The following is a 288,358-nucleotide window of genomic DNA, read 5'->3' on the forward strand; positions in this document are numbered from 1 at the left end:
CATGAAAGAATGTTGAAGTTCTACAAAGACGTGACAATGGAATGTTGGTGTTAGCCCCATCTAATGAACGGAGCACTCATAGTGAGTGATAGGTGTGAGGAGTGTAGTCATGGGCTCTGAATGGACTCAGAGGCAGAAACAAGTAACTTTGATGTTTGATGACTTGAATTAGTGGAGTTATAATCAGACCAGCAGTCTGCAAGGGAAATTATTTCTATTAGCACCTTTCTGGGTAGGGCTGCATTGTAACTGTTGAAGTCGTGGGGTGTGAATAGTTTGGGTTACCTGGAGAGGTAGGTAGTAACCAAAAGTACTATCTGGGAAGAATCTACAAGACTGAGACACAGTCTGTTTTGTGACCAGGGTCATAGATGAGATCCAGACAGGAGGTAGATGTGGTAGCCATCTAGCAGTAGGTAGCAGACAGTAGGTGTGGTTTGTTGAAAGAAGGTAGAAGTAGGACTGTTTGGAAAGTGCTTTGATGTTAAAAAATCACATCCAGTTCCTAAGCCATCTACAAAATTGACTGTCCACAAGCTCCACTCTTTCTTGACACACAAGGTGCTAGGTTGTTCTCCCGTTTCCCCATTCATTCCAAAGATTTTAGGCCTTACAGTAACAGCTTTCTGTCACCTTACCCATTTCTGCTTTACATCATGATTAAAACAACCTCTTGAATATTTGCCCACAGTACTCAATCACTGTGCAGTGTCCTTACATTTAGTACCTTCAGTCCAGGAGAGCCTCTGGGACAAAATTCATGTAGAGGTGTGGTCAGACTGTTCAAGATCAATTACTTAGTCTTGAAAAAGTCCAGACACTTTTCCACTGTGGTAAGCATCGTCACGCTGCAGTAATGATATTTTTATTACATGTTATAGCTATGTGAAGGAATTGTGTTTCCTTGTAAAAGCTAATGACTTCACCATTGTTGAGATACTGTCAGAGAAAGAAAAGGAAAATCTGATGTAGGATACAGTGGACTTGAAGGTCAGGCATCATCTGTGATACTGAACACAAAAGACCTTCTCACTCATGAAGCTGACATTAAAAAGTGACTTTCTAATTGCAGAAAGAAGTCTGCAGTGCTTGAACAAGAAAATGTAGTTGCTTTAGTAGTCCTTCATGCTTGGATAGCCAAAGACCCATCAGTCAATGGGATATTGCCAGTCATTACAATAGGAGGTAACAGAGGGAGGAGTTGGGCACACTTCCCCAGTGAAGGCCTTGAGATTTATGAAACAACTGTTGAATTTTCTTTTTCTTCATTCTTGCATTTAAGATGTCAGCTTCTCCATTTCTTTCCATTTTTTCTCTCCCGTAAATGTCATCCACCACTATTAAAATTTCCTTTTTTTTTTTTTTCACTTTTTTGAAATGGAAAGTTGTATTTGGCTACAGTCCAGTGGCAGCTTCTTGGGCTGTAGGGAAAAGACAAAATATCACAAGAGTCAGTTGTGCTGGTAATTATAAATTTGTGTATCAAGTCAGTTTTTAATAATGCTCTCTATGTTGTCTGCAGTGTATTAGCTGATTCTTGTTATGTGTTCACAGATTAAAATCTGTCCAAGATTTGGTTTAAACTGGAGGATAGCACCACCTTTTAGATTTTACTTCGGATCCTCAAATGAAGGGACCCTCAACATAGTAACTCATACTGTTCTCTGCCTCTTTTTTAGGCTAGAAAATGTTTTCAACAACTCTACTATCCCATGGCCTTAAATAACTTTGGTAATTTCACATGGTAATTTGTTTGATGCCTTCTGAGAACAAAATTCCATGCTACTTAATGCTGTTAAAGGAGAACATGTACTATATTGGTAATAGCAATGATGTGAGCACTAAGTGTGAGTATCACAGTTTTTCAGGAAGTTAAAAAGGCTTGAGATGCAAAAATGCAAATTCATTGAAGATTTCCATGTTTTAATGATAAAACATACACGATAATTTTATCAGGAAACTCTGGATGGGGAAAGGGGAGGGTTGGGGAAAGAGCATGTTGATAGCATCTAGCTTCCTGCCAGGAGGCAACAGATATTTTTGACCTACCATTTAATGAGAGAATGAGATACCACTTGAAGATAATTTTGTTACTGACATCTATTCCTTAGTATCCTTCTGCTTTCATCTGCTAGTTTGCATTCTGGTTAAAAAATTCTTGGATATATTGTAAGAACTTTGAGAGCAAGTGGGGGACACTAGCATGGGGAACATACTCTCAGCCACTAGAAGTTGTTTCAAGCCACTGATGACCAAAAAGCTTAAATTTGGTCTGTCATAGTGTCTGATTAGTTCCCCAGATGAGGTCCCTGATTAATATTCCTCCCCTACCCTGTGGAGCATCACAGCAATCTCAGCACCTGTGTCCATCCACAGCCTCTCCATCCTCTACGAAAAAAGCTCTCCTTCCCACTGCCAAGATTAGTGGTTTTCCATCACTTGCAATGATGTTCCTTGTGCCTTCTCAGCTAGTTTCCAATTTGTGCTGCTTTATTCTTCAGAGCAGTAGCCTTCTAAATTAAAACGTAGTCAACATGTGTTGGATACACCACACTAAATTTGGCATCATTGCACAGGAATCCTTATTTTCAGTAGTAAGTACAAATGACTCAGCTCCAAAAGCAGCTTTTTATTTGTCAGTTGGTTATTCTTCTCATGGAAAAATCAAACTTCCCTGTACTTCTAAGTATGTGAACTATTCTGATTGTTCGTAGATTTATTTCAGTGCATTAGACTACTCTTGGCTAGGCTTCGCAAATGAAGATTTGGGATTACACTACTATGAAACGACTAATTCCTCTCATGGGGAACATCTGTCTAGCAAATGTACCATAAGTTGCAGAGCCAGTCCCTGGAGTCTTTCTTCTCTGAAATTTATATGAGCTCCTGCTGTCCTGTTTAGGGGTTGACAGTGCTTTCAGTTTAAAATCAGCATTCTTAAAGAATGCAGTAAACATGATCACGGCAGAAAATTGTGATATGTGCAGATGACTTAGGCAGAGGATTTTCTTGGCTTCTGGGTTGGCAGGTTTTTTTTGTTTGGTTGGTTGGTTTGGTTTGGTTTGGGTTTTTTGTTGTTGTTTTATTTTGTTGGGGGTTTGTTTTGGTTTTGTTTGTTTGTTTGTTTTTTTCTTTTTTTTTTTTTTTAAAGCACATATCTGATCCTTTACCCATTTTTTAAATCTAAGAAAACATGATAGAGAGTGCTGGTTGTGGATGACACTTTCTTGTAGTCTAGAAGAAAAGTTTGCAGTTTGTGTAGCCACTGTTTTAAACAATCTGCATTTTTTAGGAAGTTGATAGGGAAGGCTGGATGATCCAGTGTCAAGGAACTAAGACTATTTCTTCAAAATTTGGAAATTTTACTACTAGGGCTACAACCTAAGTTTGTATTCACCAATCCACTGAATCTTTTATTTAGTTCAGTAAGTGTACATGTGGGCTTAATTTTCAGTAAAATCAATTACATTAATTGAAGCTCATTTTTTATGCCTTGCTAAATAAAGATACTAGATCTAGAATGAGAGTCTGGTTTCCAGAATGAGTATGCAGTGAAAGTGAACTGGAGCTGAAAAGAGGAGGACCTGCCCTATTCACAGTATGGTACATGCTAATTAGACCGCTATAATCAGTCAGAAGGAACTGAAGCACCTGATTGCCTGATCTTGCCCTAAAGACTTCCAAGAAGCACTTCTTGGAAGAATAGCCCATGACAGAATCACTTGTGACCACAAGAGAGGGGATCTGATAACCTAGGTGCACTCCCAGAATCCCCTATATTGGGTCATGATCCAACCTCAACTGAAAACAAATCATGTTGTTTGAGCAGATTAGTACAGCCTCCTGTGCTGCCCTGGCCAGACTGAAAGCAGATAAGCTTGTTTACAAGAGCTGATCACATGCACCTGTGTTTATGATCTGTGCATGGTTTGTGCGGATACCATCCATACATGTCATTTTGGTGCTAGTTTATGGCAACCAGTTCCACTGACATGGGTGGGACCAGCCATTCAGCCTCCTGCTTGCCTGTCTCTAATTTGTCACAGGAACACATCAGAAATAGGATGTTTAAAAAGTGCTCTTTGTTCTCCAGTCTTTGTTGCTAGTCTGGCTGTCATACCTTCATTCTGCTCTTCTCTTCTTATTTGCAGCCTCTGACACTGTCTATTTCTAGATGCATCACTGAAGTGGAAAATTTATACTTTTGCTGTGGGAGTGATTTTCTAGTTCAGTTTGAGAAAAAGAGAAGGGTTTTGCTCTGAAAACCTATCACTAGTCCAGTATCAGTGATGTAATCTGTATCCTTGAAAATATATATGTCTTGATGAGTTGATTTCTAGAAGAAAAGCACTGTCTTAAGTGCTTTTAAATCAAGACCTGGCTTTGGTATTTCTTTTTTCAGTTGAGAACGAAGTTTGGATTGAAATTATTTGGGTTTACCAAGATCTAATGACAATGTTAGAGTTCTGCAGAAGTGTGTCATTCTAGGAGCATAAACCAGCATTTTGCTCTACAAAAACACTGTGTTTCTTGACCAAATTGCTGAGGATTCACCAATCTGACAATATTACAACAGGAAGATAAGATTCTTTAAGAGAAACTGATACCAAACACAACATGCATTTTAAAATTTTATCTTAAAGTTGCTTATTGACATGGTCCAGTTATGTGTAGACTAAAGACATCTTCGGTCTTCCTCAGTGATCTGTTTTTCTTCAGACCTAGTTTCATTGTTTTGTTTTAAATATTTTGCATACATCACAGTGCTTTACTGTGGTGGTGGGAAACAGTTTTCCCCCTGAAGTTATAAAATGCTAAAACCCCAGGGAGTGGTGACCCTTGAAGTTTTGAGGTTTTACCCAATGAACGCTTTTGCAAAATATAAACATATCACAAGCAGAACGGAAGAGAAGGTAGTTGTAGTTGTTGTAGAAGAAGTAGCCATGTTGTAGGGCCACAAGCAGAGAGGGGCAGGAGCCCCTTGGGGGCTCTGGCCCCCCCCCAGCCCCCGGCAGGGGGATTACAGGGACTTGGAACAGTGTTAAACTGGGCCAAGTTCTGTAGCTGAGAGCTGAAGGAGTTTCTCTACGGTAAGAAGCAGCAGGAGCAGTGGCAGGAGCAGCGTACGGAGGGCAGAGAGCCAAGAGATAAGAGAGAAGCAGCAGAGGCATTGCAGCCGAGCAAGAGAGATGAGAACCAGCAGCAGAGAGAGCAAACGTAAGCTGTACAGAGACAGAGACAGAGGTGGAAAGCTGGACCAGGACGGCCAAAGGAATGCAGAGGGGGTGACCTTGGACCCCCCTCGCCGCTGCTGCCAAGCTAAGCTAGCAGCCTGAGATTGGAGCACAGGAGCTCTGGCAGAACTCTTGAGGCAAAGGCCTTCAACTGAATGCTGCCCAAGATGTTCTGACTCAGGGGTGAATCCCCTGAGGAAGGGACCTTCATGGGGGTCTTACACCCCATGATATGACCATGGTGAAGCAAGTTTTGTCCCTGCTACGCAGCCCACGGAAGAGAAGACCCTCGCTTGAAGACAAGTGGCTGAGAGGGCTTGGATACCCCCTCGTGTGCACTGGCAGAGGTCCAGCTACAACTGCTGCGTGGAAGAGAGAGAGACTGCTACTCTGAAGAGAATGCTGCTCTGAAAGTGGAAAGGATCTTTCCTTCTTCCCTCCTGGACTTTTATTTGGAGGGGAGAAGAGATTTGATGCATTGTAAATACTTTTATGTCATGGTAGAGATAGCTAAGATTGTATATAATGTATTGTAGTATTTATTTTGTACAGTCATTTTGTACAGTAATATATAATCCCTTTCCCCCATTTTGAGTCTTGTGTGGTGTCTGGAAACCCATCTCACACCAGGTTGAGATGTGGGAGGGGGTTTGGACTAGGGAATTGGATTTTAGGGTTCTCAAACCATGACACTTACATATGAGAATTCTGATTTTGGTAGCTTAGAACAGAAGTTTGTATGTTTGAGGAAAGCATCCCATACAGAAGTGAATTGCTGTAAAGTCAAAAATACACTGAATTTCAGTATTTTATTTGCCTAGCTTTCTCCTCTAACAGCAGGATGACTGATGTGCCCTCTGAGATAATTTAATTTTATTAGTTTTCTAGAATCTCTATTCCTGTCATGCAGTAAGTCAAAATACGGGTTGGATACTGAAGAAACTATTTTTTATGAAAAATCTGCATGCAATGCATAAGGATACAGGAAGAAGCTATCAGGAATAGTTATACTGGTACTTATGCTCTCTTCATTACTGTGCCTGAAAATGCTAAGTACGACTTGGCCAAATTTTGAATTTATGTCTTGCTTTTATTTGCAATTAGCACCTTTTTTAACCACAAAAATGTTTTTTCCTCTGGTGGAGCATAGGGTCTGCTGAAGATTAGTACAAGGAGAAATATACAATTTAAATGTTGACTTCTGAGAGCAAACTCTCTCATTGGTGTCAGTGGATCTCAGATCTTCCTATCAGAACTTCAAGGTTTGGCTCAGAAATGTTGTACAGTTTTAGGGGAAGAGTAACAGAGCGAGATACAGATGATCCATGTAGTTTCCAAAGTATTATATCAATCTCCTACTTAATAAAGTCTTTTGAGAAAAAGAATCTTCGGGGATGTAGTATTTATGGTGATGCTACAGCCATGACTATTCTGTGATTCTATTACAAGGTGCTAAACTAGCTGTGTTGCCCTTAAACTCTAAATGTCTTGGCTCCTGGAAAACCTTCACACCGTCACAGCACTTATACTCCTGCTTTCTTTTATTTCCATTCGTTTCTATGTTGCAGAGGCTGATGTGGGCTTTCTTACTCTGTCTTGTCATGAGCTGCTAAATGCTTTTTCTGTTGATATTCTGACAGGGAAAAATTACCCAAAAAAATGGCTGTGAGTGCTACCCAAATCCATGATGTGTTTTGCCATCTTAAGCTTCATGACTCAAAAAAATGTAAAAAGCCATAGCCATACCAAACAACTGTTTCTTCACTCTCCTGTCTTTTAGGCTCTAAGTTGCTAGGAACTAAGGAGTTTGGGGTTTTGTTTTGGTTCGTTGTTTTGGGCTTTTTTCTGTTTGTTTAGGTGGGTGGGGGTTTTGTTTGGTTGGTTGGTTTGTTGTTGTTTTTGTTGTCTGTGCTGCTGCTGTCTATCATAGGACTGGGGACTTTTTTAACCAACACCTTCTTCAAAGGAAAACAAAATAGGCTTGACAGGAACCCAGTGTACTCAGAGGTCAACTCAGAAAATAATTTTGTATGAAAAATAAAACAAACCCTCTGGAAGCAATGAAGTGTTTTGTGTAGGTACTTCGGAAGTTAAATATTTTGCTTCAAAACTGACTTTTGCTGCTATAAAAGTTCTATTGAAAAAGATAACCCTAAGGGTGTCAAATGAAGTAGTTTGATTACTTGAAATAAGTCATTTGCATTTTAATGCAAGACCCAAAAATACTGATTATAAGTCATCTTAAATAATTTTTTGTGGGATTTGGCCAACCAACCAGGGAGCCTCCTGCAGAGCCAGTCTCAGACAAAGACAAAACACACACACAAGTCTCCACTCTAGTGAGGAGCAGAGAGACTTTTTGTCATTTTCTCTCATTTCAGATTAAAAGCATTTCTTTTAAAAAGCAGTCAGCAAAATGTAATGAGCTCTGCTATTCCTCAGTTCACTTTGATAGCTCACATTTCCTTCCCCATATAAGTTAAGGTGCTTATCTATGTAACCGCTGACATTTTGTGTCTGCTACAACTCCTGCAGAAATGTGAAAGTGGCAACTAAAATGGAAGCAGTGCTGTGTGATTATCTTCTAAAAATCTTGTGTAGAAAAAGGCAAGATTAGCTGGCTAACATATAGATATAGCAGTATCTGCGCTCTTTTCATCTGGTGTTGCAAAACCCCCATCCTTTCCAAATCAGGTGTACAACTGTTGGCCCTGAAAGGGGACTGGTGACAGTCTGGTGACAATCTTAAACTTCCTATAAGATGGCTGACCAAATACTTCTTTCACTTACATCTATAAATATGCTTAGATTTCATTGGCATTGCATATATAAAGTATAAAGTTTATAAGTTTAAATTAATCCAACATTAGTTTCTGATATATTATTAATATAATACAAATAATTGTTTAACCTTTAACAAGGCCAAAAAAAAAAGGGATCAAAAGCCTCTATCTAAAAAACAAAAGACAAAAAGCACTGGGGAACATACCACAAAAACAGCTTGGAGAATGCTTAATATCTTGGTTGGTTTGTTTCCACATACTTCTTAGTGATTTTAATATTGCCTTCCTGCTCAGTAGTTCTATGGAAGCAGGAAGAATCGTTTTTGAGTACAAAAGCTTTCTGCAAACCTACAGTAATTATGTGCAGATCAGGATTCAAATTATACATGAATTTTTACCTACACATACCTTGTCATTTACTTGAGGAAATCAGAATGCCCCAAAATATGTTTCTAGAATTTTACTGGCAACAAAAGGAATTTATCAGTCTTTGCAAAGAAATTTGTACAAGTCAGATGTTGCCAAAGCTTTTAGATATGCTACATAAATCAAGGGTCTGAACTATGGTAAGGGTATTTACAGTATGAAACTGCTGAGTGAGAAATAAACAAGAACTGTTTACATAAGCAATGCAACTGTTCTATGTTTTGCTTTGCTTCTAACTTCTTGAATTAGGTTTGTGTGGCAGGGTTTTGGTAGTGGGGAGGCTGACAGAATAAATGCCAGGTAGTTCCAAGACAGACCCATTGCTGGCTAAGGCAGGGTGAGAGGCAATACCTCTAGGATAATATAGTTAAGAAGGGGGGGGGGAAACCCTGCACAACCTCAACAGCAGTCCAAGAAGAGGAGTGAGACTATGTGAGAGAAACAGCCCTGCAGATCCCAAGGTCAGTGGAGAAGGAGAGGGAGCAGATGCTCTGGTAACTGAAGTAGATTTCCCTGTAGATTGTGGTGAAGACCATGATGAGGCAGCTGTGCCTCTACAAACCATGGAGGTTCATGGTGGAGCAGAAATCCACCTGCAGTCCATTGAGGTCCACAGGGGAGCAGCTGGATGTGCCCAAAAGAGGTTATGACTCCACACAAAGCTTCTGCTGGAGCAGGCTCCTGGCAGGATTTGTGACCATGTGGGGAGAGAAGCCCATGCTGGAGCAAGCTCCTGGCAGAATGCTGTAACCCCCTGGGGGACCGACACTGGAGGCAGTCTTTTCTTGAAGAACTGTGTCCCATGGAAGGGACTCAGACAGGAGCAGCATGTGAAGAACTGCAGACCGTGGGAAGGATTCACATTGGAGAAGTTTGTGGAGGGCTGTCTCATGTGGGAAGGTACCCCATGCTGGAGCGGGGGAAGAGTGTGAGGAGTCCTCCCTGTCAGGAGGCAGGAGTGGCAGAGATATATCATGAACCAACTGCATATCCCATTTCCCATCCTCCTCTACCACTACTGGGGAGGAGATAGAGAAAATTGGAAGTAAAGTCAAGCCCTGGAAGAAGGGAGGGGTGAGGTTGGGGAAAGGTGTTTTAAGTTGAATCTATTTTGTCCATGATGGCAACTACTGAGTGATCTGTCCCGCCCTTATGTCATCCAAAGAGCCTTTTGTTATGTTTTTTCTCCCCTGCCCAGATGAGGACTGCAGTGATAGAGCATCTTGGTTGGGCACATGGCATCCAGCCATGGTCAACCCCCACACACACAGAGGTCACAGTAGGACACACTGGAGGACATTCTGAAATACCATCTCTACACATGGTATCCAACTAGCTTTTCTGGAAATTCTACCAGGTTGCTTTATATTCTCTATTTATCTTTTTCAATTTTAATTGGAAAAATGGTAGTTGAAGGAGCAAGTATAATAATAGAATAATACATTTTTTCAGTCCACAAATCATAGCTGTAATCATCATTAAGTCCCACTACTGTGATTAGTGAGTGGTACAGATTTAAAAAACTTAGCTAAATGAGAATTTAAACAAAATCACTTTCACAAAGTGCAAATAAAACTCATATCTTGTGAGTGGAAATGCACAATTTTATTAATGTAACTTGTTTAAATATATATGTGTATCACATAGAGAAGAAATTGCAGTGATGTGACTTGGAAATACTAAATTCTGTTTTGTCTTGGAGGGATTCAGTTTTTTTTATTTTACAAGAGGTGGTGTATCTTCTATAAAAGTATAATCTCACATGATCTTTAGTCATGACTGAATTTGTTAGGTGTTTCCAAAGTTTCCAAGTTTTTTATGAAAATTGCAGAAGTTACCTACACTATAGGAATGTACCCCAGCACCTCTGTTAGTGGGTTTAATGATAGCAAGCTGCTGAATAACACTAAGACCTTGCAGTCCACCAGCAACTTAGTGTAAGGTGTACCTGTGTATGCTCTTTCATTACAATAATTACTCTTGAATTGTAATAAATACAGGGTAAAAATCTTGACGTGAATGCTTCTCAGATGAGATGCTGAAAGGCCTCCTTTTACCTAACAGTAAGCTGTTCTTGTCCCTGAGGGTTAAACTCATTGAAGTATAATTTCAAGAATCAAAACCGGAAAAATCCAGGGATGATATGCAGAAAGACGATCACAGTGAGGAAAGTTTTATCCTGGAACTCCAGGGCTTTTATACAAGAGCTGTTGAACAGTGAAGCATTTAAGCAAGAGTTATATGCCTGAGAAGACAAAGTGGAGGCAACACCAACCAGGCCTGAAATAGGCACCACATCTATGTGAGACAACATGAGTTTAAATTTGTGTTTTCCTAATCCTTTCCTCTACATTTGTCCATCGATAAGCTTATAAACATTACTTCCTGGGACACAGATGCTCTTCTACTCTGTGTCTCAGGTCAACCTGTATTACAGAAATATCAGTAGTGATAGAAGGGCCATATGGATCCAAAGAGTTAAGGAACCTGTAAAAGAAAGGAAAAAAACCAGAGACATTCAGTGTAGAGGGGAGTAAATGGAGGAATTACTCTCTGGAATACTCAAGTGCAGGAGTTTTGACTCCTTTGGAGTTTCTGCATAAGCATTTCCCCATGACTGCTGTGTCATTGTGAGATTCATCAACAGAGACATCAGGTCTGTCACTTGAAATGATTGTCCTCATGAAGACCAAAAGTGCACTATAGTACTGGACCAAAAGAAATAGCTAAATAGTTAACTCTGACTTTTAAATTAGATGATTTAATATCTGGGTTTTTTTCCACAGAATATGATCTTTTCTAGAAGCCCTTTAGCTAACATACAGAAAGTCTGTTATCATCAATATTGGGCAGGACACTCAAACAGATTAGATTGCAGTTGAACAAGATGGTATCTGGATGCTTAATCAGAAAGATGTACAAAACAATATCAACAAACTACAGCCGTTTCTTTGCTCACAAAAGCTGCAGTTTTCCTGAATTTACAGAACTGGAAGCAACTCAATCAGGAATCACTGAAGTAAATAATGACAGCTATTTTTAACTCTTCTATACATGTCCTGGGTACACACTGTGTTTCTCACTGTTGTCGCTGGCACTCAATTCACGAGAAACCCAGCCACAACTGCACTACAATTAAGAGCCCTCTTAACTTGTAGCCACTTGTAGCCATGGGGTAAACGAGTTACACAGAGTAGATCTGTTCCATACTGGATAGCAGCAGTCAGAATTGATGGCCATAATTGTTTTTCACAACACAGTGGGATAAGGGAAGGTTGCAGAATAATACAACTGGAAAGGCAAGATTTACCAGCTAACTTAGCTAGTAAGTTGGCTGCCTTGCAGAACAGCAGTAGGGATGGACCTTGAATCCTCTATCTCTATGACTACAGACGTGGTTATTAACTTCTTGATAATGTTCACCTACTGAACTTGCTTTACTGCTAGATAAGGTGCTGAGGTGCTGGCAGTGGAGCAAATCTGCATATACATAGAGAAAAATCAAGCAAACAGCTCAGACAGCTCTCTGCTGGGCAATTTAACACAGAAGGATCTGCGGAATTTTTAACTGGGTTTTGCTCACAAATCAGCAAAAGGAGACACATGACCTCTTTTAAAATGAGGTTTGTGGCAGCAGTTCCCCTTCAAATGATCCTTTAATGTTTTCTTTGATACTGGACGAAACATAAATTTCAGGAAATAGAAAAGAACTATTTTAAAGCATAGTTTCTTGTTTTTTCAATTCATTGCATATCCACACAAGCTGCTAAAGCTCTCATGCCTAAACTTCCTTCTAACCTTACTCTGAAATGACTGATTTACTACTAAATTGAGATTGGACTCCAGCCTATCTTGGGAAAGTGAGTTTGCTTCATACAAATGACCATTTCTAAGAAACTGCTAACTTTGACTTACTCTTACAGTTTTTATATAATTTCCTGCATGCAGATGTCTTTTTCCAAGTATCAAAAAAAGGATAAAATTGTCTTTTTGTTCTTCAAAGTGAAAGAAACTATATTAAAATTGTCAGCTTTCATTTTAAGAGTGCTTGGCTGTGACTAGGACTCTTTGTATCTGTTTTCTCAGTGTTTTTTTTCAACTTTCTATTGGAAGTGTTGAAAGGCTGGCATCACCTTAAACCTGTCAAAAAACTTTGTATACTTACTTGTACATTTTAGAATTCACTTCATGGTTTACTTTTTTTGTGAGGTGTGTGGTGAGGAGAGTGTTCCTTTTCCCTATGATGGAGGAAGTTTAAACTGCATATTTAAAACTGCATAATAGCATTCAGGGAGGGGGGCAAGGAGCAGGGGGAGAAAAAGTTCCACGTTGGAATCAAGGAAACACTTTATTGTGGAGAAATTTCTTGAGGTGCTAATAGTGGCAGAGAACCTCCAGCTGGGTTTTGTTTGAGCAGGGATTAGAGCTCAGGAAGAGTGATGTGTAACTTCCGTGGGTCCTACTAGGCAGCTTCAGGATTATGAAGCTTGTCCTCAAGGGGTTGGTTTATTTGAGTTTAATGACTCATAAACATGTGGATCGGCTTTAGTGTTTTTTTTTTTTTTTTTTGTGAACCAATGTTGTTTGATCCTGAAAAATGAAAGGGAATGCTTCAAGTATCCTCCCACATTCTAGAAATCAAAAAATTTATTGAATCACTTAAAGAGGGACTGGAAAGATAAGTGCTGTGACTATATTGCAAATATAACTGTTCTGTGTGTCTTCCTGCACTGACTGTAAAATGACCCTATTGATAACTGCAGCCCACATAATGTGGTTCAGGGATGGATGAATCACATTGTTTTCTGACAGTTTATCTTCAGGTGATCATTTTTTTTATCCATATTTTATCCCTTTTCCCAGACATTGACAAAAAAAGTGGTCTTGACTTCAAAACACATGAGTAGGGTTGGAGGCAAAAGGACATGCTATTGTCCTTCACCTCAGTTGTCACTCTACAAAGGATGTTTCTGTTCCTCTTGTTTTTTTTCTTGCAATAAACACACCTCCTCACCAGCACCACTATTCTCCTGACCTCTCCTGGCACTGTGTTCATTCTTACCGAATTAAAACTCTTCACATATCCAAGTGGTGAAAGAGTCCATCTTTACCCAGCAGCTCAATAAATCATCAAGTAGACTTCAATTTACATATAAAATAGCATGAAAGATGATAAGAGACTGAAGTGAACTTGTTCAATACAAGTCGTAAGGCTTCTTCTGTATAAATAAAAACAAAGAAATTAGCAAAAGGTTTTGGTATTCCTAACAGACAGGCATTCAATGGAAGCTTGCATAGTCATCCAGAGGTTCTGGAAGTTGAATGCAAGATGAAAGATGTTTCAGAAAATAAAATGCAGTGCAGGGCTTTGTATTCAGCAGGGAAAATCAATGACAGGCGAGGGAAGTGAAAGCTTTGGGGATTTGCCCTGACCTGAACTTCTTTGACTTGTATATGACATGGTTTGAGTAACTTCTGTTTCAGAAGACCTAATTTGCACTACACATATAGCAGATAAGCATCAGGTCTAGCGTGGGTGCAAATGTGGAATCCATACCAGATCATCCATGTAAGGACGAAAGCTTGGTACATGAAAGCTATGTTGAAAGAAATGTTCCTTAAGGAGGACAGTATCTGACAGGGTACTTCTTATAGATAATACCACCTTTTCTACTACATGTGTGGACACACTGTACCTTCAGTAAGCAGCTGCTGCGTTTTGTTCAGGTAGAAATATTAGCCTAAGCTTGCAAGGGACTAACATGGTGCTATGTCAAATGATTTCTATAAACTCGAAACTACTTATTCAGAATTCTGGACAGAATTTTCATGTTCTCAAGTTTCTACCCAAGTTCTAGCTGCTAAAATTGTATAAAAACTTCAAAAGTCAAGTTTAAAAAGTACTGTACTTACCATACTGTCCTTACTTTTTAATGTAACCTTATAAAGTATGGACTGCTTTTACCTGATGCAATGAGGTCTATACAAAAGGACAAGAGCATTCACAAAACAGGACTGTAGCAAATAGCAGGGCAGAAAGATTACTGATCCCACATCTCCACCACGACACCAGATTAAATTCCTGCTTTGAGCTTTAAAATTTTGAGTGACAGAAGAGAGGCAGGAGGCTGGACATCTCTTGCATGTTTTGTTCATATAAACTGCTTCCTCCTTGACCTGCCATTTTTTTTTTTTTTGAGTTTTTAATCTGGGTTTTTTGGCAGGAAAATTATGATATTTGTAGCCCCATAATAAAATTTCGCACATAGTGTGCCACAAAAACATAAACTAGTTTTATTAGTGTTTTAGTTTCATGTCCAATAATGATGATGTAAATCTTCACATAGATCTGAGTGGACCACCATGGATTTGAAATGCTGCCTTTAGTTTCCTGGAGACTGAGAGGCATTTATTTCTATGCTGGTTAGATGCATTGTTCAGCCTGAAGATTTTCTTTAATTCCATATTAAACGTATTTGGATATTGTTATTTTAATTTTTGAAGAAAGTGGGTCTTCTGAAGAATAAGGTCCAGTCAGTTTTCAAGTACTAGGTTGGTAAGATGGTGCAATGCATCTTACTTTGAATCAGAGTTTTAAGGAAAGTGAAATACCTTTCATACAGGTAGTCCAGTTAAAAAAAAAATCCCTTGGTGCTACGTCTTTTAGCAAGGAGTACCTAAAGGTTCATGGTAACCATACATAGATCAGCTGAGATGCAAATCTGAATGCATGTACCTGGTTAAACATAATCTTACTAACATAATTTTTACAAAACACCACCACAAGAGAAATATACATGCCATTTGGGTTACAGAATATGTTAGGTATTTGACTAAACAAAAATATCATGTGGAATATATGGTCTTCTAAGTGTGCTGATTTGCCATTGTCTGTGTGTGTGATTTTCTCCATCCATCTCCCAGGAGATCCTGCTCTGGTTCTAATCTCAGCCCTGTAACCATAGGTGCTCTGAGCACAAAGTTCATCCCAAAAGAAGTTTGGAATTTCTGTCAAACTGGATTGGATGGAACTTCGTTTGCAAATTAGGACTTTGGGTTACTCTTTCCTGCCTTTCAAATATGAATTTGAAAATGATAAAATCTCAAATCATGATGGGGATATACATTTTAATTTTATAATGGCAATAAGTAAACTTCAAAGGAAAGGGCTTCATCTGTCTTTTATCTATCTCATGTACCTCTTTTATCCTTTCCTACCATTAACAAAGACCAGTTTAGCAGATACTTCTTCTATCATCTGATTAACCAGAGAGAAGCATTTCTTTTTCTAGGTCTTTGAGAAGTTAAGAAGTTCAGAATTAAGATTAATTGGCCCATCCGGCTACAGTAAAGAAGTTAAGAAACAGTAAGAGATGGACTTGTTTATGGAGGGAAACAAAACATCTTGGAAAACATTAGTACACCTGAATTAGCACAAACACTAAACAGGATTCTGTGCTTTATTTGAGCAAGAAACACCATGTTTAAAAACAGGATAGTGAATTGTGGTTGAAAATTAAGGACAATACTTCCATCCCTTCTGCTGCACAGGCTTGCACATGGTCCATCTTTCCTCCTGCCTGTGCTGGCATGGCAGTATGAGTGGGTGTAACAGCACAGAGAAGATGCGAGTGGGATTGATCTGGCACACTATGCATGCGAGGCACACACAGCTGCTGCTGTTTTATTTCGCCACTACACCAACAGAAACGGCCCTTCTATAGGCGCTTCTGGCGAATGATTTTGCATTCAGCAGTGCAGCATGCATTAGTACAAACCGAATGCATGCCATCTTAACAGATACCTGTTAAGAGCTGCATTGTACCACAGCAATCTTATTTCTCTACGGCTTCTTTTAGTTCGCCGGTGGGAAGGGAAGCTATGTGTTGGGGGTTTTATTATTATTTTTGCAGTCATGTTCGAGCACTTGTCAGCCTCTTTCCCACCGTTGGTTTTTCTTGTTCATTCTCTGCCCCAAACACCCTCCTCCCCAAATTCACGGTGAGAGAGAGAATTCCTGAACTCCGGCGGTTTGGGAGCTGCCCGGAATGTTGCGGCATGGCGGGCCGCCTCGCTGCGGGCTGAGCATCCCTCCCCTCCGGATCGGGATGCGGTTTCTCCATCCGTGTAGTTGTCCCCCGCGGAGCCGGGTCCTCCTGCTCCAGAGGCTCGGGGAACAACCGGTGCCTCTGCCGGGAACTCGCGAGAATCCCACCGTCTTTGGCGGGCCTCAGGGGTCGCTCCCTGCGGGAAGGGATCGCCCGGGGCTCGGAGGGGACGGGCAGGAACCGAGGGCGGTGCGACCCCCACACCCGGGGCGGTCCCAGTCCCGCCCTGGTCCCGCCCCGCCGCCCCACCGGGCTGGGGAACCGCAGGGAGGGGGAAGAGGAGGAGGGGAGAGGGAGGGAGAGAGGGAGGGAAGGAAGGAAATAAGTGAGGAAGGAGAGAAAGAGGGAGGGAGGTGAGGTGTTGTCGCCGTTGGCTCCGCGCTCCGCAGCCGGTGCGGAGGAGGGGACAGCCCCCGTCAGGCGTCCCGGCATGCTGAAAGTCACCATGCCCTCCTCATCCTCGTCCTCCTCGTCCTCCTCGTCCTCGTCCTCCGGCTCCTCGGCCGGCGGCCGCCCCGGCTCCGCCGCGCCCGACTACTGGATCGATGGCTCCAACAAGGACACCCTGGCTCACTATTTCGAGCTGGAGTCCGAGCTGGGACGGTGAGGCGTCGCCGGGGGGAGCGGGGATGACGGGGGTGGGTCTCGCTCCCCGTCGCTATGGCGAGAGCGGCAAAACTTTGGTTTGCGTGAGCTGCAGCGCAGGAGCAAGCGGGATTTCGCGGCGTGTGGGCTTTCGAAGAAAAACTGCAGCCCTCCTCCCACTCCCGGGAGCCAAGCTGTGCAAATTCCCTGAAGCAGGGAGTGATTTATAGGTCAAGGCATGGGTCCGTCTGGGTGGACGCTGACCGGAGTGGGGAGCTTTTCGTTAGTCAGGCTATCTGTGTGGGCTGGCAGCATCCAGTCACCGCACAGTGTGGGATGGAAAGTGGGCATCACTTGGAGAGCACCGAAACGCCACCTTATTCACAGCATCCCTTAATCCCAAACCTGCTGTCGTTCTATCGCCATTATCAGCACTGGTAGACCCTATGCTGACAAAACTCCCACCCAAAACAGGAGTCCCTGGATAGGCCTCTGCCAGCAGAGCCCTCTCTTTGGAGCACAGTGCAGGTGAATGAGCTGGTACATCTTCATTCATTAATTTTACACTACTGCCCTGGCGATGGTCCTGCCCAGCAACTTAAAGGTCCCAGATTTTCATATTTTTTTTTAAAACCGAAGTCTGGTGTAAAATGCTGTAGTTAGTGTGCAATTTTTGCCCTCTGAATGCATTGTTGGTTCATGTTGAATTTGTGGATAGAAAATAATGTGTGAAAAGTGAAAATTAGAGCTATTTTTTAAGGGTTCATAGTACTTGACTTAAATCTCCAGGTCAGTAGGTAGCAAATAGCAATTGTTAATTTTGCTGATTGTTAATTTTGCCAATTCAATATTAAGATCCTGAATTAATGTGGGAAACTTGCAGATAATAACACGGTTGCCTTGGTATAATATTTTTTCAGAAAAGCATGCAATGACAGTTATTCCTGTAAAGCATATCTGTGCTTGCTGTACTGCATCTAATAGGGGCAGGAAAGGTGGTAGAAATACAATGTAGTATCATTCTTGGCTTGCTGGCCAGGTCTTAAGCACCTGCTGCTACTTTTTTTTGATACTGTTGCTACTATTCCCATTTAAATAGGTATAATTTTATGTACACTTACCACATTTATACTTGACTTCACTGTACACCTATGCAGAAGCATTAAAATGTAAAACAGGAAATCTAAAGCCAGCACTCAGTTTTGTGTCCAGAATTGATCAAAAAAAAAAAAAAGGAATAAAAGGAAAAAAGTATATTGCTGACTTACAGCAGTTGATACCACTGTGTCACCTAGTTTAGTACTGTTCTGTGCAGTCTGTCTAGAATTCTCTCACCATATGTGATAGCGACGGTGGGCTTTGCCTAAGAGTAATCTGTATTGGTGATACATCCTGGGTTTATTGTGTAGCTTAGGAAGGGGTTTTAAAATGTGAACTCTTCAGTCTGAGGAAGGAAGAATGAATGCTTATAAAAGTATTACAGTAAGGCTGAGGTGCAGTGGATTTTTCTACTTTGCAAGGTAAGACAGATGCTGAAACACTTAACAAAAGGCTTGTATGTAGAAGATAACCACACCCAACTGGTGTAGGGATGTGAGCCACTAGCCACTGCTGCTGGATAGAACTAGGTATTAAGATTTAGAACAAAAGCAGAGAGAATACAGGAGATAACCACCACCTTAATCAAAGATTAAGAAGTAGGGAAGGGAGAGAGAAGAACTTGGAGGAGTATATGATCTGAGGGAAGATTGCTCTAACAAGTTTGGCAGTGAGCTCTCAGTCCTTAGGTCCCAAGGCTGGCTTTGAGATCTTTTCAGAGCCAGCATCCAGAGTGATTATCTCAGACCCCCTCTGACAGGTGTACCTTGGCAAATCTGTAAGGGAGAGTCCACAATCCCTCTTGGTTCCTAAGTGTAATATAAAAGTGTATTGTTTTCTCTTGGTAACCCTGTCTCTAACCTTCTAGTTCTGGAGATAATTTCGCTTGTATACACAAAAAAAAATTCCTTGCTTAGGCTAGTGGTGGTGAAAGTATATCAAGTGAGGCTGAAATTACGGGTATGTGATCCCTTTAGATGCAGTAAATAAAAATAATATACTAAAACAACCAGCAGAAAACGATGTCCTACAATATCTTTAACAAATACAGGATTGAAAGATGTCTTTTGTCTCACTGCCAAGACTTGCATTTGGACACCTGTGGCCAAGCATGGGAATTCCCCTTTGGAAGGAGTGCCCTTTGTGCAAAGTGTACCTGGCAGATCCCTAAACCATAGTATTCAGTAATTCTTGCTTGCATGACCAACTAAGGAATAGTGGAAGGAGAGGTGGAAGATCCTGCTAGGAAAAATAATAAATGCCTGAAAGCTTCCGTAGGAGTAAACAGTTGTCTTTAAGCAGTGGAGTTTCACAGGAATCAGTTCAGGTATCTGTGCTGCTCAATATACTCCATAAATGAAGGGGTTGAACAGTGATATTTGCTGGTCTTTGCAAATTATCAAGGGTTTAAAAGACAGCATTGCCTACGAAGAATTGCAGAAAGACCTTATTGAACTGTTACGGCATTTAAATGGTGGTTGAAATTCAGTTAAGATAAAAAAAGAGGTTGTGGAGAAGAAACCATTTCGTTGTTTTCTCTCACTAGTAAATCGTATTGTGAGGTTAAGACAGACATATCTGGAGATGTGTGGCATGGATGGAACACCTTGTTAAAAGAGCTTGATCACTTGTTTTATTTTTTTAATGCAAGCTCTGTGGGGTGTCTGATAAAAAATGGATTATCAAGTCAAAAATGAGTGACAGGAGGTAAGGCTATGTCAGCACAGTGTGTCGCTAAGGGGTGGAAGTCCTAGCCACTGGACACTATGGATGCTAAAAGTTTATGTGGACTTAATGGGCAACTAGGTAAATTTACATGCAGGAAATCCACTAAGATTGATCTAACGTGAAGATACTACTGAACTGTAAGCTGTTGAGTGTTATGAGGGTATTCTTTGACAGTGATGACAGGGGTTTGCGCTATTTCTGCATTCTTCTTGAGGTATCTGTGTTTGGCCACTGTTAGAGACAGTACTCTGGGCTAGAACAACTTTTATTCTCATTCTTTTATTCTGTTTTTAGGTTCTACTAATGCCTGGCTAGTTCATCTTCATTTTAATCCATTTCTTACAAGGGTTTTTGTGTATAACTGGAGTTCAAAATGCTGTAAAGTTGAAATTCTGTGTTTTGTTTTACAAGAAGTCTTTGTTTGACAAGTTGCAACACTGGTCTATCGTAGAGTTTGGAATTTTGTTCTATGTGTATTTCATCTAAAAGCTTATTTTCCACACTTCTTTGGAAAATAATTCTGAAAATTTTGTATTCTAAACTTGTATTTTCTTTAAAAGCTAAACCCTTTTGCTAGTCTTGCGTTACCCATGATGTATCTTCTTGTTCAGAGTTTCTAATTCAGAGTCAGTCTAAATACAGTATTTGAGTGAAGAGGAAGTTCAGTTTTGATCTTTTTGATACTCAGCAATATGGCAAAAAAAAAAAAGGAATTTCTCCTTGTTGGGATTTTAGGTGTGGAATTTTACTTAGCATGCACCCTCTTCGCCTAACGAACTACATAAGTATTTGAGTACTGCAGATCTGGTACATGGCCAAAGGCAAATGAAAGTATTTCCAATCAAATCCTTAGGGCTTCCTTTAAATATCAAAGGTTAAACTAATAACAATTAAAAAGAAACTGAAACAAAAACCTAACAGGGAAATCGCAGGCACTTTTTTTCTTGTAAGAATGGTAAATCTTCCAAGGTTACCTTTTCCTGTATGGGCAGTGTTTCAGCTGTGTGATCCTTCTTGAAGACCTGAAAGGTGCTCAGTACTTAGCAACTTAACCTTGAACTCACAGTGTGAGCTGAATCATAGGTGGTTTATGTCCTTGAGTTTCTAGCATAGAGAGAGTTTCAATTCAATGTGTGGCTTGAATTCAAGATTTCAGTGTGCAGAGTGACGTCTTACTCTGCCAATCCTGTTTATCAGAGCTGTCATCCTGGCACCTACTTTTGTAATGGCAGTAGTAGATGAAATCAGCTAATTCTTTGTTAGCTGATTTAAACTAGCAAAGCTAAAACTTGGTTGTTAAGCTGATAAAAGCATTATAGAAATGGATTGGATTTGCACTTGATGCTTTGAAGTTCAAACAGTTTTTGCTTTGAAAGCATGCCAACTCTTTTCCCCTCCATTCCTTCATTTAAAAAAATAAAGGTTTCTTTTTCTGTTCGTCTCAAGAGTCATTTGTTTTATAGACTGTTTGCCATGTTTATTTTGAAAATCACTTGCTCATATTGCTTTGGGGTGCATTTAAAGCAGGTCTGTCATGCCTTCAATTGCACTTGTGCTTATTACTTGGTTGTGACTTTTTGCACTGGACTTTCCAAAGTGATGCAAGCATGCAACTGACAGTACATGGTGCTGGTTCTTAGCTGGATCAGGATGAGAATTATCTTTGAGCAGAAACTGCCTGTATGGATTTGCCTGTCCTCCAAGTGACATTCTGCCAGGAACGGCAACTTGCTTGCTGCCTTCACACCTTCAGGCAAGCAGCAAGCATTTTCATTCAGGCAGTTCCTGCCCATAGGGAAGGTTGTTGGAGAGGTATGTCTGAGGCCTTATTTGGGGATGTTGTGGTGGGTATGTTGGACTTTGCTTTGAGGTAGGAAAATAGGAGATATAGAGGGCCTTTTGGTGCTGGTAAAGGTGTCAGATGGATGGGAAGAATGGTGACCTTCATGCATGGCACTAACTGGCATAGCCTAGTTGAAGATTTTCACTTCCTTTTCATCTGGAAGGGATTCTGTCCACCTCATCTTTCCCCTTGAAAAATGTCCTAAGCATTTGACTGCAGACTCTTCTATGGTGAACCTGTGCTTTGCTCCTTTTACTGAAGCAGTGCTGTTGTGGAAAAGACAATTCAATGTTAAATTGTCCAGAAAGAGGATGTCAGATTTTTGTTAACCAAGGCACTCCTCAAAGAAGGGGGAAGTCAGTCCCTATCAAAATGCATGTTGATCTATCGAGAGCCATAAATGAGAATTAGTATCAATCAGTCAGTACTTTCTGTGGAAGCTCTATAGCTTCTTAACCCAGTGTTCTGGATGCAATTCCTCACCTCGGTACCAGAAATGAGAACTTGCAGTGAATAGGCCAGGTTTTGACAATTAAAGTTCTTTGCTCAATACAGGGAGCAGGTTTTTTCAGTTTTTCTGGTTCATTTCAACAACTGATTCACTTAGAATTAAAAAACTGTGTTGAAAAAATCAAGAAAATAAAATTTACTCTACCATTCTGTAAATAAAAACCATTTGAGAGTAGACATACCATTTCAAATGAGGGTCTCTAATCATGGAGAGGAAAAGGGCTATTAGATTTTTTGAACCTTGCCATGGGAGATTTTTATTGACTCTGTTGTCCAAATGCCTGTCTTAAGCACTAAGTTACTTGTCTAAACATTATCTCTCTGTGCATGCTTAGATAGAAAAGTGGAAGGCTTTTTTTGAGTATTGGATGGCACAGCTGACATTCTGTTCTTTTTGGTAAATAAGTTTTAAGTTTTACAGTTTTACAGTTGGGATTTGTGGCAAAACCATTGTTCTGCTGCAGCCAGGAGTTTTGCATCAAACTGCAAACTCAACACCTTCTTCACTATGTCTCAGAAAACAGATGGTAAAATGTGCAATGGCTTATAAGTGTATTTGATTCCTGTTAATACTGTAACTGAGGCATTTTCTCCATCACGACGGAAAATGGATTTGTTGATTAGGTCAGCTGTGGACAAAGTGATTGGATTACAATTCTTGTGGACACATGTCAGAGAAGCCAACACTGTTGTAGTGCTTTCTTTCAGATACAATTAATATTGTTTCTGTGGAGCAAACTGCCCTGCTACCTCTATAAATACACGGATCGCTTGTTTTTTAGTACAATCAGTAATAACAGTGTGGCCCTACCTCATGTACTGTGTGCAGCTTTGTGTGTCTCAATACAAGTATAACATGAAACGGTGGGAGTGTGTCCAGAGAAGGGAGACCAAGATGGTGAAATATCTCAAGGGCAAGACTTACAAGGTCATTGGGTTTCTTTACCTTGGAGAAGAGAAGGCTGAGGGTGACCCCATCACTGTCTACAGCTTCTTCAATGGGGGTAGTGTCTGGGGAGGTGCTTATCTCATCTCTCTGGTGACCAGTGACAGGACATGAGGAAAGGGAATGAAGCTATGCCAGGGGAAGTTCAGGCTGGACATTAGGAAAAGGTTCTCCACTGAGAGGGTGGTCAGTCACTTGAACAGGCTCCCCACAGCACCAAGCCTGTCAGAGTTCAAGGAGCATCTGTACTTACTCATATGATTTAGTGTTAGACATCCCTGTACGGAGGAGGGACGTGGACTCGATGATCCTTTTGGGTCCCTTACAACTCAAGATATTCTATGATTTAAATAATATTTTTTTATATAAAAAATAGTTTGAAACAAACTTTTCTTCTATATATGAACTTCAATAAACTACTGATAATGGCATGTATTTGCATGTTTCCAATTCCAGAAGCACTGAGATTTTATTTGTATTGCACCAATCCTATTTTTAAAAGGCAGGTTTTGGGTGCACAAGTTTTAATTTGCATTGGGAGTGACGCCTGTGAGACAAATGCCCCAATTATCCACTCTTGCTGTGCTTTGCGTTGCATCGGGGTTGTTCTTGGATCACACAGAGCAGACTGAATGTAGCTGAACCAGAAGATGCTGTTCAGGAGCATTTGATCCAATGTAATGTTTTGTGAACTGTCAGTTTATGAGAACAGGTCAGTACTCATCTGATACAAAACGCCCAGAAGTTTTAAGTGTTGATACCAGCATACTGCCACTCTCTGTAATGCTCCTGTGCTCTTACTGCACTGAATTACTTGCTAGTGCATGCCTTGATTATGTGTCCTATTGCTACTGTATTTAGATGTAACTCTGGTTATTTTGTAAGTTGATTAATAGGATGCTTGTGATGTGCAATCAGTATAATGCAGAGGTCAATGTCAATCTGCTGAAGTTTTAATTAACTCAGGAGCCAAAGGGAGTATCTATCATATAAATCAAAATTCAGTACTCAGGGTGGGCAGTGTACTCTTTCTAGTTTGTACACTTAATGCATTGTTATGTCAATTAAGCGAACCATTACCTTTTCTTCTATAAAAGGAGTCCTGGAGCAGTTTTGGATATCTGGAATGAATAGGTGATCATCCTTTGTAATCCTAACAGGTTTCTCATACTTAAAAAAGAGTTATTAGTAATTAAAATTATATTAGAGAATGGTTATTTCTGTATTTTTTCCTTTATTTCTTTATTTTTATCTGTCAGCCAATATGTATTTATGCCATTGGTTTTGATAATATTTTTTAATTTTAAAATTTGTATTTCTAATGGAGAAAATGGATAGCTCTTGAATTAAGTACTCTTAGGAGTGCTGAAAAGTTTTTTACACAGATTGGTTTTAGAAGTGGGAAGAAATAGTATAATTTGTGTTAATAAGAAAATTGCCACACTTGAAGAACATTGTAGTATTCTACAAGAGGTTAGATGTAACAAAGTCATTATTTTAGAGTGTCACAGAGAGAATCTTATAACATCTTGAGTTGGAGGGGACCCACAAGGATCATCAAAGTCCAGAAAGTACATCTAAAATTGAATAAGTATTTTCAAGTGCAGTTTAAAGCGTTTCCATAGGCATGATTGTGTAACGACATGATTCTGGGTGGAGGGCAGATAAATTTACTGAAGCCCTGTGGTATGAGAAACATTATGTGTTCATTCATTCCGCTGTGTCTTTTGGTGTGTGTCCAAGTGTGGGTAGTATTGTGTAAGGGATTGTGATGGACACAGTTTCATAGGCAGAATTCTACTGGTAACAGATGTTTAAATGCTGTCTCAGATAGTAAATAGCCACATTTAAACAGACCACCAATTATGCATGGTCGTCAGTGAAAAAAATACTCAGGAGTTTTCAGTAGCATGTGCCCCATGTATGGAAATTCAAGTACTTGCTAGGAAGGAATAACTATCCTCTTCAGTCACTCAGACCAAAGAAGTTTTATCTTTCTGAATATTGTCTGAAAAGTTCAATCAGGAAATTAAAAAAAAAAAAAAGTCATTCCCAGTGCTAATTTTGTTTATAGTACAACCAATTGAGCCAGCTTTATTGCAGTAAACTTGAACAATTCTTCAGTGGTCTTCTGCTAGCCAGAAGGTTGGCTGAGTTGTTGGAAAGCAATCTTCTGACACTGCACATTGTGTGGAAAAAATCTGCAAAGGTTTGAATATTATTTTCATCTATATATGTACAGTATGAATGAACCATTAGTAGGAGTTAAGATTGTATAAAAAGAAAGAACATGTACTTCCTTGTGCTTTCACAATGAAGCAGAATTTAAACACAGAAACTTGCATATTTATTTGCTCTTTACTTCTTCATTCAGACATTCTTACCATGCCTCCTCTATTCACAATGAGCAGACCTTTATTATCTGAACAGTCAGTAATTTCATAAGGAATGTTCTTCTTACAATACAAAACAGAGAAAGGATAACCAGATTCCATTTATTTCAAGATGGTGATACTGTTTTTTGTTCTTGGTTTATCTGATGTCTTCTCTGATATTTATAATTTCTGTACCTCTGCCATTAAAAAAAAAATCTTAAAAACTATACTTCTCTCTAACTTGTGAGAACTTTTTTCCTCCTTGGTGGTTTCTTAAGATCTGTTATGACGATGCAATCGGAAAGATCGTTGAGAATGAGCTGTGCAAACCATTTTCAAGTGTGGGGTTTTTGTTCAACATATACATTGTATATGCTCAATATCATAGACTATATAATGTCTAAAACAGAAAGAGGATTAGTGATGGGTATAAGCCATTGCAAATGTTTCTTTTGGTTATAGAATGAATGGAAAAATGGTGTCATTGGTGTCATAGGTTGCTGTCAGTTAAAAGACACGGACAATTGGAGACCATCAATATTTGCATCTGTTGCTCTGAGAATAGGTTGATGAGGTGTTGTTGCACTCCTTGTAAAGTAATTCTGAGCTAGGAGACCATGCAAATATATGACTGTGCAAGCGACCATTCAATCTGTAGCAACTAAAGCTTTTGTTTCTTTGAGTTTCATCTTCAGGGAACAAGAGGTAAGAAATTACTTGGATGCGAACCACCAAATTTCATAGTTGGAACTGAGTCCTAATTCTGACACAGGTAATTACCTGAGAACAACATAATGCTGAAATTGATTTCCTGTTATTTATGTGATTATCTGTGCTAGAGCTCAAGATTCATAAATTATAAAAGAAAAGAAGGAAACGGGAACCCCACTGAGGAAAAAAAATAAATTATAAAACATGCTGCCCTTTGACAGTTTGCTATGTATTTATCATGGCATTTTGTGGGGGGCTAAGGGGTAAAAGCAAGTCCAAGATTAATAACACACAGCCTTAGAAACAAAACATTAAATTTTATGCCCTTCAGCAAATGTATAATCTGTGTTCTGATGCATACTGTGAGCATCCATATGCCACAGATAAGATGCCAGAACTGCAATTTTACCTCAGAACTGATGTCATCTCTGCAGTCCTTTTCCCCAAACCCTCCTCACTAGAAATATGTGATGCATCTCTCCTCTGTCCTCAGACACTGTGAGACAAAAAGCACGTGTTTGGATTTAAGGAATAGATACTATCCTAAAATAGGGTCATGTCATCATATTTGTTCCCCTCCCCACCTTCCCCTGCAATAAGTTTTCCTTCTTGCAAATCATATTTTCTTCCCAATTCAGATGTTTGTGAACACATCAGTATATTTACTTATTTTCAGTTTTGATCTTTAAAGCATATCCATGTCTACCAGGTTCACAGCCTTTGGATACTGATGCTACATCTTAAAATATTGACTTGAGTGTGGTTTTATTAATGAAGATGATCTTGATTGCTCCACAGACTTTATCAGAACTGAATACTGCATAAACAAAAAGGTTCTACACATTTCTTGGTTTTATCTCTTTGTATTGAGGCAGCACAGCATCATGTGACTGAAAGGGTCAGTCAGTCAGATCAGTTGCCATGAGTAGAATTGCTCATTGACATTTTCTCATTTAATAAAAAATTCAAACGTTGACATCAGTAGATAACAAATTTACATAAATAATTTGGGAGTGACTCAGAAATGAAATGCAGGAATTCCAATTTAATCTAAATTAATTACTTTCAATCAACAATTTTGCAGTCATGAATGAATGGATATAAAAAAAGGTGTGAGATGTTAATGAATATCCTTGGAACAAGAAGTCTGGTATTATCTTGAAGTATTTCCGAAATAATGCTCATATTGATTTTCTTTAAATAGTTCTTATTAACAGAGGCACACTGACAGTGCCAAAGAATGTGGTATGTGATTTTATTTTGTATTTAACTGAAAAAAAATTAAAACTGTTGAAAGGATTAGAATTTTTTTACAATTCTGTGGAAGGCTGACCATAAATTGTGCAGCTTTCAGCTGATAATTAGACCTTCTAGCTATGATGTTTAATGGTCAGTTTTTTGAATTTTATTCAGACTTGAGGATGTACCTCTTTCAGATTCTCTCTATATACAAGAGAGTGTGTGCAGTTCTCTGATTTATTAGATGTCCTACACCAGCCTAATGTTGTGTACCAATGAAAGTATTTTAAGAACATGCTTTGAACCAGGAAAAATTTCAATTCTTTTGGCACACATTGATATATCTATATCTGTATCAATACATATATACATAGAGAGAGAGAGAGAGAGATCCATAGATTTGTGTGTGTGTGTATATATATATATATATAAATCTGGTGGTATTATGTACTTTTATACTTTTGCAGAGAAAATGGGTGTTTTGGCAAGGCTAATAAAGCCTTGAGATAATCTGCCATTAATGGCTAATGATTTTTTTAATATATTTTTTTTTAGGCTATTGACAAATTTTCTGGATTAATGGACCACAGTTCTGATCTGGTGTACAGGGTTTTACAGATGTTTGTTTTTGTGATGGAGAACATGTGTTTGTCAGCTTCCCTTGTTGTGCATTAATGATTTGATAAAACTGAACACAAAAGACGCTGAGAACTCTGACATGATTATTATCATGATTTAAGTTCAGAGAGCTGGACATGAATGTTTTTACCTGACTGCTTCATTGGATGCCCCCCACCCTGCCTTATGCTGTAGGTGTAGTGAGTGACCCACGTCTCTACATTCTCTTCAAACCCTTGTGATTTTCCTCTGACTAGATCAGTAGAATTGAAAACAGAAAGGCTGAAAAGCTGGCTCTGTAATGGGAAGCAACACTTCAAGATGTAGTTACTGATGATCCTTTAGGAAGTGACTAATGATTTTGTTTAATGACTTTAGACTCCACGTGATCAGATGAAGAAACATAATAAAGGTGGTTTTTTAATTCTCCCCTGCACCCTTCCTTTTTTTACCCTAGGATTCCTTGCAATTTTTTCAAGGTAGGCTGCAAGTACTTGTGGAGCACACTGTTCACTGGTCTGTTAATTAGCTGGCAGAGGATTAGCTTGAATTGAAAGAGGAAGGCAAATTCTAGTCTTAACAAAAATACTTATAGGGCAGCAATTAACTGGTAATAGTTAAAATTAATAGTTGGTGAATGCTAAGTAAGATCAGTAATCAGTTCCAGATGGGGTCACTGTGTAATGGAAAATCTGCAATGAAAGAGACCCTAAAATTCACTAGCAAGTTTTTTGCTCTTGTAGAAGTGAAAGCTATCTCTCTATGACCTCCATAATAAACACTCACATAAGTTATGTTTTGAGTTTAAATTCAAATCCCATCGCTATGCATAATTCATACATAGGTATTCAAAAGTAGGTGAAGCAGGAATAAAACTAAGTGAAAAAGGCAGTTTTATTCATTATTATAAAAAGTTGTTCACACCTTTAGTTTAATTAGCAGTAGCATAAAAAGAATAATCTTTTGTTTTCAGAGGATCATTAATTTCAGATGAGAAAAACCCCCAAACCATCTTCTCCTCAGAGCAACAGTATCTATTTGACCATTTGAATATTCACCCTGTCTAGCTAAAGTACATTAGCTCATGTTACTGCATAATGATTTCAGGTGGTGTAATCTATACTAGGCTATTTTTATTGGTCTTGCCAAATTCATGTCTTGGAGAAAAAAAAACAAAAGCAAAATATTTTAACCTCTTCACATGGTTTCCCTGCATGACTTCACAAATGTCATTTGTGATGGAAAATTCATTTTAGATGTATTTCCCTTGGAAATGACTGTCTAAATTAGAACTATTGAAATTTATTCTTTATATAAATAGCCCTACAAATCTTACTTTCTTTTTCCTGTCAGTTCCTATTCTGTGAACTGGTTATGTTTGCTATTTCTGAGGTCATGCAATAAATATATATCAGATAACCTGTTTAAATAGTTTACCATGGTGCTTCTTATGAACCATGTGTTTTAACTGTATTGAATATCTAGGAAGACCATTTTATTTTGTTTTTTTCTCTAGTCACAGTTGAAATAAAATAATGTGTTAGTTACCCAAATGACATGTGGCTATTAGAAGACTATATTTAATTCTTTAGAGTCATACTTGTTAAAAGTTTGTTTTATCCATATATTTTTATCTGAGTTAGTTGCCAGATTTGAGAAATTCCACAATTTTCATCCATGATAAATATTTTGTCATCTGTCTTTGTTTTGAGTTAGAATGCATAACTGAAGTACTGACGCAATGTGGACAAGGGACAATTTCACAGCATAGAGTTTTTCTACAGTTCTGAAATGAAATTTACAACCCCTTTCACATTTTATATTTTGTATTAATTAAAGGCATTCTGGACTCAAAGTAACCAGATTGCAAGAATGAGGTACAGTAATCTCTTGTATCATGATGCCTTATGAGAGTTTTGAGTCAGATCCCGCTTTTAACTGTTTTCACCTTCTGTCTTTTGTTCCTGCTTGGACTGTGTTTGACATGTTGCACTAAAAGTGGTGCAACTTTCATATGATTTATTTCCCTACTGAAACATAGGGAGATTGCAAAAATTGTGTTTGCCTACTCTCTCCAGTTATAAAATTCTCAGACTTTTCTAATAAGAACAGTAAACATTATTGAGTGGGCCACGATCACATTTGCCTTTTTCACAGCTGCTGTCTTGGTAGTTTGTGGCTGTTTCATTGTTTGTTGCCCTAACTGTATGTTTTCCATTTTCCTTCTGTTTACAATTGATGACGTTTTATAGTAGAGTTCTTGTTATTTGTCTGTAATGCATGACCGTGTAGTTAATGCAGCTAAATTTTATCCCTTTTCTCTTGCTCCTGCTCCCCAGGTAGTAAGTACAGGCTTTTTCTTTTTGATATTATGGCTCTCTGCTGTACTGCCAATGCCACCACAGCTTTATCATCAGCAAACTGAATCAGCATACTCCAAAGCTTATGCCAAAGTCAATAATTAAAGTATTAAGTAAGATGCATAACAAACCAAAGGAGTGTTGCTCAAACATTCGTGTCAGAAAAAAAACTAAAAAAGCTGAAGTAATGTGCAGTGTGTTTCTGGCAAGCTTTTGATGAATTTTCTTGAGAGGGAGAAAAAAATCTCTAAAACCAAATGGCTAATAAAAGTGTTCCATTTTATGCCATTATCCCACTCAAATTGAAACTGAAAAAATCAGAATTCTTGCAGTATTGCCTATACCAAGGATGAATCTCTTCCTCTATATTCTTTTGATGAGTCCTAGCTCCTTTAGCAAAGGGTGTCTGGGGCTATTCTTACCTTCATTCCCCTGAGCTCCAAGTGCTTTCTGTGGAATGCACTCTTAATCACCTTTATGGAAAGAGGAAGAGATAATCTGCACTGTATTTAATGGGTACAATTTCAGAAGCTGCAAAACTGGTCATTTAACACTGTATCCTCGCAATGAGTGGCAAATAATATAGGTGGTGTGCTAGTCAGAAAGCTGACAGAAATTTTGATGTTTCAGTAGAAGTGAGGGATTAGGTTTCAGTATGCAGATAGGTATCTTCCTTCTCCCACTTTTGTAATATGGATCAAGTGTGTGTAATTGTAATGATTCCTGAATGTAGAAGGATTCAGCTCCAGTAATTCTGTCAAACAAAAAAGAAAACTAACATTTTTTTTTACACTGCACTTGAAAATTTCATGGGTCTGTGAGTTATAGGACTTGATTTGTTCTCATTTTTTATTCATCCAGTATAATAGTTGCAGCTGTGAAAAATGACTGCAATGGCAACATAAAAGGCTTGTCTTCATATGTGTTATGAAAAATCCCTTTTAAACTTACTCATCTGATAATATACTGTAGAGGAACGAACTGGGTTTCTTTAATCCCAGCAGATGGTGCTGGAAAAAGGTTATGGTAGTTCCCCAACAGAGATCCACACCTGTGAGCTAGAATAATTCGCTTAAATTTAAGGACTCTTCATGCATGCAAAGGAGAAGTACCTTGACCATGATCACAGTAAAAGTTGTAATTTAGATGAAAGTATCTTACCATCTGTAGTTCTGTAACAGCCTTTTAAATATGAGCAAGACAGATGAGAAATGTGCCTAAAATTGGTATGTGATAATTTTGCGTAAGACTCTGCACGACATGGTTGCCCATGTTACCAGGAGCCTCCTTGATGACATAGGAGAGCTCTTCCCAGTTATCTTTAGAATAACTGCATTGATTTTTGGTGTCCTCTCACTGGTAGCATTGAATTCAGTATTGATCTGTTGACATCACCAAAGGATCAACATAATTCTCCTAGTCACATTCCTATCTCAAATTGAAATCAAATTCTCTCTGGGGGTTGATGTGCTCTCCTACATCCTTAATGCCTGGCTAGTGGAAAATGTACCTAAGTGCAGCTGTTGCTCTTGGAGATGAGTGTGTAATGCACTGGATATGTGTGTTATTGTGTTTAAAGGAATCTTAAATTCACCTTTCAATGAGAGTCAACTCTAATTACAACATGGATACCTTTTTCATTCTGCTTGTGGAGATACTCTTGTTTGGAAACACTGTTTTCAGAACTTTCAGCCATTTCAGAATCTACAAACTAATACATACGTACGTTTGCAGTACAGTTTAAAATGAACTGGCCACCCTAAATTATTTGAGTCTTTTTAGTGTAAGAATGGTGGTGGTTCGTCAGATCAAAGGTCTATTTAGGCCAGTGTCCTGTCTCCATCTGTAGAAAGAAGCACATACCTAGAAAGGAGTGTAAAAATATCTGTTCTTAGATATGTGCCTAGAGTAGTCCCTCAGCCTTCAGAAATCTGAAGCTAAATCTGAACCTTCAGCTCTGTTCCTCATATCGGAACAGTGAATTTGCATGCAGGGCTCAAGATGTAACACAGAATCACAGAATGGATGCAGTTGACGGAGACTTCTTAAGAGCATCTAGTCCAACCTCCCTCCTTGAGCATGGTCAGTTAGAGGAGGTTTCCCGGAAGGGTGTCCGACGGAGTTCTGAATAGATGGAGATAAACTAGATGGAGATGTTCACACAATGCATTTATACGTAGGACAATGCTTAATACTTCTTAACAGTTGTTGGTGTTTGAGTTGCTTTTTGTTTTTTTTTTTCTTTTTTACTGGTCGCAGACGTGATGATTTGTATAACTTCTGTCTAGATCTCAAGATTTCCTTGCTTGTGATAATAGGCGATTTAGTCTGTTTAATACATGAAATTAGGATTGTGTTAGTAATTAGTAATTTTATACTTATTTATTTGGGATTTTATCTGCCATTTAATACCCCATCACTGAATCTCAGTAGAATCTTCTTACAGTTGGGCAGAAACTTACTATTATGAACAACTTTAATTATAAAAAATCCCAACCAACTAGTGTCACCTCATTTCTTATCTCAACTGACTCATTGGAACTCACCAACTCTGGACCATTAGACTTACTGATGACCTCTCTACACTGTGGAAACTAAACTTTTATTCCTTCCTTGTTTTGTATCTCTTAACCAGCTACTAATTAATTGCTGCCTACTGTGGCTTCCCCAAGAAACTAATTTGAGGGACCTTGTCAAGTAACTTTTGGAAATCCAAGTGGACTGATCAACCAAATTTACTTTATTCAAATCCTTGCCAGAACTTTCAAAGAAGTTCTGTAGGTTTTGAGACATGGCTTCCCTCTACAGAGGCCACACTAATTCTTCCCCAGGATATTATATATGTCCATATATCCACAGGTCATATGCTCAGAGCTTTAAATTACTTCAGCAATATAGAGCAAAAGTATAGTCTTCCAGTTCTCTCTGATAACCATTGTAAAAAATTTTTGTCACATTTGTTTTGTTCTAGTCTGAAAAGGCTAAGTAAGTGGTGTACAAGAGCCTTACTTACTGCCTTAACTTGAGCTGTTTCATTCTTGAGTTCAAGTTAATCCTTGAACTTGGTCTAAGCCAGCACCCATAATGTGCTATTGGTCACTTTATCTGTTCTTCATGTAATGTCTTCTGTCTCTTCTCTCTCTCTTTGGGAGGTTTGAAGGCTTCTTTTCCCCATTTGTCTTCTGAGTAAAGAAAGATTCTATCATTGGAAAACCCTCACTTTTTCAAAATCAGATTTATCACAGGTTGTTCAGTAGACACAGAATCTTTACAGAATTAATATTTTACAATCATGCCACTGTTCACTGTATTTTGGCCATTCTGTGCTGCAGAACGCTGAAGAGATTGCCTTCAGCACAGAATTTTTTCATTCAATGAGAAACAGGTAAGAGGGTACTCTCCTATGCTTTGAGGCAGATGCCTGTTAATAGTAGATCTGAGGGAAGAAGCAGAAGGTGCTGTTCATTGCAGGATTTCATCCTACACTCATTTTACTTTAGCCCAGTTTGGGTAAGGTGAAGGTCTTCACGTATTTTTAATGTGTTTTATGTCTGTCCACATGCTCCTTTAATTTCTGCAAAGGAGAAATGGGCATGACTAGAGATAAGCTAAAATTTTGTGAAATTACTCTACATTTTATCCCCATACAGTGACTAATCAGTTCATTTGTCTTTCTGATGAACTGTGCAAGGGAGCGACCATTTTGGGAAGTTGAGGGATAGAAGTTGGGTTCCTGCCTAATAGACAGATTGAGAAAATTTATTTGCTGTTATAGTTTTTGATATAGAAATGAGGAATGAATATTATGAGTCTTTCATCAAATTACTGTTTTTCAGTTCTTCTGGAAATTATTTATGTAACAAGTTATTTGTACAGCCTGTAAGAGAAGTACGTGTGGCTGAATGGCTGGAAAAAATATTATCATTCTTGGACAGTGAAATTCATGCCTAAATTACTGCCATTTAGCCTGACAAAGCTATATAAAGGTCTTTCAGTATCTACTAATCAGTAATCTGAAAGAGAGCTCCTGAAACAAGAGTCCTTTCTGTCAGTTTCCATAGTCTCAGCTTTCAACTGTGACCTGACACTACAGTATCTGTTTTGTTGTAGAAAATACCCTCTGTTTTGTTTAACTGCTTGGAGGTAAAACAAGTAACAATGTTAACTGAAACTAAACCTGCTTAACATTGTCCCTGAAACAATAAGAGTTGAAGTTGTGAACACTCTATAATTCACGTAACTTCCTTAATTCATGCGTGCATACATATGCAGGAGCAGGCAGGCACACCACAGATAGATGAGAATGCAACTGGCAAGCTTTTAATCCATAATGACTTTTGTGATTCCTTTTGCTGTCAACTGAATAGAAACCACTGATGAAGATGAAATGAGTAATAGGTACTTAGAAGCCTAATATAAGACTTACTTTTCTTTGGAAGTGTTTATCCCAGCTTTGTATTAGTGTTGGATAACATTGTATTCTGAATTAATGTAAAAAGTCTCTCCAAAGAGCACTGAAAGCTGTCAGTCATAATGGTACTTGAGGCCCAACAGAGATGGTATATAGAGCATTTTAAGTTTTACCTGGATAGAATCATAAAGTTATTTAGAGTAGAAAAGAACCTTAAGATCACGTACTCCAACCATAAACCTAATCCTGCCACAGTCACCACCAAACCATGTCCTGAAGCACCACATCTCAAACTTCTGCCAGCAGCTGCTGTCCATTATCACTAATAAATGTCTAGTAGTAGGTACAGGTCGTTTGACAATTTCTCCTCTTTCTCCAGCTAAACTCTCTTTTTGTGCATCTTCTTGGGGTCACCCTTCTAATAACAGGACACAGGATAAAAATCACCCTTTTTTTCCCGGTTGCCACACTGGTTCTGTAAGCACTGCAAAGAAGAAAGCCTCTGTGAGAATATTCTTCCTTACTTTTAAGTTTTTCAAAGAAAATGCAGAGAAGACTGTTATCCTTGATATTGCCTTTTTTTACAGCCTTGGTTTGTGTTAGAGCTTTCTGCTGCTGGGAAGTAATAAATTTTAATCTGATCTCTCAGTCATTCAGAAATGAACATTTTCATGGACTCCAAAACATTTATTCATCTAAAATGAACTGACCTCAAAAATTTGAAGAGGAGACTGGAAAATGAAATGAGCATATTATGTTGCTCAGAAACTGTTTGTTTATTGTGGAGTGTCTGATTTCATGGAGGGCTCTACCTTGAACTGGGAGTCATATCAAAATTTGCCCTGCCATGCTGAGAGAGTGGCATGCTATCCTGGCAACGATTTAAATTCAAAATCCAATGCAAAATACATGTTTTAAGTGCACCCTTCTTTCTTCCATAAAATTCTGATGAGCCAGATTCTCTACTGAATCTGTTTAAAGTACCTTGACAGACTAACAGGAAGTATGAAGATTATTAGTTGGTCATGCAGACTTTTGCCTCTGGATTTCATAGGACTGAACTCTGACAGGATTGGGGTGAATAATGTGATGGTTGTTCACTGATTTTACACCACCCACTCAAGTAGGACCTGAATCTACCACCGGAATGGCTATTTTCTCATTTTAAAGTTTGAAAAGTTGTAGATAGGTCAGTGGTTTTCATCTCCATACAGAGTGCTGTTCAAGTTAGATTACTTACAATCATTATGAAACAAAGCTGATTTGTTTTACTTAAAGTACATTTAACATGAAACCTGATATATATAATTTTTTCATGACAAAAGGGAATCTTTTACAGATCTGTTACACTTAATTTTTTTCTTAGTGTTTAAGAAATTTTGGCCATAATAGTATGTGCAAAACTTGGTATACAGTAAAAATAATGTAAAATATGCTTTCACGTAACAAACTTTCCTAAAATTTCCCAAAGTTCACTTTCAAAACTGTTTCAAAAACTGTTTTCAACCTGTTCGGGTTTTTTTTGTTTTGGTTTGGTTTGGTTTTTTTTATAACTTTACTGAATGATAGTGATAAAGGAATTGTTAGCTTGAAAGCTGTCTTCATTCAAATAATTGCTTGGGTAGGCACAGTTGTTCTTGTTAAATACAGATGATTAAGTAGAAGTCACAGTACTTGGAAAACAGACTTTGCACATCTGCCTGCTACTCTACAGTAAATTCTTTGCTCACCACATCTTCAGGGAAGAACTTTGTTCTACCGTCTGTGTGTTTATATGGTGATGATTCTTCCTGTGCACTGGTTCCATTGTTCCCTTCCTCCTACACAGCAGATTTCTTGTAGGGAAATTATGTTTGTTTCTGCCACACACAGCAGATTTCTTGTAGGGAAATTATGTTTTTTTCTGCCACACACCACATGAGTTGTTTGGGAAGCCCAAATAATGATTCTGAAAGCTATTTGGGGCCCTGGCAAGCACCCTCAGCATTTAGATGTGCAAGTGAAGATGCACAACAAACCTGCTGGTGATATTTTTAGGGAAGACAAAATGCACATGAAGTGCCATGAAGCTCCCTTCGGCAAAGAAAGAGATACGACCCTCCTGGAGCCTCTGAACAGAACTGAGGTTCTTCCTGTTAATTTGCCACCACACTAATTCCCTTCTCAAGTAAAATTAAAGCTGTCATCAATGTGCCCATTCATACTGCATTCATACCTCAGAGATACAAAGTTGCATGTATGGGGCCACCCAATAATTTATTCTTTGGTTGTTTGGGGGTTTTTTCCCTAAAATATCTTTTTTTACAGACTTGAATTTAAGAATGTATGTGGGATATGTCATGGCTTTGTTTATTCCAAATAGCTTGATTTGATAAGGATCGAGTAGTTTCTCTGTCTGCATGCTCATTTCTACAAACAAAAGTGTATTATATTGAAAGTATCTTTCTGCACATCTCTACTGGCAGTTTCATTTTACTATTTCAAATATCTTAGGGAAGGAAATTTTAGAAAACAGTAGAACATCAGAACAGAAATATAGGCACATAGAGAATGAATGCACACACACAAACACACATATGCACACTTGCCACTTTTTCTGGTTTTTAGTTCATTTTTGAAAAGATGAGCAAATTTTCAAAGCCTTGTCAAAGAAAATTTTTAATCCCTTTTGCAAAATGTATTCATTTCAGTTGTGATTGGGTATTAAAATATACAGGTTATTTTATTTATTTGTTTATTTTGTTATTTATTCATACAGATACTCTTAACTGCTCTGTACAATCTCTGAAGTTGTGAAAGTACACAACAACCTGCAACAAGGAGTAGGAGAAATCACTGGCTTAATCTGCAGTAAGGATGATTTAGAAGATCTGTCGGTCCACTCCCTAGCACTTGGATTTTTCCCCATGCATCCTGCTTGCCTTTATTGCTGGTCTCCCCTCTGTCTTCCCTTCAACAAGGGGTTCAGGAGCCCTGGATGACTGAGGAATCAAGGGCCCAAGCAGAAGCTTTTTCTGACCCTTTTCAGATAGCTTTCTGTGTTCCTACAGCAGTGCTGGCCCCAACATGCAGCCAGCACTCACAACCCAAAGAAAGCTCATAGGTTTCTCTTCTGCTCTGAACCTCATCCAGCATGATGAGGTGCCTCACCTCTTGGAAATTATTAGGCTTGAAATGAGAATATACTATCAGAAGTGGTATATATACCATTGCAAACCCAGAGACCTTTTATTATTATCCGGGAAAGCACTTGTTAGTTTCAATAATTTTAGTTTTCACTGAGACTACAGTAGCTGCAGAGCTGAAATTTTAGTCATGTCAAGGATGAAAGGTTCCTCTTCTCTTCTTAATAAGCTTGACAAGGTGACTTTTAATGAGTTAGTGAGGAGAGAGTTTCTGTGTTGTAGCAATGTTTTCCATAGGCTGTCACAGAGAGATTCCGTCACTGCCTCTGTCAGCATCATTCTCTGAGTCTAATGAATGCAGAGCCTGAGTGCTTCATAGGCACACATGCACTAGGAGACATACATCAACTTCTTCTGTATGCAACATTTACTTAGTTTTCACAACAAATAATTCTATTCATCAGCCAAGGCTGGGACTTTTTCAAGGCCCTTGAGTAAACAAGGGAACTTAAAAGCAATAAAAGTCCTAGTGTAGTTATTCATATAGTGAGAGAAAAGCAGCGGCTTCAGATAGAATGATGGAAGCCAAATCTGTTATCCTGAAGGATAAGATTTATTTTATTTTTGTGGTAATTACATTAGCTTGAATAACTTCTGTTGAGTGAAACTACAGTTTGCATGTTCTCTAGTAAAATACTGAAGGTCTGATACATCAGAGGTGGTTCATGTTCTTGTACTCCTTTGGTTGAAAGAGGTAACTAATTTTGTACTTAGGTGTGTTAATTCTGCCTGAAGTACTTCAGGGAGATTGTATTTTCCTTCTTAGGGTAGCTTGCAGTGTGACATTTGAGATAGTGTTCATACAGGTTTTGTACCAAAAACTGCAAGATCTTTATAGGTAGTTCTGAAATACATAGTCCATTTCTCTTTGATGTTTTTTATGTTGTTATTTAGATTTCCTCCCAGTAGTTGTGATCCATTGCTGCAAGTAATTCCTGATGTTTCCATGTGGTGCTTGCTTTTTATGATTGCTGTCTCTAAGGTGGTGTTTGCTTGTATTCAGATCTTTACGACATCGTCCTTTGGCTCTTGAGCAGTCTTTTTCTAGAAGTCACTAGTGTCTGTTTATAGATAGTTATGAACAAAAGCCAAAGTAATAAACTGTGTCGTAAACATGCATAGAGGTCTGCTTGAAGGCAGGGTTTTTGCAGAAGAAAAAGCCTTTGGATTTCATCAAATGGAAGTCATGACTGACTGTTTGAAGCTATGCTATCTTGCCTTAATTGAGGACCACGGTTTTTGCTCATGGCTTAAATTTGTCTGTGTTGTGACTCACGTGGCTCACCAGTTTCCTTTTACAAAAGCTTATGGTGTGACCACAGCTAAGCCCTCTTCTTTAAAAACACAAATATCTGCCTTTGGTTCTCCAGCTGAGTGTTACCCTAGGGAGGAAAGACCTTTTTTTACTTTATATTTAAGTCTTCAATTTCCTTTTCTGAATGAATTTCTGACACTAGTAATAAACTATGTGCAGCAGTCTTCTTTGGTACCTCTATCAAATGCTTGTGTGGAAAGCAGTGAAAGCACATTGCTCTGTGTCTGAAAGACCAGTTTCTAAATACTGGACAAATGATGGAGGGCAGTCCAGAGTGCCAGGACCAGCTGAAAGTGCACTAGCATACAGCGTTAAGTGTCTCCTTGTACTAACAGTAGTTTGCCAGAAACTGTTGAAACAAAGATAAATTTATATATATGTTTATATGAAATAACAGAGAAAGTGTTGAGTTGTCACCAGATTTGCCAAGATTCACCTCTGTGTTGAAGGGAGCATGGGGATGTAGAAAGGCTTGACCTTATGAATTAACTCCATCCGGAGAACAAAATTTCACCTTCACATAGGAAGGTACTTGAGTATTTTAAGTTAGTCAGGGAGAGGTCTTCCTGCCTAGTTATTTATTTTGTCCAGGTCAGTTTTAATTCTTATGTGCTCTCAAGTCTACATTCCCAGATTTAGAGTGTCTGTTTAAAAAAAACCCTTACATATTTTTATCCTGCTAAAGCAATTAGTGTCCATTAGTGACCTCTTATGGTAATTCATGAAAACACCGAGCAGCATCAAACTCAGGAGCAGACACAGGACTGATGATGCATCTGTCCATTTTTCATAAAATATAACAATTTTAGCTCACAAATAGTTTATAACTATTTTTTCAATGTGTTTACCCAGTGTTTCACTAACTGTTTTCTCCTAGACTGTCTCCTTGTATTATTTCTGAGAATGTTGTGCAAGACAACTTCATAAGCTGCATGGATGTGAAAGGGTATGGCATCTGCTGCCTCCACTAATAATGAGGCCTGTTACAGTGTAGAAAAAAACTGTTTGATAATAAATTGCTCTTGAAAAATGAAGGTTGGTTGCCAGTCAGGTCCTCATTCTCTGGTGATTCTCCGGTGATGACCAATAGTTTTCCTAATGATTTTTTACCCCCTGATATTTCTGCAGGGTGTGAAGTTCTCTGGACTCTGTTTTCCTCTCATACTACTTTTCCTTCTACAAACAGTGACAGTTTGACTTTCTTCTAATCTCTTCACTCTTTCTCTAATACTTCTTCACTATTTTCCTCTGAGTTATCAAATATTACCACTTGTGGCTTTGGAATTTCTTCAGATCACTCTTTTAATGTTCTGAGAAAAGTCATGAAGCCAGAAAGTTTGATAACATATAATTTCTCTCTCCCCAGTCTTAAGCTATTACAATTCTTCTGCTCACCTGAACAAAGCTGACCCTTTAGTGGAAGAAAGGGATTAAACTTCTGTCTCTTAGAGACTTTGTGACTGTTTCTTCTCCCCCCAGACCAAATATCTGGAAAACACTACTTTTGGTTTTTCCTCATAGTTCTCTCTTACCTCTGACTCTGTTTGCCCTGTTTTTTCAGAGGTGACATGTACAAGCCTTTGTTTTCTTTTGCAATCATCTTCAGTAATACGGCCTATTTTATTTTGGCTGTATTTGTGTCTTTGTTGTTTTGATTGGTTCCTTCTGTTCTGCTTTTTCCTCATCGTGGTTGAAGAAAAATCTAATTTGCTATATTGGTCTTTTATTGTACTTGCCCGTCCCTGAGTTGCACTGGAATAATTTGCACTGCTGCTCATAGCTGTGTTTTCTGTCTACTTTCCTAAATGCTCTTGCCTTAAACTTACCTGTCTGTGATCCAGGTTACTGGTTCTGAGTTTGATTTCAAAACAGCAAATCCAATGTTCAGATAGTTATCTATTACAGCCCGTACCCTATGACTACATAATTGTTTTCTCGTGATTTTTCAAAACCATGTCATATTCAGCACTGAACAAGTGTAAGCTGTAGACAAACTGCTCTGGTTTTTTTTTCTACATTTTCCTTTTTTATTTTATTTCTTCTTTTATTGTATTTATTTACATTTCTCTTCCTTAAAGCCATATATTTAACCTCTTTATATAGCATTCATATCTGAAATGTTGCATATAGTAGTATTTAATTCACACAGCATGTATACATAGCAGTCACCATGTTTATACTGAATGACATAAGACATCATTCATACTTACTATTCTCAAGGGACAATGAGGAACAGAAATAAAGCCATTCCCATGTAACATTGAAAAGGCTTTTATTGAGTGATTTGCTAATCAGTGTCTTCTCTTTGAAGCTGGAAAGACAGTGTTTGTTTATAAATTGGCCCTCTATACAGTACAACTGTCTACTGCAAATAGAGAAAATATTGTCTAATTAGTTTAATTTGTTCATTGGTAGTTATATTGGATTATAATGTCTAGTGAAGAGTTACTATGATTTTTTTCAGACAGAACAAATAGATGCTTTGTGGACATATTTGTTCATAAATGGCAGAATATACAATATACCATAGAGATTTTCCCAGTTTCTGAGCAGTCTGTTAGTAATCATGATAAGTATCCTGTATACCTACACTCATTCATGCAAGCTTTCCAAAAAATTCAGAGAACTAGTTTCCATAGAAAGAAACTTAGATTATATAGCAACTATATTAAAACATAAGAAAGTCAGACACATTGTCAGTATCTTTTGTGTAGAGCATTCTGTCCGTTTTTTTTCAATCTTAACAGCCTTTTGTTTCTTTTCCACAAGCTATTGGGTGCATTTGTACTCCTTGAATGATGAGGTGCACAGAGGTAATATCTTCTCTGTGTTTTTTTAAGAAAGAAATTCCTTGAATAGTACAGATTTAATATTTTTCACTTCTCAGGGAAGAATTCCAGATCCTGTGAGATGTCACAAATCCTTAATAACTCATATAACCAGTTGTGCATATTTCATCTGTGACAGGCAAAAACCCAAGAGTGAAATGGTGTGAGTATTTACATCTGAGAGTAATGAAATACTTTGGAAGAAAAACCAAAAACCTGTGACGTCTGAGTAGTCATAGCACTAGTTACATAAAATTTTTCATTTTACCATATGCTTCTGAATACTATGTTTTTTGATCCTTATAAAACTGAGAGTGCTTTTGTGTGTAATTCTGATCTTTCTAAAATATTATTTAACTTCTTATTTATCTTGCTCAAAATCTTTCTATTTTAAGATTTGGCAGTCTTTTTTAAGTAGGCACCTCTGTTCAACTCTGTAGGAGATGTCATGTTACAAAAGCCAAGCTCGTAATTTTTGTAGGAAACACAACTATACCACTGGTGTTTTAAAATAGGCATTGTTATTATGACTTCACATGCAAATTTACCATATCTTTCAGAATATTATTCAGTAATTTTGATTAAAATCTTGTTTATAGAATCAAAGAATTATAGACTGGGAAAGACCTTTAAGGTTTTTAAAGCCTTAATTCATTAATTGTGGTTTGGTGGGTTTTGTTTTCAGTTTTAGGGGAGGGGTGGGTTTGTTTGTTTTGTGGGGTTTTTTTTGTTTTGGTTTGGTTTTCTGTTTATTTGTTTTTTGTTTGGTTTTTTGTTGTTGGTTTGTTTGTTTGTTTGTTTTGGGGGGGATTGTGTGGGGGTTTTTATTTTCTTTTTTTTTTCTTTTCTTTTTCTTCTGGTTTTTTTTCCCTTTTTTTTTTTTTCCTTTTCTTTTCCCCTGGAGATTTGGGAAAGGAAACAGTTAAGAAAAGGTTTAAAAGAAAAATCAGAATTTTTTTTAAAAAGTACTTTTCTCTTTGACAATAGTTTGATACCTTACTTGCATTTCTAGAAGTGGGGAAAATTCTGGATGACGAAAAGGATTGCTTTCCTGAAAGGCAATATTCTCTAAAATATGATTTAATCCTTTTATGTGGGTTATATTAGAAGCTTTTAATTTGGTTTCAGGTGGTGTTTCTGCCTACACTGTGAATATAAGTTTTAAGTTTCTTAAACTTTTAATATAACTTTTTCTGAGGCATTCTGTTTCCCTGTATACGGAAATCAGAGATTTAGAGAAAGGTTGCCTTTATTGAGCTTTTTCTGCTCTAAGTATTAAGAAAGAAAAAAAATAGTGGTTTTGTAAGAAATCTAGATGAGAGAAAAAATTCTTAACAAAAAACCTGAAAAGGAGGGCTGTGTTACCTTCAGTTTTTAAAGGAAGACACACTTCTGGAGGAAGTGAAATATGTGTTCATCTGATCCTATAGTGGTGCCACAGCAGTGTAAGTATTATGACATCTGCAGAAATTACTTTCATATTCTGATGTTGCTAGTAGTGATTTACCATTGTGTCGTTAGCAGATGAACTTTAATGATGAGGTTTTCCAATTTACATCACTGCTTTACAATAGCTATGAGTTTGTTTGTTATATCTTTTTTCCCCACAGAAAATGTACACAAAAGGAGTATAAAGAGCCTGTTGGCTTGTTCAGTGTGGATTTACTGGTTGACATGTGCTGCGTGGGGTCTTTATGTAATAGTCAACTCCCTGATGCGATGATAATCAAAGAGACTTTATTCAAACCTGGCGCTCTTTTTATCTCTTAAAACCATGTGACCTTGTGACCAATGAGGTTATCTATTTTGGCACATGTCCCCTCGGCTTCCCTGCCCCTGGTGCTTCCCCTGCACCTCTGGACATGCCTCCTACAGACATGTTCCAGGCATTCAGGTTCCACCTAAAATTCATCCAACATAAGCTTCTGCCTCTACTGACCCTGAAGAGGTGATTTCCTGTCCTGTAGGCAGCATATAAATGAAATATCCATGCCTATCCCAAACGTTCTTTCTCCAAGGCACCGAGGAACCCTTCCATTATATCAACTTTTACCTTCAGAAATAGCTGACTAGAGATGATAAAAAATGAACCCTAAGTGGTTCATAAAATAGACTTAATTTTTAGTCGTACTGTGGAGATCTAAAGGACTGTCTAAATTTGTTTTCAAACAGTGACCTCAAATAGAGCAATGTTATTGTTTATTTTTGGTTAAAGTTTCAGAAGCTGGTATGGTGTATTGTGAGGTAACTTCCCTCAACCTGTATCTATTTGTGTCCTTTTATTCCAGAAATTAACTTCTTTAGTTAGGAATGCAAGATAAGGGCAGCTATGACAAGCTGTGAAAGTTGCTTTCTCCTCTTCTCTATTACCTAGTCTATAGTAGCTGTTGTTGTGATGGAGGTGTCACATGCGTGGAGTAGAGAGGAAAGGTATAACATGCAGTGAAAAACACACAGGAATGTTTATAACAACAGATTAGGTTTTTCATATGGTTTTATAAAAATGTAGCATCAAGATGATGTGATGCACATTTTTAACATTTCTAGAGAATAGATAGTGAAGTGAAAGACCAAGTGCCAGGTCCTGCACTTTGGCCACAACAACCCCATGCAGCGCTACAGGCTGGGCACAGAGTGGCTGGAGAGCAGCCAGACAGAGAGGGAGCTGGGAGTTTGGATTGACAGGAAGCTGAACATGAGCCAGCAGTGTGCCCAGGTGGCCAAGAAGGCCAGTGGCATCCTGGCTTGTATTAGGAATAGTTTGGCCAGCAGGACCAGGGAAGTGATTCTTCACCTGTATTCAGCACTGGTGAGGCCACACCTGGAGTGCTGTGTCCAGTTCAGGAAGGACATTGAGGTGCTGGAGCAGGTCCAGAGAAGAGCAATGAGGCTGGTGAAGGGACTGGAGCACAAGTCCTATGAGGAGAGGCTGAGGGAGCTGGGGCTGTTCAGCCTGGAAAAGAGGAGGCTCAGGGGAGACCTCATCAGTCTCTACAACTCCCTGAAAGGAGGTTGTAGCCAGGTGGGGGTTGGTCTCTTCTCCCAGGCAACCAGCAGTAGCACAAGAGGGCATGGCCTTAAGCTGTGCCAGGGGAGGTTTAGGTTGGATATTAGGAAGAAATTTTTTATGGAGAGAGTAATCAGACATTGGAATGGGCTGCCCAGGGAAGTGGTGGATTCACTGTCCCTGGAGTTTTTGAGACTGGATGTGGCACTTAGTGCCATGGTCTAGTAACTACGGCAGTGTTGGATCAAGGGTTAGACTTGATGATCTCAGAGGTCTTTTCCAACCCAGCTGATTCTATGATTCTATGATTCTATGAAAGAGCTCATTCATTCAGGTCATAAATAAAACCTGAGAGTAGTCACCTGGTGGCTGTCCAGTCTGATCACATGAAGAGCAGACAGTTCCACAATCAAGATTACCTTAAAAGATTTATCAGGAAGACATATTCTTAAACATATAAATACTTATATGGAACAGTGTTTGGAATAGATCTGTCACTTGAAGTTATAAAATTCTCTGTAATTACAACAGCCCACTCAATGAGGGTCTGATTTTGACTGTGAGAAAGAGATACATAGTCCATTATTAATAAAGTGCAGAAGGACAAATAGAAAAACTTGATAAAGTATAGACAGCAAATAGGTAAGTGAATTAGTGGATGTCAAATGCTTGCTTTCAGAATAAATTTCTTTCTTTGGCCTGTTACACTGAACACATTTTTAGTAAGATTATGAGTGTCCTCAGCTTGTTCTTTCTTCATAATTTCTTGAAATGCTGACTGAGGTCCTAAAAATGCATGGAGCAGAATAACTCCCAGATGGCAAAAGATTAATTAGGAATATGCTTAGAGCCCAAGGCCATTCACATTCATGCTGTTGAAGTTGTCCAAATTTACTTTCAAAGAAATTTTGAGCTTAAGCTTTAAAGGGGTAGATCACAGAAAAGATACTGGACTTTTTGAGGCTCTGGATATTCCAGTACCAAGATACTTAGAAAACATTGTAGAAAACTCTTCCTTTTTTTTTCTGATTTCCATGCCATTTCCATGGCATTAATGGAACTTTTTCTAAATTAAGCTTTGGAGCAGATTCAAAAATATTTTTCTTCAAATTGGATTTTTTTTCTGCCTTTCATTTAAAACACATATTATTTATTAGAAGTTTATGTAACGTACCTATCTGCACTAAATTAGCAACAAAGGGAAAAGCTTTCAGAATGATCACATTTGTGAAAATTACTGATTTGTTGTGAACCAATATTATTTACTTGAGGAAATTACACCTGAATTACACATGAAGGCTGTGCTGCCACTCAGTGGGATCTTGACAGGCTGGAGAGTTGGGCAGAGAGAAACTTAATGAAGTTCAACAAAGGCATGTGTAGGGTCCTGCACATGGGGAGGAATATGCCCATGTACCAGTACAAGTTGGGGGTGACCTACTAGAGAGAAATTCTGCTGAGAATGACCTGTGCATCTTGAGAGATGACAAATTGACCATAAGCTGGCACTGTGTCCTTGCTGCCAGGGGGGGCAATGGTATTCTGGAGTGCATTGGGAAGAGTGTGGCCAAAAGGTCAAGGGAGGGGATCCTCCCTCTCTACTCAGCCCTTAGTGAGGCCACATCTGGAGTATATTCAATTCTGGTCTCCACAGTTCAATACAAGGACTACTGGAGAGTGTCCAGCAGAGGCCACAAAGATGGTGAGGGGTCTGGAGGAACTCTGTTATGAGGAGAGATGTGGGAGCTGAGGCTGTTTAGTCTGGAGAAAAGAAGACTGAGAGCACATGTCATTAATGCATGTAAATATCTCAAAGGCAGGTGCCAAGAGGATGGTGCCATACTTGTTCGGTGGTGCCCAGAGACAGGAGGAGGAGCAATTGGCCATAAACTAAAACACAAGTTCTATTTAAACGTGAGGGAGAACCTCTTTATGCTGTGGGTGGCAGAGCACTGGAACAGCTACGCAGGGAGGGTGTGGAGTCTCCCTCTCTGGAGACATTCCAAACCTACCTGGATGTATTCCTGTGTCACCTGCTCCAGGGGACCCTGCCTTGGCAACAAAATAAGCTTATTTTTAAGAGTGAAAAATCTTTGTGGATAGGAGGATAGTATAAAAATAGAAACCTGCAAGAAAAGAGAACCAAAAGATGTCTTTCTGCTCTGAAAAGCAGTACTGTGAATAGCATTGTAGAGTTTGTATAGACAGATAAAAAAATCTTTTTGTATTTTATTGAGTCCTGGATTAAATTTCATCTGATTTTTATGAAGGAGATTTTTTTTCTGCTCCCTCTAATAGTGCTTGACCAATAGTAAAGATTCTTCAGTTTGAACTGAAGCCTTAACTCTTGAAAGTACTTGAGAACTGAAGTCAATGGTATTACTCTTATGATTAAAACTAAGCATGGGTTTAAAAGCTATAATCAATCAAGGTCACAGTGCAATAGAATACCTTCAGATAAAACAGTATGAGCTCACTCTCCCTTCTGTTCACTGTTGCACTGCAGAGTAAATGTGTAGAAATCTGCCACAGTTTCTCTGAGTCCATAGAGGAACCATAATTTCCAACATCAGCACCTGGATATGTTGAGTAAAATGATTCTTTGTAGGATAAGTGGCCACAGTTGTCTGCTGCTGCATTTAATTTTAGTTGTAAGGTGCTGTAATGATCAGTAAAATGAATAAATAAAGTGAATTGTCTGTCTTCCATAACAGTGTAATGCAGCATAGGTACTTGCATTTTCCTGAGGGCAGATGCAGCTCACATGACTTGCACACGACTCCCACAGATCATGGTGCCACTGAATCAGTAGCTGGTGTAGTCATATGATCAGGCAGTGAAGTGTGCAAATTCCAGGCCTCTGCTGTGGCAAAAGGTACTTACATGTAGTATAAAGACCAATTTATTTCAGAAGTCAGTTATTTTTAATTTTTAAACAGCTTTGCATGGATGTCTTTGATGGATCATCATGGATGTCATCTGGATCCTTTCAGCACAACTTGTGATTCTGCTGACTTGAAATTTAACTGTTTGCTTCTATGCATTATATTTTTTTTTCCTCAAGAAGAAAGATAATTTCAATGATTTATGAACTCAAATCCAAGATCTTTAAATAGGCAGGAAAATTAAAAAGTCAGAATAACTGCAGATGGGTCTTCTGTCAGTAACTGGCAGAACAGTAGTTATTTTAAAAAGCTGCATGGAGGAGGGGTGGAGGCTGGGTAGCAGTAGATGTCCGGAAAATATGATATGAAATATAGCAACATTTACATGCCTGTCATTCAGGAACCTTATAATTCCACTAAAATTGGATATGGGATCAAATCTAACTGCTCAGTTTGCCTACAATTTTCTTTTATTAAGAGGCAAGTGAGATGTATTGATAAAGCTTTCCTAACTCAAGTTAGGCAAAATCAGTTTTATTATTTTTAGAAGTAAAGCTCCCCTCTGTAAAAAGCTATGTCAACAAATTCTATTTGAATCAAAGGGTGAGATTAGTCATAGTTATTTGTACAGCACTGTGTGTTAATGTAACAGTGTATATACATTTATGTAGCAGATCTGGAATGGATGTGTTCTGGACTCCCCAGATACTTTTCCCAAGGGCATTGTTTGGAGCATAATGAAATTTGAGCATAAACTGAAGAAACAGATAATGAATAATTACAGCTCTGTAAAACTCATGTCAGTAACTGCTTGTCTGCAGCACCACCTTAATAAACCAGAATTATCTTCGAAGTTCGCATTCCTCACCTCCCTCCGTCATCAGCCGTGGCGCTGACCAGGGTGCTGAGGTCGTGGGACTCTGATGCTGGAGCACAAGAAAAGTCACAGCTGTTGCTAAAGGAGAAAGAGGAAAGGGTCAGGTGTTTCTAGTGGAGAAACTGAGAAAATAAAGATTGCCACGTGGTTCCATTAGTTTATTGTTGTTGTAAGGAAGGATGGCACTGCTGCCAGATGAATTAAAAAAGCTGTGAAAACTTTTGTTAAACTTTTTAGGTAAATGGCTTTAATTGAGTTTAAACATTCTTTTAATCAGGATTATTGCAGAATAGCTGCTATAATAATTTCAGCTATGAGCTGCATGGCTGTTTGTGGTAGAAAAAGTTGGTGGGAGTTGGACATTATAAGTAGTAGGAGGAAACGAGAAGGAGCAAATAATTGCAGCTTGTCTGCTTCTGAAACATCTCTAGTCTTGTGCTTACTGTTAAGTGAGAGAACAATTTTTCTACATTTTGTTGAAGTTAAATGCTAAAATGGCATACCTAAGCCATTTTTTCCCTGTCACCTTAGAAACATTTGAAGTCCTATATGCTGACCTGCTCTATTTGTAAATCACATGCCATCTTCTTTATCCCTCTGGAACGCTGGTGAGTGACAGTTATGCCAATGACAAAAAATTCCTTTTCCCCTGCAACAGAATAAAATTGCTTTGCCCTTCCTGGCTGGGAAAACTGGTTTTAAAACTTAAGTTTCTGTTTGCTGTGCTGCAGGCAAAGAAGTCCCATCTCATTGCATCTGACTGTGCTAGATGGAAAAGGTAGGTTTGAACACTTTGGAAAAACCTCCTCTACACATCTGTCTGCATTTACCCTGCACCAAATTTCTTATGCATTAACAAATTGGTAGTCAGCATTATTTTTTGATAGCCACCTTTGCAGTCAGCCATTTGTGGTGGAAATCCTAACTCTTTTAAGCTACTCCAAGCTGCTTTTTTTGTTTATGCTAGAAGATGTGCATAATCAAGGCAACCTGCTTATCTTAGTGTTGGTAATGTAGCTATTAACAAACATCTCCTTTATGAAATTAGAATACAATTAGTTTCAATAAGCTACAATTAATTACTCCTTTTCTTTGGTTAAAGTTCTGACAAGCAGAAAAATCTTCATGATACTGTCAGAAGGAAAATCAGTTGCAGGACGCCAATTCTTCTGTTAACCTTTCTATACTAGTGGGTTTTAGGTTTTAATCGTTTAGCGGAGTGTGAAGCCAAAAAAGAATCCTTAGGTCCTCTAATGTTACCTCCTGCCTAATCCCCCTGACTACATTCCATGGAGGCCTGCAGATTTTGAGTCCTGTGCTGAAGGCAGACCTTGTTTTATGGCAGGTAAATTCTCATATTCCCTTAAGTGAACTAGCAAAACCCAGTTGATAGTGTGTTCCTATAAGATGCTGAGTTGTCAGAGTTCTAGTTGTCAATGTCAACTTCACCAACGTTTGAAATGTGGAAATCACAGAGACCAGATCCTATCCTTCTGGCTTTTAGTAATTGATGTTGCTGAGTCCTTACAGAGACTAAAGAAATGCAGACCAGGTCATTACTGAATAAGAGGAAAAGCAGCATGAGAAATTATTTAATTAAAAGGTAGGTTACTGTTTTACAATTATACTTATCACCTCAGTGTAGTGTTTTGATGATGAAAACTCATTTTATATTCTATTGGAAAGATTTCCAAAACACCATATACTTTTTCCCAGAGAAATGATTTACCATTTGAACTTGCAACAGACCATACAAATGTGTAAATTGAGTACTTTTGCTTTTCATGGAAATAATAGACAAGGAGTTCACTACTACATAGAAAAGATGCAGGTGCTTGCATTATAAATAATCCCAGGTTTTTTCTGGCACTCCTTGTGTGGGTGCTAAATGTAACTAATAATTTTAATAACATTTCCTGGTTTCACCAGTTACTCCTTTCCTGATCACATTAGGTCTATGTTACACATAACTTTTTAACTCTTCTGATGGTGGATTTTTCATTTTCATTTGGGTTTGGCTTTTTGGTTGGTTTGTTGAAGCTTTTTTTGGACAGGATTTTTTGCCCAGTACTCACTTTTATCTTAGTTCTTTTAGCATTTTTCTCTTAACTTGAAAATGCAGTTTTGCCTTTCTTATTTCTGCACAGAATGTTATTTTATTGGTTAAAGCAAAAGACCAAAAAGTTGGTCATGTTACTCTTCTGTTTTGTCTGCTTTTGCTGGCTTGATTTTGCTTCTAAGAACCATTGTTGCTCAATCTTAGCTAGCAGTCTGTCAGCTTCTGCTTCTGATTGTCTTGTGATGCCAAACCTCTTGTTTGGCATCTAATTAGTTGCCCTGATGGTTTTCTATCTGAAATGAAATGCTAGAAAAGAAATTTCTGGTATCTCTCTCAATTCCTTTCTTTTGTGGCCAAATTGCTGTTACTTTGGGCTTCTTCGGACTAGAATGAAAACTATCACACCAAGATAGGTTTTAAACAAATTAGCTTCAAGCTTGGATGGGAAAATCTTGTTGTGCCTTTGTGGGTGTAATTGTTTATGTGGCTTTTACTTTACACTGGTGTACAGCAGAAAGCCAAGAATGTTAATGCTACGCAAAACATTGTGTAACAAGATAGGCAGTCTCCCTAGCCACCAGAAAAGCACAACCCACAGGCACTTAGATGAGGTGTTGTTCAAGGCACGAACCCCACTCAGACACGAACAAGTGCCAGAGCAGAATTACCGTTTATTCAAACTTCCTAGGTTTAAATACCACGCTTGAACATGTCACAAGACCTTCTAACCAATGACAATCAAGTATTGTCTGAGAACCCGGGAGACCACAACTCCCATGGTTCCTTATTACAGTCTACCTGCAACATTTAGATCATACGGGCAGAGTATGGGTGGGTTTAGGGTCAGCTGGGATATCCATAATGAGTTTCAGGAAAAAAAAGAAACAAAAAACAAGACCGCCAAAACCACCCCAAACAACCAAAACCAGTTGTGGCTTGCGTATTCAATTTCAGAAATTCTGTGTTTCTCCTAGCCAGCAATAGTGCCACTCATTTGTTTTCCTGCTGTGTTGCTGCTCTTTTTGGTTTTGGTGTTTCATAACTGGACAACCCTAGACCAGGGAATTTGAAAATACTGTGTTTTGCTGCTTCTGAGAGACGGAAGGCAGCAGGCAAAACACACACAACAAAGGCCATAGGGACTAAGGCAGAAGGCCACGGGGAATTATTTTGTGAAACAATGTTAGAAGATAGGAAGAATAGAAGCAACTGAATAAAATGCCTTTTATTAGGAAGCTGTGGCCTGTGTTCAGTTTTCACTTTCTGAGTTTTGTTTTTCCTTAGTGGTAGCAGTGTATTATGAGCTCTTGACTTCAGTGAGCCCTTCTGGCCTTCGGACTGCTGGGTGAGAAGATGGAGAAAGGACCAAAGGTGACAGACTCCAAGCCACATTTATCATCTAATCTGGTGGTTTGTTTGGCCAATGCCAATGTTAAAGCTCAGTGCAGAGAACCTCTGACCTGTTGCCCAGCAGCTTCAGTTCAAAGTTGTATGTAGAAATATATGTAGAAAGTCTCTTCTTACACTCCATCTTTAAAAGCGTTCATGTCAGCAGGGACTCTTATTTCTAGAGCCATGAAGGTTAAAAAGTCTGAGCTGGCAGTTCACATTTCCGATTGGCTCTCCCACATGCCCTCCTCAAATCTGCTTCTATACTTGGAAATTTAGGGCAGTTGCATCTTCTCCAGATCTTCCTGAAACATTGAGACAGAAGTTTTGACTTCCACAACTAAATAAAGCTCCCAGTCCTTTCCAATTTCAAATACATGACCAATTTCCAAAACCAAAGCTCAGCCTTTTCTGCATCAGCTGTCATTTGTAGAAATAAACTGTATCATAAACAAAGTACTAAGACATTTGTTCTAGGAAAGACTTCCTGTGTCTCAGTCCAATACTCCACTGGTTTTTTTGCAGTTTCATTTTATAACCGTCTTCATATTTCGGTCATGTTCCATCTTAAAATGGGTTCAGCTTTTAGTGCTGTTTTTTTCCATCAGAAGCTTGATCAAAACCTGATTCCTCTGGTGGTTAAATCTGCCTAATTTCTGGTAGCTGAAGTCACTTGATCCACCTTGGATTTTGAGCTAAACCCCCGATTTATCTCGGGTGATTCTTTTTTATCCATAGTGTAGAAACTGAAAACCAGTCTTTGAGGATGGGGTGAGTTGAGCTCAGCTGGGCACCACGTGCTCACCAAGCTTCTCTTTCACTCTCCCTGCTCAACAGGATGTGAGGAAAGAAAATGGGATGAAAAGGTTGGGTCAAGATAAGGACAGGGAGATCACTCACCATTTACCATCACAGGCAAGAGAAGCTGATCTTGAGGAAATTGGTTTTAATGTTGGCAATTAGTAACAGAGTAGGATGGTGAGAAATGAGAACAAATTTAATTTATTTAACAAAGTGTTTGTACCTGAATAATTTGAGTCAGACTTTGAGGTTTTGAGAGGGAATAGTCATTATAAAAATATTGCAAAAATTGGTGCAAAAAAGAGCTATTACTGAAATGACTGAGTGTACCTTGATTATAGCTGTGCTGTATTTTGAGCAAATGAGAGTTACTACAAGGCACAGACTTTAGGCAACAATAGAGGTCTATTTCTTCTTTGTTAGATAACACTATTTAAAGGAAGATAGCCTGAAAATAAATGATACCTTTCTACTAATGCCAAGAAATTTAATTTTCTTTGTTATTGACCTAGAAAGGAGCTTCAAGAATTCCAGAGTATATATAAAAAAAGGAAGTATTTGACCTTTGCCTGAAAACACAGCAGAACTTGGGCATCACTCAGTGAGTTGCTGCACGGTTAGAATCTTCTCCCAGTCATAAGAAATGCAAGCAATCTAAATAACTATTCAGTCTCTACTATTTTACGAATTTATAATGTTCAAAACAAAGTTAGTGACTCATATGAGTCACTGAATTAAAGGATTAACTCACATTTTATTTCTTGACTGCTTGATGACAAAAAGAAATTGTCATAATAAATCAAATACAGTTCAGTGAAAGATGAGAGAACTTCAGATATGTTTAATAAAAAGGAAAAAAGTTAGGTTCTGTGCTGTATTGTAAGTGATGCATAGGAAGGGTGTTGTTACCCCCTTAGCATGATTAAAAAAAGGTATTTATTTTGGAGTCTCTTGAGCTTTGTGACTGAAGAATGATCAGAAACACATGCTTGGATTTAATTAAGAAATGCAGAGCCAAATGCTAGATTCTCTTTTTTCTCCTCTTTCAAAGAAAGGTGGAAAACACGTCACATCTCCTAAGTTCATTAATTTATTGCCTACGATTTCAGACGCATTTTCCAATTGTTTTGCAAATTCTTGTCTGAAGTCAAAATGTGGTGTGAGGTTGGGGAGTTCATCCATCCAAATTTTTGTGGTATTCTGCCAACGCACAGAAGTTACATCCCAGCTGGAATTTTCATCCAAGCCCCATACCTGTCTGACTGAGACATGCACAGAATTTAGAATGTGGGAGATAAAAGGTTGCAGAGTCTAATCAGTCACCTAATTAGTGGTGAGGAGCATTAATTTAAAATGTGCTATCTGATGATCTGCTCTCAAGTATAAGAATGCTTATAAGAGAAACTCTCTGAAATGGTAACTAGTGTAATTCTGATAATTAAAATGATAAATGTAATTCTGTCTGACAGCTAACCTCCCAGTGATGATTTACTGTGGACAGAAACATGCATTGCCATGGTTATTGTGAAGAATTTGGTAAGCAGCAAAAGTATGCACTGAACAAAAATCTTTTCCGTAGCCTTTTTCACACACCAGTTTAATAACAAAAACTTGTTAAAAAATACTTTTACCTCAGAGAAAGTGGTTTGGAAAAGGGAAGGTTGCAAAACATACGATGGTTTTTTTCCTTTGTACGGTACGTGGAGAACTGAGGAGCTGACTTAAGTCTGTGAGTTCAGTTACAGAAAAGAATTAAGTGGCTGGCAAAAGAGGAGTATAAAACCCAAATCACTAGTGGTACCATTTATTAGTTGATTCATACACAGCTGATGAAATGATGTGTGAACTTGAAAGCATTTTAAAGAATTCTGATATTTTTGTCCATGTCTAGCCTGCAGAAAAGGGTATGTTCCTGAAGAAGAATGAGCTTTGTCTTGAAGCATTTATGGGATAACTAAATTAAAACAAGGGAAGTAGATTGTTTGGCAGAGGAAAGTTGGGTCACACCCTTCTCCCAGAAAGGTAGTGGTAGGGGTGTTGGTTTTTTGTTGTTGTTTGTTTGTTTGTTTGTTTGTTTGGGGTTTTTTTAGGTTTTGAGAGAGTTTTTTTGGAAACAAGAGGGTAGGGGAAAACAATACAAATAGACATAATTTTTGTATAAACACCGTACTTGTCGTCATGCTGCATTATTAAAGCAAATGGAAAGAGAAAATACTAGTCACTTTATGATTCTCTATTCAGGCGGCACTGGTGATGACTTTTTTTAAAGTATTTTTTGCATTGCTGTGCAAGTTTCGAGCTGGTTTCCTGCCAAGTCTCCAAAATTTGACAACAAGGCCTGCTTCCCAGAGAGGGAAGAAAAAAAACGAACCACGGGGAAAAAAACTGAAAGAAGTTTGAACGAAACCAGATTCTATCAAAAATATATATTTACAATTATATAGATACAATTTGAATATATTATCCACAACAGGGAGCTCCTGAGAGGGGAAAAAGGGAAAAGGGAGGGGGAAACAGGGATAAAAAGAAACCTAAAAACAAATATCTCCTAAATACACCCGTTAACAGAGAGCTGATGAATAAATATAAAAATGAATTAAATACTTCCCTGATTGGGACAGCAGGGCTGTGCAAGGCAGCAGCCAACTCCCCCACGCCTCCCGGAGAGACTGGAGATAACGGCAGGTCTGAGCAGGCAGGCTTTGGCCTATACAAGCAAAAACTGTCTGTGAAGAGACCTGTTGCCTTCAGCCACCAGAAGAGAGAAGAGAGCAAACTCTCTTATCTGTGTCTTTTTATATGTTGTGTTACGGAAAGGAATAATTCCTAAGTCATTACCCTAGTTTCTTTCCTGGTTACAAGCTGGTCTCCAGGAAGGCCTAGGGTGAAAACTATCACAATTGCTTTTCTAAAATGTATTTTTTCCCTTTTTTTAAAAAAGTACATTTATTTCATGTCAGTGTTAGACACAGATGCTGGCTATTTAGAAATCAGCTATGCCACTCTTGCTGTAGCCATTAGTCCCTTACATAGTCAGCTTCTTGAACTGAGAATCTTCAAAAAAAAAAGTGCATTTACTAGAATGTTACAATTTTTTATAACCCGCAGAGTGAAAGGTGTGAAAAAGCTGGCAAAGATAGCTCTTTTGAAATCCAGTGGTAGAAGAAGGTACAGTGGCCTTTACCTGTCACTGAACTCTGGATAAGCCATTCTTAGCACCGTTCAATAATCCCTGTTAATGTCTGCAGTGTGAGAAATGGCAGAGTCCTCATTATGGTTACTGCTCACTGTGTCTCAGAAATGGCATTCACAGCTGGCCTGCTAGGAAAGTACTTCCAAAAGTACCTACCCAATGCAGTGATGAATGCACAGATTGTTAATAAACCAATGGAGTTTAATTAGTGTAAAACTACACAGTGCTTTGTGTAGCCACTCCATAAACACTGAGAGCTATCATGCTTTATCCAGTTAGTGCCATTTTTCAAAATTCATGGCAATCACCAGTAAGTCTTCTACAGTGAAATTAACTTCACCTGTTTTGCTTTTTGTTTTTGGGTTTTTTCCCCTTTAAAGTAACAAGACTTGAAGAGTACATAACTTCATTCTAGATGATTCCTGTGAAATCCCTTTTTTGCACACCCAGGATTTACTCAGGACCATTAGATACTTCTGTCTTTTTATCATACCCTGAGTGAATGACAGCTACTGTAAGATTTATTCTCTTATTATCATGGCAGAAAAGGTGTAGCTGATCAACAAAAACAATAGCAATACTGAAAGCAGTTACATTTTTATTTAAATGTCAGGGATATGCTGCAAATGTGCTTAAAACTACATGATGTGGCTGGCATAAAAAACATGACATTTAGAAAATGGCAGAAGGCAGGTAAAGACATTGTAAGAAGGCAAAGTGCACCTACTAAATCTACTGTAATCATAAAAGATCAAGTAAAAATGGTTTCTTTTTACTTACATTTACGCATGAGAATGGAAGGGAATTTCTTAACTTGTACAAAAGAGGATGGGTTTTAAGGGGGAAGATTATAGACAGTCTATTGAAGGTAGATTGATATGGTTACTTTCTGCATTATGCTTTAAAAGCTGGATTTATTTTCAGCTGAGTTTACTTTTATATTGAGATCAGGCAGGCAGACATTCTTTAAGGATAGTGATTTTTCATGTTTGCTCAGACATATCTGATTGAATGATATTTGTACTCTCTGAGTTAGTCCCAGTAGCATCTGTCAGACCACAAACTGCCTGGTTGTACAGGAGCTGTGTACAAATGACACTGTCCCATTTAGACCATATTTTAGGCAAAATGAGCTATGCTCACATGTAAGCATGGAGTTTGCTGCAGGTGCCACAGGTGACATATTTTGTGTGGATTTTTGCCCCTCAAATACTGATGTATAACATTTGAAATGGCATTGGGTGTAACAAGTCTGGAGCACTGCTTTTTATACCATTTTTGATGCTGCATTGAGCCTTAAAAAATTGACATCAAATTTAATTTTATTTCACAAGTTTCACATCTCCTCTAAGATTCATTATTTAATTAAGATGTAAAAAAAAGAAAGAAAAAATAAAGATCTCAGTTATTACCTATTCTTCACTTAATTTTATTCTTTCCTGTGCTATTATATTGTCTAAGCTTGTAAAGCAATAGAGTTGTTTCCCTCAAACTTTACTTGCAGTTTTCTCTCTGGCTCTTGTTCTCTGCTGTACTTTTTTTTTTGCTCTGTTTTCCCAAGCCCTCAAACCATAAGCCTGTACACATATTTTCTATTTGCTACTGCTTCTATTCTGAATTCCCTTTACTCACTTCCTTTCTTACTGTGTTGCTCTTCACTTGGTGTGTCTCTTGGCCCACTCCACACACTCCCACCATGCCCTCCTCTCACCACTTTATCTTGATTTGCCTGTCTTCTCGCTTCATCATCTGTCCCTCCTCAGCTTCCCTCAGTGTCTCGCCATCTCTGCCTCTGCCATCTCCATATATATAGAGATAAATATAGATACATATATAAATGTCCTTCTCCATTTCTCCCTCTAAGATGTCCTCTCTATTTTTTTTTCTTTTCCCCCAAGATCTTTCTCCTGCTTTAAGTTGTGGTGTGCTGTGCGGAACACAAGGTAGCTGCTTTCTCAGTATGGTTTCAGCACACATGCTGGTCTGCACAGGTTTGGAAGGGACATGGGGAGGCAGAGGACAGAGAGATCCATGACTTTTTTGGTATTGACTGTATCAAGAGAGTATCAAATGCTGTTCACTGACCAAAAATGGAAAGGCCCTCGATCATGAGAGAAGGGCATCATGGTGATGTTTCTGCTGCTCTTGAGAGTCTTGAGATTACCATGACATTCATTTAATAAGTCATCACTCTATGGGCTGCAATATTTAGAAAGCGTGGGAGTAATTTCTCCTAATCAAAGACAGTTACTGTTATAGGTGCCTACATGAAGCTTCCTTGGTGATCAGAGTTAAAATTCTTCCAGGGCATGTTTTACCTGACCTATTCAAAATGTCCTCAGGATGGAATGAATCATGTTCCAGAATTGCCCACTGCTCTCTGTTATCTGAAAAGGGAATTCAGATGATTACCAGGGAAGTAAACACTAATATCTGATCAGATGAATTTTGCTCACTGTTTTTGTACAGACTCGTAAAGAAAAATTGTTTTTGAGTCAGACAAGTAATTTGATGGTTTAGAAAAGGTATTCAGCACTTCTATAGCATCATAGACCGTTTTACAAATGGAGAGATAAAGCCAAAGTAGAGCAAGGCTGTACTAATGAGGCATCTGATGAGTCTGCTAATAAAGAAGAATTACTGGAAGTCCTGTGTTTTAACAAGAGCTGATATAAATATTATGCAGAGTTAAAATTATTCAGAGGAGATTAATACTTAATGTCTCAGGTCCTGGTCTTAACTTTGCAATATCACATCTTTCTAAATTCCCTTGAACTGACATGGTTTGCTTTTCACTTTTTTTCCTCTCTGAAGAGAAATAATTCCTTGGGAACACTTGAGAATCCTCAAGGGGAGAAAATGTATCTGAAAAGAGCCAAGCTACCTATGAGGCTGTTCCATTAATGCTCATGAAGGTTTTAACTCTTTTATCAAAATACATTGTGCTGGTGGCTTACATCTTATGTGCTTTGGCCAAATTCTTCCTGATTTTATAACCTCTTCAATCACTTTAACTCAATGATAAGCTGAAGAATTGGTTCGTACTAAGAGTAAGATATGCTAGTGAAGTAAAGGCTGACTATGAAACTGTTGCCATATACTAAATATTTTCTAGTGCTCAGTGAAATGGTCTTTACAGGGAAATCTTAGGCACTTTCGTCATAAGATCAGCTCATGTCTACTGATGTAGTAAGAAAAAGAAAGAACTAAAAGAAGTCTGCTTTTCCAACCATGTTGGTATATTTAATAACATACTATGTCTTCATGCCAAGTTTGTCCTTTTTAAGTGTCATGGCTAAAATATTATTCCTCTTACAATTACTTTGTGGAGTATGGTGTTCAGTTTATTATAAGAGAATTACTTGAAATAACTATTTTTTTTAAACTCATGCATAAATTTATGAAATGGAACCAGAGCAGAAATTTTCATCATAGTGTTGTATAGCACTGCTGCAGTATTTGAGTAAATGGAAGCAATTTCGTATTACTGCTGTGTACTGCCTATTTCTAGCACTGTAGAGTACAAAAATAACCTTGCCTATTCATTTGTAATAGCTCTTACAAAATAAAATGCCCCAGCCAAAAGACTGTGAGCCTGCTATAGGCAACCATGTTGTAAATAACTGCATTTTCTGCATTTCCTGTGACTTAGGTGATTCTGTTTACAAGTGGTCCATGTAATAGTGAACTTTAAGTAAGACCATGTCTCACATGAGCTCTCCCTCCTCTTTGTGTGATGTCTCTTAGAGCAGCACTCCTGTCTCAGATTAATGGATGCATTTTCTGATCAGGGAGTAATGGAATTACTTCTTTTTTTAAATAATCTCCTCATTCCTTTTACTTTAGTAGAGGCAAGAGTCTTTCATTTATCACAGTCAGTGTTTTTTATTATTGGTCAAACTACAGTGCAATAACCTAGGAAGCAAACTAATTACTAATTACTGGGCAGTTACTGTTAACTCGGTGCAAATTAAAACCACTCTGAGGGGCAAATTATGAAGCTCTGACTTTCTACCATGCAATTGATAGGACTAGATTTGAAACTCTGGGAAATAATTTCACGTCTTTAAATTCTAGTCAGATTATTAGGGGTAACTGGGAGAAAAGAAGCTAACTCTTGATTTTGTTAAAATACTGGCACTATACCTTCCTGATAACTATAAAATGTGCTGAATGAAGTGTTCCTCCATTAGGAGCTACATTTGGTGCACTTACAAAATTTTGTAGGCCCTTGGTGAGAGAAGGGGAATAAAGACGGAACCAGGGTGGTTAGTTGTATGACACACTAAATGGGAAGTTTGCTGATTTTATTTTTTCTAAATACTTGCAAAACTAGGTTGACTAGTAGGTTAGCAATAGTGGTTAGTTTCAGCAGGAAGCTAAGGCCATTTGTTGAGATATTGGAAATGAGAGTCTTTTCCAACCACATTTTGCTTAAAAAACATAAATTAGGAAAAAAAAATAGAATTATGAAGTCTTCTCTGTCATTTCTCACAAAATCTATGCAATTTCACAGAAATCAACAAGTGAGCCTGGAAGTTCCCGATAACTGGGAAGTACTTTTGCTGCCTACATTATTGTGCTATGACTGCAGTGAATGAGTACATTCAAGTAACACATATGATATAATATCCAGGATAACTTCTGTAATTAATTTCACCAGTAACTGTGTATAAAATACATCATATGTGTGGTGAATTCATAGCCTGAAGTACAAGCTGGGACCTCATTAAGGTCTTGAATTACTCTGACCATTTATCTTCATGGTGGTACAGCAAATCTACCTTTCTTCAGATTTGAATGGTTTGGATTTTCTCTGCATAGATTTTAATTTTTCCTAAAGCCTTGGAGGTACTGTTCATCAGAAAACACTTCAGCATGGCTGTGCCCTCTGGTAACATGATTTGCTTTCTGGTCCTGAGGTTAGCCTTGGTTTGGCAATTTATTTCTCCTTTGAATTTCAAATACTGGGCAAATACAAGTGAAAGTTGGTGATATGACATGGCTGATAATTCTCTTTTACCTTCAAGAGAAATAATGCAACTGATTATAAACTTCATTCAGAGCAAAGCTTTTTATGCATAACAGGTAGGGGTTTTTTTACAATACCTTATTACTGTGGCATAAGAAAATTACCAGAGATTAAGGAATAATCCATGAAGTGTTACAAGACTGTAAGAGGCTATCTTCAGTGAAAAGAGACAGATGATGTCTGACTTGGTGCAAATAATACAGTTGATCTTCATGTGTCTGACAAAAGATATATTGGTAGATGCAAATCAGTTTTCCTGCTGATGAACGTAATAGAAATCTCCTAACTCCATCTGTCTTGTTTATTTCCTTTAATTTGAAAGGAGAGGGAGGATTTGCAGTAAATAATAATGTTGTTTGGAATCATGACACATGGAAGTATTTGCCAAGTGTAACTTCATAATATTTGCCCTGTGCACTTGTACCTCTTGAGGGCAGTCCTGTGACCAAACCTAGGAACTCTTTCATGGCCCAGATGAATCAACCAGAGCAACATGGGTCTTCTGAATCAGGGTGACCTTTTCAAGATTTCTTTCTCTCTTTCTCTCTGTGGAACTCACCATATGGCCAGGCTGTATCAGCATCTCTGCAGCAGCAGCAGCTTTTGATTTCTCTGCCTATTGCCAGGCCTGCCATGCCAAAAGATTAGCAGATGGACCATGTCAGAAGTTAGCAGTTCTCACTGGACATGCAACACATGTCTATTTAAATACCTAGCGTTGAACTTTCAGAAAGGGCTATGTGACATTTCTTAAGAACTCTGTCTGACTGGACTTCCCCAAAGAACAAAATCTAAACAATCGTGCCACACTTGGAAGTCAGTTTGTCACATAATCATGTCCCTGACACAAAACAGCACAAACCCTGTATTTTAACATGAAGGAGAGTTTTTGCCTGGGGGCAATAATTCAGGAAATTAATTTCATTTTCTGGTATTGTAGCTCCACAGTGTAAAACAACCCCCACAGTAAACTTAGGTCTTAATGAAGGTATTTGTGAGGTCTGTGACAAGGAAGCTTCTTTGCCCTTTGATAAAAGCTAAGAGGTATCTGAAGTACATATCTAATTTCTTTTTAATTTCCCTTTTCTGTTTTTTTTGCTGGTTTCTTTTGTTTTGTGGGTTTTGTTGTTGATGATGATGGTGTTGCTTTGGATTTGGTTTTTTGGGTGTTTTTTTTTTCTTAAGGCTTTAGTAGTCCTGTGTTAGAAGAGTGTTTCTGCCAAAGAAAGATGTATTTTGCTTTTTATTTTTCAAGCAATGAAAGCAGAAATTTAAGACTCTTAATTACTCATCATCACAGATATTACACTTTACCACCATGCAATTAGGACTCAATCCTATTCTTTTGCTGATGGCAAATCTACCCTGTAGATAAATTTTGCATTTGTGCTGCAACCAAAGAGAAGGGACTTAAAAAGTGCTCTAATTCACTAAATGCACTCATAAGGGGAAATCCAGAGATGTTGCAGTAAGCATGTGACAGCAGCGTGTTGTTCAGGTAGCAGACTTTTTTCCTAAGGGGACTGACAAAATGGCTTTGAAGAATACTCTCCAGAAGTAAGAACATGGAGAAATTAAGCAGTTAATTTGAAATATATGACTCGAAGCTTTTAAGTAGCTTGCAATAGCCTATAATTAGCTTAATGTAAGATCAAGATTATATAACAGGTGGAAACATTTCTCAGTAGCATCTGCTTTGGAGTGAATTCATGGCTTATGTATCTAAAAGACAAATAGATACAGCTAGACAGGTATTAGTTTTTCTATACCCTGAAATGGCAGTTCTAGTTCTTTAACATTAAGCTGCTTTTAGTGTCCTTTGTTCTTTATCTAACTGACACATTTTTCCACATCGTGCAGTCATTGTTCACATATACAACTGCATGACATCACCATGTCCCGCTTCTGACCTAAACTATTTTTCAGACCTACTTTAGATGTCCACAGCTGAAAGCCTCTCTTCACTCTTTATGTCCTGCCTAAACTTTCTGCTGACTTTGAAAGGAGATACAGATGGTTTCTAACCTTCTCAAGCAGCAGCAGAATGCATTTGAGGCTGTCTGTCATCTCTAAAGAGTGCTAAACTTACCTTTTACTGGGAAAATGTGTCCAGGAGAAGTGTTTGTATTGAAAAATCTCTGTTTTCCTAGTACTAGAGAAACACCTTTACAGTCCATCTGATAGTCCTGTTTACTGCTTTTATTTGCATAACATCTTTCATCAGGAAAAGAGATAAAATTCAGGGTTTTGTCAGTGTTACTGATTTCAGTGTGGTATGTTGTTAGACATACTAACTCTGAATCACTTGTCTTCTAAGAATATTGGTTTACTAGGGGAAGAAAGATGAGTGGAGTGGGTTTCAACTTTTACTAGCAAAATTGTTGATATTTTGTTAGCCATAAGCACTTGGCTTTATTGTCAAGATAGGACAATATAGTCAAGATAGTCTTCCACAGAGTACTGTAATCTCTGTGATTGCAACAGTTTTTTGAGTTTGTAAATGTAATCAATGTTTAACAAGTATTAGTGTTGTTCCATTAAAAGCATTAGTTTCCTGACTGAATTCACAAATTTGCAATTGCCAACAGGTTTGTTCTTAAGTCAGAAGGGGGAAAATTTTTTTTATTTTCAAAGATTCAGATGGAAGAATAAAGAAAGAATATCTGAATGAAAGCATGGATAAACTTCTCAATTAGATAATGAACCTCAAAAAAAAAAAATAAAACACGCCCTTTTTTTTAGGATATATCAAATAATTTAAAGTTATATTTAGCGAGCCTGGCCTTACTAAAATTTTTCATGGAGTTGACATATGCTAAAACTTTGTGCTCTACTTTTTGCAAGATAAAAACATTATTAACTAGATAATTGCACTGCATATGAAAATATTATAAGTGCATAATTAAACATCTGGATGGATGGTCTATTGATCACAATGAGTACTGTTCATCCTCAGCTAAATCTTCAAATAAGAATTGGTGTTCAATTTTGAGCAAGTTTTGGTAAATCAGACTCAAATTTCTGAGCCCAGAAGCAGCATTTTGACATCTGTAAAGCTAAGTTTGCATAGTTTACATGAGATCTCATTAAGGGCATTTTCTCTTTAAGCATCAAGCAAAAAGTCATGGGAAGGGATGGCAGAAGTACATGATACCTTTCACTGCTTGGTTCTTCTTCAGAGTAAAATGTTCTGTGTGTGAATGCAGTGCCTGATCATCAGCCTGTGGAACACAAAGCAGAGTGCAGAAGGGCTGGTAAGTCTCTCAAACAACCTGCCTGTCTGACAACAACCTCATCAGGATATGTGGAAGTCCTTGTCAAAATCTTCCTTGCAGCTGGTGCCTCACAGCTCTTTTCACAGGCTGTGGCTAATGTGGGTGCTGAAGCTGTGCCTGTGAAGGACCAGCTCTTTGCTTCTATCAACAGCTGATTTGTACAGCTGTAACCCACTTAGTGCACACATGAACCAGTGCATGGACATACTGAACCAAACCATTTATTCCAAGCCACTCTCTGAAAGTAAATATATTTTTTAAAATATATTTAGAAAATACAACATGAATCTGTAAATCCTGTGCAGACTATATTGCAAATACTGCTTAACTGTGATTCTATTTTATATTCCGGTAGAGGCTGAAAATGCCAGCTGTCAGGTATGTCATTGGAGTAAGCTGTGCTTGAAGATTCAGTATGATGGGGAGAATGTGAAAGAAGCAATTTATTTTTAAACCTCTAATACAACACTGTGCTGAATTCTTTATAAACAGGAGTACAGGCCAACATAGATTAGATGAGAATCATTATCCTGGATTACAAAGCAACTCTGACTAAAAAGCCTCTGTCCTTTACAAATGGAAACTGCAGCCTTTCCCTAGCATGTCCAATTAAACACTGGCTTGATCAGTGACTGGTATAGAGAACTTCAAGAAAAGATGAAAGGTGTTCATGGACTAGAAGATCTGGAATCTTCTGGAAAACAGTAATTTCACTCATAACTACAGAAAAAGAGCTTCCTCATCTCAAACATTAAGTAGTGCTGACACTTCCTTGAAAATGTAATTCAGTGTAAATACACTTGCTTGCAGATGTATGTCATTAATTACCAGGATGGTCTCTGATCATGGTCATTGAGAATGATTTCTGTGACATTCTGAATATCCTGTTGAGGTTTTTGTAGGTTTATCTGCACTGGGAGTTGTCAGATGATAGAATGGTTTTCACAAAAAGCAGAAAAGGCAACATGGAACAGAAGACACAGCAGTAGCTCTAAGAAGGGGGGAAGCTGAAGATATGTAATTGATTAAATTTGCCACAGAGAGGTTTTAAAAATGTGCTGGGGAAAAAGGAAAAATAAGAAAAAGTTAAGTCCTTTACTTAATAGGGAATGCTAACTAAGAAAACATTGTGTGGAGAAAGCTGGGGTCTTTGTAAAAGATTCGTAGAATATTGAAGGCCCACTTAGAGCAGTTGAGATTGAGTTGATGATGTCCATCATTGAGGACTGAGGGTGAGGTTCATACCCAGAGTGTTGAAGCAGGAAATTCTTGGGAGGAATGCCTTAGTTTTCAGCTGTTATCCTTCAGAAGTTGCCACTAATTAGGTGACTGATTAGACTCTGCAACCTTTTATCTCCCACATTCTATCTCCATCTTCTCACCCAGCAGTCCGAAGGCCAGAAGGGCTCACTGAAGTCAAGAGCTCATAATACACTGCTACCACTAAGGAAAAACAAAACTCAGAAAGTGAAAACTGAACACAGGCCACAGCTTCCTAATAAAAGGCATTTTATTCAGTTGCTTCTATTCTTCCTATCTTCTAACATTGTTTCACAAAATAATTCCCCGTGGCCTTCTGCCTTAGTCCCTATGGCCTTTGTTGTGTGTGTTTTGCCTGCTGCCTTCCGTCTCTCAGAAGCAGCAAAACACAGTATTTTCAAATTCCCTGGTCTAGGGTTGTCCAGTTATGAAACACCAAAACCAAAAAGAGCAGCAACACAGCAGGAAAACAAATGAGTGGCACTATTGCTGGCTAGGAGAAACACAGAATTTCTGAAATTGAATACGCAAGCCACAACTGGTTTTGGTTGTTTGGGGTGGTTTTGGCGGTCTTGTTTTTTGTTTCTTTTTTTCCTGAAACTCATTATGGATATCCCAGCTGACCCTAAACCCACCCGTACTCTGCCCGTATGATCTAAGTGCCTGTGGGTTGTGCTTTTCTGGTGGCTAGGGAGACTGCCTATCTTGTTACACAATGTTTTGCGTAGCATTAACATTCTTGGCTTTCTGCTGTACACCAGTGCAAAGTAAAAGCCACATAAACAATTACACCCACAAAGGCAAAACAAGATATTTCTGTGCAAGCATGAAACTAATATGATTAAAATTTATTCTGATGTAAGATTTTTCATTCCAGTTCTCACTCTGTTTTGCCCATGACAGTGATTGTAGTAGACCTCTCGGTCCTTATCTCAACACTTATCTCAGATTTTCTGTCAAATTTCACCCACCACAGTCATGCATGGGGAACATCTGTCTCTGAGAAGGAAGGTATGTGTGGTGAACCCAGCTTTCTGCCCTCTTTGTCCCTTGGAGTGGGTGGGACCAGGGTGGGTGGAGGGGAGTGCTCCAGGGCATCTGCAGGGATAGCTAAGGACTGATGCAGCACCATTCCTCTCTGTGTGCATAGAAAATCCAGTATTTAGAGAAGATCTCCACCTACTTAAGTCTTTCCCAGCCACCAGAATCAAAGTCTACGCAGCTAGAAAGTTTGGGCCTTATACTTTTGGAAGATCAGGCCTGACTTGATACCTCCCCTACCCTTTCAGTAAGTTGGCATTCAGTCATCAGACTTGGCAGGACTGCAAAACTTATCACTCTAATGGAAATAACCCCTCTGACAAAACCTGTAGTAGAGTATATTGCCTTAATGTCATCTTCATTTTCTCAAGCATTTTTTTCCTGTTTTATATGTAGTAGCAATGCCTCTCTGCTGCAGGTTTACTGTGTGCAAAAGCTTACTGTAAAAGCTACTTCCTGTAGCTTTGTTAATGCAATAAAATAACAACCAAGTGTAAGTCTGCAGATCATTGTTATGACAATGACAAATTAGGTTTTCTGACTGTTACAAAAATAATAGAAACGACAGATTAAAAGTACTCTCTCTCTTATGGAAAATCAATTATTTCAGTTTATCTTTTGAGAATGTATGTAAGTATGATCAGAATACACAAAACATTATAAAAGGTGTTCATTTAGGGAGCATTAGTGAAATACTATACATTCCTCCCAACTCTTTTGCATCGTCTGGCTTTCAGTCTTATATCTTATGTTCAGAAATGTCTGTCCCGCCGGTTTTAAAGAAGGAAATATGGAGAGTGGCTAGAAAAAAGCCCAGGAACTTTTAAATCTGCTATGTATTAAAATTTTATTTGTTGTCTTGTGGGAAAGGATCTTGGGATGGCACTGAACATAAACTTCTTGGGAAAAGCAATTTATTTCAGAGAAGCCATTGCAAAGGAGTTGATGATTCAGCAGAACACAAAACCTCAAGGGGAAAGCTGTGTAGCTTACCAAAATGAGAGCTATTGAGGATAACCATGGGCACAAGAGCTTGTGGAATCCCAAAAATGACTAGGCCTAAATTAGCTGATTAAGAAGTTTGTTTAAAGATGGATTAAGCTATACAGACATGAATAGCTGTGAATTTTTCCTTATCTGATTTTAAAAGGTTACTTTTTTTTATATATATATTTTTATACAGGGCAAGATGTTAAAAGTTCATAACCTCTGTTCTTACTCCCCTTCCCTCGACCAGGAAAACCAAGAGTCATTAATGTATGTGTGAAGATGTTCATACTACCACATGTTGTCATTTAGTGAAAAGGCCAGTTTGCCTTCTGCACCTGGAGATTATCATGGGGAGCAGTAATCAATGATGTTGACACCTGCTCAGCATAGAGGCTGTTTAAAACACTTCTTGAAGGAATGTGTCACCAGAGAAAAAGCAGGCAGGTAATTCTGCAATGACCCAGGAAGGAAGGTCTTACAGCCCACTTTAGAAGGTTTTACAACATTTTTAGTGCTCAGTGCTCTTTCTCCTCACATGTACTCTTCATTAGGATTGAATAAACGATGTTTATTCGTCATCAGTATCTTTTAAGAGGAGAAGAAAAATGTGCTGCTTATGAGATAGTCGTTTAAATGGTGTTTAAAGTAAGACATGTTTCCAGGGAAGCTGTGTTCGTTGTTTCAGTCATCAAGCTTCGTGTCATGCTTAGGGAGGGCTAGTAGCTGCAGGGAATGTCACATAGACAGGAAGTGTAGGCACAGCATCTTTGGCTGTAAGAATATGTCCAAGACTGCCAACCCAAGGATTTGGGTCTGCATCTTACACAGATAGTGTAAGCACCTGGTTTTGAAAACATGCCTCACTGTGTCCAAAATTCAGTACCAAGGACAAAAATATGCATGAGATCTTAAAAATTACTTTACTTCGTCCACTCTTCTACCTCCTTTTCTTTGTTCTCCCTATTTCATTGAACTGCCTAAATGTGAGTAGATAAGTACTGCCAGGTCCCTGAAGAGAGAATAGTACTCTCAAATAAAACTCAGTTCTAAATAAAATATTCAAAATCAGTTTCAGGATCTATTGGACTCAGGAACTTCATGTTGAAAAGTCAACTTCACACTATTATGAGTTCATTTTCAGCCAACTTTCTGTGGCATGTTTTTTCCAGACTTGGTAGGAAAGAAATCGGTTTTCCTGTTGAGAACTTGCCTGCTGTTTTAGAAATACAGTTATTCTTACGTGCAGTCTAACTCAGCTTTTTAAAGAGGCTACAGGAAAAAGAGGAAATAGTGAATATGTTTTCTATATATTTTTCTTACTCAGTGCCGTAGGAAGTACTCTGATCTTCACCTCATATCTTCATTTCAACAGTCTTACCAAAGGAACAAACTTTCTGAAAGTTGAGTTATTCTGAGGAGTGCAATGTACGCACAGTATAGTAGTAACCTCTGAAATTCAGCATAGTCTGAGTTTTCCTTCCATGCTTTTAAATCAATGTCTGACATAATGATTCTTGCACTTTTAGTAAGTTTGAGTCAGCTGGTTCCATTTAATGAAAGACAGGGAAGACAGACGCAGTCTGTGTGTGGTTCTCAGTATTTATCTACCAGCTCAACAGATTTAAGTAGCATTTGAGATGGGGGAAATAATCAAATGTTAACATGGGTATTAGACAATGCAAGTTAAAGCTAATTTGACTCCTAACTGAAAGTCTGCTGTTTAAAAAGGCAGTAATTCCAGGTGTAACGAGAGTGTTTAGATTGCTTGTGGAATAGAAGTTTTTTTCTATAAATTTCCTGCAATCCTTGAAGGAGAAGCCCCACTGGAAGTGAGTTAGAAATATACTGCTGCAATCCCAGCAGGAATTAGCAGCTGCTGGTCTAGCCACCACAGCAGGAGTGGCTTGGACTGCTGCATTTAATTAGTTTTTCACCAGCCAACCTAGCCCACGTCTAAAAGATTACAGTTCTACAAATTGTTATCTGCAGCAGTTATGGGTTCAAGAATATTGGCAAGCACTAGTTTGATTACAGCTTCTTTCAAAATGGTCTATGTCTTTTGTTGTGCTCCTTTTGTTTGTCTGCTGAATGCAGTGAAGGCTGAATATAAAAAATATATTGTTGGTTTATTGCACTGCCTTTGCAGGCCAACCTGAACAGAAATCAATTGCTAAAAAGGCCTTTCACCTCAAATACTAGAAAATGAACTCAGCAGCTTAAAGTCACAGAATGAAAAACTGAAAAGGTATGGATGTTTTCATCCTCAAAATCAAACCAGCCAGAACTTTGGAATGCAATGCAATTAGCTTTCTTTTCCAGAACTGTGTATGCTTTTTCCACTAACCTTTCCTTCTTTAAAAATTAGTTTCATTTCTGGTAGGATGTGGGAGTTCAAGGGTTTTTTCCTCCTCCTAAGTTATGTACGTTTTTTGAAATTTTCCATTCTCTTTACAAGTTGTGAAATAATGAGGGGGAAAGGAGGGCTCCATTGTGTGCAATTGCCTGTAAGTCCTTTATATGTTGGTGTTGGTGTTTAGAAGAAGCTTTTAGATTAGATTTGAATAATTTAAGAATTGTTTTTCAGATTACTGTAAAAACAAAATTTGTTTTGATACTTTCACATGAAAAGAAAGTTGTGAGAATTTCCTAATTTGCATGTATGTGCTTTTCTAAGTGAAGCCAATAGCAGTAATGCCATGGAGTATGCATTTTTAGTTTATTTTCATTTCTGTGTGTGTCAAGAGCTTTGTCTCTTTTTTGTTTGTTTGTTTTTGTTTGTTCTTTTCAGTAGTTAACTTCAAAAAGGACATTTAATTTTGAAGTCTAGGAACAGTAATTTCACTTCTATAAATGCATTTGACCTAGTTTATATGTAAGGAAGAGTAAATTAATGTGGTTTAACTTTGTACTTCTGTGAACTGTACAAAAAAAATCAGTATTCTTTGTGGAAACCAATACTGGATTTCGACCTGTTACTGCAGTTTTGGCAGCACAGATTTCCATGGCTTTGTACCAAGTACAGTTTTTTTGGGACTGACCATTCTTTCACCTGACTTTTTTTGGACAAACTAGATTGTGTAATCATTGTTTGACTGCATGAAGCACAAACCAATTTATTTTTCAAAAATCAATTCAGAACGTAAAGAATTTAATCCAAATGAAATTTGCAGGAGATTACATAGAGGACTGTATTCGTCCTGAGTTGATTCAAAAGGCAGTATAAAACCCAGGATGAGGGAGCATGGTGTGGAGATGCTGACCTACTTTTGAAAAGACCAAATTTCTTTCTTCCAGTAAAATAAAGTCAATGACTGCTTATTTCATTATAAAAACTGCAGCTCTAGGAATTCATCTGTCCTAATTACTATGAGCAAGTAAACACATGGCTGCATTTCATTTTGGTCGCCATTCCTGTTTCAGAGGCAGAAGCTTTTTGTGGGTTTGGGGGAAGAAAGGCTTTTTCCAAACTGGGTCAAATTCTCTCTTTTCTTGCTTTGCCTTTTGTCTCTCTGCCAGTCTACACTGTGGGATCCTGCAAATTCCATTTTCTCCTTTATGTGCAAATTCTGCCGATCACTTCCACCTCCTTAACACCCCTCCTGGGCGTCTCTGCCTTCCTTCCATCTGTGCTGACACCACTATTTTTGACTGCATGTATTTGAAGTGTGACCATGCCTTTTCTCTCCGTTTCACAGTCTGGACTCTGTAGCACAGGCAGGGCACTGTGGTGCCACTGTCCATCCTCTAAAACAGTGTCCTTCTAAAATAATTGGAAATTCAGTAACATGTGAAGATAATAAGAAGAAAAATAATTCATAACACTCAACGAATTGTATATTGGGGAAGGGGGGGAGAAGTTTTGCACATACATCTTAAATATTTTAAAAATGTTTTTTGAATTTGTGTGGAAAGCAACACAAATGCAGAGATCAGTCATTAATTCTTAGTCTATTTTCACATATTAAATGGCACTTTTAATACCTTAAATTTTTAAAGCAATCATTTGACTAATGAATGAGTTTATTGTGTGCTGAAGTATTTGTACTTCAGTATTTTGTACTTCACTATTTCTGTGCTAATACTGACTTTTTTGTGTCACAGCTGTGATACATTCCATGCACAGGACATCATAAGCTTTCTCATGAGTTGTTGGCCTCATTTTAGGTGGTGCTTTGGTTGTTCATTCTGACAAAGTAGTTAAGATGTATACATTATTTTTAGGCTTTTTCTAAGTTCAAAACTGAGTATAAAAGCAGATTTATGTAGTAAAGTATATACCACATGCACTAAAATGATCTAGGTTTTTAGTAGTTGTTGTTGCTGTTGTTCTTTAGCATTTTCACTCTTACACCCGGGCTTTTAAAAGTAAATCTTTAACAGAATTGTTAAGCAGCTTTCCAAACAGAAACATGAATGTCAGTAAAAGAGAATGACAATATTTTCAACCATGCAGGAATTTTAAATAGTATTCTCTAACTTGGCCAATTACATATTTGGAGAATATGCCTCTTTTTTGGTATTATTCCAGCTAACTTCAAATAATTTATATTTTTTTTAGTTCAGGTAGATTGTTACAGGCAGAGATGCAAAAAAGCAGCAGCCACTGAATGCTCCTTTAAGCCTAATTTTCTTTAGAAGCAAATAAATGCATGCTTACATCCACAAATATACATAATCAAATATTTTGTATAAATGTGTACAAATATGTGCAAAGACAGATACATATGTATATATTCACTAACTATAAAGAGGGAAGAACCAACAGAATCAATTCCAGATAGACAAACACAATACAGTGAGTAATCTTATGGAATATGACAGGCTTAATTTCTGTTTTCTGGGCTGAATTTGGAATGAGTTGCTTGTCAGTCACACACTGCAAGGTACTGCTGCAAGTGATAGTAGCTGCTTGGGCTTAGGGTCTTCTCAGTTTCTTCACAGGATCCTCTCATTTAAACTGTTAATGCTGCAGTGTTGTTATCTGCTGTTTATCAAATCTGTGCCTTAACCTTTGAATTTAGGTGATCTCTTTCTATAGCACTATTGATATTTATCACTTAGATGAAGGGAAACACCACCTGCAGAAAATGGGACATTGAGAGCCTTGTGGTCTTCCTATCTGGCCATGAATTCCACGCCTGTGGAAAGTGGCATGTTGCCACAAGAATTCTTGGTTTCTGCATATTTGTGTATTCTGACCAAATGTATCAAAGAAATTTTCCATTGATGCAAATTCCAGAAGAGGTTCTGAGAACCTGGTTGATGACAGTCAAGGTTTGATGTGAAAAAGCTTAGGATAAGGACAAGAGGTTAGCAGCTTTTCAGTTGCACGTGAGATTTTTGCATCTGAATCTTCCCATTGCTCTTTGGTGGTGAAAGCTTGGATTGCTCCAACTGGTGACCTTCTAAGTCACACAGTCTCAGGAAAGCTGCATGTGCTGATTCAGCAGAAGACTTGCTGAGCTCCAGCAGGAAGCCAAAAGAAGCCCTTATTTGCATGAGGCAGTTCTGTTTGCACATTACGTTAAGACCCCTTGAAAACCCCGCCACCTCCCACCACATTTTTTTTTTTTTTCAAATGGGGAGAAGCAAAGAGATCCTGCTATCACCAAACAGACAAGGAGTCAGGTCTGTACTAGTCAGTAGTAGTTCTCTGCTAAGTTTTGCACCAGGCATGGTGTAAGCAGGTTGCCATCCTGTTCCTGAGTTCCAGTGCTGGTTGCCAGCATGGAAGATGAAGGCAGTGTTAACTGCTAGCTTGGTGATCTCTTTCCTGGCTGGTGGGAACATGACTGTCAGAACTGGGCATAGACACATAAACTAGAAGTGAACTCTTTGAAAATGTTTCCAAGTCCTGTGATATTTTGTCAAAAGTATTTCCCCAAATTAGGACTCCAGGGATGTGCTGTCAGAAGTCTCTGCAACAGGGAATAATTTCTGAAGTAGTCCCTCTGTGTGTGTTTTGAACAGTGACCAATGAGCCGGATGTCAAACTGCTCATCTGGATTCGCTCTTGTAAATTCCCATGTCCCCAGACTGTCATATTCCTTTTTCAAGCATTATACTGCCTGTCTTCCAGCCTTGGGTACAGTCAAGTTAAAGGTGGTGTGATAATATCCTTGGTGGTATAGCTGTCTGTCTCATCACGAAGGCACTGCTGTTAAATCATCAGGGGTGTTCTGCTGCATAGGTTCTTATTCACATTGAAGATTTTGCAGCACCAGGTTACAAACTGGTAAAGCAAACAGTGACACAAGCACTACTGAGAGACAGTTACTGTCCTCCATTGCTACAACATCAGTGAACACCTAGAAATGTGCACAGGAATGGTAATCTATTTATTTGGAACATCAATTGCACAGCTTATCTAATTCTGCTCTCATACAAATACAATAATTATTAGAAAGTGCACTACCTATTTAGTAAGAGCACATGTAAACTACTGAGTTTAATGTTGATATTGTACTCTGCATATGTGAAGCACGGTACAAGAGTGATTTGCAGTTTATGCACTGAATTCTCCGTTACAGTCCTGAAGTGAAATACTGGAGATAGAAAACTTATTACAGCAGGTTCTTAGAATTCTACCTTTTATCATTTTTGTTTGTATTTAAAAGATGTGAGGGGTTTTTTTAATGTGGTAGAGGTTTTTCTACTTGCTACATTGGATTTGGCCAAGGAGAGAAGATCTAATTATATTCATGTAATGATTCTGGGAGTCACTTAAGCTTACAGTACTCCCACACATTTATCAATACACTGTTATGAGAGTCAAATCATTTTAACATTTGAGATGAAGTGAAGATTACTTTATGTGTGATGCACACAAGACCTCAAATGATTATGCTGCATAACCCTTGCCTTGTAGGTGATCCTTCCTGATGAAGAGGTCTCTCTGGAACAAATCTCCTCAATCAAATGCCAGTTCTTGTGCTCACAGATGTACTCATAAAAATATGGATGTGCCTACTCAGAGCCTTATCTGGCACCTGTGCCCATGCTGAGGGGGCAGAGCACGCATGGCAGTTTTGTATAGCACTGCACTCAGAATAAAAAAACTTGTGTCATATCTTTATTCACATAGTCAAGAATGGCTGTGCCATTCTTGTTGCTTGTTCAAAAGAAAGCTGCTCATGTCATTGTGCAGCTCGTGGTCATCTCCTATAGACATACTGAAGTGGGTTGCCTCTGGTTAAGAGATCTGCTATACAATTTGGTGTGGGGTATATATGAAATTAACTCACTGCAGAGTTGCTGTATGCAGTTCTGCAGTGGTTATTCAGGAAGTCATGTGTGAAAACTGCAGTTCCCTCTAGCTTAAAAATCTGCTGCTACTCAGAAGTGCTGAGTCTTAGAGTGGGTGACAAATTTCCTGAGGGCAGAAGGCATTCAAAAATGCTTTAAATTCCTTGCTGACACATAGCACTTCAGTGCATTAATTTTGTGGTATAATATAAAGTTATCTGAATAGTTTGTAGTCAGTATGGTTTTCCAGAGGTTTTTCCTCTGTTTAACTAATTGACAGAGTACTGGTCCCTTCCTTGATGGTAAAAAGTAAAGCACAGCAAGTTGAGCCTGCTTCTGCAGATTGTCTAGCCCAACCTCCCACTCAGAGAAGTGCCTTCCACCTAGCAGAGTTATAATTTTATGTTATGAGTGCTCAGATTTAACACATTCAAGTAAGTACACCTTGAAGGCAACCAGAAGATGTAACTCCAGTTCACTTTTGCTATGAACAAGCCCCACCAGATTCCACTGAATTAACCAAAAGTGCTACTTGCTCCATCTGGTGCCAAATTTGGCTGGTTTTGCAACTGGGCAGGGAGCAACACAACAATTGTCTTTTCTGTCTCAGCATTACTGCCATCAACAGTTAGGGAAAAATCCAATGCAACTAATTTTTGCAAATGTTGCCTTAACAAAGACAAGATAGGTTGCCACAGGTTTGGGGCAAGATATGTTCACTTGATACCCTGAGGAAACCTTCAGGAATTGTCAGGAGACGGAAAAGGTGTGACCAAAAAAGCACCCTGAGCTCTCGGAAGTTCTGTTGGCTGAATAACTGTTGAAGTTCACTGATTCATCAGAGAGGTTTTTTGGTTTGTTTTGGGGTTTTTTGTGTGTGGTTTTTTGTGTTTGGTTTTTTGTTGTTGTTGTTTGGTTTTTTGTTTGATTTTTTTTTTTTGCATTTGTGGAGAAAAGTGTAGTATTTTTGCCCAAAGTGGGAGGAATAGAAAATGTAGTTTCAGTTAGGCAACTCTGTTTACTGACAAGTTCAAAGAGTTGTATATACAACTATTCTTGCCTTTTTTTTTTTTTTAATTTAGTGGGGCTACATCCATTGTCTACAGATGCAGGCAGAAAGGGACCCAGAAACCTTACGCCATCAAAATGTTGAAGAAGACAGTAAGTAATTTTATTTCGTTTTGCTTTGTTTGCTTTGGAATATGTTTGAGATTTCCTCGGGGGTTTTTTGGGTTTGGGTTTTTTGTGTGTGTGTGTTTGGTTGGTTGGTTGGTTGGTTGGTTGGTTGTTGGTGGTTTTTTTCTTTTGTTTTGTTTTGGTTCTCTTTTTTTGATGCAGTTTCTTGGTGTGGGGAAAATGTGCTAGATTTAGGACACTGCTAAGCTTGTATTTTATGTGACTGAGTTTCTTTGGCTCCTTATCACTGAAACAGCTGTTAGAGGTAACAGTACTGTACCGGGAATGCTTTATCCCCACAGATCTTGTTTATACCTTCATCTGGTGTTATCTATATAGACTTAGATTTGGGCAAAACGTTTTAGACAAATACGTCTTTTCCTTTCACTATAGAAAAGAAACACATTCTGAATAATTTAAATGTTCAGTGGTTTCACTTTGATTTAATATATTGTTTTGCTCAAAAAACACCATGACACAATTTATCTTTTTCAGAAACTGATTAAAACACCAATTCAAACCCAAGTAAAATTAAATATTTTGTGGAGGTTTTTTACTCCTGCAAAATTGCAAGAGAATCAGTTGAGATTATAAATTCTTTTTAGAGCTCCATATATATCACACTTGTACCACAGCTGGTTTTGTGTGCGCTACAAAATACATAGTGGAAAGCATGAAGAGAGACTAGAGAGGAAAGAAGACTAATGAACTGAGAGACTTCAAGCAGAAAGAGAGTGTGAGCATAGGGTAGAGCTACTCATATTCCTAAGAAGGGGAATTTGAGAGAAAGCAAGCGAGCTGTGAGGCATGGACATGATATTTATTCATGAATGGGTTTGATTCAGTTTGTTCTAGTGTTAAATCCTTCATTATTCCTTAAAGTTCAGGAACATTCACATGTAGAAACATAATGATTGGTGGGTAGGTGTAAACACGTCTAAATGGTGAATTAACTGGTGGTCTCAGTGAAAGACATAATGAATGGGTTTCATATAAGTAAAATGTTGGCATTAATTTATCATCTTTGAAAGTAAGCCGAAGTTTAAGCTGGCACAAAAATTCAGTTGTGTGTGCTGCTTTTGAATTTGTATCTGGTGCACTGGAAGAAGCAGAGCATGTGAGAAGGATCATTGCTGCTGGCTGTGATCTACCTTTCCTATGGAAAAGCAGAGAAATTAATTTTCAAGCTTTTATCAGTTCATTATGCCAATGATTCCCATAGTGTTTTAGGAGTGTACTTTCCTATAATCCTTGTTCTGAAATGCACAAGGAAGAACTGTATTACTTAAAATTATTTCTTTGCCTTTTGATTTTTTCCTTTGTGGAAATTAATTCATGCTCACAATCACCATATTAATGCTAGATGTATCTATTTGTGTCTGAAACTAGTCAATTTAGACTTTCGGTAGACTTACTGTAGCACAAATTTTTTTTTTGTTTAAGTGTAGGAAAAATGGCAAATGAAGAAGAAAAACTTGTTATGTAAGTTGTTTTCACAGCAGCAGTAGGTTGGCTTAATGCAGCCATGATTTTAACAGCAGTGTGGTTAAGCAGTTCACAGAGCTAAGTTGTTCCCACTGTAATTAATATACTTTGGGATGTTTTGTTATAAGAACAAGTATTCCTCTTACACAATTGAGCTTTTTTTGTATAATTGAGAACATGGGAGACAATGTTGTAAGGATGTGCCACTACTTTGTTTGTCCAATTTGGAGATGGGCCAAGAGCTTGGGAGTTGCCTGCCAAAGCTGACCGGGGGCAGCCGAAAACTGACTTAGAGGAATGAAGATTCCAGGATGCGTACGTTGATAAGTTACATTGCAGCAGCCTACGAACCAAGGTATGAGACCGAGAGGGAGGGATTACACAGCAGACCGTGGAACAAAGACTCAAAGCTATCTTCCTGGACTTCGTGAGGAGAAAAACTGCCACAAACAGCTGAAGCTTGGTGAGGGCGGAGCGTTTGAGCCCAGAACACTCCCACGAGAGAGAGAGATTGGTTACATATCAGCCTTGAAAGGCTCTTCCTGGACTAAAGTTAAAGGGAGGGGCTAAAAGGACTGACAGAAATGTAAATATATATATATAGTTGCTTTTAGTTTGTACAGTATATTTATTTGTGTAAATAAATGTAGATACTTTCCCCTTCCCCTACAGAAGCCTCCGGCCTGAAAGTTTCTCTCCGGTGTTAGTATAAATTGTGGGAAGGGGTGGGGGAAGGCCTGAAAATTGGATTTTAGATTTCTAATGTGGCTTAAACTGCCACATTTAGCATAATTGAAATGTAGGATTGTAATATATATTCCTTACTTGATTTTTGCTATATTCGGGCCTCTTAAATTCCACACAGGTAGTAAATGTAAAGATTTGAATCATGTAATTTCTTTGTAGGGAAATCTATTTCATGAAGTAAGAAAGAGGCAAAAACAGATCATACAGCACTTCAGAAAAGTTCAACTAACGAGCAGAGTATAGTGCTGAACTTTTACATTTGCAATTGCAAATATGAGATGGCTTTGCTTTTCACTATGCATTTTACCTCTTCTTGATGACTCAGTGCTTAAGAAAAGTGAAAATATCTTTAGGACACACTTTACAAACATGATTGATACTGCTCTTCAGCTAAGACTGAAAAATTATGTGATTATTTACAACCAGTCTTTCTGTAATGGTTGTTGTTGCAAACAACATACAGCATGTGGATCATATTCAAAGAACACAGGTTTCTTTAAGAAAGGAAATATATATATATCTACTATTTATTACATGAAACCTCTCATCTGCAGACCTTTTCCTCCATTTAGTGTGTTTTGAGGAAGCTAGGCAGCCTGGAGAGTGTGTCAGAATCTGGGCAGGTGAATGCCTTCCAAGAAATTAGATCCACTTCCACCTTAAATTTCTTATCCGAGTCTGGACAAGTGTGTTAAAAATAGCAAACAGAACAGATGGCCTCTCTTCCACAGTTTCTAAACTAAGACACCAAGTCCCTGCCTGCGTTATAGGTCTACCAAGTTCTAACCACAGTAACTGAAGTAATTTGGGATCTGCCATGGCAATAAAGCAACATGCTCTGCTGCAAGGAGAGTAGGATACTGGGCTGGGTTGTCTGGAGCCTGAGTCCTGGCATATTCCCAGTTCAGTCTGTGCCATTGGCCAAGGTATTTCTTTTGGTTTCAACTTTTTAATCCATGAAAATGAGATAATACTTACTTGATTTGCTTCTCAGCAATGCTTTGAAGGATAGCCTGGTTAATATTCCTAGGTTTTAACTGATAGGTACTGTCCTCTAACAGTGATTAAGTATTATGCAATATTAGGCCCTCTGTTTATCAGCAATGAGGCATGGAAGTATAGAGGCTGGTTTGGAGCTGCTCCTTTTGATTTCTTACTTTTTTCATGTGTGGGCATCCTCCCTCAGATGGTTTATGATGCTTAACTAATACTTCTTCAGTACTTTTGTCAAAATCAGTATTTATGAAGCAGCATTTTTCTTGCAGACTGGTTGATGTTCAAAATCCGACAAATGTTCAGGTGCATCAATTTTTTTTGAGAGCAACAGCTTTCAAGCAATGCCTACTGTGGAAATAGTTGTGCTGCAATTAATCTGAATGTACTAGTAAGTTGGAGAATTTGAGAGCAACAGATAGTTTATGTCTATGAGGTAGAGAGGAGTGTGAGCAGATGTAAAGGTAACAGGCTTCCCTTTTGGATAAGTGGGGTTGGATACCTAGAGTCAGAGTTTGGAAGAGGTTATAATGGTATATATAAAAAAGTCTCAATTACATTAGTGTTTGCATATATACATATATGAACATTGGGCAGGCAACTCAGGAAGAATACAAGGATGTTGTTAGGTCATGTAGAGAGAAAATCAGAAAGGTAAAAGCTCAACTCAGTCTGGCCAGTGCTGTGAAAGATAATAAAAACTGTTTTTATGAAAACGTCAAGAACAAGAGAAGGGCCAAGGAAAATCTCCATTCTTTATTGGACACAGGGGGGAACATTGTCATAAAGGATGAGGAAAAGGCAGAGGTACTTTGTTGCTTCTTTGCTTCAGTCTTTAGCAATAAGACTGCTTATGCTCAGAGCAGCCAGGCCTCTGAGCTGGCAGACAGCAAGGGGGAGCAGAACAGACCCTCAGAAATTCAGGAGGAGGTAATTGGTGACCAGATGTGCCACCTACCTGCTCACAAGTGTGAGGGAACACGATTCAGGATGGGAACAGTTCCGGGTGTGGAGAGAAACATGCAGCAATTGGCGGGACTTTGTCGTGTGGACTTTGATGTGATTATGTGGTTTCATTGTATTCACACTACACAGTGCACATCCTGGACAAACCCAGGCTTGCCATGAGTTTGCCCCCACTCCTCTCCCTTTTTGCCAGTGTCCCTATCCTGGTTCACCCCTCTGCTTATCTGTCTCATGCTCCGCCCTGTGTTCTGGGCGGTTCCACTCCCAGGCGGACAAAAGGAGAGTGCGCATGCCTGAATAGAGGATTGTGCTTGCACCCTTCCTCGTGTCCCATCCCCCCTTTGGACCGCGGCACACAAGTTTATGGCACTAGGGTGGGATTCATCCAAGGGTGCTGAGGGAGCTGGTGGAAGAACTTTCAAGCCGCTTTCCATCATTTGCCATCAGTCCTGGTTCACCAGGGGCATGCCAGATGACTGGAGGTGCCAGTGTGACGCCCACCCACAAGAAGGGCTGGAAGGAGGATCTGGGGAACTACAGGCCTGTCAGCCCGACCTTTGTGCCTGTGAAGCTCATGGAACAGACCATCTTGAGTGCCATCACATGGCACATACAGGACAATCAGGGGATCAGGCTCAGGCAGTATGGCTTTAGGAAAGGCATCCTGCTTGACCAGCCTGATCTCCTTGTATGACTGGGTGACCTGCCTAGAGGATGAAGGGAAGACTGGACTTCAGCAAAACCTTTGATACTGTCTCCCACGGCATTCTCCTGGAAAAGCTGCAGCCCATGGCTTGGATAAATGCACTGTTTACTGGATAAAATTTGGCTGAATGGCCTGGCCCAGAGAGTGGTGGTGAACGGTGCTGCATCCAGTTGGTGGCCAGTCACTAGTGGTGTCCCTCAGGGATCCGTGTTGGGCCCTGTCCTATTTCATTACTAGTGATCTGGATGAGGAGATTGATCAGGATGAGTAGATTGATCTGGATGAGTAGATTGATCTGGATGAGTAGATTGAGTCTACTCTCAGAAAGTTCATGGATGACAATAAGTTAGGTCAGAGTTTTGATCTTCTGGATGGCAGAGGGATCTGGACATGCTGAATCCATGGTCTGAACCCAATTGTTTGAGGTTCAACACAGATACAAGCACATGTATACACTGGCTATAAGTTATACATATATATTAAAAACTATATATTCCTATCTTTACAGAGAGTATAGTTGGCTGGGTTTTTAATTTTCTGTTGCAGTGAATTGCTGGAATTAAACGATAATCAAAAGGGTCATGCAAATATTTGATCTTTTTTCTTGAAGGAACACTGCTTTTGAGCCTTCACAACTGATTGAAAAGACAAGTGAACTGGCTGGGGGAGGAATGGCTGGAGACTTCTGTATCACAGCTGACATAATCAGAATTAGTAAATTGGTCCTTTATTGACTTTTGGAGAAAATTATGTGTGTTTGTAGCTATAAAATTAAAAATTCTATTTGTTGCAATGTGGCCTTACAGGATTTATACTTGAAGTTTCTTCTGCCTCCACATGTCTCTTTCTCCACAGACTTTATAATGAGTATATATTTATACACATCTATGTGTATATACTTTTCAAAAAAGAGTTTGGCGAAATAAACACTTGAAGAAAAGTACAAAGATCAGTGTTTGCAGAGCCATAGTGCTGTCTACTCTTTTATATGGGTCCAAATCATGGGTCATCTATCGCCACCACCTGCGACTCCTAGAAGGCTTCCATCAACACTGTCTCCATACAACTCTAAACATCCACTGGTGAGATTACATGACCAATACATCTGTTCTAGAACAAGCAGCAGTCACAAGTATTGAGGCCATGTTACTGAGAACACAGCTGTGATGGACAGGACACGTCTCAAGGATGAAAGATCACTGCCTCCCTAAGATCTTGCTTTATGGTGAACTTGCCACTGGCTGCTGCATGAGAGGAGCCCTGAAGAGAAGATACAAGGACTCCCTGAAACAACATCTCAGCTTTGGCCATATTGATCAACGTAACTGGTCTACTCTGACCTCCAATCAGGAGGTCTGGAGACACACTATCTTTAATGCTGTTGCGTCCTTTGAGAACACACGCAGAAAGAATCGTGTGTTGCAGAATATTCCACCTAAGGAGTCTTTCTGCTGTGCCTTTTGCAACCGGACTTGTCTATCTCATATTGGCCTTTTTAACCACCAGCGCGCCGGTAACAATTGTGGGTAGAGCTCTTCCCAAATCTTCATTTGCAAAGCCCAGCCATGATATGGATATATCTATACCTATATCTAATCTAACTCCTGTTGTTCAGTAATTGTCAGTACTCATACTGGTCACATATCTGAGAGTGATCTGTGGAATACACTTACATACATATGCATATTTAAGGTAATTTTTTTCCTCACTTCATGTTAATATGTAATACTCTGATTTTTTCAAAAGGAGAAAGAATTGTGTGATATGTAAATCTACATGAAAACAGTCAACTGCACAGCACTACTCATCATTAGAAAGGAATTATTTTGTCAGCTAGCTCACACGTTATCTTCAGTTATTCATTCACACACACACACACAAGTGCACATACCAGACAGGCCATTAATTTCTTGGTAATGAAAGGGAAACAGTAATTTCTTACTTAGCAGTCCATCTGCAGTACTACCTATTACATATGTAGATTATTTTTCCTGGCTTTCTCATTTTTCATCATCAATGTCATCATCTCATTCACATGCAGTTCACACTGTTAGGTTTTCACCAAAAGATGAAAAAAAAAATCAGTCAAAATCAGTTTGAATAAAGAAATAAGACAGTAAGGCTTTGAGTTTTCCATTGCTTATATCCAGTTTTCCTTCATATATAACGGAGTCTGGATTCCACTGTCTGATTCACTACTTTACAAAAGTGGCTTTTCAGTAGAAGTTAAGTCCATCAAATGTTCTTCTAAAGAAGAACAAAGAAGTTCATTTTACATAAATGCTGTCCAAAAGAAGAGAGAACTAAAAGATTTTTTTTTTCTGCACTGTAACCAATAGCTTTTTGCTTTAGAAGGTATGAAATCAGACACCTGTCAGTGAAAGTGGAAATTTTACTGAAAAATAAATTTGTTAGCCATTTTATTCCTTGAAAAGAAACAAAAAAATTGTTTTTGTCAGGACAACCTTCAGAAAAAAAAAATCCCATTCCACAACTGTAAAAAGCTTGTTCTACGTATGTAAAGTTATTTAACATGTCATCTGTAATCCATTGTATTGTATTACAGAACAGTATAGTGCAGGTGTTGTGTAAAATCGCTTAATATAGAAAAATATTTTGTACCTGTCACCATGTAGATTGAATTGCTGTATTATTCCTGAGTAAGTCATACCTTGGATTAAGATTTTAAGAACAGACAGTATGTATTATATCTGTTTTTTCCTTACTTAATTTATGGGTAGTTAGCTAACACTCATTTCTGGTCTTCACAGCTTATTTTTCAGAAATACAAAGATCAGCAAATAAAAAGACAAAAATATAAAGCTCAACTCGTTATTCAGTTCAGGGAAGCTCTACCTACTGTATACAATGCACTGTTAAATAAGTTGTTCTGAGAAATTAAATAATATCCTTAGATGATAAATAAATAAAAGAAACTAAACCCAAACAAATGACACACGTTTAGCTTTGAATTACTTAGCAGGAACTCCTGTGAACTGATCTCAGCTGCAGATATTCTTCCACCAACCTACCCATGCACATTTTGCTCCTTCCCTGTCTGCAGTGATTTCTTCATGGCTATAAAGAAGCCTAGAGGAGCTCTGTGTGTCCAGGGTGCACATAAATGTTGAGAGGCAGGGCAGGGAATAGGAACTGAACCTGTTGCTCTGTGATGCTACATTTAATGCCTAAAGCAAAGGTGCAACCCTACAGAACGATAGCATTTCTGAGTAGTGGTGTAAGGGTGAATACTAGGTTATCCCATGATTATAGTCCTCCTCTTTGGAAACCTTTATTTACAGTCTCTTAAAGAAATCTGGAGATATACCCTGGTGGAGCTGTAATGCGGAGAAGGCAGGGCTTCTGCATAAATGGATTGTCTGTGAAGATCGTGCTGGGGGTCTCTGAAAGACTTCTCCCTCTGCATTTTAGGAAGTTGCTATGTTCAGATATGTATGCTTTCATCAGAGGTGTGACAGCTATTCTTTTGGGGGGAGAGAGATTGAGCTTGTGCTGTGCTGTAGAGTAATGAATTAAAGAAAGCTGTCAGTATGCACTAAAATATGAAGAGGGCAAAAGATAAGAATCGACAATATTTTCTCCAATGCTGGCAGTTCAGATATTGAAATAAATCAGGAACAGTGTATGACGTAAAACGTGGCATCCTGGGTTTATTCTTCTGAACCTGAGGTCTCTTTAGACCCTCAGAGAGGCAAGTCCAAATGAGATCTGTAAGAGAGAGGACTTATTTTACCAAGAACACTGTAATCAGCATGTGCTGCTTGACAAACTGGTTTATTTCCAGATAAAATATATTCTCTTTGTCTGAGGTGATCTTAATTTTTTTTTATGTCCTTTAAGAGGAAGACTAACCACAGGTAGGGAGGAATGGAACAGCAAGGATGTAAATTAACACAGCAGCTGTGTAAGCAGCATGATCTCAGTGTTCTGTTACAGAAGTTTCTTTGAGAAATCACGAAGTCAGCATCTGTGTCTGATCTCCTTGAGATAACTTCACCTGGTCAGAGGATCTCTTAAGGCTAGAACTAAGGTTCCGCCCAACTTTCTAAGCTGAAGTTGATGGCTGTGTGTGGGTGAGTGTCATGACAAGTGTTTGCCAAACTAAACTTGCTGTCTGCTCAAGTCACTTAAGAAGGGTTTTCTTAAGGAAAAAAAACAAATCAAACAAATAACAAACAAAACAAAACCAAAAACACCCCAAAACCCAACAGCACACCACCTAAACCCAAAAAATGAAAGAATAAAAATAAAAAATAACTAACAACCTGTTTTTCTACAAATGCAAAAACTTATCCCACTTTCATTGTTATTCCTCCCCCTTCACTTTAAGCAGCCTTCAAATACTGCTCTTTGTTTCCAACAAGTTATTCCATTACACTTGGCATATATTGAATGAGCAGATGTTTCAAACTCCAATTGGGCATATGTTCAGTAGATGCAGCTGAAAACAGCTGGAAGCGTTTCCACAAATAAAAAGAAATAGCATAAATAAGATGGTTTATTTTGTATTCAGTCCTATGATATTCAAGTCACTTTCATTGTTGGAGGGAATTCTGATTTCAATTTTTTTAGAATTGCCAAGATTACATGATAACTTCTGAGGGCTTCTAAGCAGCACTCTGAAGAACATCAGCCTCCAGAAATTTAGATTTTTTTCTGCAAAATACATAACACTCATATAGGTTTCAGCTCTTTATAAACCGACAAAAGAATAGTGTTACAGGAAGAAATAGCATGATAGTAATTGTAGGTTTCTGGATTGAGTGGCAAACACAGTAGATATAGGATTTCAATGTAAAGATATGAGAAAATGCAAAGTCAAGAGAACTCTTTATATGGCTTTCAAGAATTTATGGGCAAAGTCATAATTCCTGGAGATGAAAGCCCCAATTTCTACAAATGAGAAGCCAAAAGTCTGTTAATCAGGACTCCAGGAAAATTATTCATTTCACCATTATAATTAATTTCAGCTATTCTTTTTGGGCCATTACTGTGTTACAGCTACATCATCACAGTGGGAACACACATTAGTAATTCCATGTTTAATGGATGAGAAGCACATGAGGTGCCACGGTTAGGAACTAGATCTGGAAAGTATTTGTATCCAGGCAGTTGGTACCACAGTTCATATCACATCAACAACTACATCCTGCATGCTTTACTTCACAGGTAAAATCTGCCTTCTCATCTCCAGGCTGTTCTCCGGTCCCTTCATCATCTTCTTGGCCCTTCACAGGACTCTCTGTAGCATGTCCTTGTCTCTCAGGGTGCGCAGAACTGCATTCAGTAGACCAGGTGTGGCCTCACCAGTGCTGAGGAGCAGGATCAGCTCCCCTGAACTGCTGGCAACACTTCTTGTAATGCAGCCCAGGAAACAACTATGGCTTTGCCACATCAGCACGTCACTGGCTTATGTTCAATTTGGTGTCCACCAGGACCCTCCAGGGCATTTTCTTACTAGCTATTTTGCAGCTGGGCAGCCCCAGCCTGTGCTGGTGCCTGGGGACCTTGCTCTCCAGGTGCAGGGCTTTGCTCTTCCCCTTGTTGAACTGCATAAGGTTCCTGTCAGCCCCTTAATCCAGCCTGTCCAGGTCCCTCCGAATGGCATCTGGTGCATCAGTCCCTGCTCCGTATTTGGCCAGTGCACCTATCCTATCATCCAGATCATTCATGAAGATGTGACACAGGATTGGACCCACTATTGATGCTTGGGGTACACCTCTATTCACTGGCCTCCAAGTGGAATTCATGTCACTCTGGGCCTGGCTATTCAGCTGTCTCACAGACTGCTTATTCATTTCATACTTCAACAGTTTGTCTGGGGTTGTGGATCTTTTTTATGTTTTCTTTCTTTCTAAGTATCAAAATTGAACCCAGATCAGATATTATGCGTCAGATACGGGTTTTAGATCAGGTGTGGTGTGATTTGCCAAATCTGCCATAAAGGGAGACACAGAGAAATCTCTTGAAATTCAAATATTCCTGTTCCAGTTCAGCTTCACATAGCTTACAACCACCTCCTTTCAGCATCTCCTCCATTTACTCTAAAACTGTATGAACATCAGGGAACACAAGATAAAATATGGAAGGCACCTTGTGGCTCCTCTGCACAGAATTCATGGATTGAGATGACCTGTTGGAGAAGGATGTCAAAGTGTGTTCCTGCTGCTCTCAGCCTTCTCAGTCACTTGTCCTTTTTTTCCAGTACAACTCATAGATCCTGGCAGAAGAAGCAAGTTAATGTGCTGCCATTAATGTAGTTGAGACATCCTCCTTGGGGATTGGAGAGATGTAGAAACAAAAGCAGTCCTGTAAATTTTGATGTTATTTGTTGACACATAGTGCTAACAAGAAAGTCACAGTTTCTAATCTATGAAGTGAGCTCTCTGTATTAGTTATAAGGTCTTGCTTTCACTTCTGCCTACCTTTCTTAACCATCTCACCATCTCTACATGATTCTCTGTATCATCCTCCAATTATATAAAATATTTTTTTCATTTTCAGTCCCTGAAAATTTTCTGCAAGAGATTCCTTCCCTGTTTTCTTTTGAGAATCCACTGGTTTTCTGTGTTATTCAGATTACAAAGTTTATAACCTACACATTTGAAGTAGTTTTGGGGATGGAGTCGTGTGTATGGTTCCTGTAAATTTAGAATACTATCAAGCAACATAGAAATTATGTCAGAACCTCTTGTTATCAGTGTTTGGGGCTGACCTGCCAGAAGAATTGTCTAGGATCAGGAGATTACAAGTCTCCTAGTACAGGTGTCATTAAAGCAGCAAGTCTAGAGGTTCAGGATGATTCATCAGAGGAAACACGCAAGACACAAGGGGAAGAAAGGAAGCATGCAAGCAGAAAGGGCCCTGATGCTGGAAAAGCACCGCATAAGCACTGTTTAGCCATAGCTAAAACATCCCTGTGTTATCACCAATGTTTTAATCACAAATCTAAAACATAGCCTCATGAAAGCTACTATGAAAAGAATTAAGTCTATACCAGACAAAACCAGTACATTGATCACATGAAATTATTTGGTATCTGTGATGGAGATGACAATATTAATGCATCAAACGTTCATTGGGGACGATTTTCTAAGTGTGAGTTGATTGAGAGAAGGATGGGTACACAAGCTTACTATTCATGTGAAATTTCTTAAACTGCAACAAGCATTGCACTTGCTTAATAATATAAGTAGACATAATATATCCCAGGTCTTTATCGTGCAGCTGAGGACTCCTGATAAATTTGAGTAATTTAATAATAAAATATTGTACAGTGTGACAGGAAATGTCCTATCGCCTTATAGCCTTCAGTTTCTAAGGGACTACTGTTATGTGGCAATGTATTTATTCAGAGGGGTGACCTGAATATGAAGCCTTTTACAGAATGCCAGATGTCTAATACTGGTTGCATCCCCTAGGATAAAAGCTGAATTCATAAAGTTTCAATGAGAAAAGAGAACAGTTTTGAATTTGTAACTGTATAAGTTTAAAGCAAGAATGTACAAGAAGATAGCAAATCTACAAATTTATAAATAGTCCTATAAATGCATCTATTTTGACAAAAACAAAAGGAGTGCTTACCTTTGATTTACACATTGTTCCTGCATCTTAAAAGTGTCCTTCTCCACCCAGGTTTGGGAACAGTAACAATGGCAGGAACACAATATAAAAAATGAATAGCTAAAATGAGCAATCCATGAACACCTAAAAGGCTGAAATTTGTTTGCATAAACTGCTCAACAATTATCTAACATATTTGCAGAAATCTATGTATAAATGAGTCAGGAAAAGAAGTAACAACCAAACTGTCAGATATTTAGATCACAGCATATAATGAGACCTGTTCTAATGAACATATAACTTGTTTTGTACTCAGACATGAAATGTATTATTGCAAATGACCAGTGTTGTGCAAGCTCTAAGCACCTCTGAACATATCTATTCACCCTTTGGTGATGCCACGAATTGATGTGGGTGAACAACAAAACCCATTCACAAAGGGTTGTGTGTCTTTGGGGAATGTTAACTGCATCTGTTCACCTGTACCATTGAAGATGCAGGTCCTCTTAATCAGATATGCCAGTGTGTGATTTACTGTGCTGAAGTTTTTTACAGTCCCACAAATCATCTGTATCAATCTGAAGGTTTGCCTGCAAATGTACTGTGCTTTTTCAGAAACTGAAGTGTTGCTTCTTTGATGGAGCACTTTACTGCTGACAGATTAACAGTCCTGTCATATGCAGACAGCTCAGTACCCTTTCAGCTTGTACAAACCCAGCTATTTGCAGCCTGCAGCTTTGCATGTACTAGTCACCTCACGGGACAAATGCATGGACATTGATGTAACTGACACTATTTCCATGCAAATGTGTTCAGTCTGAGGAACTTGCATCACTTGAAGGATTACAGCCACAAATTGGGAGTGTGGACTTGTGTGCAGAAAATAGTTGCTCTAATAATGAATAGCCTACATAGGAGGAATTCTTTGCTTGAGAGACTCTTATTTTCATTCAAAAAAAGGTCATGCAACAAATCAAATCATCTGAAGCAGCTGCTAAATAAATGTCCTAGTTGGAACAATGAAGCATCCTTTCATTCAAAAGGGTCAGCTTTTTTAAATTACGCTTTTACCTACTGTCCACTGCCATGCTGGTTACTGAATTACACCAGAGTAACTCAGACTGAGTCACATATAAACCTCTATTTTCATTTGTTCTGGGATTTTTCTGTCATACCACTTTTTGTAGCCTCTATGATTCTTTATCACTTACGGTGAAGAATGTCATCTGTATCTTCCACTGATATATAGACCAGCTCAGATGCTTTCAATGGTACTACTTAGCTTTATAAAGATGTAAAAGTACAGTCAGAAGTCTTCTTTAGAGTGTTTTATCCTTGAAATCTTGACTGAAAGACTTTGTGAGAAGATATGCTGTGTATGAACAGGGCAGAAACTGGAATTCCTGTTATTCAGGACATTCTGAATTAAAAAGCAAGACCTTAAACTGTACTTTGAGTCTTCTTCTTGTGAAGATTTATTTAAATTCAATCTTTAAATTCAAGCCTATTTCTTTTTTTTTTTCTTGAAACCTTTCAAGAGAAGTCAAGTAACCCAGCAGTCCTGTGTGTAGATTTAACAACTGGTAACAAACCTTTTAGATAACCACGGAATTGACAGCTCTGCCTGTGTGTAGTCTGTATCTGTGTAAGTTTTAATATTTCAGCTTAATTGTAGGAAAGCAAAATAATGATGAAGTTATAAATGGTAATTAGCAATTGATGCTATAAAATACAGAAGGAGTTAGGCTTCAGAGTAGTTACTTTAGCTGAGATGAATATAAAAGCTTTCTTGGAAGCACGTTTAATAGTGTGGTGGCAAGCCAATAATGATTTGCATCATGCCCCCTGTAAGTGCAGGGAAACACATACTCAGAGCCCAACCTGCTGGTTCAATAAAGAATTCATTGCTCATATTAGAGGTGTTCATGTGAGTCAAGAAGTGGGATATTAATTAAGGAGCCAGGCAGAGCTGGGGTGAACAGGCTCACTGGGGTGGGCAGTCCTGTGAAAGTCCTTGAAAGCTCTTTGCAGTGGTTTCTTCACACCCCTTGCCTGGGCACTGTGTTGTCCCCCAGCCTGTATGGTGGTCACAGCTGGGCAAATGTGCCCCTCCATGTCCACACTGCCCAGGAGAAAGAGGGCCTGAACATGTAGGATGAGGAATGTACTCCTTCTTGCTCTCTACTAAGTCTGAGGGTACAGAGTGTGTCTGTTGGCCACTGGTTTTAAGGGTGGTGTACCATATCACAAGGCAGCAGCTGGGTTAATCTATGTACAGTGGTAGTTCATTTCATCTTGTTTCATTTAATTCAGAGAAAAACATCACTTTTACATCTTAGTGGTTTGTAACATCACTCCACCTCACCATCTTGGGGCAGGGAAACATGAAAGAATCTCAGCTCTCATTGAGGATTTTTCCAGTCCTTTCCTCTGTCAAAATAATCTGAAATTCATAAATCAGAAATACACTGATTATAAACCTAAGGTTACGTCACTGAATGACCAACATCAAATTTCAAAGATCTGGGATTTGCAGACACATACCTATAAAGGGGATAAATGCTTAATTCTAGAGAAGTGAAATAACTGGAAACACAAAGTACTGCAAATAACCCAGGAATAATTACCTTAAAGTAAATGCTTTAATATAAATTAGAAGGGTGGATGTGGTTTCTGGACTGCTGCTTTCTCCTAGTGAAATCTTCATGCCTAGGGTCAGTGGTGAAGAGCTGATAAATGACTATTTCAGGATTACCTGGCAAATGACTTCTCAAATTGACATAGATTTCCACAGCAATTGTTGCTTTACAGGCCTAAAGAAGCAAATGCCTCTCGATTGTTTGCAATTTAAAGTTTGCAAACAGAAAATGCAGCTCAGTAAAACTGCACCAGTGTTAAAATCACCCAACCATTCATTTATACAACAGAACTAGTTTTTCACACAGTGAAATGTAGTCTTTTAAGTGGAAATCAAATTATACTGATGAAATGTCTGGCCAAAAGCATACTCTAGTCCATTTAGCATAGATTAAAAGCAAAGAATAAAGGATAGAAGGACAATTGCTAAACTAGTGGAACTGTGAAACATCTGAAAGTTAACATTTGATTGTTTTTTTCTTCACAGACACCAGTTCTACCCTATTATTCTTGACTGTAATATACTCACAAAGGTCTCACTGACACTTCTGTGACTAACATTAATTTAAAGAAAGAGGAGGAGACAAACAGTTTTGCAACCTCATTTTGATCAGTTATTGCATCTACACAAATTAGACTACTGCATTTGATGTAGCCAAACATTTAATTTGTTCAAATATTTGTGGTAATAGCATATTTGATTAAATTATCTAAGTTTTAAAAATTGTTACTATAGCAACTTACACCCTAGAGTGAGATTTCTGACTCTCATCCTACCAAATAGTTTCTGTCAGGAAATTATTTGATAGGATGATGATAGGAAAATACAATATAAGTAGTTGAATTGCTGCTACTCCTGCCCAACAAAAAATAAGCCAAGTTTGGCCCTGATACAAGTAGATACACTTTTTTGGAAGGAGCTGAAATAAATGTTGATACAAATTTATCTATACTTTGTGTAGGAGAAAGTAAGAAAGTAGCAGTGATAAAACTGGCTGTTTGAAATAAAATGCCATGAGTAAATATGGTCCTGCTTTTACTCTGGAACAATTCATGTCACTTATACCTGCTCATTTTTGTTGCAAAATCTATCCAAATGGCCATTTGCCAGGATGCTTGTAAGTTAGTGACCTGCTGAGCCACTTAGATCCTCACAAGTCTATGGGACCAGATGGGATCCATCCTAGGGTGATGAAGGCGCTGGCAGAAGAGCTCACCAAGCTGCTCTCCATCATTTACCAACAGTCCTGGCTCACTCGGGAGGTCCCAAATGATTGGAAGCTGGTGAATGTCACGCCTGTCCACAAAAAGGGCTGCAAGGAGGATCCAGGAAACTACAGGCCTGTCAACCTGACCTCAGTGCCTGGCAAGGTTATGGAGCAGATCATCCTAAGTGCAATCACACAGCACCTACAGGATGGACAAGGGATCAGACCCAGCCAGCACAGGTTTAGCAGGGGCAGGTCCTGCCTGACCAATGTGATCTCCTTTTATGATTTGGTGACCCACCTGGTGGATGAGGGGAAGGCTGTGGATGTGTCTATCTGGATTTCAGCAAAGCCTTTGACACCGTGTCCCACAGCATACTCCTGAAAAAGCTGCAACCCATGGCTTGGACAGGGGCACTCTGTGCTGGGTTAGGAACTGGCTGATGGCCCAGAGAGTGGTGGTGAACGGTGCTGCATCCAGTTGGCACCGGTCACTAGTGGTGACCCCCAGGGATCAGTGTTGGGCCCAGTTCTGTTTAATATCTTTATCAATGATCTGGATGAGGGAATTGAGTCCACCATTAGCAAATTTGCAGATGACATCAAGTTGGGGGGGAGTGTCGATCAGCTGGAAGGCAGGAGGGCTCTTCAAAGGGACCTGGACAAGCTGGAGAGATGGTCTGATTCCAGTGGGATGAGGTTCAACAAGGCCAAGTGCCAGGTCCTGCACTTTGGCCACAACAACCCCATGCAGTGCTACAGGCTGGGGACAGAGTGGCTGGAGAGCAGCCAGGCAGAAAGGGAGCTGGGAGTTTGGATTGACAGGAAGCTGAACATGAGCCAGCAGTGTGCCCAGGTGGCCAAGAAGGCCAATGGCATCCTGGCCTGGATCAGGAACAGTGTGGCCAGCAGGTCCAAGGAAGTGATTCTTCTCCTGTACTCAGCGCTGGTGAGGCCACACCTGGAGTATTGTGTCTAGCTCTGGGCCCCTCAGTTCAGGAAGGATATTGAGGTGCTGGAGCAGGTCCAGAGAAGAGCAACAAGGCTGGTGAAAGGACTCGAGCACAAGTCCTATGAGGAGAGGCTGAGGGAGCTGGGGTTGTTCAGCCTGGAAAAGAGGAGGCTCAGGGGAGACCTCATCACTCTCTACAACTTTCTGAAAGGGGGTTGATCTCTTCTCCCAGGCAACCAGCAGTAGGACAAGAGGGCATGGTCTTAAGCTCTGCCGGGGGTGGTTTAGGTTAGATATTAGAAAGAATTTCTTTACAGAGAGGGTGATCAGATATTGGAATGGGCTGCCCAGGGACCTGGTGGATTCACTGTCCCCGGAGTTTTTAAGATGAGACTGGATGTGGCACTTAGTGCCATGGTCTAGTAACCACAGCAGTGTTGGATCAAGGGTTGGACTTGATGATCTTGGAGGTCTTTGCAACCCAGCTGATTCTATGATTCTATGAAATGGTTGATGTCCCCCAACAACATAAGTTGTACCTGGTTTGCTAAAGACTGCAGTTTGTAAAAGGAAGAAAAGGGAAGTTCTAATCCTTTCAGAGGTTTAACCAATCCTTTGCATTAATAGACCATTCTGTTAGATGTAACTGAAGCAAGTTGAAGTTAAACCTTTTAATCTGTGACAGGCGGGGTATTTGACCTTTGCATTACCTTTTTGTTCTAAGCAGTATGTTACACTACTTTCATGTTCACATCCTGTGTGCAGAAAAATTTTCCAGTAGAGTTGCTGAACAAAGTGTGTCAAAATGAAGCTATCCTGGCAAAAACTTAGCCAACATAAGTAGCAATAGACAAGAGTAGAACTTGAGTACAAATAGGAATTTATACACCTTTTCCAGATGTCTTTCTTATATATTTCTTGGGTGACTTACAGGTGTATCTGAAATCTTTTTGCTAGATGCAGATGTTTTTCTTTTACAGTATCTGTCTCGTATTAATGGAAAATTGTTCTTATTTGACTTGTATGTCTCACATCAGCTTATCTCCAGAGAGAACTAGAAATGCTATTCCTGCATATTTTCCTGTGATGTAGCTAGAAGTTTCTATAGTGACCATAGAAATAAATTTTTTCACTTTTTCCTTCCCCTATTTTAACCAGGTAGACAAGAAAATTGTCCGCACAGAAATTGGAGTTCTTCTCCGCCTTTCACATCCAAACATTGTAAGTTTAACCTTGTTTTTTCACTCCACATTTGTTTATTTGTTTTTTAAAAATTCTTTCTATTCATAAGAGATGACTGTTCAGGTTCATCAATATAGACCTGGATTAAAGCTTTGCTTTCTCTTCATGAGCATGCTAGCAGCTTTTTATGAAAGCTTCTTGAGTTATACTTACACTTTAAAATAAAATATTCTTAGAGACATGAGTAAGAAACTATGTGAAAAAAGTTCTGCAAATGAAAGTGGAAAGTTGGTGTTGTCAGTCCTTGAAGGGTAGTAAAGGTTTTACTTTTCAGTTTCTCTGAAAGATTGGCAGACAGCCTCTTAAACTGCTGTATTTCATACTGAGGTATGAGTAAGAAAACAACCAAAAGAAAGAAAGAAAAAAAAAAAGAAATGCAAAGGAGATAAAACTAGCAAAAAAAAAAAAAAAAGTGGGAGAGAACAAGGTAGATCTACCAGCTGTGGTGTGTGTCCTACTGTTGACGCCCTGACAATGCTCACCAAGAAGACAAATAAGCAAAATAAATACTTTCTGTTATCTTTTACCAGATAAAACTGAAGGAGATATTTGAGACCCCTACAGAAATCAGTCTTGTTCTGGAATTGGTCACAGGTGGAGAACTATTTGACAGGTAAGTTACCTGTACACACCTTGCTCAGTACCTTCCCCAAGGTCCAGATTCTTCTCTATATGTAATCCTTGTGTTAGTAGTTACTGTTATTATTTCATCAGCATAATGGTTTATTCACATGGACAAATGTCTGCAGGAAATAGCTTAAAAATGTGCTTGGAAATGTAATTATCGGGAAACTTTTTGGAAATGATACATGAGTTGAAAATGGAGAATAAAAAAGTGGAAAAATATTGAAGAAAGGTGCTCAGCATGTGCCCAGCATTAAGTGTGCTACAGTAGAAAAAAGGCAGGAGAAAATGGCAAAATATCATTGACAGATCATCATGAAACATGTGGAAATCAGCATGCCAGGAGGATAGCTTTATGTCAAATAAAAATTTGATAAGCAGACTAACCAGAAATTCTCTTTGATATTCATTGTGTTTATAAAACCTCTGGTTTTGCTGCAAAGGTTCTGCAAGACAGCTCTTGAGTTCTGAAGGTTTTACACATGAGGCTGCACATGCTTGTGGAGTAGGTGCATATGCATAAAGTGAAATAATTCTGTAATAATGCTGGGGTGATATTTTACTGGTAGGGATTTGATTTTTTTAGAGCAAGAGACGATATGAAAACATTTGATACTGGCTTGAGTAAATTAATTAACTCATTGGTATTAATGATTTCCAGCTTAATTAAGGAAGGGTTATTTGATTTTCCTTCTTCTATAATTAAAATTTAGTATTTTAGAAGGCTATTATACAAATACACATCAAAGATTCAGTCTAAAAGTATCTTCGACTTGAAAAAACAAAATCATACCTTTTTTTTTTTTTTGGTATCACGGGCTTAGCTTTGAAAAAGAACTATTTGAGAGTAATAACAACAAAAGCAACTGCTCCTATGACATCTTTAGTTCGTCAGAAGAAGGTGCATACCCTCTCAATACTGTGCTGAAGCCATGAGGAGAGATGTGCTGCAAGTTAAACAACCAGTGAGGGCTCAGTCCTGAGCTGGAGAGAACCCTGGTCAAGAACCATAGCCCTACACATAGCCCGTTATACATCCATGTGGTTTCAGATTAGGTCATTTTCAGGAAGGCTGGATACTCTACAGGACTCCTTGACGAGAAGATTTAGCAAAGGGAAAATGCAAATGTGCCAGCGAAATTGTTGGTTCCTGAGCAGCAAACACCTGTGTGGTAAAACTGAAAAGACTTCATGGGATCCAGGATGGGAAATTGCATTATTTAATGGAACCAGGATTTAATATTATGACATTTTCAACATTCTATGATATACTTAGCAGTGATTATGGGATTTGAGCTGTCAGATTGATCTTTTCAAAAAAATTTAATGCCTGATCCAGTAGTTTAGACAGCTAGGATGAGCTGACACTAACAAGAAGCAACGTCATTTACTCACTTAGTTGAACTGCGGTGCCCCCTTGTGATGCTACTATTGAGCACCAATACTGTGGAGATCTGAACTCAGCATCCTCCTCTACTCCATGTACAACAGAACTGGAACTTTGTCAATACAGATCTCTCTGATTTGTGATTTGAAAAAAATAGAACAACCAATGAAATAAGAAACCATAAAAAATTATTTTCAGCTCTTCAGCTAGCAGTAGGAGTATTACTCCACTCTTTAAACTTAAATTAAAAATAATTAAATATAAATATGCAGTAAAGATGTTTTGCACTAGTGACTCCAACGAAACATCAAACCCTTTCTCAGTTGGGCTGAAGGATTAAAACTTGTTTTGTGCTATGCAATGACTGCCCTCTGAGTTTTAGTGAGGGTAAAGTTAGCTTTCTACTTGTGGTGGGTTCACCTTGGCTGAATGTCAGCTGCCCACCCAACCGCTCTATCCCTCCCCTTCCCATCCGGACAGGGGAGAGAGTAAGGTGGGAAAAGAAAACAACACAAATCGTGGGTTGCGATAAGGTAGTTTATATTTATGCAAAAAAGAAAGCAAAAGGAGTGTGCGCACGCACAAAGCAGAAGCCAGCAGTTAATCTCTACTTCCCATAAGCAGCGATGGTCGACCACTTCTCTGAGAAGCAGGGCTCCAGCACGTGTAACAGTTGTCAGCAGGCAGCCATCAGAGACAATGAGTGCCTCCGGTCCTGCTCCTTGCCTCAGCTTTTATATCTGGGTTGATGTCATATGGTCTGGAATATCCCCTTGGTCAGTTTGGGTCAGCTGGGCTACTTGGGTCCTCTCCCAGGATCTCACCCTCCCACTGAAGAAGGAATGTTACAGTGTTGGTGCTGTGCTCAGCAGTAGCCAAAACATGAGTGCGTTATCAATACTCCTCTAGCTACCGATGCAGAGCACGGCACTGTGAGGGCTACTATGGGGAAATAAATTCCGGCTCAGCCAGATCCACCACACTACCTTAGGTCAGATTCCCCTCTCATGTTTAATCTTTTCATTCCTTACATTGTTTTACCATACTTGAAGAAAATTACATACTTGACTGACAGAGAGGCCTTGTGCACTCTTTCCTCTGTGCTTGCATGACACAAACACTACTGTTCTCCTTGCTCTAAACATCCTCATTGCTGCTACTACTAATTCTTGTAATGTGCTGGTACTTTTTATATCAACCATTTTATTGCTCTATTTTTTCTGCCCTTCCAGCAGTCCATTCTTCCATTGAATATGTTTGAGCTGCGGATAAGTAAGTTCTTTCATGTAAACATCCCCCTTATCATGAAGATGATTTTATAAATACCCAAGATACGATTAGTTTTCTAGAATCCTATTATCATTGTTGATGTGTTGTTGGTTTCAAGCCACTCAAAATAAAAGTTGTAGGTAATGAAATTATTCACTTCCTTCATCATATTTAACATTACTGTCAAGTCATCCATGTTATTGCTAAAATAACTCTCATTATGACAATTTTTCAATTGTGTTATCCAAAAGGAGATAAGTTCAAACAAATGTATCAGTTACACATCTGAGTTAATACAGCTGAAATCAGGGTGGCTTTGATTGTATTTATGAAAAGAAAACTCTTTCCCAGACTTCATAAATCACATTGTAAGTCATACCCTGATATACCACTTCATACGCAATAATAAAACCCTAAACTGAACTGGAGAAGTTTGTGTTAATTAAAATATTTCTTGCCAGTTTACATGACAGTTTTTGCCAACCCAGTAAGTGAGGACTGACAAAGAGCTTGTGACAAAGAATGACAAAGAGAGTGACAGACCAGTGGAGGAATTTTTTACTTAAATGTAATTTCTCGGTACTGTTACTTTAGCTTTCTTGGTGTATTTCATCAGATTTTTGGTCTCTGTTGATTTGGCTTTGCTTCTAGTAATTAACCTCTGTATTATTACGGGCAGTAATAGCTGTTGCAGCACTGTGAAGTCTGATCTTTGTTTTTTAAAGGCTAAATTTTGTTGAAGTTGGTTTATTCCATTTAGATTCTATTCATATCTATTGCCTTTCACCTGAATCACTTTTCCAAATATTAATTCCAGTAAAAAAAATCAATTCTACTTTAACTTCATTTTACTCAGAATACCTGCAGATTGCTAAGAATAGTTTTTATTAGAGTCTTTCTTTTTTCTGCTTCAAATAATAATGTCAATCCATAAATTGTCCTTGACTGTACTTTGACATCTTGACCACAGACTCTTCTGTTTCTTCTTTCATCTTATTATTAAGTGCACCAAACAATGTCTAAAGATAGCACTTACACCTGACAGTCTCGAGTCACTTCCATTTCAAATTTCACATTTCCTCTGAAATATAAGTTCAAGCTGATATTCTCTTCTTTTATGGAGTGTACATTAACAAAAATATTAATTGTTCTAAAGAACTTGCCTTTCTAAGAGAGGTGGGAATTGTTACCTCTTATGGACAAAATCTAGTGAAGCCTTCCCAGGCTTCTCACACACCTTTTTGTTTGTGCTTTTGAAAGTTAGAATTGCTAACGGACATCAATAACAGTCAAGGAATTAATCAGTCACAAAAGTGATTATTAGCTAGTGTCTTTTATTAGCTAGGGTCAGAATAACATCTTTTATTTGCTTCAGTGTTCTGGTCTTATCATGTAGTGGCAGCCTGTCTTCTGAACAGGGGTCAGAGAAGTCCTTTGGACTCAGTCCTAGTTACAGAGTCTGGGACCAATTTATCATTATGTGGGTATAACCAAAACTGTGTATTCTACACACTCTATGAAATTTCTGATGGACTGTTAGTAATGGATCATTTGCAGCAGCTCCCCAGGGCACACCTGACACCTCAGACTACAAGCTGAAAAAGAAACCCTGCAAGTCAGGGGAGTGTTCTTTTCTTTTCAAACCAATGACTCAGCTCCGGGGAGGCATCAACACCTTCATACCCAGTCTGAGGGATCATCTCTGCTAAGGGGCCACAATGGGCTGGCATAATAGGCAGGTGCAACATCTAGACCATCAAAGATCTCAGAAATATCCCATGACTCACAGAGTTAAATCACCCATTGTGAAACTCCCCACCCTGGGGGAGATAATGGGCATTCCCACCTGAACTTGAGCATATGTAAACTTCGGGCTTTGGGAGTTCCGGTACCACTTGTCGTATCCAGAGGAGGACCAGAACTTCGATAGAATTGCAAACATCATCTGGACAAACAGGTTTTCTTTTCCTTTTACTTTGCACTCAGGAGGATAGCGCTCAGCACAGGGGCCAACAAACACTGTTCTGTTCTTGTCCCAGGGTGCTGGGTTATATATCTGCTTTTATGGGTTAAAACCAGTTTTTCTCTGTATCATTGCATTTATCGTAATCTTTTTTAGTAAACTGTAAGTCTGACTTGTAATCTCTCTTGAGTTGGGTTCATTTCTCCAACTGGTTTACTTTTAAACCAGCACAGACTCCCTGCTTCATATGATCATGTTACTGTCCCATCCCCCAGGACTGGCAAAAATAAAAAGCAGTTGGTGACAACTACATCAACTATGCCCTATTCTCTGAAATGGGAAGACAAGACAAAACCAGCTCTGGAGAAACTGCTCCTTGATGGCATTTAGTTTCTACAGAATTTAGCTTTAGTAATGATAAACCCCGGTATTTCCTTGTTGTACATTTGTAATAATACCTTTACACTTTTTTTTGTGTTCAGTTCCTAATTTTCTGTCACTCTGGGAACTGGGAAAGCCTTTTGTAAATTGGACACATCAGTGCCTGTGAAGTTCTTCAGGTGTCGTTAATACTTAAAGTTCCTATGATTATAGCACCTCTGAGTATAAGTATTTTCAGTTTTTTCTGCCACAGCCTCACCACTTTAATATAGATATACATAATCGGGATGCCAGATGAACTAGGAGGGATATACCTGTTAAATTAAATAGAAAGTTGATTAAGGCTTAGCTGAATTCCTTAATTATTACCATATTCACCTTTCATATTTGTTTGAAATGCAGAGAGTTTTAACAGCCCTGTGCAGGTGACAAGTCCAGGTATATATACCTACAGCCTATATAGCTGTACCCTACACACACACACATATATACATAATGTCTCTGACTGACCCAAGTGCTAACTATGTCTTCTGTGCCTTGATTCAACACCTCTTCTGAAATTAATAAGTCACTTAGAATGTGAGTGCTTTGTACATTTTTTTAAATTGCTTTTTTCTCTGTGTACATTATGACAAGAGTGTAAAGTGAAGTTAAAATGTTTTAGGACAAAGTAAAGTTATCCTGAATATTTAGAGCACCGAAATGCTTGTCCTAAATGATGATTGAGGTGATTTTTTGATGAAAGCCTGAAAAGCAAATCCCTTTTAGATAATGTACTTCTCAGTTCAATGTTGAAATTTAGCTATCATAAGGAATGTATCCCAGATCCAGACACCATGAAAGAGGCCAGGAGGACTGGAAGGGTTGAATCTGAAATAATCCTGAACAGAATAACTGAATGATGTAAATACTCCTGTGAACTCGGACATAGAGGAATATAAGTACAATCTGTGTTGTGCAAGCTGTGCCCAGTTTCAGAAGTTGACTGTCAGTTGTTTCACTCTTATTGGGAAGTAGGTGATGTGCCAGAGTGAGCCCCAGTGAATGTGTTTAAACTGTCATGGCAGCTACAACTGTGCTGGTTTGGCATGAAGAGGTGGAAGAGGTGGAACTGGCAGGTGGGTCACCTGAGCTCAAAGAGTATTTTTCAACCATACATGGGCATCCAGGTCTTTGGGTTTTGTTTCTTAAATACCTCTGTAGTCTTCTTGTGTAAGCTATTCCAGTGACTCTCCAAATTAGGTTCAGTGTCAATATAAGGAAAAACTTTCTATCTGCAAATTTGACCAATATTTGTTTGCCTTGTCACCAGCAGGTAGGAAAAAGATGATTACTTTCTTCTTTACAGCAAATTTTATATCAAACTTTCAGGCATGGAAGACTGAGGAAGACTGTATTTTGTCAGCCCCAGCAATCTTTTGTCCTCAGTTATGTTTTTTGTGTGTCTGTTACCATCTATTGAATTTCCCCCACATTCCCACATTTTTCTCATATTGTGGTGCCCTCAGCAAGACAAAGAAATCCAATTAAAGCCTCAGCAGTTGTTGGCAGGGCAGCTTCATCAGCCCCTTCAGTGCAGCTCTCTTCCCCTCCCCAAGCCACTGCCTCTTTTTCAAGTTTTCAGCGGTCCTTCACTTTGGCCCCTCTCAGTTGCTCAGACAGGAGCTGTGACATGCTGCAGTTACTCAGTTTGTTGCATTGCCTCACACAGTCATTAACACAAAACTTTTGTATGAGGGAGGAGCTTGAGCAGCCACTTTATGAGCACTGTGGCTTCGTGACCTCTAGAAACAAGGACTATTATTTTTTTAAAATATGTTCTGAAATTAAGCTCCTGAAAGATCAACTTGTTTAATTCAGTGGGTGCTATAGAAATGCTGAGTTGGAAGTGGAAGTTAAAGAGGGGAAAACAAACCCCAGTGCAAGATACAAAAAATACACAATTTTCCTCTAAGTTCTCCTGCATGCCACATTTATCAGAGAGTGCCTCTTGTTTAAAAACAATGAAGGGAAAAGAGTTTTCCTGAATGGCTGCATTTCATTTCTAAACAGAGTATTGAAGAAAAACTTCTAGTTTGTTTGACTTGGAGTCAGATCGAAACCCAGGTTTGTATTTTCCATTATCCTTCTTCAGATCAGGGGTAGGCGGTTTGAGTTGTTAGAGACAGTAACAGCTAGTCTGCTCTGGAATATGAAAATGGTTGTATAATAAGGGAGAATCAGCAAACTGAAATAGAGGTACTTTTAAAAATATTTTATTACTCTTCAATTCTGTAGTATGGAAAATACACAAATATTTAAGAGGGAAACTTTATTTTTAACTAAACAAATGCATCAGAGCAACAAGGAATCAGCATCACCTCAGTACAAACATGAGCCAATAGATCTGTGAATCATTCATTGAGAAACTGTCTCATGTGGAAACCATTTTGCTACTGAATAGAGTGATGAAATTTTCTTTTCCTATTTCTGCTAGTTTTCAGTCTCACTTTAGCTTGTATAAAGCTTCTAATTTCATTTTAATTAAATACAAGAATTTACATAAGAATTAAGTGAATAGGTCAGAAAAATCTCTGTGAAAGCCAAAACATTTTAGATAAATTACCATTTATTATGTAGAATCAAATAATTTTTTTAATTTTTAGCACATACTGGCATTGGAACACAACTTGTATTTATATAGGCCAGTGCCTTGTCTGAGACTGTAGATGATGTAACATGATGCAGCCCACAGCTAAGATGTGGTGCAAGGATTTTGAGTAAAAGCCAGGTAGAGGCAGAATGAAAATGACCCTAAAAACAGTGACAGTTTTTATTGATGTCATGATGTTTATAAAGAATAGTCTAAAAAGCAAATTCAGACATTGCTTAAAGAAAGAGAAACAATATTGGGAACTGATGTAATAAAAAATTTTATTGTTTTCAATGGCTAAACAGATTTAGCAGGACTTATGCAAGCCACATTATATGTTTCTAAATTCAGCTAATACTCAAGTGCTACCGACTGCACATTGTGGAGAAATAGGTTTTACAGCAGTAATATTAAATGATGGCTAAATATTGCAAGTTTTAGAGTAACTGTTTAGATTAATTGGCATAAAACTAAGTACACTTACCAACCTGAGGTAAGGATAGTAAGAAACAGACTTTACCTGCTCACATTTCAGGCAAAATTGGAGTATGGGTAGGGTGGCCCGTGTGGGAAGGAAGCAGAGAAGAAAAGCTAAGAATAGGAGAACTAGTACATGTAGAGCATGGGGGAGGAAAAAGTGAGTTTGTTAAAGTGGTAAGGTTTCAGATTTTCTTGATCGCTGGGAGTCGTGAGAACAGCTTGTGTTTAAAATTGAAGGAATATTCATTGCACTGAATTCTAATACCCAAGAAAAACAAATGAAAAATAGGTTTTGGTTTCAGGATCAGGGAGCTGGTAAAAGTACCCATTTCTTGTGCTGTTTTGCTCCTCTTCTGTCTTGTTTCTTCCATCCCCCAGTGCCCTCAATTGCAGGTTTCAGGAGTTGCTCCAGTGAAAGGCCTGGAGTGGTTCTGTGGGCTGTACTGCCTGGGGAAGGATCAACATCCTTCCTCAGTCTTAACTGAGAGGTCTCATTGTTACAGCAGCAGCAAGTGCTGACTGAGAATTTAAGATATGGGCAATCTCGCACAAAGAGGAGCATGCCATCAGTGACTATCCCAGTCTAGCATCCTCTGGCACCAGATGAGTCCTCTCCTTAATCAAAGCAGATGGTTTTGATTTCTTTTTTTACCACTGCACTGTGCAAGCACTGTTTCTCTTGCTAGACTTGGAAAGAGCTGGCCCTCTGTTTCATTACTCATTGAAAAATCCCACCCAAAACTTAGTCCTTTCCTTCTCTGAAATGTTCACTTGTTTGTTCTTGTAGGAAATTGATTGTTTCCACTTGCTTAACATGCTTGTCTTTAATCCCCAGACACATGTATTCCAGTGAACTGTAAAACTGTATATCAATATAATTTTAATACTCCTCTGAAAATTGATTCTAAAATCACATGTTGGGTTCCCCATCTCTTTCCTCACTTATTTTCAGATCCCATGTGTTTAGTTTAGTTTAGCAGGACTTTTTTTTGTTCCTACCATTAATAAAGTTTCTGCGGAACAAGTGTGGCCACTACTTTCCTCCCTTTACTGGGATATCCCACTGCTTTCAGTACATTTACACAGATACAGTGAATTAAAGCATAGTACACCAAGTCCTAAGAAGAATGTCCCAAAAGGAATAAAATTCACTACACGGTGTGCCCAAATTATACTGCTTGTTAGAGGGGTATGTTGAACACTGGTAGGAGCTTATGCATCTGCTGATGTGGACCGATGAAGTTACACATAATGGAAACATTATAAGCAACAAAGCAAGCTCTGTAATTCTATGGTGGAGAGGCTACACTGAAAACCACCTGCAAAACTGAAGAATTTATATTGCAAGAAAACTGGAAGTGCTCACAGGGAACAGAGGTGTTAGAAAGGCTGGTTGGAAGTTGGCAAGGATTACTGCAAATTATGAAACACTTGAACACATACATGTGTTTGATCATGTGGAAGCTGTCAAAATTCCAGTTACCCACTGTGTATAGGGAGAGCATGCATCAGGAGAGACATTATACCATTTCCACAGGCTTGCTGGGCAGGGTAATGCTGAGGGTGGTTTTGCCCATCACTACATTTGTTACAGCTCCATACAAGGCTTTTCTACCTCTGAGCGTCAGCAGCAGCTGAGAGCATTACAGTTGCTTTGATGGTGCAGCTGAGGGCTGGGGAGCACAGGGGAATGGTTTCTGTTGGGTGGCCGGACCCTACAGGGAGGCAGAGGTGCATCTCAGCACCCTGGGGACTGGGGCTGTTCTGAAAGGGCATCTCCATCTCTGCACGTAGCAGGAAGGGGCAGAGAGGAGGGGGCCTTGGGAAGTACTTCACTGCTTCTCTGTATAGAATGAAGAACATTTGTCTCAAATATGTTCATGTGTGCTTGGAAAGACAAGATTAAAGTAGGTGGTGTCTTAGGAGACCTGTGGTCTGACGTCCATCAGTGGTTGCTCTGTTAAACATGTGTCTCACCACATGTAAGTGTAAACAACTGAATAAGCATATTTCAGTAAGTGTGTGCACACAAGCATGAATGAAAAAGTGATTCTGCACAAACCAGCACTTCATTTTTGCTTGCTCTAGAATTTTGGACTTCTGTCTTGAATTTCCTGGATCCTTGCAGCACCAAATTCAGTGTTTTTCAGAGGTTTTTTTGTTTATTCTGTTTGACTTTAAGCATTTCTGGATTCCCAGATGTTTTTCTCAGTTTTTCTGTCAAGTACTCTTTTGGTATACTTGGCTCTTCATTTGCGTATCAAAGAGAGTATTTAATTAGTTCCTTATTGTTGCTGTTCCTATCTTTCTGTCCTTTCAGCAAAGGTTTAATCTACCTCCAACCATAGTTTTCTTAAAGATCATTCTGCAAACTAGCTATAAATAGCTGGGTTTGCTTCAATAATAACAAAATAAGTCATTTCTGCAAGTTTCCTTCCCATTATGGGGAAAAAGAGCAATGAGTCATTGTTAATCTGCAGGTTAAAATTGAAAAATCCTTGTAAAGAAGCTTCGTTCATCTCAGGTAGGAGTGCTGTTATAAAGAAGCAAACTGGCACACCTACCATTTGTCTTATGTAAACTATTGCAAGGAAGATGCAAAAAATAGATATGCAAATGATCTGCCAGCTTTATTACATGATCTAAACTACATGATAATCTTCTTTCAGTACTCTTCCTTGTTGTGTAATAACCAGGTTTTAGTTCTAAATCAGAGTGCCCTTAGAAATAAATTTTCATCTTTAGAAAGCAATATGTCTTTTTCATTGATTGCTGTTACAGAAGATTAGGTTTTCTATTGGCTAGATTATTATTAAGAATTAGATGTCTATTCTCAATAACTTCCATTTCTTGACTTCTGGAAAACTGGAAAGTTAACTGCAGGTGACATAAGCTGTAATTGGCCTGACAGGGTACATTATTCATGTGTAACTCATGTTATTAGAGGATGGGTCAAATGCATTGCACAATAATTCTACAGTTTGTTTTCATTACTCTCCTGAAATATGGACCCACATTTCATTACATTTATTACTTTAAAGCGTAAATTTACCAAGGCTTATCTACAGTGTCTGTGGGATTCTTCTGCTGTATATTTAATGTAAATAATGAGAGCAGCGTGCTATCCTTACCCCCATATACTGTCTAAGTCAGGGTGGGCTCCTCTTGAGGTCAACAAGAGGGCAGTCTTGAGCATCTCTTTGATCTCCTTTGCAGTGGTCAGGTAATTAGTGGTTTTCATTTCTGCATTAGTTGGGCATTGGCAGAAAGCTCAGAACCTCATCTCTTCTTTGGTTTTGTTGAATGGAGAAAAATACAAAGAAGTAGACTGCATTTAAGAGATGTATTTTTTTTTCCTTCCCCCAGTTTATCTGTTTGAAAAAGATAGAAAAAGGATTATGTTGCCTTACTGTAAAATGAGGAAATTGTTGGATTAAGGGAGAAATGTAAATTGAATTGTAGCTACATTGCTTCATATTTCTCTGATCTTAGTCACATGTGTGACCCAGAGAATTAGAAATCCTGTTGAAACCTTAAAACCTGCCTCATATGTTTCTGAAGTCAGGTGCACAAGGTCATCCTGCACCTCTTGGACCCAATGCGTGGGCAGGTGGGATACTACAGACAGGTATGCCTGGCTGACACTAAATACTTTACTTGAGTTCAAAAGGAGGAGGAATCAAAACTAGTATACTTGAGGGGAAAAAAAGAACTAAGCAAAAGCATCACTGGGGCTCAGGTCCCACCATGTAATCTAATAGAAGAGGATAATTCAGCCTGAAATAGCTAAGGAGGAATCTTACCTTCAAGTATAATGTAGCATTTTATTGTGTAATTTTTGGCTTTTTGTAACCTCTTTCCTACATTTCACGCTAAAAGCCTAACATAATAGCTCGATGAGATAAGCTTTGCTTTGTTTTAACCTTGTGATGATAATTTCCAGTAAGGCTCTCCCTAACAGTTTAAACAGATGACCAAAGCAGAGAGGTACAAAAAAAATCAAAGGTGCTAAAGCAGCGCATATGTGATGTTAGCTATAGGGCTGCCAAAAAAACCCCCCCAAAAAACCCCAAAAAAACCCAAACCAAACAAATTTCTAGAAATAAGGCCAAGGAATTATGCAGCTAAGAAATCATGGTGCAATAGAAGAGCTGCTTGAGAGGAATTACTTGCTGCTACTGATGCCACAGAAGTTCTCTATCAACCTGCACCTCAGGAAGCCTTCCATCATCCCCATATCACCATTGGCCAATCAGAGCTCAAATCAGTCCAGCAGTTTAATTACCTAGGTAGCCTCATCTCCTCGGACAGTAAGATTGATGGAGAGATAGACAACAGGTTAGCAAAGGCATATAGTGCCTTCGGAAAGCTTCATAAAAGAGTTTGGCAAAATAAACACCTGAAGAAAAGTACCAAGATCAGTGTTTGCAGAGCCATAGTGCTGTCTACTCTCTTATATGGGTCCAAATCATGGGTCATCTACCGCCACCACCTGCATCTCCTAGAACGCTTCCATCAACGCTGCCTCCGTACAATCCTAAACATCCACTGGTCAGATTATGTGACCAATACGTCTGTTCTTGAACAAGCAGCAGTCACAAGTATTGAGGCCATGTTACTGAGAACACAGCTGCGCTGGGCAGGGCACATCTCAAGGATGAAGGACCACCGCCTCCCTAAGATCTTGCTTTATGGTGAACTTGTCACCGGCTACCGCATGAGAGGAGCCCCGAGGAGAAGATTCAAGGACTCCCTGAAACAACTTCTCAGCCTTGGCCATATTGATCATCATAACTGGTCTACTCTGACCTCCAATCAGGAGGTCTGGAGACACACCATCTATAATGCTGCTGCTTCCTTTGAGAACGCACGCAGGATCACTCTTGAGGAGAAAAGACAATGCAGAAAGAATCATGTCTTGCAGAATAACCACCTAAGGAGTCTTTCTGCTGTGCCTTTTGCAACCAGACGTGCCTGTCTCGTATTTGCCTTTTCAGCCACCAGTGTGCCTGTAACAATTATGGGTAGAGCCCTTCCCAAATCTTCGTTCCTGAAGCCTAGCCAGGATGGTAATGATGATGATGTCACATCAATAGACTTAGTTATCTGTGAACATGATGAATGTTAAGGTAAAGCAATTGCAGCCAGTTAGGAATATCCCTGAATAGACTATTTTCCACAGTACCATGCTTGCTGTATCAGTTTCTGTTGGAGTACTATCTTTGCATTGTTCCTTATTGCACCTGATCTTCTAATGAGCGTGTAGTAGTGCTTTTCATATGTACATTAGTCAACACCCTTCCCATCAGCTTTTGTGAAGCTATGAGGTGTTGCACTGATGGCAACTAAATATGAGTCTATTGTTACAGAGAAAGGAAGTGATAAAAAGTTACTGCAAAGCAGGAGCAGTGGGGAGAAAGAGGTATAGGCTTCTTGCCACCAGAGAGTCTTTTTATGGACCTTAGGCAGAAGGTCTTTCCAGTGACTTCTGATTTCAGACATTACAAGCTTCTTGCTGTATTGCTTTGTGGGGATTTTAGGGTATTGTTTTGTAAAACTGGCTTGTGTGCTTGCAGGACATAACTTTGAAAAACCTCTCATAGGCACCACTGGTTCTGTTTCTAGACAAGACCTGGCTATGCTTTCTCTTTAAAGTGACTCTCTGAGGGAGAATTATTGTAGTTCACAAATACTGTGCACAGTTAAAAACAACAGTAAAAAGACTGTTGGGTGTCGTAACCATGATATTGTCCATCTTAATGATAGATCCTTCTTTTATTAACTTCTCATGTGTAATTGTGCAAATCTGTATCTTCTGCTGGCTCTGTTTAACTGCACTGTGCATTTATAATGTTTCATTCTCTAATGGCAGTTCTTGCAGAACTTAGTGTTTTCATCATGGTAAGGTTCCAGGGAGATAATACTGAAGAAGAAAGTTGAAAGTTTCTTTATTTTGCAAGACTGAACTGATGAAAAGCAAAGAGAGAAAAGAATATGGATTTGCAGGACCTTCAGAACCCATAAATTGCTGGACTCCCCATAAGCACCACATGGTCAACACATTACCAAATCACGCTATCACATCTCATCTATACAAAATAAGCATAGCATACTGGCTGTTTATGTTAAGAAGAAAGAAAAAGGTAGTTTTAGTTGTAATGAAACTGTTTCTTTGACTACAGCAGCCCCAGTTTTCTACTGAGGGGGGAAAAAAGGCACATTCAGCACATTTCACTTGAGGGATAATTTGAAACTAGTGAACCCTTTCTCTTGAATAATTCAGATCTGTGTGTGTTTTGTTTCATAAAGGGCTAGCTAAATTGAGGGTGACTAAGTTAAATATAAAAGTGAAAAAACAGTTCCTAAAGGATGTCTAGTTCTGTCTGAGAGTAATTCAGACCAGAACCTTTGAACTGAGTATGTACATATTACAAGCATCTTACTTAGTTGATATTTTATCTCCTGTTTTTCATTTAACTGGGTAACTTAAATTGCAAAAAGGTTGTTTTTAAGTCTTTTGGGGGCACTCTAGAGTCCTGGTCATATTTAAATTTGATTGCTTGCTGTCTCATTTTTGAAAAAGAAGCCTCTGTCTGCACTGTTTATTTACCTTAATGCTTAATCCTTTTTTTCTCTGTAGGATTGTGGAAAAGGGTTACTACAGTGAACGAGATGCTGCTGATGCTGTTAAACAAATTCTGGAGGCTGTTGCTGTGAGTATTGTCATCAAAAAAGATCAGCACCTGATCTTTCACCTTTAGTGGTTCAATAAATACTTATGTGTGAAAGAGGCAGAGTTTACTGGAGACAATCTAAATGATAATGTTGTATTGTTTTTTAAGATAGTGGCACTTTGAAGGGCGAGAAGTGACTTTGTATGGCAACATTTTTAATGCACTAAGTCACCTGTTACATCGGAATGTGTGCTCTGTCCAGTCTCTGCTGTGGAATTCAGCACTGGTTGTTTTAGCCCCAAAAGTAATTTGAAGTCACTGAGACTTGCATAGCTCATTTTGTTTTGACGAGTATGTCATAGTAACTTATTTGGAGCCTTAAACAAAAGAAAGTGCAGTACTTTTCATCTCAAAAGGATAATAGATCAGCTGAATGTGTTAGCTGATGTGAAGAGTCACAAAAATTTAAGTCAGAGACTCCTGGAGAATATTGCCATGAAAATAGTTATGCTTCATTTGCAGTTGTTACCTTAAGATGACCCATCACAAGTTTTGCCACTATGAAGAAGCATTTATACAAAAAAGGCTCTTTGGAAGGAAGTGACCACAGCACTAAGCCTCCCAGAGTTCAAGAGATGTTTGGACAATGCTCTCAGGCACACGGTGTGATTCTTGGGGCTGCCCTGAGCAGTGCTGGGAGCTGGACTTTGATGATCCTTGTGGGTCCCTTCCAACTCAGGATATTCTATGATGCAAAGTGTGGACTACTGTGAAAAGTGCATAGTGTAGATTGCAACATATCTAATAAAAAACCAACTCTTCTTGCTCATCATATTGCATATACATGTTCAGAATGAAAGTAATATTGAGAGAAAGCAGAATAAGAATTGGTGCCAGTAGTTTATGCAGTTTCTAATATACCTTCTTCCTCTATATTTTTTGTGATTTTCAAATAATTTTATACAACTATTTCACATTCTTTCACTTTCAGAAAGTTATAAAGATTCCTGAGGCAAGAAGATGAAGGCTCCTAGTGTCTACATAAAATGTTTCCATACATTATCTGTTCTTCTTAGTCACTTGTAGCTCTTCCATCTAACTTCACACCAGACATTCTCCAAAACAGCTATCAGATGCTGGGAAAGTACTTAAGAAATTAATTTCTCAAATATCTAGTCTGTATACTAGCACCAATCACTTTCAGAACAGAAGAAAGGAAACATGTTGGACAAGGAAAAAGTATTCCAGCTGGGACTCTTGAAGGCTTTCAGACAAGTAACAATATAGAGGCAATTTTACTTTATGAAACTAAGATGTTATCAAGGCCTCAAGAGAGATGGATACTAAAGATTTTGTGTTCTGCTGTGCCTGACAGTCTGACTTCAGAGTCAGTAGGTGATATTTTGGATTTTATCCAGTGGCGCTGTGTAGTTGTTGGCAGCAGATGAAGGTGCTTTGGGGTAAAGCAGCCAGGTAGCAAAAAGACTGCAAAGATCTTGGAGTCAGAGGTGTGTAAGTAGTGCAGATGGAACTTGCCTGACTTTTGGTATACTTCCAGACTGTCAACCTTTTCAAATAAAGTACAGCTGTTGACCACATGGGGAAAAGAGAGGTCAGCCTGAAGGGCTCATTTGAAGGATCTGTACAGATCATCTGAGGAGACAGTGCCAGAGAAGCTGTCCCTGAGAACGGGCTGTCATGACTGACCTCTGTGGAAGGTGTCTAGAGATGAGGAGATTACTCGTTACATCAGTAATTCAGAGAAGGAACAGGCCAATTTGGGCATATTTCCCTGGGATGGTAACAAAATACTTCAATGTAAAAAGTTGCTATAAATCATGGTTTGGTATTATTTGTAAGCCTGTTCACGCTAAATAAGATGTGAGAACTACTGTTTACTACACTAACTACACATACTGCAAGACCATGCATGTTCACTTCATGTTACTTTCTGAATGATCTGATGTTTGCTGAGTCATTCTTATTCAAAGAAATCTAAATTATGTATTTTAATTCACAGCATAATGTATTTGCATAAACTTTTAAAATTGGTTCAGATTATTATTTTATGACCAACTTTTTCTTTCAGTTGAAGTGCTCCAGTTAAGATAGTTCTACATTATTTAACATTCTTTTTGCAAAAAAAAGAAAGATGATGATCAAGTTCTGCTGAAAGATATTTCAGGAGGTGTTTCAGCTCTTTATTTTAAAAACCAGAAACCAGATGAAAATCTTCAGTTTCTATGAGTTGTAGTAACTTGGCTGAACTAAATGGATTAGTGATGTGTGAAAACTAAAAAGCTCACCTTTATATGTAAGCAATAATTTGGATTTCTGTGGATCCTTGTACTAGATCCCTAGCTAGGATGAACTATATCCGCTTCTGCTCTTATGGCTGAAACTGAACATCTAAGACAAAGCTGGAAAGCCGTGGAAGTGTCAATTCCCAGGTTGGGATCTTTGCAGCCCAGCTAAAGCACCGTGATAGACTGGGGCAGTAAACTTGACAGAATGGTGTTTGTGAGAAGAAAAGGAATTATTGTTAGAAACCGGAAAATGCTACTGCAGCAGAATAATCTATCCAAAATGAAGGGAAACATGTCCATAGATCATTCTTAAAACCAAATATTGGTACAATCTGCAAAATAGATAATGCTAATGAACACCCTCCTGGCACAACCACAGGCATTTTGACATATGCAATTTTTACTAATTGCTCTTAGAAAAAACAGCATTCAGCCTTCTTCTTGCTGAGCTCTCTTGGACTAATTGTTTTATCAGTCTCTTTTTAAGGGCTGTTACTCTAGTTATGGATCTGTCCTCTCAGTGGATCACTGACATGAGGAGATATTATGCCTTTATATAGCAAAGGTTTTTTGAGACAAGTCTAAAGGATTTAGTCAAAAGTGGAGAGTGGGATATTAAAAGCACATAAGCATTTTTTGTTCAATTCCTTGTTCAATTCCTTTTGAAATTGTTAAACCAAATGGACTTACTTTCTTAAAAAGAAAATCCATAAAGCTTCTAGGTCTGTCTGTTTTTTATAATACCTCAGTACCTATAAGTTTACCTCTGATGGGCTTATCAAGAATTAATCAAGCAGCCAGAGCAGAACACAGAAAATTAATCCTAGTCTTCATGTCACAAACCATCATAAATACATCCAACATCTGTCCTCCCAAGATCAGAGAAAATAACAAAGCCAGTACTGTTTTGTAGACCTCTGCATTCATTTTGTCCTTTTTTATGATTTTTCTTTCTGTTGTTTACAGTTGATCCGGTGTTCCCAGTCCATGGGGGGACAAATTATCCTTTTTTTCTTCTCTCTCTTCTGCACTTTTCCATTATTCTTCCATTATTCTTCAAGCTGGGAGATAGCTTCATTCATAAGATGAAAGGTTTGTACAAAACTAGGTCAAATCAGCATTCATCTTTTTAGCTCTTTTGCTGTGCTATGCAGAACAGGTTTTGTTGCTATCTGACATCTCAGAACATCCTAAAAGAGGATGCATTTGAGGGCAGTCTATCTTAGCACATCATTTCTGTCCTGAGCCATTCTTGCAGAATGAGTGATTGATGTTGTGATATTCAAATAATCCTTGAAATAATGCTCTCAAAAAGTCTATTGCACATTTCTGTAAGAGATATCTATTTTTTAACTGGTCAAACTGAAGAAAATTACTCTGATTTTTAAGTGTACTTTGTCACTAAATATAAGCACTGTTTCTTCTTGCCTATTCTGCATTAGAGTCAAAGTCATAGCTTTCTGCTTGAGGGTTCATTTTATTTAAGTTTAATTTTTAAGTTAGGGTAGTTACTAAAATACCTACCATATTTTGAATTCATCCAGCAGTCTTTAAGTTAATTTCCAATCACATTTTACAATAGTTTGTTTTCTTATGGCTGGCTATTATCTTGTCTAGATAGGAGGATTTTCCTGAAGTTATATGTGGGATCCCCTCTATTTCTATTATCTTATTTAAATTTTCTACCATTTCAATCTTCACTGTATGGCTACACTTCTGTTCACTTCCTTGTTATCTCAAATTCACAGGGAGCACATTGAATTCTCAGCTGTGGTTGCAGAGCCTGAGGGCAGTCAAGCAATTTGCAGGTTTGAGAGAGAAAACCTAGATTAAATGTTTCTATTCATTTCAGTGAGTTTTGATCTGTCTGATAATGAGCTGTATGTTAGTAGGTAAGAACGTACTATGAATGTGCAGCTTGCAAGTATATTTTACAGTTCCTGAGGCACTGGTGTGTCTGACAATTAGAGCTTAGGCCAAATGAGGTAGGCAGACTTCTAAGGACAGGCTGAGGCACAAGCGAATTCATTTAGGTATTTGGTGGTTTTGGCATTCAAAGAAAAGCGTACAATGTATAAAGATTATGAAGAGGTTTCATGTTTTCTATACAGCCATGGAGTTGTGCTTGCTGGAGATAGAGGCAACCAACGGATTTAGGTGAACTTAATCAAGGTGCATCATAAAATTCTGAAATTTTGAACAAGGCAAGTGTTACATTACCAATATATACTTAGCAAGGCACACTGTTAAGAAGAATAAGTGGACAAATTGGAAAGAAACCTGGAGCTCAGTTCTGTGGAAAATGAAGAGAATGGCAAGGATGCCTAGGTATAACAGCACAGAATAAAGACCTGTTTAAAATAGTAACAAATCTTGGGAGTACTGTGTGTAAGAGGAGGAATCCTATGCATAGTTGTAGATATTGAAGAACATTGACTCTCTCTTTAGATTTTGCAAAAGATTTCCATTTCATTAGAGGAGGCATTTGTATCTTCAGATGTCTCCCCATTCCCTGATGAATCCTGGGTGTTTTCCAGTCTCCCTCTGGCAGTAGAGAGTGGTTTTCTGAGTCTGTTCCTGGCACAGGTGTTGATATCCATAAGGATGTGGTTAGGAAACAGCAGTTGTTCTGATCTAAAGCAACCCAGCAACCTCTGCTTTTCTGATGGGGAAAGAAAGGGAAATGTAAATTTTTTCATCAATTTTCAGTATGTTTGCTGAAAATAGTATTTCAGTAACTTGCAGGTTTAGGCCAGATTCAGTGTGGTTTTTGGTTGTTATTAAGAGGACCAATGCTTGATACTGTAAGACAAGGAGCAATTTGCTGTTCCAGCTGCAATTCTTTGCTAAGGATTATGATGTTGTATTGTATTTCCTGACAGTATGAGAATACACTTTTGCCATTCCTCTTCTGACACACTTACAGGAACAGGAGGAAAAGCACAGAGATTTTTGATTTCAAAGTTCAGATTTCATTTGTGGTCTGGAACACTCTTCACTTTGTGAAATTTGCATGGCAATGTTTTGGAGTAAGAGGCAGTTGAACACTGAGTTCAAAAGAGGCACAGCAACTTCTCTTCCTTAGAAGAAAGTTTGCCTATATGCAAGAGAAATTCTGTATTGCTTTTATGGCAATCCACACAAGGAAAAACACAGCATAGAAAACCTAGACACTGAACCAGTTTGCTTTCTTTGTGCTAATTCTTCAGCTATCTCTCATCACTGAGGTAGTGTTGGAGCACTGTTAACCTTAAGCTTGCCTGGGAGGTGAGGATTACTCACAGAAACTGAACTTGAATCTTCCAGGAAATGTAGTGTGGATACCTGTGTCCCTGAGCTGGGAGTTTTTCAGAGTAGTTATTGCCAGTGACTCAAAACATTCAAAAGCTGTCTTGGTCATTCTGATTTTTGCGATAAAGCAGATCTTGGAGTGTTTGGTGCCCTTTTTTGGTGGATGAAACACCAAGTCTTTAGTATACCTTTTCCCTACAAGATTATCGCTTAAAATATCCTGGAAAAATTACTCTGTAGATATATTATATTATATTACATTGCCTGCCATATTCCTCCCTATATTTTTGTTGTTGTGTTTTGCTTGTTTTATACTTTTCCATATCATGTTTTGGGCAGTTCTGCACTTCAGTCGTTTCAAAGGGGTTGCAGGTGCAAATCACATGCAAAATGTGATTATTGTTACATTACATATTTATGTGATTATTATTACAGCCTCTTGACTGAGGCTGTAATGGACACCCTGTCTCCTGACCAGTTTTTTATATCATGATCTTCATCTTTTTTAAGCTAGTTTCCTCTCAGAAAACTCCTGATAGCGTAACTTTACCCAGCAGCAGGCTTTGCTCTCTGATGTCCTTCTGTCATGAAACCTTGTTCAGTGTGCTCCCTAGCTGTCCACCTAGTTACCTAAAACTGTGGCCTACAAAGGAAAACCAGAAGAATAAGTACAAAACTACATGTTTCTGATCAGAGCAGCCGTTAGTGCTAGCTGCTGTTGTTTCAGACAATCCTCTTATTGTCAGGAGAAGCACTGGAAGATAAAAATCTTTGATCTTCCCTTGACCACATGAAAAGAAGAAGAAGGTTTTGCAAGTGCAGCTGTCTTCTGGTGTCCTGTCACCTTGAGGAGTAAGACATAACCAAACCAAAACAAAGTGCCCTTTCTACCCTTCTTGACTGGGCAATATTTTGACTTGGCTTGTTGATAAGGATAAATTGGAAAACCTACTCTTCTGTGTGACCAGCCACATACTCAGCCTGACTTGCAGGAATGCCTTTCTGCAGCTCTGGTGTTGACACTGCTAAGTGCTCTCCATCCAAGAAGCAATAGTATTTCATAGCACTGTTGGTTCCTGTCCTGTTCCTGATAAACACCAAAGGAAAGGCTTTTTCAAATTGCATTAACTGTAATAATTAGGTTAGATACCAAATGTTTTGAAGCTATTTAGATCAAAAGTTGAAGATCTACCACCTGAATATTAATGCAGTGGTGTTTGTGCACTCATATGTCACATTTCATTACTTCCTCTGGTATCTTCAGCTATGATCACTCCTAGCAAGATACCTGAGTAACTAGGTTTCTGTGAAATACAGTCTTTGCTTACAAATTGTTAATGTCAAAAATTTCATATTAAGGACAACTGCATGGCATATGGCAGTAGGCCTTGCACAAACTGTACATATGAAGCTCTGCATGGTTCAGAAATCAGGTATATGCTTTCATCCATTTCCAGTTAAAGGCCCCTCTGGAATTAAGCTTAAGTGAATAAGACATTTGCATGTGTACCTGATATGCAAGCATGCTGCACATAAATCTGAGAACTTTAAAATAACACTGAGAACATCTGGTTTTTATACAAACAAATTTACTAAAATAGATGCGAAGCTGTAATTACAAATTGGTCTCTCTCATCTGTTAAACCACTGAAATTTACTTTTTCTTAACTGAAAGATATTTTGTTTTCTGAAAGAGCCAAAAATATATTCTGATATGTAAGCCTCCATGGTGTCAGTTTTATCTGCTTTATTAAACTGATTTTGTGGATGTGACAAAATTATATATACTTAATATAGTATTCAACATGACAGTATTCATAATAATTACTAACTACATATACAATAGCTGTACTTCATGAGTTATAAAAAAATGGCTGGCCTGAAGATGGATATGTAAATGAAAGGACTTTCAAAAAGCCTCAAAGCAATATTTCTGTGATACACAAAATTACATAAGGAATGTCACAGCAGATACACTGCTTCTACCGACTGATTTCACAAAGTTTGTGTAACTGACAGGTATTCCGAACTCCTTGTGAAGTCTTGTTCTGAAGAAAGGTAAGAGACAGTGACTCAAAAGGATACTATAATAGGGACAGATTATTGCAAAGAGTTTCACAGTACACTTGAATTCACAGTAAGGGAAGAGAACATATACAACTGTATTTTTACTATTTATTATAGTAATTTATACTTTTAATATTATAATTATTTTTGTGTAGGCAAATGACAGCATGAGGAAAAATTCAGAGATACGTCTCCATAATGAGAATCATATACCATCTGCTGTGATCTTGCTTGTAGCCTCTTGAAAGAGTATAAATAACCAGTCTAATAGAGGTTGTATTAGACTGTAGAATAGAGGTTCTAACATTATTTCTAAAAGGACTTCCATAATAAGTCATGCCTCATATGCATAATAAACCCTACATATCAAGGCAGAGTGTCAAACAGAGGAGGAATAACATAATGTTTGCTTGCATTGCACCTTCTTATAATTGCAGTCAGTGAAGGCAGGAAGGACTGACGGTTGGACTGATATGAAGATGTGTTTTGCAGGTCAACTTTGTACATTCTTCCCTGAACTGGAAGTATTGCCATGGACTTGGCATACAACTTAATGACTCGCAGGAAAAAATAACAATATCCATCCTAAGACATTGTTGTTGGCTTTTTTAAATTAAAAAATACTTGTCATTTGATGTAGTACAGACACAAGATATTTATTTCTTCAAAATTTGTTTGTGTGGCTTGAAGGTGAATCCTCTGGGAGATGGGTGGTTTAACACATTACGTACAAAGATGACCCCATGGGAAATTGTCTTGGCCTTCTCTTCTATTTGATGACAATATTTTAACAAGGGTTTCATGAATGCTCTGGGAGACCTTTCTATCACATTGCTGTCAAGAACAAATAAGCAAGTAGGTAAAGTGTTGTGTAAGAAACCTATTGAAGTGCTGCCACTGCCTAGGAGAGAAATGCATTTCAAATGTGCTCTTTCTGAAGCAATATTCAGTAATGCTTTCCCACCTGAGATAATCTGTTTAGAATGTGAAGATGTTTTGAATGAGTAGCTTTGCAATTTTACTAGTTTGATTGTTTTTCTTGGTTTTTTGTAAAGAGATTTTAAACTAGTTTTTCCTGTTATCACTGTGCTTAATTTGTTGGTAGGGAAACAGAATGGGACTTATTATCAAACTAACCTTATTTATCAGTACCTTGATTCAGAATTATTTTGCCAAAAATATGTTTCGAGATCTGTTTTAGCTGAGTACAGAGCTCCTTTTGCAACACACATATTCAAGACAAGTTACAGCCAAGAGAGTCCAGCAATGCTGCCATCAGCAGTGAGGAAATGAGGGTATTGTATTTGCTATTATCTCCATTAGAGGAAATGGAGCGAGCACTAATGATAATGTTGCATATTTACTGTATTACAGTTAATGTCCAGTGCAGCGAAAAGTCAGGGTTGTGTTTGCCTACTTGTTACTGGTCTAAGTTATGCTTCCATCTGAGTAAGCTGTCCTTCTCTCATTTTGGAAACAAGCCACTACAGTATTAATTTGGGGAAATATTTAGAAATAGCAATGAAAGTGATTAATTAGCACTTGTTTTAACTCTCAGGACACCACAAATAAAAGCCAGATGCTGCTGTGTTTGAGCCAGTACCTGATTCTTCTTCCAAGACATTGACATTTACAGGGAAGTTGCTACCTAAGAACTGATTGACGACTTGAGGATTTGACCTCTTCCCAGTTCACCCTGGGGAGACGGGCAATTTTCCTGCACCTTCATTTGGAAGATGGATTGTTGAAAATATGATGTGAGTAGAGTGCTGACCAAGCCCAAAGGCTGGGTCTATTTGCCTGATTCACTGATCCTTGGACATCCCCTTCAGAGGGGGAACAGCCTAGCACAGGAACAACACTGGGAGTGAGCCTGAGTCTTGGCTTTAGACAGCCACACATCTCACTCCTATATGTTGCCTTGCAATTAAGAAAGCACCAGTAAAGGAAAAAGACTGCATTTATCTCAGACTTTAAACTGCTAATACTCTTTTTTTTTTTTTAATTTTTATTGCATGTATTGTGCAAACTGTCATGCAGGAACATTGTGTCATGGTATCTGTTCCTGTGGGACAATACTGTACAGTCTGGATCTCCAAAATATACATAGGAACCCTGGTAGGGCTCTGAAGACTTTTGAGCTGGAGAAGCTCCTAAAGCTTCCTAAGAGCCTCACATACTGTGTAGAAACAGTAAAAAACTAGCAATTGGATGCTACAGAAAGGGTCAAGAGGAATTCGCGAAGGAGGTCTAGCCTCAGAAATTGCCCTAGAGGAAATACCAAAGTGGAAAATCATGACTAGATAGAGGAGAAATGTGACTGGCACTTCAGGACTGTCACCAGTAACTACTGCCCTTCATGCAGACTGTGCAGCCTTGATGAAGTGATAGCTGTGAGGACAGATATTACATTATTTCTCTGAGGACTTAAAGGTGTCTACTTAAATGTTATATGAAATTCCCCCAAACCTTTCAAGGTTTGAGAAAACATATAGAGGTTTAATAACTTTTACAGTGTGCCACGTAGTGAGAAGGACCTGAATATCATCATCATGGCCAGTCTTCGCGAAGATTTGGGAAAGGTCATTACCCTTCGAGCAGTGGATTTTTTAGGTGAGACACAGTGTGCGCTGAACTGAGCCCACCCTTTAATCCTGAGGTTCATCTGCTGGGGCCAAGCGAGCTCAGATGGTGGAAGCGAGGTCCTCAGGACGTAGGTTTGTTTAGAGTGACCTTCTCTTAGATGGATGGCCTTACAGGGCTGACGAGCTCCATCTGCCCGGAGGAGTTCCCTGACTGGGAATCAAACCCAGGCCGCGGCGGTGAGAGCGACGCATCCCAACCACTAGACCACCAGGGGGCCAAGGACCTGAATAAATCTGTGTACAAGAAACCTCCCCCCTCCGCCCCCTGTGCAGACACCAGGCAGAGGACTGGAGCAGTTCTGGTCCCCGCAGTATGTTACCAGGCAGAAAATTTCTTACCCAAGGAACTGGCACAAAATAGAAGCAAATTTGCAGAAGTCACTGTTTTATCATCAAAAAGATTAGCTGAAGCCTAAGGAGACCCCTTTATTCAGCTCTCCCTGTCCACAGGGCTGGGGTTTTTTTCTGTCTCCTAAACCTGCCATGCCTGTAGGCCTAGGCTAGGTTAGGCTTGTCTCTCTGTATCTCACTGTTCCTGACTCAGTAATGATGGTAAAAAATAAAGAGACATTGATTGTTCAGGAATAAATTATAAGGCAACCTGTGAAACTAAAGACATATGCCAAAAAAAATTGCTCAGAAGTACTATCATAGCCTTATGCAATTTTTCATCTCCAATTTCATAGTAACACACAGAGTAGATAGCAGGCTCTCAGCAAAATGGCGACTTGCAAAATTGCATTTTTTCATTAGGTAGTAGGGAAACTTACTAGAATCCCCATGCCTGAAGAAATGCTGAGAGAATTTATTCCATCTTCAGGGGAGATTCCTGGCATGCCAAGGAGGTGGCATGAACTAAGATTGATTGACATTGATCACACTTAAACAAGCTAAGTAATTTTTCATTAATTGTTCCAGTTCAGTGGTTCCATTTCTGTGGCCCTGATAGGATGAGTGAATCAAGATTCCTTACTCAATCCCTCAGGATCCCTTACTGATCCTCTGAATTGTTAGCAGCTGTGGATATTTTGGAACCTGTAATGAATCTGGTTTTCTCCTTTTTAATTTACTCTTTCCTGATGCTTTATATGTCTCTCAGTGACTGTTTTACATGATGTTGTCATACTAGTTTGCTGGCATGTGCAAGTTGCTTTCTGAAGCCTTTCACCTCCATTCTTATTGTTTCTCAATAACTATCAACAAAACCAGGGAGTGTCTTGACTTTAAATTGTGCACACTCTTCTTTTCAGTTCAGCTTTTCACAGACTTGTGTCTGAAGAGGCGAATATTGAAGCTGATGTTTTCAGGAATCAATGCCGCTCCACACCTGTCACTTCATTACATTTGAGTGCATGATGGTGCATTTTACTTCATGAGCTAGAAATAATGAGATTAGATATATGTAAGCATCAGGGTGTCTCCTTGGCTCAGATGGTGGGTGATCAGAGTTTTTTGCAGGAGAATTGACCTTCCAGATTTGTCAGATGGTGTCTGAATGTAGGGCAGAGTTAATGGTTGTTCTATTTCTGGGCATTGATAAATTTTATTGTTTGATGAACAGCACTGGTTGTGAGGACTTTGGTGTATTTTCTGATGCAAGTCCTTGTAAAATAGTAATGATGGGTAGCAGCTGGGTTGTAAACAGTGTATTTCACTATTGAAATGTGCTTTTCCAGATACTCTGATCAGCTGAGTCCATCTGATAAGCTGCAATAGCAGAAATTCAGTATGCTTTAAGTCAAAGAGCAAACATACACATCTTTTACTTCTTTGGTTTTAAAATTACTTTGTTTTACCATTGTGGTTTCCTGTCTATAAAATACTATCATACTTTGTAACTACTGTCATACTTCATGGTAATAAAATATGATAATTCTGAATTTTATTTGTGCAAAATTTAGCAACTATAGAGCTAGTTTCAGACAAAATACTCTTAACAAATAAGAGGTTATCTTAATTTGAAGGATTTATCTAATTTTCTATGCAAGCATAACTTCTTGCAATAATTTTAAATGTGTGATTGTCTAGAAGGGCAAACCAGTTAAAAAAAATCCACAAATTAAAAACTTCAATCTCCAGTAAGCTTTGAATTCTCTAATCACATAAGGTGAAGAAAAATCTGGTAACATGGAGAAACTCACTCAAAGGTAAAATCTGATATATTTTGCCTTTAAATATCTGTGTGGTCACTGAAACTTGCAGCAAGGATAAGCTCCAGTGTGTCATTTTTTAATATAAAATAACCATTTCCAGCCCCTAATGTTTTTGCAATTGTTTCAATGTAAGCTGTCCATGCAGCTGTCCTGTGCTGGGTTGTCACAAGTGTTATCAGTGGAGGTGTTCAAACTGCCAGTTTCCTAAGCTAAATTTCAAAGCAGGGTTTTGCAAAGGATGCCCTGTTTAGACAGATACAGACCTGCTTCCATTTCAGACCTGCTGCCTTATCTCCATATTCGCTAATGATGTGGAGGAAGCAGCAGACTGAAGCAGTTTATGTGTCTCAGCAGATCTTTGAGTGTGTGCTTCAGGAACATGTGAAAGATCTTTATAGTTTTGTTTTAGTGATATGAAGAAATGTTCAAACAACATAATAAGAGTACTTTCCAAGCTATCAGATAAAGTATGCAGAAGAATAATGTAGTTGGACTAACACCACTGCAAGAGCACTTGTTGAGAAATAGGTACTTAAATAGCCAGTAAAGCATGTCTCTTTTGCAGATGTTTTAAGATCTGCTGCGGGTAACTCAGTAATCCAAATTAAGGACCACATGTTGGAGCTGGTTGATGGTGCACCTGTCAGGCAGGACAGTGCTCTAACCATGTTCTGTGGCTCACATCACACGTCAGGCTTTGGAGGTGGCAGCAGTGTGGCATCGGCAGGGTGGCCTCTGCTCCTGTATCCCCAACAACACACAGATGTGTAAGACAAACCCCCTGGGCTGCACAGCTCCCTGTGCTCCAGCCTGCTGCCAGCTTCCCCACAAAACAAATGCCAGAGCCAGCTGGATTTAAATAGGTTTAGATCTGTAACTCAGATAACTCCATCTTCACCAGAAGGCCTTTAATATATGAAAGCAAAGATTCATGAAATGCTGTCACCCTCCAGGTTTGATGTACTTGATATGGTGACACACAGAATGGGCATATGGCTCTTTGAAAGTAAATTATTCATCCTTTACTATATTACCTTTTACTTATTGTTCTTCCTGCTCTTTATTTTCCATGACCTCTTCTTTTTATTGTTTCTTAGAACTGTTTTTTTCCAGAGGAAGTACAGACCAATGTATCTAAACAATGAAAAATCATGGCCCAGTTCATAGCTGTCAGCCAGTTCATCACTGGCTTCCTTGATTCTGTTTCTTGTTCTCCTACTGTAGCAAGATGTTGTTTTGTTAACATTGCAGCACTCACAGGGAGTGTTTGTATTTTGTCAGTATTCTGAGCTCCAAATTGCACATGGGGAAGGAGGTTATCTTCCAGGACAGGGAGACAGAATCCTTCAGCGCTGTTCTTGGGCACATCAGAGACCATGTGGACCTTCTCTCTCATTCCTCCTGTAATCCTGTCGAGTGACAGCTGCATTCATGCTTTTGGATTGATCAATAAATAAAAAAAAAATGAAGGATGAGAGGCCATAAATACTCTCCAGTTCTTAAATGTCTGGTCCCTTCCTCACAGAGGAAGAGACCAGAATAGAACTGCAAAGAAATGTGTCTGCTGTGTTGGGAGCTCAAGGATCTGGTTCTGAGTCCCTCTCTGGGTGCAGTGTTTTCTTCTGAAACAAAACTGAATATAGCTTTATACCTATCGTCCTCCCCTTCCAATGCAAGCGTAGGCCCCTTGAGTTATTTAAATCTGTGCTATCTCAAAGGAGATTTGAAAATAAGCACCTGGCATAGTGTAGTTTCTTCAGCTACTAGCAACGTTGATTTCCTCTGAGTTTTATATCTAAATGTTTAAAATTTATTTGAAACATGAAAGAGTGAAATATTCAAGCAAGATTTGTGCTTTTGAGAAGCTCTTAAGTTGCCAGGGTCCGAGGGGGGATGGGGCCGTGACGCAGCACAGACGGGTCCAGAAACAAGGTAGAGGTGCAAGTGGAACACTTTATTGAGGTGTCCAGAGGTTTTATGGGCTTCAGGTGGGGAAAGGGCTAGAATATGGGATGGAGCATGAGACAGACAAACGGGGGAACAAATCGGGATAGGGACACAGGCAAAGTGGGAGGAACGTGGGAGGAGCCGGGGAAGGAAAGGGCGAATGGCAGCTGTCTCCTCTCCACAGCTTCTTCAGCCTATCAGGGAGGGAGCGGGGAAGCAGGGAAGCAGGCATGCCTGGGCAAGCCCGGGAGATACGAATCCTGGGGAAACATACAATGTGTATATTTATAAACACATAAGAACTGTAAAGTCCGTATCATAAAGTCCTTTCAATCGCTGTACATCTTTTTCCACTCCTGAAATCGTTCCCATCCTGAATCTTCCTCCTTCACATTAAGTTACTTTTCTTTCTGTGATGTTTGGCAGTGCAGGCAATTGTACATAACGTTTCATAATAATTAGATTCAGGGACTGCTGTTTCTGTAATGGCACAGACGTATGGTCAGAATGAACAGCTTATTTTCCTTGTGTGGTTTCGCTAAATAATTATTAACTAATGTAAAGTGACCAGAGAATGGCAAAGAACATGTGATGAGATAGCTCAGAAAATCTGTTTTTCTTCATATCTATCCCAGGAAAATATAATTTACATAATTTTCAACTTATGGGGAAGGTAACATTTCTCAAAATGAAAGATGTATGCCTTTCTTTACTGATGTGCATGGGTTTTATTCAGTGTCAGGAGGTTCTATCCCTAGTTGACTTCTAGCCCTGGTAATGTTTGGTTTGAATTAAGAGCTGGTATCCCTGTTGCTGTGGATGGGAGAGAAGCACCAGGAAGTCAAGTGTTACAAGCACTGAAACTCCTGTCTCTTGGTTATTACTCAGCCACAAGAAAAGGCTCTGGTTTTTCTACCATAGAATCATGGAATGGCTTGTGTTGGAAGGGACTGTGAAGACCATCTAATTCCAACCCCCATCCTCAATACTGAGGATCATTTGGGTGTCAAGTGCAAATCACAGCAGCTTTAAAGAAACTGTTTCTTTAAAAGAAGATAGTAAATATTATAGATATGGAATGTACATCACTCTACAAAAAGGCTGCGCACTCCTGGCACCTTGTTGCCAAAAGTGGAATGTCAGCAAGCAGCTGCCCTGCAGCAGCATCTCACAGCCCTCTTTTGGATCTCTCTCTGGTGTGGATTTGCCCCCTCCAGAAAGAGGGTCCATGGCTGCTGGGGCAGTGATGGTTGCTTGGAGCCTCAGTTGTGCCCTGTTGGTTGGTGGAGAAGGAGAAGAGAAATTTTTGGATTTTCATCTTCCCAGCTTTAAAATGAAATAGTATAGTCAAAAACTCTGGAAGGCTGAAAATGACCTCTAAATTCTTAGGGGATATAACTCTCATTTTGGTCTTGCATGATAGAATTAAGGGTATTTGTCAACCACAGATTGTGTGTGCTTCTGCCTTCTCTCCATGTAATGATTGTAAGGAGAGGAAGTGTTTTAAATGGCCCTGCAATAGAGAGCAGTACAGTAAGACTGAATGCCAGTTTGAATTCTTATGTATTTCTGCCTTCAGCCACCATTTTTTTAGCCAAGATTGGCCTTGAGAAGATGGTGTTTTTAAAGCAAAGAAAATGGTGCTTTCAGATGTGGCTGGAAAAAGATAAAAAATGGCCTGCAGCCATTTACCCCACCCCCCCCCACCCCCCCCCAAAAAAAAATTAGGTCTCTTGATTGCTACAATAAAAGCCTCTTTTTAGTGTTCATTTTTTTAGTATTTTGGTTTTGGCACTTCTCTTGAAAAGAAGTAGCTCATCTTGATAAAAGGATTGAGATGTCACAGATTCACATATTCTAATGTTCACTATAGAGAAGTATATTCAGTCTTTAAGGTATAACATTTATAGCCTCAGGTGTCATATACTGATAAGCTTTGGTTGAAGCAAGTAGGACTGTCTCGAAGACCAAAGCCCTTCAGGCTACAGATTGCAGATCCTGTCCTGAATTTTAGAACACTTTCGTTTTGGCAAGTATTTTCCTAAAAAAATACACATTTTCATAGGCATTTCATTAATTCATTGTGGCATACTTAGTTCACAGTCAGTAATCATACCTCCAGAACCAACCCTTCTCAGTTTCATCCAGGGTTACGCAAAGGGAAGGAAAAGGAAGGTGCTCTGGATAGGGAACTACAAATCTATATGCTATTTCACCAGCCAGTGAAAGCAAATAAAGCCTCATCTGAAGTCATTTTACATCTCTCTTTCAGGGTTTTTTAAAAGAGGCATTCCAGCAGAAAGCAGCTAAAATGTAATATTTTCCTGGCAGACACAGTTATTACACAACCTCTCCCTTTGCTTTTATAACTCTGCCTACATAAGCCACGTGGTAGGCAGCCAGCTGCCTGGTGTCTCCTTCCAAAATAGTCACAGCTTACCAAACTGGGCCTTAAAATACCGGTGAAGGATGTTGTCCCTCAGCTGTAGTAGGGGGTGATGTGCCACATGAAGTACAAAGCTACAGCTCCACGTGGAAATGATGCCAGTGTGATGCACACTCCTAATTTTGCACTAAAGTGTAACAAATTAAATGCACTTGCTTTCTTCTAAAGGAAATATGTCTGTTTAAGTTCAATTTGTGTACCATGTGCTGACATGTATTTATATGCATACAGTAATCCATGTAACGTGACAGTCTGTAACTTAAGACTTCCTGCTCTCAGCAGGCTCTTTAGTAATTTTTTTGTGTGGAAAATAATCAGCTTTGGCCCCCAGTTCATATATTACAATTCTATGATAAATGCTTCCAAAACCTGGGATAAGTTAACTTAAGCACAGTGGCAGTTACGATAATTAAGCTTGTCAAAGAGGTAACAACAGTAAATTCATTTTAATAGCGGAAAATGTAGCCATTTTCATCAGTTTTCATAATATTTTTGAGCTATTCCTGCTAAATCTTATTTTTGATGGAGTGTCTTTTTCCTTTTGTGGGAACCACATTGGTTTATATGAAACTGTTGAGACTTTGTTTAATAATATTTGTCCAAATACAGTTAACTCTCGTCTCTTCAAGTTCATAAAAGCTGAATGATGCCCGCAACTCTCTACCAGCTAAAGCTGGTTTTGTTCACTGATTTAGTAGAGTTAAAAAATGCATGCCTATTCTGAAACACAGGCACGTGTTACATAAAAGTACAGATTTTACTGTGATTCAATCCCCCATTCATGGGGATCATCAATGCTGCACTGGAATCCGTGGAGCAAACACAGCCATTAAGTTTGGCCTTCTTTGGAAAAAGAATTCCTGAGTTCATAGGGGTGTTTGCTTTTGGATCCTTGGAAGGATGCTCAAATCTAAAATCCTGTTGGAAACTTGTCTCTCATCTCAGAGATCAGTTAACAGCTGTGGGGTGTCATTCCTCCTTCCATCTTATCTGTTCTAGATGTTTGCCTGTTGTTTTGACAAACAGCAGTTTTTTTCCCTCCAAGCATACAGCTGTTGTTAAGCTAAATAAGCCCATCTATTTAATCTCTGCTCATAAAAACAGGGACTTCAAGGTTAACAGATTTGTTACTGGGAGATCTGAACCTGATTTCAACTTTTCTGGGATAACTCCAGTCCCGAACACTATTTCAGGCACCCATGTTCAAGGGGAATAACTCTCCTGATCAATCACACAGACCTTACCTTTACACTTATCTCCTTATAAATATAAAATATTGCATCTCATTTATTATTTTTCCTTGACAAAATGAGAATTCTCATGTTCTCCAAAAACTCCTGCTTGTTTTTCAGTCAAGAAAAGACTTACTGTATAAGTTAAATGTTATAGCATATGGTAGGACCATCAGCCTGTTTTGGCATCTAGTCTAAACAAGAATCTTGTGCAGCAGCACCTCTCTCCATGAGAATACTTTCGCTGTTGCATCCGAGGCTGTAATTTGTCTGTTGCAAAAATGGCATCACACTAGGAGTTCATCTTGTACATCTGGGACATCTTGTGGTGTATAAATACACTTAAGTGTCTCTCCTCCTCTTGCATTTCCAGCTGATAACCCCTCATCTGTGAGCTCAACAACTTTATACAGATGTCCAGTAACAGGAATTATTACTATCCTTGAGAAATAGCCTTGATATTTTACAGACTTCAGTGGACCTGCCAAGACTGAATGGGACCTGAGCAGAAGGAAGTGGAAAGGCTGAAACAAAGAGTCAGTGTGATAGCAGAGAAAAGGGACAGGCCCCCAAATGAGCAAGAAGATACTGGTGGTTTAACTGTTTAGCCCCGTGAAATGAAGAAAAGAAGGGAAAAAAAAGTACCTTGAAACAAGGTTGTTTTTTTTTAAAAAAAAAAGACCAGCAAGAGAAGCAAAGGTGTTTATAAGCAATTTATTAGCAGAATTATGAGAGCTAAGTTGAAGAATGTTAATTATCCAAACTCAAAAACATAAGCAAAAGTATGTACATAAACTGGATACTTCATCATAGACAAATCATGTAGAAGCTCAGCCTCATAGTCTGCAGTGCTATCTTTGGTGTTTGACAAAAGCCTAAGTGAAACATATGTTTGCCCATTTTATCTGGGCCTCACAGATAGAAATATGTAATTTTCAGCAGTACCTTTCCTTTTTATCACTTCCTCAGAGCTCCAAGATCTCTCTACACTGCATTCCCTCTTGAACTAAGCAGACCATTAAATCATTCCCCTTTGACGTTGTTGTTAGCAGCTTGAGTTGTTCTTACCTAACAAAAGACGTTCTTCATCAGAACTTCTTCCAGTGCAGCACTGAGCAGACAGAAAAGTTATTTTCTCTTACTTGTTTGCAATGTTTTGTATACTGGAGCTTTGGCTGAGCAGATATCATCTTCTCAGTGTGATGCTCACCCTTGCAAGCACTGAATTGAGATCAATACTTAAGGATGCAGTTGTCATTTCCAGTTATTAGTGGAACAAAGTCCTCCTTGATCATCCTTTTGGCCTTCCTACTTCCAGCCTGAGTATCCTCCTTCAGTCAGCTGCTCAAGTGCTTGCAGCCTGTTCTTAGCTGAGAAACAGGATTTGATGCATGGGGTGAGATTCCCTATGTATTAAATCCTCTTCTGCAGTACAATCCACAGAGGCCACTAGAAATTGCAACTAAAAACCATTCAAAAGGCTATATGTGCTGTGTTGACCCTGGCTGGATGCCGGATTCTGCCCACCCAAGCCACTCTATCCATTCCCTCCTCAGATGAACAGGGGAGAAAAAATAAAACAAAATGCTCATAGGTTGAGATAAGGGCAGGGAGAGATCACTCTGCAACTGCCATCAAAGGCATAACACACTCGACTTTGGGAAATTAGTTTAATTTATTACCAATTAAATCACAAAGGGATAATAAGAAAATTAAAACTGAATCTTAAAATCCTCTCTGTAGGATCACAAAGCCAAACAACACATATTTGTTGTTATCTCTCTGCTGCAGTTGCTCCTAGGAGTCATATCATGTAGTCTTTTTTATAGCTGTACTGAGCATCACCTTAGAAACAGTTCATGATTTGAGCCCCCCAAAAATTCCTGGAAGGTTGCTCTGAATATTTGTGACTTTCACAGTGAGGAGCCTTTTTCTCATTTCTAGCCTAAAAATATTCATAGCTAGTTTCTTGTTGTTTTTTTGTGCCAAGAATCCCTAAGTATAAGCTCTTTCTTTTCTTCCTGTCTGGTATATACTACTATGTACTTACAGACTGGTCACACTCTCCTTCAGCCTTTACTTTTCATTGCTGAACAAGGCAAATTTGGTATTGTCTCACCACACAGCAGCCTCTTCACTCCTCAGTTGATTCTAGGTTCTCCAGAAGAGGTTTCCTCACACCAAGTACTTTACCTCCTGGAAATACTTTCCCTGCTTTGCTGTCCTGTCTGTTCTGCATTTCTCCTACTAATTTCCTTCAGTGCAATCATCAGCTAAACCTGCAAGAGATCTGAAGTAATATCAGATACCTTACTGAAATCCAGACATATTCATGTCTGCGATTGTTGCATGAAGTTTACTGATCAAGACTTCTGAACACAAGGACTGTTTCTCTGTGAACAGTCCACAGACAGAGCATTGCTTTCTCCTTCAGCATTAGTGTTTACATTCATGTTTGCTATTGAGCCCAGTGTAGCTGTGGTTCATGTGAGGTGCATCTGAGATAGGAGTGGCACCCCATGTTCTGAAATATGATAAAATTAACATAGATTTATCCTCTGTTAGCACTTTTTAGTCTAGCAAAATTGTTCAGTCATAACCTGTAGAGGCTAAAGGGGGCTCAGGTTCCTCTTTCTTATTTATATCATGCACAAAAAAAGAAAGGCTTTGAAGTATGAATTTTATTTTTCTTCATAATATTTCACATTCATAATATAGTTCATAATACAGTTCATAACAAGCCAGAAAACTCTAAGATGAAAAAAACTAGAAATAAATGCATCATAAACATTGAGATGATGAAATCAAGAGTGTTAAGAGGGGATATAATTTTCAATCAGATTGTTTTCTCTTTCTGTTCAATAGGAATTTAGCTGTTTACTTTAATGAGGCCAAAATAGCTAGTTCATGTTGATACTGACCTAAGTTTAGATTCAGAGATGTTAGACAAAAAGTTTTTTGTCCTACTTGACACTGTTGTTTTAGTTTTATCTACTGATATTTTGAATAAAAGAATTTTTATAAACAAGATTTTAATATTATCATCCCCTGAATTTGGAAGTTATTCAAAAACAAGAAATACATTTTATATCTCATGCTGATCACTAGACTAATCGATAAAAATCAAACTGTGGACCAGATTCCTGATTATCCTGTTGCTTTTTTTATAGTATGGGAATAAAGTTAAGCCCATCCCTAATATTTAAGTCTGATATAAAAAGCACAATCGTATATTAAAATACAAAAAGAAATTGCCACTCCATCTCTCAGAGCACAGTGATAACCTGTGACTGAGTGATGGTCATCATATTTAATTCCACAGCTTTAAGACAGAAGACCTCAAGTCTCTCTGAGAGTTACAGTGGTGACTGTAGGCTTATCAAGGCTACAGAGGTATTTGAATTATTAGGGTAGTGCAGTAAAAACCCAAAAAACTTTACTTTCTTTGAAGATAACAGAAACATTTCCACTAATTTCATAGGATTATTTGCCATTTGTCATGTGTGGCTGATGGTTTTTCTAGCTCTAAGTCCTAATTGAAAATTGTTGTTTACCTGTGACACATAAGACAGACACCTGAGCTGGTTTTCACCCCAGGCTCCTCTGCTGTAGGCAGGTTCTCTAACCACAGAACCTGAGGCAGATGCTGGAGGTGGCAGCATCTTCATAGAATATTTCATCACTATTCACTGTGGAAAGCACTTGTATTAAATGAGCTTGTTGCAAATTATTGTCACTCTCTTACAAAAACACCTCTAAAAGTTGCAGTTGGGAAAAGGTTGGCTTATTTGCATGGGGATTACAATCTATCCATAAAGTAAAGTCAAAATGCTGAGATTTTCTTCTCAGTTCATGGCTGTGAGTTGTGGGAGAATATGTGATCTAGCACAACAGTGTTGTTCAGATTAAATAATTTTCCTAGGATTTTCTGAACCCTGGGAAGAGTATAGCACAACTGAGAAACAGAAATTTAATTTTTATAGGTTCTTATGTTATTCATTATAACAGCAAACTTTGGAATCAAGATAGATCAATGTAGAAACTAGGAAAAATATGTGGAAACAGGATTCTGAAAATCTTTCGCTGACAAAAATAAAATTCTAAATGAAATGTCTTACTGTGTCTTACAATATTAGCAGATCTCATCTGTAGCCTCCTGTACATTAAACAGCAATTGTACAGTGTGTTTTAAAACTGGCAATGTTAATTGAAGTTCTGGACTAGAGCAGGAAATCCACAGGGAGATTTCTTTGTTAGACAGAAATTAAACATCCCGTTTTGACTGTTGTTTACCTTCCTGAAAAGAGGAGCTGATAGCAAATTCAGGTTTACAGTTCATCATTTCACTGGATGGCACGTGGTATTTCAGAATTTCAGTTGTCAAACAGTGAACATTGAGTGCCTTGATAAAGCTGACACAACTCCTAGGAGAATGTGAATTTTTCTTCCGCGTTCAAGAGTCTGCACAAACCATGTAATAATCCTTCCCAGAAAACTCATAATTATACTAGTGTGCAATCTGAGATAGTTTTTCAAAGGAAGCAGTCACCTACACAATAGAGATGTCCATAGGTTAATCATCCTGACTTCTTCTTTCTAGTAGATGAAAAATTTTTAACTTCTTCGTTATGTTCTTACAGATATAACTAATTTTTATGGTTTTTATTTTTTAAAATATATGATTTCTTCACAAATGTTCCTGGCACCTTGTCAAGTGTAACAAAACTGTATGTTCTTATCATTATCACCCGGAGAAAAATTCAGGCTTGGAAACCTAGAATGGAAGTGGATCTTACGAATTTAATTTGTTTTGGGGATCCTAAGTAGCTGTCCATGAAGTTGTTTGGGTTTTTCAGCTGAAAAGGGCACTGAGTGGCCATGATGGAGCACAACAGACTTCTTTTAGGGTTGTGAGTGTAAATTTTGTGTTGCAAAAGCAAGAAAGTTGGGGATAGTTGGCAGACCTAGCCCGCAAGGTGCACCTAGATCAAGGTCTGAGCTATGGTGTTGTTGACAGAAATGATATATTGATTCTCCTACCTCATTTCAGAATAGGAAAGTGAATGCATCACAGTTCTGTGAGGCTGAAATCAGTCCAAGGTTGCCACACCACCACTATGGTTTAATGTACGGCACCTGGAAGACTGAGGTGGGCCTCTGTATTGAATGGGGTGAGGACTCACCTCTAGCAAATGAATAAATGGAGACACTTCTGTGCATTTAGACATTGAGGCCTGTGCTGTCTGTGACAACATTCCCTAAAAAGTCTCTAACAAAAGTAAAAGAATATTTTTTTTAAAAAAAGAATATGGTTTAAGCAGTTATTTCTTAAATGTGCGGTCAATATTAGGCTTAGCAAGGGATGTTATTACATGTAGGCCAAACTTTACAATTCAAGGAAAGCAGCATAATCAACCTAGAACAACATCTCCATGTTACTTATTCATAAAGAAGAATTCAAGGATTATAAGTATCCTTAGATACAATGATGCAGTAAAAGTGATAGACTATACATAGTTTTGTATAGATGGACAAGAGAGATGTCATCCTTCTCGATTGTTTTATTACCCTGAAATCTCACCTTTGAAACAATTTTAAATCTGACCCTACCAAAACAGGTCAGTCTCTGTCAGCAGTACCAGTATCCATACCATTAAATTGTGCCAGTCTTCAGAGAAGGGGCCAGTTTCAAGTTGCCTGGTGGAAACAATCTTTTGCTTGACTAACAGGGTGTTGTTCTGAGCAGTGCTAATATACTCAGGGCTGTTCTAAACATTTGAACAGTGTAGCTAATAGAGTAATAGCACCCTGGAGCTCTTCTTGGTATAGGTTACTTTACTAATGTAACTGTACTGTACAGGCGGAACAAAATCAATTTAATCTCCAAAAGCACATAGGATAGACTGTAATCTACCCACTTAAGAGTTACACTGTTTTGTGAAATATCTTCTTAAAAAAGGAGATAAATTAATCAAAAGCCATGAAACTTAATGTTTTGATTAGAATACAAAAAAAATTTTTTTGCAAGAAAACTAAAATGTAGATGCAAAATGAACAGATGTGCACCTGTATTTAATAAGAGCATTCTATTATGGCCCCATCACAGGTCTCCTAGAGCTATAACTGGTGAATCTCTGTGGTTGGTGAAACCTGATGCTGCCGGAAATAGTGTTCTGTTAGCCAAATTGTTATCCGATGGTGAAGGTTATTGGGGTCTGAGCTAGCACCAAGTGTTATTGGCAGCAGCTTTAGATGTAGTCTAGATTGGTTTTCATTTGTATCTTTTTAATTTCTTAATAGCAAAACCAAAGAACATTGCTGGCTTGCAAAAACACTACTTGCTTTTCAGTAACCTGCTCAAAATAGAGAATCTATTTCTTTTTTTTGATTTGCTAGAATTATAGTGATGAAGTTTGTATTCCATATAAGGATGGCAAATTGATAAAAGACTTCCTGTAGATTTATGCCATTGACTAAAAGGAAGAAGCCTGATTTCAGAAAATTCCTCCCTGCTTCCTTTTAAATTTGCTATGGTAGTATTAATTTACAAAGGCACGTTAGTGTATTTATGAAGCTTTTGAGATTTTTTTTTTAGATTAGTCTTAAAATATCGCATCTCCAATACTATTTAAATATTTTTCATATTTTGAAGTTAATTAAAGATTTTTGTTTATTATTAATTCTTTTTTCTATTTGCTTATACCATGGCTGTGGTCAGTAAAGCAAAAAATGCTGAGGACAGAGAGTAAGTAGAACAAAGCGGTAGCAATTTAATGTCCATGTACTGCTTTTTTGTTTTCTGACCTCTGTATAAACAATAAAACCTCAGGACACTATGGAGAGTTGTAAGAGCTGTACTAAGTCAAGTTAAGTCGAGCAGAGAGGTTCTCTGAGTTGTACAAAACTACATAGGAAAACGCCAAGGGTAGAACTGCTAGGTTTTGGCTTTTGTTTTAGGGAGGGAGCTGTTTGCTGGGGCTTTTAGCTCTCCTGTTTTTTGGGGGGGAGTTTTTTGCAACCCTCAAATAAGTGTGCTGCACTTCAGCAGCTCCGACAGATCAAACTGCACATGTTAAGCAAGTTCTGCCCACTGCCACGGTCCGAGGGGGGACGGGAATGGGGCCGTGACACAGCACGGACAGGTCCAGAGTCAAGGTAAAGGAGCAAATGGAATCCTTTATTGAGGTGTGCATGGGTTTTATGAGTTCAGGCGGGGAAAGTGCTAGAACATGGGGTGGAGCATGAGACAGACAACCAGGGGAACAAATGGGATTAAGAACTCGGGAGAAGAGGGCGGAACCGCGGAGGAACTGGGAAGGAAAAGGTCCAATGGTAGCTCTCTCTTCACTGCAGCTTTCTCAGCCAAGCAGAGGGAGGAGCGGGGAAGTAGGGAGCAGGCAAACTCGTGGCAAGCCCGGGCATGCACAGGTTATTATAAACATAGGGGCAACGTACAATGTGTGTATTTAAAACCACATAATAACTGTAAAGTCCATATAATAAAATCCTGTCAATTGCTGTACATCTTTCTCCATGTCTGTTCCATTCCCTTTCTCCATGTTCCCATTCTGCTTCCAGCTCCTCACAGCCCACTGCAATTTTGTGGCATTACCCTGCATCTGTTATCATGATTCTTTTGAATTTCATCATAAATGACTGAGTTTTCTTCAAAGAATATATATCCTTCACATTTTCCTTATGGAACTGGAGAGAGGGCAGGTGCCCAGTAGGTCTGGAGGATGCAGAGGAAAGGTTTCCCTGCATGAGGGATCTGGACAATTGCAGGAAGAGATGTATCATCTTTGTCTTCTGCACCCCTGACAGGCAGGCAAAAAAAAAAAAAAAAAAGAAGATCGAGTAGAATGGCTGTATGAGCAACATGGTTAATGTATGTTAGTTCTTCACTTAATTCAGATACTCTGCAAGTGGGAGGCTCTTCTGGATGGATTTAAGAAGATACTATAGCTGAGTTCTTCTAGCTGCTCTGATGCTGTGGCCTACTTACAGTTTAAGAGGAGAATTTCATGCCACTGCAGGCAGACAGCCCTGCAAAAAGCCTGCTTGTTTGGAATTTGTGTGGGAAGGTGTGTGTGTTATCGTCTCCTACATATGTCAGGTTGTACAGACATTACTGTACATGATTTGATGTCATCACACCTGGTATAGTGTCGTCATCCTTAATGCTGCTTTACTCTTCTAAAAGTTAGAACATTCAAAAGATAAAAATGCTTCCAATTATAAAAGAATATTAATTGTGGAGAATGCAGTTAGAACTTTATATAACCTAATTGCTTAATTTAGAAATTCTCTTCTGACCTATCTCATAATTTTGAATATAGTAGATCAGCAAAGAAAATAATCAGATTTGGATTTATTCATCTGTGCCGATACACTTCTTCATTCTTTTTATAATACACAGATTTATTATCTGAAATCATAAATCAGTTGTGTTAATGCATACTTACACAAAGCACAAAGGCAAATATTCTTTATTCCAGTAAAACAGTATTCTGTTAAATGAATTTAGCTAAGCTAATTGTTAATTTAGGAAAATGTTTGGAAGTCAGTTTATGACGTAGCAAACGTAATGGTGTACTCCAGTTTCCCAGAGCAATCAGTAAAAGCAAGACAAGTGCAAAGAATTGGCTTTCTGCAAGATGTTTGGAGAAGCTTTCACTGTATGGAGCCTTTCTAAGACTCCACTTTGTTATCCAATTACAGAAATCCAAAACTTGCTGAAATGCATCAGGAAAATAAGTCAATGTTGGTTTTGTCTTCTGCAGCGATAAAATGGTCCCAAAGCCAGTGTGACTGCAGGAAAGGAATGGTGGCAAAGGGAGGATGATGCTGTGTATACAACTTGATTTCACGCTTTCATTACTGAAACTTTGTTGATGCCTATGGAGCTGGATTCAGACATTACCACTGATGGCATCTTTTATTTGGTTTTATTTTTTTTTTTTTAAAGTTCCTTAGGCAAGAATTTTCAGATACATCTCAGCAACACTTCTTAAAACTATCCTTACATTTTCAAAATTATTTCAATTCTTGATTTCTGTCCTGTGAAGAAAAATTTAACCCTAAATAATGTTTTTATCCTGTAAGCAACCAACACAGATGAGTGCGCTTTTCCGTTATCAGCACAAATAAAGCTATCCAACATCCAAAGCTGAAGCATACATGATTTAAGATCCTGTTCTGCATTCCAAGTTGTGTGTTGCCTGAGAGATAAATCAAAGCACAGAAACAGGCTGCTCATGGCAGCCATATTACTGTGGCTGTATCTATTTTACATACATATTTTATTGTACATATCTTAAATAAAGTCTAAAGAAGTTAAAGCAGTGGAATTTTACATGGATTTCAGTGGGGATGGCACCATTTCAAAACCATTCCTCTTTCACTTGTCATTCAGGCATCTATACAGCTTATGTGCCAAAACAGTTTTAAAAACATACAGAGAAAATGCATCATTTGCTCTGTAACTTTTGTGCAATTATTGGATGTGTGAAATACAAATCAGCTGATACATGCACAAGATATAGGATATGTAGTAGGATATACATGCTCACTAACTATGAAATTTTATGGATTTCTTGATTCCCTCAAGCTGCTGTGTCTTGTTTTCCAAAGTCTGCATCCATGTGGAATGTATGATTCCAGGTACATTTTTGATGATGCATTTTGAATGTTTCTCTGTACTCTGTAAGAATGATGATTTTTAGACACAAATTATATAGAGCCTTCCCCTTAACTGCTTCCAAATCTTTATCAATTAACCACATCTTATTCAAACCATATATAGCTGTAATCAAACCAAATTACTGTGCAGTAGCTTTCATTGTGCAACAACACTCTTTTGTCCAGGCTTTTGTAAGGGCTATAGAGAGAGCTTAATTACAAGTCTAGACATTCCTGAAGAGGTCAGGTTGCTCATTCCTGAGTTGGATTAACAAGAGGAGTTTGAAAGCTGAAATCAGGAAAGTCAAGGCAGAAAATAAGAATGCATCTGGCATGAGATAAGAAGGATAGCAAACCCAACCATTCTCATAAGAAGAAATGCAGGTGAAAGAGACCTGTTGAAAAATGTCTGAGAGAAGACAGCAGTGTTTTTGTCTTTTTTTTTCTGCTACTTTTCAGTAAAAGTTCAGCTTTAACTAGAAGCCTAGCACAATGAATAGCAGTGACTGAGCTATAAAATGGGAGCGTAAAATTAGAAAAAACTAAGTCAGAGAGTATTGAAATAATTTAGACATTTTTAAAATTGTTTGCAGCTGGTGACTCTCATGGAACAATATTTAGAGAGTAAGTTTTACAGGTTAAAATAATTTAAGAGATAACACTTCTGATGGAGGCTGGGCAGAGAAACAGATATATGTAATAATCACTTCAGGAGGAAGAAGGGAGGAATTAACTGCCTGGAAATATCTGAAGTAAATAATGAAGGAAAAGAATATGAGACACCTGGGAGATAACAATATATGGAGGTCACCAGCAAGGCAGGTTTTTGTCCGGATCAAATCATACCAAATTAGTCTGATTTTTAATCAAGCAGGGTAAGAGGTATTGTTAGTAAGGGAAGAAGAGAAGGTATCATATTTACTTGACATGAGCAAAGCTTTTGGTACTTGTCTCATCTGACAGTCTCACAATGATTTAGAGAAATGTGATCAAGATGATGTGATTTTAAGCTGGATGAAGACTGGTTGTCTGTACTGAGAGAATGTTTATCAGTGTGTCTTAAGATCAAGAGAGAAGTTCAGGAAATATCTTCTCTGGTCTGCTTTTTTAGCCTCCTTTTGACAACCTCAGATGATGGAATAGAAGGTACACTTATAGAAAATTTTAGACACCATAAAATTGGGGAAAGCTGGAGAGTAAGATTAGAAATAAAATAACTTCGGTAAAATTCAGTGTTCTTTTTGTACTGTCAAGGACAGAGGGAACAAAAGAGAAAGGACTTGAAAGTTACACTGGATCAAAAGGCAAACAGGAGTGATATGTGTTGCAAAAAAATGGCAAATAGATTTATGAAGGCATTATATATAAAACTTATCAGGCCACAACTGAAATGCATTTTACATTTTCAACACATTAGTGCAAGTTGACACTTGTCTGGAGGAGAGCAACAAGAATGACCAAAGGTCTAGAAAAGGTTGAGCAAACTAAGGTCCTCCAGTCTTCGATAGAAGACTAATTGTGTACGTGGTAACAAGTACTCAAAAGGAAAAAAGGTGGATAATCTGCTTTCTGCCTCTAAGGCGTATAAGTAATAAGGTAATGGGCTTCATCCACTCCTGTCATGATCCCAGTAAATCACAGGGAAGTACTTTGTAGCAGTCGAGAAAGCCTAGACCTGTAATAAATTTGCAGTGGAAATTGTGGATTCTCTAGTAGCAGAGGTCTGTGAGCATAAGTTGAACAAACAGCTGCTGTAGATGTAATTGATGCTGCCAAGGAGCATACAGAGGAGTAGATGATACAGGTTCATTTCAGCTCTACTTTTCTACACTTCTGTGTAATGGGTGCCATAAATAAAATTAAGGGAAAAGGCTAGAGTTTTAAGCAGTCTCCGTTTGTTCTTTTGTCATAAAATCTTTCAATTTAGGTACCTAAATTATTAAGGAACAAAACAAAAGAACAAAAGAAACTTACAACAGTTGGAAAAAAGCTTAGTAAAAAAAAAGGGAAAAAAGTCTTTCTTCTGCAGTCATAAGTAGTCATGGCAATTATTCTTTCATGAGTTGCTGCCTTTATTCCAAAGGCCAGCATGAAGGCTGACTTCATTTTAACAAATAAGTTCTGTAGAAAAGGGCCTGTATATCAGACTCAGCGTCACCCGGTGTCATGAGGAGTCTGACCTCAAAATTTATCAAGAAGTAAGGAAGACTATGATAGTCAATTTTGCTGTAATACTTTTCTCCCAAATTATCTGAAATGCCTTACTTTTCTTTTATTGGCTGGCATTCTTTATTGAAAATCAGAAGTGAAAACAGGACATTTTAGCTACTAAAAGAATATCACATAATGATCACATTTTAACAAGCATACCATATTTAACTGTTCTACAGTGCTGTGCATCTATAAACTCTTTATTCAGCCACAGAAATAAAATGTTTTCCATATCTCATCCATATCTTACAGGTGGAGAAAGTGATGTAATTCAGCAACGCTTAGATCATAAAGTGAGTCACTACACTGTTCTGGCCTGATACCTGTGCCCAGATCTTCTCATCTAATCACATTAAGAGACATAACATATGACATTAGTCATTAAGAGACATAGCATATAAAGAGTAGAGCAAAGGCTATCTGTCTTATGAGGAGAGTGCACGATGCCCAGAGCTGTACTCCATACTGGGAGAACTTATGCTGCAGAGGCACTGCCTGCAAGGAAACATGATGTGTATTAAAATCAGTATGTGAGAAATTAAGTGAGAGCAACCAAAATATAACATATATAAATTGAAAAAAGTGCTAGACAAAGTGGATCATGCTAATTTAACTAAATGTGTTTCTAAGCCAAGATAGTTTAACTCAGAATACTGTTTACACTTTGACAAGATAATGTAATTACCAAGTAGCCTTCAATACCAGGAGCTACATGGGGAGCATATTGGGACTCATGAAAATTTCCAAAGTCCCAGAGTATCTACTAAGTAAGGAAGCAGTGCTGAAAATGGACATAGTCTCGCAAGATCCCTTTCAAAGAGGGTTGTGGAGCCTGGAACACTCTCAGTGAATGACAGGTGGCTCAGGCTGAAGGACAGCGGGTCACTGCATCTGCTGGAAACCTTTAGTACAAGGCTGTCTGGAGATACCTTTTCCAGATACCTTTTTCAGATACGTTTTCCAGAAGTCCAGCCAACTGTGTCTCCCCTCAGAGGGATGGAGATCCACCTTTCTAGCTGGTACTTTTTGTGGTTGAAGAATGGGATATCTGCATCAATAAAAATGCTGGGTTATTTTTGAGTTTTATTTTGTTTGGTTTTTTGGTTTTTTTTCATTTTGCCCTTTAGTCTGTTGATTCACAACAGAACTATTCATCCAAATAGCCATCACAACAAAATTTGACATGGTATGGAAAATACAAGATGCCAACAGTAGGTTTGTTAAACCTATGACCTGGCAGCTTGAGGCAGCCCCAGCCACACATATGCCTTGTCCAAGCACAACAGGTATCATTTGTGCCCAAATATGAAGTCAAGAAGGAGAAACAGTGCAGGTGAGAGAGAGGACAGAGCAGCAGAGACTGATTTTAGGGTGTGTAACAACTGTGCCAGGATCTGTGTGGACTGCAGAGACAGTGGGAATACAAGAGAAAGGACTTGAAGGTTACACCAGATCAAAAAGCAAACAGGAGTGGTATTGTGTTACAAAGAAATGGCAAATAGGTTTATGAATACATTATATATAAAGTTTGTCAGGCCACAACTGGAATGCATATCAGAGGAATTAGTGTGGCTGGGCAGAAATTCTGGACTAGGATGCTGGAAAGATAAGGGGAAGTGAACTGCAGAGGTGTACTGGCAGCTGCAGGCGTTGTGAAGAGGGTAAATAAGAGAGAGAGAGCTCAGATTATTGCAGTGACAGTGTCTGAAAGGCATGGGCTAGATTATGGAGGCAATTCTCATTTGTTGGCACCCCCATCCTGTGAGTTCTCTGCAAATGCTGGGCTGGACAGAGAAGGGAAATTTTCCTTGGATATTATGAGTCTGTAATAAAAAAACAGTTCACACTCCAAGTTCAATACAAATCAGTTAAAAAGTCAGTCATGAAGGTAAAGTGTGGTTAGCAGATGTTGTCAGTTATGGTTCTTGCTATGTCTGAGAAGAAGCCCTGTGAGCCAGTCTCACTTTACAACTAAAAGGGAGAAAAAGTTGAACAGATTCTCACAAAATTTTTCCCAAATTTACCTCCCACAAAAATGCTTTTCTGGGAAGACACAAAAATTTTGATGTTTTCAGCCTCACACCATAAGATGTTTTTAAGATTATGGGCATGTGTGAAAAAGGACCTGCTAAAAGACTTCAGACTTGGCTGGAAAAATTCTCTGTATGTATTTGGTCAAAGATTTTTTTTGTAGGAATGAATGGGAAATGTCTGCTTTCCACCACCTGATTGTGGAATGTCTGATCCTTCTCACTCCTACAGAGGCAGCTAAACTGACTTGCAGTGCATGAACACAGATCAGTTTAGATTTCTTTTTTTCTGTCCAGATTTCTTTTTTCTGTCCACTCCATACTGATGGCTTTTGCTGCACTCCCTTTGTGCCACTATTACCTCTACACATCAAACACATCACTGCTGCGCTGTCGAAGCATCTTTTTAAAGTTATGCCTTCACTGGCAGATGAAGATATATTTTTATCCACGGAGGACATGGTTGTGTGCAGTCATGCAGATGGGGCTGCATTAAATGATGTAACAGTGTGCAGTCTATCAGTTTCCGTATATTGTTGCCTGGTTTTACCTTGGATAACTGATTGGCTATGTCACTGTAGAAAACACAGTTGGAATAAGCGCTGTGAAGTAAGATAGATGATGAGGGTTTTTGACTGATCTCCAAAAGTCACACCATGGCAAATACTGTGACTTCAGGATTTTAAAGAAAGTCAACAAAAAACATTTATTACATTATGAGAAACACACACGTAAAAAGCCCACACTATCTCTAAAACAATGTCCAAGGACAGAGCAATGTATTCTTCTTTACTGTCATTTAATCACTGAAAATTTATACAAACTAAAATTCCACTGAGATACACAGTGAAGAGTTCATCTCAGGTGCTAACTCAAGTGCACACCGTAGCTGTGTTGTCTAGGTGAATATTCAACCATTTGTCATTTGCTGCATAACTATGCACATGGATTGTTTTTCCTTTTGTAGTATAGAAATGCTACTAAAATGTAGTCCACGAGACTTTCAAATAAGATAGTTACCCTACCCTTAAGCATCGCTCCTCTAAGACTTCAAAGGTTTGTGTGGATGTTTTATCAACAAGAAATACAGAATTTGTTACACTAGTTTATCCTTTTTTTTCTCTGTCAATAAATACATATATTTCTATCCATAGCAGTGTAAGTGACAGCCATATGTTCTAGAAATTTTCCCTTCCGTTAGTGCAAGGAAGGAATTCAGTGGTGAGTGAATTCATGTGTACTGCATGCGCTTTGTCAAGACAGATTTTTGAGACTCTGCAGTTGGGTGATTTTAAAACTCTCGAGAAGTCTGTGCAAGGGACCCCAAGTATTTTGTAGTTGCCCCACGATGTATACTGCATCCTTTCTACTCAAATGTGTCTATTTAATAGATTAATAGTTATGTGACCATTTTCTTATCTCCCAGAATGTTATAATGTGAAGAAACTACTTTCCTCTGAGCCTGACTTTGGTATCTAAACATCTATTAGATTACTTCCTAGAAGCTATGCTTGCATTTAAAATTCAATAATACTTTCTGAGATGTTTTTGTTCCCAAATGGACATGATGCCATCTTTACCTTCCCAAATTTTAGTTTCCTATTCAGATTAGAGTATGCATCCAAGGATTCTATGCTGAGCAAGTTTGCAGAAAAAAAGCTTCTGAAAATTATATCATTAGTATATATCATATACTAATCTGCTGCTAAAGATTATTAGAAAGATGTCAACTCGTGCTTGACCATAGCATCTTATTCTCACTTAAATGTTTTGGCTTTCTCTTTTTTTTCAGTACCTGCATGCAAATGGGATTGTGCATCGGGACTTGAAGCCAGAAAATCTACTCTATGCAACACCAGCTCCAGATGCACCACTAAAAATCGGTAAGCAGCATTAAATATATGCTTCCCTAATTCTTTTGTGTCAGTAATATGTGCTAGCTGATGTTTAGAGTACATGCATCTCACAATCCCTTTATTTGAAGCTAATGCTTGTACTCAAGTGAACAGCGCATTACTTCTTTGGCAGCACAACTGCGCATGGTAGTTTCTAAATCAATAAAAAACTAGGTGCTTACAGAATTTATACCGAAAATCATGCAGAAAATTGCAGAGAATAAAGCAGTATTTGTAAAAGTAAACGCTATTTCTGATTAGATAAATAATAATACATAAGTAATAGCTGTTTGGGGACAAGTGACCTATTTTTATGCTGATATTTGAGTTAAAACATTTCCTTTCATATTCAGTATAACAAAGTAGTTATAATTTTATTTTGGGGTTTTTAAGGCAAAGATGTCATCATCCATACTGAAATTTGAATAAATTGGTTTATTTTCGGTGAAAATTAAGAGTTGTGAAGACTTCAGTTTTTATGAGCTTTAAAAAATGAGTCATGCAGGTACAACATGTGATGTACAATGGCCCTTGCTGTTTGAGTAGTAATACAGGGTGAAAACTCTGCAGAAAGGATGATCAATACTTCTTCTGTCATCATCTTCATGCCCCCAGGCTTCTATCAAAATACTGCTGGGATTTTGTCTTGCAGGGTCTGCATACTCTGACCTTTATCCAAGAAATTTCTGATGCAAAATTTTTTAACTTGCAATTATTCTGATAATTTTATTGGATTACTCACAGAGTGAAAACTGAATATATACCTAAAATGCATTTCTGGATCTCTGCTTGTATGCCCTTAGGCGTCCCACTGTACTGGCTTTGTGTAGTCTCCAGAATAAAATACAAGCTACGTTTCTGTCATGGAAAAGACAGGAATGCTCATTGTACAGCAAATTTTGCTTCTGGATTGCAGTCTATATTCTTTAAATCAATGCTTATCTCTGTATATGACAGTACTGTTCACTTCATGCATAAATGTTCATTTAATTGGTTATACAATGGAAAAAAAAACCCCACGTTATTTTACAAGGAAATAAGAACATTAATATTCCTAATTATCTTAACAGCTGACTTTGGACTTTCTAAGATTGTGGAAGATCAGGTGACCATGAAGACAGTTTGTGGAACTCCAGGGTACTGTGGTATGTTGTTTCATTATTTGCATTTGCTTTTATAATGGTAGAGGCAAATGAAAGAGGACACTGGAGAAGACCATAAGATCATTCTGTTATCTCGTAGCACAGCTGATAATGCAAATCAGGTGATATATCCATTTACTTTGTATGACATTCTCTGCCAAGCACACACAGGTGCCAGTCATGCTTTAGAGCAGCACCTAATTCCTGTCCACTTAGTTTCATAAAACTATACTTTACATATTAGTGTTTAATGTTCTGGTTGTCCTCTCTTGAGACAGTTATACTACAAATGCTATACACCTGTAGTTAGTATTTAGCCCTTTTTATGCCTGTCTTTGTATATGATAAAAATAGATTATAAGGCTTATTCCCATAGAAGAGCCCTCAGACTCAGGACAACTTGGTGGGGAGGGTTGAGGGTGAATATCTCTGTGGAGAAGAGAAGAAAGGAGCTTTGTGCCTCTAGTCATGGACCTGTGATCCTTGGTTTACAACCCAAGTTAACTGCTCATACAGAATTCCTGGTGCCCAGAATATATTCAAGTATTACTTTCCAGAACTAGAGGAAACCCAGGTGGAATGCTGTTGAAATGCCGAATTAAACTATGAATAATTGGCAGTCTCAGGCTGCTAACTCCCACATCCTGCCCACCCAGCTATCAGCAGCTTTTCCAGAAAGGACACAGCAACAGAAACACATACTGGAGTCTGGATACTCTGGCGTCAAGACTTGCCAGTCTACAGTTCCTGAGATGTGCAGATTGATGCAGAGGACTGAAAGCAAAAAGATGGTCATGAAGAACTTAGTTTACTGCAACACTGTGCTTTCAGTGAACTTAATAAGAGGAGCGTAAGTGATTTCTGACAGTAGCACATAAAACTAAGCCAGTCCAGAGCGGTGATTCATGATCAGTCTGTTACAGGAAATATCTAAACTCACAGCAATGTGTCAGACAAATCCATTTACCAAAAGCAAAATTCTGGAAATACTAAAAAATATTAAAAGACCTGCTTTTCATGGCCATGCAAGAGTAATGCAGGAAGGGGAAGAGATTGCATACATGCTGCAGTGTTGGTGCACGTAGGTACAACAAGTCCGCTGTCCTCCAGAAGTATGACAGCCATCCCACATGCATCATAGATCCAGTGGGACCAAGGTCCTCAAGGTGTTTCTGTCAGGCTGCTTGGGCAGACATTCACTCCTCTTTACCATTGCAGAGATGGAGTCCCCCAAAACTGTCTGGCCTTTCTGTCTGCTCCTCAATGCAGCAAAAGAAATTGCCTGAAGCGATCTGTCTTTCCTTCCAATTAAAACAGAATATCAAAAATAAAGCCTAAATAAAATGCTAAGTAAATGGAATCATAGAATCGTTAAGGTTGGAAAACACCTCCAAGATCATCAAGCCCAGCCTTTGAACACCACCATGTCCACTAAACCATAGCACTAAATGCCCCTTCCAGGGATGGCAACTCCACCATCTCCTTAAACAGCCCACTCCAAAGCTTAACCACCCTTTCAGTGAGAAAATTCTTCCTGATCATTAACCTGAACCTCCCCTGGCACAGCTTTGAGGCCATTTCCTCTCATCCTATCTCTTGTTCCCTGAGAGAAGATACCAACCTCCACCCTGTTACAACCTCCTCTCAGATAGTTGAGAGAGTGATAAAGTGTCCCCAAGCCTCCTCTTCTCCAGACTGAATACCCCCACCTCCCTCAGCCACTCCTCATCAGACTTGTGCTCCAGACCCTTCATCAGCTCCATTGCCCTTCTCTGGACATGCTCCAGCACCTCAATGGCTTTCTTGTAGTGAGGGGCCCAGAACAGGATTTGAGATGTGGCCTCACCAGTGCCAAGTACAGGGGGACAGGCCCTTCCCTCGTCCTGCTGGCCACAGTATTGCTGATCCAAGCCAGGATGCCACTGGCCTTCTTGCCCACCTGGGCAATGCTGGCTCATGCTCAGCTGCTGTTGAGCAGCACACTCAGGTCCTTTTCCACCAGGCAGCTTTCCAGCCACTCTTCCCTCAGCCTGTAGTGCTGCTGGGGGTTTTTGGGACCCAAGGGCAGGACCTGGCATTTGGTCTTGTTGAACCTCATACAACTGGCCTTGTGCCCTGAATCCAGCCTGTCCAGGTCCCTCTGTAGAATTTTCCTAATCCACACCCAACTTGGTGCTTCTGCTTGGTGCGTTCTGCAAACTGAATGGCAGTGCACTCAACCCCCTTGTCCAGATCATGATAAAGATATAAAAAAGGACTGGCCTCAACACTGAGCCTTGGGGAATCCCACTAGTGGTCAACCACCAGCTGAATGTAACTTCATACACCACAGCCAGTTTTTTACCCAGCAAGCAGTGCACCTGTCCAAGCCATGAGCAGCCAGTTTCTCCAGAAGATTGCTGTGGGAGTCAGTCTCGAAGGCTTTACTGAAGTTCAGATACACAAGAGACACAGCTTTTCCCTCATCCACCTGGCAGATCATCTGGTTATAAGAGAATATGACGGTCAAGCAGGACCTGCCTTTCCTAAACCCATGCTGGCTGGACCTGATCCCCTGGTTGTTCTGTACTGGTCCCCTGGTGTGATTACTCTCAAGACAATCTGTTCCATGACCTTTGCCAGCATCAAAATCAGTCTGTAGTTCCCTAAATCCTCCTTCCAGACCTTCTAGTAGGCGGAAATCACACTGTCTTACCTCCAGTCGTCTGGGAACCTCCCCAGTTATCCAGAGCTGATAATAAACGATGGAGAATGGCTTGGCGAGTTCCTCTGCCAGCTCCGCTAGTACCCTTGGGTGAATCCCATCTGATCCCATAGACTTGTGAGTATCTAAGTGGCACAACAGGTCACTAACTACCTCCTCCTGGGTCTGTTCTGCTCCCCGTCCATGTCTGCCAGCTCAGGGGGCTGGTTGCCCTGAGGATAACAAGTCTTTCTATTAAGACTGATGCAAAGAGGGTACTAAGTACCTTAGTCTTTCCCTCGTCCTTGGTTACAGTGTTTCCCTCTTCATCCTATAAGGGAGAGATTTTCATTGACCCTCTTTTTGTTGTTGATGTATTTATAAAAGCACTAAGTAAAACAATGTAGCTTTCAGTGGTTCTTTTCACAAACCTAAAAAGCAATTTGAAACCAAAGTCCGCTTTACATTTTATTGTGGCTCTGCTTGGGCATAACTTCTTTGATTTTATATTCAGTGAAGGGAATAATTTGCCTAATTGAGGGCTTAAAGAAACAGATCCTACCTTTTTAAGAGGTATGAATGTTCATGGACTTTAATTGACTTTGTGACTGTTACTTCTTCATTCAGCTTTCATCTTACTGACAAGTGTTTTGTCATCTGCAGCACCAGAGATACTGCGCGGATGTGCCTACGGCCCTGAGGTGGACATGTGGTCCCTGGGAATTATCACCTACATCCTGTAAGTGCAGAAGGTGCTACAGAGCGGTTAATTTGTTAACACCCTCAAGATTTTATGATATTATGAGTTATGCCATTGAAAAAGACAAGATAGTGAACTTTAATTATGATATTCCTAATCTTACTGAAGTAAGTTAAATCCTAGAGAAGCATGGAAAATACTCAGGTTATGTATTTGATAGATATAATACTCCTTCCTGAACAACAGGAAGACCTGCACAGAACCATGCTGTTAAAGTAAATGAGTACCAGTGAAGATACTGAAAGCAAAAATACAAGCATGAAAGTGTCAGAAATCATTGGAGGCTTCTTCTCATTCACATAAACTGTGAGAGATCCTAAGTTGGTTCTTGACTACAGATGAGACAACAAGAAGTTAAGGTGCTTGCAGTAGTTTCACAGTGCCTGTGAATATTCTCAAATGCAGCTGTCCCACCTGTGTCAGCCACAGACACTGACAAAGCTGCAGCTGCAGCATCAGTGTTGCTGTCTCATAGCACTCAGCCAGGAGGCAGGGAACAGCCCTGGACTGTCTGCAAATCAGTCTGATGGGTTAATGTCAAAGTGTTCTTTTTCTTACAAGATAACAAAAGACCATGTTGAAAAAGAGTTATGAGCAATGCTGGCCACACATATTTTAAACAGTTGAAGTTGCAACTATAGACCAAAATTTTCAAACAGTTATGTCTAAAGGTAGGCATTTGTGTCTACATCTTAGTATAGCTAGTCATGATACGGTTGTTAAGCATTGTAATTACTTTATTGTGTCATTGAATCTTTCAGAGGAAGATTATTGAGAAGGGAAAATTTTATATAATATATTGATACTTCCCTTTATGGGAGAAAAAATAACTTAATTTAGTCTCTTGACAATGGCGATGATAAGATGGCTTGTGTAGTTATATACAATACTTGCAGGATGCCTTTTAGGAGAAGAAAATGAGATTTTACATATGTACATTAAAGATATGGAGGATTTTATACATCTGGGTCATTATGTTTCCCTTACTAGGACTCTTTAACTGTGTCCAGTAAGTACAGTGTGTAATAATAGAATTATTTTCTTTTTGTCTTTTGCAAAGAAGTAATTGCATTCTCTAGGATTTATACTAAAAGTTCATGTAAGGATATGTAAACCCTCTGATGGAAATATCATAAAACATCTTTTGTTGTGTATATAAGCTTCATATAATTCACAGCTCTTCTTTGATGTATTGGTAAATAATAGGCTACAATACTTCCATTTCCCATTTTTTTATCTTCTCCATTTTAAATGTGACACTTTTTCTCAGGGTCTGGTTTAAGATCCAGACCTTATGTAAAAGATCACATCTCAAAAATTGCCTGCCAGGTGCTCATTTCTTGTCAGTTCTGGGGTTTCCACACATGGCAGAGAGATGTGAATGTTGTCAGCAAGGCTGTCCCTAAGATTGAAGAGATGACTTTTGTTGGCCCTTTATAAAGCCACTTAGATTAAGCTTTGGTCTTTTCTAGTTATTCAAGGCTTAAAGAAGTTGTTGTACTTGAAACTAAGCTCCTTTCTTAAGCAGAACTTGGTTTCAAGTGTAGGCAAGCTCCAAGCAAGAACAGAAATCAAACTCCTATTTGAATATATGGAGTGGCATTTGCTATATGCAGCCTTTCAAAACCTTCCAGCTGTTCAGAAGATGCTCCCAAAACATACTGAACTTCTGCACTGGTGTAAAAACAAATGTGTGAGTTGCTGCTCTGAGTGGAACACCGCCAGAATGGATATTCTTCCACTTGTGAACATGAGCCAGCAGTGTGTCCAGGTGGCCAAGAAGGCCAATGGCATCCTGGCCTGGATCAGGAACAGTGCGGCCACTGGGACCAGGGAAGTGATCCCTCCCCTGTACTCAGCGCTGGTGAGGGCACGTCTTGAGTACTGTGTCCAGTTCTGGGCCCCTCAGTTCAGGAAGGATATTGAGGTACTGGAGCAGGTCCAGAGAAGGAACGAGGCTGGTGAAGGGACTCGAGCACAAGTCCTATGAGGAGAGGCTGAGGGAGCTGGGGCTGTTTAGCCTGGAGAAGAGGAGGCTCAGGGGAGACCTCATCACTCTCTACAACTCCCTGAAAGGAGGTTGTAGCCGGATGGGGGTTGATCTCTTCTCCCAGGCAACTCTTAGTAAGAGAAGAGGGCATGGTCTTAAGCTGTGCCAGGGGACATTTAGGTTGGATATTAGGAAGAAATTATTTACAGAGAGGGTAATCAGGCATTGGAATGGGCTGCCCAGGGAAGTGGTAGATTCACTGTCCCTGGAGGTTTTTAAGATGAGACTGGATGTGGCACTTAGTGCCATGGTCTGGTAACCACGGTGGTAGTGGATCAAGGGTTGGACTTGATGATCTCGGAGGTCCCTTCCCACCCTACTGATTCTATGATTCTATGATTCTATGATTCTTCCTCCTTATGATCCTTCCTACTCCCAACTTGAAATCCAATTTGATGTGCAGGAATAAGCCAGGCAAAAATCCACTTTGCTATATTTTCCTTTTAGCTTTAACAGTAGTCCACATTTAAAGCTCTTCTATTGCATGTAAAGCTCTGTGGGTCAATATGGCCTGATGGTACATGTACAATAACTAACTCATTAATCCTGCAGCCTAAAGGACAGTGTTGCATATCTTGGTCTCATTGTTTAATAGAAGGAATGCTCTTCAGTACAGTCCAAAAATTACCTTGCTGTATGTGCCTCCAAACTGGAATGGATGTAAGAGCAACAACCATGTTACAGAAGATCTGCATAAAACTTCTTATTAATCTTCTTGTTAATCGAAATGGACTTAGCATTTGATTAAGAAAAACTTTGACACATATTTTGACTGAACAGTTTTTCCTGAGGCAAATTATATTAATCTATTGATGACAACTGTCATAATTCCAGAGAAGCCACATGTTACAGTTTTAAAAGGCAGAAAGAACAGTCCTTGTGTATTGCTATATTAGAAATCCTTCAGTATGTTTGAGATGCAGATAGAGGTCAACAAATACAGAGGCTTTGCCTGTAGTTGAAATTACATGGATTTAGTTAAAGATGGTTTTTCACTAACTTAAAAGGAGATAAAACACCATTTGGTCATTTTTAAATTGTTTTTGTAGCTGTTTGCATTGGTTTTTTCTCTATTTGTATGTAATTGATATAAAATGAGTCATCACAATAAAATGATATTTCAAAATAAAATTAAATGAAGAGCAGCTGCATTGAATCTTACTCTGCTTTTATTAATCTAATTTGAAATCACACCTCTAGTTTTATTCATCTCATTTGGCATGTAGCAAAAAAAAAATCTGTCTGCTGAAATGGATTTTTATTTTAAGTAGAAGCATATCTATAGAAATTGTAAAAAGACAAAAGGTGATAATAGTGAGTTACAATGAAAGTAGAGAAAACTTAGGAGATTTTCAGTGCAGTCAGATGAAGTCTTAAACATACTGTGTGTATGTATGTGTGTATGTAAATGTACTGTGTGTCACCCGGTATCCAAAATCCAGTTTGGGCTGACCCAGTGAGGGGCCCAACAACACTTCTCAGCAAAGATGTTCCATGGGGATGACAGTGACCTGATACAAGTCCAGAAATGGTAGTGGGACAGGAGGCAAAGAGGAGGGCAACAGCTGGGGTGCTGTGGCCAGCTCCCACCTACTGAAGCACATGGTGTTTGGAGGCTGGATCCTGGTGTTTTAATACATCTCTGACAGACCTGGAAATTAATAATGTACCCAGAAGGTGCTTACGATGAAGTGTTTCTCCTCTTCAGCAGTGGAATGTGATGCAACTGTTCATCCACAGCTATGCACCACTCCCAAAACCACATTTCTTCCTTGAGCGCCAGTCTCCTGTTTCAGGACAGTAAGCACATTGATTGGGTTTAGAAATACAAAACCAAGTTAAACTATAAAGTTACATTTTGTAGACTTCTTGCTGTCTTGATCATTATATCTGCTGTTGTTTTCCTGTCATCATCTCATTGCTTGTTGCATTTGCTGGGGGCAGAGTAGCAGATAGACTTTCTGTTTAGCTCAGATCACATTCTGGTTGAATAGGAAATTCACTTAAAAATATCTGATTATGTGTGCAAGCATGATTAAAGCGAAAGGAAGCAATAAAAAAGGACATTATATAGGTGGAAACCACTTCTGTGAGTTTGCTTTTCCTGAGGCCAGCAGTGTGGATCTGTGCTGGGATCTGTATTATTCAATATATTCAAAAATGCAGTCATTAGTGAGATCACATTTCTTGTTTGTATGTAGGTTACCTAAGTAAAGATGTGGGGTGATTAATAAAACCTGACAGAGGTTTTTACATTTTGTGGATCATAGGATGAAAGAATGTACAGGGATGAACATAATCAAAAATCAGTCCTAACTGGATATATAAAACCTTCTAACTTCACCGGTAAAATGAGGTTCCTCAGCTCATTCCTATTCATCTGGCAAGAGTTACAAAGATTCTGATAAACACTCTGTGATCACGTTAACTCTGTGCTTGTAAACAGTCTAAAAAAGTAAGGTCAGAAAGTTCTAGCAAAGAAACTAAGACTAAAATAGAAAACATCATTACACTAATTTGTAACTTAGTAATGTGCCCATTTGCACCCACTTCAAAAAGGCACATAGTGGGAGAAGCCTCACCCAGACAGCAGTGATGAGCAAAGGTTTTAGACTGAGGAATAACTGGTAGTTCAAGTGACTTCGACCTGAGACCAGCAGAGCAAAGAGCTGCTAGAAAATATTTGTTAGCATATAGAAGGTATACAGATACCAACTGGTGTATGGCTACTCTTACGGTAAGTCCCTGTACTAATAGTTCCAATTAAAGACATTGAAAATGGAAAATTTACAATTTGACAAGCCTTTCCCAGTGCTTATGAATACTTTTGACCACATTTTTCTCTACTCTGTAGAATTAGGAGTTCATGAGTACAGCCAGGTCTGGTTTTCCAAAGGGGTCTACAGAATACAAAGTAGGGAAAAATAATACCATGAATTTTTCCTAACAATCCAAAGACTAATTAATCTTTGATAAATTTATTTCTTTTTTATCCTTGCAGACTTTGTGGCTTTGAACCATTTTATGATGACAGGGGAGATCAGTACATGTTTAAGAGAATCCTGAACTGTGAATATGACTTTGTGTCCCCCTGGTGGGATGATGTGTCTCTGAATGCCAAGGATTTAGTAAGTAAAGCAAAAATCAGATCAGAGTATCTAGTATCACTTCCACTGAGTCAATTTTTGGGGTGGGGGAAGAATAATTGGTTAATTAATTGTTCGTACAGCCCCTTGCTTTTCTTTTTGTCTTTGACATATTAGGGTGCTGTTAAATATCCCTGTTAGTCCAGTACTGTAATTTTGCCCTCAAAACCATGGATGTTCAGGTCCTTCTCTGAACCGGCCAGATTGTTAGCAGCTGTCACAGTGTTCATATATGCCTGCCTTTTTTTTCCAGCTCTGAAGCTCATTCCTCTTTTCTGGGCAACAACCTTCAGGGGAAAGTAAAAACAAGCCCTTTTTTTTTTTTTTTTTTTTCAGTTTTCAAGCCTGAGCTTTAGGGAAAGAATATTAAAGGAAATGAAACTTTTTTCCCCCTGCGTTTTCTGACAGACTTTTTCTGTCCCTCTGAGAGAAGGCTGATTACTTTTAAATATGGTCCATTAGCAAAATGCAAGAGCTGACATGCTATCTGCACTGCATTCTTTCATTACTGGATAAAGTAATTTGGATTCAGGAGATGCTGACCTGCAGAGATAGGTATGCTTGAGTCTGATTTTTAGTCAATAATCACTTGCATAATTCAGTTATTTCATTAACATTGAAAACACAAATGGTCTGTTCCATATTACTTATACAAAACTCTGTCATAAAATACTATGTAATTGGTGTTTGTGAAGTACTTCAGGACATTTCAAATGGAAGGACCGTAGAAGCTCAAAGTACTTTTTTGTTGTTTGATTAGATGCGAAGTTATTCTAAAGTCAAAAAAATATCATTTACTGCCAGATAAACAGCAGCCTGAAAGTAAAACTGCTTATTTATTGTGCATACAGAGCTTTTGTCCAAGTTGCTCCATACAGTTCTGGTACAATAAAGCTCAAAGTTTCAGGTTTGAACACTGTATAGGAAGTTGTAGATAAGGATGAAGGCCATGACTCTTAAAACCTTCCGCTGTGGGCAGTTCTGGAGGTCCAGTTGAAGGGATTTGTTTACCTTGACTTCTTCCATGGAGACACAACAGGCTGGATTCATCACAATGCCTGGCACCATCTTTCTTTAATAGTTCTTTGTAGGGAAATTTCAGAGAACCCTAAAGCGAGTCTTCCCTCACACTTGGGTACAAAGCAGCAGTGGAGCCCTGTGCCATCGCTTGCACTCTGCTCCAGGAGGGTGTGCAGTCAGGAGAGCTGGGTAAGTGTGGCTCTGCAAAGTATCATCTGTGTACTTTGTTACTCCATCCCCACCTTTCTCTTTTTTTCAAAACTCTACTAGTCCAGACATAACAGCAAAACCCATGAAAGATGGCTTGACTGGACACATTTTGTATCCAGCACTTTGTACCAACCCCACTCCCAGGGGTACGTTTGCAGTGCCTTGTTCCCAAAAATGTCCTACTCTCATGTTTGGAAAGGTGCAGCTTCACTGGCCTTGGTGACAGAAAGACTGGTGTGAACAGCATTAGTTTCAGGGTGGGCTAAGAGAAAAATACTTGTACAGTGGTTTTTAGTTCATGTGTACAAGAGGTTTTAGAGAGACTGAAAGAAACATTTCATTTATGATGTACCTGACAGTGACTGCATGGTACAAGTCTGCATGAGCTGCACACACTATAATTTAAACTTTCTAATCCCATTTAAAACTTGTCCAAATACAAAAGTAAAGACACTGCTCAGAGAAACTGCCTGGTTGGGGTTATTTTGAGAATCTCTTAGGGTTTATGTGGCAATTCAGACATGCAACACCCTATGGCAGATACAGGTCAGCTGCATTGGTACCTATTCTTAATACGTTGGTAACCGGTTGATTTGTTTTTCTTCTCTCTTCCCCCTTAATGGCTGTCTTACTCAGATGTTATTTATGGAGGACCAAGAAATGCCAGAAGCAAAATACTTGCAAAGACACAAATGCAAATTCTTGTTGGTTTCCTAGAATGCCTTTCACCTAAGATGCTTGCCAAAACCAGGACCAGAACCCCAAAATGCAAAGCTAGATAAATGTAAATGAAGAATAAGGTTAATAGTCTTTTGTGTTTCTTGCTTGTGATGCAGGTTAAAAAGTTGATTGTTTTAGACCCCAAGAAACGCCTCACCACTCTACAGGCTTTGCAGCACCCATGGGTCACAGGGAAGGCAGCAAATTTTGCACATATGGACAACGCACAAAAGAAACTTCAAGAATTCAATGCCCGGCGTAAACTTAAGGCAAGTCTCTGCACACAGTGTCTGTTTTGGCTATGAAAGCAAGCAATTAAATTAGTAGCCTTGTAGAAAACTTACATGTCTTTTGAGGACAACATTCCATAGTGGTATGGAAGATTTTTATTTAAGGTAACTAATGAAAATTGAAGAAGTGGAAGCTGATTTAGTCGATAACTGAAACCAAATAAATAAAAATTGGTGAAGCGGATTGATAACTCTGTCTACACAGATAGAACTGATGAGAATGCACACAACTTTCACAATTTTCTTATCTTCCTTCCTTCCCTTCTTCCTTTCTTCCTTTTGTCCATCTGTCTGTCCTGTACTGCTTGGCATCCTTATAGTACTGACAAGAAGGAACAAAATTCTGAATAATTTCTTAATGAGCATCCATAAATCTGTAAGAAATTTAATCTACTGTAGCATATTTTGGTCTTTAAGCCACCCTGAGTTACTCTACCAGCAGGCAGCTAGGCATCTAACTGACATAACATCAGGAAACTTTCTTCTCCCCAAATCCCTTTTTCAATTGTTAAAGATTTGTGTCTGCTCAGAAGATATTTCCAGGGATACTTCAGCACAGAAATTATTACCAACGGTTACAGTGAAGCTGCCCTTGTAGCCTTGGGGAATAAGGGTTAAAAGCATCTTAACTGAGAGCTTTACAAACTCTGTGCAAACTAAATTCACAAAAAAAATGACCCTTAACTTTCCTTTTGCTAATTTTTTTCAGTATTAATAGGGAACTGTGACAGAGAAGCTCTACAGGGCAAAGAAAAACATTTTGTCATTTACAAAAGTCTCAGAGACTGTGGATATAATTCACAGTGATACTTTGATTTTGTGTTTCTTTATAGTTTTACACCTTTGATCACTAAAAAGATTTTTTTGAAGACCAGTTTATTTAGATCCCGTAGTCAATTTATTCTTTTGTGACTAAAAGCTAATGCTTTTTATAAGTTTGCTTATTCATTGCTTTTCTGTTAAAGATTAAACGATCAAATCTTCAATTATTAAGAGAATTGATTGAAGTTAGCACTTATTGTGAAGTTAAAAGTTTTACACATATATACATGTAAAATAAACCATAAAAGTTTAGACAATTGATTGCTAGCCAAAAAAAATAAGACCAAAGCAGAAACTCAAGCAGAACATGCTTTAGTTGTTGTTTTGTTAGTAAGAATAATATGAAATTATCCTCTCTTTCCCAACATACAAATTCAGAGACAGGCTTTCTTTATGTAAAGACATTTTTTATTAAATAACTCTAAAGGTCTCAGTCATGATTTTGTTTTTCACAAGCTGTGTTGAATTTATTTCATAAACATCCATATAGCTTGTGAGAGATACACTAAAAGTATCTTTGGACGTTATAATATCATTGAGTGGCCTATTCTTGTAATCAGTTGTCCAAAGTCCTCTCACCACTAAGTGGATCTCTGTGAATTTTGCTTTAAGAGGTCTGGACTCTCACTTTGAAAAGTCTTGCCACTTTTTACTGGTACTTTTTCTTCATATTCTGTGTTAGCTGATTCGTTTTTATTGACAATGACGATGTAGTCTGTTTGTCATTAGCATCTTCTTTTTTTTTCTTTTTATTTCCTTGCTTCTGTTTGTTTGTTTGTTTCAGCATGATTACCTCTCCAAGGTATCCACAAAACTTGCTCTACTCCTCATCTCCTCCCACTGACCCGCTTCTGTGACGCCTAAGCAAAAATCTAGCCAAGTCAAAAGTAACTTGAGCTGTCATACACAGAGATTAGTATTTTTTTTCCTCGCCTCCGTATGTTTGTTTTTTCAGGCAATAAAACTCTTTGAGGCAAGGGCTAATATCACTGTCTTCATGACTGTCTTCATTTTGTGATATTTTGCGTGATATGAAAGCCTACCCGAATTAGTGGTTTTATATGTATATCCTTAGGAAGTTGCCTGTATGCTCCACACCATTGTGCTTGGCATATGCAATAGTTCAATAATAATAAATATTGTTTTCATTTGTGAAATTTTCATGGAATAATCGGTAGTGATACTGTTATTATTATGGCAGAAGATGGTTTTCTCTTTGCCATCTAACTTCAACATGAAAACCTGAAGTAGTTTCTAAAAAAAAAATATGCAGCACTTGCAGCTGAAAAAAGAAGTCATGTTCATGTTGTCCAACTTGTAACCTTGTGACAGCAGCAATTTTAAACCTCAGTCTAGAATTTCAGATGGTCTTCTAAATCTGTCCAAGCCCAGGCAGGTATGTGATGTTACCAGGAAGACTAAAGGTAGTTACATTCCCCAAGGGGACTGTGCTGAGGCTGCATTGCTGACATTTCATGCCTTTTAAGGAACATTTGCTTGGTCTTCTCTCTCCCAGGCTGCAGTAAAAGCTGTTGTGGCATCAACACGTCTTGGCAGCGCCAGCAGTCACAGTGCACACGACAGCAACAAGCCCAGCCACAACCCATCTCCCGTCCTCAGTGGCAAACCTGAAAAGAAACCCACTCAGGAAGCAGAAGCAGCTCCAGAGGAAATGTCCTAGGTCGATATGCTTCCTCATGTCAATGGAGGTCTGTCATTTCACACACCAGCTAATTTGTCATTCAGCAAGGAGATTCGTAAGCTTGACCTCTCTGGTTCTGCTTTGGGGTGCCAAATACTCTGGCTGGTGATCCTACCTTCAATGCATGTGACTGCTTATGAAAATAGTAAACTGTTCCATAAGGCATGTCATGGAAACAGTGTAATTTGCAGTAATACCGGCAGGTGAAAATATGGGGATGAATAACTACCTACCATAATCTGTATGCTTCATATACATCTATCTAGATGGCATTTGAAACAAAATGTTGTTTCATTTAATTTTATGGAAGTAGTTGTCTTATATGTGTTGTGAGTTTCTTTGGACTGTTTCTTTCCAGATCCATAGTCCTTGAGCAGACAAAATGGAAGGAAATACCAAACCAATGCTTTTAAAACTGATGTATGAAATAATGCTTTTTATCTGTAAAATTGAAAAAGTATTTGGGGATTTACGTGCAAAAAAACCATTCCACTACTTCTGGGAAGAAATTGAAATGTTAGTTCCACTGGGAGTGAAAATGTACATTGCTCAAGCTTGCATTGAGAATGCCTTATTCAGATTTTTCCTGTTTATATACAATATTTTAATAATAACCAAAATTACTCAGATTTCTGCCATTTAATTCTGTAGTAAAGTGTTAGTGAAACAAAATGATAGACTAAACAAGGATTAGAGTAAATGCAAATTTTTGACACCATATTTATTAATTTCTAAACTGTGCAGCTAGGAGACTTTTTATAGGGCCTGAGGGAGTAATCTGCAATGTAATAGGTTGTAAATGCTTAAAGGAAGCTATTCTATAGCTTACTGATTTTACTTTGGGAAAATACTCTTATACAAGGTCTAGGAGCAAGTAGTATAATCTAGTTGTTTCCTGGGTAGTTTAACCTCAGGAGTAACCAGTTTCTATTTGTCAACATAAACAGTCCATATTTTCCTTACAAAGGACCCTCCTCCGTGTAAAGTGATCCACCAGCACAGATCTTGCATCCACCCAGAGCTCCTGTGTCTTATGTTATAAGCTATGTGCATTGATCAGCTTGCAAGAGTAGGGTCGGGCTCTTGAGCTGTCTTGATGCTTTTGTTGAATGTCATTGAAAGGAACTGAAAAATTAACATGCATCAGGATGTCTGACCATTTATACTTGTTATCAGTTTGACAGCATGTGACTGTCATAAGGTTATGTTACAGAAACAGCAAAAAGAACCTGATGTACAACAATATCATTTGTGCTCGTTAAACTTTTTAATACTGATATTACCTAACATCCTCATACACTCAACATTCCTCCTTTGCTTTTGTTGGTTTTATGTTGATGTTAGGCCTTGAACAGCTTGTTTTGAAAAAATATATCAGCTACTGAAAAACGAATACTTCAATAAAACATTCAGAAGGTGTATTTCCTGATTAGATTAAAAGGTAATACAATGTTATTCAGATGGTAGGTTTTATAAATAAAATGTGCTCTAGATTAATAAATAAAGGAAGATTAAAGAAACTGTCTTTACTAGGTGAGAATGCATGCTAATGAATGTATTGTACTTGAAATTTTTTATCCACTTCTTAGAACTCTTTGAAGTTGTACAAAAAGGTTTGCTAACTAAGTAAGGTTGTAATTTAAAGTACATGTATCCATCCTTTTTTCAAGTGCACACTTTGAGGTCAGCTGAGTCAGCTGATGGGCTCATGGCAGCTATGTAAGGCCAACAAGACACTTTTTCAGATTTTTCCCCATGCAGTAAGACTAATCACTCTGGAGAAGATGATAGGTACCTCCACCTGTCTCACTTTTCACTGTCTTAATTCCTGTGAGGTGACTGCAGGACAAATGCATTTCCACCCACTTTCCTCATCCCTCTGGTACTGTGGTGAAGCCATCAAAGTTTGGTCACTAGGGAGGTTTGATGGGAGACACTGGATTTCTGTAACATTTCCTGCTTCATTTGGTATAGTTGCATCTAATCTGCAGGAGTGGAGCTTGCTGAGCAGTCATTGTGCATCTATGAGAGCAGAAATATCTTCATCTGATGGTTTGTTAAGTTGAAAAGTAGTCCCAACTGATTCTTAAAGTTACTGTTTTGCTAAATCTACCATATCATGTAGTAACTGTGAACTGATACCATAGAACAGGAGACCTCTCTGTGATAGCATGATCTCAGAGGCAGCTCTGAGGCAGTGCATAAAGGCTCTGGGGCTTCGGTTGTTTTTACTTCATTTTCTTTTGTTGTGCTCAATATGAAACAGGGAGGATGCCTGTGCTGAATGGATTACCAGTTTGTGACTCAGTAAAGGAGTGTGCCTGGATGATGTTTGACAGCACCACACATGTGCAGGAGGAGGACCAGGGTGTATGCATGCAGTGCAAGAGAGGAGTTTTACCTGCATTGATTTTGTCTGAAAAACCACCTCCCAGCAGCAACTGCCGTAATTCAGACTGGGGAGTGCAACACCAGTGTCTTATTGTGGCAGAAAAATATGAACACACTTGAAAACTAGTGGAGATGGACCAGTTTCATATCTGTGGTTATAAATTAGGTAGAAAGTCACTGATGCTCTTTTCTGTTGAAATCCTAAGCTTTAATTTTTAAAAATATTTAACATATTAACCAACTCCTTTAAATACCAAAAGGGAAATCTTAGCATCTTTTTGAAGTATTTGAATTGAGCAAAACTTCTTTTAATCACAGATTGTAGCACTGGCCAATTAAAGTCTAATATGTGAGAGCTTGGCTGAGGATCTGATGGCTGTTAAATAGCCAACAAAGTCCTGCCTCTGTGGCACAAGATTTTCACAAGTTCAGAAAGATTCATCCCAAAATAGAACAGAGCTCCCATGATTTTGAACACTCTTGCTTGCAACTTTGTGGATGACACAGTAGATCACACTGCATGAGCCTGGTGCTGGTTTGTTAGCTTAAGTTCATAGTTTACATTGTGCAAGTATGCTATAAAGAGACAGGCATGCTATAGTCAAACTTCTGAATACAAAAGAACATTAAGGCAAAAGTTTTTGATAGAGCATGTAGTTCAGAAGAAGGGTACTAAGGACTCTGTCCCCAGACGCGAGCAGGCTATCAGTCACATAGAGTGATAAAAACTGCCCAGCATTCCCTTTTCCTTAGTGAATAATGCAAAGAGTTCTGAGGCAGCCAGGCTCAATACTTGCTAAATAAAGCATCTTCTCCTACAACTCATACTGTAAGCACAGACACAACTAGCAGCCACAGGGGGATGAGGAAAACATCAAATTTTCTTCAGCTCAGCAGCAGGGAAAGGGACGATGGTGCTTGGAGTTGTTAGTGTCCAGCTTAGCAGAAGAATGGCACTATCTGCTAAGCAGCAAATGCAGCAGGACCCTGAAAGATAAAGACTCATTTCCATGTAACAAAGTCCCTCAGCTCCTGCACACCTCCTGAGGCACGTTGATATGCAGAGCACTGCAGTGCAGCTCTCTGGGGTTTCAGGAGTGGCATATGAAGTTGAAGGGTAGAGGACTCCCACCAGATCTTTGCAAGGTGTCTTGCACATTGCCTGCTTACAGAATGACAGGCACAAGTCTCAGCACAGTGCCTTGACCCCAGCCTTGTGCAGGGGCTGGCTGTTCCTCCTGATGAAGAACTCAGTTTTGTGATGCTGAATATGCCTTGTTGCTGCTGAGGTTATGAGTGCATAGCTCATGTAGGCATGGCATTCATGTAACAAAAAATATCAGGCTGACCAAGCAAGATGCAGAGTTAGACCTAGAGCACAGCAACAGGGATACATGCAAGTCCTGGATACAAAAGGTGAGCAAGGAGATAGGGAAGAACATCCTTAAAGTTGCTTTATAAAACAATAATAACTCAAAGAATATCCTTTCTTCCCTTTTTGAATAATTCCAGGTAGAACATAAAACCACAATAGTGAGAGCTTATTCTGCTTTTGTATAAAGAATCTAACTTCTCTGATAATCCCCTGCACAATACCATGTTTCATTAAACCAAAAACATCAGCTGTGTTGCAAAATAAGAAAAAAACAATAAGGAATGAAAAGGAAGAAAATAGGAATAATATATTTACCTATAGGAATAAAATATTTACCTCTGCACAGAGCTCCTGGCGCAGGGTCAGCAGAGGGCTATGAAGATGATGAGAGGACAGAAGCATCTCACTTATAAAAAAAAGCTGAGGGAGCTGGGCCTGCTCAGCCTTAAGAACAGACAGTTGAGAGGGGACTTCATCAATGTATACAAGTATCTGAAGGGAGGGTGTCAAGAAGATGGATCCAGACTCTTCTCGTTGGTGCCAAGCAACAGGACAAGAGACAATAGGCAGAAACTGATGCACGAGAAAATCCTGAATATGAGAACTTTACTGTGTGGGTGACTGAGCACTGGAAGAGATTGCCCAGAGGGTGTAGAGTCTCCCTTCCTCGAGATACTTCAGAACCATATGGGTGCAATCCTGTGCAACGTGCTTTAGGAAACCTGGCCTAAGCAGGGAGGTTGGACTAGATGGCGACACCAGTGGTCACTTCCAATCTCACCCATTCTGTGATTCTTTGATTCTGTGATCTTACTTTCAGAACATGTATAAGCGTTTACTGGCAATACTCTAGATTCTCCACATAAGCAAAATTTTGCTTTGTATCTGAGAGGTAAAACTTCTGGCCAGAGTACTTCACCGAAGATTGCTGGTGGATTAGTGAAGAGCATCCTTTGGAGTGTGAGTCCTCTAAACAATATAAGGATAGAACAATCTGCATACATATTACCAAAAGTCCAGCAAACACTCACAAGTAAAACCTGCATTACATCCTCTTCTACCCTCCAGAGTGGAACAGAGAACATGAATGAACTTAATCATTATTGGAAGATTTTCAAATATTGTGGGAATAGGCATAGTACAGAAGCTGAAATACAATAGAATAGTCAAAGTGGCCCAATTCTGAACTTAGCAGATTAAAATATGAATATGTACCTGCACACACAAATATATAAATTCGTTAAAAGAGAGGCAGAGATTGCTGAACAATCTGTAAGAGCCATGTCTGTATTAACAGTTGCAGTACCTTTTAAGCCATCTTTTGTCCTTTACCAGCATTAGTCAGCCGGAACTGAAACTATAATGATTAAAATCTTGTATACATGAATCACTGCTGGATGAAATTCAGAGTAAAGGATATCAGAGTATGAAAGATAATGGCACAGAGTTTTTCTGAGCTCTGGCTTCCTCCAAGGCACAGTTGGGAAAAAGATTACTTCAGTGTCCTTGTCCTTCTGCATGATCAGGACTTGGGTTAAAGTGGGGCAACAACACAAGCACAACATTTTGTAATGGGTTGCCCTAAACTGCACCAGAGGCTCCTGACCAGTAACGATCCATCCACAGCATGTGTGGCAGAACTGACAATCTGGCCCTTAATTTGTTATCAGGAAGACGTTTACTGGCCAAGGTATATTAAAAAGCATGTGTTTGCCCCTGTGAAGTAGCACAGAGCTTCTCCCATAGGTACTTCTTTCTGTCCACCTGAGAAATTGCAGCATTCCAGAGTGCTGTACACAAAGAGCAAAGCTTAAAAGAAAGGGATCTTATTTTTTCCATTAGAAACTCTGGCTTCAAGAAGAAGTGTTAACATGCATTCATGGCCAAATGGCTTCTTGTTATTCTTCCCTTTTTTGCTTCCTGTTTTTTTTTCTGTCCCTGGCTGACAGAAATAGCTCAGTGATGTGCAACAAATGCCAGACAGAAACAGAAAATAATTTGGCTTCTTGGATTAGTTTCCCAATAGAAAAGGAAGGCACCTGGGCTGCTGTAGAAGCTGCTAGTATTTGGAGTGAGGGATTCAGAGCAAAGTGACACAAGAATAACACTATGCCATGTTCTGCTCCTCAGCACCAGGAAGCTCCTTTGTCAACAGCACCTTTTTCCTTCTGTAGAAAAGACTTTTAGGTCAATCAAAAGAAATACATCAGGTTTAGGAACTCTGAAAAATATCATGTGTGCTATGACCAGTGATCTTAATATCATTTATTTAATACCAATTGATATATTTAGGATCATATTTTATGCAGCATTGCCATTTACAGTGTTGGCAGAAGAAACTGCAAAGTCAGTTCAGAACACTTGGTCCCTTTTCTTGCCTGAACTGTAAATAATGATCTGCTTTGTAACACAAAACTGTGTGGAGCTAATCATTGCACACACAGGGGAAGTCTATCAAAGAGAAAAAAGACTGTAATTCTTATCCCTGTGTTGTGTGAATTTGGGATGGCTCTTCTAATAGAAATTACTATGTCAAATGACTTGAAGCAGTTATTCTGGTAAACCCAAAAGCTGAGGGCAAGCCACTGGGTGTGATTTACAGCTGCAAATGACATGTGATCTGTCTTAGAGACAATATGCTCTGGTAGGCACTGAGTCATATCTATTCATCCACAGGACTGTGCATAGGTGTTTGCATCCTCATATCAGTCCTCAGATCCCCAAGTATGACAGCGTTACTTACAAATGCTAACTTTACATGAAGGAGCACAATGTCATAAATCCCTAAGTAACACTGAACAGTGAATGCCTACAACAAAAATGGCAGAAAACTTTGCTACAGAACACACCAAAGAGAGCTCCTTCTTAGCTTTGTGTCAACAAGGAACAAAGTGAAAAATGTCTCTAAGTGTTTCTTCTGAGGTCTCAGGTTCCTTGATTTCTGTTATTTTTCAGACTTCCCCACCAAACATGTATATGAAAGTATTGCAAATGTATTCAGTGGCAGCCTCCTCTAGATGGATAAACCTCACAACTGACTCGACTTTTCATTTGTCAGATATCAAAGTTTTATTGTTTGTACTATTAATATGGCACCCAGTCTCTTCCTCAGTTTATCATGGGGCCTGAAATAATCTTTTATGGAGAAGTTTGTCAAGAAACATTTCACGAAACCACGCAAATGGACTGTATTTAGGAAAAAAATATCTTTGAAGGATTTCCCAACTCCCTGCTGCAGCAGTGTACTCCCTGAGAAATATTTTCCTTGGGAATGACAGTGATCCATGGGACCCTGCAAAGCATCCAAGTTGGTGCCACCAACAACTTACTGCCCTCTTGTGTAGTGGTAGTGCCTTATTTGCTCTGCTCAAGTCTTTACCATCTTGGCTGCAGGGAAACAGTAATTACAAATGACGAGATTTTTAATGAAAGTAATCCGAAACAAGAACATTTGAAACAACTGGCTACTGAGACCTAACCCAAGCTGTGGTTTTGTGCTGTTATGCACAACAGAAACCACTTCCGTGTTCATGCCGCATCCTCCTGAGATGTCATGCTAATGCTTCTGATTAAAGCAGAAATTTTATTTAGTGTTCCATAAGGAAACCTTATTTTGGGCTTTGGTTGGAAGTTTTTTTGTTATTTCTTTTTTTTCAGAATATACAGTCTTGAAAGGCCTATGCTCGTGAGAATATTACCTCTGAAATGATTAGGTGCTCAGGGAGAAGGAAAGATGGAGAGGTGGAGGATGAACCCTAGTCATAGAACCATAGAATCATTCAAGTTGGAAAAGACCTGTAAAATCGAGTCAACTGTTAACCCAGCACTGCCAAGTCTACCACTGATAGGATGGTCTTGCAAAACAGCAATGGTGTCTGGTCCAGCCTATGAGGGAGTGGGAGGAGGGGAAGAATCATTGTGGGGAGGAGTTTGTTAGTCTCAAGGAGCTAAACCACCATGCCCTTGCAAGCCCATGAAGTACTGAACAGAGATTGGCTGGCTGCTCCACACCCACAGTAAGGAGCTCATCAGCTTAAGCTGGTTTTAACCTGAAGAAATGTGATACACTAAGGGCTTGTGTCTGGCTTGGCCTTTCAAGTGGCTCCTCACTGGATGAGGACCAGACTGTAAATGGGGAATTTTGTGATTCTGTTAATTCAAGAATAGTATATGCTGCATGGTTAGGATATGTGCTGATTCTTCCAAGACAAACAGACAAATGGTGCTATTGACTAGTAACACAAAGTATTTTATAAGCCTGTTACAGAAGCTCATTGATCTCAGAGCAATGGTGGCTGGATTCTTATTAATAACAATGAAAAATATGTTATATATATATGTATATATATATTAGACTTTCTCAAATTAGCTCCATGTCCTGTGTACCTGTGTCCTTCTTTTACTGCTTAGTTGTGTAAGAAATCCTGTACTGTCAATGCTGCTTGCTTCTATTAGCAATGTTAGCAACTAGATAGAAGTTTATGGACTGCTTTTTCAACTGTACACTTTTACTTCTGACTAAAAGCCTGTTTATGTAGTAACTTTTCTGATACTGTACAAATGAACCAGAGAGAATTTTGAACCGGAAAAGAAAAATTGACTGTTTTGTTATTTCAGTGTATTGTGCGTGGGACCAATGTACCTGCCTGTGTGCTTGCATGGGAATGCTGATAAAGACACGAGAATATACTTTGATGCTGGGACATCAGTTTTCAGTAAGTGGTTTGCATGACCGATCTGATGCTAAATAAACTAGTAAATCTAGAAATGCTTACGTCTATTATTTGCTGACAGCTAATGCTCAGCGTAAGTAAGGAACAACAGTCATCATTCCAGAGAGATGTGATTCATGGGTGTTACCAGTTTATATTGCAAAGCCTAGAACAGTTTCCAACTTGGCATAGCATTTCCCCTGTTCCTCTTCCCTCAAAAACTTAGCAGTTGAGTAACAAACTAAATATGTTATTAGTGGTGGAGTACTGAACTAGAGGGCTGCCCAGGTTGCCCCTGTGCTCTGGAGAGGGTTATGTGAGATAGAAGCTTGTGTCACATTTTGCTAAAGACTTGATGAAGATGCCACCACTTCCTTCTGCACTCTATCAAATTGTTCTGCTACTCTTTTAACTGAGAAGTATTTTATAAAGTTCTGGTCTTTTTGTTGCAGTTAACAGTTTGTCTATCATGGTGATTATGAAATCAAAGTTGTTAAAATGGTCCCTCGTTCAGCATCCCCATCTCTCAGCAGAACAAACCAAGTCCTTCCCCAGAGGGCATGTGCTCTTTCACTGCTCTTCTTGCTTGCATATGGATTTTCTACCTGTAGATGACTACTCTCTTTCTTGAACTATGTTGCCAAAAGCTATGTAGCCCAAAGCTGCATGTGGTACCTGAGTGGAGGCCTTTGCATGACTGAGGTGTTAAAAGGATTATTTTTTGTTTTTCTGTGCTGTTCCCACACCTGTCATTCAGCACCCTCAGTGGTGTTCCCTCTTGCTCAGTTTGCAAGAATGGAAGCTTGGCCAGTTAGTCACTGTCCTGTACTGGTGCAGCTTGTTATTCCTGCCACCTACAACTCCTTAGTCTTGCAAACTGCTTGAATGCAAAGTCTCCACATATCCGATTGTGGGAGAGGATTTTTCAAAATTTCAAAGAAATAAATCATGCTAAACTCCACAGAACATTTTGCATGGTAACAGTCTTCCAAAAAAAGGTCTGGTTTGGCACTTCCAGAGATGTAGCTGAATCTTTTCCCAAACTAAGGCAAGGCATAGATTCTTACTACAGTTTCATGAAATCATCTTTTTCATACCTCCACAGAAGAATGGGAAAGGGGAGTGGAAAGTCCAAGGGAGGGAAGAGGGCATGTATCAAGGTGATTTTCAGCCCCCCCTGGAGCTCAAGGTGTTTTTGCTTTGGACTGACCTCTTAAAAGTAGCACATCAAACAGCTCTGCAGAAGCTCATGATACAGCATAACATTATTCTAGTTTTACAGAGAGCTTAAGACAAACAAGAACATGGGAAGTAAGAAAGAACTAACAAGTCAGGGGAACTTCTCATAAGTTAGGATAGGTGGGCAGTTAAACAAAATCATGCTGCTCCATAACTAACAAATTTCTGCATTTCTGTTGATGCCCAGTGCAGTCTTCTTTAGAAAGCTCCAGGGTTTTGCAGTTATGTCCTTCTGAGCAGTTCAAACACCTATTACCTTCAACACATTGTACATACTGTGGAAGCTTTATGTCTGAAATACCCAGATGATTTTAGGGAATGATTCAGTATTTGTACACACACTGTGAATTCTCTATACTTTTATTTGTTATACTTCTGCTCCAGCACAGGCATGCTGTGATTTCCTTCCTTCTTCCTCCAAATTGTGAGGCATATGGTACCCAAATAACATGGATACTCATGTTTGCTGCTGCTCAAATCCCTTTGAGCAGTGCCCTGCATCCCCAGTGTACCTTGGAGCTAGAATCAGTAACACACTGGCTGTAGTCCTGATTTGAGCCCAAATGAAAAGCAGCACTCAGACTGACACACTGAGAGAGTCAGGGAATCTTAGCGTAGTAGTTTGCTCTCTAGGGTCATAACCTGCCTCAGAGAGGGGTCTGTGCTGGCAGGCAGGTCAGCAAGGCCCAGGTACAGAGCTCAGGAAGTGCTTTTTGTCACACATTCTAGGGCACGGGCAAACTGGTCCACAGAAGGCTTGAGCAAGGTGACTTTCTGATAACACTTTGGGCAGTAAATGATCTTCTAACAGTTCCACCTATGACGCCTGTATCACAGAAACATTTTCAGGGATTATTAGGTCATCATAGTGACTTTACATACTGAAAGAAACATGTTAAAGAACATTACTTTGGAGAAGATTTTTCTGGATAATCTGTTGGGATGTGAGGCTCCTTAACCCAGATATGACATTTCTTATTGTGTGGGTCAGCTGTGAAACATGTACAGGTATCTCCTGTCAGGTGCTGTTATGATCTGTGTCTGATTTCCCCCTACTAATGACACAATCCTGAGGAAAGTCAACCCCATGATAATCAGTCCCTGTACTTTAAAACTAAATCACCACCACAGCTCAATGAGGACTGGAAAAGGCAGAATGTATTCCAAAGTTTAAACTGTGCTCTAGGACTTTGGTTAATATTTAGCATAGATTTAATCTCTTCCATTGTCATATTATCTTTCACCAGAAAATGGGTCTAAACATCACTATTTTTTTTTAGTAATTCTAACTAGTGACTTTAATCATTTTCCAAAGATCTGAAGTGGTCTCTGTACCTATTCCTACTCTACTTTGCAGAAGGTGACATGATACAAGCCATACAAGAGCCTGCCATATCTCAGAGGTCACAGTTCCTTTTCTCATCTCTTTCCATTGAAGTCAAATGCTACAGAACTCTACTGCTTTTATGCCAATTTAGTAAGAGAAACAAGAAAAGGTTCTACATAAAATACAGAGATTTTCTTCCTTTGTTTCTGTAGGTGCTAATTAAACACATGTCAATACACATGTTCCATGTTTTATAAAACCTAATCTATATGCCTCCTTCAAGGTGCTACATGCTCACGTTTTTAAGATTAACTTCATTTTGATGTTAATGATAAACCATTTCTTAAACATACTAAAAGGTAAGTAATACTAAGCCAAATAAAGTTCTTCCACAGCAATCATGCAGTCATCATAAAAAATACCCTCTGTATATATATTTTTAGAATTGAAGCATTGAGAAAATTCTATTTGTACAGTTTTCAAGAGATTTCAATCTAGAAGAAGTCTGAGTTGGGCATCTTCCTTGGCCTAAATCAAGTTTCTAAGTAAAAACAGGCTTTATGGCTTTGAAATTTAAGGAGACAAGTTGATATCATTAGAGATCACCAAAACTACATTATCAGATATAACTCCCTAAAAAGTCACTGAATGGTACATCTGGTTTCACAAGAATTGAAAAAGCTACATGACGAGTCTGTTGGAATCCAGTACTTGAATTTATTCTGCAGCTGCATTTAAAGTAGAAATACAATCACTTATGTGCTGAACACAGTAAGTTAAACACACTGTTAAAATAGACTGACATTGACGTTCTGCAGATAGGCACAGCTCACCTAGTTTCACTGGAATTAGGGCTACTTTTACAGCAGTGAACCTCTTAAGCTGAATCAACAGCTCATACCATCAAAACCATTCTGGTTACTCATGATTAGTGGAGGAATTATATGATCCCTTTGTGTTTTATAAATTGAATCTGAAAAATCCGGAATAATGAACTGCCCAGAGACTTTTGATTTTTGAGCAGCAAAGGTATTTATTGACAGCGCTGGGAGCAAGCCAGCTATTGCTGGAAAAAACTTGCTCAAAGGCTTCACACAGAATCAGCAGGTTTTATACAATTTTCAAATATGATTAAATGTATATTCAAGTGATTACAACATCTATCTATACATATTAATAACAGGCAGAGTATAGGTGGAGCTCAGGCGGGGCTTAGGGCAGTGCTTCTTTTGGCCTTCAATTTTGGTGGTAGTTCCGATCTTCCTCCCATGGGTCTGGGGGCTATTCTCATCTTTCTCAGCTTGACCTCTCTTCTTTTCCAATGTTCTCGACCTGCTCACTGAAGCTTGGAAAAAGCCTTGGCTTCCAGCCTGTTTCTTCTATTCAAATGTCTACCTTATCCTACTGCATCTTAATTTATTACCTCTAGGCCTATTACATGTTCTTTTACCATTCTCTTAAGTTTTGGTCCAGTAAGTAGAACAGAACAAGCACAGATTGTTTTGGATGTTAGTAGCTTGTTAGCAGGCCCAAATTTCTTAGTTAACTCTTTTGGGCCTGGCCTCCTGTTTCAAAATACACTGTATTTCACATACATGAATTCATCATATTTGTGATCAGGGCCTGTGCAGATAGTATCTATCCGAAGTTGTGGTCCACTTCCCAGCAAGCTGTGGTAGAGTTCCTTGGACTGCCCCCAAATTGTACTTAGCCCAGTCTCTACCTTCTGCATATGTAAAATAAGGAGCACACCTACAGGCAAGGTTTAATGCTGGAGGTTTTAGAGGAGGAACAGAAGTCAAACAAGAAAATTGTCTTATCTTTAGTCACTTCTCCCATACACACACAAAGCACCTAGTAAAGTGCCAAAGAGTAAAGCATCATATTGCTCAAATCCCTAAAAAAGTTAAGATTTCTTTAAAAAGTATTAGCCATATAAAAATAATTTTGACGTGTCTATATACATGTCATTTCCCTTAAAAAAACAGGTCTCTGCTATTCTTGGCCACCTTATTCAGAAGTTGCTTCTGGATAACTATATTCCAGGTTAATTGAAACGCTCTAAAACTCAAGAGACAGAAATCTATACTAAAGAATTTACTTTGTCTCCCACTTCTTCTGCATAAGCAAAACATGGGTTCCTGCACTTTGTCCTTTCAAACTACCTTCCTGTTTTAACTGCCTTGGCTCCACCTAGATTGTCACTAACTTAGGAAGAAAAGAATGCCAGGGTGGGAAAAGGCTCTGATTTTGTGGCTTGCAGTTCTGATGTACTCTTGTTAAAGAAAACCTGTGCTTCAAGATCTAGCACTCCTCTCCACCTGTAGCTATACAAAACAAATTTAAGTTTTGGTTTCAAAGAAATACAACAGACTATGAAATTAGACATCTTTCTTCTAGTTCTGTATTATTCTGTAGCTGAACTGAAATTTTTATTAAAAACATCAACACACTTAAAATACACTGGCAATTTTCTTTTATTTAAGCTCAAGTTCTTCTTTCTTTAGCTGCTCTGTGCTTCACCAGCCTGTCTTTACTGAAAGCATAAAAAGACATTTCACTGAATACTAAATAAGGATAGATATTCTAGAAGTGTTAGAGCCCCTAAAATGGGTGTTTGGAACAGGGGCCTTTTAAAATTTTCTGCAGTGCCTAGACCTCATTTACACCAAGGAGTGTAAAGGGAACTACAGAATAAACAAAACCCAACAGGGAGTTAACATTTTCTGCCTATGAAGACACCAAAGGCTGCTTGATGCATTGTTTTTAACGGTCTTTAAAACATGAAGCACGTTGGAAAAGCTCTCACTGTTTTCTACCTCTTTTTGCCTGAGCAATGAGAAAGAAAAGTCCTCACTGTTCAGAGTTCAGCTACAGTGGCCAGTGTCAAAAAAGCCAGTGTTGTAGGGGAAAAATTTTCATCTGAATTTTTTTTCTCTTAGAGTTCATTACCAGTCCTTGGATTATGTGCATACAACTGGCTCCAAAATATCAGGGCTTCAAGGTACCTTCCCTAACTACTACACAGTTAAACTCACTCCTGTGAGCACTGGTGAAGCACAGGGATAATTAAAATCTCACCTGAGCACGACACATACCAACATTAAAAGCCTAATCTTGGGTTTTAAAGAGATTTCAGGTTCCTAGCAGCACAGAGTAATCTTTTGAGTGCCCCTCCTACATACCTGTCAGAATGACTAGGTTGCTGAATATCCTGAAAAATTTGGACCTTAAGAAAGGGCCCTCCACCCTTTAGCACATCTGAGCAATTCTGCAGCTTGAGCTTTGGCCTTCAGTTGCTCACATTTAAAGATGTTAATTTCATTTATTGCAAAGAGTAATCTAGGGGTAATACCACAGAACACTCCACAGCACCAGCCTGCTGTCAGTCTGTGCTGGCTACAGCAAGGCCCATATATCAAAAAAATGACTGGCTCTTTCTGTTGCTTAAAAAATTCTGAAAAAAACCAGGTTTTTCAGTTATGGAAGAAACACACACACACACAGCCCCAAAACCAAACACACACACACACACACACACACGAACAATTGCATGCAAATTTAAGTAAAAAATTCTTTAGAAGTGCAGGGTATCACTGAAGATCCACTGAAAGTTTGCTATTTTGACAACTGTGTGATTAAAAGCCCACAAAAAAACTATGGAAAGACAACTGATGACTTAAATGAGCTTTGGATCAGCTGTAAGGGCATTTCTTTATCTATGCACTCAGACTATTATACACAACAGTAAGTTACAGTTACAACATCAATGCCAACAATGAACACTTATTTTTGCTAACAAGTGCAAAGAGCTTTCTTATGAATAGTATCATTTAACAACTTAGCTATATAATATTCTTACAATAAATCAAATCAAATTAAAAAAATACAGATGCAGCTGTACAAACTAAACAAATTGAAAATGTTAATATCTATATCTATCTATATATATAACAAAATTACATCTTCAATAAGATACTGCCGGTACAGCAACCTGCACCAGCAAAATCCTGAGCACTTGGCCACCTATGCTGTTGGATAGAGCTGAGTTCATGCTGCATTTTTCAAGAGCACACACTCATCTTGTGTTTTCTACCGAGGAAGCCAGGGGTTTATGGATTCAGGATATTTCTCACACAGCTGCAGAGTGCTGAGCAGCAGAAAGAATCTTGCATTGGGAATGTATGCTAAGGATCACCTCAAAAACTAAATAATAATAAACTGATTGCAAGGAATGCACGGGCTTTTAAGTCACTGTTTGTCTACGATTTGAGTGCCTTTTTGAGGTCAGAGTAGAAATTGGCCAAGGTACTGGACATAGCAGTGTCTACTGCAGATTGTGGCAGCATCCCCCGCAGTTCAGTCTGAATGTAGCCTGTCAAAAGGCTGTGGCTGGGACAATCCTTGAGGGGGACGCAGAACCAGCCACAAGGGTGATTGAATCCACGCACAAAGTTAGGCCTCACCTCCTCGTAGTCGAGGCTTATACCTATCAAAGAAAATAAACAAACAAACAAACAGATAAATTAATTTAACACAAATAAAAAAATACAGGTGCAGTAAATCTGAAATATACAAGCTGCTTCTTCTTCAGGAATGTAGTAGAAGGGACAGACACATTTCAAGTTTCTGGGTACTTTCATGAATGAAAGTTGCTCTTCATCCAAACTCCACAACAGAGCACGGAGACCATGATGAGCAAAAATTTAGATATTAAAAAGACCTTCCTCCCATTTACTAGAAGCCAGTTGCTGCTCCTCCCAGTTTGCTCTGAGTCGGAGGACTCAACTTGTCTCTCCCACTCCTATCTCACAGTTGACATAAGTGAAACCTGGCACACAAGCAAGCCAGTAACTTGTACGCTCCTTTAAGTATGTAAAACATTAAAATACCTTTGAAATTGTTAAAATACCTTGAATTTATTTGTTGGAGACAATCTTACACCATTTTTGGAATGTTTACTGCAGAACAAAACTGCATTTGAACCAAATCCTAAGCCAAGCAGCTGTTGAAAAATAAGAATTAAGCAGAGGTAGGAGGTGGCTTACCACATGTTAGAAGCCCATCTGCATAGTTTGTGGTGTAAGAGAAATCAACAAACTCCCTTGGTGCTATGATGTTCCAGAGCTGGCCAGCAGTTGTATAGCGCATCACACAGCAGTTCTGGTTGAGTGACAGAATAAAGAGAGTGAGAAAACAAAAATATAATGAATACAGGGGAATTTATGCTTGTAGGCAGCTAGCATTTCTCACAAAGGTCACAGCCTCTGTCAACTATGCTGTGCAAACAAACTCAGTGAAGTCTGAATGGCTGTGCCATTTTCAATCTAAATACTGGAAGTTGTGAGACTTTTAGTCTACAGCCAAGAGCAGAAAATGTCTGGCACCATAAGGGTTTAAAGATCTAAAACTAGAGAACTGTGCCATGCCTGGGAATTGAAAGTCATTTGGCTCTTATGTCACTATTACTTAGGAAGTCTGAAAGGACCGTGAACACATTGAAAGAGGACTCTCTTGCTACTAAGATGCTCCAGTCAAATACTTTTAATTTACCAAGTGAAAAATAAAATGGAATGTGAACAATTCTTCAAAACAGGCTTTCTTACAAGATACTAGAATTTGCATAGATTTTAGGGAATAATTAGCAAAAATACCTTGTCATATAAATCTTCCTAAAGAAACAGAGCAAAAGACAATCCACGTTCAAGCCAGATATCCAGAGGGGGTTTGAAGTGATACTGAATGTCTGCAGTAACGAAAGAAATGCTACCAGCTCTTCTGTAATCAACTTCAAACCTACCTTCCTTTATTTAGTCCTGACTCTCAGTTTGAACTGTTTTGTATCTCAGCATAAAGCCACACTACACAGGTCAGCCTTTCAGAAAGAGGAAGAGGATGCAGCTTCCATAAGTGTGATTATGATTGTTTGTGGATGGAAGAAAGTTGCAAGAAAAGGCTTTGGCATATACAATATCACACTGTAGCTCTTCATCTGTGAATTTTATCAGAGTTCCCAGGTCCAAGAGAACTGTGATTGACTATTTTTAGCATTGATGGAAAGATGAACGTCAAGCTTCAGATTGGGACTGTGCTGCCAGAAAGCCTCATCTGAGGTCACACACAGCATGTATGCACAATGCCTCATGCAGAATGAAAAATGTTACTATTTGTAGGAATTACTCCTCTGCTGTACTGTTAAATTCACATATTCATCTATACACATCTCCTTTAAGAATCTAGACAAGTCTTCACCTCTTCAAATGTTTCCAAGATGTCCATTGAAGTCATTAAGCTGTCCCAGTCTAGCCTGTAAGGTCCAGGGCGAATATGATCCACTATTCTGTTAGCAACATCTTCCACCACTCCTTGAGCTTTGTAGCTAGAGAAATATATGTTTACATTTAACAGTGAGAAATTTTTTATATCCTATTAATTTGCAGCAGTAAAATTACATGTTAGTGTACCTGGAGGTACAGACAGTGGACAACTGAATCAGAAAAACAGCACAGAAGAAGACCTATGGGTGCATCTATTCTTCTCTGCAATACATGTTATTCTGAGAAACCTTGTCTTTTTTTCTGCAAATATTTTTAAATGGCAAAATCCTTCCTTAGATAAAAATTAATCTGTTTATTTCTCTAATAACTTGTTATTCTGCTCCTCTTGTTGGGCTGGCAAGGGAATTCACCAGGGACAAGTAAAACTAAAAAGGAAAAAATAAGATCAGTAATACAACGGGAACAATATTTGTCATAAAGAAGAAGTAATAGCAGTAAAAGCAAGCTAATGAGAAACTATATTATGCTTTAGCGGCATATAAAAGTATCAAATAAAATAATTTGGTACAGACATTACAGAACATCCATTTGTTATCAGTTCTTTCTAGAATTTTTGTTTACTCGAGTTACTGGGCCTCCAGTTCCTGAAGGTGAAAAATCCACCAGGACCATTATTTTCAAAATACTTTGTGTTAACTAAGATGTTCTTATTTACTGCAGATAACTAGTCAAACACTACCTTTTCACATGACTTTTTGTTTCTTCAGAGTAGCATTTTCTAGTAACTGTTTCTCTAAACAGTCTGTAGCCTAAACCTAACCAAGAGAACCCAGAGACAGAAACTCACACAGGAAGGGCATTTGTGTCACACCTCTTTCCACAACTAAACACTTGATATTTTACTCTATTGCAGGCAGGTCATCATTTCTGGGCAGATGCTGTTGCCCACTTCAGCCAGTGGGAGTTTTTTGATGTGTTCCACAGATTTCACTGTCTGTTGTATAAATACCATGCAGTAATAAAGTATCAAAGTGTAACACTGCAAAGAAATAATTTAGGTACAACAGATAATCCATTTAGCTTCTACTCTGGAGAATCTCTGTAGCTGAGGGCTGTAGAATTCACAATCTTAGTTTTTAAATTCTATAAAGTGCACCTGTGGAACCTTAAAAAATCATCTGCTCTACAGGCAAACTTACAGGTATCCACTGAATTCTTCTGATGGTTTACGCCACACAGTTGCATCTTTCTGAAAGAAAATATAAGATATGATGTTAATTGTCACTTATATATAATTATTAGATGTTCAGAAAATGCTTCAATTTTCCTGATGAAAAGCAACCAATTTTACCACTAACTATGGTTCACCCCAAAGTCTCATTGACTGGGGCACCTGGGAGATGTTTCAGATATCTCTTGTAATATTCTATTCTTTAAAAAAAAGTCAGACAATTGCCTTCCTCAGTGTAAAATGCTAAAAATCTGCATAGAAATAGGGCTTGGTCGGCCAAGCCAGTTTGCTATGAAGACACACAGAATGACGGAACCACATTACCAGGCAAAGCCTTACAGTTAAAAGCAACTGGAAAGCCATTATCTGGATGCTACTTGGACAGGAAGACCACACAACTTCTGGTTGCACTCCTGCAACATATGACCAAACAGATGTGTGCAGGAGGTGCTGACAGTGGCAGAAGGGGAAGCTTAAGATACCCTTCTATGCTAAATGCCTCACTAAAAGTCTCTTGCAAGCAGTAGTCTATTTATTTTAAAGATACACAAGGAAAATAACGAAACTAGCATCTTCTGATTTTTGCCTAACTATTAAATGAAGCCTCTGTACAACATCTCTGAATTTTGGTGTTAAAGACAGTACCATGTGGCACTGCTTTATTTGGAGTCATGATTGTATAAGCACAAAGAACTAAATGTCCTAAAGAAGAGCACTGTTAAGTACTTCATCCAGAACTATTTAAGATATTCTGGAGCAAAACACATCTCCCTGGTTATTGGTAAAGCTCTGAATGTCTTTTACAGGCACAGTACCAAACTGAAAAGAAGGGAGGGAAGAAAGAGAGGAGAAAGGGAGGGAGGAAGAGACAGAGAGAAGGAGGCAAAAAGAAAGTCAAACTAGAAATTTTACAGGGGTAAAATCTGGGGAGTAATATGATTTGAAACACTGAGATGCAGGTTACTTCCTACAGGAATACAATAGTAAATGACATAACAACACTGGAATACAACAGCCTTAATACTTAGTAGAGCAGAAGAGGTATAGGTGTATTGGAAGACTGAAAGGCTTGGATGCTCTGTTCCTCCCTTTCAAGACAGTGAATTTGTTGATTTTGCAAATAATCAAGCTATATTTGGACCACTTGACTCTATCCTATCAATGTCTGCTCATGAAGGAAAAAAAATAAATGTAAGTCCCACTCAAAACAAGGTAACCAAAGGGCAAAGATAGAAATTTACCACATTAGTCTACCACGTTGATACACTGAGATACCCAAATACATTTCTACCTTCTATGCAGGACAGGACTAACAACTTCACGTAGCCTAGAACTGATGCACCAGCAGAGTCTATTTAGCTTGTTGAAGCAGGACTCATAAAAATCCAGGCAGCTCAAAAGAAGAGTATGGCAAACTGCTTGGAGAAAGCAGGAACTACATTCCCTTTCATTTTAGGAAACTTAGCATAATGTAGGGGCTCTGAAGGCAACAAAAATGTGAAGCAATATGAGAAAAAGAATTGAGAATTACCTCACTTCTTAAGAGGAAGGTATTTGGAAACTGAAGTCTGATGGATGGGTTCAAGCACTGTTGAGAAAAACGTTCAAGAGGCTGGCATATCCTATCTACAGGCTGTGGCTGGTTTGTTGGAAGTACACCTGAGCCTCTTGCAGCACTACCAATGCTATTTCACATTTTGCTTTAAATCAAGCCTATAATCCTACCCAGGCAGGGTCCTTCTGTGCGACACTTCCCTGAAAATGGGTAGAAGGAATGACAAGAGTATGTCTGCAACCATAAAAACACACTCAGCCTGAGAGCAGCAATTCTCCATTGTTCAGTCATTTTCTATCGGCCTTTACAATGTAAGTTTCTGTTCAGGTAGTTGCGGAATAAGCAAGTTTCTGAATGCTTTAGTTAAAGTAGTGGAAACGTAAGTAGCCAGTTTTTGGATAAGAGATGCTGAACAAAGACGCTCTATAATCAGCTGTAAATACGCTGTTCAACAGACAAGTTCAAGTAAAGTTCAAGCTCCAGACGACCACCAGAGACCTCCAGAAGACCACCGGAAGACCCCCTAGTAACCAATATGGGGCCGAAGAACTTCTTAGGATTAACATACGTATGAACTTTATAAGAAAGGGAGTGAACATGTAAGACATTTGCTGAATATGTAAAATTTTAAGTAAATATTAGCACGCTGAGCCGAGAAGGGGACACACATATGATTAGAGGAGCGATCCTCCTGTGTGTCCAGCGCTGAAAATGAAAGCATGCCTGACCACTAATGCTCACAAACTGCGTCCTGGAGGTAACAAGCCATCTAGAGATGCTCTATCCTAGAAGGGAGGTTTCACAGCCCCTGTCTCACCAAAAGTCCCGCAGGAACTGGACAAGATTTTCACACACAATAGGCTCTTTCCGCCGTAAGAGTGATCCACAACAGCTTCCCCGGGATCACGGACCAGGAAAACTGCCCAGGGTGAGCACTCACGGTTTTCTTGGCCACCCTCCACTCTCCGTCCGCAATGCCGTGGTAGCGCACAAGCGTGTTCCGCAGCCTCGTGGCCAGGGGGGACGGATTCGGCAGCGGATCCATCTGCTTCCCTCCAAAGATGCCCAGTTACACACACGCCAGGAACAAGGCAGCGGGATCAGGGATGCCGACACCAGCACGGGGCATCCGAGCCCGCGCGCTCCAAGCAAAGGACGCAGAAACCACCGCCGCGCATCTCCCCGCTTGTCAGGGGCACCGGCGGAGAGCCAGCGTGAGGAACCGGAGCTCTGGACCCTTTCCGGGGGGCCCTGGGGAAGGCGGCCCGGGCGCGCTCCCGCCGCGCGCTCCCAGCCCCGCGCGCTCCCGCGGCCGCGCCCCGCCCTGCCGCGCGATGATGGACAGCCAATCAGAGCTCGGTCGGAGCCCCGCGCGACCAATGGCGGCGCGGTCCGCCCGTCGTGCGCGCGTGCAGGGCCTCCGTCATCCCCGTACCCCCCCCGCGTGCGTCACGCGACCTCCCGACGTGTCGCGGCCGCGTCGTCACAGGTCGGGATTGGAGGTGGAGCGAGTGGAGTGATGGAGCGGCGGGGACACGCCTGGCCCCGGGATGGGCGTGGGGACGCTCACTGCCGTCCTGGTAGCGCCGAGCTGCACTCCGTCATCTGCGGTGACAACGCGGTACGGCCCCAGCCAGGGCTGCGCTGCTCGTGTGTGCCTGTCGCTGTCGATCCGTACTGGTGTCCCCGGGTGTTCGAAAGATAAATTACTTGTCGGTAGAATCACCTTGTGTAGTGGAAATTAAGCACCACTCAGTCGCCCGCTCAAACCTCCATCTCCCAACCCCACCCACTCCCCCAGTCCCGATGGAATGGGGAGGAGAATCAAAATAGAAGTTTTAGTTTGAGATAAGAACAGTTTGGATAATCGAAAATGAAGTAAAAATGCAGTAATAATGGTAAATGAAAGTATTATAAGGGAAAAAAACAAGTGATGTACAATACTATCGTTCACCACCCACTGACCAATGCCAGACACCTCTTCCCAATGCAGATTGGCCCCTTCCAGTCAACTTACCCCAGTTTATACACTGGACATGATGCCCCCCTGTAATCCAGGAGGAAACAGCAACATGCTGAGCCACTTGGGTCCTTGCAAGTCTATGGGACCAGATGGGCTCCATCCTAGGGTGATAAAGAGCTTGCCAAGCCGCTCTCCATCATTCACCAACAGTTCTGGCTCACTAGGGAGGTCCCAAATGATTGAAAGTTGGTGAATGTCACACCGATCCACAAAAAGGGCTGCAAAAAGGACCCAGGCAACTACAGGCCTATCAGCCTGACCTCAATCCCTGGTAAGGTTATGGAGCAGATAATCCTAAGTGCAATCACACAACACCTACAGGATGGACAAGGGATCAGACCCAGCCAGCACAGGTTTAGGAAGGGCAGGTCCTGTCTGACCAACCTGGTCTCCAAGTGACCCTCCTGCTGGATGAGGGGAAGGCTGTGGATGTGGTCTACCTGGACTTCAGCTAAGCTTTTGACACCATCTCCCACAATATACTCCTGAAAAAACTGCAGCCTACAGCTTGGACAGGGGCACTCTGTGCTGTATTGAGAACTGGCTGATGGCCCAGAGAGTGGTGGTGAACGGTGCTGCATCCAGTTGGCAGCTGGTCACTAGTGGTGTCCCCTAGGAACCAGTGTTGGGCCCAGTCCTGTTTAATATCTTTACCGATGACTTAGATGAGGGGATTGAGTCCACCATCAGCAAATTTGCAGATGACACCAAGTTGGGGGGGAGTGTTGATCAGCTGGAAGGCAGGAGGGCTCTGCAGAGGGACCTGCACAAGTTGGAGAGATGGTCTGATTCCAACGGGATGAGGTTCAACAAGGCCAAGTGCCGAGTCCTGTGACTTTGGTCACAACAAAACCATGCAGTGCTACAGGCTGGGGACAGAGTGGCTGGAGAGCAGCCAGGCAGAAAGGGACCTGGGAGTTTGGATTGACAGGAAGCTGAACATGAGCCAGCAGTGTGCCCAGGTGGCCAAGAAGGCCAAGGGCATCCTGGCTTGTATCAGGAATAGTGTGACCAGCAGGACCAGGGAAGTAATTCTCCCCTGTACTCAGCACTGGTGAGGCCACACCTTGAGTGCTGTGTCCAGTTCTGGGCCCCTCAGTTCAGGAAGGATATTGAGGTGCTGGAGCAGGTCCAGAGAAGAGCAACAAGGCTGGTGAAGGGACTTGACCACAAGTCTTATGAGGAGAGGCTGAGGGAGCTGGGGTTGTTCAGCCTGGAAAAGAGGAGGCTCAGGGGAGACCTCATCACTCTCTACAACTCTCTGAAAGGAGGTTGTAGCCAGGTGGGGGTTGGTCTCTTCTCCCAGGCAACCAGCAGTGGGACAAGAAGGCATAATCTTAAGCTGTGCCAGAGGAGGTTTAGGTTGGATATTAGGAAGAAATTTTTTATGGAGAGAGTAATCAGACACTGGAATGGGCTGCCCAGGCAGGTGGTGGATTCACTGTCCCTGGTGGTTTTTAAGATGAGACTGGATGTGGCACTTAGTGCCATGATCTAGTAACCACAGCAGTGTTGGATCAAGGGTTGGACTTGATGATTTCAGACATCTTTTCCAACCTGGTTGATTCTATGATTCCTTAGTGTGGAATATCCTTTTGGTCAGTTCAGATCACCTGTCCCAGCTATGTTCCCTCCCAATTTCTTTTGCAAACCTCCTCCCTAGCAGAGCATGAGATAAGGAAAAAATCCATTGGCTAAACATGGCTTAGCAAAAAACCTCAGTGTGTTATCAACACCATTCTCATTAAGAGTTAAGGTTTAGGGTCCAACATGCTTCAATGTAAAGACCTAGCAGGGCGGTTAGCAAAGCCCGGGAAGAAGGATGAACTGCTGAAAAATGTGGACTATGTAAAATTTTCTTAAGAAAATTCTTTAGTGTTTTATCTTTGTGTACTTTCAAGCCTAATAACAAGAAAGGAGATTTAATCCCTGAAACATCAGCTAACGAGCAAGCTCTAAGTAATTTCCAAGTGTTAGATAAACAAATGACTTATTGGTAGAATTGTCTTATTAAGGTTTAGGGCTTGACATGCTTCAATGACCTCAGACCTAGGGAGAAGTTAACAAAGCTTAGGAAGAATGTTGTACCACTGATAGTGGATACAAGAAATGCAGAATTTACAAGCCACAAGGACATTTGGCAGAACCCCCAAGATAAGAAAGAAACTAGTAAAGCCAACTCAGCAATTGTGCTGAAACCAGTCCCAACTGGGTACAAGGTAATTCCGGCAGGAGCAGATCACAACTGACTCACGGCTACCAACCCAAGAAACCCACAGGCTCCAAGGAAGAGAAAGACTGAGCAAGCAGATTAATTAGCATGAGAAGCGAGAAAATCATTAAGCAATAGAAGATAGAATATTTCTTAATAAGACAACTAGGTAACTTGTAGCCAAGGAAATTAGTGCCTTTTTTTGCTAAAGTGTATCAATAGGGAAAAGTATCAGTGGCAGTTGTGGTGCTGTCTTTGTGGATTTGCCACCCAAGGCCCCTTTCTGTGCAGAACTGTGAAGAAATCAAATTCCTTGACTCTGTGTATGGGTTGACCACTTGTACACTGAGTGGACGAATCTATTTTGGGACAGCAGAAAAGGTTTCTTTGCAGTGGCCATATAAAGTTTAAACAGGGCTGCAACTATCCAGAGTCCTGTGGATTTGCTGTTCATGTGAAGTGTGTTCTGCAAGTGCCAGTGTGGTGGGCAGGAGGAGTGAAAGCTTCCCCAGGTCAGCACTTCCAAACGACTCTAAAAAGACAAAACTTTTGTAAGGGCAGAAAGATAAATGGGTCAAGAAGTAAATTATTAGAGTGGGGGAACAACAGATCTTCTTTGTGTGATAATACATTGTTCATTTTGGGCAATCCTAGCTCCCAAATTGAATGTTTTGAACATAGTTGTGTTCTCAATTCAGGACTTTACACCAGGCCTTTTGAACTGTCCCTAGCTTTGCAATTTATAACTCTTGATCATTTTTCCTTAATTGAGCAAAGAATGAAGATGCTTTACGTGCAGTCCTTGAAATTTTACAATACAGAATCAAAACAGCAGTTTTGAGTTGAAAGCATAGTAACATTACAGGAATGTATTTCACCATCTTCCTTCAGACTCCTGTCTTTCTCTGACGGAAAAAGTGTACATTTGACCAGTCCCTGGCTGCTTTCTCCATTCCTCCCTGCCCTGTTGCTCTCCTTAAAGACTAAGGTTTTCTTGCCTTTGAGTATGACTTTCCTTCCCATGGACTGAGAGACAGTTTAAACCTCCGATGTAAATTGGTTCCGTTTTTAAAAGGAAATTTTGTGTTTGGTTTTCTTGTTGGTTTGGGTTTTTGTGGGGGTTTTTTTGTTTGGTTTTTGTTTTTGGTTTTGGTTTTGGTTTTGGTTTTGGTTTTGGTTTTTTGGGGGTTTTTTTGAAGGAGAAAATGACAAGTTTTTATTGAAAAATGCTGACATTTTTAATAAAACTTGGTTAGTAGAAATGTTTCGTGTTTCCATGGGCTAGATGGATTTTAACAGATTGCCTGGTCTCTTGAAAGTTGCTCTGGCAGCTCATATAGCAAGTTTCTTAAGCTTAGGAGGTCTTTAAGCCTTCTGTAAAGCCTGTGAATACTCTTTATTCTCATATTAATATTAATTTTATTACTTGAGCCAGCTGGGTGCCTTCAGGGCTTTTAAACTGGTTCTTGCTCACAGTGAAACGGGTACTTCCATATATTCTGGGCATCCCACCTATGCAGAGCCAAGTGTCAGTGAAGCACATGAGATAACTGATGTTCAAGTAATGCTGTATATGTTTCCTGTGCTATGCTCCTTCACTAGGTACAGCATTACCTGCAGTGCTACCCTAATCTTAACCCTAATTTGTACCTACTGGAAAAAAGTGATGTGAAGAGGTGAATGTGAAATGTTTCCAACAATGCCGTAGCTGAGCTTTTGCTGCTCCTTCCTGCTTATCTCTGTGGCACTCCTCCGCAGCAATAACTCCTGAACCACTCCCAAAATGACACTGTGTCATGTCTTAGGTATGTAGTATTGCTGTAGAGTAACATCTGTTCCTCTTCTTACACCATACCTTGTACACAGGCATTTTGATTATCATGATGTGTGAGACCCACAAACACTGCTGAAAGGCCAAAATTCCTCTGTCCCCAAACTTGAAAGTAAATAGATAAAATATTTTTTTCTGCATTCACCTCTGAGAAGGAATGGTTGCCTTAGAATGCCTGCCATTTCATGCTAGAAATACTGTTGTTTGAAGAGCTGTGAGACTAAGTACTGGTACTTAATTTTAGTTAATTTAGTTAACCTCATAATGGGTTTGATCACTGAATGTGCTCCTCTGTAGAATGCGTAAGAAACAGTAAGGAGGACAATTTGGGTGGGTTTCAAACGCAAGGAACTGTAGACATTTAATCCTAATATCTTGCAAGGTAACAGTATGTGTGCAGTTTGCCAAACATATTGGACCAAGTTTTACTTTTTGAACCACTAATCTGAGCTCACTCTTGTATGACACTCAGCAGCCTGGTTCCAGTCCAAAACCATTCCCAAGTATTTTACTGGATGAAATCTTAACTCCAGCTGTTGAAAGAAGAACAAATGGCACATGGTTGCCTCATTGAAGTTATTCTGACCAATTTATTTTTTTAAAATATAAATGCATTTAGTACCCTTTCCAGATAAAAATATGGTGTTTGATATTCTTTCCGACCTGGTATTACAGGATTCTAAAACTCAGCAGGCTGCCCTTAACCATGTATTTGCTATTCTCAAACAGAGTGGTAGTGGATCAAGGGTTGGACTTGATGATCTCAGAGGTCCCTTCCAACCCGGTTGATTCTGTGATTTGAACTCATGTCTCAGAGAGAACTCTCAAAAAGTTATTGAGAAAGCCTGTTCTGCCTAACTGGCACTTCACGCCATATTTTGTCCTGCAAGGCCTTCTGTGTTGCACAAAACACATGGTCTTCATAGCTTTATAACCGTTTGAAATTATTCTTCATTGCAGACACATAGAATCACAGAATGACTGAATGGCTGAGGCTGGAGGTCATCTAGTCCAACCACCTGCTTGAGCCAGCTGTCCAGGTCTGTTCTGAGTTGGCTTTTACATATCTCCAAGAATGGAGACTTGACCACCTCACTGGGTAACCAATGCTTGGTCACTCTTACAATGAAACATCTTACTGATGTTCAGAGGGAACCTCCTGCATTTCAGTGTGTGCCCATCACCTCTGCTCCTGTCTCTGGGCCCCACTGGAAAGAGCCTGGCTCTGTCCTCTTTGTACCTTCCCTCCAGGTGTTTATACACATTGGTTAAAGCCCCCTGAGCCTTCTCTTCTCCAGGATGAGCTGCTCCAGTCCCTTCATCATCTTGGTGGCCATATCCTGGACTCTCTCCATTGTGTTTGTTTCTGTCTTGTCCTGAGAAGCTCAGAGCTGGACTAACACTCCAGGTGTGGCCTCACCAGTGCTGGGGGGCAGGATCACCCCCCTGACCTGTTGGCAACACTTCTGGTAGTGAAGCCTAGGAAACCATTTTCTTCTTTGTCACAGGAGCACTTCACTGGCTCATGTTCAACTTGGAGTCTGCCAGGGCTTTTCCTGACAAGCTGCTTCCCAGCTGTGCAGTACCTAGCCTGTGCTGGTGCCTGGGGATGTTCCTCTCCAGGTGCAGGACTTTGCTCTTCCCCATATTGAACTGCACGAGGTTCCTGTCAGCCCCTTATCCAGCGTGTCGAGGTCCCTCTGGATGTCAGCACAGTCCTCTGGTGTACTAGGCCCTGCTCCAAGTTTGGCCAGTGCAACCAACCTGTCACCAAGATCCTTAATGAAGATGTGAGACAGGTTCAGACTCAGTATTGATTAACTCCTGGGTGACACTTCTCCAACGAGACTTTGTACCGCTGACCACCACCCTCACTCTCCCATCATCCAACTGGTACTTCACCAACTTCTTTATGAGGATCTTCTGAGAAATCCTGCAATTACTTTTCTTCTGCAGTTGACTTCTAAGATTTTTTTCCCCATCTCTTTAACTACCCAATTTGTGTTCTGTGTCAGAAAAAAAAAAAATACGAGAATCCAGGTTTGCAACTCAACTGCAAGTAGAAGAGTTGAAATTTAAACTTCCAGAAAAAGCTGCTCTGGAAAACCAGTCTTGAAATAACCTGGACACAGCATTCTACAAGTGGCATAGAAGGCCTGATATTTAACTAAAACAATTTTGTTTTGAAACTTTCTACTGACTCATCTGAAATTATATGCTCCAGAATATTTCTTACTAAATAATAGACCAGCAGGAGTGTTTTGCCCTTAACCACTCTTGATGTTTTCAGTCAGACTAGCATAGCATTTCAACTAGCAGGAAAACTACTGGGGAAGTCTGAGTTTCTTGGAAGATCAGCCAGTGAAATCCTGAGGCCTATTTCTTGCTGAAAACAGGCACGAGTATTGTTCACCCACAAACTGTCACATGAGATGCTAAATCTAACTGACTATACATCTATGTAGGAGATTCTTTCAAATCCAGCATGGGCAAAATGTGATTTTTTAGATGGAGATATGTCCCAGGCATGAAAAAAATAAATAACTTTGTTTTGCTCTTGGGCAGTTCAGTCAGTGGAGCACTTCTAGCTAGAAGTTATTGCAATTTTGTTAAAAAATGAGCCACAATAAAAAAAAAAGAAAAAAGTCCCTAAAACAAGGTTTGTAGAAAACCTCTAATATTCTTCATGTCTGATCTTCAACTAGTTAATTTAAATTCTTTGGTTGGATTTGGGAAGTGTACAATATGATACCTTTTCATCAGAGTCTTTATTTATTTTCTACTGGTGGGCCCACATAAAACTGCACAAATGGCATTAGGATTTCATGTTTGTTTGCTTAAGATGAGCTATGTGAAATCAGCTGCATTAAGTCAGCTGCCTTGACCATTCCTTGTAAATGCCAAATAAACCCAAAAGGCTACGACTGGATTCTCAGCACTCTCTTTTCCATCCCTGTTCCCCTAAACCTCCTGTGGTTCTGAGGGGAATTTGTATGGAATTTCGTCCCGTTACGCATGACCCTCAAATCTGTCTCTCAGGGGATTAAGGCACAGTTCTTGTACAGTTATTCTCTCACTGGTCTTCTCTTGAAACACTGTGTTTACATGGTACTGATCTCTTCAAATTGCATCCTAGTTGATTTATCCAACCAAATATTTTGTACTTTTTTTACTGAGAACATCATCTCATCATTTCTGGCAGAAAAGAGAGACTGGATCAACGGAACAGTGTCTGCAAGACAGAGTGGCCCATCGCCCCAGTGATGAGACCTGGGCAGTTGGCACAATTTCTTTCCATGGTATTAAGTTGTTGCAGGAATTTGTTAGACTGCAGATCCATTTTGTTTCAAGTTTCAATGCTGTTTATGTAAGAGGGGTGATGGTCTGGAGCATAGCCTAGGCCAAATAGTACCCAAAAAGCAATCTCTTCACAAACCAGCAGTTGTTTTTTTGTTGGTGTGTTTTTTTTTTTAATTTGCATTTTGCGGTTAAGCCACAAGATGGCAGGAAAACAAAATAAATATTTTTTTCTGAAGCAGCTGCACTTCAAAGTTACATCTAAAATCAAACACAATCAAGAAAGGGATGAATTTTCCCTATAATTTAAAGCACTGCTAAAGCCTTATAAAGTTTTATAATATATGTTAGCTATTCCTTTAATTAATGTTATCCAACTGTGCTTTTTGCCAAACCGTAGTATCATATCTTTCTCTTATTTGCTGTTTGTGGGCCTGGGCAAATATTGTCTATTTTTTTCCTACAGACAGCAAATAAAAAAGCTAGTCCTGATTATTTCAATTTTGTATCCCAGTGGAGTATGGTGAATAAAGTCTCTTTGCATCTGGAAGGAGAACCATGGTTTTCCTGAATCATGATTAATCCTTAGTTTCTGTATTTTATTAGTATACCCTCTCACTCTGCCCTTGCAAAAAACCTCCCTCCACCTTATTCTCGAAGCTTACTGCAAATCTCCAGATAGGAGATTCAAATGATGAATTGGCTCTTCTTGATTTGAAGAGTACAAGGTAGAGCTGCCTGAAAATCATCTTCATGCTTTATCTGTCTGTGTCATCTGATATTAAGAAACTACTATAACTTTTTTCTATTAAAGAATTTCAGATGAATGAATTCTGTTCCTCTCCTGCCTAGTCCCCTCAGTGGAATCTTAAGAGACTGTTTTTTAAAACATCCCAGCTCCTTTTTTAAAAGCGATGGTCACAATTGCATCATTAGTATGGTGTAGGTAGCAATAGTGTATGGCAGCAATACATGGCAGTAGTATCTGTAATAGAGGTGTACGTGGAGAATTATCAATTCTCAGATGCTTGAGTAGTCTTGTCCCACAAACCTTCTCAAATATAGCGTAGACTGTAACCCAGAGAAGACATTGTTTACCACAGTTAATAATGTTTAAGGGGGTCTTAAATGTTCTCCTAAGTGTAGCAAACTGAGTAAAAGATGCATGCCCAATGACAGATGGAGTTTTAATCCCTTGCCTTATCTGGATTCATGGATAATCTTAATTATCCGTGGTTAATTATCTGTGTCCTCCCTACAGACGACTCAGTCTTCTTGTCATAGTGAACCAGGAAGCTGTTCACCAAAATGTCTTTATAAGTAGCACTTATTATCTCCAAAAACTTGTTGAACTTATTTTGGACAGGCTTCAATGACACACTCAAGGGCTTTCTGTAGTTTCATCTGTTTGGGGACTTACTGCCTCTTCTTTCCATCCCTAGTTCCATCCCTCTTCTTTCCATCCCCATTTGCTGCTGCCTTCCCAGCTGTTTGCTTCTAACAGAGACACCTTTTACTTCTACAACAGACAGCCCTGGTGATGTGCCAGTGACAGAGACGGTTCTTTGCTGAGCTGGTCAAGGAGTGCACCACTCTGTGAGTGCAATAACTGTGTCTTGGCCAAGGATCAGAAGCCCAGATTATGGGCCACAAGGCAATGTGCAGAAGAACTTTATTGCTCACAGGATATGAATAGTAGTTCATGACTTTGCTGTGAAGTTAAACAATCATAGTTCATCTGTGCATATGTAGTTGCCCTGGTAATGAAAGAAAAAAAGTGTAACTGAAGAAAAAAATCTCCACCATATCGGTAACTTAGGTCATATTTTACATACGACACACTTGTATGTGAGAACTACTGATCCTCTATTTTCTGCTATTGAAATGGTGGTTTATGATAAATTCATAGCTGTACCTAAAGCAATTTTGATTCCTTAGAGACTCAGGCAGCAATCCTAAACAGTCTTTTCATTGAAAGCAGTTGTTTCATTGTCTTTTCTTTGAATTGTCCATGCTTGTAGTGACACGAGGGAGTAATACCAGTAAAGTGTAGCTCCTGGATATCTGCATGTTCTAACTCATTATCTCAGTCATGTTCAGGAATTCCTAATTTGGAGTAGATAGACACATAATAATGGGTCACAAAAGGGACTTCTTTTTGTCAGTCATAAAATCTGTCAGGTTTGCAGGTGTTCTTTGAAAAGATCCATGTTGAAGATGCATTTATGGCCAGCGATCCTCTCAGTGGCCTTACACCAGCAGCAGATCTGTGCCATTCTCACTCTGCTCACTCAAGCTGCTAGCTACTTCAGCTGCTGCAGTTTTGAGGAAATCATGGGTCAGGCAGCAAAAGAGAAATAATAAGCAAATGTCAGATCCACTTTCTCAGTGGGTTTTTCTTTTAATTATTTAATTTTTGTCAGCACTGTAGGCTTTTGTGCTATTTTCCCATAAGTATGTCCTGAAAACCCCTGTGGCCACACACTGCACTGCTTTGGTGGGGTCCTGACATTAGCAGATCTGGATGCCATGTTCTTGCTATATTTGCTTCTACACTGTTTATATTCTTTTACAAGTCAATTTGAATATGCAAAATTTGCTGACACTTTCACCGTTTTACCTCTGCTTATGTATAGGGCTACCGTCATCGTCAAGATTGCTTTGTTGTGCCACAGTCATGGTCATTGTCAAGAAAAACAAGAGGTTCTTTAGAAGTTTATGATTTCCAATCTAGATGAAATGCTTGGGCTCAGTAATTTCTTTTTTTACACTATATGCTCTGAAATACTTAACTCTCCTCCATTTGTTTCACAGAAATTATTTTGTAGCTGGATGCTTTTTCCCTGGAGTTTTTTTAATCATGCTTTGTCCGAGTGGTGACAGAACAGTATGGCACACGGTCCTCCAGATGCCTCCAGATCTGTCTGTCTTTTTTTCTTTTTTTTTTTTTTTTTATTTCTTTAAGTGGGCACACTCCCTACCTGTTATTTTTTCTCAGAAAGGTATCCACTTTATCATCGATATGCAATGGAAACTACTTAGACCACTGTGAGGCTAACAGCTTAGAGGTCTAAGATCTTAAAGCATGTTTGACAACGTTTCAGTGGAGTAAGATATATTTATCTTGCATGTCTGAGCTATTTCCTCTCAGAAAAAGGCATTAGCAGTTGCAAATAAGCAAGCCTTTTTGGACTAATGAACTGAATATGATGTAATTGTTTTAACACACTTTCTGTCTTAATCGGATAATTATATGGACATCAAAAATGTCTCAGTTTTCTGAGCCAGTCCAAAACAGACTCGACATCATGGATAACTTCATCCTGGTTATAAACGTAACATTGGAAGTATTAGCTAAGTAGATTAACAGGGCATCACAGTTCTGGTTTAGGCTTCCAGGCAGAGGCAAGAAACTTAAAATATTTTTCAGATGTGGCAATGGCAGAAGACTGAACCTAATTGTCTTAAAAGCCTTCTTCAGCCCTAAGAGCTCTTGTTTTCTTAGCTTTGGTGCAAATTCATGGTACAAATAAAACAGTTCTTCCCCTGTACCATGGAGGCATGTCTTGCCATTTGAGATAATTCTTATTGCAACATGCCCTGGGGTTTGATATGTGAGGAGAATAACAGCCTGGACAACAAAACTCAGACCTCAGCCTGAAACTTATCACGTACAATTATTGTTGGCTTTTTTTTTTAATATGGGCAGCCTCAGGTGAGACAAAGATGACTAGATTTCCTTTTATGACAAGATAACCCACCTAGTTGATTAAGGGAAGCCAGCTGATGTAATCTTTTTGGATTTCAGTAAAGCTTTCAATACAGTCTCTCACTGCATCCTTCTGGATAAAATGTCCAACCTAAGATGGATAAACATGTCATGCAGCAGAGGAGCAATTTGCTCACGGGTCAAGCACAGAGGGTGACAGTGAATGCGGTGACATCAGACTGGTCATCTGTCGCTAGTGGGGTTCCACAGGGCTCCATCTTGGGCCCTGTGCTCTTCAACATCTTCATAAGTGACTTGGATACAGGACTGGAAGGGACACTGAGCAAGTTTGCAGATGACACAAAACTGGGAGGAGTTTTTGACTCCCTTGAAGGCAGGAAGGCCCTGCAGAGAGACCCCGACAAATCAGGGGGCTGGGCAATCACCAACCATAGGAAATTCAACAAGGAAAAGTTCTGGATTCTGCACCTGGGACAGGGCAACCCCAGATGTTCATACAGACTGGGGAATGAGATGCTGGAAAGCAGTGCCAAGAAAGGGACCTGGGGGTCCTGGCTGATGGCAAGTTGGCCATGAGACATCAGTGCCCTGGCAGCCAGGAGGGCCAACCATGTCCTGGGAGGCATCAGGCAAAGCATTGTCAGCTGGTCAAGGAATGGGATTGTCCCACTCTGCTCTGCACAGGGGCAGCCTCACCTTGAATATTGTGGCAGTTTGGGCACCACAATGTAAGAAAGATATTAAGCCATTAGAGAGTGTCCAAAGGAGGGCAATGAAGATGGGGAAGGGCCTTGAGGCAAAGTCATGTGAGGAGTGGCTGAGGGCACTTGATCTGTTCAGCTGGAGAAGAGGAGACTGAGGGGAGACCTCATTGCAGCTACAAGTTCCTCGGGAGGGGTTGAGGAGGGGCAGTTACTGGTCTCTTTTTTATGGCGACCAGTAACAGAACCTAAGAGAATGGCCTGAAGTTGTGTCAGGGGAGGTTTAGGTTGGATATTAGAAAAAGGCTCTTCATCCAGGGTGTGGCTGAGCAGTAGAAAAGGCTCCCCAGGGTAGTGGTCACAGCAACAGGTCTGCCAGAGTTCCAGAAACGTTTGGACAAGGGTCTCAGGCACATGGGTGTGATTCTTGGAGTGGTCGTCTGTGGGCCTAAGAGTTGGACTCAGTTATTCTGATGGGTCCCTTCCAACTCAGCATATTCTGTGATTTTGTGATTTTTAGGAACGAATTCATTTCTAGGAAGAATAGCAGCTTTGCCCTAGCATGTGATCCTGAAAGATCACTTCAAGGGGGAAGAAGTGAAACCCAGAAACTCCTCCAGTGGAGACACTCTGCAAAGAAATAGGAGAGAATTGATGAGGCAAGTGTATGCAAATCATCAGGTTCCTGTAGAGACAAAATAAGGTTAGCGTCCAAGGAGATCGTGTATGTAGTCAACTAGAAGTAGGAAGTTCATGATTTGAGGAGTACAGTTCAGCTGATAAAAGGATAGAATTCTGTCAGGTAGTAACAAAGGCTGCATGACAGGTGTCAGAGAGGGCCTGTGTAGTGTCCAATAGTGGCCAAACTGTAAGGCTCTTCACTCACATCAACTGCCCGTGTACAGCAAGGAGGAACTTGAATAAAGCTCTTCTCAGAGTTCAAGGAGCTTTAATATGTTTGAAGGATGCTCTGATACATGCTTTTATGCAGTGCTCTGGAAATAAGAGGCTGAAACTAGGTCAAGAGAGCCATATTCTTCACAGCACAATATTTTAAATTGTGAGATGCATTAGAAGGCCATAGTGGTCTCTTTTTTCCCTAAGAGGTTGGAGAAAATAAACTGTGTGTTAATGCAAGTTTTGAACAGATAATTTCTCTGCCGTATTTCTGTGGCAGAAGGTTGTCAGTCTAGGGAAAAGCAGTTTACATTAGTTTTCTTCTTATTTATTTCTACTTAAAGCAGGAAGAAGTAGGTGGAGCCATTGACTCTGCATGATACTGTAAGTGGGACATGTGGATGCATAGACTCTATTGTAATGATAATTCTTGCCTTTGGCCCAGTGACCCAATAACACATACCTTAGTAGCTGCATCTTTCTATATCATAGAATTTTAAAACTTGTCTATGCAATTTTCTGTACATACAACTTGGAAATGTTGATGTGCTCCAAACTCATGTATGTTTTCCTTCCTCAGATATTGTCATTTATATTTGGGATTATATTGGGCATTTTTTGTGCTTATTAGTAACTGACAGTTTTTGGATGATGTTAAATAGTTTAAGGAAATAACTGTGCTTTAAGTTGGCCATGGTTATAGCTGTGAAGTGATGACTAAGTAGATAGGATGGTCTTAACACTTATGGTTTTACTTCAAGTGAATAGCAACAAAGGTCAGTGCTCTAAAACAGACAATCAAGCAAAACATCTTTCGTAGGAATAAACACCAAAAATTTTTCTTGCTAAAAAGTATAACTTGAAAGTAAGTGTTGGGAAACCTTTACCATGTATATGTTAACTGCACATTGGTCATTTAAATGAAAATTAATCAAAAGCTTGCTGAAAACCTGTGCTGAAATGTGACTGAATTAATTTTCTATGGAAACTCTTGCTAATGGACACAAATTTTGCTTTTTTTTCCTTGAATTTGTCGAAACACAGTATTAATAACATTGTACTGTCTTCTTTTACCTTTTTGGCTTCTGTATGTCTTCTTTCTTCATCTTCTAGGTTGGGATAACCTCCAATTTCTTCTCTCCCTTTCTGCTCTTCCCTTCTTCCCATAGCTTGGCTGCATGGAAGAGGTTTTTTGTTCCAGCTATGTTGTTTGGCAGCTGAACAAAACAAGCATGTCAGGGAGGGGAATAGGACAGGTAGCTCTGACATAGCTTCATGCTGCCAACTCCTCCAGATATACAGGACAACTTTGGTTACATAACCTCATCCAGTATTTGGAAAAACAGGTTCAGACTGAAAGGGACCTGTGGATCCCATGGCTAGGCCTGTGATGTTAAATGCTCCCTTACTCACTCCAACAAGGGAGCACAGAGAGCCAGTGGAAGTGGGCTCTTTCCATGGCTCTTCCACGGGACCCACAGCCCCATGGCACTGGTCTGACACTTATTATATAAAAAGTCAAAGTTGGAGCACTCAATGAGCTGAGGGAGTTCCTGCCTAGAGGCAGGGGGTGTGCTAGGGGAAGAATATTTTAGAATTGCAGAGGTCTTATAATGGGTGGTTTATGGAAGAAACTAAAGATGAGGGGAAAAAAAGGATTTGGATGATTTGGGGAGGAACAAGCTGGCAAAACTAGAGAGATAAGGTGACAGAAAGAGCTGGTTGTTTTTAAACAGTTTGCTAATCAATACACTTGTCTGCCTGTGCTGTGTGCCCAATTAGCAGAGTCTGTCCTGTCTTCTTATTATATTAATTTCTAGCTTTGCTTTCCTGGGTTCAGGCCTATGTTCTCTGTGTGTGTATGGGCATACTGAGGTCTCAGTGCCAGCAGCTGGAGTAGGACCAGGGGCTCGGTGGGCTCATGGTAGTGGCACCAGCCTCTGACAGGCTATGATTACATGTGCACATGTGGTGCATTTGTGTGCTCTGCATCTATCTGAGTTTTTAATCGTCTCTGGATTTTAGTGTTATTTAAAGACAGCTCAAGCCATGCCAAAGTAGGGAAATTTTGAAACACTTGATTCCTGCATAAAGTGTCTGGTAACATGACAGATGGCAGTTTTAAGTTAGTTAGATAAATGGAAAAAGGGTTTAGAATTTAAAGGCACCCAGCTAATTGAGATCACTATCCCACATTACATAGCCATTTACTACTGGAAGTCACATTTCAATGAGCCAGTAGATGAATTTTTATCCATTTATAATAAGGGGAAATAGGGGGGCTTGATAAGTTAATTTTGAATTTTATTTTTTTTCTGTATTGTCATTACTCTTTTTTTCAATTATTTCTTTTATTTGTTTTGTTTCTGTCATTTGTGCTGGGTTTTTTCTTTGGCTTTAGGTTGGTTCTGGGTTTGTTTGGTGTTTTTTTTTCTTCTGCTGCTGCTTTGTGGAAGGGAAATTATCATTACTTATTTACTGGTCTCCCACAATACTTCCACATTTCTGTGGTTTGGCATGTTTTTCAGGAGGTAGGAGTTACTGTGAGACAAGATCCAGAATATTTGAGCGACTGATTTCAGTCTAATCCATCATCTTGAACAATATTGACACCAGTCTGAGTAATGCTAAACCAGTGCATCCTTCATAACCAAAGATGTTAATGGTCCCCACAGCTTCTTTATGGCATTACACTTTGTCTGTTCCAAGGGCTTTTGGTGATACTACAGCTTGGATTCTTCACTCCTGAGATTGTAAAAGGTTGAAAGACACACTTGCCATGAGGTTCCTTGTATTCCTTCATGTTGTCAATCCTTATTTAGAGATAAAGGAACTGCAGCTTTCAACTGAATGTGATGAAGCAGTCAATGCCTCACAGTGGTTAAGCATTACTGAGTTTATACACAGGATTTTTCCTCAGTCTCTTCCAATAGTAATCACTTAATTCCCCAATGTAGCCTTCTGAGAAATAAGAAATTGTGGGATTATTTTGTCAAAGATTAACATTAAACTTAAACTTCAAGTGTTTCAATAATATAGTTTAAGTATATAGGACAGTAAAAATTAGAGATAAAGTAGGTAATCTACTTACATTTCAGGAAAATGTAATGCATTTTCAAAGTATATTACGTCCAGCTCACTACCTTTCATAAAAAGACGGTCAGTAGTTCAGTGCTTTTAGATTCCTGAACCTCCCCTTGTTCTTTAGTTATTTTGCTTTCCCTAGAAATATTGCATGTTATATATGCTTTCAAAAATTCTCTGGTCTAAGAGGTGCTGTGAGAAACCCCTGATGACTTTGCAGCATGTCAGGGGAGTTAGTTACAAGGTAGTTAAAGTTGATGTTACTAGCTCCTGAGATGTCTCATCTTAAAATGCAAATCCTTTGGCAAAGGAGCTAGCCTGCTTCTGTAAGTATACCTGTTTGTAAACATCTAGTACACCAGCATCAGATCTGCACCAATTCTGGTAGATTCTTCAGAGTCTAATTTACTGCAATAGCTTTGATAGGCTGGATCACAAATTAAACAGATGGCATGTGAAATGCTTATTCTGAACTATTAAGGGATGGTACAACATGCTCTTCAAGTAGTTTTCTACACATCCCTCTCCCTTCTTCTCCTCGTTTCAGCTTTTTTCACCTTTCTTTCTTTTATTTTTTGCCAGAACCCTTTCCAGATAATAATCAATTTACCCCCCTGTGCATTTATAATTTTTTTTCACATGTTAAGACTGTGAAGCCTTTTATATAATCTATTTTCCCAGAAACATGGTAAGGACCATTAGATACCTTACTCTTCTATCTCTACCTTGTATGTATTTGTGTTTCAGTTGTTTTGAGACGTCTGGGCTTGGGTTTTTTTCACATTTTATTGTGACTGTAACAAACAGCAATAGCTAAATTGCTACATACTTTAAAATGTTTTTCCCTAGGCTAAGTGTTTGCTATTTTGTAAGTTGAACTCCTCCAATGTGAAGAAGCCCTTGTTGTAGTTTAGAAAACACTTAGTTCATCTACCTGATGGGTTTAAAAAGCATTAACATTCATTGAGTAGCTTTCTCATCTCTTTGATTTTGACTGTTGATGTTTTTAGTCCCTTTATTTACTGCGTTTGCATAACTGGTTTAGCAGGAAATAACACATGACTATTTTGGTTCCTCTGTATGAGACACTATTAGTGGGGATTGGTGTTTTGGACCATTAAAACACTGCCCAAGAAAGGAGAAGTCACTATTTTTTTTATTTAATTTAATTTAATTTTATTTTATTTTAATTTAATTTTTTCATGCAGTTCTGTAAGAATAGCTTGTTTTGGTGCTTTGTAGAGATTTGGTAGGGGCTATATGTGTGTGTGTGTTCATATCCTCAGAACAGAATACTATTTTTACCTCTTTCAAACTGTTCAAACATGGTTTCCTGTTTACCAAATGCTTAATTTTCACTCCCATCCTCACATTTAAAGATGGAATAAATGAGACTTTTTTTGTGTGTGTATTTCTTTGTAAAGTAGTTTGACCTGAACATATACAGGCTTGAACTTTGCTTAGTGAGTCTCATAGCCCATAGTAAAGACCTTTGAACTTACCTGGCTTCCCATAGCTACACCAGTGCTGTAGAACCCACAGATATATTATTCCTCACCTGAAAAACAAAACAAACAAACAAAACAAAACCAAAAACATCAGCAAAACTTGCTGCATAGAAAAACATAAATAAGTTTGATTTCTAATTGCACAACTTTCATTCTTGATGGGAAGATCTGCAGGGAAGTTTTGGAAGAAAGGCAGGGATGTGGTACTTCTGATACACTCTTATTGAATCCTCATTCTTCAACAGCCAAATTAACTACTGCTTTCAAATAGTATTATCCTCACAACATTTCATCTTGTTGTTTTTCTAATTTCTTACATTGTTTTCTCACCTTCATGGAAGGATTCATTTGCCTGTCATCGTGAGGATATAACAAACTACTGGAATGCAGCAGATGGAGCTCATGTATTGTGGCAACAGTACATAACCCTGGTGTTCAAAGGCTCTTTAGTGTCTTCAATATGTCTGCAGGGCAGTCAGGTGGGACTGCAGCATATACAGCTGTACCAAAAGTAACAACAATCTGGATTTGTTGATACCAACAAAGAGAAAAGGATTAGCAGTCAGGTTTGGGTGTGTGAGGCTTGCACAGGACAGGAATAGCCCATGCTGAAGCCCTCAGCACTGACACTGCTGACTACACAGACTTTAAGAAGATTAAAGTTGGCAAAACTTCTGCTCTCTGTGCTCTAGCACTTCTGTTTAAATTGTGGGCATGTTCAGTGCAGTGTCTGTGTGTGCAAACATATGCATGACCCCACTGTCACTTTCAAGATCCCCACTGCCCGGGTGACTTTCAGAGCTGCTAATGTGGTAACGTTATGATAGCTACAGAATTGCAAATGCTGGCAGGATTTCTGGTCATTTTTATTCCTGGTTTTTTTATACTGTGTCTTTAGATGCTTATTTGTCTAATCTTGCTACTTTCAGAATTTCTTGCAGATCATTATACAAGCTAATGGTGGATCTCTTAAATAAATTTGAAGGTTCCTAAGTGGATCTCTTAAACAAATTTTAAAAGAATCATTTACTTATTAACTGGTGTAAAAGGGAAAATACTGGAAGTAGACAGAATGTTCTGGATTAAACTGATGGATAAAGGGGAAATCAAAAGACTAAAACTATTAATCGGTTAGAGATGAAGTTTGCTGTTCTAATAGAAGAAGAAAGTCAGGGAATAGATGAGGTAAGGAGATAGGGATTAAAATTCCAGATACAAACAAAATGAGGTCATAATTGCAGCAATAGAACTAGAGCCTTGGGGGAGGAAAGCAGGTGTGCAGACAGCAAAGCTTCTCCTACTGGAGCACTGATCTCCAAGGAAATTGTGCCCTGGGGAACTAGGGGACAAGCAACGCCAGGTGGACTGGAGCCCTGCAGCCCAGTGACAATGACTTTTGGGTCCATCTAATGTAGAACCTTCTCTCTACATTAATTTTTTTCAGGGAGCTGGAGCTGTAACACAAAAATGATTTCATGGAAGATGCAGGAATCCAGAAAGGAGTCCCACCACACCTACTCGGGATACAGGCTGAGATGGGGATGACAGCACCTCCTTTTCACAGAATCATGGAATCTGCAGTGTTGGGAGGGACCCATCAGAATCACTGATATGTACCTGAGGACATTACCAAGTGCTTCTTGAATTCAGACAGGCTTGGTGCTATGACCACTTCCCTGGGGAGCCTGTTCCAGTGCTCAGCCACCCTCTGGGTGAAAAAGCTCTTCCTGATATCCAACCTAATTTTGTTTTGTTCTCTGCATGAATGGGTTTGTCATTCTATCACCAAAGACTGACCAAACTTCCAGGCCATGGGATTCTTCAGTGAGAACATTTCTTGCTGTTTAACTCCTTTAAAATTACAAAAACCAGGAAAAATATTAAACTGAATGAAAATTTTGTTTGTCCTTGTATTATGACATTTCACTGAGTTTTCAGATGGGAAAGAATCTCCTTTTTTCTCTCTCTGCTCCAAAGACAGCTGTCTCTTGCTAGGCAGAAGGAGTCTGTGGTCACTTCAAACACAGATGAGTTTGTAAGCCCAGTTCAGCCTGTACCAGCTGAGGAGGAATGGAGACTGCTCTTCAAAATGAAACATCATAGTTTGCTGGCTAGAGCATGCTACACAAAAACTGAGACTATGGTTCCTTTAGTCCTTGTTAGACAAGGATTTTGCTTCTGAAATGGGCTCTAGATGTTGCTGCTGTCCTCTGCCTTGGCTTCCCACAAGCCTCAGAGATATTGACATGTTTTCATCCAGACTGTGCTTTCAGGACAACTACAGCTTGGATGTGGGCAATCCTCCAAACCAGGAGGCAGACAACATTGTCACTTGTAGAGCATAGACTTGTAGTGTAACAGGTTAGTAGATAGGTCAGTTATTTGTTTTGAAAAATTTTATTGTGCCATTTAAAAAGAACGGGTAGTGTATAGAAAAACTTGCCCCTGAGTGCCAGCTTAGGGTGTTGCCACTGAATTATCTTTAGCCTGTACAGCCTAGTTACTACAGAGGTCTCCTTTTTAATGCAGTGTAAGATGAACGTTTGAGGCACAACAAAATGCAGACATTACATAAACTACCACCAGTTCACACATCTTACCCTCAGGAGTCACAACCAGAAATGGCAATGAAGCAGTAGAGAACTTCAATACCAACCACAAGCTTTCTCCTCTGCCATTCTAGGTCTTCTTGATGAGACTATTCTATAGCCAATGAATGAAAGAGTTTTTCTTTGATGTTGTATGTGAACAACACTTGGAGCTGTCTCACTTTAACTTGACTTTCTTTCTTGGCTGTTCCTAGATTGGATATTTGTCTTAATTTCCCTCAGTAGAGACAGTGGATGTACCATACATAATGAAGTGCTTCTGCCAGTGCCAGCAACAATGCGAGTACACCACCAAAAGTCAAGGTTGTAGGTAGCATCATCACCATAAAGACACCATAACCACCTTTACTGCTCCTGCGTGAGACACAATGGCAATGTGTTCAAATAGTTCCACATATATAAAAGAGGTAGGAGACACTTACTAGAGTCAAAGCTTTACTTTGATTTTTTCTTTGAGTCCCCTGCAAAGACTTCCATTTGACTGAAAGTGTTCTAAATCAGGATTTATTTAACAGGGCAGACAAGGTGGCAAATAAGAAGGCAATGTATAATAACAGTGTAAATCTTAGTCAAAAAGTCATCAGGTCATAAGTCCTGAACACATGATGGCACATTAGTCTTCTCTCTAACCTTCTTGCTGTGGAAAAAAATTATCCAGTGCCTTTTCTGAATCACAGAAACAACTAGTACAGAGATTGACTAGTTACGTGTTTTAGTGTGTAACCACTCACACATGGTGGAAAAATTATTTCTTCTTATCAAGTCAAATATTCTGCCCTTGATTCATAGTAATGTAGCATGTGATGTATTCTCCCTTTTTGTGATAAAGGCAGAAATTATACAAGAACACCTGCTTTGTGCAACCTTGCAGCATTCTCCCCTTGTCTCCACCTTCAAATTTAATGTTCTAATTAGTAGAAAACTTGGATAGGTATAGAAAAGCAAAAACCTTGCAATGCTAAGCCGTGGCTTTAATCAGATTAGAAGCTTCAAGAACACATGTAGGACCTTCAGAAATCCAATTATACAGTTTAACCTGCCAATATGAAAAATTTGTTCCCAGCATAACCCTCACAGTCATGAATTCTGACATGAACCATAAATCTATTCTCTATTAACTCTAATTCTAGTCAGTATAACAGTAAATAGCATCTCATCTATGAAACATATGTTAGATTTTTTTTATTATTTTTTTTAATCCATCTAAGCTCTTTTCTTTGTTTCTCTGAGAGAATGAGGAAGAAGGTACTCTGCTTATGGTTTTGTTCAGAATGTAGTTCAATTCCTTCTCCTGATTCTAAAATGCTTACTTTGTATCTTCAGTGGAAGCTTTTCTTTTTCTTGTATGAGGAAAGCTTAGATGAGTGACACTTGGCTGACCTTCTGACACCTTTACAGGATTTTTCTATCTGCTCTGCCGTTTTTAAGCTAGGATGTGTCTAATGGCCAGAGCAGAAAGCATTGCAATAAAGCCCTTAGCTGCTGCCAAGTAATTATGTCCCAGGAAGGACATAACCCTGTCAGCCTTGGTCTGATCCTGAGCTAAGGAGCCTTGCTCCAAGGGCTAATGAGATTAGGTAGTGCAGTCTACTGACATGGGCTTCCAGATTCAACCTCATATTTTATTTACAGTTCTGGGACACCTTACATGGATGTACAAGCTTTTGACTTCTCCAGCATACAAGGGAGAATCACACTCTTTCACATGTAGGAGTAATTAGTACACTATTCCTTATCTTCTTCTTTTCAGTCCTTGCTGCTGAAGTTCATTTGTTTCTTTTCCTTGGTGTTTAACTAAGCTAATATTTTTTGCTGGGCTCAGCAGATTACATCTACACAGCTGTCTATTCCTGGGTGCCAGTCAAGGGAGGCCATGCTATTCAAATGCACAGTAAAGGTCTCAAAGCTGCTTCCAAGTGGGGCCAACCCCATCCATAACGTGTCTAGGAAATGTTCACAGAGAGCAGAACTATCTCACCTTTTAACAAGATAAAGGAGACAGACTTACCTAATGTGTATCTTCGTGTAAATGTGAGAGAATTCTTGCTGGGAATTGGGACTGTAGGGCCTACAAGTTTTATCTTGCTATGTGGAGCAATGTTTTATCCTTTAATTGACCCAGCAACCAAGATTATCTGCACGTTAGAGGATGCCAAAGCAAAGTGAAAGAATCTGAGTTTAACCATCAAGGAACTGAAACAAGTGAATTTTCAAGTGCCTTCGGAAGTAGCAGTTGTTTTCTGAGGCTTAAGCATCTACAGTACCAGCTTAGGCAGTCTAAACTCACTGCGGTGTTTCTGCTTGGACAGCTCTTGATCTGCCCCTGCCAGAAAAATTAGCTTTGTTTACTGCCCTTCACCATCTCACCACTTGAAGGGTGTGTGACCCCAGCCCCTTAAATTGCCTTGTTTGGACAAAGGCTTTACAATGTCTATTTTGAGGGTGCCTTACAAAAACTGAATACCCAGAGGCCTCATTGTTCTCAGAGGGAAGTGCATTGTTACATTTGTAACTACAAATACTAAACAAACAAAACAAAACCAGATTGCACAATACTAATTTATAGAAAACACAAAAAATATGCCAAATAATTTGCTCTAACTTAAGTAATACTTAGGGTTAAAAGGGGGGATATTTCTTAGTGCTAGTATCAGATAAGAAATAAATCAATCTACATTTGACCGAGGTTTATCAGCAGTAGTTACTGGGTAATCGGTTCAAACATTACCTTGTTAGTAAACATAAATATTCTCATCACCCTCTATTGCATTCTAAGCCAGATATTACTCAGATAACATTTAACATTTTGCAATATCATATTGACAAGAAAAACTTATATTTTTATACCTGCAAACAGGTGCTGCATTCTTTTTTTCCAAAAATCAATAATAATGAAAATAAATTCAATTTCAACATAACTTAAGTGATACAGAGAGCTGACCTTGAAGTATTTTATTTGTTTATTTTGATTGATTTTCTGTATTTTTCATTGGCAGAGTACTTGTTCTAAATAAGATTTCAGGCAGATTTTGAGATTTTTAGTCTCAAATAGTGTCTCTCAGAAGCCCTATTCTCCTGCAGATGGCAGTTCTCTCAGTCTTATTCACTCTGTGTATCACATATAAGAATGTGGTCTTAATCTGTGAAAATAACCTGATATATGTTTAATATTGTTAACCTGCAGAAGTTTTTTCAAAAATAATGTTGTCTATTTGCCTTTATAAACTTCACATAGTTGTTACAATACCAACAGAAATTGTCTGTTTAAATAAATAGTTTAAAAACCAGAATGAGTGACTAATACTGTATATAGATTTCACCACCTTATTTACATTGCTATATAAACACCTGACTTTCTACAATGATATAAAATATATTTTAATAATAGTAGATAATGCTATCTGACTGGTTAAAATTTGAGGTGAAGCAACAAGTTAACTATACATATGGCCAGTAAAGGTCACAGTTGCTCTAGTTTAGCATTTCTGGTTTCTGTCTGGCTTAAACCAGAACATGCAGAACACAGCAAAAAGTTTATAGAGCAGCCCTTTAAACCAGTAAAACATTCAATAAAAGTGGAGTCAGTAGGATGGGCGAGACTCAAGTCTGATCTTATTTTGTGTGTTGTCTGCTAGGCTCCCTATACTAACTGGAAAATTCATTGTATATTAACTTTATTTTCTGCTTTTCTTCCTGTGGACTTTATGGCAGAGTGAGATGTTGCTTCTGATATTGTTTGTCCTATACACATTAAATACAATGGCTGTTTCTAGTAGTGATATTTCTGATGGTTCCTTCCTTGTTGTGTGCTCATTAAAATTTCGGGGAATTTGGTTTTGTTAACCTTGACCTGTTGGAGCAGAAGCAGATAAAACAAGTTGCAGTAATAAGCACTCTACAGAAAATAGTTACTTTGTAGTTTTAGTGTCTTGGCTCATTTACAACCTAATCATTACAGTTCGTTAGCCAGGAGTTGTATAATGCTCAGTTATGCATCTGTGAATAGAAATTACATAATTAAAAGCCAGGCAGCAGCACATTCCTTCTACACATACATGGCTGCTTTAGGTCTCCAATTTCTCAGGTGAAGCCTGTGAGCCTTTGCTGTTCAGAAAGTGTATCTGAGCATGTCGGGTTCTCCTTGTAGCATTTTGGGAAGTGTCCGTTCACTTCAACTGCAGTACCTTCTGATGTGCTCTTTTGGTCTGCTTGTGCATGCAAGATATTCACCCAGGTTTTCTGGGCATCTGCAACTCATGCTCCAACCAGACAGTCTGATCTCCTATCCAGAAGACCAAAATCCACCATTGCCCAGACATATCTCCCAAGCATGAAAAATCATGTTTACAGAGACATTGAAAACTTGATAGACTTAGATGCATTTTTCGGTTTACTATTTATTTGGATAGGTAACAAGGCTTCAAGTAGCAGCATTGCCTTTTTCTCTTTTAAAGTATTTTCTCTTTGACCTGAGTTATGTTTAAAGGGAAAGCAACCTGAAGCCGCTTTTTCCATGGGTGGAACCATTGTCTGGCAGACATTGCAGTAGCACAGCTGTACTACCTTACTTTCTACAATTGAACAGTCTGTGGTGGAACTTGTTATTTTAAATGGAGGAGGTGAGTCAGTGCTTCACTGGACACTCACAAGGACACTTGGAGCACTGCAGAACTCAGCCCCCGTTCTCTTTGGTTTGATATTTTGTCAAATTCAAAATATGCCAGTTGTGCATCAAGATTGTAGTACAATCAAATTGCTCCAAAAGAAGCAAACAGTTATTGTCTCATATTTTTGAGGGAGCTTTTCAAGCACTGATCGATAACTTGATGTGGAAACATGCCTAATTTTCAAATCAGCATTTTAAACAAATAAATGTCATGTGCTTTAGAGCACTTGTAGTCATCTTAAACATATGATGATTAGTTTGTTTTTAGAAGTTGGGAAAAAATATCTTCCTGACAGAAAAACTTGCTCTCCTATTTTAAGATGAAGTATATATGCTTACATAACTGTCTGTGGTATTTTTGCGTTGGAAAAATATTATCAACCAGAATCCCCTGAAGCATTGGGGTCCTTTGCTAGCAGAGCGCTTGGACTGCAGCCACCTCTAAATCACATTGCATGACTGTAGGTAAGAAGACCCGAAAACAAATAAAATTTTGCCATGCATATCTGCTTGGGAGCATCAAGAGAGCAAGGGGGGCTGTTAGTCCTGAAACCACATATTTTTGCAGTCATCTACTTTTATTTTCCCATCATAACTCAAGAAGTTCTGAAAAAAAAATGTAGGAAAAAATAAACTCTGTGGCTAGGCAAACTTGTTGGAAGTGTGACAAAAAGCTGAAGCAATTTTTCCAACACTATCATTCAAAACCTCTGACTTTTGTTTAGTTTTCATTTTGGGTTATGTTAGGACGAGCAGATAATTCTCGTCTCTGATTTACCAAGTAGAAAACTTACAGGTAGGTACTGTACTCTTGAGTCTGGCAAAGGAGATTGGACTTTTGGCATCTCTTTCTCATATGCTTGCCAAGCTGGACAACTTCCTACATAACTGATGCCTTATTTGGAAAATGCTTAAACTATTTCTTGGAAAGTGTTTGAAGGTCAGACAGAGTTTTTTTGGTGTTTTGCAGTATTTATTATTGCATAAGAAGGTTGTGTCCTACTTCTCATGGACATCTGGCTAAGAACTAGTGATATGACGGAGGCATTCTTCCTGACACAAAAGAAACCCTACTGGAGACAATAAAAGGCAGAACTACAGACAGGTAGTACCTGCTACACATTTGTTTTTACATTTAGGAAATAGGTACTCTAGAATTGTCTTTAAAATCCCTCAAATATATACATACTGCATGAATTTTGAGGCTCAAAATGGGGTCTCTGATAATGCAGCTTTGAAGTCATCTACTCTGTGGCGGGGGTCCTCAAGAGACCAACCAGGTGACAGAAGTTGATGGTAGATGCTCTGAAGATACAGGCACAAGGGAGTAATAGGAGGTTGAAGGTTGAAGCACAAATCACAACTGGTCAATAGGCATGACAAAGAACGAGGAATATGTATATCACCTGTAAATATCCCCTGTCTGATATAAACATAGAGGAGAAAACAGGGAGGCATCAAAGGTGGTCACAACCCCTAGAATAATGGGAACAAAGGAAGAAAAGACAGTGGGGAATTGCTCCACTCTTGTCTTCTTCCACTAAGGACACCACTGCTCTTTAGTCACAGCAGGTGACTAAAGAGGTGACTTAACTACACAGCTTGTGTAGTTAAGAAGGGGTACTTTTTGGCTTGCTATTCAGCAACACTTTGCCTGTGTAAAGTGTCACTGGATAATGTAAATTTGGCCTCTGCAGAGCCCTGTGAGTATGCACGTGTGTGTTTTCCACTCCAACCTGCCCACACAACAAAGGGATTGATGCTGCAGCTGAATAACTCAGAGTCAGAATAAGCTCAGATGCAACAACTCACTTGAATGAATATAAGGACTTCAAACCTCCTCCCCACTCCCTCCCCCAGTTTCTTTGATCTCCTTTTTAAAAGTCTCAGGCTGTCAAAACATGAATGCATGTATGCATTTCTGCACATGAATAGTCCCGGCAAAGTTAAGGGAACAGAGCTGCTGCCTACACTCCCATTCAGCCACATTGGATGGAAGACCAGTATCTCCTTTCTTCTACGCTTTTATTGTTCCTTATCTGAGCATTGGATTTGTTCTTAGCTTGCTACTTCCTGCCCAGCGTATTTGTACATTGAACAGAAAAGTTCCAGCCCAGTTAATTATAATTAATTGAATTGCTAGGGAAGTATCTGATTCAAAGAGTAATGGTCCCGCTGTAGAGAAATAGAACCAAATAAAACAAGGAAGAAAAAGTATTAGAGTATGTATTGGTATTTCTCTTATATTTTCTCTTCTAAGGTTAGATTTTGTCTAATGCTCTGTTTCAGCATAAACTTAGAAGATTTCTGGGTGGAGGAGAAGCAGTCCATACAATGATGTGTGGATACTGTGGTATTCTTGGGTTTGGGCAGAGTGTCTCCGAATCAATTGAAAATTTAGCTTTAGGAGTCCTGTGATTTGGATTGAAAACTGAGAGATAATTATTAGGAAAGTACCAACTTGAAATTTTGAGTATTCTGTGGGAAAAAAATAAACAAAACAAAACAATAAACAACTTCTTGATATTGGTCATTTTATGCCTTTTAAAAGGTACTGTGTACTTCCACAGTAACCTCTCTCCTGCATCATCCCAGGGCAGCAGAATTACAGTGCTGCAGTTCTGAGGCTGTCCTTATAATTTCACATTATATTTACTCATGGTAAAAGTTTAAAGTAGCCTTTACCTTTCTCTGAACTCAGACTGGAAAGGCAGACAATGAACTACCTAAATTTTGTGGAAAAAAGCCTGGGTCATTACATTAAATCCAAATGATGTCCCTGGCAGACTATAAACCTGTATCTTCAATTTATGGGGAAAGTATCATCAGATGTGTGCTGCTCACCACAGGGTGGCCTCCCCATCCCCTTAAAATTGTCACTGCTAATACTACTGTGGAGAAGACATGAATAAGCATAAATATGAAGGCAATGTGTGGCACAGATACTCAGTTAAAAGCCAAAAATAATTGCTTCTGGGAAAATTATTGCTTTTTGAAGTGTGCAGGTCAGGCCCTGTGAACAACACAACCTGACAAATTGTCACATGTGGCATATGCTACAGCCTTGGTTCAGAATCTCGCCAGAGGCCAATTTTGAGAGATAATTGCAGGACTAAATGATTTCCCTCTCTTTTCAGTTCTTCCTGAGTTTTCAACAGACCCAAAATGATTTGCAGAAGTAGGTCAAATTGGGCAGTTGCCTTAGATTGAAAGCACTTCCACAAATGTAACTAGGGAGCAAGAACCAATCTGCAACGAACGACATTAGTTATAATTGACCTTTGCCTTTGCCATCTAACTGTATTTTTAATCTGCAATAGCTTCAAACACCAGGCTAATTATATTCCTATTATGAGCAGCATGCCAAAGCTAAAGAAAAGCTTTTTAGAAATTCAGGATGGATCTGCTTCCTTTGTACGTTGCTCGCTTTCTCCCTCAAATTTCTCTATTGAAGATTCTTTCATTCTTTACACTATTCTCTATAAATAAAACAGCATTGAACAAAGTGAGGCATGTAATCTGTTGACTGCAGAAGTGAAAATATTACTAATTTTGTCCTTTGCTGTAATTTGGATATAATTTCTGGGAAAACATGAATTTGAGAGATTCTAAACAACTGTTGGCTACATCATTTTGTGAAAGGATCTAAGCCACTGGTGAAGGAAGCCAGTCAGACATTGTTTCAGGTCTGATCAGTTCAGATTTAACTTAAAGAATTTTACTAAAAAACAATATAGTGATTACTATATGTTGCAAAGAACATACTGGATGGAATGTTTCTCTTATAAGCCCATTTTGTTCCAGACTGCTGAGACAAAATACCTTAAGGTATTCATGGAGCATTCATAAAGATGAACCATATGAGAATTTAGATAATTCCCTTCATAATCATACATTGGTTTTTTAGCAATTCATTCACATTGTGGCAGAAGTTTAGTTTGATGTTAATGCATAGGTACTAAATCAGAGCTGAGGCCTAATTAGTTGAGTGTGCTCTCTCTTAGAATAACTAGGTGCAGATGTATTTGATAGCTATACAAAAGCAGGCTGGTAGAAAGTAATTTTTTTCTACCACATTAGGTCTTTCCTTTTATCTCCAATAGTGAAAGTAACTGAACTCATAAAGTGAAGTTAAAATTTAAAAGAGACACTGTTTGATGGTGGCCCGCTTATCTGCATGAAAGTCAGCTCTGTAAACCTTCCTAAATTCTTGGCTTCACCTCTGAAAAAGATCGCTTACAAAGCTTTCTTTAATGAAGTTTAGTAATAGCTGTGTTCACTCGAAAATGAGGAAAACCACGCAAAACACTCTAAGAGCTTTAAAATTCACAAAACAGGGAAAAGCTAAGTAATTGACATAAACTGTTGCTGTAATAGGGAAAACACAAGTAATTTTTCATGTCAAATTTTCCATAGAGGTAGTTTGTTAAAAAAAAAAACCAACAACTTATTTCTATTTCTCTACTTTAAAGAACACATTTTTTTCCTTTCAGGACTGAATATACAATCTCATATCTATCCACTGCTTGGTTTTGAGTAACCCCATAAAAATACTAGGGGATCAGTCTTTAGGATTAAGCAAGAGAGATTCCCAGAAACAGATTTACACTTCTATATTCAGTACAATGCACAGAGATTTATTGCCTTTTAAACATACACGAATTACTAAAATCCTCCTGACAGTATGGTGTTAAGTAGCCAATGGGCCAGAGTTAATGGGTAGAATACAGGTGTCACAGATGTGCTTCTAAGGAGTGATCTAATGCTAACATGAAATTAAAACTCACTTTTGGACAGATAATTATCCTAGTGGTTTTGTGTGCCTTGACAAGGCAGCTTGAGTGCTACCAGCTGAGCCCAGAGAAACTATTACCTTACCCTGGTAAATGTCATGTTGTGTGCATCAGGAGCAGGCTGGCAGACACACATCTGCTCCCATATCTCTTCTTCAAAGCTAATGCAGCTACAGACATCTTGTTAAGTGGTTTATGTCTGTACAGTAACCTGTACCACCTGGTAGAACTCAAAAAACTGAAGGTTATTTGTATTAATCAAATACGTAAGAGCTCTAGCTCCAACTGAGGCAATAGGTTTTTATGAATAAATTGCATGTGTCTTGATTTTCGGTGTTTGTAACTTGATCTGGCATAGGATTTTGGCAGTTGGTAGGGACACCTAAGTTGTCTGTGGGACCCCTCAGCAACCTCACAGTAGAAAGCTCTATCCAGGGATCCATCCACTACAGTCATAAACACACAAACCATACCCATGTCCTTGCTATGAGCTAATGCACAAGGGAGAAATAATTGGAAATAAGTTGAAACATGTCTTTCTCTAGGCACCTCTGTAAGATGCTGAGAGTAGGGGTGGCTAGCAGGGGACCTGGAGCAGGTAATCCTGCCATGCTCAGTCCAGAACCATGAGCTGCAGTTTGATCCACGCTCATCTCTCTTGTGCGTGCAGGAAGCAACATCTTTTTCTGGATAAAGGGTGGAGATGGGGAAACTGCCTGTGCTTCTTGGCAGCTCATCAGTAGAATTATTTGAGGGGGTAAAACTGGCTTCTTATGTGAGTAGGTGTCTTAAAAGAAACCAAACTCCTTATTTTTAATTAATCATTTTCTTAAGGCAGTGATCTGAAGTGAAAAAAATTAAAATCATTGTTGAAAGAACACAAATGCTGTAGGTGGTGGAAATAATAGAAACTAGATGTAACAGGTTTGATCATGTCACTTGTGTTTCACTCTCCGTTTGTCTTCTTCCACACATTTGCTAGGGTTGGTGCATCATATCTTCAATTAAATTGTAGGATCAGAAGGCCAGGGGCTACAGGCTGCGACTGTTGCTTCTGCTGTTATTAGATTACATGCAGCCATGAAACTAATACTTCTAGCACAGCCTCATCAGGGTGTGACAAGCAAGCAGTCAATTTTCCGAGTTTTATATAGTGATCTGCTTATACCCATGGAAACCAGTGCACTTAAACATACATTAAATGCTTTAAATAGTGTACAGAAAGAGAAAGAATAGAACAAAACTATTAGTAGTATAAAACTTTGAAGTATTTGGTTTATTAACACACTGTTGCACTCCTGGTTTAGGTAGTGAGAGATTGCTATAAAGAAAACAAAATCTGTAAAATCTTTTTCTTTCAGATATTATTAAAAATACCTAAATTTCCCATTTAAGTTAAGGCTAGGATAAATTTGTGCAATTTTTCTTTAGTGTATCTGAGATTTTCCAAGATACCCTGCAGCAGTGGCCAAGCTGTTAGAAACCACTTTCTAACATTGAACCTAACCCCCCTACACCAGGATTTAGACTCTAATGGATTAGGAAAAAAAAAATTCCCCCTGTCCCTTTTGCAGTTGCCTTTTTTATACTTGAGGAACATTGTCATGGTCCCCTCATGTTAGATTAAACAGTCCAACTTTTTGCAGTCTTTCCTCACTCAGTGCATTTTCTAGACCACTGGCTACTCTCACTGCTCTCTTCTGGACACCCTCCAGCTTCTCCCCATCCTGCAGGAAATGCCTTGCCCAAAACCAGTCACAGTGATTCATCTGAGGTTTTGCAAATGCTGACAGGAGTGGAATGAGTTCTGTATGAGCCCTGTAGGTTAATGCCTCTGTTTATGTATTCTTGTACAGTGTTTGCTTTTCTAGCAACAGCAGCAGATTAACTCCTGCTAGCTTCAGGTCCAATATGATCATCTTCTACAGAAGTACTACAAATAAATTAGGCTATCTGCCTAAACACTGAGTGACATTGTCTATATGTGGTACCTTCCTGTTGAACAACACCTCCTTAAGAAGAAAAAAGATCAATTTATATTGAAAACTTTAAGTTTCCATGGTGGTCACCAGTGCCACTGACCGTACTTTTAGCTCAGTGCCTAAATTTCAATAGGATTGCTAAAAATATTGATTTGGACAAAGACAAATTCATGAGTGTGTTTCTTTAGTAAATGGCTGAGCACTTTTCTGATAAGGTTCTCCAGTTTTACTCCTACCCAAATGTATTTCATCCAGACCTGGTTTGCCTAGTTTCCTTATAAAAAGATCTCATCAGCCAATGTCAAAAACATAATGAAAGACACGATTTATGGCTTCTGCTGCTTATCCACAAGCTTTTTACCTCATCATAGGGGAAATGGAGTTGGTTGGATGCAATTTTGTTCTCATCAAATCCTTTCTGACTGCTAAAAGATGATTTGTACAATATCACTAGGGGTTTTTTTAAACTTTCAAACTTTCAGTGTTTTATCTTTAAACTTTCGTGATCAGTCAATCTAATTGTCTAAGGCCAACTTCTCTTAGCTTGCACAGCTTAAAGTACAGGCCTGTGCACAACACTCTGCAGTGAAGAGAAGGATTTGGAAATTTCTGTCACAAGGCATTGCTAACTCTAGAGGAAGATCGGACTATCCAAGTCATTTTAAGGAATTGATTACTAAACACAGAATAAAAGAATGACTAAATCCCATACCTCAAGATAGCAGTGAGTAGCCTCTTATGATCTTAGCAAGCAACTCACCCAAGGAGGATTACAAAGGCATAGAAAGATTTAGTTAGTCATTGTAATTTGAGTTTTGACCACCAATAGTAGCTGTTGTTACTAAAAGCTATGGAAGTATTTTTGGAATGATGTCTTGGAAAGCCATTAGTAACTTGAACTCTTCAGGATGTCAGGGAATAGCTTACATTAAAAGTAGACTCAAAAAAACCCCTCAAACTCCCAAATGGATGCATCAAACATATAGATGTTCCTCAAACTAAATGAGGGGTGAATGTACAGGGAGAAGGAAGAACTGTTGTTGAGCCTAGAAAATGTTGCTACTAGAATAAAGGAATATAACTGAGGGAAAACTTGTGGTTTGAAGCAGGCAGTGTTAGCTATAGCAGGTATTTCATACCTGTAGGGTCCTGAAGTGTTACTAATAGTCTTTTGCTTTGCTGTAGTAATAGTGTGTAGAAAGGAGTAATGACATTGTTGCATGCATCTTTCATACTTCCATGAATCACATCACCATGCATTTAGTGTTTCACAGTCACTGAGTTGTCCCTGCAACACCACTGGGAAAGACGAAAGTAGTGTTTTACAGAGGAGTTGTAGCAAGAATGGGCAATGAATTGAGGGTAGGTTACACATTTGGAGTGCCAAAAGTACCCTCCAACGTGGAACCTGTAGTTAGTTTCTTTATTTTTTTTTCTTTTAGATCTGACACAGAGTGACTTGCTACAGTTGGCACAGGAAATTGTTGAACTTGAGCAGTCTCCCATATTTTTTTATTCTCATTCTTTGGGCTACTTTTATTGCACAGTTTTAATTCGATCTCAGTGACCTCTGCACCCTCTCACATTACAAAACCTAATAATCAGTATTATTTCCTCTTATATCTGTAAAAAGGAGGCACGGATAAGTTAAAGCCACTTTTTCAAAAGCAGCTTTTTCCGCTGGTGTATCAGGAGGTACAGCTACAGCTTTGACAGACTTTAAAGATAGCCGCCTCTTACAGCAACTACAGTTGTTTTTACAGAGGCCTCCCACTTCCACAGTGTTCCCTGGAGCATCAGCAGCTCCTGTGCATTCTCCTAACTCTTCTGCATCCATCAGCACAGGTCTCCTTGTGTTGGGGAGTATCCTCTTCTGGTGCAGCCATTACCTTTCTCCCTCAGGGGTTTTAGCCCTAGTTTTACAAGTGCTTGCTTTTATTAGAGTCAATAAGTTTTGTGAATGCTCAGAGAGCTCTGTGTGGGTCAGTGTCAAGCTGGAATGCTTAGCTCGTTCACTATTAGATTTCTTCTCCACTTTTTCTTGTGAGTGCCAGGGAATAAGCAATAAATCAATAACACAACACTGGACATACATGGCTGTTCAGATTGGCAACGTGAGGTGCATATTCCCTCAAATACCGTGATTCAAGACAGTGATATATGTATTTTTGTTTCCTGGGGAGGAAAAAAAATAGATACTTCTTTTAGCAACGAGTTGAAGATAAGTGGGTTCTGAGTGCATTGATAAAGTAGTTTCCTGACTTACTGCTTCCTTTTTATTTACTTTCTTTTCAGTAGCATCCACATATCATTCTGGAAGCAGGAATGAAATCAGAAAAACAGCTAGTGACATATGCTTGGCTTGGAAATGGTGTACATTGGGGAAATATTAATTGAGACCTGCCAGATCAAAGCTGGGTGGTCCAGTCCCAACTAGCCACAAATACACACCTCCAAAATACTGTAAGAGTCTAATTGCTACCCAGAGCCAGTCCAGAAGCCACTAATCTGTCAGGCACAAATAAAAGATGTCTACTCTGGCCAGCATTCGTTTGACACGCTGACATACTGAGGGTAAGTATGCTGGTTTATATCTTCTAAGATCCTAAATTAGCAAAGATCTGTTCCATAGTGCAGGAATTGCTTTGTGGTGCATAGGAAATGGGGAGATATCTAATGCCATTCACTTATCTGCCCGTGCCTGAAGGGACAGCAGTCATTCCTGTCCTGTTCCTTTGCCACCTGCCTGTATAGTAGAAACAAACTCCTGGCTCAGAAATAGGCAACATGAGGCTCCTAATCTGCTTTTCTCTTCCACACTGAACTTGCATAATCCACAAGAGAGCCAGGCCAAATCTGGTTATTTATAATCCAGCAAAACTCTGGCCTGCTGTCTGCATTGTTTCCTAAAGTGCAGGAGAGTGTGATGTTCACCAGCCTACTCCTGGTAGTCTGCTTTAAGAATATCAGTGCTAAAAATTACCAACATAAAATTTAGCCAAATGATTTAATTTAAATATATATTTTGTCTCAGATATACCTACCACCCTGAGTATAGGTAGCATTGTTCATTGTAGAGTCAAAAATTATTGGAAGCTCTTATCTGGATTAGAGTATTAAAATTAGATGTTTTGAAATGATCATATCTGCCTATCCCCAGTAGTCTGTTATAGCTGTGAGAACTCTGGGGAAATATTGTTCTTGGTTTTGCATGAAGTTCCCAATAAAACACATTACTTAGTGTTCTCTGGGGTTCAAGACTTTAAGGTTAACAAAAACAGTATGTTGTCCTCCAAAGCAAATAAATAAAGGACACAGGTAAATATTCTATCAACTAGCAAAAATCTGGTTCCTTAACAGCACTCTGTCGCCTTGAGTGAGAGACTGTGCTTATGGGGATGGTTTGCTGATGGTCTGTGTGGAAACAGATTCAATGCTTCATGTGTCATTCCAAAGGTACAAGAAAGTCCAGCTTTCTGAAATGAGTTCACATTGTATGAATCCGAAATAAAAAAAGTTGCATGGTTTTCAGGAGTAGGAACAAACCTTACCCACCACTGGATATAACTTTACTGCACTATCTACAAACAAGATGTTGTCTGTTTCATCAACTGATATGTAATGTCAGTTGCTGTTCACATTTCTGAGATCAGAGTTTACAAATGCAATAGGTGGGAGTGTAAAATAAAAGGGTATTGACTTTGCAGCAAGGACTAGGCAGTAATTACTGCAAGAGAAGTGTTGTGTCCACCTTGTGCCTTCCTTTTGGCATAGTCCTGTTCTTGATGCCTGTCCCAGGTCATCTTTGCCTTTCAAGCACATTAGAACAGAGCAAAGTCCATTAAAGCATTTGGAAAAACTGAGTTTTTAGGGAACATCTATTCTGATTCCTTTCTATGAACCACAATCCCTAAATTAGTACAAAATTACTCCCTATCCAAAAATTCCGCAATAGCTGATTAAGTGTGGTTTGGACTTACAGGCCCCAAAGCATCCCACCACAAGTTGAGTTGTGGCTCATGTCATTCCTTCACACAAGAGCAGTGCAGTCTCTGACCAGGGAACGTCACAGCACAATCACCTTGATAATAAAGGAAACCCATTAACAATTAGAGTGGTGGCCTCCCTTAAAATGCATGAAAAGCTTTAGTTTCTGGTCAGTAGCAGGCAAGTACCCCTGAAAGGACAGAAAACTTAAGGTTTGCCTTTTAGCATCCCAGAGGGATAGAAGGGTAGGGACAGTGTGCATGGGCAGAGCCCACCAGAGGGAAATTTGCCTGCACCAAGCAGAGTTGCGCACTTCTGCTCAAACCCTGCCTGTCTGTAAGAGTCAGTGACACTGTCTGGACTACAAGAGCTGAACTATACCATCTCAGTCACCCAGCTGAAATGTCTGCTTCATGAGTGCATCAAAGGTTTTGGGTCATCCATATGAACCTGGGTTTTATCTTGTTTATCCAGGCTAGTGACTCCAGTGGAATAGCTCAGGATTTACCATTGTGTGAGAGCAGGTGGATGGCTGTCAGTTTTCAACATCCCAGTTGTTTTGGCACATGATTTAAGCACCTGGTGTTCTTGGATTCTCCTTCTACTGGATTTATTGGAAATTAGGATAGATACCATGAATCACAGAAAAGGATTTAATTAAGATGCCTCTTTTCTCTCACAGGGAACCATTCCCTACTTTTCAGGTCTTTAGCCAACTTGATTTCTGGATCTGGAGTAAACTCACTCCTCTCATTTCCCTTTAGCAGCTTCTCCCCTGCCCCAGGACACGTGTGCTGTATTATCATGAATTATCAAACACATCTGAGGGGTGTGGGAGTGTTATTTGACTCACACAGCAACTAGATGTGGGCTTCTGTGGCTGAACCTTGCTTCTTTGTGACTCTTCGGGCAGAGGAAAATGGAGTAGAGAGATTTAGAAATGGGGCTCTGGCAAGATGGGAGGGGAGGTGCCCAGCTATACACCCCCCCTGCCAGTGTCCAGCTCCTCTCTTCTGACTTCAGATGTTCATATCCTTCAGTAACAGAACAAGCAGCAGATAACGCCTGGGGAAAAGTGTCCTGTATTTTTTCTTTGCTCTCACATGTGATCTGGCAATGCTGTGAGATTTAACAGTTACAGCAAATCGCAACTCAAGGCCTCCAGCTGAAAAGAGCTACCTCAGATTGCTGTATTTTAGAGTGAAAAGCATGAAATACATCTTTTCTCCCTTTGTTGATCGAAGTGCACTTTTAAATAGTAGCAGTTCTGCACTTTACGTAACTGTTTCCTGCCACAGTTAGCTTTCCAGAATCTGACTGAAGTGTTCCCTGCTGCTACAGTTAACTTGCTGATAACTTACTGCTGTTTATTTACAAACACAATGTGCAGGCATCCTTTTTCATACCCTCCACCCCCACCCGTTTCTTTTTCTGGAGGGTGTTTTTGCCACATGCAGTCCCTGTCCTCATACAACCTTCCTGTGAGCAGTGCTGCCAACTTGGGTGGGCTACCAAGGAAACACCGAGAATTTGTTGGACTTGAAAAGAAAGCAAACAGACTGCGAATTTGTTAGAGGATACAGGTGGTTTTGATCGGCTGAGTGGAGTCTGTGCCGGAAACATTACGGCTCCTGAGGCTCCCGGGGGACTTCACCAGACAGGGCTCTACAGCAACACTGATGACTCATGGGCAGAAACTCACCTCTGAGCGAATGGCAGTGAGGAAAAAGTGACCAAGCCAAAAATGATTCGCAGGGAAATGAAGCCTCCAGAGCAGGGCTGCTCTGACAGTCTGCTAACACACTTAACTCTAGCAGCTGTCACTACAGTCAGCGATGTGACTGGTTGCATAACTGGTGAGAAAGTAAATCTAGATATAGCTGTAAACTTGTGGCAGCCCAGCCAAAAACTCGGCAGCCTCTGGGACTTGCTATCCAATGGTTTTGTTGTAGAAAGCTGGATAGTCAGTGATAAGTCTTGAGTGGATGGCCACAGAGAGTTTTATTAGGAGCTCAGTACACAGTAAAATTTCCAGCTAAGAAAAGCATCTTATTTGGGAAGATGCAGTGTTGAATGGAGAAATCATACCACAAAGATCTTTCTGCCTTCCTGTGTTTGTTAATGGGAATCTGTTGAGATGAACTAAAGACTTGAGACTGCAAAAACTACATAAGAACATGTGAAAAAAATGCTCAAGAAACCTGCTCAGCACTTTCATATTGAGGATGTGTCTAGGAAATAGAAGTCCTGGGTGCTGTGACCTCTTGAAACCTTCATGATCTGCTCTAACCTACATAGAGTAAATTTCCCAATAACACAATTATCCATCTGGACAGATTCATGAGTTTAATTCTGGACATGTGCAACATGAATTTGAAAACAGTGCTGCACAAACAGGATACTCTTTCTTTGTATGAAACATCAGCTACTGGGTCACATCTCTTCCTCTGGAATCAGCAGCTGGAAAATATTAGATGAGTCACAAGAATCAGAGAGGTCTGAAAAGCAGGACACACTAAGTGACATACAGGGTGAAGGTTTAAAACCCACAGCTTGAAACACTAAGTCAGAGCCTTCAGAGCAGGACTAGAGTTAAGCTGCTCTGAAATGTTAGAGATTGGCTGGTGTGATCAGGCTAAGATACTCAGGCAGTATCAGGGATGACAAGGTAGAAATGAATGCACAAAAAGCATAAGCATCCTTTTCTGACAGGCAGTGCTGATTTTGCAGTTACTCTGCTTCCTGAGATGATTTACACCAGCTTACACAGCACTTTGAGCTCTGGCCATACCCTGACAGACAGGTGGTAGCTCTGGATGCACTTACAAGATAGGTGTAGGCAGGCAGGATTGTCAGTATACTAGTAGGATACCTGAAGATTTTAGGTTATGTTTACATGCAGTTAAACTATAAATGCAAGATGTGTTTTCTTCTTTTTTTTCTTTCTTTTTTTTTTTTTTAATGCAGCATAAGTAGGCAGTTTTTGAGTATCCAAATACTGGACTCTTTCTTCAAAATGAAGCAAACTACAGCATGTCTGCTTTGTTTTCTTCTGTTTCCCTACTTAGTCTGGGATTAGAGACATAGGGTCTGACTGTGGTGGCCCTTGTCTGAACTTTTCCAGGCATGTCCTTCGTTCACAGGCAGAGACAGTGCCAGGGTCTGGAGGCCCAAGCTGGGCTAAGCAGGCATCCTGATGACCCCACAGCTGGCCAAAAGTCTCATATCCCACTGTGTCTTTTTCCATTGGGGCTGCCAGCCTACTGCCTCTCCTGCAGCTTCTCATTCACAGAATGTGGTGAAAAAAGCCCATCAACAGTGTCTCATAAAGTCAAGTTTGCTTCCTGTATGTTTTCAGTAGGGTATTTCAGAATTCTGCATCTGTAAAGGAAAACAGCTATTGCAAACTGGAATGTGATGCTCATGTATTCTCTCTGCAAACCCTGCATCTCTGGAGCTCTAACTCAAACAGGCAAGATTTCTGACTTTCTTATTTTTCCTCAATTGCTTACTATATTACTCTCCATCTTTCTTTCTTTTTTTCTTTTTTCTTTTTCCTCCTGGTCTTTCGTTTCTCTGAACTGGAATGTAACTTACCTGTGTTTTCGTGGATGCAGCAGCAAAGTCCATGTAAGTTCCTGTATTTCTGTCTCTTACTTCACCAGAACTCAAAATGAATCTTAGAAAACAGAGATATGAGGAGCCACAAAAAGGAGTCTCATGCCTTAGCACACAGACCATAGCCCCCTTGGACTCAGCCTTGAGCGAGTGGGAAATGAAAGTCTTGTGTGCATGGTTTTGCAAATGTGTGGGGCCACATTTCCCTGCATTTATCAGGGAAGATTTTAAGGAGCTATAGAAAGACAGAAATTCCTGATTCCAGACTATCATTATTTCGGGAGAGGATCGTCTGGCTTTGAGTTACAGGTAATGCACATTACAACAGCACCAGCATGCTCTGAAAGATCTCAGAAGATGAACACTGACAGCCTCTCCCTTGGCCACTCCCTGAGCGCATTCCTAGCCTTCCACTTTTGAAAGTATTTTCCAAATATCTAGGTAATGCCACAACCGTTTTATGACTCTAAAGTCCATCTTGCTGTATTGTATGAAAGGCAATTTTTTAGCTTCACTTTGAACTAAACCAACTTGTTTCTTTCAGTCACTGCCCATCAGCCACATTCTCTGCCATTGCTCACATCACACTTGCTGCTTTCCCCTGTACTCTTGCCACTGTGCACCCATCTTCCCTGAGCTTGGGTGCCCTAGTCTTATTCCAGCTGTAGCCTTGCCAATACTGAATAGTACTAAACTATTAGCTCACTTGTCTTGCTGATTATACTCCAGATTATTCCAGTATCATTCTTACTTTTTTATTCACAGAAACATGACGCTGTTGAGACAGACCTGGATTAATTTAATGCCATTAAACTTTCTATTTAATTATATTTAAATGGAATCTGGCATTAACGTGTTATTGATTTAAAAATTTTGTGATTCTTTTCAATATGTTTTATATGCAACTATACAGAGTGCAGCTAACTTCCACTGAATAAAATTATTAATATGAACCAGTGCTCACCAGTAACAAGTTAGTTCCTAATCGGTGAGTTTATCTGTGTAGCTGAAAATGCTTTATGAAAACAAGTATCAATTATTATTTCTATTTTGTAGAATTTATCTTCAGAGGGTTTTTTTCTTGCTTGATTTGCTGAGTGACAAATACTGCTTTGCCAGATACTCCATGATATGTTATTCCATGGTTTGCAGTTAGAGTTAGTGTTTCATGAATCAATCTACTTGACCATTATGCTTTAGAAATACTCCCACTAGCCTTTCTGTTGCACAAATGATTATTTAATGAGATGGGTAAAAAGGTAGCTTTTCATGGTGTTCCACAAAAATTGTCTTGGAGACACATTCAATGCTTTTGTTTCCCAATGCTTTTAATCAACATTCCAAATCCAGAAAGCCTTCCAGTCAACCTGGGAAGCACCAACCTGCTCCGTTCCCCACCCTTGCAAGGCAAGGAAATAGGTGTGTTAAATCCTAGAGGTACTCCTTAAAACACCCATACCTTTTTTTTTTTTAAGGCATAATCACTGTAACTCTTTCTCTTGTAGCTAATGCTGATGCTGCATATGTGCCACATCCACTATTGCTAATGCAAAAGTATATGCCATCTTAGCTTATTAAATCATCTTTGTCAAATTTTAGTCTCTAGAGTGTTAGCATATTAAAAGCTGTTTTATCCATAAGATGTCCTTTGTGTTTATAATTAACAAAAAGACCTGCTATTTGTGGTATTCAAAAATGCCTTATCAGTTCTTTTAATTTCATCAAACACCCTAATCCACAGATCATTGTCTTATTAAAATGTGTCATGTTGCTGTGAAGATTAAAAATCAGTGCCAAAGGTCAAACAATCATTATTTGAACAGCTGTAAGTTCCAAAGAACCATGACCCTTTTAAATATTTCAGATTTAAAAGGGGTTTTTTGGGTAGCAACTTTAAATACATAGTAATAACAATAGAATTGTGATCTAAAAGCCTTTTAATAACCTCTCATATGTCTTTTTGAAATGGTTCACTTACCTCCCAAAGCTAGTAGGCCACAGGTTAAAAAAATAAGATCGATTAATCAATTAGACATTGCTCTGTTAACTGTCAGGGTTGACAGCAGGTCTGTCAGCAGCCTGGCACTTATCGACGAAGCAATCGACATTGACCAGATTACAGTATAACCCTGAAAGGAGGAGAACACACAGCATGCAGAGGAATGGGGGCAACTTTCAGACAGGAAGAAGATGGAAGACAGAAATGGACTTCCTGTACTTTCTGCAAATCAGGATGACTCGACAAAACCTGTGTTTACTATTTTGCAACCAATCCTGGTGTGTGTATACATTAAAGTACCAATAGCAGGACGACATGTGTATAGCCTGATGTATGTTTATATGAAAGGCATTAATAGAAAGCTGACATGTGTGATGTGTGAAAAGTATAAATGTTTGCAGCCTGTTACAATAAAGTGATTACAGCCTTCTTGTAATCCTGTCCCTGCTTTGAAAGAAGATTCTATGTCGCTCTACCCATCCTAACTTTAACAGCGACACTTAACTGTTTCTCATCATTTACATATCCTTATCGATGTATGCATGTAGGTGTACTGTTAGTACGAATACAGATATACTACAGACAGATGAAACTACTCTGTAACCAGAGTTAGCTCTAGTCCAAATACACTGCTGTCTGTTGTGTTTCCTACAGTGATATCAGTGGCCATTTGGAACAGATGCTGTATGTGCATGGTCAGTATTCTGTGATACAGTCAAACTAATTAAACCAAACTCAATCCCTGTGTAAATTCACTCAATGGGATAGACAGTCAGAGCACATGGAATTGCACTTGTTTGGTCTCATGACTGGAAAATTTCAGGGGCAAATCTACATCTGGCATTAATTGGTAGCTCATTGCTTGTGGTTTTTTTTTTTTTAATGCCACTGTATCTGTTTTCTGTGCTATAATGAAACCAATATATGTTCTAAACCTTAGAAATGTGTGTGTTACTTTTCCACCAATAAAAGTATTTTTAAGAGAGGGTTGTATCAACATTATTTTAAACTGTATTACATACACCAGGAAAATGACCTTTTAATCCAGTTTATCAGAGGTGGAAAATGAAACATATTGTGTTTGCCACACACAGCCCCACAGTATCTTCCTAGGATTACTAAAATGGCATCAAATGTCACATCTGACCCAACCTCTCCACAGTCTTGAAGACAAAGTATATGACTACCATTGTCCAGCAAGATATCATTTCCCAGATCCAGGTTTGGCATTCAGGTTATCTTAATAGCTACTGCTTAGCATAGCTACAAAAGGAATCACCTTTTACTTCACCACATATTCCTGAAACAAATCTCAGAAGGCAGATGAAGAACAGATGCAAACCAGCAGAAAAGGAGCCCTCCCTTTATTGCAATAAGGAAACAAAGACATCAGAGCTACCCTTACAGCTTGCGTATTTATTGAACAAATCCTACTAAAATAGCTAAAATACATTGGGTACTTATAGTGCATTATTAAAGATCACGTTACAAAAGCCTGCATTTTCAGCAGTACACAACAACTATACATAAATGCCACGACTGCTGAATATTACTTCTTGCTCTATATACAGCACAACAGACGTATCTAATCTATTGGAAAATAAAAGGTATAAGGAAAGGGATACAGAAAGTGGGGAAGGTAAAGAAATCTAGGAAGTGCAGTGCATGCATTGGTATTTAACAGTCAGAAGCTAAGACAGTTCAGAACAAGGCCTGCCCTGTAAAAGGAAGAGCTAAAAGACAGAATTATATAAAAAATTAAGGTGGGCTTTCAGACTGTGTCTAACACAACAACACTCCATGAGTAGATGGTACTGCTTAGTTTTGTGGTTTGTGTTATTTTGTATTGATAGTAGTCTGGGAGCAAGAACAAAAATGTAAAGTCCACATGTTGACAGGACTGTGGAAATGTACCCTTCCCCTTTAGGACTTCTCCTCCCAGAAATTTGCTGTATTTTTCTTACTATATCCCCTATTTTTTGGATTTGAAGAGGACATTAAAACTTGTCCCTTCTTTTTAAAAGGCTTGTAAGAAAAAAAGACAAAAATCAAGAGACTTTGAGAAGTTGGTGGAAAATTATTGCTCGTCTTTCTCCATAAGGTGGACAGGAGTCAGAAAGGAGATTTTATGTAAATTACAGTTTTGTGATTGCTCCCACTGTAACTGCATGTTTGTGAGTGGACACTGATAGGGAATCAGTTCCTCACTTGTATGCTATAAGTAGTTACTCACCTACAGCACTGAATAAGAAAGCCACACTGAAGACACAAGTAAACAAGTCAGTCCAGTCTAAAGAACAACATTCAGAAAAACAAAGTACCAACACCTTCTCAGAACATGGAAATAAAAAATAACTCCATCAGAGCTACCTTGCCAAGGAGCATATTTAAAGTCCAAAATAGCACCATTCATCAGTGTCTCAAATCCCGTGGCAGCATCACGATCACTTACCACAAGGAAACCATGAGTTTCATACTACTTCTATACATCAAAAGAGTACATGGATAAAATATAGAGATATACAGACAATCAATGAAAATAAACTACTAGGCATGTTACATCTAAATGAAAAAAGGGGGACTCTCAGCCTCTGCAAGAAGCAGTTCAGGTTGGTGGAAATGGAGAGAGCTGTTAACCAGTTTCATGTGAGCTGTGGAGTTTGAGTAGTGGAAGACATTGTTGTGGTAGAACCAGGCCTGAGGGCCCACCTGTAATGTTTGTAAACATGGATTCACAGTGTGAAATTCTGAGAGCTTTCGCTTGAGTTAGAATGTTAAAAACTAGTTTTTATGGTACACATTTGTCCACTGTTATTCTCTAAAGCAAGGCTCAGAGTCCCATAGTTTCTTCTTACACTTGATGATTTACACAAAAACAATCCCCAAGATATGACACCATGACCTCATCAAACCCATACACCATATGTAATACAAATGGAGAAATAATGTTTAATAAGAGTAGAGGTAATTGATTTTGGTGAAGTGGCGTCCATAGCCATTTACTGGAACCAGGCACTCCCCTTCCACCTCACTTTTCTTGCGATTCACTTCCTTCGAGATGGGGAGATTCCCCTGTGGAGATGAAAAACTGGTATTAGCTGTGCTTCACAGAAGTCTGTTTGGTGGAGTCACCCCTTCTCCTACCCTAAGGTTTACACAATTCCCCAGCTTTAGTTGAGAATTAAACATCTATCAAACATGACTGAATCACCTATAAATACTGATGTTATGGAGAGCAAAGGATTGCTTGAAAACCAGGCAATTCTTTCACCATCTGAGAAAAACATGTCACTTGAGGATGAATGAGTGTGTCCTAGCAGCCAAAATGCAAGGGTTGAGCCAGGAACCACCCTCCACTGCTGAACTGGGGAATCTGGACATCTATTGCAGTTTGGGAGGCCTCAGCAATCCAAGAAAAGTCACTGGGAAAGAAGCTGTGGAGCAAGAACCCCTTCTTGCAGGTCATCCTTACAATACTCCTCAGAATTACTTTACTCACTTTTGCCCAACCAAGCCATTTCTATGCCCTTAATAACAGCTGAGGCAGCTTAGGTCTAAACCTGCACCAGCAGGTGCTGTGTGTGCAGGAGTTCTGGCACACAGCCATGGCTGAAAATGAGCAATTATCTGTTCCGCACATGTGAAGCACAGAAGGCAGACACAGGGTCTCAATACCGTAATGTAAAACTCAGAGCCATGAATTGACAGGCACCAAGCCCCTTTGGAAATATGGCTTAATACCAACCAGTGTAACCAAAACTTTAATGTTAATGGTATTATCTACCAATATATTCATTTGTTTGCTTGTCTTTTTTGAGCTCCAAGTTCCCTTTTATGGATCCACTTGATCTCCAACTTGACCTCCAACCTAAAAATGCATCTTATTTATGAAAGACCATCTTAAGTGAACTTTTTACAGCTTAGACCTCTTATCTTTAAAAACCTTACTGCTTAAGCAACTAACATATACTAATAAGTCACCTCCCTATATTAATCCATTGAAAAGAGCACACTAAAGACCCTGCAGTGTGTTTCTTGTTCTGGACAAGTAAGAAGATGATGGGCCATATAAGCCAGCTGCCTCAGAAAGACCTTGTTTAACAATACATATTAATTGTGAATATTCAGTCAAGCATTTAAATATATATTTCAATTTAAGCCTTAGAATGAAGCCTAAAGGCTAAGCGTGTGCCTAAAGTACTTTGCTGATGTTATGCCACTATGGGTTCTGAAACAAAAAGAATTTGTTTAACTAGTAATATATTGTAAGTATGGAAAAATAAATTGGTGGGTTTTGTGTTTAAGAGATTAGAATTGTAAAGGTGTTTTATTGCTCATATGGCTTTGGACATGTCTGTGACATAAGCAGAATACTTCTCTTTGTTAAAGAAATTGTTTTCTTCAGGTTCCATTTTTTCTGATCTGAGAGTTGTAAATTTATGAATTAGAAATTGAACACATGGCAGTTCCACAATTACCAGTAAAGTGCAATTTTCAGCAATTTTCCTTTCCTGGCTCTTCAAAGTCAGAATTTTTGCTGGGACGTCCATACTTGCTACATTTATTGTGCTGGGAATTAAGTCACCCCATGGCTCCCCCACTGCCTTTATCACAGTTTACAGGATAAATTCTGCATTTAGGTAGAAGAAATCCTCATGGGGTTCTGCACTGCACATGGTCAGGAGCAGTTCTCAGGTTGAACACAGAGCAAAATCCCTTGCTCTCAGTGACCTCTTCCTTTGGGGCATCCAGAAATGGAGAAAAAGAGCAGATTTTGTACTGCATATGTCAGTACATATGCAGAAGGGCTCTGAAAGCCAGGGAAAGAAGTAGGAGTAGAAATATACTTTTGCTGGAACCAAACTGGGGACTTTATAAGTATTTCAAAATTAGAACATACCATTTAAATTTTAGTGACTGCACAAACATGTTTTCTCACAGGACTCTTCCATCCTCATGATAATATTTTTACTTTTTCTTTTTTTTTAAATAAATTTGCTACTTATGCATCACTTACAGGATGTGAGAAGAAAACTAGAAACTTACAGATGCAAACGGGCGCACAGACCAAAGGTCTGGGCAAATTTCCAAAAGCATTGTGTTGGGCAGTTCCTTTTCAGCTGTAAAAACAATCTCAGTCCTGAAATTTTGCCATATAATCATGAGATAAGAAGTCCCATATGACTCTCTTAGGTCTAGAAATAAATTGTCTTTAAGAACTGTATCCTTTTACATTTGTAGATTGCATGAAAATAATAATTTTAAAAAAACACATCACTTTTATTTCAAATAATAGTTTTAAAAAATCTATTAATTTTACTTTATTCTTTTAGCAGTTGAGGCCTTTTGACATTGAGTAGGTAAAACTGCTCAGCTGAAGGACTGAAAACTTTGTGCAGTTTTCTTCAACAATTTATCCTAATTAATTTTATAGAACAAATGAAAAAAAATTTCTAAAGACATACAGATTCTGTCGAAGTTGATACTCTGCTGGAAGCTGGATTGTGTGCAACTAATATTCAAGTTACTTTTGAAGGTCAGTTGTGAATTAAAATTTGGAGCTGGTTCTAAAAGCTGGTCCCTGTATAAGCACATGTCAAATATCTTTTGAAGATTTATATAAGGGGTAGAAAAAAACCACACTGTATTTAAAAAGCAAGAATCCAATGATTATAAGGGGAAAAAGTATAAAATACCTTTTGAATAGTTGAGAAACTGTTATCTGTTTATATAAACTTTTATTTTAATCTATGTACAGCACAAAACTGCAGCTATTCAGAAATCCTATATAATGCAGCATTGCTACTAACTATGCTGCACATAATTCACAGCTTCATTAATGTGTTTCAGGAGTAACTTTAATGATGAATGAGAAGTTAGTAAAGCTGCTAATTTGAAATTTTGAATAAAACCCATCTAGTTAGCACACAGCTGATTCACAAAGTTAGCAAATTCACTTGATGCAAGTATGACCATATGCAGCAAATACTCTGGCATTGCTATCAGCCTATTCAGCTGAATTTTTGGAATACTGTGGCTGTTAAGAGCGGCAGTACTGCCATATATGTTAGTTTGAAGACTGACATGCTGGCACATGAGTCTGAAAATAGCAGACTACAAATAGCTATAAAGTTTAGAATTTCCTTTACAGAGAAAAAGTGCGGAAAGTACAGTGTTATCCAGATGCAATAACAGCAGAGTTTTGTTAACAGGGAGCTGAAGTCTAGCTAATAACTTAAACTTAATCAAAACAATTTTCCATGTGCTCTCTTCAGTTTACCACATGATCTCTTCTTTACTTACTTGCTTCTTTTTTTTTCCCACCCCGCAGATCTTGAGTCAGTAATGAAAGGGAATATGAAAATAAAACATGTACATTTTGTGGTTCTGAGTAACTGCTATACTTTTGCTATGCAGATTTCATATCATATCCAGTTTCACATTTATGAAGCCAGCAATGGTAACAGAATAAAAGCTTATGAATCCTGTCACTTCTAAAGATGTGACAAGCCACATCTTCTGCCTGTATGTTGGGATAGTCCTTGTCAAACTCAGATGAAACCTGCCATGCTTTGTATGGTTGTTACTTAACAGGTAAAGCACAAGCAAAAAACTTAACAAAAGATAAACAACACCACACGGTTCCTCCTTCTGCATTTTCACTGACATTTTCATCTTCATTGCTAAGAGAGAATTGCAAAAATTAAGCATTCAAAACTCAGATGTCAAGCCTGTAAAATCATGAGACAGGCTCAAGAAATATGAGCTCTTGAAAATTATGTTTTCCTTCTGGTGTGTAGCCAGCACAAGTCCATGTTTTCTGCAAGCCTGAAGGCTAAAAACATAATTTTAAAATGAAAGCTAAAATCTTCAGTTAACTGCCTGGAACAAGGAGCCAAGGCTTTAAGAAAAACAGAGTAACATAAGACTCATGATGAAATCATGAGAGCTGGCTACTTTCTCAAAGCAGTCATAAAATGAAATCCATTGAACTTGCAATTTAATTTTTTTTCAGAAAACTTTCATCTTAGTAAACTGTTTGTTATATGAAAGAAATTACATAAATAACTTTACCTTTGGAAATCCCCCATCCCCTCCATTGGCTGGAAAGATTTTCTGGCTTACCCAAGTCATTGACCTTGGTTGATAAACCTGTAGTGACATAAATATATACAAGATCTTACTAACAAAGAGACATTCATTAAATGCAGTAAAGTTGTGTTCATATGATAGATCACACTACTAAAACCAAGTTTAATGTTAGTTGAGCTTGGCCCAGAGACCTAGCTGTGTTTAACGCTTAGTACATATTTTTTGTAGCCACGACAACATCTGTCCCTAGAGCATTACAACTCTACTGTTTATGACAATCTGCATTCAAAAGGCTGTTTGGAAAAAAAAAAAAAGAAAAGTGTACAGGATGCAATGTTTTAAATATCTTTAAAACTTCTGTATAAGAGGATGTCCATACTTTTAAACTTACTGAGGATATTGTGAGACAACATGCCCATTCTCTTCTTCCAGAAGTCGCTGGTAAAAGGCTATTTAATGAAGTTCATTACCTTTGCTGATGACTGCAGCAGACGAGCAACACACCTTTGATAATCCTTTCGCAATGAACTGTGAACTAGAACTTTCTAAGATCATTGAAGAAGCTATAATTCTATGTTAGCACCCTGTATTTTGCATGTTAAAAAAAAATCCAACAAATTATAAGATACATACAATAAAATAGCTGGGAGCAAGATTCAATGTCTATAGAAAAATTTTCCTATGGAAAATGGGTAAGATCCAAAGCTGTCTACTGACTACAGTGGGAGATTAGAGTGAATAAATGCTAACCTGATGCACCTCAACTTCAGGATGAAGATCAAAACATCCTTCATCTTGGTCTCATGAAACACTGAAGTGGTGAACTACAAGTTACATACAATACTGAAGATCTTGAATTTATTTTCCTCCTGGTTCTTTCTTGTGGGCCTTTGGCATTTGGTGAATTGAACTCTTTCTGCGCAATATCTGGATGTCTAACTGTCAATATGTTGAGCTGACTATTAAAAATTACACCATTCAAATTTGATTGCACTTTGAGAATAAAAACTTGTATTGTCACTTAAATAACTGGTGGACCAGTTTTACTCACCTGCTTACTGCCGTACATATAATGAAACAAGAGGAATGATTTTATATCTGTGGAGATGCAAGTTCACTATAAGTTGGCACAACTGGACTAGTTGTAGCTTAGAAAAATAATCAGAAGATTACTTAAATCATCTTTCCAACAGAAAGTGCTGAATTCTACTGTAAGGCAGAAAACAGAGATGGGCACAGAGCTCAAGGCAATACCTGCTTTCAGACATTCTCCCATGATTTTCTGCAGTCCAAACCACAGTGCTTTCTCCCAGTTAAAGCAACAGATTTGATTTCATACCCTAGTTTTCAAGCCAGTTAAGCCCTCTGGGTATGTCTGACATAAAATAATTAATACATAGGACAGGGCACTATGTATTACACACTGTAACACAGTGTGTTAATGTTCACACTGAATATTTGAAACACTTGAATAAAAGACACCAAGTTCTCTAGTTCTCTAGTAGCTATTTATAACAGCTGATTACCCATTCTGCAAATATGTCTTGGTTTTATTGTGTAGTGGTATTTTTTGTGCGAAAACTCATGGTGGGAAGTAGCAATAGGAGTTCAGCTCTACCACAGGACATGCATGTTCAAACCAGCAAAATATACAAAAATGTATATAGGAGGACAAAATAAGCATCAGAATACAGTATTAGCCATTATGATGGATATGACCTTCTCTATTTTCCATGGAGCCTGAGATATACTTAGATTAGTCCATAGGCCATATTAATAATTTAGTAGGAATAGAATGAGCACTTGAAGTCAAATGACAAAATAAAAATCCTCAACTTAAATTAATAAAAACTTAGAGGAACTGCAGTTTAAGGGTGGGAATGGGACAGGAGGGAAAAGCTGTAAATTGTAAGATAAACTCACAATTATGCTCCAGGATTAAAAAAACCAAGCACCAAAACCAAACACCACAATCAAAATACCCTACACAACCCCCTGGTTACCTCTCACAGAAATTTTCTGTAAAGAAAAAAGACCATAATGTCCCATTTTCTTAATATTTCTTCAAAACAATTACTGTGGCCCATACTGGTAGATAATAATCACATGGATATATTCCGCATGCAGTAATTGTTCTGCTACGAGTGTACCAAAGTTGTGAATGGACAGCCAAAGAACTTTAAGTATCTGACTTGGGAGCAATGCAGAAAGAGAATCATGGTTTGGATCCTGACTTAGTGGAGGAAGATTCTGGAATGGAAAAAAAAAAATGCTGGTATAGAAAAGTCTACTTAAAACTTACTACAATCCACCAGGAAAAAAATGAAATAAAAAGCAAACCATGAGGTCTTGCTGTGCTACATGCTTTATAAATGCAGAAACTACTTAGATGTTCAAATATACTGATAACTGGGGTGTTAGAAAAACAGAGCAAGAACATTTAGTTAATTACAGCAGCTCAAAACAACTGATAATAATGTTGCAAGATGAGCTATAGGGAGAGGAGAAAGTGCAAAGCAATGTTCCATTACAGAGTAGGATGTAAGGGTTACAATATTCCAGCTGTTAGCATAAAGCAAACACTTCTAAATAAATGTTTCCATTGATACACACCAAATTGTCATTTCTTAGTACTTCCTGTGTGATTATTATGCAAGTTCAGGCTTGGCTTAAAAAAACAAAGCTGTCATGATTCAGAACAGAATTACTGAGCTTTAGGAGGGACTGAAAACTGAAGTTACTGCAAATCTACACAATGTATAAGAGTCACACTCTGACTCATATTGATGGCCTCAGTATTTGATAATCATTAATTAAAAAGTTAAGCTAGTAAACTTCATCCATAAATTATCAGAGTGGATCATCCCTAAATGTCTGACTAACAGTGTTACCCTGCTGGGATCCTGCCTTCCTGGCAGAACATGTGACATGCAAAACCATTTGCTCACAGTTAGAGAAGTCAGGGGGAAAAAACCCACTGATCTGGGAAGAGCTGTTTGAGACTGTTCTACGGTAGCATGCAATTCTGCCTGGAACATTGAGGCCAACTTGGAATTGGGAATGATCTATTAAGATTATATTTTCAATTCTGTGGCCTTCAGTCTCTTGAAAGGATATAAATTATAAAATTTAGTGTTAAAGAAAAAGCAAAAGGGGAGCAAAATAAATGCCCAGTCTATTTATGAGCTCTTACAGCATCCAGGCTCCAGAACTACTTACTGATACTTTTTCTTTCAGAAACAGAAGGATCTCCAGAGTCATCTTTTCTCTTTTACCCAACAGACTGAGAAACTCTTGCTATTGCAAAGACTCTGTTTTACCAACATTTCAAAAATTCAATTCCTGTTCTTCCATGTTAAGCCATGTCCTCTTAAAGAGCAACAGTAGGGGAGCACAATCTTTTGCCCAGCTCTAAAACAGACACACAAAATAATTTAACATAGCTGGACTAAATATACTGTATCAGTCACATAAAAATGCTGAAATTAATTTCTTGGTTCCCACTCTTCATTCCTAGTCAGTAAGAGCATCTTTCAAACATTCACATAGATTCATCAAGAGGGGAAAAAAACCAGATTTACAGCATGCTAAACTTAGTAAAATGAGCATTCTCCTAATAATATTCCTGAAGTTTTTATAGTTATGAAACAATTAAGAAAGCCACTGGAATTACTTTTTCTATATTTCCTACTCATCCCCCCTGGTGGACCACAGCAGAATTCCTGTTCTCAAGTCTCATTCAAGGCTTGCAGTGGTATTGAACTGCAGTCAGAGTTTTTTAACTAGAAGTTTATTGAAGACCAACTGCTCTGAGCAAATCAGCAACCAGCTTTTGTGAAGTTTCAGATAACTTCTTTGTCATATAAACCAATTTTTGGGGGCAGGGGAGGGGGGAAATGAAAACAAAAAGGAAATTATGACAAGTACACTAGAAATTCATAATTCCAAATAAAAGGTAATCTCTAGTAGTTCTGCAGTAGCTTGTAGGAAAGAAAAAACCAAACAAAACCAACCAACCAAACAAAAAACAACCACCAAAACTATAAGGAAAAGATTTCCTGTATGGGTTAGCAGTCTAACAGCAGACACAGAAGGAACAAGGGACTAAAACAAGAGGCGTGTGTGGAAAAGAAGGAAAGAAAGAAGTGTGCTCTTTCTATCTGCAGCACTAAAATGACACTTGTGCAGCTGTGAGAATTGTTGCTCTGTGTGTCTGTAGTGCCTAATCCGGAACAGAGAGAGGCCATCCTCTTACACTGTTCTCCTAAGGATGGGTTGCATAACCAGAAAGGAATGCTACTCCTCCTTTCTGTACCTGTATTTCTTTCAAGTAGTTAATGGATTTTTGCACCACCATTGCTCTGTGTTGCAATGACACAAATCAATGAAATTGAGCTACTCAAGGAACATTTGCAAATTATTTCCTTTGTGGCTGGTCTCAGCGCCACTGAAAGTGTCCAGAAGATTTTCTTTCCAAATTAAGACACTATGTAATTTCTTTTTTGAAAAATTGTAACATAGTTGCCTGTGAAGTTTAAACAGTTATAACTTTGCCTTTTTAAAAAAAAAAAAAAGTTTCTTAGTTACCAGCTGGTTAGAGCTGTATATCTACTTTCCCCAGCACATCCTACCATGAAGTTCTCAATTCCCACAAATGCCTCCCACTGCAGTAAAAAGTTCTCTTTGTAACCAAGGTCCCACAGTCACAATCTAAAAGCATAAACAGACAATCTTACTCCATCATGACTTGAACACCAAATCAATAGTTTTGTTAATGAAAACCTCACTAATTAATTTTAAACAAAACTGAAAGGAATTCTTTTGCTAGAATCAATGCCTTGCTTCTAGTGCTCCCATCTTCAGTAGTTTATTTTTAACACTGCTAGGAGAACATTATGAAAGCATATAATATAAATGTCCACATGTTCCAAACCTAGCACACAAGATTTAATACCTACAGCTGAATGGTTGCTGCTTCTTGAGAGTTTAGTTGGGTGGCAGTGTGCTCCCAGACACTTTTTATTATCTGAACTTTCTGCAGAGGGCAATGATAAGGCCACATCAAGCGTGCTCATCATTACTCCTTGTTTCAAAGAGTCCTTGAAGTTTTGATGAACCTTTGTTGTACTGAAGAAGCTGCACACAAGATCAAATGGGATAATGCTATTGTGATAAGCTGACTGAAAAAGGCTCAGTGAGGAAGCTTTCCCTGTTGAAACATCAAAAACCACAAGCTGCCCAAGTTAAAATGCAAGTTAAATACCTTAGTTTAATTAGTTAAAAATGCTGTGGTTTAACAGGTGTGAGGATTGTCAATTTTGCAAACTTGTTAGCTTTTTTGACTGGCTCTGCACCAAAAGTGTGAACCTGTGGTAGAGGTGCAGTGGCAGTTACCCCAAATAATCTGATTTCATGTTTTCAATACACTGGCAGAGCAGCAAGTTTTTCTGTCATCCCTGTTTTCCAAATCAGCGTCATGAACATTAAAAAATCAAGGTGAAAAAAAAATTAATTTACAAGTGTTTCAGTTGGTTAATTCCAGAGTAAAGAAAGTTATATAAATGGTTTGAGAGAACTGATGAAGAATTATATGATGATTCTCCATCTGGATGGGATTGTTCCAAGTGTCCCACCTTTTTGGTGAGACTTTACCTGTCATTACAGTGATAATTAATACTTAGCATCAGCAGAATGTGACAGGACAACTGTACACCTGAATTTGCCTTTGACTTCTCTGCATCAGCATCCTCTGATGCCTTTGCCTTTTCATGGGGAAAATATTAGTGCTGCTTTTTATTCCTCCCCATTTGATGACTCAAACTCACAACCACATAGAGATGAAAAGACCTAAATGAGGCAAGTATGCTTTTCCTTGCATCCCCCTCTCCACACCGCACATGAATTATAAAGTTTATTCATTAGGGGTTTTTTTGCAATTCTTGTTCATCACTTCTGCAATTTTTGTCAATTTCACAGAATAAAGTGTCATTTGCTTCTTCCCTACACAGCATAAGGAAGTGACCTTGGAGGTAGTTTTTCTAGATTTTAGTAAAAAACTTCTCATTTAAACCAGTCTTCATCTATCATTTATTTCATTGTTCTTAAGGTCTCCATTTTTCCATTTACACTGAAGTGTCTGCTTGTATGTAGTGTCCTACCTTGGGTCATCTGTATCATCTTCTTCAAAGAATTCACTCCTGTCCTCATCCGTCTTATACAAGTTGCATCTTTTATATATGTACTTAGAGCATCCCATGACATAAAAAAGAAAATTGTCTGAGGGACTGTGCAAAATTTTCTAAATCATGCTTCTAAGACTAATGGGCTCTACTGCTGCAGAGTCCCTTGCTGCAGGAAAGGATGTTGGGTAGATAGTTTAGAACTCTGAACTTCGGTGTTCAGAGCAAGCACATTTTCCACATCTCTTACATGACCACTAGTCTCCAAAACTGGGTGAGTATGGTGTTGAGGAAGGGGGCAACACAAGCTGATCAAGCTTGTGTGTAGAGTCAGCAGACTTCTGCCCAATTCTTTATCTGGTAAGAATCCTAAACTGAAATTTTAGCTGTCTTCTGGCATACATGATTGAATGAGATTAATTATAGAAAACACTTTCTAATTTTCCCTGGAGAGGAATTCATCCCACACTACCTGAACGTAATGCAATTTTTAGGCAGAGAGATCAATTTGCAATAGTCAGATGAATCTGGCTTCTGTGCTACAAGTGCTGTCATTCTGCTTTTTTATTTCATTAATATGCAAAAATCATTGCAAAGCACTGTTAATGTTTATCATGCATGCAAAGAATAAGAGAAAAAAAATCAAATGTTATATTGTGAACACTGTCATAAATGCTCCTCTAAATTCTGACTGAATTAATGAATTTTAAAGATACTGATTACCAGAGTATTGCACTCCTTGGAAGAGAAAGAAATGCATTTATTTCAGAACAAAAATAATAAATAAATTTATATTATATGGAAAGTTCCATGAAGCAATAAAATGGCTGCAAATCACTTTATTCCTCCGGTAAATTTCTGTGCATGTACTCTGAGATCATAAAACATCACAGAAATTACAATAAGCAAATGAGAGCCCTCCAGAAAACTGAACTCAGAGCCCAGTACAACCCATCATATTTCATCTGTTCGCCTCTGTACTACAGTGGTCCTTTTTGTTGTTTCACTTAACATTCAACACACAGCAAAATAACAATAACAAACCTGAGAATTAAAACAATGTTCAAGTTCTCAGTCAATTGCATAGGAGTTTGTAATTTGCTCTTCAAGGGCAATAAGGTAGAGTTTAATTAGTAACTATTTGCATCTACACCTAATGGTGACTGCAGAACAAGATGCATGAGCAAGTCTCTTGCTATAAAATCAGGTGAACACACAGCATGGCAGCAAAATGCTGGACCAAAGGCTGCATAGTTAAATTTTTCAGTAGTTTCGTATTCAACATTGACAAATTACTTGAGCAACAGAGGAGGAAGAAAAAGAACATGGTCACAGGCCGAGCAAAAGGTTCATTTAGTCCAGTCTCCTCACTCCATTGAGTTTTAATCTTAATAGAAAGACCACAAAAAAGGCCATTAGGTAATCATGAAGAAAGAATAAGAACAGTCAGGCCAGAATAGTGCTTCTCCTGTGTGCCCTCTCAGACCTAGCCCTGCAGTTTTGGGGTACACAAAATGTATACACCAAGCAGACTCAGAAGTGTTTCCTTTTTTAATTTTCTATAAATTTTCTAAATGAATGGCCTGAATACTGTAGCTTACAGAAGACTCAATAGACTGTTTTGGACTGAAACTGCTTTTCTCACACATACCAGAAAGATAACCAGCAATCCAAGCGATGCTGTTCCCCAAGCAGAGGCAAACTCGCTGCCTCTGCCTCTGAGATGCCAGCCCCTTGACCAAGCAGCATGTTTCAGGCCAGCATTAGGAGCCCCAGCAGTATTCTTGGAAATGGGAGACAGAATCACATTGTACAGCCAGTACTTACCTCATTAAAAGGGTTGTAATAACCACAGATGATTGTAACCAGTACTTGAAAGCATTATGGCACATTTACCTGAAGTCTCCATATTATCAGCCTCTAGTACCATCTAATGGAACTAAGTGCTTTTCCAGATACAAAACTACAAAGTGTATCATGTGTGCACTGTAGGCTGAAAGTAACAAAATGTCTGTGCATTCTAGGACTCGTATAACAGAAACACACAGGTAAAGAACTTTTGCTGCCAAGTATTCTTTCTGGGGTTTTCCAAGTTGCCTTATATAATTACTTAGCTGAGAAATTAAGGGTAAGAACACATACCAACATTTCCACAGGATTTTCTTTTGCCAGCAGGAATAGAGTTATGTAAACTCATATTCTTTTATGACAGAGATTTAGGTACAGTCATGTGAAAATGAAGAAGGAAAATTTGTTCCTCTCTAACCCAGCCTTTCTGACTAACTCTGTGGTGCCAATGTGTGCCTTCTAAACATCAGTGCTGGAACAGTTCAGTTCTTTCTGATAATGTACATATTAAGCCAAGGCTTAAAACACACAAATTTCTTATTACTTTTTTTAACTTGGTCCCACATAAATATGCTAAGCTAGTAGACAGACAATCAGATTAGTGTTAACAAAATTGATCCACAGACACTTCTTCCTGTAGGATGAGAAAATCCTACTTATTCTGAGGGTGTGGGGGGGGTTGTGTGTTTTTGTTTTGTTTCATTTTTTCTTTTTTGTTTGTTTGGTTGGTTCTGTTTGGTTTTGGTTTTGTTGTTTTTCGGTTTGAGGGGTTTTTTTAATGCAGTATTTACAGAAGGAAACATCAGGAATCCTCCCAGCAACATGTACATAGGGATTCATTCAGTAATGCTGCTGTGAATTTGCCAGATCAGAAGTGCAAACTGAATTGCATGTAACACTGAAACAGTGACTCATACTATCATTCTACTTTAAACACTTGAAAGTAACATTCTTGCATCTTTCTAGATCACACCCTCAACCAATGTGGTTTAATGAGGTGAAAAAATGTTTGAAATAAAACCAAAATACAAATAGTTAAAATATTTTTTATTAAAATATCCTGTGATAGCCTTAGATCGCAAGTCTTAAAAATCACTGTCATGACTGTAGTGTTACAAGGTATATATACTAATTCTTATTTCTGATTTTCCAAGATTTCAGCCTTTGAGAAAAGAGTTAGTAAAGCTTTTTCCTGGATCTAGTATTATGCAAACCTCCCATTCCATGTGTCAACACAGTTCTGTTCAGATAAAGTATGCTGGGGCATAGTTATAAAATTTTAGCACCCAGAGTGTAAATGTTTGTGACTGAGTAGAAACATGTATATACAAGTTTTCTGTCTTTTAATGTACATATGAGCTGTACCACAGAACTATCCCTACTATCTATAGCTTTGGGCAAATATTACTTCTTTTTAAGCCCTTCTTTTCTACTCATAATCAACTAAAATTGTGTTTCCTGCTCAGTTGAAGAGGTGACTTGATAGAAGTTTTGCAAAAATCATTTTGTATTTCTGCTTATAAATTTTATAAGCTGGAAAGCTTTAATTCTCCTAAACTTTTCAGGAATCAAGTAACACTGAGCACACTGTACACAATGTATTCTTCATACACAATACATAAGCATAATAAAAAAGCACAATATACACATTCAGATGGCCAAAACTGCTAGCTTTCACCCCCAATCAAATTTTCTCAACCAAATTCTACTCATGTTACACATGAACAGAAGAGGGTCTGATACAGTTCCACAGGTCCTATGCAGCTCTGAACTACCATAAAAGAGATTCCAGTTCCTGTGCCAGGTTTGGTAATAATCAACAAAGTATGAGTTTTTTCACACCAAACCAAGAGCTGCATTTGTCCAGTGTGTGCTGTGTGTGTCTAGAGACATAATGTCTCATTCTAGTATCTTGCTCTTTTTAATTTTTTTTCCTCAGAGCATATAAAAGGTTCCAAATAATGCCTCTGCCAGACCGATTCTAGGCTCCATTCTCCACAGATAACCCTAGAGTTATGAAGAGTTATTCTAACCAAGGTGAAATCATTTCACAGGTACAGAAATTTACGAAATGTAAAAGACATCTGTATGTAACTCCCTGGAAAAAGGTTTATAATGACTAAACTGGGATGAAATCTTAAACATAGACTTTCTTTCATAAATATCTTCATCTAACTTAAATTTTGTTATGAATTTCCCTGTAAACCCTCTACCCCCTTCTGAAAAAAAAAAAATAAATTAATGGAATTATGATTCTTTTCAACCAAATGCAGGTTGTCACTTCTTTCTCTCTGACTTAATGAAGAAGAGCTTTTCTCCCAACTGTTTTCACTCTGAAAGGTCACCATCCCATATTTCTCTTTTTTCCACAAGTAAAACTATAAAATGCAGAGAATGTAAACTACAGAATAACCTCAGAACAGATGCAGTTCAGGCAAGGATATACTACGGGAAGCATTCGGCCCAAATGACCTACTTCTGGGGCCTTTTTGCTTTGGGATGACACAGCTGTACTGCACAACACCTAGCCTGGAGATTCCAGATCATTGGTGACTAAGAAAAAGTCATCTAACGGTAATCATCTAATGGTGGTAAGTCAGAATTAAATTAATGATTTGCTCTAGGTTATCTTTTGTTTATTTTCATGTGGGTCAGAATTAAATTATTAAGGATCTGTTGACTGATACACATTTTTATTAGTACTGTCAGTTTAAATTCCTTAGCACCTGCAAGGCAAACCCTCAAAACTGAACCTGAAATCCAGAAATGAACCACAATGTGAGATGAAAAAACACACCTGAGTGCTTTAGAAGCAAACAAACAGATCTCTTTGTCAAGTGTCTAAACTGATGGTATGATTTCTTTCTTTAAAAACAATCATTTAGCATTAATAAATAACCAAAAAACCCCACCACAAACAGTAACCTGTCCCTGGTTTTGCTAAGAGCCTTCTTTGAGGTCAGAGAAAACTGGAATTAAGACTTCCTTACCCTCTGAAAAGTTCCTTTATTTCAATGGTTGGATCACTTGGGGAAGAAAAAATTTTTAAAACTATTCTTTTTTCTTCTTTTTTTAGTTAGAGTCTGTTTTTCCACTTGAAATAGCACTCAATTTTTAGTTTATATTTTATGTCATTCAGCACTTCCCATGAAGGTGGTGTACAGAAATTCTAGCATTTCAGATGGAAATAGTACTTAAACACCTCAGGATTTCACGCATTGCACATAAATATAAAAGACTCTTTCTCCCTTAAGGTAGACACTTATGGAAATATATGCACAGGTTAGAACAGATCCTCAAATGGCAGGTGTTCTTGTGTAAGATGGCTCAAAATGTCCATGAATTAATATTATAAGAAGGTAAGAAAGTACAGTCTTCTGCCTATTTCTCTTTAAATTCAAGATGTTGTTATTATACAGCTCCAAGAAAGATTGATTAATTAACCAGGTATGAGGAAATTCTAATTCCAAGTCTAGAAAAAGAAGCAGTATTGGAAACTAGTCTGTTAAATTATTTGCTTTTACTTGTAAACTGTTTAAGAAACATTTTTTGGAAAAAGAACATTAAGAAACAGTAAGACTGAAGTTAAAGCAAGAATTCATTTGTTCTCACTTACCAAGTTCATTAGAGTCCTATACTCCCAATTTTAACTGTAAGCTTAACTAAATAATTAATGAACTTCCAGTTTAGCAAAGAAATAAGCAAGCCATTTTCCCCCATTTTTAGAGGTTTATCGCAGTCTGGTGAATCCAACAGCTGAATTTTCACTGACCAGTGAGAGCAGAACAGAGCCTTTGTATATGCTGTGATATTAAAAACAAAGTAAACACTTTCACCATTACATCTTTCAGCACAGAGAGTGTTGATATGTGAAGAAGAATATTTTCTGCAAATTAGTGTGGCTAGGGAGATATTTGCAATTAATACAAGAAATATGCCAAAGACAAGTGTGTCCATTACTGCAAGAAAAGTATGTCAGTGGTCTGGTTTAGAATTACGTTCAGTGTTAGTGTGCCGGAAGTGAAGGAAAGGGAAAAAGAGGTGGTGGTAGGAGAAGAGGTTCTGCCTAGAATCACATCTTAAGTAACCTTGCAATTTGGGGCAAAACCTAATCTTTCTTACATTTTAATTCTGATCACAAAAAAGAAGTTGAACTAGGCCTTTTCTTGACAAATAAAAAACTTTTAGAAACAGCTAAATGAGATTTTTATTTATGTTACACTGCAAAACAAACAATAGGACTAGACAGGTGGGTAATGACATTTTATTTTTTGCATTTGGATAGCTCTAATTTGTATTTTTTGTTCTAGTCCAGAGACTGGTTTAACAAAACTTATTCCATTGACTACTACAGGAACCTTGCTAGATTTACAGAACCATCTGCTGGTAAAAATCAGCAGCTATTTTATGCCTAACTAGATTTAAAATAATCTTTTGTTCCATAGATAGGCATATATTGCGCATAGCAGCCTGCATAGCATCTAAAAATGTGGGCTGATTGTTACCTTGGTGTTGGTAGGAAAACAGTTGCCTTATCCAATATTCCAGAGTTGTGTGAACAACATGTATTTTAACATGATTTCTATTCACAGTTTAAGTGAATAATTTCCCTTTTAATTCCCCACCCCCATCTATTCATTTATACACAGATGATCAAAGCACTTTGATGAAAGTAGATTCCAGAATAGACTAAAACTCCAGAATTTGCAAGTTTATTTTTGCAGAGAGAAATTATATAAAACAAGGAGCCAAAAACAAAAGCAAAGCCTTTATAACGGAGTATGTATTTGCTTATTTTAATAATCCCCTCTCCCCCAGAACCAGACATGGTAATATTAATGCAAGAACCAGACAAGGTTAATATTAATGCAATTAATTCAACCCAATCCTAATAAGAGTATGTCCCTGAGAACCTCACATTTTGGAAAATATTCTGTGTTAATGTATGTCCTATGCAATGATACTTCAAGCATTTCTCCATACAAATTAACAGGTGTTTGGCCACCATATTATAACGTAGCACCCAAAACACATCACATTTATGTCAGGACATATTTTGAGATATGCTCCAAGCAATAGTTGCACCTTCAATCAAGAATGTTACATGATAACAAACCATCTAAACTAAATCTGCCTATTTGGAGCCCTTTTTCTGCAAAAAAAATATTATCTTTGTCCTGCTGATGCTGAGACAGTCCTTTGCAGAGAATACCATATTTAGATGTATAACGTTTCATCCTTAAAATTGGTTGCTTGTCAGCAGCAGTATCTCAGAGTTCAACATATGGGCTTTTATCACTAAAGACAAACACAACACTGAAGGAAATGGGTTATTGTTCAATAAATACATTCCCACCAAGTGCCTGTAAATTCAGTCAGGTTTGAGGCCTAGCCATTTTTTCTGAAAGAGATCTGTGTCACAAAGAAATGTTAACCTTCTGAAAACATTACCAAATAAGAAAATTTAATTTGCCTCTTAAGTACTTCCCTGAAAGACTAACATTAAATATGTTTCATTTACTCAGTGCAATGACCTATTTATTTCTTTTTTGGAAGGAAGGTGTCAAAGTTGACATTATTGGATATTGTTTTGTCTGCATATATTGCTACATGTGTTATGATGTGTATTTTTCACAGTAACCTAAACATTTCTTGTTTCAATTAAATAAGCTTTACTGCACAAAGAAGGATTTCAGATTTTTATTCAAAGGTTGCAAGAAAATAAAAGATCCAACATAAGGAGGTTTTCAGAGTACATCAGTTACTGTATGGCAAATCCCCATAGCCTCAAAAAGTCATATTTATAAATGTGTATCAGGAACAGGGAAATAGTGTTTGTATTTATACAAAAAAAAAATTGATTCTGTGCTAAAGCAACTGATTCTTACCATTTTTAGATTCTGTTAAGTCTTGGGATTGCAGTTTCTCTCAAGTAGCACAAGGAGAACAATCTGAAAAATTAATTAAATTAATTTTAAAAAAATTTAAAATGGAAAAAAAAAAGTAACTCCAACAGTCACCATATTTAATAGATATTTTTTTCCAGCCTAACAGTGAATGAACCAAGTATTAACTTCAATAGTTAAGATTAAAGTCATGCAAATTATTCTAACCACATAAATGGTTATGTATCATGCATTTCTGCACTTCAGTGGTCTGTAGGTTTAAATATAGGACAAAGGAATCCCTGGTACCTGGATTTGCAGAATTCTATGCTATTCTTAGCACTCAGTACATTTCTGAAGAGCAGTATACCTAATGGCTAACACAGGCAAAAATCAGTCAAGAGAACAAAAAGCTGTCACTGTATGCTTACAGTAATTGCGGTCCATTGTTCCCAGGCATTCTACAAAGTGTGGGTTTTTGCAATCAAGGAACAAGTATAACACAATGTAACGGCCCAGAGACTAGGTATTTTTGGAAATGGCACTGCATTATATAACCTCCAGTTTTCTCCCTCTCTCTCTGTTCCACAACCCCCCTCTATTTTAAACAGGGAGAGAAAAAAAGAGTAGATCCTACCTCATTTACCTTAAATTATCACTCTCTTAATTGACTAAATTTGTAGCATACCTCCTTTATCAGTTGTCTTATAATGACAAAAAATTTAAGTCCTCTTCTATTGATTATATATTTCTTACCTTTAGCGTGTATGTATGAAATGTAATTAGGTATGAGTCATATGTGTACACAAACACACACATACATACTGGATTAAAAACTGCAAACTCTTATATCCATAAATGTACATAGAAACGTTTGAAAGAAAGCAGTACATCATTATATGTTCAGTAAAATATGGTTTGTTTTGGTTTTGTTTGGCTTTTTTTTTTTCTCAGAAGAACCACCCAAAATTTAACTGCTGCAGATGCAAAAACACAGAAGGCTGTTGCAAGAATGACTGCTTTCTAAAAATAAACCCCAGGAGCCTGAGAGGAATCTAGTGTCAGGTCGGAGAAGAGGGAGATTCGTTTCACAAGGAGAAGAAAGGAGATGCTAAACCTATCCTAGAGCCTTGCATGCATGCTAACAAAGCCAAGTGCATTAGGTTCAAAATACGTTTTGGTGTTTGCAGAGTGCAAAAGCAAGAAAAAAGGAAAACATTATAGAAAATCACTGCTCATCTCCCCTTGCATGTGTGCGGAAAAATCCACAGCCTAGAAATCCAGCCTTAAAGCATAAAGACAAAGAGTTAAAGACATATACTGCACGTTTTCTCATCTTCTTGTAAAAAGACTGTTTGGAAATGTGCACGGAGAGGGGAAAGCCAAGCTGCAGCAAAGTCCGGCTAAGGACAAAAAGAAATGAAAAGAAACAGAAAGAAGCAGAGAGAGGAAGGGGGGAAGGGCAGGGGGGCAGGGAAAGAGAGAGGGGATTAATTTAAAAAAATAAAATTCTGTGGATTGGAATTGCATATACTTACAGACAAAAGCCCCCGGTCCCTGCTCACTTTCTGTCCTTTCTACATGATCTGAAACACAAATGTGGATTAAAAAAGGGCAGCATGCTACAGAAGGGAATTTATAGTTGGGGGAGTGGAGAGAGGGTAGGGGGTGTGGGTAAGAATGACTGCACCTCTTCCAAAGTGCAGCCTCGGAGAAAAAAAGAAAAAAGGGGTGGGGGTGGCTGGGGGAAAGTCTCTCTCTCTCTCTCTCTCTCTCTCTCTCTCTCTCTCTCTCTCTCTCTCTCTCTCTCTCTCTCTCTCTCTCTCCTTTCCCTTTCCCTCTCCCTCTCTCTCGGGCTGGGTTTTGCTTGCCAGGGCTGGTTATACTGAACAATGAGCTAATTCTGATGGTAGCTGGCCAGCTGCCAGCTCCATTCCCCCCCCACACACACCGCCTTACACATACACATTCCCCCTGTCCGCCCGCCTCCCCCCGCACGCTGCTGCAGCGCCAGACTGCTTAGTCTGCAATAATCCGCAGCCCCGCGGCCCGCCCTTTCCCGATGTCTGGGAGCCGCGGCCGCTCTGCGGGGTGCGAAGTCGAAGGAGCCCCCGGGACAGCCGGTGACCTGCTGTCTCCAGGCCATCCCGCACCCCCAGGGCGATCCCGCCCTCCCCGAGCCATCCCGCACCCCTCAGGCCATCCCGCACCCCCTGGGCGGCGGCCAGGGCGGGCGGGGAGCGGGGCCAGGGCGCTGCGCAGAGGCGCGGAGGGGCGGAGGGATGGAGCAGTGGGAGGGGGAAGGCAGGGAGCAGCCACGGACTGTAATAATAACCCTGCAGCGGCTGCAAAGGCCATCTGAGGAGAAAGGGGAGGGAGATGGAGGCAACCGCCCGCCTGCCGCTTCGCCTCGGCTGTGCCTGTCTGGGAGGGGAAAAGATGGTGGGCGGGGAGGATGAGGAGCGCCGTGGCACGGGCGGGGCAGTGCGGTACTGCTCCGGGAGCCCGGGGAGGAGGGGCGGGGGGGCGCAGCCGGTGGCCCGGGCTGTCCTGGTCGTGCGGGGCTGTGCCGGGCACGAATGCGGGGACAGATGCGGGGACACCGCGGGGAGGGAGCGCAGGTTCGCCCCGCAGTGCTGGCGAGGGCACTCGAGGAGTTCTGCCGGGGCTGTCACGGAGTGGTGGCACGGGATTGGCAGCAGCGATGTCATACGTTGTGGGAAACATTCCCGCAAGCATGGGACGAGGGGCGAAGACAGCCGAGCGAAGGATATCGTCGCGACACAAAAGACCCCGCGAAGGCTCTCCCCGCTGTAAAGGCACCTGAGAGATGGTGCGGTGTGGGCACAGTGTAATCAATCTCACCTCAAAATGCTATACGACAATATATGGCTTAAAAGAATAGAGAAACGCATGCTGAGGTTCCCTGATACCCTGCAGGTTATGAAGGCACCTTCCTCGGGGTTAATAATGCCCAGGGCAAGAGTGATTAAAATGGTGTGAAATCATATGTGATGTGGGCTAATCGAAGATTAAACCTTGTCTATCAGGCCTGGGTTATAAGCAACTAACTTTGTTTTTCTAATCCACTTGTGTTTAAGTCCCCATGAAACTGCATTATTCTATGGTCTACGTAGGATTTCCATTTGTTGAGTGGAAGCACCTTGCTAGCAGGTCTCTGCACCTTCCTGACCAGCTACTATACCTTTGGGAACGCTTTGCAGGCCTGCCATTTTAGGGAAAATTCAGCAGCTGGAAGGGAGGAACATGGGACATAAGCAGCCCCTGATATTTAAACCTCTGGTAAGCTGTTATAATAATTCTAAGTTTAGTGCAGAAAGATCAGATTATTCGCCTCAAAAATACAGTTACTACTGCTCATGTCTGTTCAACTGCTTACCTCCTCCATAGATTTCACTGATCAGCTGTCAGGACCGAAATACAGTAGAGTTTGTAAGTTTGAACTTTATCTTGAGATAGTGGGGGGTTTTGTTTGTTTTGTTTTGTTTTTTCTGAATAATAAATATTGGCCCAGTGCAGGTAGCAGTCCTTCATGGTATACAGTGGGTTCTGTCTAGTTTAGGTGTGTTGCAAAAAGAGATTCTTGCACCCAGTGTGCAAAAGGCTGATCATGCGCAGAGTGGAGGTATTTGATGTACTGGCAGTTCTGCACAGAAAGGGGCACTGGGTGGCAAATCCACAAAGACAGCATCACAACTGCAAAAACTTTTTACTGTTTATACTGTTTAGCAAACAAAGGCATTAATGTTCCTTGGCTACAAATTACCTAGTTCTCTTATTAAGCAGTATTCTATTTTCTGTTGGCTAATGATTCTCTCACTTCTCATGTTAATTAGTCTGCTTGTTCAGTCTTTCTCTTTGTTTGAGCCCGTGGATTTCTTGGGTTGGTGGCCGTGAGTCAGTGGTCGCAATCTGCTCCTGCTGAAATTACCTTGTACCCAGTCGAAGCTGATTCAGCACAGTTGCTGGGTTGTTTTTACTAGTTTCTTCCTTATCTTAGGGGTTCTGCCAAATATCCTTGTGGCCTGTAAATTCTGCCTTCCCTGTGTCCACTTTCAGTGGTACAACCTTCTTCCCAAACTCCCTCTAGGTCTGAGATCATTGGAATGTGTCAAGACTTAAGGCAATTCTACCAACAAGTCATTTGTCTTTCCAACACTTGGACATCACGTAGAGCTTGTTCGCTGTTTTCTGTTTCATGGATTAAACCTTTCTTGTTCTTTAGGCTTGAAAGTCCACAAAGATCAAACATCAAAGAACATCCTTTCTTTAAAAAATGTTAACATATTCCACATTTTGCAACAGGTGCATCTTCTAACCTGTGGAGTATGTGTAGCTGGTGAAGTGTCAGAGATTCACCACTTGTAGAGAGTTGGCACTGTGAAATGAAACTAGACACCAAAGACATAACTGTTGGAGGTGGGAAACTTGCACTGCAAAGACCCTAAGAGAGTGAAGTGGAGAATGCTGTCATCCAATATGGAGAGGATGGACAGATTCTTTCAGGGATCCTTGGCAGAGTGATGATGGCACTAAATTATAGTTGCAATTTAAGCTTTATATTCTTAACAGAATTCAGAGACCATTCTATATTATGATTTTCATACTGCAGAATTTATTACAATAAATAGGTAGTTTAATACAGAATTTATATTACAACTTTACTTACAATTTCTCAGCACCTAGATCCTAACTTAGCTTGTAATTCCTATTCACCTGGACACTCTGCAGATCAGGTCAGATCCCAATGCACGGTTCACTGTATCAGTGTAACAACCATAATCAGACTTGAAAAAACTCTATAAAAGAAGACAAATCACTCAGTCCTGTACAGAGAACTGTAGAGCTGTTCCTGGCCACTGACGGGTCTGTGGTTTCACTGTTCATCAGCAGCTCTAGTCCAAATTCTCCACTTAGGACTTAATGGCTTGATTTTATGGAGATGGTTCTGAGTGCTGTTACATTTCTCTGTCCTGTGTCAGAGTCACAGCTGATGACACGTGAGAACCTAATCATGTCCTAAAATTCCCACAGGAACAACCAAGAATGGTTGTGGGTACCTGTAAACTTTCATCTGAGTCCTTACAACCTTTATTTTCTTTCCAATGACTTGGTTCTGTAGCCCAGGTAAGTAAACTGCTTTGCTATGCTGTTTGTGCTTGAGTGTATGTGGAAAGTTGTACCTGTTTGCTGCCTGAAACAAGCTAAGTTGCTAAGATCTGCTCAAAGTCTGCAGTCTGCATTCCTTAGTTTGGCTGCAGTGTTTTCAATTTCCTTTCCCTTAGCCAGGTTCCATTAGCAGCTCTGACGGAAACTGGAAACAAAGGTTTAGCTTTTAAGAGGAATCAGCAGGCAAGAGCCTGAGTCGGAGAAGAGAAGGAGGCAGTTTGGGCCCATTGTGAAACAGGAGGGGTTTTGACACTCCAGGTTCTGGACATATAATTAAACATCCAACGTTTGAGAGACAAAGACTAACATGGACCCCAGACAATGAAGTTGAAAGAGAGAGGTTAAGACCCAATTCAAGCAAACTGTTAAGATTGAACTGAAGTATCTTTGAAAAACACTTTACTGCAGTTATTAGTCAAATAATACATTTTTTGATTGTGTCTTTGTTAAAGTAGTAAAGAGCATTAGGATGCTGAGAAACACCAATAGGTAACCAGTCTATTAGGGAAAAGTATTGCCCTTTCTAAAATGCTATATTGTGATGAAGTGGAACTCTTCTTGCATCTGCAGCTGTGGCCTTCAACCTGACTGTGCCAGTATTCCCTCTTCTAGTTTCTAATCACTCACCTAAAAACGTCTTTATTACAAATGTGATACTCAGGTAAATTATCCTACTGTCCTCAGGAAAATAAGTTTAACCTCAAGCCTGATTGTTATACCCTATGGTTAACTAAACCAGTCTGACTTTGTTCTGCAGTCAATCATAGATGGGGAGAAAAAGTTTGTTCCTTTTGCTACCTCTCGTCCGTGACAATTTCCTTTGATTCCTTTTTTCTTTGTTTCTCTCTTTAGTCTGATATATAACCCCTAAAATGGATAAAGCCCTGACTTACAAAGCATTCTTTTTATATAAATAGCCTAAAAGGAGGTTGCAAAGCAGACAAAGCAGAACAGGCCCTTGTGGCTGAGGGGATGGTAAAAACAGCATAACAAAGATTTACTGCTAATAAAGCAGGTGAAAAACTATTGCAATGAATAGACCTAAAACAGTCACCAGAAAAATCACTCTGAAGTTGTCCTTCATGATTCTGACAGGAACCAGAGAAACTATATCCTGCACTATAAGCCAGAATTCCCACTCACCTTCTCACCTCTGTCCTTCAGCCATCCCATTCCAACATTGTGTAAAACACACAAAACTGACAAGACTCTGGTCTGGAAATCCATTTCACTCAAGCCTTCCAGAGCTGCCTTATCCTGTAATGAACTGATTTTGGGTTGCCTGGAGCACCTGAAATAAAAAGGTGGTAAGAAGGTGCATAAGATGCTGGATGAAGCTGGTACTTCGCAAAACTGGAGCCACGTCATGCATGCAATTCATTGCAAAACCATCCAAGCCCCCAAATTCAGTTGTATTTGTTTGCAGCTTTTGTGAATATGCAGTTTCCATTAATGATATCTGCGGCACTGCAGTACTTTCATGGATAAATCCTAAAAGCACCACATAGCACCAGAAAGAAACTCACTACGTAAACATAAAGATAGAATATACATTGACAGCTTTCCTTTCTTACAAATTCTTCAGTCACTCATGCTATTCCTACTCTTAAGTTCTATTCATCAACAAATAAATTCATAGAAGAAAGTACCTAAAAAACTGTCAAGATATTTTAAGAAAAATAAAGGAGGCACTATAGTTCATAAACTGGCTATGAGAAATTATGTGTGATGTTTTTGTGGCAACTAGATTGAAAATAGAGGGGAAGGCTGTCCATTAGCTGACTTTTTAAGAAGGCATAAACTCTGTGTTCTATTTTCAGTTGGATTTTCTGGGAGCTGGATTCAGAGGGTTTCTTTTCCATGCTTATCTCCAAGTCTAAGAGAGTTTTGTTTTCATTTATTTTTATTACCAAACAAAATGAGCTACACATAAATAACTGAAGAAACCAAGTTGTCTGGAAGATTTCCAAATAAGATTAACTTGTCATTAAATAAACCAAATGTTAAGGATTTTTTAACTGGTACTCCAACAGAGGACACCTTGGATGGAAGGACTACACATCAGCTGCCATATGAACGTGTTCACTTTTAACAAACTGAAGTTCACTCTTCCAGAATGGATTATTGGTTCACCTGTTGCAGTTCCTCTGCAATAATGACAGAAACTGACCACTTGATAGGAAGATGTGATGCAAAATATGCATCTCACTCATGGCTGGGCTTCGCGAACAAAGATTCAGGAAAGGTCTCTACCCACGTTTGTCACAAGCGCGTTGGTGGCTAAAAAGGCCAATATGAGACAAGCATGTCCGGTTGCAAAAGGCACAGTAGAAAGACTCCTTAGGTGGTAAATTCTGCAAGGCACGATTCTTTCTGCATTGCCTTTTCTCCTCAAGGGTGGTCCTGCGTGCTTTCTCAAAGGCATCAGCAGCGTTATAGATGGTGTGTCTCCAGACCTCCCAATTGGAGGCCAGAGTAGACCAGTTACATTGATCAATATGGCCAAGGCTGAGATGTTGTTTCAGAGAGTCCTTGTATCTCCTCTTCAGGGCTCCTCTCTTGTGGCAGCCAGTGGTAAGTTCACCATAAAGCAAGATCTTAGGGAGGCAGTGGTCCTTCATCCTTGAGATGTGCCCTGCCCAGCACAGCTGTGTTCTCAGTAACATGGCCTCAATACTTGTGACTGCTGCTTGCTCTAGAACAGATGTATTGGTCATATAATCTGACCAGTGGATGTTTAGGATTGTATGGAGGCAGAGTCGATGAAAAAATTGTGACAAGGCCTCTAGTCCCCTTGAGTTCAGTGAAACTACCTACTTGTACAGAGTTAAGTACTCTGCTGAGGTTAGGTATATAAAAATTAAAGTGAAATTCTATATCCACTAAAATTTGAGGGAACTTTGTTATGGACTGAAATAAAGTGGGGTTTGCCCTTAAACCAGAGAGAAAAATAGCTTAAGAATATCGTAGAAGAAAAATCAGTGGGGCCTACGGAAGGAAAAAAATGTAAAAATTAGGCAAATTTCAGTCTCGAGTCATGATGAAGTGAGCAGAGCTCCATGAGCAACAGCAAATGGTTAGAAGGGCTGCTTTGGAAGGGAAGAGAGAGATATTGGTAGTGACTGTGTTTATTTTGTTTCAGTCAGTATCAATTCATGATTCCCACCTTTGCAGTTATGTGCTCGGAAAACAGCAGCCACAGTACCAGTGTGGGCCTATGAGTTCAGGTAAAGCCCTGTTTTGCACTTGCAGAACAAGAAGCAGAAAAAGGTGGCTATAGTGGCTTTCTTTCCTGCGTACTCTTCCCTGGCATGTGCTCTTTCTGGATCCTAGTTCAAGAGTGGTCCTTTGACCACTGCCTCTTAAAAATTTTGGCTATTTGTACTATATAAAGAAAATGCTACATCTCATTTTATTTATATTGCCTCCCTGAGAATTCAATTGATTATCTCCTGATTTTTATCTTGGAGTAAAACAGAATAATGATTCCCCAATCAGGGTTCACAATTCCTGTAGGTTTTACAGGAAGTTGGGGTTTCTATCATTGACTCAGGCCCAGAATGTAGGAATAGACAATAATCTGAATTAGTGAATCATGTAACTGAACCTAGAATCTGCTGATCTAATTTACCTTTTCAGAGCATTTACTTCTAGGACAATTTGTTGCATTTGCTACCAGGTTCATTCAGACAAATATTTGTACCAAAATACTAAGCACTGTAGATCAAATTCACGACCAGTAGGTTAGATTTTTAAGGAACTTGGCACACTAACCAACAACTGCATAATTAATGTTTAGGATTTGCCTTGACCTTGACCTTGTATTTTTTGATAAACTAAGTCCTTCACTTGTACTGCCTGATTGCCAGAGCATATAAAGCAGTATCTGAATGCAGAGAAAAGAGAATCTCCTGAGTTCCAAAGAAGACCCTAAAGTGTGGTTGATCTCAAGCACATGGCTTGCTTTGTTGTATTAAACAGACACCCCAGTGTCTGAATGTTAATGATGAAGAGATACCATTAATTGAAGTTCTGTGAGGCATGGTGTGATATATATTTCATTGCCTAGTTTTCTTGCAAGAAAATTAAGATAAATTACCTGCACAAGACAGAAAGATTCAGAAACTTTTGAAAGAATTTACAGTTTGGGTTTGACTCCTTGCAAACTCAGGTGCTCTAGTGTGGAAAACAGTGGAAAAACATTTAATTCTGACTAAGGGTGACTGGGAAGAGCTATTTCCGCCAACCGGGATGAAGAGTTAGCATATACTCCCTGGAAAGAGAAATGGAGAGTAGTCATGGGAGATAGAGAAAGTCTTAAGCAGTATCAAACTTCAGAAGAAAAGTTAAAATACAGATCACAGGATTTGTTGTTGATAACTAGCCAACCAAATTACACCCAAAGAAGACAGGAGATTGAACAGTACATGTGTGTACTTTTCTGAAATCAACCTGAGATCTCTCTCAAATTACACTGACACTCTCTGAATGTCATTCTGATTTATGTACTTGCAAGGTTTTCATACTTGCACTGTTTAAGAGACATGAATGTAAATGCAATTCTCAAATTCTCACTTTTGAAGCAACATTTGCTCACATTAGTGATTGCACAGAAGATGTGTTAATTGCTGTTCCAAGTAATGGTTCAAGAGATGAACCTTTCTATTCAAATAAATTGAATAAACACAATGTGTTCTATTTTAATTAATGAGAATTCATTTAATTAAAAATGCAAACTACAATTTTTCTATCATGGGCCATGCATTCAACTATTCTCAGTCATTTAGTGAGAACTGGCTAGGTTACTTTAGTCAATACTTCATGAGTTTAAGCCAAATTTAGGTTTGGTTATAAAGTAGAGTTTAAGATTAAATTTAATTTGTCTGGAATGCAACAACAGAGGATCAATTGTTGCTAGTTCACCAATTCTGGTAAAGCAGGAGTAGAAGATAGGAGTTTGATATGAAACAATTCTGTCAGCTTATTTTTAAATGTCCGGATTTGGATGCTTTTTTTTTCACTGCAAAGTAATTAAATACATTTAATCAAGAGAAATTCATTCTAGATAGAGTACAAAAGCTCTCAGGTTCACACTGCCAATCATGCTGAAAATGTTGATGATCTGGGCAAACTATATTACAATAAAAACACTGTGATTATATTAGAAGACAAATATCTCTGAAATTTCTACATCCAGACCTAGACCCAGAAGGGTTTACAAAAGTAATCATGAAAGGGTCAGACATGAAGATAAATGTTTGTCTTTAAGAAATATATAAAGGAGAAAAAAGTCAGTCAATGTACCCATCTATACCTAGGGAAAAAGTGAAATTGCCACAGCCCAGGGACACTTTAATCCTGTATAATAGGCCATAACATTTCCTTTAGAGTGTCTCAGAACTTCTATGAAGAAAATGGGAAGCTGTGGAAGTGATGGGTATGGAATTAATTACATTTTTTTGGCTAGCTTCATAGCCTTAAAACCAAAACTCCCTAAATTTTCCCTTTAACCGTAATGAGTTATAAATGCCTCAGTACAGAAAAAGCTGGTCAGAGTTTGATTGCCCCACAATTCTCCTTTTTTCAAAGCATTGCACTATGCTTTTTATTATGAACTGTATCATCATTTACTTTTTCCTCTTTCTGCCTGTAGGGTATATCTGAAAAAGGTCCTGACTGTTCACCAGTAACACATCTCCCATTCATTTTGAGACTAAGCTTCAGTCCATTATCCTTCATCTAATAATTCTCTCTTTTTCCTGGCACTTTTCATAATAGTGACCAAAGAACAGGCAGTAAAAGATTAAAGTTAGACGAAGAAGTTAAAAAGTCCCTTTTTAGTTGGTGAACAGAACTGCTTTCTTAAAAACGTGCTCGCATGGGGGTGTGGGGGTGTGTGTGTTCACAGAACACTTCTTATTTTACCGTTTTGCTGAAGCCTGGGATTCAGCAATTCCAGCACGTCATAAAAAGAACTTGTACATTTATTAAAAAAAAAATAAATTCCAAACTCCTTCCCAGATTTAGCAGGTGAGTTTAGTTATATCATATTTTACACTGATTAATGAAAATCCAGTTCTGGCCTGGAGAGGCAATTACTGCACCTGTCAGATATTCTGTGTAGAATGTGAGACATGCTTTTCTTGTATATGCATTGTCATCCCTACACGCCTCTGTTACCTCTGTCAAAGATGGTCCTGGGTTCAATGGAGTTTTGGTCTGAGACTGAAAGACTGCAACTACTCTTTCCTTCTTACCTTATAATATAGACACAAAAATACAATATGCTGCTTCCTTTGCTTCCTTCAATCTGCTAGGCTTTTTTTTTTTTTTTTTGTCTAGGAAAACTGTGGTTACTTCTTAAAGCTAGAACTTCCCCCTCTTGAACAGCTACAACTGAAGTGTTTATACCATGTGCAGAAGGAGGTCTGGGGCCAGAATGTCATTATACTCCTAGGCAGCTTCATGTTACAACCCAGCATATACTCAACTCTGCAGATGGCAATGGTTACTCGCTATTAAGTTAATAATGCATTTTAAGTGGCTTTTAGTGGAAACTTTCTTGGTTTATATATGGCACTACTAAAAAAGAACTTTGTTCATGACTGTCCTTTTGGTATTGCCTTTTTTGAACTTTGCAAGTATGCTTTACCATTGTGGAGAGTTGTTCTAGAGGCAAATCTGAGCTCTGATGAGCGCTCAGTTTATTATTTACCACTATTAAAAAACCAATTTTACACAGCTGAGGGGGATTTCCACCTTAAAAAAAAACCAAAACACCTTTATAAGAAAGTTTAGGGTAGAAATGAAAAATAAAAGCCTCAGAACTGTGGAGTAATATTTGACAAGCAGTAGGAAAGATCCTAGTTAAATGTTGCATGTTAATGATGTTAAATTTGATCCTTTGGCCCCCTCAGTCATACATAGCACATCTGACAAGTGTTCTGTTGTTGGGAACACTGTATGATCACATTACAGAGTTTGTATCATTTGCAAAAATGTGTATTCAGAGAACTCTCTCCAGCAGCAATACTGAAGGGTTCCAAAATTTTTAAGTTATTCTGAGTGTTATTTTTTGAGCTACTAATATGAAACAGATTTGAAAACTAAGCCCTTTAAAAACAAAACAAAAAACCCAAACCAAACCAAACAAACAAAAAACCAAAACCCTACAAAATATTAGACTTTCTTCCAGATGGGAAACATATTTTAATTCAAACTACTAAATCTCAAAAACATATTTTCAAATTAATTCCAATTCCTTGGGGAAATGCATTTTGGGTCAGAGGCTGCACATGAGAAAAAAGAACAAGGTTAGTGTAGTCAACATCAGGCTTGCCATGAAAAAAATTACTAATCTTCTCTAAGAGGTTGACTGCAGAATTTTCATTCCAGCTATGGGCTGTACAGAGCTCTGCTTCCCTTGGATCTCTGGTTTTATAAGTGCCTGGGTTTAATCATAATTGATATTTTAAAAACAAAAGGCAGAGCCATAGAGATGTGAGCTGGCAATAAAGAGTGGAAGTTTTTTGTTGAGGATTATCCTGGGATGTCTAAAGGCTCTTTCTTGATTCCTCTGCTGCCACCAAAGGGACACAGGCAGGACACAGGGAATTGAAGGAGCAGAGAACTGTCAGAGGCAATGGGCCTCTCCTTGAAGGACTGTGCAGAGCAGGACAAGCACTTCTGCTAAGAGGCCAACATGGTATGTTGGGTTTGCATGGCAAGGTTTTGGTAGCACAGTGGCTTCTGTGAGAAGCTGCCAGAAGCTTCCCCCATGTCCAACAGAGCCAGTGCCAGGTGGTTCCATGATGGATGTGCTGCTTGCTGGCCAAGTGTGGGCCAATCAAGAATGGCAGTAACACATCTGTGATAACATACTTAAGAAGGAGAAAGAAAACCCAGTTATCACACAGACATAATTGTGGCCAGAGAAGAGCAAAGTGAGAACATGTGAGAGAAACAGCCCTGCAGACCCCAGGGTAGGTGGAGAAGGAGGTAGAGAAGGTGCTTCAGAAGCTGGAGCTGAGATTCCCTTGCAGCCCATGATGCAGCCCATGGTGAGGCAGCTGTGCTCCTACAGCCTGTGGAGGACCACAGGAGCAGAGAGATACATCTGCAGCCTGTGGATAAGCCCACATCAGAGCAGGTGGATGCCCAAGAGAAGTCTCTGAACCTGTGGGAGGCCCATGTTGGAGCAGGTTCTCTGAAGCAGGTTTCCTGATAGGACTTGTGACCTTGTGGGGGACCCACATGGTCACAGGCTGTGCCTGAAGGACTGCACCCTGTGAAAAAGTGACCCATATTGCAGCAGTTCACACTGAGATAGGCTCACACTGGAGAAATTTGTGGAGAAATGTCTCCCATGGGAGAAACCCCATGCTGGAACAGGGGAGAGACTCTTCTCCCTGAGCAGCTGCAGGAAAAATCTGTGATGAACTGACTGTAACCCCCACGGTGGAGGGGGAGGAGATAGAGCTTGGGAAGGAGAGAGATGTGGGGGAAATTGTTTTTAACATTTCTTTTATTTCTGATTATCTTGCTCTGTTTTTTTTTTTTAGTAATAAACTCAATTAATAACCTAAATTTAAGTCTGTTTTTCCCATGATAATATTCGGTGAGTGATCTATCCAGGACCTTATCTCAACCCATGAACTCTTCATTGTATTTTCTCTCCCTGTCCAGTTGTGGAGTGATAGAGCATCTTGGTGAGTCCAGTCAGGGTCAACCCACCACACATGGGAACAGCCAATTGGACTGCAAAGCAATTTTCTCAAGTGAAGAAACCAGTGGAAACAACAATGGGAGGGAGTCTGAAGTTATACGTCAACAAGATGACTTGATTTGTGAAGGCAGTGAACATATGCCATCCTTCTTCAGTTCATTAAAAAACATGGGTTTATCTCATTTTTGAAAACTAGTGCACATCTTGACCCAATTGTGCCTGCTGAAGGATTTAAGATCCTGATTTTAATTAACAACTGGGCTCTTTATACATTTTTTAAAACACTTCAAGGTCGATCTACTGCCAGAGAGGTAAACTGTTATATTGCATATGGTAGCTTAAAATACTTTTTTGACTAAGACTTCAAGTTTGGCTGACAAAGCAAATAAAGTTGGTGCAATGATTTCATGTTTGGCATTTGACTTGGTTCTCATAATATTTTAGCTGAAAAGTGAGAGATAGTCAAAATCCCCGTTGCCTGGCTGAAACTACCGTTCACTGCTGGCAATCAGAATGTAATCGTGCACAAATTAATGGGTGTGTATTGAGAGGCGATCTGACTGTTGGCTTTTCACTACTTAACCTGGATCAGAGATTTTGTATCTAGAACGAGAAGAGGTGCTATTAAAGTTTGCAGGGAGTGATGCATAATGCAGGGGAAGCATCAGTTGAGCAGAGTGACCGGTGCTGTGTATCATCATTCCCCACTGTTACATCTCTAGATGACAAAGATATACAGTAGACCAGCTAACCAAGCTCACTTCTAGCATCTGGTGTGGAAGTTGCTGCAGCCCAGGAGTCTAGTTATGTATGGAAATGTGCACCAATTCAGCCAAATCCTATGGTCTGTGTAATATAAAAGGTTCAGGTGGTTGACCATAATAGCTTTTTCTGCTGCTAGTATATTTATCTCCTTTAAACCAACCTTTGTATCATTTTTCTTTTGTGCCTGATGAACCAACTGATTCCATGCCCAACCATTTATTGCTTCTAGGACCTTGGAATGACATATATAATCTCAAAGAGTCTACTTTATACCTAATGCTGAGCTAGCTGCTTGGTAAAGACTATGTCATACCTTTCTGTCATTTGCTGATTTTTGGTTTTTTACCTTGTGTTTTGAAATCTGACCCCCAGCTGTCAAAAAAAAAAGAAATATTTTTATCTGCTGTTCTCTTTAGTAACACCACAATACAGAAGTAACAAAACAAAAAAAAGGAAAAAGAAAAGAAGACTGAGTTGTTAGTATCCTGCTGAAAATTGATTGCATGTTTACTTTTAGAAAAAGTAATGATCTTCATTTTTCTGGGTATTTATATTGGTAATAGAGTTTATTGCAAGGGTGCAGCTCTGGCACTGTGATCATGCTCTACTGTAGTAATGTCAGTGCCATTACTGTGAAATGACCCTGTCCCTTAGAGGAACATGTTTTGCTTAGTGAACTTACATTATTTTCTTCAAAGAAAACATGATAGCTGAACTCACTCCTGAAATACTTGAAAAGTGTTTCAAACAGATCACAGAATCCTAGAATCACAGAACAGTTTGGATCGGTTTGACATGGAAATCATCTAGCTCCACCCTCCCTGCCACAGGTAGGGACACCTTTCACTAGACCAGGTTGCTCCAAACCCTGTCCAATCTGGCAACTTGAACACTTCCAGGGATGGGGCATCCACAGCTTCTCTGGGCAGCCTCTGCCAGTGCCTCACCACCCTCACAGTAAAGAATTCTTCCTAATATCTAATCTGAACCTACTCTCTTTCAGCTGAAAACTGTTCTCCCTTGTCCTGTCACTACACGCCCTGTAAAAAGTCCCCTTCAGCCTTTTTATAGCTCCCCTTTAGGTACTGGAAGGTGTTCTTAGGTCTCCTTGGAGCCTTCTCTTCTCCAGGCAGAATAACCCAGACTCTCCCACCCTCTCTTCATGGGAGAGATGTTCCATCCCTCTAATCATCTTTGTGATCTTCTCTGGACTTGCTCCATACATCCGCATCTCTCTTATATTGGGGGCTCCAGAGCTGGACAGAGCACTGCAGGTGGGGTCTCACCAGAGTGCAGCAGAGAGGGAGAATCCTCACCCTTGCCCTGCTTCCCATTCTGCTTTGGGTGCAGCCCAGGACATGGTTGGTTTTCTGGGCTGCGAGCGCACAGGTCCAGGTCACGCTGAGCTTCTTGTCAATCAACACCTCAAGTTCTTCAACCCAGGGCCACTCTCAATCCACTCTCTGTCCAGCCTGTACTTGCACTTGACATTGTCCTGACCCAGGTGCAGGAGCTTGCACTTGGCCTTGCTGAACTCTGTGAGGGGCTGAGAGAGCTGGGGCTGTTCACCCTGGAGAAGAGAAGGCTCAGAGGAACCTCAGCAATGTATATAAACACCTGAAGGGAGGGTGCAAAGAGGACAGAGCCAGGCTCTCTCCAGTCTATGCCCAGTAACAGGGCCACAGACAATGGGCATAGATAGAAACACAGGAGGCTCCTCCTGAAGACCAGAAAATGCTTTTTCACTGGAAGGGTGACAAAGCAATGCCCAGTTTGTCCAAGGAGGTTTTGGAGTCTCCATCGTCATAGATATCCCTTCTGTGATTATGTAATATACTGCATTATAACAAGATACAAAATGATATTGAAAAGCTACTACTGAATATTGTGAGTTTTTTCAGTATCTTTTGTATTATTAAAATGTTAATTTAATTGGATACTTTTCTTTCTCACATGAAAACTGGTATAGATACTGGATGTGTTATCAGCATGATGTCTGGCACTTTTGATTTGGTTTAGGTCTGCAAATCAGTACGGATGGATAAGAAAGTGCGTGTCTCTTTTTCCTTGACTTATGAGAAATTAACTGTTTGTTTAATCTGCATTTGTTATTTTTTTTTATCTAAGGTCTAAAATAAAAGATTTTAAAGGAAATTTTGTGTCCCTGGGGAAAAAAAATAAAAAATAAAAAGAGGAAATTTGAAAGACGAGGAGGGTGAAGAGAGAAGGAAGAAAAAAATCAACCAAGCAGCAAAGTGCAGTATGTAACTACAGGTTATGGAGGTCTTCAGTAGATTGCTCTTCTTAAATCTATCTAGACACAAGGTTAAACACTGTATGTGAAAGACTTGGTTGATCAGCGTGGTTCATAATTGATATTATTTCACCCAGTACTTGCACTCAGGAGTAGCTGGCATTCTCAATTTCTGACATGATAAGAAGGTGCTGGACTAAAAAGCATTGCAGACAAATTGAGAAAGTCCCTCCAGGTCAGTGCTGCGACATAGTCAGCTGTATGGAGGGACATGTAACAATGTGCCTTTTGCTCTTGCATTGTCTTTCATAATGGATCCTGACTGTCTTGTTCTGCTTTTCTCTTACTCCACTATGTATCATGAAATGTTGTATTACTGCAATTATTGCAATTGGCATTGTTTTCAAACTTTAAATTAAACAGAGAATAAATACTATTATATGCTTTCCTTTCACTTTTGGAACTAATATTTGTTTTTAAATAAGTGCTTTTCATCACTCGTCATATTCTGCTGCTTGACCCTATGGTGAAGTCATAACTCTGAACTTATTGTAGTCTGTTGCCCAGGAAATGGCTAATGGAGAAGCTCAGACTTTTTACTCCCACACAACAGCAATTTGAAGATAGATTGTATAAATTAAAATTTCATTTTGTGTGTTTAACAATCATGTTCTCTCTGTTAAACATCTTTAGAGTGAGCAACAAAAATAGCATGTTAAGTCATAGATTTATAAGGAACATTAAAACTTCAAACCTATCACAATATGAAAATTACAATTTAATTACTTTAGATCCTGAGTTAAAAGTGAGTTGCAATCTGTGTAATTTTTAAGTTCATCTTGAAAGTAGTAATAGTATAGTTGCATTTTTATGAGTGTCAAGTTCTTTCTAGGATTGCTCAGAGGTTCTGGGTAGTATTTTTAACTGTTGCTTAGCAAAATTGTATTAAAAAACCACAAAAAATGTTAATTTTGGTTTGAAATATTGCACATCTAAGAAAATAAATTGGGGTGGGAAAGAAAGAGTAAAGAATATCTTAACACTTTTATTTTTAAACAAATTCACTGATCTCAGTTTTTCCATTTGATTTTTTTCCTTGCAGTGGTACCCATATAAGAACATCACAAAAGTATTTTTTTCCCAAAATACATCAAAGTTCATACTGACCAATTACAGACTGATTTATCATAGATTCATCCCTCATATTCATCATTTAATCCAAATTAAAATACATGGCTGTGGGAAAAGTACTAGGTGGTTTGACTACAGTACTTTTGTTATGATGGTGCTCGTGTGACAGCTTGATTCAGCACCAGCTGAACTCACTGGGTCTTTCAATCAAGCCTTTAGCAAAAAAGTCTTCAGCAAAACAACTTGAGGGGTCTATCCTCCAACTGTCTGAGAACAACAGGTGCTCAGCTGCAAGGTGCTTAGCTCAAACTCATGCTATATAAAGTGGAAGTAATGCAACCTGAGAGGTGGAGTGATACCTGTCTGCACAACTAATGAAGGGCTCAAGAGCTCATTATTCTTATCTCAAAGTCATTTGAGGGATTTTACTGGAGTAGTTATGATAGCTTGAATTTGAGGGTAACCATGGTGACTTTCAATACTTCACTGTATTTATGAGCCAGGAGACCGCCTTATCCAAAATTGTCACCTTAGTGCACTTCTGCAGCTCTGGCTCATCGAACTGCAATCTATTTTGCTGTTAAATAGGTTTTGAAAAGAACTGAAGGCTTCAGACAGTGTTTACCACAGCACTTTACCTCTTGCCTGGAGTGTACTTTTGGGTTTTTCTACTTAGATTCAGTGGTGTGTATTTCTGCCTCTACACTGTAATTCACGAATCCAAATTTCTGCGAGATCTGACTTTCTGCAAGTTTTGATTTCTTCAGAAATTTACCCTTGTCTACATGTTTCTTATATGTAGGATGATGACCAAAGTGTGTTTGTACTTCCAAGGACACAGTATATATTCACAGCAGAATAATCATGCCATACAAACTGTTTTACTTCATACCTGAATAGCACTTTCTTAACATGTCTGTCAGGACATGGTGTGAGGAACTTCTAAGCAAACATTTATCTTACCAGCCTAGCAGGGAGAGGGGACCTGTTTGCTGATGATTCCTTCATAGGAACCGAGGCTGGAAGGGACCTCAGGAGGTCTCCAGTCCAACCTCCTGCTCAAAGCAGGGTCAGTGTCTGAGGTCAGACAGGTTCACACCAGGCTCTTTTCAATCAGGGCTTGAAACTCCCCAGGGACACACAACACATGACCTCTTTCCGTGAGCTCTGCTGCTGCTTGACTATTCTCAGGAGGAAAAATTTTTTTCTTTAATCCAGTCTGCACTACATATTTCAGCTCACATCCATTGTCTCTGATCTTCTTCCCATACACAACTGGGAAGAACCTGAGTCTGTCTGCTTTTGTCATTGTTTACTCAGCTCTAAGACATCATTATACATTTTACAATGGGCAAGGGAAACCAGTGTTGCCAGAATCATTATTCCAGTGTGGCAGCAGCAGGAGATCTCATGCTTCTATCAAAGGATACATTAAAAAATATTTTGTCAAGCAGTATTACAGCATGCCATAAATTTTACCACTGAGTTTATACTAACTCATGCTGTCTGAAGGCTATGTGATCTGTACACACTTTTAGTCAACTTGAAGGCTTTCAGTTATTTGTGTTGTTCTAAGACTGTGGAGTTCAACAACAAATCCTTCACTCTGCAGAAGAGGCAGATGCTAGTTCTAATGTCAGAAGGGAGAATGATATTTTTGGACCTTGACTAGATGAAAAATAAAAACTCAGATCATGCTAGACTAACAAAAACAGATAGCTTTATTCATACCTAAAGAAGAGGAAAAGAAAGGTGATTTTCAGAGTTGTTTATACAGACTAAATACACCTTTGAAAAAGCTCAGTGTTGTGACTCCAGAGAATAAACAGGTACTAATGTGACAGCTCACCTTCAGAATGAGCCAAGCCTGGAGTTCAAGGTTGCAGAGGCATAGAGAGCAGGACATAGGAGGCCATTTGCATCAAAGACTGGCATTTTCACTCCAGAAGAGAAGGGCTGCTCACGTCTGGTCTGCTTGGGGCACTCCCTAGGATTGCAAAGAACAAGCTGAAGAGATGTACCCAGAGATGCCCTAGGAATGAACATGAGTTTCTGAAATAACCTTTTCCACAGAATTGGTAGGAATAAAGAGCATCACCAACATTTAATACAGAACTTGGTACATTTCTGAGAGAGGTGAAATGATAGGATACCTGTCACAGCAAAAGACAAGACTCAGTAATGGAATCACATAATCTCAGAATGCTTGGAATTGGAAAGAACCTCTGGAGGTCACCTCATCCAACCCCCCCCTAAAACAGGTTTACCTGTAGAAGGTTGCACAGGATCACATCCAGGTGGGTTTTGAATATCTCCAGAGAAAGAGACTCCATAACCACTCTGGGTAGCCTATTCCAACGCTCTGTCACCTTCAAAGCAAAGAAATTTTTCCTTATATTCAGATAGAACTTCCCAGTAGTAACCTAGAATAACCCTCGAGGTTCCTTTCTCTGCCATTTTCCTTTGCTTCTTCTCCCAACTTCTGCCTTCATCCCTTGTCTTAAACTTCTTGAGAAGCTGGAACATTGATTATTTTTCTTTTTCCTATTATCAGCTGACAGAGATATTTAAGGGCAGCACAGAAAAGCATAAGTGATTAAGAGTCCTGTAGGAAATGGGAAGGATGCCACAGCTGATGGGTGTTATTTCTGAAGCATCAGAAACATATTATGTGTGGACTGCCTTCCTTTGAGAACTGAAAGTGAAGTTTTCACAGTGCCAGTCTCTCCACTACTCTCTTTCTAGTTCTCCTTTCCAGAATGTAAAAATGAGGGAAGGGGAAGCATCGCAGGTTGGGCACAAATGGCCAAGGAGCTGTGCTGAACAGGAAGTTGAATATGTTTCCTTCTGTGCACTGGAGTAAAGGACAAAACCCATAGATTAAACAGACTTTTTCCAGAAAAGTCAATTAAAAGATACATAAGGGATCCTGTGTAAAACAAGGTACAGGAGATTTTAGGAAGCATGAAATCTCTTAGCCATAGTAATTGATTTACATGAACCATTGGGTATTTTTGGAGGTGTATACTATAGTTGTGTTTCCCTGAAGTAGATTCCTGTTTCTTTTCCTCTCCTCTGAGAGGAATCAATCAGGGCTAAATTAAACAATCCAGAAAAAATTGTCTTAAGAGTATATTACATTCCATTTCTGGAAGTAGTACTGGTGGTGGGATAAACAAGCTGGTGTTGTAGGAATACACAGGGACTGCGGTGCCTTCCCCAGGTGTACACCTAAAGTAAATCTGTGCACCTCTTCAGTTAGTGAATCATTTACAATTCACCTTGGAAATTTAAAACTCATTTAAGCAGGCCAAATTCTTCTACAACTTGGGATGAGACTTTTAGCAATCATTACATTTTACATACCCATGAGAGGTCTTCTTTTCTGTTACAGAACTGCAAGATAAACTGATTTCCAAAATAAGTATCCAAGCAGATACAAAACCTACCCAAAAACAGTGCAGGCTGGGGAAAACTGGGATTTCTTTAGCAATAATATTTCTAAAGAAATATTTTGCAGGAACTTTGTAGAAACTATGTAGAAACTTTCATAATTCTATTATGAAAGCCTAATAGAAATGTATTGCTTCTATTTCTACTTCTGCTGAGAAAATATTCAAATCAGTTTAGGCTGTAATAAATCAGAATCTGAACCTTAGAAGCCAAAGGCTGTAAATTCTAGTGGTGGCAAGTCAAATGCACTGACAAACCGGAAGTATTTTGGTAAATGCACATACACTGAGAAAAATACACATAAATATATTGTCCAAGTGAAGGTGCTTAAACTGCCATTGTATTGTTCAAATTTAGTAACATGTTGGATTCAAGGACATGCATAAGTACCTAGCCATTTTTATGGGTTTGGAAAATTCTTAGCATAGGTCAGAACTGAGGCCTTTGCATAGATGGTGTTTCTAATTTTCACAAATCAGCTTGTGAACAGCTTCAAAAGTCATAGTCTGTAGGGCCTTGATAGCAAGTTTTTAGGTATACTGTTTTTATGTACGGAAACACATAATCCAGAATTCCCCCCCAGTGTTCATTACTCATAATGATGGAGCTAATCCTTTAACAAGGGCATCTGTTGGTAATAATAGTGGTAGATACTGCCACGTTTAAGCAACTCATTGTTGCAGAGTAGACAGATACACCCTCAGAAAAAACAGAATGCCAATATACATTATGAAGTTACTAACCTGGGCACTTACAGTTCAGTAGGGGAACTGACAATAATTTATTTACATATTCATGAAGAGAATATCCTCAAAACTTCCCAGTTTGCCCAACCCTGCTGCAGTATATCTGAGTAGGAATGATGAGTCTCAGTTCTCCATGTGCATACCCAGTTTTGAGATGTGAGCCACAGCAGCAAGCCCTAACTAGGTAATTACATTGGTAAGGAGCCCAGGCAAACATACATACCTCATCAACAGTGCTGTGGCAACAGAAGGGCTTCACAGACTTAGCTGTCCTCTTGCAAAAGTTCTTTCAGTGATGCAAGTTGTACTCCTTAGAAACCTGGTTTAGGGTATGCTGGCAGAAATACTGCCTCTACTGACATCAGCTATCCTAATTTCTACACATCTCACTCTACCTACAAGCTGCCTAATTGGTGGAAAAAGTAATCTCTAACAGAATCATGGAGTCATAGCATTATTAAGCTTGGAAAAGACCTCTAAGATAATTGAGCCAAACCATTAACCTAGCCAGCAAACAATAAAACTAGATATGTGAGTGGGAAAATACTGGGGGTTTATCCACTGGTACTAATAAATCTTTACTATTTTTGCTAATTTTCAACCTTCTAGGGGTAGAATATTTGTAAATATAATCATGAATAAATGGTCTAACCCAATCTATTTTTCAGCTTGTTCCCTGAAATTTTCAGGTGATTTATAACCCCATCATTCCTTATCTGAAGTGAACCTTCCAGAAATGGTCAGCTTATACATCTCCCTGTAGAGTAAACAAGAAACACTGAGGTCAAACGTAGACCTCAGTAAGAGAAGTTTAGGACATCTGAACTCCTATTTTATTGTATTTTTGCTCCTGAAATCTGTGAGCCCACATCTGCCTGTCTCTGAAATGGAAAAAAGTTACACTCTATAGACAAAAAATTTGAGAGAAGAAATGTGGTAATTTGATATTTGTTTCAATTTGTTCTATTAGGAAAATATTTTTTCCACATCTTACAACTTGTGTACACTAACATATACATTAAAATATACAGCTTAACTATGCTTAATGATCTGATATAAAAGTTATGCAAAAGGGAAATGGAGAAAAGGAACTCATAAGCATGTCATTATACCATCTGAAATGCTACTTCCTTGCTTTATTACCTCTGAGCACAATTCTGTTGTAGTACTTTTCAATTAAATATATTTCAGGGGTTTCAGAAGGAAATAAAAACAATCCCTTTTTTTTTATTGAAAACATGTCATGTGAACATTGTTCTTAGTTTCCTTTATGATGAAAAAGGGTTTATAACAGGCCCCATGCCACCATCTGTGGGACAGGAGGGGGTGTAAGCCATGGAGGGGCTGCAGCAGTGCCATGTCCCAGGCACTGGTGTGGCAGGGGTGGCTGGGAAGTGAGAGCTGCTGTTGTAAGGCCACTTTCCCTTCCTCCTCACATAACTGGAGTGTTGCAATGGATGGCTATAAACTCTTCAACATAGCTCTTCAGGAACAGGCTAGGAAAGAGAGGCACTGTGTGTTAGGGGATGTTTTGACTGCCTGGAGCTTAATGATGGTAATGATTAAGGTCAAATGCTTGTGGGTAAGGATTAGGAGGAATGCTGAGGCAGATATCCTGGTGGAAGTCTGTTATAGGCCATCCAACCAGGATGAAGAGGCAGATAAACACTCTACAAGCAGCTGGAGATGACTTTTAGTTGCTGGCCCTTGTTCTCTTGAGAGACAAGAGCCCTCATAATCCAGGAGGAAACAGTGACCTATTGCTCCTCTTAAACATGCACAAGTCTATGGGGCTGGATGGGATCCACCCAAGGGAACTGAGGGAGCTGGTGGAAGTGCTCACTGAGCCACTTTCCATCATTTGCCAGCAGTCCTGGCTAATCAGGAAGGACCCAGGTGGCTGGAAGTGAACACCATCTCTGGAAAGATTCAGAAAACATGTAGATGTGGTGCTTAGACATATGGTTTACTAGTGGACTTGGCAGTGATGGGCTAATGGTTGAGCTAGATGATCTTACAGGTCTTTTCTTAATCATAGAACCACAGAATCATTAAGGCTGGAAAAGACCTCCAAGATCATTATGTCTATCCTTTGACCTAATACCAATACTTACTAAACCATGAAGTGTAGGACCATATCTACTTGCTTTCTTGAATGTTTCCAGGGATGATGAGTCCACCACTTCCCTGAGAAGCCTGTTCTATAATGACTCTATGATTCTACAATTGCTTACAATTGCTGTACCTTAACTTCCTCCATGAGAAATGAGAGTTGATTTTGTTTGGGTATTATGCAATATTCTGAAAAGGAGAAAAAATTTTTCACTTGAATCTTTGCAGCAGTGAGAAAAATTTTGTGGTTTCTCTTTGAGCCTGCCCCAGCAATTCCTGGCAATGCTGTTTTAGTGAGAAATGTTGAGAAAACTGGAGAGAACTTTCTGGGCCCATCTAACAGCAAAAAACTTTCACTTGTTAAGCTAAAACTTCAGCATAAACTTCAAATGTTAGAGTTAGAACAGCATATGATATAAGGTTATGCTTTATACAAGAAGAAGCTGAAATAGTGATCTTCGCAGTAGTTAGGAGCAGTTTCGAGGCTATTTCAAAACTCAGATTTTTCACCTTCATTGTGAATAGAAAGGTCCAGTCCTTAACCAGCTATATCACTTCCTATTTATGGCTCTTCTGCTAATAGTTAACAAAGAGTTGCTGTTTCTCATACTTCAATTTCACTCTGACATTGCCACTATATTGTGAAGAAAGTATGAATCTCCTGCTACCTCATTTTCAGCTACAAAATCATAGTTGTTCATCTCTATGGTAACGGCTGCCCCAGCCCAGCTTAATAGGGTGCTTGTCTAGACAGCATTAAACATATCTGCACTTACGTGTGTCTGGTTTTAGCAGCCAGGTTCAAAGAAGGTGGAGTGAAGGGAAGAGAAGCAACAGAATAGGAACAAGTAAAAGAGTAAAAGTGTTTCAGAAGTCACCTCACTTTACATGAGAATTTTTAATTCTGGAGGCCTTTCTTGGGGTGGCTGTTAAAATGTGTTCCTCACACAGATTTATAGATGTGCATGAAAGAATTTAAAACTAATTTCTAACTGAACTAAGGGCCACCACCCCCTGCAGGCTCCTCCAGCAGCAGAGGCCTCTACCAGGGTCAGAAGCCCATTTCACTGTTCCTATGGAAAAGTGTGATGTGTCTGAGACTGAGCAAGGTCAGCAGGTCTTAGCAAGGACCAAAGAAAAGTCTTAGTTTTGATTCAGATCTGCTGGTTGGATAAGAATAAAGCAACCCAGCACTGTCCATGTCCTTGTCACAGGAGGCCCCTTGGAAGGGGAACAGGTTCCTCTCAGATAGTGGAACAACTGAGCCTGTAGACCAAGAGAGCCACATGACTTCAGCTGGGTGCAATCTGTATAAACAAGGTTTATACACCAAAAGATAGCACTTCAATCACCCTGGGACTTCTACAGCTCAGCTAGTACTTATCGTGAAATAAAAGAAACTCATAGTTTCAGCATTTTTCATTCACTCTGATAATCCATATTTCACAGTGAAGGACACAGCCTGAAGCTGAGTTAGGACGCAAAAGACACAGATTTGATTTTCTGGTCTTTTCCCCTCCAGAAAATATCTCAAAAAGCATGCTACAGCATGTTTGGAGATGCTGAACTGTCAGTGTGTATTTTTGGGAATTGCCCTTGTTTCAGTAAGTAAACATAGACTAAAGCAGGTCCAGCTGAAATCCAGCCTAAGTCTCCCCCCAGACAACATCTAAGCAGACATCCTTCCCCCTCTCCTTCTCCCACTGCACATGATACAAGAAAGTACTCCCTGAGCCATTACAAATTAATGTTGAGATGTTCTTCTGAAGGAGAAGCATCCACCTTCCATCTGGCACTATGTGACAGAGAAATACAGAGATGTTCAGTAGCAATTCAGGAACAATGCCTGCTGGTAATCAGACTCTTCACAGCAAAAGCTAGAGACGAGTGTTCCAGCTGCTTGTGCTGCCAACACACTGCTTGTGTGTTGTGGGGCTGACTTGTTGCCAGAACTGCTCAAAAAGAGAGCATCTCCCATTGAAGAGATGACAATTAAGATTGTTGGTAGAGATATTCAGCATACTCCCAAAGCCACCTTCTGTAGATAGACTGTTACTGAATCCATGAGAAAATACTTTCTCTGTGGAAACACTACAACCAGTTCCCATTCCTGAGTCCTTATTTGACACACTGTCTGTACAGGACAAGGGGATGTAGCTTGCACCTTCTGAAACACATTGGGCAGGCTGAGAGCAAAGGCTGAAAGGGACAGTTTTTAACAAAACCAGTACTGGGTGATCATATGTTCACTGCAATGTAGTCATTTGCCCATTTTACAGCTATCCCAAACTCATGTTCATGGATCATATCATCTTCATATGTTGCATGCAAGTATCCCACCCTAACATCAGCAGATTTATACTATACCCTTCCATGTGCTAGGCTCAGCATCATTCTCATTGAGGCATCTGATAATTCCAAAAAGAGATATTCTTGTAACACAATAATTCTTCCCACAAATTGTAAACAAAATGCCTGCACATTATATTTTAGAGTTAAAAAATATCACTACAGTTCTAATAGAAGCTGACAATGTCCCAGTTTTTGACAAGGGCAAAAACAATGACCCTGGAAACTACAGGCCAGTCAGTCTCACTTAGGTGCCTGGTAAAATTAGGGAGAAGATTCTTCTGGGAGGTATTGAAAAACAGCTGAAGGGCAATGCAGTCATCAGTCATAGCCAACATGGCTTCATGAGGGGAAAGTCATGCTAGTCAAACCTAATTTCCTTTTGCAACAAGGTAACCCACTTAGTGGATCAAGAAAACCAGCCGATGTAGTTTTTTGGATTTCATAAGGTTTTTGATACTGTTTCTCACAGGATCCTTCTGGACAAAATGTTCAGCACATAGCTGGACAAACATATCATGTGATGAGTGAGTAACTGGCTCATGGGTCAGGCAAAAAGGGTTATAGCAAATGGGGTGACATCAGGCTGGTGACCTGTCATTAATGTGAGTCCAAAAGGCTCCGTCTTAGAGACAGTGCTCTTCAACATCTTCATAAATGTCTTGGACACAGGACTCAAAGGTACACTAAGTTTGACAACAATACAAAATTGGAAGGAGTTGATGACACCCTTGAAGGCAGAGACATCCTGCAGAGAGACCTGGAAAAGTTAGAGGGCTGGGCAATTACCAACCATATGAAGTTCAACAATGGAAAGTGCTGGATTCTGCACTGGGATGGGTCAACTCCAGGTGTACAGACAGACTGGGGAATGGGATCCTGGAAAGCAGTGCTGGCAAAAGGACCTGGGGGTCTGTGGTGGTTTCACCCCAAAAATCCAATTTCCAAGCTTCCCCACAATTTGTTCAGGAGTGAGAGAAGTTTTCAGACAGACACAACTCAGTATGGGGGAAGGGAATGATATTAGAATTACTAACACAATAAATACTATAATACATATATACATATATATATATATATAAAATCTTAAGTATGAAAACTATAAAGAAACTTAAACTAAAGAATAAATAAGTACACAGTATTAACACAATTTCTACCATTAACACAATTTCTACCACCCCTAGACCCTCCCACATCAGCTCAGGAGAAGTTTTCATGGTGATAGTTAAAGTCTCTCTCTCTCTCTCTCTCTCTCTCTCTCTCTGGGTTTTGGGGGTCGGGCTGCACCCCCACCAACTGCTCGGCCTCCATTGAGCAGCTCTTCCTGGGCTTTGAGGGAACTCTCATCTCACCAGGTCTTCGCCACAGTCAAGGAATTAAAGCTTTTGAGAGTTTTTCCTGTCCTGCGGGGTTCCTCCTGGGGGTTAAGGTTCAAGGACTCCTCTACACTGGATCCATTTTTCTCCCCCAGGTCGCAGGTTTCTTCTAGGTTTTGCTCAGTCTTTTATATACCCCAAAATTTATCATTAGAGTCTCTCTTGCCCGGAAGACCTGCTCGGTTTAGCTCTATGCCATATTCTAGGCCCTCTCTGCTCTGTGCTGTGCGTTGCTGTCGCCGCTTCTTCACAGGGGCTTACTCCAGGCCAGGGCAGGCAGCTCCTGGCCATCATCACCACACCGGCGTCACAGCTGCCGCTCTAGCCTGTCCCAGTCTAGTCCGTGGCTGCCGCAGGGTCCAGTCAGCTCCTCACCACCCCTCCCTCTGTGGTGGAGGAAGGCAGTGAGGACAGCTGGAAAATTTCTGGGGAGTTTCTCTCTCACTCCAGTGCCATGCCTGCCTGCCAGGGCCCCAGCTCCAGTCCCAGCCGGTCGCTCGTAACTGTGCCGCTGGCAGTGGGGGGAAAAATGGCGAAAAAACTCCCATAGCCCTGGCTGGGCAAGGGCAGCAGGGGCCCAGGGGCTCCCCCAAACTCGGGGGGGACTACCCTCGGCACTTGCATGGCTGCCCGATTTTCCAACTATGCCAACAGCTTCCCTTCCCAGTTGTTGTGGTATGTTAATTTCACAGGGGTGAAACACAGCTCTCCCTTGGTCCTACATTGGAAACTTACTTAGGATTAACCATTTCCAGCCCCGGGGGGGGCCAGGCGGGTGAAACCATCACAGGGTCCTGGTCGATGTTGAGTTGAATATGAGTCAGCAGTGCCCTGGCAGCCAGGAGGGCCAACCATGTCCTGGGGAACATCAGGCAAAGCATCGCCAGCTGGTCGAGGGAGGGGATTGTCCTGCTCTGCACTGGTGTGGCCTTACCTCGAGTTCTGGGGGCACTTCGAGGCACCACAATATTAGGAAGATATTAAGCCATTAGAGAGCATCCAAAGGAGGGCAATGAAGATGATGAAGGGTCTAGAGGGGAAACGTCATGAGAAGAGGCAGAGGTCACTTGGTCTGTTCAGCCTGGAGAAGAGGGAACTGTGGGGAGACCTCATTGTGGTCCTCAGTATCCTCACAAGGGGAAGCAGAGGAGCTGGTACTGATCTCTTGTCTCTGGTGACAGATGACAGGATGCAAGAGAATGGCATGAAGCTGTGTCAGTGGAGGTTTAGGTCTGATATTAGAAAAAGGTTCTTCCCCCAGAGCGTGGTTGGGCACTGGAACAGGCTCTCCAGCGAAGTGGTCACAGCACCAAGTCTGACAGAATTCAATAAGCATTTAGACAACACTCTTAGGCACATGGTGTGACTCTTGGTGTTGTCCTGCATAGGGTCAGGAGTTGGACTCCATGATCCTTGTGGTTCCCTTCCAACTCTGGACAGTCTATGATTCTATGACTGACAAGTACACTGCCTTGATAAAAATGTATTCACTGTGCAACGTGGCATGATTTTTACTGATATGTATTTTTATGTTATATCAGCCTTTCCTACCCAAAAGATTCCCATTATTTTAACACCATAACAGCACTATGGTAGTCTGAGTATCAGTGAGGGATGGGCATTGACCATCTGTTTATGGTACTATACTAATTATTGTAATAGTTCAGTGTTAGGAACATCTCTTACATATTTATTGCTCTTCCAAAGCCTTAAATAAAAAGTTTCCACAGTCACTCTCATGCACCCAAGTTAATTATGTGTAACTGTTTAAAAAGGCTTGAATTCTCTGAAACCAAATGTTATTTTGTTTTGGGGTTGCAATTAAGGCCAAGACAAGCTTAATGAGTAGCATATATGGGACTACTGTTGCTAGGCATTTGTGCACAGGGTCCTATAAACTTAGTCCTTTAGGTTACTGCAGAGAATTGGTACAATAGCTCTTGCTTAAACTTCTTGAATTTCCTTTGTTTAAACCCTATTGGGAGAACCAAATATCTTCCTGAGACATCAAGTGTCTAAGCTGAAGCATTACTTTTAAGAGCTTAATATTCTCCCTCAGGAAGCCACACTGTCAATAATTGATATCATGTAGAAGAGATTGTATATGAGAAAAGATTTAATCTCAGTGTTACAATTGTCCTTAGGAAAATTGCCATCTGTGTTTAATAAAGGAATATGATGTGTGTGTGAATGAAGCCTTGTGTTCAATGTTCAGCATCACTTCCACTTCTGAGGCAAACTGAACTATTCAGGACGCTTCCCACTCTTTGGCAAAAAGTGCAGATGAAGAGGTGTAATTCAGATAAAGGAAGAATTATGTCTATTATACATGTAGATGCTCCAGAAAGTTTATTGATTTTCTAACCAGAAATCATGTTCACATGTCCAAGGGTGATTTTTGGCCTAGTGTCAGCTACTTGTCTCATGAGGCTCCCAGACATGCAGGAGAGTGCCTGTCGGTGATGGTGCCTATGCTCTGATAGTGATGTCACTATGCACTGGAAGTAATGGATTCATACTGGATTGAAGCATTTCTTTTAGAATATTAGGAGCACATAATGCTGAACTGGACTGATAAAGGAGTGTTAGATAGTATTTGTGCTTAGTATCAATTAAAAAATATGGTTTTGTTTCATATGATGTGAAATGTGAATTGCAATAGCTGCTGTTCTTCATGAGTCGTAACAGTCACTGCTACTATACCTTTGAATGTGTAGTAAGGTTAATGCAATTGCAATCACTGCAGCCTTTAAAAAGGATATTACATTTGCTGAAAAGACACAGACAAGTAGTTTACATATTATAAAAGGAAACAAGTTCTTATTAAAAATATCTTATTATAAATTAGGGAAATGAAACACATTCCGAAGTTCAACAGCAAAACAGTATAACTTTTTTTTCCCTTTAGTTCACTGTTGTAACTCCCCAAAAAAGTCAATGTCCTTATAACTTTACAACATTTAAAAACTCACCAAAGCAAACAACCACTATACAACCACTTCTGTCTATTAAAAAAGAAAGTGATAATTTCTTTTTTTGCAGAATCATTTTGGTTTCATGGTCCTTGTCTGAGTGGAAAGAGTTTTGTGATATTTGCAAAGAATTTTCAAGCTAGCATCTTATTTGTCTTTGCAGCTTTTCTGGTATACTGTTGTACATTTGCTACTGTTACTCTTCTTGATGCACTTGCTACTGCTTTCAGCTTGCCAGATCCTATCTAGGGAGAATCACCAAAACGTGGACAAGGATAAGTGACCTAATGGAAGGAAGAAGAGAGTTCTGGATGCCTTGAAAATTTCTCTGGTGTACAGTTTTATTAAGTAAATATTGATAAACTTGTCTTGATAAAAGTCACAGGCAACACCACTTTTTATTAGCATTCTTTGAGTTTGTTTCAGTGGGACAAGGATTTGGCCCATCCATGTATTTTTACTGACAATCTTGAGCATAAACACAAAGTAGAGTAGTTTTTGAAGACTGATATATTATTTTTATCAACTTTTTGTAGTTGCTCCTCTATGCCTCTCTTGTACTTAGCTTGACAAAACAATTCTCGGTTGTAAACTCAGTCATGTAAACTGTAAAAACACATGTCCTCTTTTGCCACCTGAAGTAGCAAAACAGTGCTTGGTATGGATGTTATTTGAATTATAACTAAAAAGTAACAGAAATATAAGCTATTTCTGCTCTAACGTAGAGAGCTGCAAAACTTCCAAAGAGCAAATCTTGGGGATGGATTCTTTTTCCTGCTATAGCTTGCCAAATCCTTGGAAAGAGAGGAAGTGCAGTGCAATGGTAATTGAAAGGAGCAAACAGTTTTGTTCACTATTTAGATACAGCAGTCACTGTAGAATATTGTGGATTTGTATGGTAAACTTCATCTTACACATGTGAAACAGCACAGTGGTTGTAGTTGCCTATACCTGGTCTGAAGGCTGCCAAGGGCTGTGATAAACACAGTTTCAGGCTGTGGCACAATGCCACAGATGTTCACATGCTGGAATTGGAATGTGTGGCATTCTCACCTGCAAGCCAAATTCTGATTCAGCCTTAATTGTATTAAATAGAACACACAAAATACATGCATAAGAAAATCTGTGCCATACAGGCCAACAGCCACATAAACCATCTGCAGTTTTCAACTCTCAGGGACACCATGGTCTGTGGGAAAGCCAAAATAGGCTTTTCCATCCTGTTATCCTCTCATGCTTCTACTACAATCTTCTCTCGAGGAGAAGGTGCTGAAGTTTAAATATTCCTCCAGTGGATTCCATAGGCTGAACAACCCTTCTGGTGTGTTGCTTGCCAGGGTAGACTGATCACAGAGGGTAGAGCCTGGCTTTTATACCTCTATTTTAGTTTCAGTAACAACATTAATAAAGCATGGCAGTTTGTCCTTGTTCTAGTTCAGTGACAGCCTTGTTATATGATGTACTTTGATGTACAGTAGTCTTTATCTGCTATCAGAACGGAAGACAAAATCACACTGCAACACAGAATCTGCATGAAAGTTACATCTAAAATGTGGAATTTGGTCATTACATACTGGAATTCTTACAGGATTTTTTTAATTGCTATTCAAAATCTAGTGTGACAGGTTGTATTGGGTCTGGCTGATCTGGAGTTCATTTCCCCACAGTAGCCCTCACAGTGCTGTGCTTTGCGTTGGCAGCTAGAAGGGTGTTGATAACACACTGGTGTTTTGGCTACTGCTGAGCACAGCATCAGCACTGTAACATTCCTTCCTTAGTTGAGGGCAAGATCCTGGGAGGGGACCCAAGTAGGCCAGCTGACCCAAACTGACCAAAGGGATATTCCAGACCATATGACATCAGCTCAGATATAAAAGCTAAGGCACAGAGCAGGAGGGTGGGCATTCATTGTCTAATGGCTGCCTGCTGAGAAACCGTCAGGCGTACCAAAGTCCTGCTTCTAGGGAGTGGCCGACCATCGCTGCTCATGGGAAGTAGAGAAAAAAACCTGCTATCTTTCGCTTCTGCATGTGCAAGCTTTGCTTTGCTTTTTGCTTAACATAAACTGTCTTACCTCAATCTACGAGTTGTTTTTTTTTTTTTCCACTTTCCTCTGGGAAGGGGAGTGATAGAGGAGCTGGGTGGGCACCTGGCATCCAGCCAAGGTAAGCCACCACACAGGTCTTTCTGTATTTGTATTGGTTTGTCTCTGTCACATTAGTAGCAATTTGGCCTTTCACCACAGTATTTGTGGGAAAAAGGGGGAACTGGCAAAGGGAAGAAACACTGAACTGTGAGTACAGACAGAGTAAAACATTGAGTAATGGCTGCTGGGTCTGACTGGCTTTCAGAAATGGAATCATAAGCGCTGCAGTTTCTCCTGGGTCAGTGCTGTTATGGGGTAATATTTTGTTTTCAAAGTTCACAGAGAAATGGAAGACATTCCCTGACAAAGATGAAGACTGACTCCCTAATTCACTAAGCTAGTTTTTCTTGGGGGAAAATTAAGTATCCTTAAAAACAAAAGTGGTGAAAATATGCTCCTGAGTAGTGAAATCTAATCAATAGAGTTATAGAGACCACCAGGTAATTAACAACAAACTAGCTTTAGTTTTAACAGTGAAATATCTTATTCTTTAGCCTTTCTGTCTAGGAAGGGATTTGGGTGTTGTTGTCAAATTAGATCTGAATCTCCTTAGCAATTGACAACAGAATATTGTGTGTCAAAATTGAGACAGATTTATCATTTGAAGAACATCTAAAATGATTGTAATGGGAAGAAATTAGGATAAGAGAGACAGACCTTCTTTCTCTGCTGTATTACTGGAACCAGCCAGAGATGCAACCACAGGATTCTCCGTGTTCCCAAAAGGATCATACGAATTGTATGAAAAGAGTAGTGCAAAGTAAATGCTTTGCCTTAGTATGATGCAGAGAGAGCTGTGAGAATTAAAATGCACTTTTCCTTATTAAGCTGCCCTGAAGGCACAGAGAATGTGATTTATCCATTAGTTTTGTTTAGGTACTCTTGACATAGAGTCATAGAATGGTTTGGGTTGGAAGAGACTCCTAAAGATCATTTTTCTAATCCCCCTTCCGTGTGTAGGGACACCTTACACTAGACCAGGTTGCTCAAAAGCCCATCCAGCCTTGTCTTGAACACTTCCAGGGATGGGGCATCCACAGCTTCTCTGGGCAACTTGTTCCACTACCTGCCTCACTACCCTCACCCTGAATAACTTCTTACTTATGTCTAAACTAAGTCTGCTCTTTTTCAGTATAAACCGTCACCTCTTGTCTGTCACTACAGGCCCTGGTAAAACATCTCTTTCTATCTTTCTCATATGCCCCCTCAATGCATCCAAAGAGCCAAATAATGTCTTCTCAGAGCCTTCTCTTCTTCAGGTTGAACAATCCACTCTCTCAGCCTGTCTTCATAGCCAGGTTCTTTCAGCTCTTTGATCATCTTTGTGCCCTCCTCTGGATCTGCTCTAACAGGCCATGTCTATCTTGCACTGTGTACCCCAGAGCTGGTTGCAATGCTCCATGTGGGGCCTCAAGAGTGAAATAGAGGGGGAGAAATGTAACTGAGAGAAATGCTGTTCTGTGGCACACCATCACCCTGCACCCCAATTATACCATTTCATCAGCATTCAGGTCTAGTTGTGTATTGTTGTATAATAGCGAAAAGGACTGCTGAGACAGTTGAGATTAAACACATGGGGAATCCTGGATATGTGAGCATAGGGAGAAACAGGGAACAGATGAGCTGGGAAAGGAGTGTGAGGCTTGTCAAGCAGCATCCCTCTCTTGCAGCCTGTTCTCCCTCTGCTACAAAAAGCTCCTGTGTATTTGATTTCCAGAAAGGGTATATGCCATATTTCACTGACCTTTTGGAAAGGAAGAAACAGTGGATGAAATGAACACAGGACAACAGTATATGCTGGCAAGTATTTATATCTTATTTGCTCATGCAAAAGAAACAATTGGATTCATAACTCAAATCATACAAAGAGACAAAGATCTAGACTACTGTAAGCAAGCAACCATATTGGCAGCTATGAGCCATAGAGACTTTCATCTCTGCCCTGGAAGCCGCAGTCTGTTTCCCCTCTGCAGCAAGAAATGCTAGTCCTGAAACTCCACAGACAGATTTGCACACCCTGAGGGAACCATGCCTTGAAATGAGGTCCTGCTTGTCTGTTTCTAAAGAGCAGTTGCAGGGATTCTTGCAACCAAAATTGCTATTGGAACAGTTCTGGTCCCAGTTTGGTGTAAATTTAATGATATCTGAAGTCACTATTGCCCCTGAAGTGAAAAGGAAGACATGGTTAAGGAGATCTTCAGGACCTAAAGGCCTGACTCTGCGATTAGTAAGGGAGGAAGAAGGAGACAGACTAATGGAAGAAACAACAGGAGAAGAACAGGAGGCAAGGCAAAGAGCCAGTTCACAAAGAGCCAGTTCCTCCCTAGAGGAAGGTCAATCAATCAGAAATCAGGAAAGTGAAGTTACGCAGTCCCTGATCCCATCAGACCTTCAAGATTTGCAGAGAGATTATAGCCGCCAACCTGGTGAACAAATTCTCACCTGGCTGCTACGATAGTGGGACAATGGGGCTAGAGTCACCTGTTAGAAGGTCGTGAAGCACAGCAGCTAGGATCTATTGCTAGAGATCATGAAATTGAACAGGAAATTGGAAGGGAGAGATTTATTAGCAGTCTTTGGCTCCAGCTCCTCTGTGTTGTGAGAGAAAGGTACTCGTTCAAGGAAGATCTAATGAGTTCTCCAAGAAGGTGGACTACTGCAGAGGAAGGCATCCAGTACCTACGAGAATTGGCTATGCTGGAAATATTTATTGTGACCCAGGTAATCACCCCTTCCTAGATCCAGAGAGTGTCCCTTCCACGCTACCTATGTGGAGAAAGGTAATTAAAGGTGCCCCTGCATCATACGTTAACTGCTTGGTAACAATATATTGTCCAAGGATGTCTGAACCAAATGTGAATACCATGTGTGCCTGGATACATAGTAAAGCAGAAGGCATGAAAGCCTCCTCACTCTCCCAGGCCAACAAGTTAGATTTCGGAGAAAGCTCCAATCTCCGACACCGATGCACCCACACTGGGGAGAGGATGGAGAGGCCTTACAAATGCCTCAAATGTGAGAACTGCCACAGAGACAGCCTAAGAAAGTGGTCTCGGTCTCCTCCTGCCCCACTCAGAAAGAAAGGAAACCCCAAGAGTAGGCCACATGGTGAGCTATGGTTCTTTCTGCATGACCAGGGGGAATACATGAAGAAATGGGTTGGTGAACCTACCTATCAACTTGAAGCCTAGGTATGAGAATTAAGAGGGAAGAAACTTAGTAAGAAGGCCATCCACATAGTTGATGCAGAGACCCCAGAAAGAGATCAGCAACCTTTGAGATGCAGAAAGACTGAGGTCAATTCCTGTGACCCCAGTGAGGGGACCTCTGGCTGGGCAATGCAAGGATCTGTTGCTTTTGCCCTGGACCACCCTTGACCCGCCTCTTGGGAATTGAGGCGAAGGGCTTTTTGACACCCTCTTTTCAACAATCATCATCTTCTTCAGAGTACAGGGGGCATATATTCACCCAGTTGTTGACTGTACTTTTGTGATTTAGGCCAAGGTACAAGTGTTCTCTAAAGAAAATAGGACTACTTTGACAAGAGACTAAACATTTTCTAATGGAATTCAGGGGTAGAATTGATATGGGGAGCATGGAATGGGGTAATAGGGTTGAATATCTGTTGCTTCTATGCTAAGGGTAAAGGAATAAGGGTTGCTGCTTCTCAGTCTACTTCTGCTATATAACTACTTTTAAAGCTTATAAAAATCAGGAAAATCAAAAAAAACAGAGGGACCTTAAGGTATCAGATTCGACAGTGAATATTCTGACCAAGAACAATAGAGAGGCCCTGCCAGGCCAGGACAAGGAAAGGGACAATAGGGTTTACTAGACTGTGTGGGTTCAATGGCCTGGTACATCAGATCCCCAGAGATACAAAGCTTTAGTAGACACTGGAGCACAGTGCACCTTGATGCCATCAGAGCATAAAAGCACAGAGCCCATCTGGATTTCTGGAGTGACAGGGGGACATCAAGAATTATCAGTGCTAGAGGCTGAAGTGAGTTTAACAAAAGACAAATGGGAAAAGCACCCCATTGTGACCGGTCCAGAGGCCCCTTTCATCCTTGGCATTGATTACCTCAGGAGAGGATATTTCAAAGACCCAAAGGGGTATCAATGGGCTTTTGGTGTAGCCACAGTGGCTACAGAAAAATTTAAACAATTATCTACCCTGCCTGGCCTATCAGAAGATCTTTCAATTGTGGGATCGTCACAAGTCAAAGATCAACAAGTGCCAACGGCCACTACAATAGTGCATAAACGACAACACCGAACAAACTGAGACTCTGTGATCCCCATCCAAAAAATGATCCGAGAGCTGGAGAGCCAAGGGGTGGTCAGTAAGACTCACTCACCTTCCAATAGCCCCATCTGGCCTGTATGTAAGTCTGATGGAGGATGGAGACTGACTGTGGACTATCGTGGCTTAAATGAAGTCACGATAGTCCACAGTTGAGTGCCACTGTAGCAGACATGCTAGAGCTCCAGTACAAACTGGAGTCCAAGGCAGCGAAGTGGTATGCCACCACTGATATTGCAAATGCATTCTTCTCCATCCCCTTAGCAGCAGAGTGCAGGCTGCAGTTCGCCTTTACATGAAGGAGTGTGCAATACACCTGGAACTGACTGCCCCAGGGGTGGAAACACAGTCCCACTATCTGCTGTGGACTGATTCAGGCTACACTAGAGAAGGGTAAGGCTCCAGAACACATACAATATATTAATGACATTACTGTATGGGGGGACACAGCAGAGGAAGTTTTTGAAAAACAAAAGGAAATTATCCAGATTCTCCTCAAAGTTGGTTTTGCCATCAAAATGAGTAAGGTCAAAGGACCTGCTAAAGAGATTCAATTTTTAGGGGTGAAATGGCAACATGGACATCATCAGATTCCAATGGAAGTCATCAACAAGATCATACTGACGGCTCCACTAACTGACATGAAAGAAACACAAGCTTTCCTTGGGGCCATAGGTTTTTTGAGGATGCATATTCCTGAGTCCAAATCATTCCAAATCATGAGTCCTCTTTACTTAGTGACCCATAAAAAGAATGATTTCCAATGGGGTCCTCTGGTGGTTTGACGACCACAAAAAATAAAAATCCAATCTCCAAGCTTCTCCCACCTTCCCTCAATTTTACCTCAACACCGAAGAGAAACTTTCAGGCAGGCACACCTCTATAGGGGGAAGAGAAAATATATACATTTATTCTACACAAATTAAATACTGTACAAGCTAAAAGCAACTATATATATACCATATTACACACTTCTATCAATCCCTCTAAGCCCCCCCCCTTAATTCAGTCCAGGAAGAGCCCTAAGGTTGATAGGTAAGCAGTCTTTCTCTCATAAGAGTGTTCAGGGAAAAGGGTTTCCTCTGATTCACTCCCCCACCAACCTCCAGCTGTTTACTGAAGTCTCTTCTTCCTTATGAAGTCCAAGAAAATAGTTTGAGTCCCTGCTCTCTTGGTTCCGTGCCAATCTCTGCAGTGTGACTCACTCTCTCTCTCTCTCTCTTCTGTAGCTGCTGTAGTTTAGCTCAGCTTATCATGTGCACGCGTCCTGGAATTTTGTTCCTCCTCCGAGTCAGTTTTCGGCTGCCCCCGGTCAAACCTCGGCAGGGCACCCCCCGAGCATCTCTCTGGCCCGTCTCCAATTTTGCCTGGGGTTTTCTCCCTGGCGCCGAGCTGCATTTGTTACAGCCTGTCTCCTTTGGCTCAGCTCCACTACCGAGCATGCCTGCTAGGGGAGTAAATATTTGCAACTCCCCTGGCTGGCCTCTGAGTCCGCTCCAACTGCCTTTACAGTGGAGAGGGAGAACCAGCGAGGAAACCACCCCAGCCCTAGTCGAACTGTGGCTGAGGAGGCCCGGGGGCCCCCTTGATTCAGGGGGGCCCCCCGGCCACCCCTCGTGTCTTCGATCCTCTCTTACACACGCAACTCAGACGCAGCAGCAGACTGCCTCTGCCAACTGACTTCTGGCAGTTGTGTGTATCTGATTTTTCACAGGAGCGAACAAAACAAGCAGTGATTAGCCCTTTGGGGGAGACTGCCCTGGGACCCAATCACCTCTAGGCCCCCTGGCTCCCGGGGGGGCAATCTCAAACCAAGACAGGTCCTGAACAACAGCAAGCCTTTAAACAAATTAAGCAGGAGATTGCACACACCGTGGCACTTGGACCAGTCAGGACAGAACCAAATGTGAAAAAGGTACTTTATTCCACAGCCAGGGATAATGGTCCCTCCTGGAACCTCTGGCAAAAAGTAGCTAGTAAGACCAGAGGCCGACCATTCCGTTTCTGGAGCCAAAGCTACAGAGCATCTGAAGCCAACTACACTCCCGCGGAGAACAAAATCCTAACGGTTTATGAAGGAATACAAGCAGCCTCAGAGGTGATTGGCAGAGAAACACAACTCTTCCTGGAACCCTGACTACTGGTGCTGAGCTGGATGTTCAAAGGAAAGGTACCCCCTACCCACCATGCCACTGATGCTACATGGAGCAAGTGGATTGCATTAATTACACAGCATGCCCGAATCAGAAACTCGAATCACCCTGGAATCCTAGAAATCATAACAAATTGGCCTGAAGGTGGAAACTTCAGTCTGGCCAATGAAGAGGAAAAAGAACGAGTGAATCGGGCTGAAGAAGGTCTACCATACAATCAGTTACCGAAAGAGAAAACATGTTATGCCCTCTGTACTGATGGTTCTTGTCGTATTGTAGGGAAGAACTAGAAGTGGAAAGCAGCTGTCTGGAGTCCCACCCGACAAGTGGCAGAAGCTACTGAACGAGAAGGTGAATCGAGTCAATTTGCAGAACTCAAAGCTGTTCAGTTGGCCCTGGACATCACTGAATGAGAGAAATGGCCAAGGCTTTACCTCTACACAGACTCATGGATGATAGCCAATGATCTGTGGGGCTGGCTGGATCGGTAGAAGAAGATTAATTGGAAGCGTGGAGGAAAATCTATCTGAGCTGCTGATTTATGGCAAGACATTGCTGCTTGTGTTGAGAAGTTGACTGTGAGAGTCCACCATGTAGATGGCCATGTGCCCAAAAATAGAGCTAATGAGGAATATCAAAACAACAAACAAGCAGACCGAGCTACACAAGTCAAGGTGTTGCAAGTACATCTAGATAGGCAGCACAAGGGAGAGTTGTTTTTAGCTCGATGGGCACATGATGCTTCAGGCCATCAGGGTAGAGATGCCACTAATAGATGGGCACGAGACTGAGGGGTAGACCTAACTATGGACACTATTTCCCAAGTTATCCATGATTGTGAGACATGTGCTGCTATTAAACAAGCAAAGAAAGTGAAGCCCCTGTGGTATGGTGGATGTTGGGATAAGTATAGATATGGGGAAGCTTGGCAGGTTGGCTATATCACACTGCCACAGACCCGCCAAGGTAAACACTGTATGCTCACCACAGTGGAAGCAACCACTGGATGGTTAGAGACTTATCCAGTGCCTCATGCAATGGCCCAAAATACCATTCTGGGACTTGAAAAGCAAGTCCTGTGGCAACACGGCACCCCAGAGCGAACTGAGTCAGATAATGGGACTCATTTCAAAAACTGTTTAGTTATTATTTGGGCAAGGGAACATGGCATTGAATGGGTATATCACAGAATCATAGAATCAGCTGGGTTGGAAGGGACCTTCGAGATCATCAAGTCCAACCCTTGATCCACTATCGCTGCAGTTGCTAGACCATGGCACTGAGTGCCACATCCAGTCTCATCTTAAAAACCTCCAGGGACGGAGAATCCACCACTTCCCTGGGCAGCCCATTCCAGTGTCTGATTTCCCTCTTTGTAAAGAAATTCTTTCAAATATCTAACCTAAACCTCCCCTGGCACAACTTGAGACCATGCCCTCTTGTCTTGCTGATAGTTGCCTGGGAAAAGAGACCAACCCCCACCTGGCTACAACCTCCTTTCAGGGAGTTGTAGAGAGTGATGAGGTCTCCCCTGAGCCTCCTCTTCTCCAGGCTGAACAGCCCCAGCTCCCTCAGCCTCTCCTCATAGGACTTGTCTTGAGTCCCTTCACCAGCCTTGTTGCTCTTCTCTGGACCTGTTCCAGCACCTCAATATCCTTCCTGAGCTGAGGGGCCCAGAACTGGACACAGCACTCCAGGGGTGGCCTCTCCAGCACTGAGTACAGGGGAAGAATCACTTCCTTGGACCTGTTGGCCACACTGTTCCTGATCCAGGCCAGGATGCCATTGGCCTTCTTGGCCACCTGGGCACACTGCTGGCTCATGTTCAGCTTCCTGTCAATCCAAACTCCCAGGTCCCTCTCTGTCTGGCTGCTCTCCAGCCACTCTGTGCCCAGCCTGTAGCACTGCATGGGGTTGTTGTGGCCAAAGTGCAGGACCCGGCACTTGGCCTTGTTGAACCTCATCCCATTGGAATCAGCCCAACTCTCCAACCTATCCAGGTCCCTCTGCAGAGCCCTCCTGCCTGCCAGCTGATCAACATTCCCCCCCAGCTTAGTGTTATCTGCAAATTTGCTGCTGATGGACTCAATCCCCTCATCTAAATCATCAATAAAGATATTAAACAGAACTGGGCCCAACACTGATCCCTGGGGGACACCACTAGTGACCGGTCTCCAACTGGATGCAGCACCCTGACCCAGCACAGGGTGCCCCTGTCCAATCTTTGTTTAGTGTCAACCAGACTCACATCATCCAAGGAAAATTGAATCTTTCCTAGGGAATCCTAAGTGTGATAGGATATAGTCTCAGAGAACAATTTTGATTCAATTTTGCAGGGAGAATAATTGCATTCAGGGAATTCGCATGCTGTTGGAAAGTCTTGTGTTGAGTCCTGCCCAAACACACATGTCCAAGAACACAACATCTGCAAATAATGAATCACAGTAATTTCTAGTGATACCTATATGATTTTTTTTCGCTCTCATCATGGGTTAAATCTAGCCATCAACCAAGCCTCATGCAGCCACTCTCCCATCATCAGAATTGGGGAGAGAATTTAAAGAGTAGAAACTGGAAAACTTGAGGGTTGATACGAACAGTTTAATAGGGAATGTAAAAGCTCCACATGCAAGCCAAGCAAAACAAGAAATTAGTTCACTGCTTCCCAGGGGTAGGCAGGCGTTGAGCCATCTCCAGGAAAGCAGGGCTCTGTCATGTGATTTAGGAAGACAAACACAATCACTCCAAACATCCCCCCACTTTATATACTGAGCATGATGTCATACGGTCTGAAATATCTCTTTGGTCAGTTGGGGTCGTCTGTCCTGGCTGTGTCTCCTACCAACCTCCCATGCACCCCCAGCCTCCTCACCAGTGTGAAAAGCAGAAAAATTCTTGGCTCTTTGTAAGTCCTGTTGAACAACAACAACCTCTGTTAGAAATTATATAACATCTCTATATTATCAACCCTGAGTTCGCCACAATTCCAAAACACAGCCCCACACTAGCCACTGTGAGGAAAATTAACTCTATGCCAGTCAAAACCAACCCAGAACCTCAGGATCAAAGTTGAGAATTGTACAAAGAAAGTGAATTTGAGAAGAACAAAAAGAAAACACACTTTCGGAAAGTCCAGCAGCTCCAAGGCAACTATACAAGATTGCACTACCGCATCAGTCAATGCAGCTCTTCACTGGGAGCAAAGCAGAAATACAGAATCTAAGGGCATTGTGTTTCTATGCTTTCATCTCTGAGATACTCTTCACATTCTCAAATTAACAGAGTGAAATCACTGTGTGCTATCATACTGATTGCCCAGACATGCTTAAGAGATGAGGAATGTCAGATAAAGATAATATCATAGTAAAAATTAACTGTTCAAATAGGATCAAAGCAAGAAATTTCTCAACAACTCTTCAGATAGAAAGCATGAACTCAAAATGTATAGTTGTAAAAAGGACTCCCTTAGTAAAGCAGCCTCGCAGTCCAGGAAGAGGTCCCTTCATTTTCTCCCAGGAGATCCAGATAAAAGTATGAAATAAAAAAGAGTACATATAAAAGCAGTAAAGTGCACTAATGGAGCAGTCCCTTGTTCCAGGACTTCTTGCAATTTCACACCTTAATGTTAATGCTCTGTGTTGCCAGGGAGCCAGAGAAAAGCAGACCCGTAAATCTATTGCTCCTCCTGGCTCCTCACAAATTTGTTACCAGCAGAAGCAGCAGTATACAATATTTAGTCTTGCTCCACTCCTTTCCACCAGAGAAGACAGTGCAGGGAAAGTCTTGAAGGTATCCTGCTGTCAGGTGTATCTGGAAAACATGCTTTCTGTCTTGCACATGAGCATACATTCCCCTGGGAAGGAGTTCTAACTGATAGACCAGTATACTGGGCTCCACGACTTATTGTGGATCTTTTTGTTTTGTCCATAACTTTGACAACTCTTGGTTATCCTCTGTTCTTCTTTGTTTTTTAAAATTTATATAAGTGTCTGCTGTAACTCCACTGATTGAAACAAAAATGCAGATGTCAAGTACAAAATATTTGCTGTTATGAAGCCTCATGCTATCATCATAAAATAAAGAGCTCATCAAGAAAGGTTTACAAATAATTTTATAATAATCACATGTACATCTATAATATAATAAACAATAGACATACATGCATATAGCTATCATAAAAAGCCAAACTTTTCAGAGAGATAGCATCTCTTATTAGCAAGTTGATATAGTTTTTAAAAGTCAGGTAAAATCACACAGTCCCTTCATCAACCCAGACAGAAGCACCAAGTTCCATGCCAAACAGATGTTGGAAATAATAGGTGCCTACATCACTCTTCCTGTTGCCTCATGGGCAGTAATATGTCTTGCACTGCATTGTAAGTTGTTCCAAATGAAAAGTGACATTTTATACCATAATAAGTTTTTGGAATAAGGCAATACAGAAGTGAAGTACATTAAGTATTCTCTTCTCTTCTCTTCTCTTCTCTTCTCTTCTCTTCTCTTCTCTTCTCTTCTCTTCTCTTCTCTTCTCTTCTCTTCTCTTCTCTTCTCTTCTCTTCTCTTCTCTTCTCTTCTCTTCTCTTCTCTTCTCTTCTCTTCTCTTCTCTTCTCTTCTCTTCTCTTCTCTTCTCTTCTCTTCTCTTCTCTTCTCTTCTCTTCTCTTCTCTTCTCTTCTCTTCTCTTCTCTTCTCTTCTCTTCTCTTCTCTTCTCTTCTCTTCTCTTCTCTTCTCTTCTATACTGTTGGTATGTGTTTCCAAAAGTGAAATCCCTGAATCACACACTACATATTAAACCATGGTTCAGTTTGTCCATACATATAACAAAGAAGAGTAATGATTTAACTGAGCAAACAATGACCTCTTCAGAAGACATGATCTATCTCAGTAGCCACAGAGAAGGGGAAAATACTAAGCACTTTTCAGGTTGGGTATTAAAGATATTACACCATGATTTTTTTGAAAAAGAAAGAAGGAGTTTTATCAAACTGAAATTAGAACTGAACATAAATGTTTCTAGACAAAAATATCCTTAAACCCTGTAATAATAAAAAAAAAGTCATGAAAACAGAGAGGTATATTCTAGGAATGAATCTGTCTTCTGTCCCTTGTAGTAGGCAGTACAAAATTATGCAAGAGAAAAGCTCTTACTCAGTCTGTCATTTCTAAAACAGGTTTTCAGTGCAGGTCACATATTCATGCATTTCAACCCCACCAACAGATTTAACAGATGAAGTGTCTATGCCCCCCTCCCATCCTTACTGAGAAGGCAGGCAGGCAGGGCATATTGAGGGAGACATGAAAGGAAAAGGAGTGATGTTCTACCTAGAATAACCTTGCCCTGGACACGCAAAGTCTCCTCTGGCTGTGGAGAGGTTTTAGGAGCAGTTGTTCACTACAAACCATCTGCAAGCAGCTGCTCTGTGCAGAGAGCAGCAGTTGTGCTTCAGCTCCTGCTGTAACTTGGGTGAGCTCTCCTGCAGAGCTCATTAAAGCAGCTGCTTGAGGTGGTAAAATGAAAGAACCTTCCATCACTTATTAGAAGCCATAATTGTAAACCTCAAATTGAGGACTTGGAGGGATTATAGAATATCTTCCATCTGCTTGAAAAAAAAAAAATCTATTAGCCCATTAGGAAGGGCTGCAAAGATTGCTATTTCACTAGTTTTCTGTATAACTCATAAATATTGCCTGTCAAATCCCAAGCTCTTTACCCAGACAA

The 288,358-nt window shown here is 39.4% G+C and overlaps 3 protein-coding genes and 1 long non-coding RNA gene across 7 annotated transcripts; 1 reads left to right on the top strand and 3 right to left on the bottom strand.

Moving 5' to 3' along the window:
- Positions 1–16,744: 16,744 nt before the first annotated feature.
- On the top strand, positions 16,745–167,446 carry CAMK4 (calcium/calmodulin dependent protein kinase IV). Of its 2 annotated transcripts, XM_051782674.1 has the most exons (12): positions 16,745–17,154; positions 76,440–76,518; positions 94,970–95,032; positions 95,584–95,666; positions 110,430–110,502; positions 144,265–144,355; positions 145,438–145,512; positions 148,856–148,931; positions 154,004–154,130; positions 156,215–156,367; positions 158,727–158,919; positions 166,336–167,446. In XM_051782674.1, the coding sequence occupies exons 1-11, from the start codon at positions 16,982–16,984 to the stop codon at positions 158,889–158,891; spliced, it is 1,158 nt and encodes a 385-aa protein (XP_051638634.1). In that variant the 5' UTR covers positions 16,745–16,981; the 3' UTR covers positions 158,892–158,919; positions 166,336–167,446. The 2 variants fall into 2 exon arrangements, with proteins under 2 accessions (XP_051638634.1, XP_051638633.1); XM_051782673.1 differs by having other exon boundaries at positions 16,746–17,154; positions 158,727–167,446.
- A 3,517-nt stretch (positions 167,447–170,963) lies between these two features.
- On the bottom strand, positions 170,964–180,321 carry STARD4 (StAR related lipid transfer domain containing 4). Its single transcript, XM_051782700.1, has 5 exons — positions 179,961–180,321; positions 177,434–177,483; positions 176,209–176,335; positions 175,005–175,119; positions 170,964–174,445 (listed from the first exon to the last, which is right to left on the bottom strand). Exons 1-5 carry the CDS (start codon positions 180,063–180,065, stop codon positions 174,219–174,221), a joined length of 624 nt encoding a protein of 207 aa, XP_051638660.1. The 5' UTR covers positions 180,066–180,321; the 3' UTR covers positions 170,964–174,218.
- Positions 180,322–194,800: 14,479 nt separating this feature from the next.
- On the bottom strand, positions 194,801–198,687 carry LOC127468977 (uncharacterized). The gene is made up of 3 exons (XR_007903760.1): positions 198,634–198,687; positions 198,298–198,353; positions 194,801–194,928 (listed from the first exon to the last, which is right to left on the bottom strand). It is a non-coding gene; the product is annotated as an uncharacterized LOC127468977 (long non-coding RNA).
- A 24,666-nt stretch (positions 198,688–223,353) lies between these two features.
- NREP (neuronal regeneration related protein) lies at positions 223,354–245,190 on the bottom strand. 3 transcript variants are annotated; one of them, XM_051782715.1, is made up of 5 exons: positions 245,172–245,190; positions 244,500–244,547; positions 242,965–243,027; positions 229,032–229,109; positions 223,354–225,029 (listed from the first exon to the last, which is right to left on the bottom strand). In XM_051782715.1, exons 3-5 carry the CDS (start codon positions 242,965–242,967, stop codon positions 224,907–224,909), a joined length of 204 nt encoding a protein of 67 aa, XP_051638675.1. In that variant the 5' UTR covers positions 242,968–243,027; positions 244,500–244,547; positions 245,172–245,190; the 3' UTR covers positions 223,354–224,906. The 3 variants fall into 3 exon arrangements, with proteins under 3 accessions (XP_051638675.1, XP_051638674.1, XP_051638673.1); XM_051782714.1 differs by lacking the exon at positions 245,172–245,190 and adding an exon at positions 245,153–245,171; XM_051782713.1 differs by lacking the exon at positions 245,172–245,190 and adding an exon at positions 244,652–244,779.
- Positions 245,191–288,358: the final 43,168 nt, after the last annotated feature.

This window comes from Manacus candei, unplaced genomic scaffold (genome assembly GCF_025592945.1).
Source record: "Manacus candei isolate 608988 ecotype Guabito, Panama unplaced genomic scaffold, ASM2559294v1 h1tg000016l, whole genome shotgun sequence".
Classification (NCBI taxonomy): Eukaryota; Metazoa; Chordata; class Aves; order Passeriformes; family Pipridae; genus Manacus; species Manacus candei.

What these genes read in the sequence shown, in the direction of transcription:
- NREP (XM_051782715.1), bottom strand. An exon ending in GGGATGGGGGATTTCCAAAG is followed by an intron (nt 225,030 to 229,031) that starts GTAAAGTTATTT and finishes TCATCTCCACAG; the next exon opens with GGGAATCTCCCCATCTCGAA.
- CAMK4 (XM_051782674.1), top strand. Translation starts at nt 16,982, where the DNA reads ATGCTGAAAGTCACCATGCCCTCCTCATCCTCGTCCTCCTCGTCCTCC. An exon ending in CTGGAGTCCGAGCTGGGACG is followed by an intron (nt 17,155 to 76,439) that starts GTGAGGCGTCGC and finishes TTTTTAATTTAG; the next exon opens with TGGGGCTACATCCATTGTCT. An exon ending in AAATTCTGGAGGCTGTTGCT is followed by an intron (nt 110,503 to 144,264) that starts GTGAGTATTGTC and finishes CTTTTTTTTCAG; the next exon opens with TACCTGCATGCAAATGGGAT.
- STARD4 (XM_051782700.1), bottom strand. Translation starts at nt 180,065, where the DNA reads ATGGATCCGCTGCCGAATCCGTCCCCCCTGGCCACGAGGCTGCGGAAC. An exon ending in GAAGAATTCAGTGGATACCT is followed by an intron (nt 176,336 to 177,433) that starts GTAAGTTTGCCT and finishes ATATTTCTCTAG; the next exon opens with CTACAAAGCTCAAGGAGTGG. An exon ending in TCTTGGAAACATTTGAAGAG is followed by an intron (nt 175,120 to 176,208) that starts GTGAAGACTTGT and finishes TCACTCAACCAG; the next exon opens with AACTGCTGTGTGATGCGCTA.